Source organism: Aquila chrysaetos, chromosome 6, assembly GCF_900496995.4.
Source record: "Aquila chrysaetos chrysaetos chromosome 6, bAquChr1.4, whole genome shotgun sequence".
NCBI lineage: Eukaryota > Metazoa > Chordata > Aves > Accipitriformes > Accipitridae > Aquila > Aquila chrysaetos.
Genome location: NC_044009.1, coordinates 9,299,240 through 9,585,380, shown reverse-complemented (window position 1 = coordinate 9,585,380; position 286,141 = coordinate 9,299,240). Strand labels below are relative to the sequence as shown.

The 286,141-nt window shown below is 49.4% G+C and overlaps 5 protein-coding genes and 1 long non-coding RNA gene across 17 annotated transcripts; 1 reads left to right on the top strand and 5 right to left on the bottom strand.

Annotated features, from left to right (window-relative positions):
• Nucleotides 1-3,362: 3,362 nt before the first annotated feature.
• On the bottom strand, nucleotides 3,363-54,254 carry LACTBL1 (lactamase beta like 1). Of its 6 annotated transcripts, XM_030018035.1 has the most exons (9): nucleotides 54,030-54,254; nucleotides 26,381-26,498; nucleotides 21,311-21,398; nucleotides 17,932-18,076; nucleotides 16,338-16,447; nucleotides 12,851-13,008; nucleotides 10,958-11,205; nucleotides 7,942-8,047; nucleotides 3,363-5,971 (listed from the first exon to the last, which is right to left on the bottom strand). In XM_030018035.1, exons 3-9 carry the CDS (start codon nucleotides 21,329-21,331, stop codon nucleotides 4,993-4,995), a joined length of 1,767 nt encoding a protein of 588 aa, XP_029873895.1. In that variant the 5' UTR covers nucleotides 21,332-21,398; nucleotides 26,381-26,498; nucleotides 54,030-54,254; the 3' UTR covers nucleotides 3,363-4,992. The 6 variants fall into 6 exon arrangements, with proteins under 6 accessions (XP_029873895.1, XP_029873894.1, XP_029873896.1 ...); XM_030018034.1 differs by lacking the exons at nucleotides 26,381-26,498; nucleotides 54,030-54,254 and adding an exon at nucleotides 21,957-22,129; XM_030018036.1 differs by lacking the exons at nucleotides 21,311-21,398; nucleotides 26,381-26,498; nucleotides 54,030-54,254 and adding an exon at nucleotides 20,558-20,857.
• Nucleotides 54,255-98,288: 44,034 nt separating this feature from the next.
• Nucleotides 98,289-237,063, bottom strand: EPHB2 (EPH receptor B2). Of its 2 annotated transcripts, none has more exons than XM_030017856.2 (16): nucleotides 236,851-237,063; nucleotides 199,365-199,429; nucleotides 194,575-195,259; nucleotides 156,952-157,107; nucleotides 156,017-156,352; nucleotides 133,965-134,089; nucleotides 126,115-126,277; nucleotides 125,331-125,439; nucleotides 125,071-125,138; nucleotides 122,450-122,572; nucleotides 121,796-122,043; nucleotides 120,878-121,093; nucleotides 117,813-117,962; nucleotides 113,612-113,805; nucleotides 112,754-112,909; nucleotides 98,289-109,729 (listed from the first exon to the last, which is right to left on the bottom strand). In XM_030017856.2, exons 1-16 carry the CDS (start codon nucleotides 236,933-236,935, stop codon nucleotides 109,621-109,623), a joined length of 2,988 nt encoding a protein of 995 aa, XP_029873716.1. In that variant the 5' UTR covers nucleotides 236,936-237,063; the 3' UTR covers nucleotides 98,289-109,620. The 2 variants fall into 2 exon arrangements, with proteins under 2 accessions (XP_029873716.1, XP_029873717.1); XM_030017857.2 differs by having other exon boundaries at nucleotides 125,071-125,135.
• A 19,882-nt stretch (nucleotides 237,064-256,945) lies between these two features.
• Nucleotides 256,946-261,491, top strand: LOC115343015. The gene is made up of 2 exons (XR_003923974.2): nucleotides 256,946-257,148; nucleotides 260,270-261,491. It is a non-coding gene; the product is annotated as an uncharacterized LOC115343015 (long non-coding RNA).
• A 2,754-nt stretch (nucleotides 261,492-264,245) lies between these two features.
• Nucleotides 264,246-266,848, bottom strand: C1QB (complement C1q B chain). Of its 5 annotated transcripts, none has more exons than XM_041124507.1 (4): nucleotides 266,725-266,832; nucleotides 266,073-266,314; nucleotides 265,332-265,494; nucleotides 264,246-264,977 (listed from the first exon to the last, which is right to left on the bottom strand). In XM_041124507.1, the coding sequence occupies exons 2-4, from the start codon at nucleotides 266,256-266,258 to the stop codon at nucleotides 264,403-264,405; spliced, it is 924 nt and encodes a 307-aa protein (XP_040980441.1). In that variant the 5' UTR covers nucleotides 266,259-266,314; nucleotides 266,725-266,832; the 3' UTR covers nucleotides 264,246-264,402. The 5 variants fall into 5 exon arrangements, with proteins under 5 accessions (XP_040980441.1, XP_040980442.1, XP_029874276.1 ...); XM_041124508.1 differs by having other exon boundaries at nucleotides 265,332-265,491; XM_030018416.2 differs by having other exon boundaries at nucleotides 266,073-266,202; nucleotides 266,725-266,830.
• Nucleotides 266,849-267,913: 1,065 nt separating this feature from the next.
• On the bottom strand, nucleotides 267,914-270,168 carry C1QC (complement C1q C chain). Its single transcript, XM_030018423.1, has 3 exons — nucleotides 270,024-270,168; nucleotides 269,152-269,341; nucleotides 267,914-268,916 (listed from the first exon to the last, which is right to left on the bottom strand). Exons 2-3 carry the CDS (start codon nucleotides 269,330-269,332, stop codon nucleotides 268,360-268,362), a joined length of 738 nt encoding a protein of 245 aa, XP_029874283.1. The 5' UTR covers nucleotides 269,333-269,341; nucleotides 270,024-270,168; the 3' UTR covers nucleotides 267,914-268,359.
• Nucleotides 270,169-271,289: 1,121 nt separating this feature from the next.
• Nucleotides 271,290-273,602, bottom strand: C1QA (complement C1q A chain). Of its 2 annotated transcripts, none has more exons than XM_030018414.2 (3): nucleotides 273,463-273,602; nucleotides 272,488-272,659; nucleotides 271,290-272,346 (listed from the first exon to the last, which is right to left on the bottom strand). In XM_030018414.2, the coding sequence occupies exons 1-3, from the start codon at nucleotides 273,571-273,573 to the stop codon at nucleotides 271,778-271,780; spliced, it is 852 nt and encodes a 283-aa protein (XP_029874274.1). In that variant the 5' UTR covers nucleotides 273,574-273,602; the 3' UTR covers nucleotides 271,290-271,777. The 2 variants fall into 2 exon arrangements, with proteins under 2 accessions (XP_029874274.1, XP_029874275.1); XM_030018415.1 differs by having other exon boundaries at nucleotides 272,488-272,682; nucleotides 273,463-273,585.
• Between the last annotated feature and the right edge of the window lie 12,539 nt (nucleotides 273,603-286,141).

Here is a 286,141-nt window from a genome sequence, read left to right as displayed (position 1 = left end):
ATTCCTCTTGTCTGCATGTCATGGCAGTGGCATTCAAGACATACTGGATGGTGTTTCAGGCAGAGAGGCTGCTATGGAGCTCTGGTGTCCACTGGGCAGACCTGGTACACATCGTCTTCCAGGGTGTCCACATCCTGCTAAGGATCTTCTTCTACTTGACTTCTGACATCAGTCCTATCATCTACAGCCTCTTCTCCTCCCATTTCCATAGCTACTGCCAAGATCAGGTCTACTGCTGAGCTGGGTGTGCAGTCTCCCCCTCTCCTGGGATTCACTGCAAGGCCAGGACACCACTACAAGATGCTTTTCACTTGAACACAGTGTTCACCTTATGACACTGGATTTGCATGCTAGCTGTGTCTCTTACTGCTTTGGAAACTGCCCACAGAGTGTGTCCTCCACAGTCACAAGATCAGGAGCCCAAAAGTAAGACAACCCTGAAACTGAGAGCTCTTTCATGCAAACACAGGCTATTACCAGATGAAATAAACCAGGTGTTGTCTTTGCTGGTCATGTATTACTGTTATGTCTGCAAGGATGAGCCCCTACATAATGCTGTTGTCATCAAACCCCCAGCTCATGCTCAGCTGGGCTGCACAAATGCCTATTAAATGTAAATGGAGATTGTCTCACTTCTCTGGAGATAGTGTTGGAGATTTTCTGGCATCTATTTTCTTCATGACTGCTGATCTGCAGCTGTGTAAACCAAGTCATGAGATGTCAGACTCTTCATAAAGGCAGAAGTGAATGGACAAGAAAGGATTAAACTTACAAACAGGCTTCTAGCCTTTGCATTTTGAAGCATACACGACCTTATCTAGAGTGAGAATCACACTTAACAGCAATATATTTTGAAGCTTCCCTGCTAACTGTGAAGTACTTAAACATTTGTTGGTATTCACTTCATGGGTGAAAAGGAGACAGTGACTGGCTTTGACCCGGAAGCTCTTTTAATCTCTTCTCTCTCTTAAAGGCTGAATGCTGACATTTCTTTTTAAACAAATCCTACAAGCTCCTGAGGAACTGAAAATTCAAAAAGCTTGTTCTTCATATCACAGGGGCTTAACACATCCCTTTGTGACAAGAACGTCAATACATTTCTAAGGAGGAAATCAGGGACCCTGGAGTTAGTGTTTAATGAACTTTTAGACTGTGACACCAAGGCCCAGTCCTTGCTAGCCTGACTTCATCCTTGTTTTCTGAGTCCTGCTTTGGTGGTGGTTGCGGGCAGATAGACACATCATCTTACTCCCATCACCAAAACAGAAAAGCTCTGCAAAGATGCCGTCCAGTAAACAACTGGGCCACATTGCTCTGGTTGAAGAGAAGTGTAAGTATGAAGAAATGAAGCATGTAGGGAAAAATTGCTGTTTTCAAAATGTAGGTTGAAGCTTGAAGCTTGATATCATCCTCACTTGAGCTAAGATTCCTGAAGGTGGAGTTCTTCTAAAAGGGAAGTTGTCTTAACTAATGTTATATTAGCATGGGACCACAAGAAACATCACCATATTCTGCTTTCGGCCTGCTAATCAGTGAACTTCACATCTTCAGGGTAATGTTGGTGCAAGAAGTTGAGAACTTGCCCTTACCTAGCAGGCAGATTATGAAAGTGTTTCACTTCTAACTGAAGAGTTGCTTGTGATAGCGAGGGTTGGGTCCATCTGAACCAACTGGAGGCTGGGGATTAATAGAGTATGATTCATCAATTTATTCTAAATATGTGCTTTAAGATGAAATGAATCCACTCTACTGACTAGACTCATTAATTCTCACTGAGAGGAAAGGAGTTTAAAGGGGCTAGCTCAGATGTAGCTATTTATATTTTGCCAGATTAATCTCATTCTTCATGGCCAAGAGCCTTTTAACTTGTAGACTAAATACGGTTTTCAGGGAAACTATTACAATACTATGTGGTTTCACCAGTGCTCCTTAAAGCAGAATTTGGTCTACTGAACCAATGAGTAAGTTTTGTTCTTGTCTCTTTTTGATGCTGGGAATGCTAATGAAGGATATTCTATTTGTTTGGTTCCCTGAGGAGTAATTATAAAAACATTTTTGAGCATACTGTTTCTATAGGCTGCTGCAGTCACATCTAGACAACTTTTAAAACACACACTTCTGTGAAAAGTGAGCAGCTGGGTAGATTTTTACACGTTTGTTGTACCTATTGTTGGAATTAGTCTCTGACAGGGATGAAATAACATTGGGATATTTTTTAATTCAGCAATAAGCATACATAAAAGCTTAAAAAATTACTCAGAATGGTAAGTTGGATTCTGTATTATAATGGAAAGTTTATGAAGAACTGTTAAAGCTGGTATAAAGTACCTGCTAGCATGAGTCAGGTCACACCAGGTCACAGAAGCTGGTTCTGCTCTTCTTAGGATACTGTTAGGCATGAAGTAACAGAAAGAAATTGGACATTTGTGTTTGTAGCATTGTCTCAGCATTGTGACTCTGGCTGCTCTCTGTGGATGACTGGGATCCTCCAAAACTCCACCTTACCCTGCCTGCCACACACAGCCTCTCCCAAATCCTCTGTACATGTGTCCCAAGGTCTCCTTTCTCTTCTCCATACCAGGTAAGGGTGCTCTCCTGCCCACACAAAGGGGCAGTGTAGGAAGCTCTTGTTCACCTTCCCAGTGTGACCCAAGGTTTGGTGAAATGAGCTTTACTGCAGGTGTGGGTTCACACTATGAATAGCAAAGTGCTGTGCTTTGCTGTTACGGGAATGAACAAGAGTGCCAAAAAGTGTCAGTGTACATGTTTGAGGGTGACTCACGAGAAAAGGAAAGACTTGTTAGTGTCTGCATTACTGATGGAAAACAAAACATCTTAATCTCTCCATCAGACAGATGCAGACAGTCCAGTGTGGTGTTTCATCCTGACCAGTGAGTGACATGGGGTATAAATCCCAATTTTTCTTGGAAGCTTTTAAAGGTAGCTGATGGGTAAACAATCACTTCTTTTGTTCCAAAGCAAAAAGAACTGCCCCAAACTGGCACTTAGCCCTCACTCAAAAAGACCAGGGTTAAACTGCTCAAATATCTTGCAAAACTACTCAAATATCTTGCAAACAGACATTACATCTTGTGAGCTCAAAGCCCAGAAAGCACTGTTGTGTCAGGCATGCCATGACAGAGTGTAGGCACCTCTACAGGAAACCAACCATAGTGCAACATATCTGCCTGCACACATATCTCTTGGCATGATCACACACGACAGCAGCAAGAATTTGCTTAGAGTTTATTGCTGTTGCTATAGCCCAGATTAAATACTTGAACATATGAGGTTGTACAAGGTAGGAAATGTAATCACCTACAAAGTCCAGAGGAAATCAGTACAGCAGCAACCATGACTGCCTGTAAGGCAAGGTTTACTTTATTTCATATGTTTATCAGGGAACTGAAATTGTCTGAAAAAAGGCAGGGAACTGAGTTTGCAGATCATAGATTTCTAGGCCTTCAGTGATGGTCTCTCTACTCAGAACTGAAGAACTGCACACAGAGTGAAAACAGTGAGAGACAAGAGAGAAGGGAGGCAGGGAGATTTATTTTCTCATCCTCTCTGAGACATGTCCACTTTCAAGACTCTGTGTGGACAAGCAGCAGAAGGAGGTGACTCTGCAAGAGGATCCAACCTCATGCTAGTTATGGTATGGGACAACATGCACTTTGAAGGGTCTTTGATTGTGCTAGTATGGCTACCCTTTTGCACTTCCTTCAGGATTTCCATGCTGTACAGCCATTGCCATACTCTGCAGCTAGGCTATTCACTTTAAGGTAAGAGTTATCTTGCCCGGACCCTCTGCTTGCTTTTATTTCAGGCTCCAGTTAGGGCTGCAATCACAATACTCTCCTAAACTTGAAGGGCCATTGCAGGAACCAAGACTCCTCAGTCATTGGTACTTGCCCTGTCTTTCACTCATGCCTGATACTGTTCCTGTCATAGTGATATGGTTTTGGCCATTAATGACGTATCATCTGTCCTGCCTGACTTAGCACTGAGTGGGCACAAGACGGGAGAAGAAAATGCATCTGTGGCTTTGCAGATTGCTTGCAGGTGCATCTGTCCTAAAGGTAGTGCTCCCCAGGCTAATGCACTTTCCCTTAGCATCCTCCCTCATACTTGCATAAACACAATGGGTATGTACCCATACAGACACTCTGCCCAAAACACACGTAAAGATTCCCGTGCATTTGTGTACTTAAATGCCACACTCACACACTTGCCTATATACTGAGATAGTCACAAACCTGAGTACAATCGGAGTATACCAGCATATGTCCATATGGCCCTGCTCACAGGAGTAAGCTTCAGCTTCTATACTTAAGTGCTACAATATCCTTTGTGTGACCACCTCTTTTGCAGAAATCCATGGGGCCAAGACATAACCACATTGCTGTCTGCTCTTTCCACAATTTCCTTGTTGTGACCCAGGAAAGAAATGCACCCTCACTTCCCAGGTATCACAAGCAGGGCCCGGTATCAGGCTGGTGCCATTTTCTAGCACATAATGCTTTTGGCAAACGGAGGTGAGGAATCTTGTTCAAGGCAGATGGGCTTCTGAAGAGCCCTGGAAAAACCCTTGGACTGAAGAAGAGCTATTTTCTGAGAGACACAGGAAATTCTCAGCCCTTTGACGGTACCAGTCAATCATCACAATGGTCATTAAACAGAGAATGTAAGTGTGGAGACTTAAGTGCTCAGCTTTTTTTTATGGCATCCAAACACCATCTATCCAGCACATTCTCACCTTTTTCTTCTGCAAGCATCCCCAGTTGCTAGCTGGCCTGTTGTGCACTGTCAGGGATCGCAAGCCATTGAAGTCATTTTAGAAGTGGGACGTGACATATTTGTTGGGCAAAAGAGTCATTTGCCACCATCTTTCCCTTTTAAATGGCATCCATAAAGCCACGCAGACAGGAGAGTCTGGTAAGACACCGATTTGGAGCCACCTCCCAGAAGTGGTCAGAAAAGTAGAGGGGACATTTAGCTATAGAATACAGGTTTACGAAGTACACGCACCACATTGTATGTGTTCAGCCCTGGTGCATCAAAGCCAGGAGACAAACCCTTGCGATCAAATGGATAAAAGTTAAAGAGCTGCCCATTTTGGGTCTCCAGTGAGATGGAGGCAGAACCCAGGTGCAGAACACATGGGAACTCCTTGTCAAAAACAACTTGGAAAACACGATCTTCCAGGTGGTGGAGTTTGATTGTCCGGTACTTTTCAGGAATCAACTCTTCTACATGAGGCCCAAATTGCTGCATGACCAGCACCCCACCAGGTCCAACTTTGATCTCATAGAAAGTCAGGTTGGAATAGGTATAGTAGCCAACATAAGGGCCTGGACTTGGAGGAGGAATCAAGCTTTTCTGTGCCTCTCTGAATGCAGTCTCCATGGCAGGAATAAGATACTCATATATCTGAGTCACAATATCTCCACCCTGTGGCCTGGGCCCTGCCATCAGCACAATGAAGCTCAGGCGGAGCTTGGGGATAAGAGAGAAGGTAGCTGAATAACCGTCGAGGTCTCCATCCTTCCTAATGACATCATATCCCAATTGCTCATTAATCTCCCAGGGTGTGCCAGTCTTGTTAGCAAAGTATTCAGTAGAGCACTTAAACAGAGGGGTCAGCATCGTCTTCACTGTGTCAGGCTCTAGGAGACGACGGTGGTAGGTGCCTAAGAAGACCATTGCCAGCTTAGCAAGGTCGGCAGCTGTGGAGTACATCTGGCCAGAAGGCCTGTACCAGCCGAGGTCATAGAGAGGGGCCGGCTGCCGGCTGCCATAGAAACCCACAGCCATCTGGGAGCGGATTGGTGGCGTGATGTCAAAGCCAGTGTCCTCCATGCCCAAGCGGTCCAGGATGTTCTCTGAGATCCAGCGCTGGTATTGCCCCTCAGCTGCATGGTCAGCTAGCACATGTGCCATCAGTGAGAAGGCCAAATTGCTGTAGTGGCATCTGAAAAGGGAGAGCAATATATCTGGATCAGCCTTACCTCAGTGATAGAATGTGGGTATGACTACGTCAAAACAGTTGCTAGGTCTTTCTTCTCTGGGGAAAATTCTCATTTTATCAGATGACATGCTAAAGGAAAGGAGAGATGAAGGAGGGACAGAGAAAAAGTGAATGTTGTTGCCTTAATGTGTTGTTATGTCAAGAAAGAAAAATTTCTTATTTCTCTCCCTAAAGGGAGCATCAGCAGAGCTATTTAACCAGTATGTACCAAAAAAGAGCTGGACACGGAAAACGAAAAAAAAACCTCTATGCAAAAACCTATATATTTGCATATCCCGACTTACTGTTTATAATTGTTCACCAAAGAATATATCTATTCTTTTTAAGAGCAGAATTGCGAGTTACAGGTGCTTACCTTAAAGGTCTCAAAATCCCAGGTAAGCCTCTTTGGAGATTTAACATGGTATAATCACTTAAGCACCTAAGCTACCTTGAGATGGTAAAAGCATTTAAAAATCTACAAATCAGCATCCAGCAATATTGAGTCATTAAAGACACCTGAGTGCTTCAGTCTTTAATATCCATAAAGTGATTTAAGTCTTTGGACTTGAATGAAGTTTAATGACATGAAGACATGAATGGGTAATTTTTTTCAAACGTGTTCAAAATTCATGATGTCTTCAACATTGCTTGTTTTTTCTTTTTTACTTGTATGAAGCCACACACCTCACTGAGGCCTATTTAGATTATAAATTTGGTACCACTTCAACAACTTCCAGCTCATTGAGCTGAATAAAAGCATAATGAGTATAAAATTTAAAATTTTATATCTGAAAAATTTAAAATTTAAAAAATAAATATTTTAATTTATTATATTAATTTAAATATTTTATATTAAAATATTATAATAATATAATAAAATTCTAATATATTCTTATATTATATTAATTATATTATTTTAATATTATTATTTATTAATTTTTATTTTATTTAAAATAAAATTTAAAATTTTATATCTGATTTAGAATTTTATATCTGAAATGGAGCTGAATTTCAACATACCCAGAAAAATATGTTAAAATTTCTATATCAATGAATGGGAATTTCTTTTAGGAAGAAGGACCTGTTTGCTGTGAAGTATATCTGGAAACAGGGAGACAGAGTTAAACCTATCAACATGTCAAGTAATAAGGGGTTGAGAGACTATGAGTGGATGTCCTTATGTATCTTAATGGTAAGCATAATGTAAATACCAAAGAAGATGATGGTATTAAGGTCTTAAAATCCTTTATGGAACATCTATTGTAACAACCTATATGACATGGGACAGAACTAATACAAGGTTGACATGATCAAGCCATTGAATTCTCTAAGCTTGCAGATTTCAAGTCATGGTGAATCCGCAGCAATACTAGGCAAATTATTTCAGAATGTAATTCTATTCCCTAAAAATTTTGCAGACTTAGAAAGTTTTTCCCAGTTAGTCTGAATCCTTTCCCTCACCTGCTGTCTGTTGGATCCTGTTCATATTTCTGAGTGTTTGCAACTCAGGTAATAGACTTTTAATTGTAACAAACATTAATAGCACTTACAGAAAATTTAGAGACATGCAAATATCTACAGACATAGCATGATTTTAAGTGAAATCTATGATGGTTTAAACCATTTAAATTAACATGCCTTTCCACTTTTGAAAATCTGCATCTTTCACAATTTAAGGCTCATTGGACCTAACTATAGCAGTTTAATTTGCCTTATCTAGGCTTCTCACTTAGACTCTATACACATTAAAAAAAACCCTGGCACTTCCAACAGGCACTCTTTCCAGCATAAGACAGGTGTTTGGGTAGGTGGCTGAAGCTCCCTTTAGGAATGGCTGTCTTTTATCCATTGGCCATGGAGACTGCAGGTGGGGCTAATATTAGTGGAGAACACAAACCCAGACCAAAAGCTCGTAAGTGAATATATGTGACCTGGTTCCAGGATCAGCAACCAAGACATCATCTTTCAGGAGAGCTAGAGCATCTTGAGTATTGCCCTTCCACAGCAGGCTGGTAGATCGCAGCCTCCTGGGCAGACCTGTACCATGGAGAAAAGAAGTTAACAGTTTGAGACAAATGATGGTCCAGGAAACTTTGAGTCTGGTAAAGAGTGAGCAAAAGGCAAGGTTCAATGGCAAGATGGAAACAACAGTGATGCACACATGTGCTTTATACACATAGCAAATGTGCTCCAAGGACCTGTTTGTACAGGACTGCAGGACACAGTATTCAAGTCATGGACCACTGAATCTGGGTAATGTAACTCCTACCCCAGCACCAACTCTGGGTTGCTACATTTCAGTAAAAATGCTTTGATGAATGATTAAAAATACCCTGTATCCCCAAGTGTATTTTGGAACAGAAGGGCATATTGGGTGTTGGGGAAATCCCTGTCCATATTTCCATGTGACTGTATTCCCTTGACTACAAAGGTGTGTAGCAGCCCCTTTAAACAGATTTTTTGTTCTTTACAACTTGCTACAGAGGGCTTGAACTTTCTGAACGATTCCAGGCTTGGCCTAAAGTATTTTTAGCTTTTATTTTTTCAGCGTTAGCAACATTTATTCAGGGTTTCTGAATGTACAAGAAACGAAGTTCTTTTCACTTTTAATTCCACAGCACTGAACATGGATTCCCTAAAAACTTTTGGCCAGGACTTTTTAAAATGCCACACCTCCTTTGCATAGGATCTACAGCTCACCAAGTCCAGAACCTGGATTACATCTGGATTGAAATCCGCATTGCAGTTTACAGCTGACTTTGATTTAGAGGTTGGGAGGAAATCAGGAAGGGTACATGACAGAAAAATGACTTGCAATAGTCTGCTCAGTGAGCATGTGCTTAATCATGGCAGAGCTGAATGAGGCCCTATTCTTTTGTAGCAGCAACACCTGTTTTTCTCAATTGACCTGACCTTGGGATTTGAACTGGAATGAGAACACTTCTTCTGCTTCTGGTCTGTGGTTATTTGTGCAGCTGAATGACCAGATAAGAGATGCACTGAGCACCTTCAAGTACACAATGGGCTCCTTCATTTCCTACTTGCCGCAATGGCAGCAAAGAAAACGTTGCACCACTGGGAGAGTTCAACCAGTGCCATGACAACAGTGCAATGTCTCTCTTGAGGTTCATTAGAAATGATAAACCAGACAATATGTGAACATAACAGAAAATCCAGTCATTGATTTATACCTCATGCGCTGCTAATTGATGTGACAAGCATGCTCTTAATAATTTACAATAGCATCTCATACTGTCATTCATATATATTTGAAAATCATAGTCTTAACAAGCTGGAGCTTCCCTCTAGCAATGTACCCATCAAGTGCTGAGGAGAAAAATCTTTGGAGTTACTTTTGTAGTATGCAATATAGAAAAGTCCAGATAATGAGGATATATTATAGATCAGTTCCACTGGAAGAATTTAGATGAAAAACACTTTAAAATACGTCATGCAGTGGCTTTGATCTTGATGCAGAACCTATTTCTTTTTGGTTTTTGACAGACAGGAAATGTAACATGTGACCTCAACATTCATTTGATTTTCAGTTGCGATTCTGAATCTGTGCTTTTCCTTCTACTAAATTGTCAGGGTCCAAGCTGGTTGGTGTGCCCTGCTGGTGTGGTCTGGGAAATTTGGGCCACATTCTAAAAAAAAACCCCAAAAACCCCATAGGAACATAAAAGAAGCTAAGAAGGAGCACAAATCCAGCACAGTGATGGAAGCAATGGAATGGCTGCACATTAGAAGCAATGCTATGACCAGGTACATTTTTGACATATGCTTCCTCCAAGTAATTCTAGGGCATACCTCACACCTCACTAGGTGACAGGAAACTGCGGCAGGACTGGGAGATGTAGCTCCAGCACAGACTGCTCCTGCAAGGAGCAGCCAGACCAGCTTCAGGTGCTCCTGAGAGTCAGAGGGGAACAGGCAGAGTTGGTGCCCCTGAGGACATCATCAGGCTGGCTAGAGCAAGACCTTGTCTGCAGGGAGAGGGGCTGTGCAGCATTGTACACACATCTTTCTTTCTGCCTCCTGCTGCCGCTGGCCACTTTGGGTTGTTTGTTTGTTTCTAGATTTCAGTTACATCATTCCTTTTGGGGGAACACTTATCTTGATATTGGCTTGCTTCAGATGATGCTGTACCCTGTCCTGAGGTACTGCAATTTGCCTATAAGCTATTTTGATCTTAGGTCCTAGTTTTAGGGCATTTACTCCAATCTGGAATAATGCAGGTGCTACAGAGTTTAATCAAAATGCCACATGAGGTATCAGCACAGTCTCTTTGGCCATTAAATTCTGGAATCTCTGAGTCAAGTATTAGCATCTTTATTTCTGAGAAAGGTTAAAGCTCTCCTGAGTCCTGTAAGCTCCTTCTACCTTAATGTAATAGTTACCCAATTATGAAGGTAACAGTAGATTAATAGTCTTCTGACAGCAAGTACAAAGCTACTAATAGATCAGGAGCCACACTGACAGCTAAATTTAGCTCAGTGCTCAAGGTCTATCTGTTCAAAGCAAAGAGGTTTGGTGCCACTTTGACCCTCAACTCTACATCTCAGAAAAATGAGAGCACACTGGGCTGAAGTACAAAAACCTGTTATGCAATTGGAGCCTGATTTCAGGTCATGCTACTGTGTTAAAAGAAATATATATTCACCTTGCACAGGAAAAAACAATTCCCCACCCCACAGTGCAGCTTGGGCCCCTTCCTAGCAGGTGGCCTGGACAAGAGTTTCCTCTTAGCACTTCATGAAGCTGCTGACGGCTTGCCTCCAAGGGTCCTGCCTGACCTCTGGGAAGTGCAAAGGTGCAGGGTCCATACTGGAAAATGGCCTCAACAGCAACCTTTTCTATCCCTGGCATATGGTCTGTTCACTCTGTGGTCTCTTTCAAGTGGCATAATGGCGGGCAGAGGGCAAGCAGGTAGCGGTGTTGTCTCACCTGAGAGCTGGCTGGCCATTCTGCGCAAGGTAACAGGTGATGGCTTAAGTGGCATTGAGCCTTTTTCCAAAAAAATCAGCCCATCTGCTGTGTACCTCTGTTCTGATTCCTTGAGCCTTCCCAGAGGATTCTTAATAACAAAGTTCTGGGCATAACGTTCCAATGGGTCATCAAGAGACGTGACTTTTCCTTCTTCCCACATCTTGTACAACATAATGGTGGGAAAGATCTTGGAGACACTGGCAATTCTGTCAAGGAACAAACATCTATAGAAATTAAGCATTAAGAAAACCATGAATCAAGAGGATTGATGGTCAGTACATGAGATCACCCAACTGACCCACTGCCTGTAGCTTTACATGCAACACCTTTGCTAATTCAGAACAGAATGGCTAAAATGCAGGTAAGAAGCTTGAATTAATATCTTTAACTCTGGTCTTTATGGACTGCAACATAACATTCAGTAGTATTTCCCCAATAGTGCAGTGGGCTACAGAACTTTTTCTGTTCACTTAGTATTCATAAGTTGACATATTTTGTAAATTATTGCTTAGTAAGTACCATAACAAGTTGCAAGTAGTTTATTGGAATTTTAAGGTTAAAATGCCATAAAATTTTACATTTCATATTCAGTGTTGATATTTGGGTGGCTTCAGAACAGAGTCAAATTTACAAAAGGTCTTCTGGAATAGGACTCCAGTTATATTTTGTTGGTTTTTGGAAACAGGGCCATGATTAAGAGGGATGGCTGGGGTCATCTGTATTGTGCTGCTCAAGGTGAAATTCTTGGACTCGTGCGAGATGGCCTAGAGTGAAAGCATTTGCCAAGAATGTTTTCATTAATCAGAAATGAAAGTCAGAGGTTCAAAGATGATCAGATATTGTAGTTCCAACCATAAACAACATCGACTGGTAATAAATCTTTTTTCAGGGGAGTCTGTGGTGCAATTGGTTAGTGTGTTTGGCTGTTAACTGAAAGGTTGGTGGTTCAAGCCCAACTAGGGACGCATTCCCCTTTCCTTGCCAATGGCAGGGAGGTTGGAACTAGATGACCTTTAAGGTCCCTTCCAGCCCAAACCATTCTATGATTCTGGAAGAAATGAGGTTATCTGTGCAGGGATTTTACCATGATACACAGAGGGGAAAAAAATGGTAGTCACAGCTGCTGAAACTTTCCAAAATTTTTTATGCTGAGCACAACATTTGATAGTCAGAGTGCAGCCCATATGTTTTATATATAGCACAGTTATAAATCACTGAGAATAGAACTTTAAAGGAATTGAACACTTCCTTTGTATTTGTTTTTATTTTTTAACTCACACCAAGAGCTTGATTTTATCTTAATCTAAAAAATAATGGCCAATATGACTTTGACTTCACTGGGAGAATGAATAAGCGTACAGGTCTACTGTATGTGTTCAGTAGATACTCTTCCCAAACATCATTTTTGCTACACTGAATTTTTTTTTTTTTTTTTTTTTTTTAATTCTATGGCACTGTCTCCTCACTGCTCACAAAACCTGTGCTAGCTCTCAGTCCTCAGATTTGTGCCCTCGGCCTCCTCAAAGCATGGAGACATTTCTATGTAAAGAGTAGTATGTTTTCAGGTTCTTCAGGATGGTCACTGATATTCCAATTTAAAAGATTGTCAGATCAAATTAAAAAAAAAAATCCAAAGTAAGCAACTCAGTAAGCCACAAGCATATGATAATTTACAGACTAGCTGAAGCATTGTCTCACAAAGTTTCAGTGTAACCCAGAAGCGGTTTCTGCAGTTGACCTGAGCCAGTAGAAGATGTGGTTTGTGACAGTGGCTCTATTCCTAGATATCAGATCTCCATAAGTGTATCTCCTATTTCCCTAGCTCTCATGCCTGCAATACATCTGTCTCACCTGTAAATAGTGTACTCATTGGGCACCACTGAGGAAGGGTCCGAACCATTCTTCTTTCCGAAGTTGCCTGTCCAGAGCACAGTGTCATTGTAGATAACAATGGCAGACATGGCAGGGAGACCAGAGCTATGAATCTTTTGACGAAGCATCATATCTACCTGGAGAATGATGGGAAATTATGAATTTCCAAATGAAGAGTTTTGTAATGCATCTAGTCTGTAACAGGTGGTAGACGATGCAGACCATCAGCCCTCCTTACTTCCAAGCACTTGAGAGTGATTTTTTTTCAAATGTGATTTGGCAAAAGAAAATATTTTAACTATACTGTTCCTTTGAATTGCTTATGCTGAATTATCCAGTATCTATCTTTCAGTCTATATATCCACCATGTAGAAGAATGTGGTGCTTATCTTTCTAATACCTATGATGTTTATATGATTAAGAACAAATGCTAAAACCTAAGAATTGTAATTTCTTCCTTTTTAAATTGTACTGTGCACATCTGTTATTTGCACTAGTACTTTAGGTTCAAAGATGTATGAGAAAAAGATCCAGACTTTTCAAATATCTCATGACACTTTTCATGCCATGAAACATGCTAGAGCTACCACTCCTGTTTAAACAACAATCTGAGAAACTGCACTGAGCAACTAGATGGCTGTGATTGCTCTTTGCTCCCTCTTGTGCTAGGATTGTGTAGACCTAATGTCCTGGTTTCAGCTGGGATAGAGTTAATTGTGTTCCTAGGAGCTGGTATAGTGCTATGTTTTTGAGTTCGGTATGAGAAGAATGTTGATAACACACTGATGTTTTCAGTTGTTGCTAAGTAATGGTTAGTCTAAAGTCAAGGATTTTTCAGCTTCTCATGCCCAGCCAGCAAGAAGGCTGGAGGGGCACAAGAAGTTGGGAGGGGACACAGCCAGGGCAGCTGACCCAAAGTGGTCAACGGGGTATTCCATACCATGCGATGTCACGTCTAGTATATAAACTGGGGGGAGTGGGGCTGGGGGGATCACTGCTTGGGAACTAACTGAGCATCGGTGGGCAGGTGCATTGCATTGTGCATCACTTGTATCATACAATCCTTTTATTATTACTATTGTTATTTTATTATCATTATCATTATTAGTTTCTTCTTTTCTGTTCTATTAAACTGTTCTTATCTCAACCCACAAGTTTTACTTTTTTTTTCTGATTCTCTCCCCCTTCCCACTGGGTGGGGGCAGAATGAGTGAGAGGCTGCATGGTGCTTAGTTGCTGGCTGGGGTTAAACCACGACACCTAATCAGCCAGCTGTGCTCCACCCACCTCTTGCAAGCAGAATGCATTGGTCTTGCTCTTTTATGATTTTTTCAAAGCTATGTCATCATCATGCATAAGTTATCTTTTGCACAGAAAGTTTACGACATAAGAAATAGCCTTCCAAGACCAGCATCTGAGACAAGAAAGGCCAACATGAGTCATGTCCTCAGGACCTCTTCACTGGATGGACTGGTGATGTGCACTGACAGCCAGCAGTGGAAACATCCAAACACCCAACTTGTGCCAAGTCCTTCTGTAGAGGTCCTTTGCCCTCCCCTCCCCATGTGCCTGTGCCCCATCTAGTATGGTTAGGTACATCAGCACCTCCAGAGAACAGACTGGTCTCATGTCAGCAAGCATGGTCCTCCTTAGAGTTTTCTCAGTCTGGCATATAGACCTGCCTGGACCTGCAAAAAGTTGACGAAAATACATGATGCTTTTCTAGACTTGAGTGTCATTGAATCCAATACTCAGTGTTTGGATTTGGCCACTAGCAAGACTATTCTGAGGAAAATGTAGGCCTTTCTGATAAGCAAAAGTATTTACCCTTAGAAGAGAAATGTTTCCTTAAGCCTCATGCATGATTGAAACATGATCACTCTCCTGTTTCAAGCTGCCATGGGCTAGGAAAAAGTCTTCCCCTGTATGCATCTGGTCCCTGGCCTGGCACAGGATGGTAGTTTGTCTCAGGTAGTGCAGGATCTTTAGTGTGGGTTTGAGTGTCCACAGACATAGGCAGAACCTGAGGGCATCTGGAGATATACTTTTGAGGTGCTAGTGCCTAAGCCCCCTTCAAATACCTATGTCTTCCTATTCATCTAGCGTTCAGGTTCTCTATGCCTTATTCCATCTGCAAAATAAGAATAGTTTCACTAGCCTACTTTGAAGAAGTGGTTGGATACTTCATTTCTGAGGAGGATAAAGAAGAGAGGTTAGATGACGGCTGGACACCCAATGTTCTGCACATTCCCCCACCTCTCTGACTAATCCTAATTGAATAATAAAATACTTCTCTATAGTAACCCCAGAGACAGTGGCAGAGACTTCATAAATGTGAATGTGAAGTGACAGCAATTGAAATTCTGCATAGGTAAAGTGATGTGCATGCTGGAAAACAACCCTAACTTCACAAAACATACTCACAGATGGGCAGTGAGCTGGTCATTAACACTCAGGAACAAGATCTTGGGGCTATGATGGATGCTCCTATGTAAACATTTGCTCAGTGCCCCATGGCAGAAAAAAAGGTAAATCAAATATGTGGGGTTATTAGAGAAGTAACATAAAATAAAACAGAAACACCATTTTATCACTGTATAAATCCCTGATCCACTTGCACCTTGAATACTGTATACAGTACTGATTTCCCACATCTACGCAAGAGCATGCTAGAGTTGGAAAAGGTTCAAAGAAGGTTAAAAAGAATGATCAGAGCTGTGGGACACCTTCTGTTATGACTAATTAAGCTATTCATGAGAAAGATACAAATGAGATGGTATATTATATGATAAGGGTCTACAAAATCAGGAGTGTCCTGTCAGAGCATGGCTGTCCTTATGGTCCTCACAGTCAAGGCAACGCTGCAGTATTTTCTCATTGCAAATAGAGCCTACCAGAATTTCAGACAGTGCTAAAATTTCAGAGACAGTATATCATACTAAGGAAAAGCATGTCTCCATTCAGATGCAGGTCCCCTCTTCCTCTTCCCCTTGCCCTCCATTCCCTTCCTTGAAGTTACCTACAAGTAACTTTTTAATTTTTAAATGGTGGCATGGGAAAACCAGCAGAACAATAAAATAAGGAATTGACAGTCACTGATGAATAGTAACTAGTTACATGAGTCACCTACTTTCCAGGACATGAGGGCTGCCTAATAGCAAACAAGATGCCAAAAGCCATCATTTTGTGCCGATGTATGCTCACCAGACCTTCTGATGGACAAGTAATAATGTTTCTTCATCATGGCTTACCCTTTGGATAAGATAACTGCTTATTGACCTGTTCTGCTGTATGTTCAGTGAAAAAGTTTTATATACCCATTTCTAGATTCACATGTTCTCCACCTCCTTGATTCCCCACCTCCTTCCCCAGAGATGCTCAGGGGCAAAATACATATTCTCCCCTTTACACTTTCAGAAAAGTAGTCATGACCGCTGTCTCCCTCTGCTCCTCTCTCCTCACAGACCTTTTCCAACGCCTCCTTCAGAATGGGGATTGGGTGGTCCAGCTGTACTGGTTCAGGATAGCGGGGGCACATCTGCACAGCTTCTGATCTCACTTCTGTCACAGATGGACCTGGAAAACATTTCAATGATAGCATATGTGACTTCAGTAGACACACTAACAAGCTTTAACCTCATCCAGAAGTCAGCACTAGGTTTCTTGCTTGTGTTTTCCAAAGCTGAAGGAAACTTCTGGATAGGAAAGAGACAATCTTGAATTGTTTCTAACTCACATAAACAGGACTTGAAGAGGGCACTGTGCTCTGTTATTGCTTATTCCAACATGGGATGGACACAGGATGGGCAGGAGCTGCAATAGGCTTCAACTGACTGCAACCTTGAAGAGTAAGGAACTGGGAGTACAGAAGACTCTGTAGGGTATCTGACAGTGGGTTTAGACCCCATGAGAGTGCCCTGCCCATGTCTAGGAGAAAGTCTGAGTTTGGGTTCAGGAGCACAGAGTTGTCCCCTGCATATTGTAACCTCAGAAAATGGATGTAGAAGTGAGTCGTGAGTGTCACCTGAAATCTTAACACTGTAACAACAGTTGATAGGCTGCATACCTAGTATATTAGCTGTCTTCTGAATTAGCTGTATCCTGCATATGCCAGAGACATATCTTAAATTTTTGTGGCAGGCAAAGATCTTTAAACTCAGTAAGAGATGTGAACTCTCTTACTTGGAGGCACTATTTTCCCAGTTGATCCAAAGGTGTTCATAAACACAGCTCCTCTGCTCTGTAAGCTGTAAACACAATACTTATTTATCTTTTCGCTTACCAACTGAGCATGACATTAGAAATACAGATGAGAAGAGAAATGGCACTATGAAAACTTTGAGATGAATAGTGATGGATACACAAGAGCCTACAGGCAGCCTCTGATACTCTATGATAAAAATGTAGGGTCTGAAATCTTTTCAGACATTGGTCTATGAAGTAGCTCTGGCACCTTCACTGTGGATTTTATGTCACCTTTGGGCTCTGATCCAGTTACACTGTATATATTGCATCTCTGCACAGACAGTGCCTTCAGTCTATGTGTTGAGTTTTCTATAATTAACATAAAGGAATTCTAGTGTTAACTCGGGGCTTGAGCCAGTTCAAAGATCTAGGATTAGGGGAACAGAAGAAAACCCATAAGCTGAAGCACATGGTAAGGTGTAAACCAAAACCCATTCTAAACTGCAGTGACTGTTACAACAGGATGCTAAAGAAAAAGGTAGAGAATGTAAAATAAAATGTCTCCTTGGTATATCAATTAACATAGGTTAGCGCCAGAAGTAATGGAGCTTCTCTGGACACCAGCAGTGTTACATGGTGCTCCATCAACCCAATGTTCATCTCCTCTGTGTCCTTGCACCAGCAGCGTTACATGGTGCTCCATCAACCCAATGTTCATCTCCTCTGTGTCCTTGCACCAGCTAGGAGGAGGCAAATTTGTGTGCTGTTTGGGGAAATGCTCTTTGGGGAAAAATGTCCACACAGGCAGAGAGGCGTTTATTGGTCTCACAAATTTCTGTGCCAACCTATGACCAAACTTAAAGATAACTACTCACTGGGCTCCACCTTGGGGAGGCTGTACTGCCACAGAAAGCAGCCTGTCATTGCAACAGACAACAGGAAGAAGAAGATGGCCAACACATGAATCCACTTCACCTCCATAACAATGAGCTTGAGGAGGCTTCGGCTGCCGGATGCCTGCTGTAAACAGAAAAGATATGATCTCAGAGAGAGAAAAACTGCCTTTCATGCATATCAGCTAGGTGAAAGAGGCACACTACACCAGAGAATAAAGCTACTGCAGGGACATGGACTAATTCCAGTACTATTGTGGCACCAGAGCTGGGCATACCAGCCCACATTGAAATAACTGGAACCAGAGATGACTTCTTGTCTTCCAATGAGGTTTGTAAGAGGTTACTCTCCTTACCTTGTTGGCCTTGTTGGTTCTTGTGGAAGAACACCATCCACTCTTTTTGCCTTTTCCCCTGTCTGCAGGTGAACCTCATCAGCCCAGGCTAGCAGGATTCTCTGTTACAGCTCTCATTTCCTCCCTTTTCAACCATCATGACTTATTCCTGGATATCTTTCCAACCTCTTTTTTCCAGAGTCCAGAATCTGTTCATGGCAGCCACCAGTCAGATCATCTGAGCAGATCCAGCTTTTATAGATGAATGATGGAATTTTTCACCATGCACTGCCCTTACCCTTCTATTTTGTGCCTGTAATTCCCATTATATTGTGTACCATCTGTAAGCCTGGCATTTACAGATGCCATGTTTTGGAAAACTGGCTAATATTTTGGGTTTGTGCAGCTCTCACAACACTAGAGACCATCCAGGTTGGTGATACTACCATATAAATGTTGAAGAAAAACAAGGAATAGATGATAAATGATTAGGTGCCTAAGCATGAGCTGTGCTCTTTCACTGACTATAGGAGGTCAATAGGGTGCTTTCAAAAGTTTGGCAATTAATGTTATAAAACATATGGCCTGCCATTTGCATCCAATATGGTCCACATTCCAAAGCTGTTTCAGGTTGTCTGGACTCACTTGTAGAATAGACAGACTAAAATACTCCCTTTAGATTTCCACATGGCCCCTTTTTTCTTTTTTGAGATACAGGATAGGTCATGCAAAAGCTTCTGCAAGTCAACTGAGCCTTGTCACTCACAACTAGGGAATCTGCAGAGCTACTTCCAGATTTGCACATGGCTCTGTGGCTCTGTAAGGATCCAACTGGGGAATCTAGCCCCTGCTGAAACTCTTGGTTGAAATTCCACTTTCTGTACAATAACAGAAATACGTCACAATTATTTCTGAGGCCCTTTAGCCTGTTCAGGCATTCCCACATAAATTTCTGAAGGCAGCTTACTTCAGGTTAGTCCATAACATGATTTAAAATTCAAGAATGACTTAAGACCACACAGGTGCCTGCAGACCCACTCAGACCTAAGCCTGCCAGAGCACACATGCAGTCCATATTCCAGCCTAAGTGACATGTGTTCCTAAATAGGGGAATGCCATTTTGACACAAAACCCAGGTTGGTTTAGATACACCAACCACATACAGTGCCTTAGTAGGCTGGAGATCATATCCATACAAGGAGAAGCCTGTGTACTGAGATCTCTTTAATCACCCCCACGCTGGCAGGCTTCAGTTTATGTAGAAGGATGTTGCCTAGAGCTGCAATGAGATGCTGTTTTCCTGCAGCAAGGAGTGGGATAGGGCCCTCTTTGCCCTGTAGTCAAAGGGTGACTTTCTTGGATTTAGTCCCATCATAATAAGATGACTTCCCCACCAACCTGCAATTCCTCTGACCATTTTTCTGCCTCTTTCCTTGCTTCGCTGAGAAACCCTGATTCCTGGGTCCCTAAAAGCAGGGTGAAAGGAAAAGATTTTCTGGTATATGCCTCATCTGTTGAACTCCAAGCTCCCTAGACCACTAACCAAGGACTCAAAGATACCAACACTGAACTCCCAACCTTTAGTCCAAACTGCCCTTTACCTCTTGTTGATGATGAGTGCCCTGAAGGTCTCTTTCATTCATGGCAATGCAGTGAAACTGTGGCAATGCTATGAAACTAGAGGCATGGATCTCTCTTTTATTGATGGGGCACCAAATATGCAAAAGTGTGAGGAATATTCATCACCCTGAGGAGATGCTCTACCCTCTAAGCTACCTTTCAGGAAAAATACCACTCTTTCACTGTACCTGGGAGACTGTCAGACAAACAGATGGATAGATACCTACAGACAGACTCCTCACACTTCCCACTCCAGGACCTGTCTGGTCTTACCTCCCCTTCTGCTGGTTTCTCCGTCTCACATACATTACTTAGTGACCATCACTGCTAACAGCATAAACACAGCAAGGCGGGGGAGGAAGGCTACCAAGCAGTTAGACACATGCAAATGAATGCAAACACATACAGGAACAAGTGCACACAGCTTCTCATGGCTAGGTTAGCTGTATGCTATGTTTTTATACCTGAACTTTGAAAAAATTAGTATGGGGGGCAAAGAAATGGGGATTTCACATAGACCACCCAGGTACGCTGTCCTGCCCCACCATGCTCATCTAGGCAGACTATCACAGACACTGTGAGCCACTCAGTCAGAGGCACACCTCAGCACTGGTTAGGGAGAGCTAGAAAGAGCCCCAGTCCCCTGCACATACCATCGCCAGAAGCCGTCTCAGTCCCAGAGGCTGTTGTCAGGCATCCCAGTGTGTGCGTACCGTAACAAAACCACACCATCTGATCTCAGCCCCAGTAAGGGGGGGAGCAGAGCACCTTGCCATGCTCCTAAATGCTGTTGCGTATCATGGGCAGCTGCTGCTCAGTTGCTCCGGCTGAAGTGGCCGTTTTTAGCTCCCTGACAGTCCAGGGTTTCCCTCTCCATTTGACCCATTCAGACACTCCAGAAAGTGCTGCTGACCTCCCCTGAGCAAGGAGATTAAGCCACAGGGACAGAATGACATTTGTGCTCAGGAAAGTGCCTGAGAGATTGAATGTTAATTCTTCCTAATGCTTCTCTGCCATGTGTGTGAATCACAGCTGAAACCATGAGAGCTTCACAATCTATTTATAGCAGCTTCATCTCCTCCTGACATCTGAACAGGAGGCGATTAACTCATGAGATGGACAGCCCCTGTGTGCCTCCAGCCGGCCATCCCTGGCCGGGCTTGGGAGGGGGCAGGCTGGGCTGTTTGCGGGATGGGGAGGTGGGGGAGCTTAAGCCAGGAGCTCAGGCACATTCTGGGCTTAATCCTGAACAGCCTCCTGGAGTTCCCCCACAGTGACAGACAAGGGAGTCATTCCCAGCTAATAGGCTCACTAGACATAAATAGAGCTGGTATTTTCTTTCCCCTTAGCTGCTGGGGACTCTGAAGGATGTTGGAAGGTTGTGATTTGCATGAGGTGAGCCTTACCTGCAGCTGTAACCCATCCATGGCTGCTCAAAAGTTTCTTCTCATCCCCTGTGCTGCCTGTCTCCACAAACAAAAGGCTCATAAAACCCTGTGATGAAGAGAAACAAAAAGTTAATGAAGGAGAAAAATGGAGTCAGAGCAAGGAGGGAAACCCAGAGTAAAAAAGCCCAGCTCAGATAAGCAGACTGGCAGGGAGGGACTGGTTTTGGATAGGGAGATGTAACCACATGAGGTAAGTCCTCAGTAACAGCTTCCCTCTCTCTACCTCTGGCTTGGCAGCACCTTGTGTTTACTGCAAGGGCTGGTCCCAAGCTCTGGGACTTGCCAGGGCCCAAAGCCATCCTCACCCCACCTCCCAAACATGAGGAACTGGAGCTTCGAGACTTTCAGGGCTGACACATTTCCATTGTACCTGCTCTGCAGGGTCTTTCCAGCCCTCTCCCTGGCCTCTCAGCCTTGCTCCCTCTACACAGCCAACACCCTCCTTAGTCCTGGGAATCACAGACACATCCAAAAAACTGTATGGCAGGTTTGGAAGTGCCAAGATAATGGCATGGCTGCCACTTTTCCCATAAAATCTCCCTCTTGTCTTGCTATCTGGCAGCGGCAATTCAATAGGCAACCCCCCCCCCATAAGAGCTCTTACCAGCCTTGCTGCTACCCTCCGGCTTCCAGTGCTGATGAATTTGGGGCTGTCCTGGAGCTGCAGATGTTAAGAGCATCTGAAGCACTAATCCCTACAGTCAGCCTCTCTGAGCACAGATTAATCAGCCATGCCTCACCCCTCCTCAAGCAATGCAGCATCTGTCCAGGGATGCAGACATAAGGGGGTATTGCTGGTGATTTCATGGCTCAAACAATACAGCAGAGTGAAGAATGGGGAGCTGGAGAGGCAGGTATCCTTAACACACGGTGAGCTGGAAATGTTAATAATGAACTGCCATTATTAAGTAAAGTACATTATAAACATTCTTCAAAGAAGATGGCATTGTTATGCCCCCAGTTATGCACCAGATCCAGGGGGATTATGCACCTCAGGGGTCTTGCCATCCTATTGCCTTCTTCAGATGTTCACAGGTAAGGGTATTCTCTTCAATACCATCTCTTTACTTCAGTATCTCCAGTAGTGGCCCAAGCTCTGGCAGTGCCCAAAATACTCAAGTGGAGCCTATGCAGCCATGTGCCTGTGCCCTAGAGTTGTGCCCAAATTTTGCTGAATGGGGCTGCAGATGACATCCTTACTAATTAGAGTAGATAAGCTCCTCACAGTTTTGTTGCTCCTCATTTCTGGGAACTCCTATTTCCTTCTGTCCCTGCTACCAACCTTCCCAGGCTTTCCTTCACAAGTCCGTGCAGTGATCTTCCCTCAGAGCCAAAGGAGGAAGTGCACATGTAGGTAACTCATGCTCTTTACCAATTACATGTTGTCATCCCATTCCCTCTTCATTTTCATTCCTTTTTTGCAGAGTTCATTAAAAAACTTAGAGTTTTTCAGTCTCCAACTCAGTGTAATTTGCAGCAATTCACTCATTATCCCCTTATTTCTTGACCTTCTCTCTGAGAGCTGTTGGCTCTGTGCTTTCCCCCAAAAAGGACCTCCGTACCCCCAACCAATGACAGAGTCTCAGTCTTTCCTGGCTCAGCAGTGTTTCATAAGTTTCACTTTTATGTTTTTCAGTCCTTCCTTGCAACTGAATGTCCTTCCACTGGCTCAGAGAAAAGTCCCATCTTAGAGAAACCTCAAAACACGGCAGAAGGGGGGTTAAGAAGAGCTTGTGCCCACTCTGTCCTGAGCGGGTTTCCAGGGCAGTATCTCCCTCCTGGGCTGCTCTCTCAGAGCATCTCTCTGATCCAGAGAACCACAACCAGGAAGGTAAAGAGCAGTTGTCCTTCCTGCTGCCTGATGGAACATATACCGCACATAAGTGACTGCACACAAAAGATTTTGTGTTTCATAACACCAGTTACAGTAAAGCGACAGGGCCTCAGGCTGTGAAGGTGAATCCATGAAATAGCTTTGACCTGGAAGCACCCAGGAGTCCAGTGGGATAGGGAACAACCAAAACAGACAGCTGTCCAGGGGGCTTTTTAGGCTTCTCTACCCCCTCAGCTGCAGATCAATGCAAAGACCTGTGCAGGTCCCGGGCCACCCCTGCACACAATCTGGCTGCATTCCTCTGTTTCTAGCTCATTTGGAGCCAGCCAAGCACTGCCACGATCACAAGCACTTTGGCAGGCTCTCTGCAGCTAAATTAGTTGGCCAACCCTGCCCAGAAACACTCTTTGTCTTTGGCACTAATGGAGCTAATGCAGAGATATTGGAAATCAGCAGCATGAGGTATCACCCCCACACACAGCCCCTTCCCACCTGCAGCATCCTGCTGGGCACCCCAGGCATTTCATTATTCCAGAATCTCAATCTTCTCCTTCTTGAGTTCCTCTCCCATCCCATTTCCCAGCTTGCCATACTGTATGGGGTAAACGCAGAAAGGATTTGGCAGTGGGCGGCTACAGACATGGCCTCTGGGGAGAGGTCAGGGGCTGACTTGTGCTGGCTCCAGTCAGCTCTGTAACAGACCCACCACAGGCCAAAGCTGAGCCCATCAGTGAAGCTGGTGATGCCTCTGTGAAAACATATTTAAGAAAGGGCAGAAAACACCAGATGGAGGGAGGAGTAAGGAACAAAGTGAGAAACAAAAGAGGAACAGTAAGGTCAGAGGAGGAGAAGGAGGTGCTCCATGGTGGTGCAGATATTCTCTGCAGCCCATGGAGGACTCATACCAGAGTAGATATTCCCTGCAGCCTGTGGAAGGGACCATGCCAGAGCAGATATTCACACAGCAGACTATGGGGGAACCATTCCAGGGCAAATGGATATTTCTGAAGAAAATGCAGCCCATGAAGGACCCACACTGGATAAGATTTTCCTGAAGGACTGCAGCCTGTGGGGATCCCATGCTGAAGCACAGGAAAGGTGGGGAGGAAGGAGCAGTAGAGAGAAACCACTTTGTACTGACCTTGACCCCGTACGCATCACTTTTGGGCAGGGGGGTGGGTAGGGGAGTCTGGAGTGAAAAGTGCAGTTGAGTCTGAGAAAGGGGGGGGAGGAAAGGTGTTGGTTTAATGTTTGTCTTTTTGTTTCCCACTATTCAAATTTGTAATTACATTATATTTTAATTGGCAATAAAAGAAGTTGCTTTTACGCAAATTGTGTGTTTGCCTGCAACAGCAATTGGTAAGTGACCTCCCTGTTGTTACCTCAACCCACAAGCTTTCGTGCTCCTGTTTTTTTCCTCTTTTCTCCCCCTTTCCTGCTGAGGGAAGAGAGTGAGTGGGCAGCTAGGTGGGAGTTTTGCTCTTAGCCGAGGCTAATTCACCACAGGTGCATAAGGAAAAGCTCTCCCATATGAGTTTTTCCCAGTACTGTTCTGCAAGGTCTCTGCCTTGAAGGGTATTCCTGCCATTTTCCTGCCACAGGACGGAAAAAAAAATCCACCTAGAAGTCTTCAGGAAGGTTCCCAACTGCTGCCCAGGCCACTGGTTCAGAGCAGTTCCCTATACAGAGAACTTGTCAAGGTTTGGTTTTGCTAGCTAGCAGGAACTGATGTGAATTTTTGTGCTCAGAGGTGTGCTGGCTCCTAGACTGTGAGAAAAAGCACCTCTGAGCTATTCCTTTATCTACAAAGTAAACAGGCCCAGTGACTAAGCGGTGAATAATCCTGTTTCTGTGAAGTATGGCAGTGAAATGCATACAGAAGCTTGGGCTTAAACAGACCCTATCCCACTGTGGGAATGCCTTTTTTCCTTCTCTATGTATCTGATGATTCAAAACCAATAGAAGTTGTCTTGGTGAAATTTTACCCAAAATACTTGCACAGTCTCAAATGAAACAGCCTGAGTGGATGAATCAGGTCCTGATGTATAGTAGTTTAAAGAGAAGGAAAGAATTAGAAAATGAACTGGGACAGGCTCTTGAATGAATGGTCCAGGCACCTTCTGTCTGCTGGGGAGAGCAGTGAGCATGTTTCAGGGACATGGGCTCAGCCACACTATCATCTCGTTATTGGGCTGTCAGTCTTTTAGCAGTGACAAAGGGGAAGCTGCAGCAGGAAAAGCAATTGGCAGCTCTAATTGCCTGCCTCTCAACATCAGCCTTTGAACCAGCATGGGGGTGAAGGGGGATTTTCCCCCTTCCACAGTGCCACATTGCAGAGCTTAGCCAGGGACTCTGTTGTCCCACTGGGTGTTCTTTGTCTCCTACTGGGCACCATTGCCAGTCTTTGTGTCCCATTACCAGCTGGTTCATTTTCTTGCTAGTTTTGTATGGTTGAAGTGAGCTTTGAAAGTCAAAAGATAGAGCAGAGTGCCAAATGGGCTCCAGCTACACGTTCCCGTATCCAGGCATGTTAGCAATGGTGTGGACTTAGATGGCTATGGAGGGAGTGGCCAGCATTGCCATTTGCTGGCATTGCCCAACTCAGGAATTCAGAAAGTAAGTCAGAAGCTTCAGAAGAAATATGCAATATTGGAGACAGATGGGACATGTTTCCAAAGGTCTCTCCAAAATAAGCAGTACAGAGGCACACTGTTTTTACAATTTTATTTAACATGTCATAATCACATGACCCCAGGATTTGGGAATTTAGTGAAAAACTGTTCATCAACAGATTTGTGATAAAATCAAACAAAAGTCTATAGAAATGGAAAATGCCGCTCCATGCTAGAGTATGGGATATACTGCATTATGTTCTATAAGGATTTTTCAGGGCCCTGAGAGCATTAATGTCCCTGACCAGCCTCACCTGCAGCCTACAACTACATGCCCTGCCTCTTGGCCCAAAGGGCTGCATTTAAGCTCAAGACCTGAGCCTTTAGCCCTTGCCTGAGATATGTTGTAAAACTGCCGGTCCCCAGTACAGCCGTGCCCACTCCCATGCCTGGCCATGGACTCTACTGATCCTGAGCCCGACATGTGGATTGACATTGGACCTGCCTCATCAACACCAGCTCCCCTGAGGACGGAGACTGTTGGTTGAACCTGGCCACGATGTCTGGTGCTGCTCTGCTCACCTCGCTTGGGTACTATGGGGCTGGGTCCTGGCTGGTGATGTCCCTGCCCAGCTGGCTGTGTTATTGCCCTCGGCTCCTGGCTCCCCATCCCTCAGGAAGCAGACAGTCCTCTTGCTCCCTGACAACAGTAAAATCCTTTCAATACATTTATTTTATTTAACGCATTTACAGAAAATGCATTTTTTTCTTCCTCAGCTTACCAACATGTTGATGCAAAAATATCCTGCTCCTGGAGCAGTACACAGAGAGCAAACATACATCTCCTATATGCCACAACCTTACTGAATATCTGCAAGTTGTTAACACACATGAGGCAGTCCAATCCTTCTGCCACTGAAAAACTACATACTGCCTGCTGTGCATTATGAGACTTTTGACAGTTACCTCAATCCGCAGGTCCTGCAGTCATGTGATTAGTATGCACCATTTCAATGAAAACCTGTATTTCTAACCCTCTTGGTTAGAACATGAAAATGCCATGCTAGAGGCTGATTCCAGAAAATAAATGAAAAACCAGAAACTGTTACTCCTGGCCCTGAAGTGCCATCCATTTCTTTTATGTTTTAGACCTGCTGATGTTGAAATTGTTTTTTTAAACACCGGGAAATTCCCTTCACTTTCTGGAGTATAACTATGGCAACGTGGCACATGCCATTGTCTTCTCGGTCTAAAGCTGCACGGAGCTATACCGCATTTAGACTTTGCGATTCCAGGTATATAAAAAAGTTTAGCATCCCAAGCAGGGATCTTCAGCATGTCTGCTTCACGGAGAATTTCACGCAACCAGAAGGACCACTGCTAACATGGGATCTGTGATGCAGAGTGTTTGCACTGTTAATGGGACCCCATGTGAGAGTGAGATGCTCAGAGGCATTCAATCATGGGTGCAGTGCCTGTCACAGCCTGGGCATCCCTCCAGGCTCTGCCAGGGAGAAGCAGAGCCCTGAAGTTTCAGGTTTCCTCTCTTTTTCCTCAGTCACAAAGCGAGATGAAGGCTTTCTCATCTCAGAAAAGGAAGGATGAACATGAATTCCCATCAGTGCTCTCACAAGACAAACAAACAGAAAGGAAGAAAAACAGTAAAACTGAAAGCATGATATTTGCCTTATTTCATCCAGCTGCCCTGGGCCTCAGAGAAACTGCTTCTCCCTGAGGATTAGGCCTGACCACATGCCTCTGTGCAAGGATTTTTGCTATATCTACTGCAGATTTAGTTCAGTGGAGAGTAACAGGAGGATCATGGCATTTCCCTCCCTTCCCTTTTGCTGTCTGGTAAGATGCTTTTGCGCTGCCGAGAGATGCTGGGTTGGTGTGGGGGCATGCAGCTCCTGCATCCAGGCAGCAGCTTCATCCAGCTGGATTTGCTGCTCCCCCAGCTCCTCTCTGCTGCTGGGAAGACATGGTGAAGAGACAAAAACCCAGCACAAGTAGAATCATAGAATCATTTAGGTTGGAAAAGACCCTTAAGATCACTGACTCCAACCGTAAACCTAACACTGCCAAGTCCACCACTAAACCAACCATGTCCCTAAGTGCCACATCTACACCTCTTTTAAATACCTCCAGGCATGGTGACTCAATGCCATCAAGTGATGCCCACTTCCCTGGGCAGCATGTTCCAATGCTTGATAACCCTTTCAGTGAAGAAATTTTTTCTAATAATCCAATCTAAACTAATATCCAATCTAGAAGAATGACTCTGTGATGTAAGAACTCCTTCAAAACCCCTGCCCCAGCTCTTATGTATGCTCTCTCATGGCTTAAAGAAACATTTGTATTTTCTTGGCTCAGCAGGATGCTGGCATTGGCTCGAGCCACAGGGAGAGGTTCTGGACTCAGGGCAGAGAGCCCTGACCTGCCACAGGCCATCACAACCCCTAAAGCTCTGCAAAAAACCTCCTGTGTTGGGTCTGAAAGGGGCTTCCCTCAGTCTGTGGAGCAATAGTGAAGCCACCACCACCCCATGTCGGCGCAGATCACAGCTGGATCCAGCTTTGGCTCCCTTTCCTCTTACAAGACTCAGAAGTCTGCAGGGAAGCTGGATTTTTACCGAGCCATTTCAAAGCTCTCTCATTAACTGCTTGCCAGCAGCCAGTTCTCTGATAATGGGCATCGCCTCTGGAAATTGCAGCCCCATAGCAACAAGGAGTTTAATGGCTATTATTTCTAAATGAAGGACACAGCTCTAGTAATCCACCTCTTGCCTCTAGCAAACCCCCTTAGAAATGATGATTTCTCTTTGCGGGTAAGGCAGACAAATACACACATCACAAGTATGTTAAAAAGACAGTCTGGCCTGGCAGTGCAATTTTTAACATTTCAAAATACTGGGTTTTTTTCATGGAGTCAAGTGAAGATAAGGGAATCCTGTAAGCTTTGTGAAAACTGAAAGGTTCTAATTTTCATTACAAGAAACAACAGGAAACCTGATTTCATGGGGAGGACTAATGTCACCCGATTTGCAAAGAGACTTTTGGGACCCCGTTCCAGTGCTTGCCCACTCTCAAGTTGAAGAAATTTTCCTGTTTGTCCCATTGTACGGCAACATGTGCCCATTGTCTCTGTCCTTTTTCTGCGCACCTGAGTCTGTCTCTGACCCTTTTCCAGCCCCTTCAGGCAGTGGAAGATGTTGTTAGATCCCCCTCAGCCTCCTCTCCTTCCATCAGACCAAATCTAGCTCTCAGCTCCCCTCGTGTCCTGTGCTCCAGCTCCAGCCATCTCAACAACCCTCTTCTGGACCCATTACGGTTCAGCAACATCTCTGCCCTACCAGGGTGTCCCAAAAGTGGACATGATATTCAAGATGTGCCCTCATAAGTGTCAAGTAAATGGGAAGAATCACTTCCTTTGACTTGCCAGCTATGCTTGTGTTAATACAGCCCAGTATGAAGTTAGCCTTCAATGGCAGAAGGGCGCATTCAAGGCAAGGGCAGGAAAAGCTGGAAAGATCATCCAGTGATGGGCAGGCAGCATGCATGACAGTGACAAAGATGCTTCAAGGTATCCTGAGGGACTCTGGGCCTCATCAAGCACTCAGGTTATTTTTCTGTCCCCAGTAAGTCCAAGCTGACAACTTCCCTCTCCACAAGACAGACACACAGACTGTCCTCCTCTACTGCTGGGACCCCTGGTGCACCTCTGCTCAACCCTGTCCCCATGATCTCCATGGCACCAGCTCTCACAGATAAATTCCCTTTCCTATCAATTTCTACCCACGCAGCAGCTCCATCACCCTTGGCATGGCCAGCAGGGTTTTTTAGCTTCCTTGGACACGATAAGACTGAGTTTGGCAAGATGAATACCTTGACCAGCTCCAGCCAGAATGAGTTAAAACTATAAGTGGCCCCAGATGTCCCTATGATAGGTAGTAGCCTTAGCCTGCACATGCCCAGGACCACCCTGTTACTTTCCTTCCCTGCCTCCCATGTGCCACCTTCCCCCACCCTGTCACCAATGGGGAGAGAAATCAGAATAATTTGGAGCTATGGGGAGGACTGGTAAAACTGGAATATCAGCTTCCTTGGGTGGAGAGAAAGAGTTTAGAGGTGTGCATAGGTAAGCACCAACCCTGGACAGGGCTGAGAGCAACCAGCAGAGAAGATACTGGCTGCATGCAGTATCCAGCATACAGTCTCCAACCAACCTTCTTCATCACCAGGGAAATCACAACACCCCAGGGTCATCCTTTTTCCCAAGTAAAACTCCACCTGGTGAAAGCACTGTCATCCTGCAGGCTGGGCCTGGCACATGGGGAACTTGCATGCATGAGTGTTTGTGTGTCTGTAACACCCCATGCAGGGCGGTGCATGTGTGGATGGGGGAGCAGCTGACTATGGAAACAGCTTCATGCAACACTTGTCCTGGGGTGCATCAGCTCTGGCAGAGAGGACAGCAACAGTGCCTGACCCCTGTGGCCACCTGCACTCACCAAGACTGATGGCACTGCATGTCTTAAGAATTATGCAGCTTGGAGGACCATGACTGGCTTAGAAATATGAAGTTTCTAAGAGTGTCTCTCTCTGCATTTGGCTTTTGGAGATCTCAAGATTGCATTGCCCACCTTTTTTCTGTGCCAATGGGGCTGCAAAAGCTTTCCAAATTTTTTAATGAGAGCAGCATTTCTCCCACAGTCATCGTGGGACTCCAAGAGCTGGGAAACACTGAATATTATGAGTCATAATAACCTTTTAATATCATTGTATATCCTCTGTAGAGTGGACAGAAGGCTTGAGCTCTATGTCTCCCTGAAGAGCCACCTAAGCCAGCCAGGCAGTTCCCGCTAGGTAGCAACGTGACCCCAGGGTGGGGTTTCACTGTAGCTGTGCACTGCTTCTAAACAGAGCAATAGCCTGTGACATATTACAGGATGCTGGAGCTGGTGTCTGAATGCCTCCAAGACTGACTTTCAAGCCAATTAGATACCAGCATACAGTTAATCACTACACCCAATTTCCATGGTTATGCAAACCAAGTCACTGCAAGTAAGAAGAGTTTATTCAAGTCTTAAAAACACAGCTTGAAAAGCTGCAGACCAGTGGCAGCTAATGCAGGGAAGCTTCCCCTTCCCCATGCCCAAAGAAGTGTGGGGAAATTTGGGTAGGTGCTGAGGAAGGATGCACAGAGCTCCCCAAAGCCTGGGTGCGCAGTCTGGGCTCTCTGTGGTGGGAAGTGACCTCCCAGAGCCTGGGTACAGCTGGTGGTGGCCGGGCTTGAGCAGCCCCATCACTCGCCAGGCACCCCAGCCTCTGCCAAGCAGCACACCCATAGCACAGAACCTGACCAAGGGCAGAGGCAGAACGGTGCTGCCAGCAGAACCAGCCTTCCTGCTCGCACTGTCCAGGCTGAGAAGAAGGTGTGGGCACCCTGTTCCCCAAAGAGGTGGCACTGGGAGGCCTCACCTGCAGCCTAACCCTGGCTGCTGTGGGCTGAAGCAGCAGTGACCTGCTCTGCCCTGCCTCTGGGTACTTTAAATAGGTCAGCAGCAGGTGACTGGATGAAATTACCCTTCACTTTATTGTAAGGGAGCTGCAGACAAGGTCCTTCCCTGTGGCTAACAGCAGGGTTTTTCAGTGACAATGTAATGATTTTAATCCAGCAGTTTTTATTAACTCCTCACATGCTGTGTGCCTGTGCCAGTTCAGCCTTGCCCTGAAGCACCACCAGTCAGGTCAGGAGGATGTTGTCACTGCTCATAAATGTACACAGGGGCATGTCCCAGTCATCATTGTGGGCCACAGTGGTACAAACCCATCACTGGGGAGATGGTGAAAAGCCTTTCGGTGTGCTTCCCTGACTCACTGCAGAGACCAGCAGCCAGTGTGGAGGTCTATAACAGTGAAGTGCCAGTTTAGCCTGGGGATGAAAATGTTTCCATTTCTGGAGGTAAGCAGAGAACAACGCTGGTCTTCATGTGTCACTGGGTGCCAGTGGACTTTCATTGTGGCAGAGAGCAAGTGGAGTGACAGTAAAGGGCATGACTTGAGCATCAGGGTATGGATATTATGGGGGCAGCAGGATACCAGGGGGGACAGGGGTAGGGATTGACTGGTGGACAAAATTAGGTATGATGGTGGGTGAACATGAAGGCAGGGACACCTCACTGGAGAAAAATAGCAGGATGAGGGCTGAGAATAAGCTCAGAGCTGGAGCAGGCTTGTGGTGTCAGGTGCTTAGTGAGCTGCATGGGGCAGAAAGAGTAAATCATGACTGTGTGAATCAAAGGACTGACCTGTCTTTATCCCCCATGTTCTGATGTTAAATTTGCCTTCTTACTTTCCCAGTCTCCAGTAGACCTCTAGGAGAAGCAGGGCTGACATTCCACCTGAGATGAGATGAGATAGCCCTGAACAGCGCTGCTGGGAACTTCTCCATTTGGCTGTGGTCTTGGCTGTGGTCACTTCTGCTCCTACAGGAGCCAATACTCCAGTGGAAACCTCTTTCCTTCGCTTACCCAATAGACCAGGTGACGGTCACGGCTGAGATGAATGGAGTCAATGGGGAAGACTCTATGTAGTTTCTTCCAGATGCCTGCACCCAGTTGTTTCCACATGCCCTCATTACCCAAAGCTCCTTTAGCACCCAGCAGAGATCAAACAAGCAAACCCAGGAGAGCCCAGGGCACCATTTCCATGTTTTAAGGTAGATATTTATAGCAGACATTTGAATGGTACCCTATGACTGGCCATAGTACTTAATGGGATGGTCTCAAACTTAAAAATCTGTCTTAGCTGGTCCCAAGAAGACAAAGAGGCTCCTGTGGTTCTGCATGTCCCACAGTGCCTACCAGGAAGGGTGGCAAGTACCCCTGAGGACAGCAGTGGCAATGTCTTGAACTGTCAACTCCAGTTTTCACCTTTGGATTTGCCAGTCAAAAGCAACGTAAGTGAAATTCCCAAGTAGGGGCTCCAGCCCCTCATACCGCCCACTGTTGAGCACTGTTGAGGCTGAGATTCATGCAGCTTTCATGCATTTCTCCATTTGAGTAGTGGACTGCCCTGCAAAAGTCTGAGCATTGAATGCTTGGCCTCAGCAAGTGCAGTGAATAAATGCTAAAAACCCACTCTCTCTCTTCAGTGAACATGTAGAATTGCCAGAACAGGCAGCAACATGAGGGACCCAGGTATAGCAGGTGTGGCAAAGAGGCAGGAGACAGTCTCTGAGATGGGCAGATCTGCAGAGGAGAGTCATGGCATCCAAAAAATTGAGTTGACTCAGTCAGAATCTGTCCCAAGTGAGGTACTTGGAGTCCCAGTGCTGCTATCCTTGCACATGCATGGGCACAGAAGGCTGAGCTGACTGAAAGGTGACCAAATAGAACTGTTATTGGTGAAGGTAAAACCAAACTAGTTGGTATGCAGAAGTGACCCTGTGGAAGAATGTCCTGGGTTCAGCTGGGATAGAGTTAATTTTTACAGGAACCTGGGAGGTGGGGGGGCATAGCCGGGGCAGCTGACCTGAACTAGCCAAGGAGCTATTCCATACCATGTGACATCATGCTCAGTATATACATGGGGAGTGGGCCGGGGGGAGGGCTCTCCTGCTCTCGACTTTCGGTGGGGGAAGTGGCGGAGCGTCGGGTCCCGGGTGGTGAGCAGTTGCACTGTGCATCACTCTTTTCTGTATACCCTTTCATTAGTACCGTCGTTGTTGTTGTAACTTTTTTGCGTTGTCCCAGTAAACTGCCCTTATCCCAACCCTCGAGGTTCCAGGTTTTTTTTTTTTCTCTCCTCCGTCTCCCCCCTATCCCACCGGAGGGGGCGGGAGGAGTGAGCGAGCGGCTGCGTGGTCCTTTGTTACCGGCTGGGCTGAAACCACGACAGTCCTTTTTGGCGCCCAACGTGGGGCACGAAGGGTTGAGATAACGACAGATCTGGCCAGAGCTTGTTGAAACAAATTTGTCATACGCATTCCTTATATTAGATAAATAGATGTTAGTCACAATGTTGATTAATTTGTTTACATGGTGGCGTTTTGTAGGTCCTTATATGCTCTATGTATTGCCTGTAGTTACGTTTCTCACCTCTGGGAGAGTGATTGGGATTATCATTTTGCTATACTGGGCAATGTCGACTTGTGAAATGATTACATCACTGGTCATGAGGTTAAGCTGGTATCTGTATGAGGCAGTGATATCATTTCCATACTTTGGGCACCTTCTATCGGATTTTATTGGTAATTACAGCCAATCCATGGGGGAGTTAGGGGGGGATACTTCCCCCCGTCCGTTCGCCTCCCTTTTCTCCTTCCGACTAATTACAACAGCTTTTGAGAACTTTGAATATCCTTGGGATGCACAAGCCACTGTGCTGTTAGTGCTATGCCTCCTGAATATGTTTCAGGTCTTGTTTAGGGCTACAAAAAGGCTCTTTAAGAGTACCACCCAGAGATCTGCCCCAAAGCTGGATATTCATGGGTGGCACGGCATGTGGGAGGATATGGGCAGGTATCTAGAGAACTTCTCACCCCCAGTGGCTTGGAAGTTCACTCCTGAACAACTACAGAACCCTCATGAAGTGGTAGAATATTTGAAAGAAAAATGCTGTGGCTATTCCAAAGACGTACAACTCGCTGCACTGTGCTGGGCCCTGGCCAGTATCTACCAAACACTGCTTGATATTATGCAGCACCCTCAGGGAGAAAAGGGGGAAAAGATGGAAAACAGGGCAGCAGGCACCGTGGCTACCCCTACCCCGGCAACAGGCACCGTGGCTACCCCAACCCCGGCAACAGGCACTGTGGCTACCCCTACCCCGGCAACAGGCACCGTGGCTACCCCTACCCCGGCAACAGGCAGCGCGGCTACCCCAACCGCAGTGACGGATACTGCAGCTAAACCAGAGAACCAACCTGTGCCAGTATCAGTCGCCCCTGTACAGAAAAAGAAACACACAAAGAAATCAGTTCGCTCAGTGAGAGATGAAGATGAACCAGGGTCATCACGAGAACAGGAGGAAGAGGCAGAACCTGAAATAATCACCCGATCTCTATCCCTGAGTGAGTTGCGTGACATGCGAAAAGATTTTAGCCGCCACCCAGGTGAGCACATTGTTACCTGGCTGCTCCGATGCTGGGATAATGGGGCTAGTAGTGTGGAATTAGAGGGTAAGGAAGCCAAGCAGTTGGGATCTCTGTCTAGGGAAGGGGGCATTGACAAGGCGATTGGGAGAAAAACACAAGTCCTCAGCCTCTGGAGGCGACTTCTGTTAGGTGTAAAGGAAAGATACCCCTTCAAGGATGAAGTTACATGTCACCAAGGCAAGTGGACCACCATGGAGAGAGGTATCCAGTACCTGAGGGAATTAGCCGTGCTGGAGGTGATTTATAATGATCCAGAAAATGCGCAGTCACCCATAGACCCAGATGAAGTCCAATGCACACAACCCATGTGGCGGAAGTTTCTACGAAGTGCACCACCAACCTATGCCAACTCATTGGCAGTAATGTCCTGGAAAGAAGGCCATGGACAAACGGTGGATGAATTGGCTGTCCAACTCCGGCAATACGAAGGAAGTCTCTCTTCCTCCCTACGGGCCTGTGTCTCGGCTGTAGAGGAATTGTCCCGAGAGTTCCAGCAATTCAAAGTGGATATGTCTTCCTCCCCACCTGTACAGGCCCGCATCGCAGCTATTGGGAGTAAGCATTCCTCTGCCCAAGAGAGAGGAGAGAGAAAGTACACACGACGGGCTAACCTGTGGTTTTACCTGCGTGACCATGGAGAGGACATGAGGAAGTGGGATGGAAAACCTACCTCAGTCCTGGATGCACGGGTACGGGAGTTGCGAGAAAAAGCAACCAGGAAAGAGGATTCTTCTTGGAAAACTGCTGCTCCAGTTTCCTGTGAGGAGTCCCCCAGATGCAGTAGATGGGCTGATCACATTTCTGATCCTCTTGAAGGGACTTCTGATTCACGGGTGCGAAAAGTGAGTAACGAATATTCTAACCAGGATTAGAGGGGCCCTGCCTCCAGCCAGGTGGAGGAGAGGGACAACCGAGTCTACTGGACAGTGTGGATTCGATGGCCTGGCACATCAGACCCACAGGAATATAAGGCTCTAGTAGACACTGGTGCACAATGCACCCTAATGCCATCAAGTTATAAAGGGGCAGAACCCATCTGTATCTCTGGTGTGACAGGGGGATCCCAAGAGCTAACCGTATTAGAAGCTGAAATGAGTCTAACCGGGAATGAGTGGCATAAACACCCCATTGCAACTGGCCCAGAGGCCCCGTGCATCCTTGGTATAGATTATCTCAGGAGGGGATATTTCAAGGACCCAAAAGGGTACCGTTGGGCTTTTGGTATAGCTGCATTGGAGACGGAGGAGATTGAACAGCTGTCTACCCTGCCTGGTCTCTCTCAAGACCCTTCGGTTGTGGGGTTGCTGAAGGTTGAAGAACAACAGGTGCCAATTGCTACCACGACGGTGCACCGGCGGCAATATCGCACCAACCGAGATTCCCTGATCCCCATCCATAAGCTGATTTGCCAATTGGAGAGTCAAGGAGTGATCAGCAAGACTCACTCACCCTTTAATAGTCCCATATGGCCCGTGCGGAAATCTAATGGGGAATGGAGACTAACAGTAGACTATCGTGGGCTGAATGAAGTCACGCCACCGCTGAGCGCTGCTGTGCCAGATATGTTAGAGCTTCAATATGAACTGGAATCAAAGGCAGCTAAGTGGTATGCCACAATTGACATTGCTAATGCATTTTTTTCCATCCCTTTGGCAGCGGAGTGCAGGCCACAGTTTGCCTTTACTTGGAGGGGTGTCCAGTACACCTGGAATCGACTGCCCCAGGGGTGGAAACACAGCCCCACTATTTGCCATGGACTGATCCAGGCTGCACTGGAAAAAGGTGAAGCTCCAGAGCACCTGCAATACATTGATGACATCATCGTATGGGGCAACACGGCAGAAGAAGTTTTTGAGAAAGGGAAGAAAATAATCCAAATCCTTTTGATGGCTGGTTTTGCCATAAAAGAAAGTAAGGTCAAGGGACCTGCACAGGAGATCCAGTTCTTAGGAGTAAAATGGCAAGACGGGCGTCGTCAGATCCCTATGGATGTGATCAACAAAATAGCAGCTATGTCCCCACCAACTAATAAAAAGGAAACACAAGCTTTCTTAGGTGTTGTGGGCTTTTGGAGAATGCATATTCCAAATTACAGTCAAATTGTAAGTCCTCTCTACCAAGTTACCCGGAAGAAGAATGATTTTAAATGGGGGCCTGAGCAACGACAAGCTTTTGAACAAATTAAGCGGGAGATTGTTCATGCAGTAGCTCTTGGGCCAGTCCGGGCAGGACAAGATGTTATAAATGTGCTCTACACTGCAGCTGGGGAGAATGGCCCTACCTGGAGCCTCTGGCAGAAAGCACCTGGGGAGACCCGAGGTCGACCCCTGGGGTTTTGGAGTCGGGGATACAGAGGATCCGAGGCTCGCTATACTCCAACTGAAAAAGAGATATTGGCAGCATATGAAGGAGTTCGAGCCGCCTCAGAAGTGGTTGGTACTGAAACACAGCTCCTCTTAGCACCCCTACTGCCAGTGCTGGGCTGGATGTTCAAAGGGAAGGTCTCCTCTACACATCATGCAACTGATGCCACGTGGAGTAAGTGGGCCGCACTGATCACACAACGGGCTCGCATAGGAAACCCCAGTCGCCCAGGAATTGTGGAAGTGATCATGGACTGGCCAGAAGGCAAAAATTTTGGAATGTCACCAGAGGAGGAGGTGACACGGGCTGAAGAGGCCCCGCTGTATAATAAACTGCCAGAAAATGAGAGGCAATATGCTCTGTTCACTGATGGGTCCTGTCGCATTGTGGGAAAACATCGGAGGTGGAAGGCTGCTGTATGGAGTCCTACACGACTAGTCGCAGAAACTGCTGAAGGAGAAGGTGAATCGAGTCAGTTTGCAGAGGTGAAAGCCATCCAGCTAGCGTTAGACATTGCTGAAAGAGAAAAGTGGCCAGTGCTCTATCTCTATACCGACTCATGGATGGTGGCAAATGCCCTATGGGGGTGGCTACAGCAATGGAAGAAGAGCAATTGGCAGCGCAGAGGTAAACTCATCTGGGCTGCCGCACTGTGGCAAGATATTGCTGTTCGGATAGAGAAGCTAGTGGTAAAAGTACGCCACGTAGATGCTCATGTACCCAAGAGTCGGGCCACTGAAGAACATCAAAACAACCAGCAGGCAGATCAAGCCGCCAAGATTGAAGTGTCTCAGGTGGACCTGGACTGGCAACGTAGGGGTGAGCTATTTATGGCTCAGTGGGCCCATGATACCTCGGGCCATCAGGGAAGAGATGCAACATATAGATGGGCTCGCGATCGAGGGGTGGACTTAACCATGGACACTATCGCACAGGTTATCCATGAATGTGAAACATGTGCTGCAATTAAGCAAGCCAAGCGACTGAAACCCCTGTCGTATGGAGGGCGATGGCTGAAATATAAACAGTGGGAGGCCTGGCAGATTGACTATATCACACTCCCACGAACCCGCCAAGGCAAGTGCCATGTGCTTACAATGGTGGAAGCAACCACTGGATGGCTGGAAACATATCCTGTGTCCCACGCCACTGCCCAGAACACTATCCTGGGCCTTGAAGAGAAAGTCTTATGGCAACACGGTACCCCAGAAAGAATCGAGTCAGACAACGGGACTCACTTCCGAAACAACCTCATAGACACCTGGGCCAAAGAACATGGCATTGAGTGGGTATATCACATCCCTTATCACGCACCAGCCTCCGGAAAAATCGAACGATACAATGGACTGCTGAAAACTACATTGAGAGCAATGGGGGGTGGAACTTTCAAACATTGGGATACACATTTAACAAAAGCCACCTGGTTAGTTAATACTAGAGGATCCACCAATCGGGCGGGCCCCGCCCAACCAAGACTTCCACATACTGTAGAAGGGGATAAAGTTCCTGTAGTGCACATGAGGAGTATGTTAGGAAAGACAGTCTGGGTTAGTCCTCCCTCACGCAGAGACAAACCCATCCAAGGGGTGGTTTTTGCTCAGGGACCTGGGTACACCTGGTGGGTGATGCAGAAGGATGGGGAAGTTCGATGTGTACCTCAGGGAGATTTGATTTTGGGAGAGAATAGCCAGTGAACTAGGCTGTATGATATTTAACTGCTAAATAACCTGCCAATGTATGTCATTGTATCTATAGTGTCTATATGCCATATCAAGGGTATTACTGTAAGAATTACCCAAATGACTGAAGAATGGACTTTGAAACTGAGCCAAGAACAACAGTGATAGAACTTGAACTGGCGCCCAGCAATTCCCTCAAGATCAACATCTTCGACCTGCAGACCAAGGGTGTGGGTTGCATCAAATGTACCAGCCAGAAGTTCCAGAGACAGCATACAACAACCCAACACCTCACACCATCTCTCTTATCCTGAAGAAGTGTTACAACAGATGGAGCCTCAAAGTCATGGACAAAATAAAATTGATGGACACATTGGAGGGATAACCCATTGACTAAGGGAATACTATTTGTATGTGTGTGTGTGTGGGGGGGGGTGTCCATATACATATATATCTATATATAAGACAAGGAAAGTGGTAGCGGTTGATTGGAAAATGTAGGATCTGGGCATGATGTAAATGGTATAGAATAAGGGGTGGATAATGTCCTGGGTTCAGCTGGGATAGAGTTAATTTTTACAGGAACCTGGGAGGTGGGGGGGCATAGCCGGGGCAGCTGACCTGAACTAGCCAAGGAGCTATTCCATACCATGTGACATCATGCTCAGTATATACATGGGGAGTGGGCCGGGGGGAGGGCTCTCCTGCTCTCGACTTTCGGTGGGGGAAGTGGCGGAGCGTCGGGTCCCGGGTGGTGAGCAGTTGCACTGTGCATCACTCTTTTCTGTATACCCTTTCATTAGTACCGTCGTTGTTGTTGTAACTTTTTTGCGTTGTCCCAGTAAACTGCCCTTATCCCAACCCTCGAGGTTCCAGTTTTTTTTTCTTTTCTCTCCTCCGTCTCCCCCCTATCCCACCGGAGGGGGCGGGAGGAGTGAGCGAGCGGCTGCGTGGTCCTTTGTTACCGGCTGGGCTGAAACCACGACAAAGAAGTGTTCTGTTCTGCACAGGTCAGAATTAGTTGGTTTGGCCTGAAGACACTGGGAATGACAATGTCTGGGGCAGCAACTGGCAATTAGAAAGGTTAGCTGACATTTTTGTCATCCTCCAGCATGCAGTGCTGAATTGCTCCTCTCATTGGGTTGAGAACCCCCTAAACTTGTCCAGAGAAGTGTGGAAGCACCTTCAGCCATGATAGTTTATTTGAGACTAGAAGGTATAAAACTGGGGTTGCCCAGGAGTATCTTGGTCTTTGAGTGTGTACAGAGCATGACCTTGTGCCCAGGAGATTTGATCTGGGTCCCGCCTCATACCTTGGCTCCCTGAGTACCACCATGGCATGTTTTTGACATAGGAGTTAGCTTCTGGCTACTCTGAGACACAACCTTCTGGCCTTGCTCAATTCCCTGGTCTCAGAAGAGGCATCTGCATTTTAATCTTTGCTGTTGAGAATAAATAAGGTCCATAGTGACTGTTCAGGGCTACTGTAGGGCAGCCCACCTTGGACTGGAAACAGGAGCAGGCTGCCAGGGGCAGAGGAGTGACAGTGCTTTCAGCTGAGGTGGCCCCAGTGTCAGACCAGACCATAAGAGCAGCTGTTCTGGGACAGTCCACCACCTGTTTCTGAAACTGGGACACTCCCAGATCCTAATAGTTAGCTCATGAGGGAGAGAAGAAAGAGGATGTAACAAGGACAGTTCAGCCAGTTTAGGGGCTCCTGCCACTAAAAAGGGGAGGCATCCTCTCTTCTTGTTGCTCTTCCTGCCTCCCCCACTCTTTCTTGACCCCGGTCCCTGTCCCGTCCCTTGCAGTACCTCACGTGCTTGTCAGCCTTTCTGCAAGGGGGTTCAACTCACAAACCTACTGTAGGAGAGCCCAGCACCACTGAGGGGTCTGCTGAGCACCTCTGGAGGAGTGGAAGGTAAAGCAAGACCTCCCCCTTGTGCTGAGCTGTTACATCACTGCATCTTTTAAAACTGCAGCTTTGGACAAATGCTGCAGATGTGAAATTATTAAAGGAATAGTCTTGCAGAATCCAGAGAAGAAAATTCCTTTTGCTTCAATAGGTAGGACAAACTTACTCAGGTCCTATAACAGCATGACAAAGACACTGTGCCTCTTCTCCTGAGCTGTGATTGGGTTTTCCCTGATTTTTTCATAGGATGTCCTTCAAGCTGGAAGGGACCTTAGGAAGTGATTTAGTCCAACCTACTACTCAAACCAGGTCAGCTCTGAAGTCACACCAGGTTACTTATGGCTTTTTCCTGTAAGGTCTTGGAAACCCTCAAAGTATTCTGGTCTTCTGATAACTGGTTTTGTATCAATATGGCTCTTTTGAAGTCTCCTTAAGGAAGATTAATTGCTGAAAGATAGAGCCAATGACTACTGTTTCCCATTGGCTTGGGTTTTAGGGATATGACTTAAAATCTTATTAGTTTGCCCAGGTGATAGCCTGAATGTGCTATTTAAACACTGTAAATAGTGGTGTCTCATGGTTCTCAGCCCAGGAAGAGAATCAACACCTTTGCTCCACATCCAGGCCACTGAACAATGAACTGGGGCATGGAGGAGAGGAGGGCACCCTCCTTCCACTGTGCCATGAATGCAGTTCAGCAGCCCAGTGACACAGGACTGTTTTTTACCAATGCAGCGGGCTTTCCTCCTCCCTGTTGCCATGGGACAGGTGCAGGGCATGAGTAGGCTGTGTGCCCAGAAGTTCCTGTGATGTGTGATGCAGATGACACATGCAATTATTAAAACTGGGGAAAGCCTCTGTGCAGCAGCTCCACTTGAGGATGTTCAAGCAGCATGACTGAGACCCTGAGATATCTCCCACAGCTCCCACAAAAACTTGGGCAAGGAATAACTGCCACTTATGAGCCAGTCTTGGCTACATTTGAGCTAGCCCCTAAGCTTCAGAGTAACCTTCTCTATTAATGAGATTATCCTGATTTATGGCAAGTATGGTCCTTTCCATTTTGTTTACCATTTCCCTTGTCATTAGGCATTTGCTCTGCCCATGGCATATGGGAAGGAAACAAGCCATGAACTCATGAAGGCTAGAGATGAGAAGGTTGTCAGTGAAGGAGAGCTTGGAATACCTTTGAAGTTTAAGCAGTAAAAATGTGCCATTCCTGTGAGCGGGGCTAGGCCTGTTTGCAGTATGCCTATGGACTAGGTTCACAATGACAAAGGTCCCTTCCTGATCTGTGTTCCTCTTCCACAGCTGTGGAGATTTGTTCCCAGTACCAAACAGCTCCACATGATGCATTTTGCATGTTAAACTTGTGCTGCTGTTGTGGAGATCCTGCCTTACGCCAACATCTCATGCAGTTCTGACATATGCCCAGGACACCAGTCTGGCTGTAGCTGTGGGCTCTGGCTGGGTGAATGTTTCTGCTCTGTTGTGCATGCCACCCTGAAGGCCCAGGAGACAGGTCTTTGTTCCATCCTGTGAGCAGCCACTTATGCCTTGGGCGAAGAGCAGACGTTGTAGACTCTGTTGCCCAGGGGACACGGGTGGCACTTTCTGCAAGAGCAAACACACCATGACAATGCAATCTGTCTGTGCTCTTTGTTTATTTGGTCTTCACAGAACCATTCACTTCAAGTTCATGAGTTCCCATTGGCACCCTACAGTCTGTCTTCGGATACCTACTTAGGAAAAGAAAATACAGGAAAATGCTGGTCATGCCTCAGGAGAAAAGGTAGCCAGCGGCAGTCTCTGATATGCTGTTGTAGGACGTAGGTTAGTTTGTCCTATATGTTGAAGCCAAAGAACAGTTTCTTCTTTGAGTAATGCAAGAATATTTCTCTAATACTTCACACAGCTTCTGGCAGAGGCTTTACATTGGGCAGGTAGAAGTGTAAGACATTTAAAAAAATAAATTTCTAAGGTCACAGTGCAGTGCTGTGCTCCTCTGCAGCTTGCCAGAAGGTCCCACTGACCCAGCTGGGCTGTCCTGGCACCCGCTACCTTAGGCAGGGCTGTCTCCCCTCTAGAAAGACAATGGTGGTGTTGATACCACATCCAAACCTAAGGAAACAGCATATGGAGTGTGAGTGTTAGGTTTAGACCTAGTGAGACTCCTACTAATTTCTTGTGCTTCACCTCTCTAACAGGGAAACTGTGTTAACTTAAAACTGACCACACTAAGCTGTTTATCATTTGCACATTATAAAAATACTAATTGCCAAGCAAACTGTGTACAGAGGAAATAAGAGTCCAGTGATGGGCTCGATTTGTGTTGCAAAATGACTTTAGCTCTTCTTCAGCAGTGGTAGACAGGTCTTCACAGGTTTTCTGACAGCTGTACAAAGCTTAGACCTGGGATTTACTACAAGGTCTGGCCTGGGAATATTGAATCATAGAATGGTTTGGGTTGGGACCTTTAAAGATCATCTAGTCCAACTCCCCCTGCTGTGGACAGGGACGTCTTTCACTAGACCAGGTTGCTCAAAGCCCCAGCCAACCTGACCTTGAACACTTCCAGGCTTTGGGCATCCACAACTTCTCTGGGCAACCTGTTCCAGTATCTCATATGTCATTTCCAGACTCTGGTTTTAGTTTCTTGGCAGGATGAATACAGTTAACTGAGATCTGTGTCTCAGATCAGAGAGTTATTCAGTCAGCAGGTTACAAAATGAAAGGAGCAGAGAATAAACTTAGAAGGTGAGCTGAGTCCCCTCAGATTAACCAGGGGTTAAAAAGGGGAAAAAAAAAAAAAAGAGGAAATAACATCCCAGAAGCTACCAGTACAAGGGAAGGTGAGGTGGAAGAATAGGACCCTTTAAAATTAATTTGAAAATAGCTGATACATTAGGAACCCTCTACCATCTAAAATAGCTTCATCTGAATCATATAGGCAGTGGAGTTGGATCCGGACTCTGCTTCTACTACGTGCCTTCTAGGCACGTGTAGGGCTTATGTAGATATTCAGTGCCAGGGCAAGAGCAGCAAGGCTTGTGGGTCTTGATTTGGACATTCACAGGCATTTCCAAAGATAAGGCATATTTAAAAATAATTTTGTCCAAGCCATGCATGTGTGACCAGAAGAACCTGGCTGACACCTTCTCTTCACATTCTTGCCTATATGTGCTGGTGAGCAGCATCGTGTCTAGTGACACAAGACTGGTTCATGCCAGTGCCCAATGCATACATACGTACACACGTGCCCATTGAAGCACAAAGCCTCTGCAGAACCTGGGCTTTTACTTCTCATTGTCCCAGTCCTACTAAGATTTTGGGGGGATTGGGATTTTGGGGTCCATTGGGATTTTTGAAAATGGTTGTCCATTAACTTGTGGCAGAGGAATGCTATTGTGCTAAAGCTTTGAGACTTGAGAAATATATCTTCAAAACAGACATTGCCATATGCTGAAAGTACAGTTTGCCTGTGGAAATATTCCAATTCACAAATTCATAGGATAATTTGCGTTGGAAGGGACCTCAGGAGGTCTCTGTTCCAACCTCTTGCTCAAAGCAGGGTCAGCTATGAGGTCAGACGGGGCTTCTCAGGGCTTTTTCCAGTCAGGTCTTGAAAAATCTCCAAGGACAGAGACTCCACAGCCTCTCTGAACAATCTCTTTCAACACTTGTTTGTACACATAAAAACAGATGCACATTATTCCTTTATCTGTGGAGCTTTTAAATGCATACCGATCTATTTAATAAAAAGTAGCCCTAAAAAAAAATGTGCTTACTATTTTATAGGCAACTATAAATACTAGTTTCTGCCCTGTGCTACTTCCAGTCCCTTCTCCTATCCTAACAGACAAAAATCTACAGGTGAGCATCACAAGAGGTAAGGATAGGATGGTGAAAGGAATCAGGAAGATGTTCAGATGGCTGCTCTGTCCTCAAAGCTGGGTGTTGGTACTGACATACACTTTCCAAGCAGATGCATTCTGGTGGAGTTATTGGTGTCCTCAGATGAGTAGCTTTACACCTTTTAATACTTTTGTCTACCAGAAGAATTCTTACAAAGCTGTTTCAACAAATCAGAAGGAAGGAAAAAAAAAAAGCCAACCCTCCCCCACCCCTCCACCCCCCAATAAATTGTTATACTCCATTACAGGAAAGGGACAGAATTTAGTCCTATTGTTTGGAAGTCACATGCATGGACCACTGGTCTCAGGAGATAAGGATGAAGCCCGTAGTGATGAACATTCATAAATGTTTCATTCTGAGACAATATTTAAAAATAAGTGATCTGGAAAGAAAAGCAAAGAATAAACAACTATTAGCATTTCTTTATGTGGGTGTAAAGAGTTATATTGACAAACAGAAGAGTTGAATCCTTAAACACAGAGAGTCTAAAATATAGGAGAAACATGCACGTGAGGGTACAAACACAGACACTTCTGAACGGGTCTTGGAGAAGCCAAAATATAGAACATTTCCATTCACATAGTGGTAAAATTATTGGAGGAAGAAGGAGTTGTAATGACCAGCAAATTCAACTGTATATATCAGTCCTCTGACTTGTTCCTCTGCCCTGTGTACCTGGCTTTCCCATGCTGTCAGTGGACAAAGTGAGGATATGCTGTTAATTTTGGAGTGAGAAAAGGGCAGCAGAAATATAGACCCAGCCTTTTCTGTGTAAATGCAGTCTATCAGCTCCTGTCCCAGGGCTGTGAAGCCTTGCTGTAATGTACTGCAACATTTATATTGTCGCTCACTTTTAACCTCCTATTTAGTCATATGCAGTCACTAAGGCATAGAGACATTGGGTAACTTGCCAAGACACTGATGGTATGTGCTGATTTTCATATAAATTTACGTGAATTTGCATACATCTCCCTCTCAGTTTGCATTCATTCTCTGTGATGCCTTTAAGAACAAGTAAAATATTGTCTAGTCTGAATCAGTCAAAATTTTCTACTTCTCTTATGTTTTCTCTTTTGCTGATACTCATTTTCATCTACTAGTTGATTTATTTTCTTCCTTTTCTACTGCATTTGCCACCGCCCTTCCACCCTTAGCTACCACAGTGATCTATTCTTTTTTTACATTGTACGAACATTATTCTTTAAGTTGTTCACAAAGTAGGTAGTATCCCCAACTGTGGCACTGACTATCCAATTTACATAGCACTGATTGTTTGCAGACTAATTTTAATATGCTGCTTCATTTTTCATTTCCTTTCCTGTATAAACAGGTCTCAAGTACGTGTCTGAAATTTGCTTGGTGAAAAGTTTCAGGTAAGTAGAATTCTACACAAACATTGAAGAAAAATGATCCTGATAGGTATTTGCTGTGCAGATGAGAGAGCCATATGCAAGATCTTAGACTGGGAATGTCAGTTCTGCATGGAGCAGCATGGGTCTGGGGAAAAGCAGATGTTTTGGGAAATGTCTTGGAGGTCACTGTGGGACTTGACTGAGCAAGAGCTAATGCTATGTTGACATTTTTTTCCTAGTATCCTACCTGAACCTTTGTTGTTTCTGTGGCCCTTGTTTTATTATTTGGTATCACTGGGAAGTGTTTGGCTTAATTCTTGTTGTAACTGCCCTTCAAGTATTTGTGGGCTATGATTACCAGACCCTCAGCATCCTCTTTGTCTGACAACACAAAACAGCTCCTTCTACCTATCCTCAGGCCATGTGTCTGAGACCCTTGACATCTCAGCCACCCTCTGCCAGACATCCTCTCTTCATTTTTTCATATTCTTCTTATTCTGGGTGGAGGGAGGGGGCTTGGAGGATGGACAAACACAGAGTATTCAAGAGGCAACAACAGAAGCACTGAGTAGAGGGTTATGATAACTCCTCCCTTTTGGTCACAGTCCTAATGCAGCCCAGTTTGTGGTTTCCCTTATTTGCCATGAGAGTGCACTGTTGACTCATGTTCAATTTATCGTCCTCCTGGTTCTTCTCAGCAGGGCTGATGGATTGCTTCCCAGGCTGCACTGATGCTCGGGGTTATCCTGCCCTGGGTACAGAGCTTGGCCCTCCGAGCAGCTGAACTTTGTGAGGTTCCTGTTGTCCCAGGCCTGAAGTTTGTTGAGGTCCCTCTGGACTGAAGCTCTGCCATTCATGTACCAGCCACTTCCTCATATTCAGTGTTGTCTACAAATTTGGTGAGGGTGCATCTGAATTATTGTCCAGAAAACATATGAAGATATTGAACTATATCAGTCTGCTGTTTGACCCTGGGATACTTTGATTGTTACTCGAAGTCAATCAAACTTCAGTCTGATTGTACCCACTCATTACTGCCCTTTGATAAGGGTGGTTCATTACTTTAACTCAAGATTTTTAATTGTATTAGCTCAATGATGTCCAGTCTTTCCTGAAACTAGTCTTCTATTCTACCACCTTCATGCTACCTCCAGTGCCTCCCATCCCACTCCCTCCACTTACAACCTCAGCTAACTCTTCACCTGTGGGATGTGCCTCTTGGCTTGGGTCTGACTCTTCCCATCCTGGGATCACTGCCACATTGTCTGCGGCTCCAGGATCACTGCCTCTTCCCATGATTTGTGATTTTTTGTCCTGGCAGGAGATGGGCTTGATAAGCATCCGCCATAGCTTTCCCTTCTAGGAGCCCCCAGGTACAGTCAGGTTTGGTGAGATGTGTGTTGCCCAGCCATGTTCTGGGGTGCAGAGCCAACATTTGGAAAACCTGAATGCACTTCCATGTGAGTCTGTTTTCTCTGGCTGGGCATTATCCCAATTACTTGCCATCTCAGTGCAGGGTAGCATGTGCCTTATACTGTGCCTGTACACTGATTCATATGCTTCAGGGAAAAGGCAGGAGCCTTTACAAAGGTATCTGTACATGGCCTATTTAGCTAATCATGATAACCAATAAGAGGGAAAATCTACTTCAGTGACCAGGAAGGGACTATTTATAGTCAGTGGGAGAGAGAAAAAGAGATGGTGATATTCTCAGACTTTCCCTTTTATGTAAGCTTGTTGTTATGCTAAGAGACAGTCTTTCCCTGTCTTTAAGTCACAAGTGAAATACGTGCTTATTTGTACATATACTTACTATTAACTGTAAAGCACAAATCTAATAAAGTGCCTAAATTGTATAATCCAACCCCTAAGAAAAAAACTAAAGATTATTCCAAGCTTGGCATAGAAATAGATGCCAACAGAAACAGGTGAGGCCCTCTAAGACAGGACTTCCTTCTGATGCAGGGAACTTTGCACAGGAAGTTCTGCAAAAGTGTCATTTGGAGAGCTCAGACTCTAGCAGAAGTCAAGTTATTCCATTGCCACAGAGGGAGGACAGATTGGGGATGATCCTGAACAATGTAAAGTTGGAAGAGGACCTCTTTAGCCAACCCCCATGTAGGGGAGTGAGCAAGTGCATTTCATCTGTGATTAAAGAATGAGGAGGATATTCTTCAAGTTAACATTCATTACTCTCACCCTCTCTTTTATGGGATAAGATCCAAAAAAGGGGAACAGTGAGTTTTACTGATAGTACTAGCAAAGTACATGTTATAGACAGGACATGATGTTCAGGAAGCCCAGCATCAGCCACCTGTGTGATGAAGCAATATCTTTGACTTTAATTAAACCAACTGAATTGAGAAAGAAAAGCAGAGAAATTTCTTTTAGCGGGTAAATACAGCTATACATAACTGTGCAAGCTTTAACTACAAACAATATTTAACAGATGTTTAAAGTTAGTTTTTCAAGCAATGTACCTTTTAATTATCAATTTGGTCAGCTAACTTTTTAAAACTCCAGGAGAGCAAACTGTAGATGTGATCTCTATCTAAGAAAAAAACATTATTTATAGCCCTACTTATCCCTAAAAACTGTTCCTCCTCCTTGTTTGGAATCGGACTTTTTTGGTTTAGGTCAGTTCACTGCCTTTTTACCTGTTCACCTGCAGAATTGCTCAGGTTATTAGCAATTTGGTGTCTTCCCCTCGTGCATCTCACGGCAGGCAGTGTACCAAGAAAGGTTAAACAAGCCTGCAAGTGTGCAGGGAACATGCTTAACTTTCATTACCGGTTATGGTACGTAAGACAGAGAACCCAGCATGTCCTCTTTAAAGGAAAATTGTGTTTCTCTGTCTGCGTTAAGTGTGTCAGCAAACCAGTTGTGAAGGATGCAATTTACTTAGTCTTTCAAAAGCCTTTGTCAAAGTTCCTCACTGAAGTCACAGAGAACCAAAGGCATCTCATGAAACTCAGTCTTACGACAAGCTCCAGCCAGCCAGGGGCTACAATCAGGAAATCCTGTGATGTGGTGCTGCGGACTCACATGTGAACCTAGAAAATGAGAGCCTGCTCTTCAAATTAAATGCTTTCCTCCAAATTCGACCATCTGTGATATCCATCCTGCTTTTGCTCACAGAAATGTATGAGTTGTCTTCAGGTAAGCTGATTGAAAGGACATGACTGACAACAGTAAAAGAGAAAAGTGTTGATTGCACAAAAACCAATGGTTCAGGTGACTTGTCAGCAGAAAGCCTGTCCTCTGGCAGCTCTGGAAGCCATACACCACAATGTATGTGCCATTTCTCCTCCTGTTATCCCAACAAAGAGACCAGATCCACAAGAGGCCCCAAACAAGGAAACAGAAGCAAAAGAAAGTAATCTCGTTTAAGACTTACAGAGAGTGAAGCAAGCAAAATTGTAAAGCAAAAGATCACATTGTAATAAATGTTGACTCCTGGGTCAAAACTACTGTCCAAAAAACCCTTTTCCTTGCCAATCAAGAGCATCCAGGGAGGCATTGTAAGGATGCAGTAGCTGACACCCTTTGTCCTCCATGCTGCATGCAAGTGGTCTTGTTGAGACCACCTGGGCATACGCGTCCTGGTGTTTGTAAACGTGCATGTGAGAATGCAGGTGGGAAGAATCAGCTTCGTTGGAAAGTTAAATTAAATCAAATCCTTTTCCTCTACCTTACAACCTCTCATCGAGTTTTGGTACACTCACAACATACAGTCAGTGCCGAGCTCCTTCCTGGCTCTGCATTAGCTTGCAGGACAGACCCTTTCTTTCGCATTCCTGCAAAGGTATGACGCTCCTTGGGGCTAGTTTGCATGGCTGAATTGAGATATTTTCTCCACAAAGGCCTCTGTCCCTCTTTCTTGAACCACAGGGTGCTTGTTCTAGCTTGCATGCAAATCTCAAGATAGATGTATTTCTGCAGATGTTTTCTGTGAAGAGCCAAGAGGTGAGCAGGCCCAGTGCCTCCCAAGGGGTTAGAAAAAGGCCAGGCTGTCTAGTCTGAAGATACCTGACAGCACAAGGTGAAGTACTAGGTCTACAGGGAAAAAATAAATCCTCCTTCTTCTGAACTCCTATTTGCCTTTCTCTGCCTGCAGACAGCAAGCGTCTGATGGGAAAGATGAGAGACGAGGACTTGGAGAGCAGGGAGAGAGACAGAGGGCTTGGGCAGGGTTGGAGACACTGCCAAAAATCTGTTTCTCCAGGCAGCAGGAAGGGAAGAGTTTAGGCCTGAGTAAGACACGTGTTTTTCCATAATAAGGTGGCAGATCGTCAGGGGGCCAAACACCATAAGTCACAGTCCTAGTGGTATTTAATTGCATTTCCCAAAGCGCCTGCAGTGTTCACTTCCTCAAAGAGCTTGGTCTGCCTACCGCAAGTCACCTAGCACTAGGGTTTACATGTGCCCTTACCACAAGCTGCACACACAGTGTTCATCACTGGAGAAAACCTGTACTTGGGATTCCATGATGACTAACTGGAGCTGTGCGGAACCACCCGACCACTCCATCTGCACCCTTGAGCACATGGCTTTGGGCATTTGGACTCTCCTTCCTGCAAGATCCTGCATGTTCTGCCTTTGTTTTACTCATACAGAAAGGGCATGGGACATGTTGCATGGTAGGAAAGGTCAGCAGCAGTGATATGGCTAAATTACTGGTCAGATCCAGGTTTGTTTCCCGCTCTCCTCTACCTTCCTTCAGACCATCACATGCTTCAGGGCCAGAGGCAACCAATGAGTCAATGTAGTTCAGCTTTGTACCAGTACAGAGTATTGCGTTTCACCCAAATATCATACCCAGAGGCTTCAACTATGTCTCATCTTCTCCGGAGAGTAAACTTCTGTGCACCACAGATGGTGAGGGGCAGAGACCAATGTGCAACCAACAGCCAGGCCTCGTTACAGCCGAGCATAACTAGGAGAGGCATTCCTGGTTGGACTCAGTGGCTGAATGGCAAGAGGTAGTCCATGAGGACCTGGCAGGGAAAATACCTTCATCAGATCAGCACTGATTAGAAGGACGTCCTTCCCTCCCTCCCTCCCTCAGTGTGGTAGTACTGGCTTATGGAGTAAGCCCAGAAGCCAGAACAAGGTACACAGTGCTCCGTGAAGGAGAAGGAAGCTGCTGTCCAAAGCCCCAAACACACCCCTCATAGGGGATGGTAGTAATTAAAACAGCTGAACCCAAGTTATCCCTTCAGACCTTCTGCTACTAAATCCTCCCACAGTTGTGCAAAGGATGCAGAACACTGAGGAGGCTGGAGGAGATAATCAGAGACTGTCAGTCATTTTAGTTCTGGCTGCACCCCTGTGCAGTGAATGTCACCTTGAATGTCCCCCTCATGCTTCAGCACAAAGATATGCATTTTCTCATTGCTAGGTAATATTGTCTTTGGCATACAGTGATGGTTGACCATAGTTGGTCACTGGCTGCTAACCTAGTTTACTGGGGAGCTAACGTTGACATTTGTCTTTATGCTGAGCTTCACCCCTGGTACGGGAAAGCACCAGCTTTACCCTGTCACATGGAGATCGGTGCTTTCATCTCGGCCTGAGGGAACTGGGATCTGCATTTTCAGGACAGGTCAGAATACCCTGATAAAGGCCACCTCAGCCTTTCCCACTGACACAGATGCTCTTTATTGTGAAATACTTAACTCTTGCCCAACACTGCAGACACAGCCAAGATGATCCTGCAAGAGCCAGGGGAAGACAAAGGAAAAAAAAAAAAGGGTGTAAATTAGTTTGTCTAAACAAGTTCCCATCACAAAATCCTGATCCTTCTATTCAGCACCAGTGGGAAAAAAAGATAGAGTTCCCTCCAGAGTAAAAACTGACATGGTGAGCTGCTGCAGCAGGGGGAACAAATCTCTTTAGGGTGGAAGGAAAATGGTCAACAGATCAAAATTTGGCAGTTACCAAAGATGAGGAGACTCAGAACAATGACCTGCAATTCAGAACAGAGGTGTATCTTACCACCCTGCCAGAGAGGGCTCAGAAGCAGAGAACAGAAGAGAAAAATCATTCCTACATACAGCAATAAAGAGCTCTGTGCTGAGGAAGGAACTGCATTCATCCACACCTTGGGCTTACCTCAAATGCTCCACCTGGGCCAGCTGATTGCTCAGGTACAGGCTATTTGCTTCCTAGCCAGCCCAGGGAAGCTGCTTGGAAACATTTTGATGTGTTCTCAATTACTTTTCAAGTAAGTCATTGAAGACCCTTAGGTCAGCTTGAAACCTGTGTGAATTTTAACAGCACTGCTAATGACATCAGTGGAGCTGCACTGATGTGCACCCGCAGAGTCTCCAGCATTTTCTTGTGCCTCTGCTTCTCCTGACCCCTTTCTGGTTCATTGTAAGTCTATATTGTCTTTCCACAGGAACAGCTTTAGTTTGAGATACACTTCCTACTGTATAGGCCCTTTTTAACCTTTATTTAATCCTAAAGACTCTTCCAGGCCTCACTGTGCTTCTTACATAGGGTCCACCTCACCCCGGTTGTACACCTGTCCTGCATGAATACTAACATTCATCAGAGAGCTTAGAAGTGCCTTATGGCTTGTAAAATCTGTCTCAGTCAAGGGAAAAGATTTAGACAGGAGTCAGCTCACACGGCAGAGGAAACTGTTCTAAAGCACCTAACAAACTGATCAAGCCATTTCCCATAGGAAACCAGTTCCAAAAGTATGTTGGCAAGCAGTAGGCTAAGACAAAATTAGATTAATTTGTTGGATAAATTGCACACTGTGGACAATAGGTTGACATAATTCTGGGTTTTCTTCTTGTGACAGACAAATTTAAGACCCATGTTACCTTAGATCATATGTAATAAATTGTTAAGGAAATAAAGTTTTTTCCTGGCTTACTGAGTCCTAAACAGCATGGAAAAGGGGAAGGATTCAGTGTCAGATGTCTCAGAGCTGTAAGGAGTTAATATATTTATAAGCACACTCTCTAAAAAGTACTCAGTAAGGATCTGTAAGGTACCTCACAAATAATTTAATATGTATACAGAGCCTGAAGCTGCACAACACATCTGTGTCCCCTGAGAAGCACTAAAGACAGTAAGGATGGAGGAGTTGGGGGAAGTGATGGTCTCACAGGGAACATGATGGAGCTATGATAGCTGAGAAGCAGAGATTTTGCCAGCACTGGACTTCAGCCCATGTCCTTTGGTAGTTTGTAAACTGGTAATCAAAATTAATACTTACTGAAGCACTACTGCTTTCTGTGAGCAGAGAGACTGCTGAACCACCCTGTGGTCCTTCTTGTGGCACAGTATAAAGGTCCTGGCTCTGCTCAGTTGGTGCAGAGACCAGTACGTCTCATAAATAATTTTCTGTTCATTGGTGAAGCTCAGGAAAATACTGTATTTAGCACAGATTATTTCTTTGGGTTTACTTTTACACAGAGTAAAAGGAATAGATTCACCTTGTTCACTCACACCAATGAGTGGGGCTGGCACCTGAAATAAATGGTTAATAGCACAATAACATGAACAAAAATGCAATAGAGCCATGGAAGGTGAGTTTCATAAAAAGGTTTCCTTTTAATTGGTTCATGCAACTAATGCTCAATTTGATGAACCTGCCATTAACTCCTCAGTGTAACTCTGTGTCTCTCCTTGACTGGGACACATAATTCACCATGTGAGTGTAAGAAGTCTCAGATCTTGCTCCCAAGTCATGAGCAAGAAAAAAAGTCAAGCTTCACAATACCTTATTTCCAGCCTTGCTGGCCCTCACATAATCAAACTGTAAGTTAAAGTCACTGCTAGAGGCGTCACGGAAGGTCTGCATAAGTACCTGCAAATCAGGCACTTACCTCAACAAATTTCCCTTGTGGATTCCTGCTCCTGCTTTACCAGTGAAATCTTCTATGTCTGCATTTCTCTGAGATACTTGCACGCACAGCCCCTGCTGCATGCTCTTCCTCTAGAGATATATCTGCAGGCCCGGGAGACTTTCAGCCCAAAATGGCTGAATAGGGGCTTTTTACTGGAGAGATGTACCTTACAGCCTTGGCTGTCAGTGTTCCTGCTCGCTGCCCTGCTGCCAAGCCTGCTTGCACAGTCACCAGCGCCAGCCTCCACTCAATGCGGCATTTTAGCAACTGAGTCACTAACAATGGCAGGGTCAGAAATGGTCACTGTAATTAAGGTCTTTATTTTCCAACACGTTTCACTGTCAGGCATGCTCCTGAACTTTTGAACTTCCTTGTCATTGAGCTGGGACTCCTGGGGATGCCTTTCTGCTACATTTTTATCCTGCTGTTATTTCCACTTATCCCCATCACCTTGGTGCTAATGGATACCCAAAACTCACAGCTCGCAGCTTGGGGCAGTGAGATAGAAGCTCCGACCCTGATGTCACATACAGATTCCTGGAGCTGACTGTGATTGGATCGCTGTGCCTATGACTTCATTTTACTTGGGGCTACCCTCAGTTCTAAGTACCTACATGATACACATTTAATCTAGCACACTGTACTTCATCCATCAGTTTAAATGCCCCCATCACACAGATGGTAGAGCTATCCATGTGTACACCTGACATTTCTAAACATGATTTTTCACTGCCAGTGACAAGGACTTTGCACATTTGACAGAACACTGGCACAGGTTGCCCAGAGAGGATGTGGAGTCTCCATCCTTGGAGATATCCAAAAGTTATCTGGAGGTGGTCCTGGGCAACCAGCTCTAGGTGGCCCTGCTTTAGCAGGGGGCGGTTGGACCAAATGACCTCCAGAGATCCCTTCCAGCTTCAACCAGTCTGTGATGCTGTGATTTTTTGATGGGTTCACTAAAGATTTGTCAGCCCAGCCCAGTGTACACATGTGATAGTTGAGACTCACATCAGTAAGCCTGAATGGCCCAGTGCAACATATAATTAAGCTGTAGAACTCATCACCACACGGTGCATTTGCTGCTGAAAGTTGTCATGGGTTCAAAAAGCAATCAGGCGGATTAATAAAAGAAAAAAATAACACCTCTGTTTTTAAAAAAATCCATAAGCTACAGACGCTGAGAGAATACACTGAGGAAGTTTGAAGAATCATTTTGTTCTGTTCTTGCATCCACCCTAAGGTATCCACTACTAGTCTTGGTGGGAGTTGTGTGGCCAGCTGGAGTGTTCCCACAGGACAGCATAGCTGGAAGTCAAACTGAAGGGTATCTGCATATATAATTCTTCTTAAAATTAAACTTCTCAGGAAAGGCTGGAAAGAAGAGATTACCTTCCAAGTAGAGACTTTGGCTCCAGCAGAGCAAGCTGAAACCTGCAGGTTCTGTTGAGATTACCCAGCACTCCACTCCTTGCCTAGGGGTCTTTTGTGGACCCTTCTGTTCTTTGACCTGGTCTCATGCTCAGAGCACTGTTCAAGCAGGATGCTGTCAGTTCACCTCATCTGTGTTCTGGATCTTCTTCCACTCACCCCCACTTTTTAAGGTCAGTTGCACAGAGTTGCATGCAAAAAAACCCAGGAATTGAAGCCCTTACTGGAAAATTATCTCTACTGGTTCAAGGTTTAAGGCAAGCTTCAAGCAATGCTTTCCCTTCATCCCAGATTCAAAACAAGATAAGAAACACCAGAATTTGCATGATGGTTTGGAACAGTAAGAAATACATCCAAGACAGTGGTCCAGAGGACCTCACCTGAATGGACAGTCAGACTGAGGCCCCATACAGGTCTGCACGGCATTTTGGGCTTTTTACTGGAGAGATGTACCTTACAGCCTTGGCTGTCAGTGTTCCTGCTCGCTGCCCTGCTGCCAAGCCTGCTTGCACAGTCACCAGCGCCAGCCTCCACTCAATGCGGCATTTTAGCAACTGAGTCACTAACAATGGCAGGGTCAGAAATGGTCACTGTAATTAAGGTCTTTATTTTCCAACACGTTTCACTGTCAGGCGTGCTCCTGAACTTTTGAACTTCCCTGTCATTGGAACCTATTTTGTTTCAGGTGGAGCAACCTGCAGGTGACCTTCAATCTAGCACTGAGGCGGAATTCAATAGCCCCTGTCCCAGAAATGGCTTCAGCTGTCCCTGACCCATGCCAGGAGAGGTGGTGGCCTTCCCCTCTGTGGGAGCAGGTGGTCATCGGGGGTGTCACGGGTCTTTGATTTCTGCAGTTTTCCCTATTCCTGGGATCAATCCCTTGCCACATAGCAGTGCAGGCTTCTGTGCTCACCTCCCTGTTCTTAGTCTACTGCATACTCTTCTGTTGCTCTCTATCCCTGCTAATTTCACAGCTATGGCTGTGCCTGGAGACAGACCAGGCTCAAGACCTCTCCATGGGATCACCTGAGTTAAAAGCAGTGCCCAATTGTGATGGTGGAGGTTGGGGGGTGCCACCGAATTTCCTGTTTGGAAGGGGCCATCAGTACAGTTCACAGAGTGAGGATGTACTTGTGGGGTGGGGGGGTCTGAGTCAGCAGTGGGAGGAAGGGGAGCAATGATGGGAGGTCATGAAGGTGGGGTGGTGCGAGGGACTGGGGTGTGCTGTATGGGAGTCAAGATCTGTCACTGTCCTCCAACCACTCTTGCCCTAGGGAGACCTCCCCTACCTCCACTCCTGTAAGGCACACGCTGCCACACAAACTAATCCTCATAAGGCTTACAGATCCTTCATCTGCTGGAATAGCTGCATCTAAGACTGCAATGAGATTAATCTGTGGCTGCCACAAGGCTCTCAGCTAATTTTGTATTGTGATTGTGGAGACTGTTTTATCTAACTGGTACCTTCTCTCTGAGTGCTCATTTCCTGCACCATTAGCCACTAGCAGAGTACGTGGCTTAGTTTAGTCCTCAAAGATTCATGAATGAGGACTCAAGCCAAGAAAAATGCTTTCCCAAATGGTCTTTGAGACATTTTGTCATGAACCCTTTGCTGGAAGGATTACATTTACTTTCTGGAAATGTTCCCATCTCTCATGTAGGTGAAGCTGTCACAAATTCTTGCTGTGATGTGTCAGAGCAAAGACTTCAGAGACTTTGTACATCTTCCCCGACTCTGTGCCCAGAGCTTATTGGAATAGTATGACCTAAAGCTGATGTATCAGAATTACAGCATCACAGACCGGTTGAGGTTGGCAGGGACCTCTGGGGGTCATCTTGTCCAATCCCTCTGCTCAAGCAGGGCCGCCTAGGGTTGGTTGCCCAGGACCATATCCAGATGACTGTTGGATATCTCCAAGGATGGAGACTCCACAACCTCTCTGGGCAACCTGTTCCACTGCTCAGTAACACTCACAATGAAAAAGTGTTTCCTGATATTCAGACGGAGCCCCTTTGTTTCATTTTTTGCCCATTGCCTCTTGTTCTGGCACTGGGCACCATTGAGCAGAACCTGGCTATGTCCTCTTTGCACCCTCTCTTCAGGTATTTATATACACTGTATACACTGATAAGATCCCCCCCTGAGCCTTGTCTTCTCCAGGCTGAACATTCCCAGGTCTCTCAGCCTTTTTTCACATAAGAGATGCTCTGGTCCCTTCATCATCTTCATGCCCTTTATTGGACTCTCTCCAGTATGTCCATGTCTCTTTTGGGTTTGCCAGTGAGTAGAGGGGCTGAGCTGATGTGAAGAAGAGACAGTGCTCACCATGGCATATGATTGTGACCTCCTGCCTCATTCCTCCCTCCTGCCACAGACCCCAGCCACAGGTTTCCTACCAGCACTGGTTTCAAGGGACCTGGCCACCACCTTTCAGAGCCCCAGTGTTCACCCACAGTGTGCTTCTGCCCTCTCACTGCATGTAATGCATCCTGCGAGCAATGCATCTCACTGTGTGCAATGCATCCTGCAAGCCTGCAGGGCTCTTCAGATGAAACAGGAGCATTCTCAGCTGCTCCATCCTTAGTGGAGGCTGACTACAGCCTTGCAAAGTCAAGTAGCCCTTCTCTGTCTCTCATGCACACCAGTAATCCCATCCTGCTTCCTGGCCAGAAACATATGGTATGAAGAGGGGAGGTGATTCCTGCAGCTTTCTGCTCCTTACACACCTTGGTGTGCAGAGCAACAGCTGCCATGCAGCAGCCTCTCCTCCAGCCCATTCTCCCTGCTTGCTCCACCCTCTGGCTAGATTGAAACAGCTGGATTGCACACAGACAGTCTGACACTGAGTGTCAGCAAAACCATGTTTGGACCCGGCACCTTCATGTGATTTCGACAGACAGAGACCTGGCTTTGGTGTGACACGTCCTGCTCTTCCCTTTTATGAGGACATGCATGGGTCAGGGCTGTTTCTCACTGCTCAGGTTTTTCAAAGGCTCTACATCAAAGCCAGCCATTGGTTTCCTCTGTTTCTTTAATATTTCCCACAATGGCCTTGTTAAATCACAGAAACCTTTACAGCTTTTTTCCTTTCTTTTCTTTCTTTCTCTCTCTGTTTTTTTTTTTAAAATACTCTTTTCATTTGGGGGAAAATAGATAAGGGAAAGTGCTTGTCAGGGGAAGGAAATTTCTTCCATAACATTTCTTTAGTGTCTTGTTTATCAAAGCAATGGAAAAGAAGCACCAAAGAAAATGCAAGCAGATAGATGAAATGCTTTCCTTTTTTTTTTTTTTTTTTTAATGTAGCTTTAGAGACGTGCCTTTGATTTTCTCACTCTGCTGCTACTTGCCCCCCCCTTCAATCTTCAAAGCTGCAGCTGGGGAACTGGCCAGAATTGCCCCAGTTACCCACAGAATATCCCTTTCCTTTTTCTTGCCTCAACTCCCAGCTTAAAGGCCCAGAGAAAACCGCTAAAACCAAAAATTTCCTGTATTTCTGCTAGGTTCCCTTGAGCCCACAGGAACCTGACTCAGCTCTAAGAAGGCCAAACTAACCTAGGGCTTACACTTCTGGTGTGAAAGGTATAAGTTATTTGGCCGAAACTGGGCATGTCAGGTTGTGTTAAGTCATCTGGGTGCCTGTCAATAAATCCTGTCAGCTCCCACCCACAACAGCAACCCAGCCCTTCTCCACCTGCTTCCAGGCAGCTCTCTTCTAAATTTGCCATCCTTTTTCATTTGGCTTACCTCCTCTGAACTTTCCTCCCTCCTGACATGAAACTGGAAGTTTTCTCCAGACTGCTACTACCACTGTACCTTATACCACCTTAAGTTTCCAGCCTAAACTTAGATGGCCTGTGAATTCATCCCTATCTTTCCTTGACCCACCACTATCCAATTGCTTAAAACATCTCCTTCCCAGGTAGTCCCAGTTCCCCAAAATATTTACAGATAGCAACCCTATCTCCTCCAGACCATCATTTTGTTTCTGGGTAAAGCACATCTTCTAGTCTGCTCTCCTAATAGTCAGTCCTTCTCCTGTGATAGCCTTCCTAAAGGATGTATCTTGGGTGGGACATGCAGTAAATGTGCTGATGCATGGGGCAGGTGTCTCATCACACACCAATGTAGATCAAAAAAAACAGATGGACGTGCACCAAAGCTAACTCTTCCGCCTGTTCCCCAAGTGGCAGCACATCCCCAGCCCAGACAGGGCTGTATTAGCAAGAGCACAGCTGGAGGGAGGGGGGACGTGGTTTTATTCCTGTCTGCTCAACGCTCCTGGTGCTGCATGTGGAGAACTGTGGACAGTTTGGGGGCACTCCAGTATAAGGGGGATGCCAAGAAAGCCTGCAGAGTCCAGTGGAGCGTCACTAAAATACCTAAGTGTGTTGAGTGCATGGTGTATGAGGGAACTGGGTCTGTTTGGCCTGTCTGGGGAATGATCTATAGCAAAGGGAGTAGTAAAAAATCACTGGCCCTGGAGATTTTCAAAACTTGACTGGACAAGGCCATGAGCAATCTGATTTGACTTTGAAGTTAGCCCTGGGGACAGATCAGGAGGATAGGTTAGAGGTCCCCAGAGGGCTTTTCCACCTTTCCGATTTCATGAAAGTAAAAGCCAAGGTGTAGGGCAGACTGCACTCATTACCCATGCAGATGCCATCTTCACAGCTCTTCTTCATAGCTGTTTCAGCTACATTCGTCATCCAGAGAGTGCCTGACTGGAGGTGTAATGCAATGCTGCTTGAAAGGTTTCAAGTTCATTACATGTTTACTTCTCTGGGTTGGTAGGAAATGCTTCTTATTACATTCTTATTACAATCCTAATTGTAAGGATTCTAACAGTCTTTCACAGTCATTTTTCATACAAGTTCAACCAAATGAAAGTGCCAGGTGATCAGCCCCATATGATTCCCATATTTCCTACAAGCTGTGCTGTTTGTATTCCTCTCCTGAACAGCACCCAGCTGCTCCTGCCAAGGATGCCAATGCTGTGCCAGCAGGAACTGCCATATCATGCAGGGACCATCCCTAGTTCTGCCTACACACCTTATCTCTGCCAGGGGCTCTGCCTGACCCTGTTTTCCTACCTGATAGAGGAGACCATCCTGGGAAGAGCATCCATTTCTTCCTCTGGTTCCTATAGGCAAGCCTTTATAGATATGTAGTCCTAGACAAGGAGCAGACGGAGTGAAGAGCAAAAGTTGGATGGTGAGATGACAACAATTTACTGTCTTTCTATGCCACCTCAGCATTAGAGAACTACCTGTCAGATCAGTTTTGGGGTCTCCATGCATGAAGACAGCTGCTGGGCGTTTAGGGCTGTGGAGTTATTGGGGTGGGTGGGGTGAAGGGGATCCTCAGCAGAATCTGTGTGAAGTGTCTGGGTTTAAAGTTGGGAATATCTCCAAAGCAGTGAGACATTGCTGAATGTAGAGTGATGACAGCAGAACAGTGTCCAGAAGCTTGCAGAGGGTGGGGAGGGTGTTAATGCCTTTTCTGATTGTCCTACCATCACAAACTGCCTCCAGCATACCGGTGTTCTCATACTCGCAGGTACACAGCCTCTGGCTCTCCAAGTCCAGTCCCAGAGACTAGCCCAAATCCAGAATGGCTCTGTTTGCTCAAACATGCCCTTGAGCAATTGCTCAAAACTTGTCTTGGACTGAGATCAAGCATTGTGACAGTACATCCTAACCTTACATCTTATCACAGGTTAAACCGGTCCGGGCAGGAAAGATATCTTAGCATTAACAACCTGCTTCCCTCCCCAATTCAACCCCTACCATAAAAGCTGACAACTTCTCTTGATGATCTTTTGGTATCAGAGAAGATCAAATGTTCTCAGATGTACACAAAGTATTTCACAAGTAATAAGCCACCAGAGAAGGGTTGAGCAGGAATTCCCCAGCCCACCCATACCTTCTCTTCTCCAGGTGAGAAGCAAAGCACTGCTTCCCCAGTCCTGTCTTTTGGTCCTGGCTGTTGTGGTCCCATGTTTGTTGCCATTTCAAGGTACTCTTACCCTATGGCTTACAGTGTCCATGCAATTGTCAGCAAAGTGTTTCCTTAGGCTTAGGGTGAGGCCTGCAAGTGCTGAGTGCTGAGGTCCAGCTCCTGGCTGCCATGCATAGCACAGAGCAAGGACGGGCACTTTCCCATCCAGCACCTCAGAGAAAGCGAGTCACGTGGGGTGGGATTCACAGTAGCCACATGATGAGTGTAGGCATAGCACAGCCAGCCAGTAGCAAGCACAAACATGTCTGAAATTCTTGCTTGCCTGGATTTGTGACATCTCTCTGAAGCTAGAGCTCACAGATGCCAGGCTCTTCTGGGGTTGGCTCTATGGCTCATTAAAGTTTAGCTGGAGGTGAGGACAGCATCAGTGTCATGTAGAAAAGCCTAATGGGCAGAACACACTCCTGTGAAAAGCCACCAAAAAGGCTGCTTGTGATCCCCAAATCCAGAACTACCCTTCCTCAGGACAGTGCCCCAGCTACCAGGAGGGTGCTCTGATGGGTGGGGGGAATGTAGTCAACCACTCTGCTGTGAAGGTGGCCACAGTGTTCCCAGGAATGTAAATGACATAAATACAAAAAGAGAAAAGGCAAGATGTGGCCATACTGTGTAACCTTGACTTTAGGGATTTCAGCTAGGAACTGGGGGAAACTGAGATTTCTTTGCTGCCCACGGGTTGTCAGGTATCAGGTAAATACTGAGCAGAGTTAGAGATACAGGGACCAGAAGTCAGAACTAATTCTGGGTCTGGCCAGGAGAGCTCCCTTGTAACTGCGTTGCTGGCAGGCTGGGGAATTTGCAGTCCTGCTCTGCAGGATGAGCCATCACTGATACAAAACCACACTCCTGGGATGGGTGAAATATGGGTAAAATCCGGCATGGCTTGAAACCTTTCAGAAGCAGAAAGAAGAGGAAATGGCCGTGGGCTGGCAGCAGGATGGGAGGGTGTAGGGGGCTGCCTGCAAGTGAAGCTCACATGTAATTCCCTTCTCCAAAGCTGGAAAACAGGCTTCAGCCTGGTCTCTCCCCTGCTGGTTAAGCAGATACAACTGCAGAGCAGAGGAGGTTCTCCTGCCCTGAGACATCTTCCTGGTGAGAGTGCTATCAAAAGCACAAGATTTTTGTAGGGCTCAAATATCATTCCCTGTCAAAAAGGCTTCCTTGATTCTTTCCCAGCTATCTGAAAACCTTTGCAGTAGCCCAGACATCACAGGAGGAGACAGAGGGAATGGCTGTGAGGACAGCACAGGGCAGCCCCATCTCCTAGATGCTTAGCTTCAATTGTTCCTCTCCCAGCACCAGTCCTCTTGATAGCTGAAGCTACTGCTGTGGCTGAGCATGGGCCAGAGCATGTGTGCTCTGTGGCGACTGTACCAAGCACTTGCAAATTACGAAACATCCTCTGTGCTCCACCCATGGTCCTCCATCAGATCCAGTTCCTCCTCCTGCTGCAGGCAGTGTGGGCAACACATGCAGTGTAGGCAACACAGCGGTATTTTATGCTATTGTTATGGTCATGGTGCCTCAGTTTCCCAATTTCTTGCATGCTGAGAAAGAAATGGGATAACACCCTTCTGCTCCAGAAAATAAAAAGAAGTGATTCCTTGGCACAGAGGACTTAAAGTCTCCAAACAAGGCATAATAAAAAAAGGTGTTTGGCATTGGTACTGTGCTCCAAACCAGGGAACATAAATTCTCCCCTTCCTTTCTGTCACTTGCTAGAGATTCTGTGCAGTTTAGATCCTTTCTATGAAGACCTCCCATCTAACCAAGTATCAAATGAAGAGTAAACAGGAAATCAGATGAGATCTTCCCAGGCATGTTGGAGAAAAGAAGACATTTCTAACAGCACCAACTCTTCTTCCTTCCACAATATCACTGCCTTCCAGCATGACTGTGTAAATCTCTGCCATTCACTCACTCTGTGACTGGCTTTTGAAACAGACCTCTGGAAATCTCCAGTGAGGACTCATCATTAGGCAAACCAAAATTATCCATAGGTAGGAGTGCTGGAGAGATATCTGACATGCCGGGATAGAGCAGAAGAACCCATGGTGCCATCATTAACAGCTATTGTGAAAGGCTGGGGAATGGCTAAAACAAATTTATTCACAGTTATCACTTGCCGTATCTCCTGAAAATTTGCCTGACTAGGCATCTTGACTGCTATTAAACCTCATTCTTTACCCTTATGATGCCCTGTCGTGCTTCTCTCTGAGGGGTGTAAGGAGCCAGGGACAGAACCTGGTAGGTGTGTACAAAAATGTCAGTCCTATAACCTGGCAGGAATTAGGGAACAGGGACAGTGCGGGCAATGGATCAACCAGGGGTGAAACAGACACATAGGAGCAGAGCAAAAGAATGCATAAGGCAAAGTTCCTAAGAAGAAATCCCTGGGAAGGAAGGCAAATCAGGAGACTGAGCAGAAAACTTAATGCCTGGCTGAGAAAACAAGGGAAAAAAAAGAATAATTGGACATGAAAGAAGGAAGGCTCAAAGTAAGGAAAGCTAGCCACATGCAGGGGATCAGAAATACGGAGAAATCATGTTAGCTAGGGTCAATATTTCACATACTCTCCTAATCACATCTGCCTAGCTCTTTCAGCAGGAGCCTGGGCCACAGCACTGAGAATTCAGCATTTCTGATTATAGAGGACCCCAGGCTCTTGGCCAGGTTTGGTTTTGCAGCTTACTAGCCATGCAGGGAGAGAGGGAAGTGGAGGATGGATAGGAGTCAGGGAGGTGAGACCCCCTCTCTTGGAGATGATACGATGTGCACATCCATGTAGGGAGGAATTACCTTGGCCCAATAAGTGCAAGGTGTTTTCACACTTAATGCATTTCCCCAAGGTCTCCAGCAAAGGTGTCAAGGTGAATATCAAGCAGACCTGAGGAGCCCCAGGAATTGGGCTAAGGAAGCAGTTGCCATGGTAACAGAGTGGCTTATGGTAGATGATATTGAATGATATGTCACATTCATAAGCTCACTGCGCTGAGGCAGTGTCTCGGAGGAGCCATTAAAGCAAACTCAAGATGGAGCAGAGAGCAAGCCGGGGCTGGGGCTGACCTCCTGCTGCCAGGCAGTGCCAGGGTGTGCGCACAGACACCCATGTCGCATCGGGGCACTCTGAGGAGCGTGCACAGATTTCCTGCATGTGCGCATGGTTGTATTTGCAGGTGTGCTTGTAGCCAGGAGAGACACACAGGGCTGGGCTGTTGCTGTTCCTGGGGTTTGGTTCCCCCTGGATGCACATGACAGCTGGTGTGCTAGAAAGCATGTGGCCTGATGTTTTGTACTTTGGCAGGGGAGTGCGATTCTCACACATAAACACAAGTGATGTCCTAAGCTGCAACCAGAACTCTGCCACCAAATCACACTGTGCCTGGGGCAGGTGGCAGCAGCAGCTAGCCTTTTCTGTTTGATGCATTCAAAACAGTACAAAAACTGTGATGAAGTCACCAAAGCATAGTGATCTGATTTTAAGGGGCAGCGATTTCCTTCCTATTGGGGCAGAGACAGACCCCATATGCTCATTTTGTGAATGGTGCCCAAATCTCAGGGATCAGAGTGATGGAGGATGTGGACTTCTAATCATTTTCACGGACTTTGTCTTTCCACTGTGGAAGACTCTGTCTTTATATGACGCAAGGTCCCATTGAAGGACCCTGCACATGGCAAAGTCCTAGTCCATTTGACCTGGCCCCAGATATAATAGATAGGTCCACATTCCAGCCAGAGCCTGGCCATGGCTGGAGCAGAGCAGCATACATAGATGCACCCATAAGGGTGCTGGTCCGAAGATGGTAGAAGTGTTGCACAGGGGGAGCTTGTATAGGAATGACAAGGTCCTCTGTGCTTCTAGCTCTCATGATCTTTCTGCAAGTACAGAGTAGGTTCAGGGTTGGCCTTCATTTCCAAAGGGAAATGCCTCCAGCCCCGTAGGACCTCACCTACTTGCAGGATTCAAGTAACTCTGCCCAGCCTCAGTTATCTCCCTCCCATGCACTCAGTGGAAGCAAGTTTGAGCAAAACACATTTTTAAAAAAAATCTGTTTAATAATGACAAAGGATTGCAATTTCCCCTTAACTCTTTGTGTATCCGAGGCAAAAGTTGTGGAATTATTTTGCCTCAGCACTGTTTTCAGACCAAATTTGTTAAGTCAACTAGCAGAGGGTTTCACTCTTGTTCATTCACTAGCTTAGTAGAGCACCAGTTTACAGTGGTGATGGAGCAAATCCCTCACCTGCCTGAAGAGACTCGACCCACAAAGCTTTAACACTGTGGACTACTCATGATTTTGTGGCGAGGGTTCTCTCAAATTGAAGCTGTTCCCCTTAGAGCATGGTGACAATGTGAGAAGAACCCTGTATCTCACTAACTGAGACTTTATACCTATACACCATTGTATGCCAACCATAAATGGAAAGCGAAAGACAAACATTCTCCCCCTGGTAGCAGACAGCCTGTGGTGGGATATACATTCAGAGGTTTAGGCAGAAGATGGATATGAACCCAAGCTTCCCACAGTCTGCACCACTGCTGCCTGAGCAGGGCTTTGGATGGCTTCTCTTTCCTGGTTTTGTGGACAGCATCTAAGTCTGGTGAGAAAGAACCAACTGAGCGAGCAGGGAATGGTGCTGCTGACTGTGATGGTGCTTACTTCTCGGCAGAGGTGGCAACAGAGCTTCTGCAGAGAAGAGAAAAATGCCTCATTACACCTGAAATTTGGCATTCTCCATTGTTATTCCACATGGTATGGGGAGAAGTAGGGAAGTTCAAAAGCCAACAGATGGATCCAAACCACAACATTGTATTTTAAATTCATGTCATGACCTAGCTCAAGATTGACCTCTAGGATAAGCCTTACTAAAGATAGCTGAGCAGTGGCATTTCTTTCTGTTAGCAGAAGGTGATACCTTAATGTACTTATGATGTTTATGTTTGTCCTTCTCTCCCAGAGGGATCAGGTGTTGAGTTCCCTGAAGCCCACACCATGGTATTGTTCACAGCACCTGCTGGACACTGCCAGTGATCTAGGGACACTCTGTACTTCAACAGCAGCCCAGCACTGAACAAGTGAGCAGCCACATGCCGGAGACATACTTAGAGATCGTATGGCATATATTCGAATGCCAGCTTCTTTAGGCCTAAACTGGGAAGTTGGTACTGCTGGGCACAGGTCTGGACTATGCAGAATGTGTCTTGCTGTCACCCTACAGCGTAGAGCTGAGCCAAGATCATCCCAGAGATATGCTGTGCTCTTTGGACTTTTTGTTTTCCTCATCCAATAAATGTCAAATGTAAAATGCCTAAGCAGTCAGAGCAGAACCCCAAGGCACAGTTTTTCCAACAGGTGCCACACAAAAGACTTCCTACCTGTTTGTTCCACACACCTGTGGGGTTTATGCTCCTCTTCCAGTTTCAAAATAGACACAGTGAGTGAGGGTGGTGGTGGGAGGTACTTCTGTTCTCCCTTCCCCAAATAATTGCAGTTATACCTACACATCTCAGCTGGAATGTAGGATGTAGCCCTTTGTTTCTTCAGCAGGTGCTCTGATTGCAGGATGCAACACAGCTGTTAGTGTTTTATAAGAAGATAGAGGTCTAAGTGTCTAAACATGGGAATAAGTTTCATGCTCCAAGTCCCAATTTCACAAATTGCCTAAGTGCTGCTCTTGGATAGGCACATGAACTCATGTGGAAGAAACTCCACACAACCTGTGTCATTGTTGTCTCCAATGTAGGGCCGTGGACATTCCTGTGCTCAGCACCATCATTGTCACAAATCCTAGTCTCTGATCGTATTTTTTTCAATATTCACTGTAGTGTATGCAAATGCCCCAAATTCAGCATTACAAATTCCATTCCTGGAATTGGGCTGTTACTCCTCATGTTTAGTAGTGCTGCACACCACAGAGCTGGAGTCCATCATGAATTTAGCCAGAAGAACATTGTCATGATGAGGGAGGAGTATGGAGTAAGAAGGGAGTTGAACATTAATAACAGCAGAGAAGACTCTTCTGCGTTGACGGGTGGTTCTAGTACTAGAAAATCTAAACAATTTTAGACTAGACTTGGGAAAATTTGTGAATTGGGCTAAACCCAATGAACCCAAGAGCACCTTTATGTTTCTCTGTGCCCACAAAACAGCATTGCGGAAGCATACAGAGGAACCTTTTTTTCCCACTCCAATCCCAAATCACTGTTTTGAAAGACACAATCTCTTTTAATATGTGTCTGTACTGGGTATTTGTGGCAAGGTTTTGGTAGCACAGGGGGGTGCAGGAATGGCCGCTGTGGGAAAGGTCAGGGGCTGCCCTGTGCTGGACACAGCAACGGACCCACCATAGGCCAAAGCTCAGCCAATGAGCTAAGTGTGTGGTGCCTCTGTGAAAACATATTTAAGAAAGGGCAGAAAATGTTGGATGGAGAGAGCAGGAGAACAAAAAGTGTGAGAAACAACAGAGGGAACACTAGGATCAGAGGAGGAGGTGCTCCATAGCAGAGTAGGTGTTCCCTGCAGCCTGTGAAGCAGATGGATATTCCTGTCAGGAACTACAGCCTGTGGAGGACCCATGCTGGAGCAGAGGAAAATAATGAGAAGAAAGGAGCCGCTATGTACTGACTGCAACCCCATCCTGTGCTGCCTGTTTGGCTAATGAAGGGGTTGGGCGTAAACTTCGGTGATAACAATGGGGGGAGGACAAGTGCTTTGAGTGAAGTCAACCCTGGGAAAGGGGGGAAGAAAGTTGTTTTCCCTACGTGGTTTAATATTTCTCTTTTGGCTTCCCAATACATGAATCAGTACTTAAATATGTATATCCTGTTTGCACTAGCAAACAGGACAGGAATACAGGGCATGGCATGTCAGCCAGGGCATGGCGTGGCAGTTCCCATGGTAGTTCGTGCGGGAGGGCACGTCTTTGAAGGAGGGACATTCCACTGGCCGAGTGGAGAGGATAGAAGTCCACATAACCGAGCAACCGGGCACCTTTCTGTGACCATCTGTGGAGGCCAAGGGCACTCATCCTACCTGACCCTCAAGGCAGAATGGCGGGCACTCACCTGAGAGCAAAGGCTGCAGCTCCTGCTGGGGGGTCTGCACCATCTACCCCAGCAGTGGTCGATGCCTTCACCCAGATGGAGCTGTTGACGGGAGAAGCTGCAGTGCAAAAGTCACACTGCAGGAAGTGCCTAGACCTTTCTCCTGGGGCAGGGACAGGCAGCAGAGCTGCCTGCAAAAGCTATGCCCAGGTGGATGACCTCCTGTAGCAGGAGGGTGAGCTGCAGGAGGTGGTGAGAAGGCTGTGTAACATCAGGGAAGCTGAGAAGGAGTTAGATAGCTGGTTCCAAGTGCAGTCTGCAGTGGAGCCACAGCCCATAGCCAAACAACTGGCTCAAGGGCAGCCTTGGCTGCAGTGACCATGAAATGGTGGAGTTCAAGATCCTTAGGGCAGCAAGGAGGGTGCAGAGGAAGCTTGCTACCCTGGACTTGAGGAGAGCAGACCTTGGCCTCTTCAGGGATCTGCTTGGTAAGAGTACCATAGGATAAAGGAGGGAAGAGGAGCCTAAGGAAGCTGGTTAATATTCAAGGATCACCTCCTCTAAGCTCAGGAGCGATGCATCCCAACAAAGAGGAAGTTAGGCAAAAACGCCAGGAAGCCTGCATAGATGACAAGGAGCTCCTGGACAAACTCAAACACAAAAAGGAAGCCTACAGAGGGTGGAAGCAAGGACAGGTAACCTGGGAGGAATACAGAGAAATTGTCTGAGCAGCCAGGGATCAGGTTAGGAAAGCTAAAGCCCTGAGAGAATTAAATCTGGCCAGGGGCAACAAGAAAAGCTTCTATAGGTACATCGGTGATAAAAGAAAGACTAGGGAAAATGTGGGCCCTCTCCGGAAGGAAACAGGAGACCTAGTTACCCAGGACATGGAGAAGGCTGAGGTACTCAACAACTTTTTTGCCTCGGTCTTCACTAGCAAGTGCTCCAGCCACACTGCCCAAGACACAAAAGGCAAAGGCAGGGACTAGGAGAAGATCAGGTTCAAGACCACCTAAGGAACCTGAAGGTGCACAAGTCCATGGGACATGATGAGGTGCATCCATGGATCCTGAGGGAACTGGCAGATGAAGTGACTAAGCCACTTTCCATCATAGTTGAGAAGTCGTGGCACTCCAGGGAAGTTCCCACTGTCTGGAAAAGGGGAAACTTAACCCTCATTTTTAAAAAGGGAAAAAAGGAAGGCTTGGGGAACTACAGGCCAGTTAGTCTCACCTCTGTGCCTGGCAAGATCATGGAGTGGATCCTCCTGGAAACTATACTAAGGCACATGGATAATAAGGAGGTGATTGGTGACAGCCAACATGGCTTCACTAAGGGCAAATCGTGCCTGACAAATTTTGTGGCCTTTTACAACAGGATTACAGTGTTGGTGGATAAGGGAAGAGCAGCTGATGTCATCTGCCTGGACTCGTGCAAAGCACTTGACACCGTACCGCATGACATACTTGTCTCTAAATTGGAGAGACATGGATCTGACGAATGGACTGCTTGGTGGTCGCACTCAAAGAGTTGTGGTCAATGGCTCGATGTTTGAGTAGAGGCCAGTGATGAGTGGCGTTCCTCAGGTGTCAGTATTGGGACCGGCGCTGTTTAACAGCTTTGTCGGTGACATGGACAGTGGGATTGAGTGCACCCTCAGCAAGTTTGCCAATGACACCAAGCTGTGTGGTGCAGTTGACATGCTGGAGGGAATGGATGCCATCCAGAGGGACCTTGACAGGCTTGAGAGGTGGGTCCATGTGAACCTCATGAAGTTCAACAAGGCCAAGTGCAAGGTCCTGCACATCGGTCAGGGCAATCCCAAGCACATATACAGGCTGGGTGATGAGTGGATTGAGAGCAGCCCTGCAGAGAAGGACTTGGTTGATGAGAAGCTCAACATGACCTGGCAATGTGCACTTGCAGCCCAGAAAGCCAACTGCATCTTGGGCTGCATCAAAAGATGCATAACCACCAGGTCAAGGGAGGTGATTCTCCCCCTCTACTCCACTGTCGTGAGACCCCACCTAGAGTAATGCATTCAGCTCTGGGGACCACAACACAAGAAGGACATGGACCTGTTGGAAAGAGTCCAAAGGAGGGCCACAAAGATGATCAGAGGGATGGAGAACCTCTCCTGTGAAGACAGGCTGAGAAAGTTGGCGTTGTTCAGCCTGGAGAAAAGAAGGCTCTGGGGAGACCTTATAGCAGCCTTCCAGTACTTGAAGGGGGCCTACAAGATAGCCGGAGAGGAACTTTTTACAAGGGCATGTAGTGACAGGACAAGGGCTAATGGCTTCAAACTGAAAGAAGGTAGATTTAGATTAGATGTAAGGAAGAAGCTCTTCACTTTGAGGCTGGTGAGACACTGGAACGGGTTGCCCAGAGAGGTTGTGGATGCCCCATCCCTGGAAGTGTTCAAGGCCAGGTTGGATGGGGCTTTGAGCAACCCGGTCTAGTGGAAGGTGTCCCTGCCCATGGCAGGGGGATTGGAACTAAATGAACTTTAAGGTCCTTTCCAACTCAAACCATTCTATGACTCCATGATTCTATATATTTTTTGGCACTAAATTAATTTCCCCAAGTCTAGTCTGCTTTGCCTGCGATGATATTTGGTAAGTGATCTCCTGTCTTTATCTCAACCCATGAGATTTCTCATTCCTGATCTTCCAAATCTGACTCCCATCCTGCTGAGGGGAGGAGTGAGCAGCTGGGTAGGAGTTTGGCTGCTAGCTGGGACCAACCCACCATTGTCCATTTTTTGTTACCAGATATGTAAGTCTGCCTACATCAAAAAATGTTTTACCAGCCTTCCTTCAGCAAATGTTATATACTCCTTTCTGCTAGTGTCTGCTCATCACTACATCATTACCACTTCAACCTGTGTTTCACCCACAGCAGGTCTCACCTGTAATGCCAGACTTGGCTTCAGATCTGTGGTCCTAGAGCTGAGCCACGCATACATCCAGCAGAAGCTCTTACACATTCTTCATTGGAGAATTAGACTTTGAAGTGTCAACGAAGATTACATCTAATGTTATGTAGATTTTAGTAATATCACATGCTGTAAATTTTTCTACCACCTAGGCTATCCATTTAAAATCAGTTCTCTAAGAACTCTCTGTTAGATGCACACAATTCTCTTTACCAACAAAAAAGTAATCTCATATACAACACAGTGTTCATTAACCTGTTTTTCCCAACTATGTAACAAAACATACACTTACTTCTTGCATCATTATTTCTCAGTGAAGCAATATCCATCCCATATTGGATCTGTGTCATTACTAGAATTTTGTTTTCTAATGTACTTGAAAAACTTCTTAACTCTATCGACTGCAGCTGTGGATTTTTCTCTGCTGATCTTAACTCCCTTTATCAATTTTCTGTTCTCCTGTGTCTGCTTTTCAGAGATTGTTATGTATCCCCCCTCTCCTACTGTTATTTACAGCTTTTTCTTTTTCAATAGTTCGGGCTTAGTCAACTGGGAGGTCGGGAGTCAAGCAGCAGGAGCTACTGTTGCTGAAAAGAAAAGATGGGCTCTGAGGACAGAGGAATGTGGGACAGACAGATGGGGCAAGATGAAGAAGGTGGTTTGACTAGGATACCTTGAGAGTCTGGGAAGAGAAGAAATGGATGGGTGCCTAAGAGATGAGATTGCTCTTGGCAGCATCACAGCCTACATACTGAAGAACTGCGACAAGCAGTTTAGAAATGTGAGTGATTGGTGGTCTCCCGTTGGTCTGCAGATGTGCTCCATAGCTATTCTGACCACGCGGGAATCTCAGCAGTTTACGGTGTAAGTGACACGTTGCCTCTTCACTGATCAAGGCAATGCTGTCCAGCTGCAGGGAAGGGAGGCAAGACACAGGGAAGAAGCAGAGGGAATGGAGAAAGCTGCTTGGTCCTAGATATGCAGAAGGAGCAACAAAATCAGTGCTGGGGACAAAGAGAGAAGAAAGGAAGAAAGAAAACACTCATAAAAATGAGAAATATCCAAAGGTTAAAGAACGTAAAGCGAAGGACAAGTGTCATGATGTGGTATGATAGGGTCTAGGAGAAAGCACACCTCCAGCAATGGTGTCTTTCCCACTCCCCAAAACTAATTCAAAATGAGAATAATGAATGCTTCCAACTGATGAAAGAATGAACTGGGGGGCTGCTGTACAAGCTGCTTGTCCCCACTCTTTCTGAAGCACATCTCCTTTCTCTGCCCAACAGAGGAATCTTCTTTGGAGCCCATTGCAGAATATGGAAAGCCACAGCCCAAAGCCAGAGGAGCCATTTGCATAACTTTATGCAAAATGTAGAAGACATCTCTGTAGTTCCTAGAGCTCCAGTCCACCATGTTGCCCTAGTGAAAGATACTTTCTATGCTACTGACTGTCTTCTCCCCTAAAGTCCTGCATTCTCTTCCTTGTCCTGCTCCTGTCTCCTGCATAGCTCCCCTTCCTCAGTGGACCCGGCTGAGCTCTTTGATGATGTTGTACCCATAAACTGATATAAAGGCAATATGCCCCTTACTATTTTCCACCACTGACTGCTACCACATATCCCTCTGCAATTTTCCTTACAAGAGATTATGAGAGGAAGACCAACATCCCTGCCTGGCAGAGGGAGTGGTGAGCCTCTGTTCCAGCAAAGCAGCCTGTCATAGACAGACACCTATGGCCAGAAAATCTTGCTTGGAAAGTGGTATACATGAAACTGAGCCAGAAACTGCAACTTGCAACCAAAAGCTGTGGGTTACAAGTTGTTTTAGCTGAATATATTGGCCGTTGTGCTAGGTCCTGCACAGCTCCACACACAGTGAGTTATGCAAATAATGCCTTAAGCTACTTTTTTTCATGTTTGCAGGCTGTTTATAAATAATTATAAGCATAAAAATATTTGAATGCAAAGGGAAAAGTATGATTTGGTTCATATAAGGTCTGGGTGCTTCACTGTCGTGGTTTAACCCCAACCAGCAACTAAGCACCACGCAGCCGCTCACTCACTCCCCCCCACCCAGTGGGATGGGGGAGAAAATTGGGAAAAAGAAGCAAAACCCACGGGTTGAGATAAGAACAGTTTAATAGAACAGAAAAGAAGAAACTAATAATGATAACGATAACACTAATAAAATGACAACAGCAATAATGAAAGGATTGGAATGTACAAATGATGCGCAGTGCAATTGCTCACCACCCGCCGACCGGCACCCAGCTAGTCCCCGAGCGGAGATCCCCCGCCCCCACTTCCCAGTTCCTAAACTAGATGTGACGTCCCATGGTATGGAATACCCTGTTAGCCAGTTTGGGTCAGGTGCCCTGGCTGTGTCCTGTGCCAACTTCTTGTGCCCCTCCAGCTTTCTTACTGGCTGGGCATGAGAAGCTGAAAAATCCTTGACATTAGTCTAAACACTACTAGCAACAACTGAAAACATCAGTGTTATCAACACTCTTCACATACTGAACTCAAAACATAGCACCGTACCAGCTACTAGGAAGACAGTTAACTCTATCCCAGCTGAAACTAGGACATTCACATGTTACTCCAGTCTCCTTTGTTAAGTAGAGGAGGCACCATAGATTACAGAAGCCAGCAAACACACAGGATAGCAAGCCTTCCAGATGGGAAAACTGCACACAGAAAGCCACATCCCATCCACTGACTAGTTGGGTGTGCAGTGGGTTTGGTCTACCTTTTTTTTTTTTGTAATTTAGTCCCACGAGCCCTGTGCATTTTGAAAAGTATGGCTAGGAAGAGACATCTGTTAACAAAAGCTGCAGCTGGCGATAAGGAGGGGAAGAAGAAGATATAAAAGACAATCACCCAGTCTACAGGAAGAATAATGCAAAAAGTTATTGTACTTTGCAAGCAGAAGCCCTTTTTTTAGGTTAGGGGAGGTGGGGGGCTTTGTGTTGCTTGGTTGTGTGTTGGTTTTTTTCAGAAAAGAAGATTATGGACTTGAAAGAAATTGAAATCATTAAAAACAAAGCTATGGAGCTGTTCAAGGAGGTAGTTAACTAGGGTCACAAGATATTTCTGCACAGGTTTTAAAGGAGTTCCTGAGGCTGTTTTTCCAATATCTTCAGTGGACTTTGCATCAGTCCTTATATCTGTACTAACAGCAATTACCAAGAAGATTAGAAAGTTGCCCATTGGTGTCAGGAACACTAGTCCCGGAGAAACAGTCTAATTAAGAATCAGATAATACAGCATTTAGATAAACACAGTGTAGCTTGATTGGGTCAAACCATCACAGCTTCTGAAGGGAAAAGTATGTCTTGTTAACTTGAAAAAGTTAATAAAACAGGAGAGCAAGATGACCTAAGTGCATGTAATTTACTTGGTTTTTTGAAACATTTTTTATAAAGTTCCTCATAAAAGACTGTTAAGGAAAATAAATAGGTATAGGATCAAGGAAAATAATTCATTGGATTAATAACTGATTTCATTAAAAGATACAAAACAAAGAAATGTAATGGAAGGTTTTTCCCTGCAGTAGTAGAGGTAAGAAAAGGGTTTTCTCAGGGAGCCAGTGTTGTTTTTTATACTCTTTAATTAAATATTAAAAACTATGTTAATTATATTGTCAATGCAAAACATACATTTAAAATATAGGAAACACCAGACGTTCAGCTGTCTCTTGTGACAGTCAGTCTTATGGACTCTGAACTGTCCATAACTTTCAGATGGATTCTCTTGGTGCTTTTCCATACACGCCCAAAGAAACTGCCCTTAAAAACAAAAAACCCCCAGATTTTATCTGAAAAAAATTATAAAAACAAGGAGGACTTCTTTTTCCAGTCTGCCCTCCAGATCCAGTGACCTGCTGATATTCTGGGCTGGAATATCTCTGTTCAGGCAAAGTCATGGCCGTCACTATTTCTGATGTCCCTTTCTGTCTTCAGAAGCCCATGCCTGCCACACTGACCATGGTGTCTTGTGGTTCAGGCCAGTACCAATGCTGCCATATCATGTGCCTCCTCAAAGTTCCTGGAGGACTTCACTGATATACCAGCCTCTGATGTATCCATAACCCTGTGGAGGATAGATGACTTGGAGGAGAAATGCTCCTTGGTGTTTGACATCTCAGATAGCTGGAAGGGAAGCTTATGAAGAAATTAGTCACTGTCAGATCATCCAAGGTTGAAGTGTGAGCTAAGGTCAGACAAGGATGAGAGGCTGATGTGTTATATTGTTCTGAGGGCTTCACACAGATATCATGATGCATAGGTGGTCATCAGAACCTGCAAAAATCTTCATGACAGAGATTCAGGTGTACCACCAGTTGTTTTCTGGACGGCCAGTTTGGTCTTTCTGCCCACTCTCAGCAAACCACCAACATTGGGTCTGTGATAGGAAGCCCATGTGGTCCAGTTCTGCACCCAGAACTGATTTATGTGCATGTATATGAGGCATTGCTCTATATACTGCCCAGAGCATTGAGAAACTGTCCCAACAGGTTGGAGCACCAACTGCCTGAGGCAGAAAAGTGCCTTTGGTGGTGCCAGTGGTGCAACAGTGACCGAGGCCCTCAGGGAGGCGGTGATGTTTGTGATATTTTCACAAACTGTCTATATTGAGGTTGTGTAGCACCCGTATACAGGGAGAAACAGTCAGTGATGCTCTTGGGGAACCATAAAAGAGTTACTACACAGGCTGGGCTTGAGGAGGTAGCATGCTGGTGAGCTCTCTGGGGCCTGTTGTTCCAGCTCCTGTAAGGACCAAGGTGCAGTTATAAGAGTCAGAGAAAAATGTCATCTGCTCTCTGCACCTGCCCTTGGCCTCCCACTTGTCTTATGACTGCTGCCCTTCCTGTTCCCTCATGCAGATCTTGCCCTAACTGAGCTCAGACCTACCTAGTCTGCTACTAGTCCTCCTGCTTCATCCTCCTCTTCAAACTGCCAGCCTACTCCTGCCATCAGATCATTTCTAGCCTACTGAAAATTTCTTAAAATCTGTTCTGTATTATGCTAGCTAGGGTTCCTCTGAGAAAAGTCTTCTTCTACCTCATGTACCTCTCCTCAGAGTATTTACTCCTCAAGCATAGGGACAAATTCTGGTGAGAGTAGTCCTCTGATTCTCTTGCAAGATGTTGTTGCCAGCTGGCTGGTTGTGCACTGCTAAAATTGTGTGGAAAGCAAAAATGGGATTTACCTTTGGAAAGCTGAGGGTGTAACATACCAGAGTTTGGGCACTGGTACAGATGGTATGTACTCTGTGGCACAAGAGTCACCTGAAACCTCTGGGTATATTTGAATAGCCACTAATGTAAATGAGAACCAGAAACCTGGTGGAAAAGATCCCACTGAACAAGACTTAGCTGCATAAAATGGCCCAGGGTGACTAATCTTGGACAGTGTCAGAGACAGGCAAGGATTTCACATCTTCTGAGTGGCCTCCATGAGCTGTGCAGCTTGTTTTCCAATCCTTCCAAATTTCAAGCAAAACACCAGGGCCACAACAGCCTTTCTGGTGAGACAACTCAGATTTTTTTAATTGACTACCACTCATCTTGTGCTCAGCATGGCTAAGGTTCCTACAGGGAAACAGAGTACAAGCAGGCAATTACAAAATCCATGTCATAAGGGAATGACTGAGCAACTTGACCACATTTCATGTAGCTCTGGGGAACGAGGACTGTCCATGATTTCATGCTTTAAAAAACCTGAAAGACACACACACACAAAAGTCCTCAGGATTGCAATTTCATATGGTTTACTTAAGCTAACAGAATATTCAGAATATTGGGAAAAGAAGAAAGGAGACATTTGTAATTATCTGCACTCTAGACACTCATGAAGAAAAGCAGGATTCACTGAGGAGCTTGTACATAAGTGTTTCCTTTTACCTTCACTAGAGATGGGGAGATGTTGAAGTACAGCATCTGTCATGGCAAATGATGAAAGTCAAATGTGACTGATTTATTTCACGTGTCCCATTAAGAGAGGTATTGTGCAATTACTGAATTATTGGGGAAAAAAAAAAAGAAGCATATATGAGAAATGCTTTAGTAGAAATGTTAAATGGTGTAAGTATGGGGGGCCCTGCCTTCTTCATGAAGGTTGTCAACACTGTAATAACCATTACCGAGGTGTCACAGTTATTTCCTGAGACTTTAAGGTTGGAAAGGACCTCTGGAGATCTCTCAATCAACCCCATACTCCAAGCAGGTCTGTCTTTAAAGACCCATCATATTGCCTGGGGACTTGTTCAGTCAAGTTTTGAACACCCCCAGTGATGGAGATCCCACAGCCTTGTTGAGCCACTGTGCTGGTGCTTGGCTAGAGTTTGCTTCCCCATTGGTCCTGGCAGGCTGAAATGACATTGGTTTTGTGAAAACAGAAGCTTATGTGACTGCATGAAGTACCTCCTGTTCCTGCCCCTTTGCAACGGTGTTTTTACTTCAAGTCTCGTGTCTGAAATTCATCGGCAGCCTGGCACACAGCATAACTGATATAAGATATATCACAATATTAGACAATAAAGAGGACAGACTAGCAACTTAGATGCCCTCAGGAGAAGTAATACAATTGCAGAACAAAAGACATTCCAAACTAAGTCTAAATTGAGAGGAAACCCAAATAACAGAGTAATCTGGAAACCAACAATCAGGGAATGCAGCCTCCTACAGGTGGTAGATTTTCATCTCCTCCTTGTATCGGGCAGTTTGCAATCTGATTGTTGATTGTTGATCCAGACACAGCTTTGACATTGTCTTGCGTTGCCACTGCATTAGCCCCTGCTTTTCTCACATCCAGTGAAAGTTCTGCTCTGGTGGAATGGACATAGAAGACATATGTGCTGTGTCTCATGGTGCTTGGACAGCAGCTAACTACTTGGCATTATGGGGCTACACCCTGTGAAAAGATGAAATGTCTTAGTACTTTCTGCACAGGGCAAGGGATGCCTGCCATCATGTTTCTTATCAAGAAACATGAAGGTGGGGTCTTGCTAGATTGCCAGTGACAGTGAAGAAAGCCACAGCTGACATATCAGACTGATTAAAAGGTTACTTTTCTCAGGGCATGGCTAATGATGCAGAGCTAGAGTAGTTTGACTATTGTAATTATACTCACTATCATTGTTATTTGTTTGTAGGATGGTAATGCCTAGGGGTCCCACTGGAGCCTGGAACCACGTTGTGCTGGGTGCTGCAAGGACACATATCAGAAGCAATTTGAGAGATAGTAATATAAATGGACAAGACAGAGAGTGGGAGGAGAAACAGAGGCACAGAGATAAGAAGAGCTTTCTGTAGATCGTTTAGGGTGTCAGCCATGAGCTGAAGCCATCCAGGTCTCCAGTGCTCTGCCCACCCAGCTGGGTGAATGGAGAACCTCCCAGCTTTGAAAAAATTCTGTTTCTCCTAATTCTTTGGCCACAATTCTGACATTTTAGGCCTTAGACCATTTTTCCTAGTTGTGACTGGAAAAGGTGAACATTTTTTATATGCATTCTACATCAAAATTTCATTTTCATTGTCATGTTTCTGGTTTTTTTGACACTATTCATACTGACTTCTACCCCATGCTGGAAGCAAAAATGTAGCATACCATGAAATTGCAAAGATCACAGAAGACTTCAGAGCTTTTGTAGACAGCTGGGGAAAATCCTCCCCTGTTCCAGGTAAGAAGAGTCAAAGAAGACAAAACTCCCTAATTTTGAATATATGTTATAAAGCCAGACAATTGCAGTTTAGGATATGCCAGCTGCCTTTCAGAGAGGATGGATGATTTCCAGAAAGGTAAATGGGCAGGATGAAGCTTCATCACTTCAGACAATGGCCAGCTGTATGGACTGAGAAGATATTGGACTACCAGCACAAAAGACAATGCCGATAAGCTAACCCAATACCCAATGTCTTTTAAAAGTGACAAACACCTGACACTCAATGACAATGTAAGAAAGACTGAACTATCAAGCAAACTTTGAGATGCTCATGTAAGGAAGGGACCCGAAATAGTTACGGCATGTGGAAGGGCAAAACACAGGCATGAAAGTCACACAGGTAGTGAGAAACCTCAGGGATGCTGGAAACCAGTGTGGATGGATGGAACAAGGTGGTGCTTTGTGTGAGCAAGAAGCAGAAGGTAGAGAAATGAAATGTTACAGCAGGGGCAAAAGGGTGTTTTGGTGCCAACCACTACCAAGAGGAATGGCTGGAGAGACAAAAAAAGTCTCACTAGCCTCCTCTGTGCCCCCAGCTGCAGCCTAATCATGATTAGTTTCTGTACAGTTACCAAATGCATAAGCATTAATGGGAATTTTGGGAGACTTTAACATCTCAAAAATGGATTGAAAGATAATTACTACTTATGTTGGCTCAGATATTTTACGTGATGGATTTCTTCACAAAAGTAAGTATAAAACCATTTTAGACATAGCTCCTGTATGGGTTTAAATGTAGTAAAATTTGAATAAATGCAATCATGAACTGACTCTTCTCACTATAAATTTCAAAATGGAGAAAAGTAGGTCTAGAATGAAGGTTTGGAAGCTTAGAAAGGCAAACTTTGAAATCTAAGGAAATTAATTATTGAGTCTGACTAAGCAGTTCTGAGATCTGTGTGCAGAGAAGGCATAGGCACTTAAAATATAAAAATCAAAAGGGAGAGAGAGCAGTGAGAAGAAGTATGTTTGAGAGGTTACAAACTGCAAAAAGAACATAAGAATGACTGAAAACCTACCTCACATAGGAAATTAAAATTAATAATAGTGAATGGTACTTAAGCCACAGAAATCAAGGGGAACAAAAAGAAAATTAGGACAGTTGCACACTTGAGGCAAAAGTAGATCAAAACTTACTTATCACTAAGACTGAAGACCTTATTTACTGCAGTTAACAGCAGCAACAATGTGCTATCAAGGGCATTAACAGGACTCCCAGTGTAAATGAGGGTAGGGTACTAGGCATGACATCATCTAAGGTGAAGCCATTACCTACCCTGATTCAAGTGAAAAATGAAAAGCTGATTTCTACCTAGACCATTAACAGCACTGGCATGCAGAACGACAAATCAAGTAGGGATGATGTATAACAGTTATGCAAATCAGGGATAGTCCCCATAATGGGAGGGTAACAAATATAACACTTCTGTCCAGAAGAGGGTGAAGAATGATTCGGACAAGTGTCAGCCAGTTAGTTTGACATCAAAATTTTGGAACAAGAATACATAAAGCCAGGGAAGTAGGGAGAAATGTATATATTACAAGATCATTTACCAAAGCTAAATTGTTTCAGGATAATTTAGCAGCTTTTCTTGGTAAGACCAGTGCTCCCTTACACAAGAGACGTACATGAACTAAATCCATCTCACTTTCCATGAGCTTCTGATAAATTAGCCGTGGATTTGGGCTCTGGAGTTGAAATTGATTAAAGGAAGTCTGGAACTGTTCACACTGAAGAGGTAATTACCAGAAAAGGAGAGGTTACCTATGGTGATGCTCAGAGACAGTTCTGAAACCACCCCTGTGGCAGAAGCATAGACTCATGGAGAAATGTAGGCTGGAAGGGACCTCTGGAGATACAACCTTCTGTTTAGAGCAGAGCTGACTTCAAAGTTAGATCTGTTCAGTATGGGCATGATGGCCAAAGACTAAAAAATTAAGTATGAACTTCATGATTTGCAGGTGACACAAAACTGGGAAGTACTACCAAGCCTGACAGAAGAATTGGAAAACGCTGTTGATTGAAATGGTTCAGATGAGGAGATATTTGCTAACACAAAGCAGAGTCATGTCCTTAGAGATTCTCAACCAAAGGCTGCCTTTTTTCATGCTTGCTGAAAACAGGGATTCAAAAGTTAAGAAATAAAAATGCATGAGCTGCTAGCATAAGGAGGGTGGAAAGTCTTAAGTGTTTATAGGATGCATATGGCTATTCATTTTTGCCCCTATGAATACACTCGACAGGCCAACCCTGACACTCATTTTGAGTCATGTTGCACAGTTCTGCCACTTGTGTTCATAATTACTTTAGGAGGAAATGTTCATGTGACAGAAGAAATGTATTTCCTGTGTAACTATCAAGGAGAAACAGGAGCTAGGTAAGTTGGGAGATAGGTCTGTAATGATGGCTAAAGGGGAATCATGAGCAAGTTTGGACTGGAAATTAGTAGAAACTTTCCATTTCAAGACTAAAGCATACCATGGGTATCAAGTGAGCATTCACCTAAAACCAGTGGTCAACTCGTCATATCCCACACAGGCAAGCAGAGGACAAACCATAACAGTGGCAAACATGTTGGTTTCTAGAGTCACAGCAAAGTGTCTAACTCTCCCAGCACCTGCAGGTGGTCTGGCAGACAAGACCAGAATAATAATGTCCCATCAGTCGACTACAGGGATATTCTTGCACCATAGTCTTAATTGCTGTGGCTAAAACATCTTTATAAGTTTCTTTTTTAGTGAACCTGGCAGTAAACCTGAAATCACTGTGTCTTGTGGAGTATAGATGGTTTGGCTGCCACATCCATCTGTATCCTTCTGTCCCATCTGCATTCTGTGGAACAATTAGTGGCTTTTTTACGTAGAAGGGTCCTGTGGCTAAGTAGTCATCTGCGATACACATGTTGCAAAGTTTCAGCCGGGGAAGAAGAGCTATTGGTGAAGCTGCTGACAGAGACGGTATAAAAAATATTGGTATTGTTACTGGAGCATTTTCTGAAGCTTTAGAGACCCACCATCCCATTAAAACTACTACTGGACCTGCTATGCTCAACCCATAGGCCTGGAAAAAAATGCATTCCCATCTTCAGTTACATTTGGTGTCACAAAGCAGGAGCAAATGTTTGAGTGAAAAGGCTCAAAATAATAGAGAGGCATTTTATCTACTAGAAAGAGGTACAATGTGGTTAAGTCATTATCAAATCTTTAATGTAAAAAATGCTTTACATAGAGGCAAACTGGTAAAAATGGGAAAATTTTTTTTTACAGTACCAAGATTATTAAATGTTTTCCATTAACTGGATCCAGCATATGTTCCTTGTTCTACACAATCTCTCAGATTCTAAGGAAGATTTCCTCTAAAGCTAATAAAACCATTTTTGAAATATTTGCTCTTTGCTCATTTGCATTTGCTTACAGAAAATTGTGTCTACTGTAAAGATAGCAAAGCAGTAATTATTCAAATTAGTTTGATAGATGTTTGGTAATGCTTTGATTAAAATATCAATTTTAGATACCAGTAAGTTTGTGAAAAGCAGAGTGTTTAAATGATAATGAATTTTTTTTCAAGAAAAATTTTCATTTTGCACAAATGACTTTGAATGAAAAGCCCTTTTCATATAAAAATTTCAGACACTCACTCAAACAATGGAGTCAATGCAGAATTGAAGTCAATATGGTGACCCAAACGCATCATTATAAAATAGAAAAGGAACAAATCTCTGTCAGATGAAATATGGATGAATCCACCTCCACAAGAGAATAGTTTTATTACCTCCAACTTGCCTGGAAAATTGTCCTGTAGGACTGACAAAACTTTGGTCAGGAATGAAGCTGAAGGTTATTGGCAAAAGGCAATGCCAACCTAACAAATCCATATGAACAACCAAGCTCAAAGCCAGCCCCGGGGTTCCTCGTTTCAGCCTACAAGGTAGCAATCAGTCCTGGAATCATAGGAAAGGAATTTGTGGGGTTCTCTAGTCTGTTTCTCTACCTCTACACATGAGGAATTATACATTTATCAGTGCTGATAAAAACTCATCTAATCTGTACTTCAAAACATTCCACCATCTCCCTGGTGACTCTGACCTAAATCTTGTCATGCAAATTAAACCCAGTAGTTTCTACCCTATTCGTAATGGATCTGGAAGCAAGGCTATTCCTTCATTCTTTTCATATGTCCCCTAAATCAGTTCTTCCTCCAGACAAACATCTCAAATCCATTTTTCTGCTCAGAGATTTCTATCCAATTGGTCTACCTCTTTCTCAAAATGTATTTCTCTAAACTGGTAATAGTACTCCCACTGTGACCCTGCCCATTCTGAGTACAACAAAATAATTACTGCATATGCTTAAAGAATGGCGAATATATAAATATGCTTTTTTTTTTTCTATTTTCTCTTTCAACAGCAATGTGTTATGCCTGACCCATGCTCACCTTGTGACCCGTTATTGCCTCCCAGGTCCTCTTCTACAGTATTATTGCTAAGCTAGACTTTTCCTGCCCAATCCTTGGTGGAATATTTGTTCTTACCTGGAAGGAACAGCATGTTGCATTGTTGTGTATCAAACTGTACTGAATTTCTTCAGTGCATTTCTCCATATTGCCAGGATTATGCTGAATATTAAGCTTTTGTCCTTATGACTGTCCACCCTCAAATGGAGCAGAGAGAGGAAGAAGATATGGTGAAATTTGTTCGACTAAAATAGCAGCAGCAAGAAATCCTCATGTGCAAGATACGAGGCTTTGGTGGGAGTTTTGAACTGCAATCATTAAAATGGGCATCCAGAGGTAGATTTGGTCTTCAGGTCAAAACGATAAGATTTGTAGTTCAGAAATGTTGTGAATGACTAACCATGACTAACCTCCTCCTTCTACCTGGCAATTACTTTAATGTAGAGAGGACATGAGATGCATTACATATTTCAACATTAGCAGTGAACTTGGAAGAAATATATTAGATGTGGAGCTGGCCAGAAAAACAGGATTTCTATCTTTTCTCAATAAAAATGTGCTTCTGAGAAAAGAAATTTCTGAGAGAATAGCAACAGTAAAGGTGATGTAAGTGTCTGCTTCACTAATCATGAACCCATGGAGGAGTGCACCACACCTTCACTGTAGATTTAGTGTAAGTATGAAGCCTCAGATCCTTAAAAAACAAAACAAAACCCCAAAATGAAAATGTTTTGAGCTCAGTAAAAGCTTTTTTGCTAATAAGACTTCATTTAATTAGCAAATTTGTGAGCAAGGCTGATACGCTATCAGAAAATTGTGTTTGGGTCTCACTGTGCCGATACTTGCTGTTGGGTAGGAACACATGGGAAGTGAAGCAAACCCACAACCAAGCTGCAAAAATCACCAGGATCTGTCTGAAAAATATTCTTTGCTGAATTTCATTTCCTCATCTTTTTCTCAAGCAATCACCCACACCAATTTTCGTGTGAGGGCTGAGTAATGTTCCACTGTCTGATCCGCAACAACCAGTACATTCAGTATTTCTTTCATTGCACAACTAAAAGCAAACTTGTTGCATGCAGTTTGCACCAAGTAATAACATAACTAACTGGAGGAATGAAGGGGAACAGAGGTGTGCCAAAATGAAAATAATTCAGCAAATGCAGCAACAGCAGAGGCATGTCTTCTCAGTAAAGCCATTCACATTGTCACAAGCTCATCTCTAACCATTAGAAATTTCTCTGCCAAAGAGACCTGTCCCAGCAGCTCATATCTACACAGTCCCAAATACAACAGTGTGAAATATCAGTGCTATATCATCATTGCAAATGGCATCATGGAAAGCAGTGAGAGAATAATCACTAGTGAGTGTCTTAGAGAACAATTGCCTCTGTGGTTTTTTTTTTTCTAGTGAACATTGCATACCCCAAAAAGATCTGTGTAGATACTCATATGACTAAATGCATAGTCTTTTTTATTTTAGTTATTGTTTGAAGGAGGCAAACAGGTTTTAATGGGCTCATTATCACAGCTAAGGAGAGGAAAGAAGGTACAGCTGCTAATGTTGGAACAGACAACATATATCATCTTGACCTTCAGCCCCCTTCATCCCTCCACCCTCTGTCCCTGGAAAAATCCTCACCCCATTGTACCATGGTGTGAATCAGCACCTTTCTCTGGAGCTCTCCAATTAAGATTCAGCAGTGCTTGGAGAACAGCAGTCAGCCCACACTGGACTAATTAATTTTTCCTGCCTGAGTAATTACAGTCCAGAGGTGACCATGAAAGCCAAGCAAATCAATTTGTGTTTTACTGAGATCCTCATCAGTCACGGAGCACTAACCAAGAAGAAAAAAAAATGACCAGAGACAGAGCTAGCCCCTTAACAAAAAGCAACAAAGGTTGCTCTAAAACTGCTAAACTTCTATGCTGGAGGTAGCAAACCTAGTTCACAATTATTTTTTTTTATTTTTTTTCCCAATCAGTCAGTAGCCACAGTCACCCTCTTGAAAATTTAAACGTCATCTCCTTCACTGGCACTCACATCCCATGCAAGTGATTCATATTCTAGCCAAAACCACTTCAAAGCTCAGTTTATAAAGATGAGCATGATTGTTTTGCAAATGTCTTAGCAAGTGTTGGGAGTAACTTTCCCACTTTCCAAACAGAGGCAATCTGCTGCTCTGCTGAACCAGTGCATTGCCATCAGCAGCTCAACCTATTTTCCAGGAAAAACTTTGAAATGTGCCAGGGATCCAAGCAGACAACTGTCTCCACATACCACTTGTTGATATACTCATGAGATGTCTCTCTCAGCCTTAACAGAGAGCATCCCAGAGAAATATTGTCTCCTGAAATCCAAAGTTTTCCTCCTTCCCCATCTAATTTTTCCATGGAGTTCATGCAATCCTAGATGAAGAAACAAGTGGTTTTGGCTGGTGGTATGATGGAGAAGATCAAGTTTTTCCTACATGGCAAAGAACTGGGACACGTGGTTCTTGCAGAAGTAGGTGTGAGGATTTGTGGACAGGAGCTGTCTCACTTGGAAGGGTGCAGGTGGGCTGGCTCTCACTGTAGAAGTGCCATGGCATTGTGCCCAGCTAGAAGTGATTCTTCTGCCCAAGTCAAACCAGGTGGAGCAGTCCAATGGGGTGCATATGTCCCAGAGCCACTAATAAGCATGCATTCAGAGTTTTGGTGGCTAATTGTGGTAAGAACAATCCTGCTAGCATCATGTGTTTGAGCTTTCCTGAAGTCTGTCTCGGCATGCCTCATCTCTTAAAGGAGTCAAGGAGGGAATAACACCAACTTAGGTAGGGAGAGTCACTGTAGAAGTCATATGTTCCAGCTCTTCTCCAAGACATGCAGCACCAGAAAACATAGACGCAACATCCTACATAACCCCTTTTTTATCCTGAAACACCTGGATACCAGCAGCTACAGACCACCTACTGGACATTCTTGCAAAAAGATTACTATTAGAGGGATCCATGGAGGCCCCTGAGGAGCACAGGTTCTCTGACCAGTCACACATGTGCCCGTGCTTCAGTCTACAACCTGTGCCAGAACCAAGGGCAACCCCAGAGCACAGAAAGGATTGTGAGGGTAGTCTAAGGCACATCACAAAGAGCACAAATATAGAGAAGGGTGTAGGGAGCCACTCCTCACAATGGAGAAGATGTGGGTCCACCTGGTGTAGAGATGTTATCTTTCTAGGCAGGACTGTGAGCTGACAGGAACTGAGATGTAGCCCACACAACATTCATGTTGCTGTGATGTTAGTGTGCCTGAATGAATGTTACTGTCACTGAATGAGGGTTTGTTTGCACATAATGTGACCTGGAAGTTCTTGCAGAAATTTAGAAATGTGTTATCTCTAAGCAATCGTATTGTCTATTCACATGCACACAAGAACAAGTCACAGTAGGGAGAATGAGTTAGACTACCACAAAGAAGCTGTTGACTTCCCGATCAGAATACCTGTGACAGAAAGATGTGGATGACATTGCAGACAGCTGAATAGAAACTTTCTAGTGCAGCGACTAAGGCATATTTACCCTAGGTCTGGAGTGTACTGCTAGTACATTAAAGAAGATCTGATTGGAAAAGTAGGTCACAGGCTTTAGATATAGAAAGGTTAGAGAAACCACCAGGTCTGGGTATCTGAGTAGGATTGCATCTGGGTAGTTAGAAAGAGGAGTGCAAAAGAGAAGATGTGATGAAATGGTAAATTGGGCACAAATGTGGCACTACTGAGTCTTCAGGGACAAAGAGGTGGTCAACAGAATGGGAGTCAAACTGTTAGAAGTGAGTGGTAGGACAAGGAGATGTTTTGTCGCACCAGGTCTTACTATCCCTATCTATGAGTAGTCAACAGAAGCTTTTTATGATCAAATAAAAGTCTTTGGCTGTCATAAGGGTAGTGTGACTCCCCACCTGCAGTGCAATGAAATGAGCTGTCACAGAGCTGCACTTCTGCTGCTGTTCAAACTGAATCATCTAATCAGCAATTTTTGTCTATTGCTTCTTGTTATATTGCATAACTCCACTGAGAATTTGGGCTCCATCCTCTTTGTAACTGCCTTCAAGTAGCTGCAGCTACTATTAGATCCTCCTTCAAGTTCCTCTTCACCTGGATAAGCCAACCCAACTCTATTCATGCCTGCTTGTGGGCCTGGAACCCAGGTCTGACCTTTTTCATCACCATCTGCTGGCATCTCTCCTCTTTCTCCATATCCCTCTTGAAGTAGGAGAGAGGGTCCCCAAAACTGGCCACAATAAGTCATGTTTGTCCTCACCAGCACTGACCAGAGAGGAAACTACTTTCCCTTAATCAGCTTGCCACAATGCTCCTAATGTTGCCCAGGACATAATTTGCCTTATCTGCAATGAGAGCAAGCTCTTGGCTGACATTCAACCTCGCATCCACAATTTCCTTCAGCAGGACCTGTGACTTTTCAGCAAGACTAAAAACATCCAATGCTGTCAGATGAGGCATCTGGCCTGATTCAGACTGACTCTGGGATGTTATGGTGCATGGATAGACCTGAACAAGTGGAGAAGGCTAGTCAAGTGCATCTCACTAAACCCTTCTCTTTAAAATATATGTGTATGCATATGAACACATGCGTGTCTGTTGAATATGCATATGAACACATCATGCATGTCTGTATACATACACGTATCTAGGATGATGTGGGGATAAGTCTTACTCCCAGCTGCTTGCTGCAAGGGCAGATGGTTGTCGCTGTAAGTTAGTTCAAGGCTTTGAGACTCTTCAGAAGGATGCATTAGCCACATGTTTTATTTGAACAGGAAGCTGAGTGGCTTTGGAGCTTTCCAGAATGCTCCTGTCGTTCACACAATCCTGCTGCCAGCCATTTCAGTCAGGACTTGTAAAAAGTCAGTGGCAGGGGCCTCAAAGCCAGGATCAGACAAGAGGAAAACAGGACGGAGTGAGAAGAGAACTTCTGCCCCACCACAGACCTCCACATCCCCTTGTCCTCAGTGGGGCAATGTTCCCCTGACAGATACCATTGGTCAAAAACGCCATGCTACAGCCTGAACATGGACCAATTAATGGAGAAAATGTGATTCTCTGTTGAGGAGTCTGCTGAGGTTTGTTCGACTTTTCTGCCCCTGAGGTCCCATAACCATGCTAAGGAAAGGCTGTGTGATGATCAAGGTGGCCATCAGTGGCTCTCTGCCCAGTAGTTGAGCGACCTGATGCACCATTTAATCCATGGCCCATCATCCAGAGAAGCTATTTAGTATGAAAAGCTGTTCTTATTAACTACAGCGAAGTTGGTTTTGGGTTTTTTTTTTTTCCCCATGCATGGAAGCTGGTTACGTTTTTCTTGGCCACCCAAAATTGTAGCCCTTTTCCAGAATGGACTTTTCTTGCCAACACATTTATTTTTAGACTCAATTGCCTTTCAATTCCTCCAGATGAGCATGCTTTGAAGAAACATTGCATTTGGAAAGGCCCAATCCCTGAGTTCAGCAAGAACTTGTGAAGAGGGATGAAATTGTTGGTATTTTTTGCTTTGCTCTTTCTCCATGTTTCCTTCCCATCATTCCCCGTACTGTCAAATGAAAGACCTTGTTTTTTTGACTCTACCAACCTCAGCAAAGCGGAGACTTAAGGGACCCTGAGGCACTATTACAGCAATGAATGGCGCACCAAGAGCTTTTTGTCCTTCAATGTAAGCAGCTTGCAGCATGGCAAACCCACTCCATTGGGTTATAGAAGTTAATAAAAACACAACAAATAATTTATCAACATGGTGGTTTGAAAGCCAATGTTGGTGACAATTACCAAATTTGCATCCCAGAGTAATTATCTTTTGCTATAAGATAAAAACCTCCCCAAAATTCTCCCGCCCCTCGCGCAATGGCGCCAAGAAGATGATTTCTCTTGACGCGCTGAACTTTTGAACCCGATGAAAAAAATCTTTTTTTTTTAGTTATACAAGAGAGTCATCGAAAGTTCATTGCCCTTTCTCACATTTGCACCACCAAAGGGACATAAGGAAAAACATCAAGTGTAATATCCGTCAATGTTAGTGAGGCATTCAGAATACATCACCGATGCATAAATAACCCAAATGAAACTCCAGTGGCAGGAGGAGATTCTGGAAGAACGGAGATACACAACAATATGTAATTATAAATTGCATGAAAATTATTGTCTTTACTCATCAAAGGACTTCTCACAATCATTCCTTTGGTTCAGATATGAGCCTGAAATCTGGGGTGCCCCTGTCCAAAAGCTCTGGATTTTTCTTGGTTCACTGGCTACTTTTTCCTGCCAAAGCTCATAAAAATCCAGACACCAATTTACTTAACACGAGGGGTGTGAAATCCCCACTTAGGGAAGGTGAAGTTAATTGGAAAAGAAAAAAATCATAAATCCAGGCCACTGAGCAGTTTGAATTGGCGAGCTCTCCTGTGACCTTGATTTGTTGTGTTTTTATTTTCCTGAAATGTTTTCCCCAACGCAAGTTGGATGGAAAAATCTCTCCACTGGAATCACCAAGCATTGGCTTTTCCTATCCTTCATACAGAGCAGCAGGTGTGTATACTTTGTGTAAGACAAATGCTGATGAAAAAAGCCTTCTGAAAGGACAAGCAGAAGAAAGCAGGCATCCAGCTTCACAGGTAGCCCATCTAATGGGAACCTGGGGCTGCCAAGCAGTTGCCGTTACCAATGCTTGTGCAAATAAAATTCTCTGGAGCACCTTCACTTGTTTGGTGAGGGATCCCTTCACTACTTCTATTTACTCACTGCATAATATTGTCAACCAATAGCTTCTGCTCTTGCCAGTGAAGATGCACATTTCCTCTTTGTACATCAACTTTCCTCACGTTAACCTGTGTAGAAATACAGGTGGAGAGGAAAGAGACTATCACAGTTGCTGAAAGCACCCATTGGTGCTAACATACACCTTGTTGTCAGACCCAACTTTAAGTGTTGTCAAAATCTAACTGGTGGGGGAATAATAGAAAACGTGACTGTGGAAATCTTACCCACAAGGTATGAATATTCCACTCTCGGTGAGTCAACAAGCATTTCTATGGCTTTCAGTGGGACAGTATCTGTAAAGAAGGTAAGGAGTAGCTACCAGCACTATTGCCTCCAGGAGTATCAACATGTTGATTTGAGGATGTGATCAGAAATAATGTTCGGTCATTGAGAGATTCTCTTTAGACTGAGCATTGTGTGAGTAATGCTAGACCAGGCAGCTATTACAATAATCTGCTGTGGGAGAAGGGCAAATATCATGTACATGAAATCAGCCCATGATACCCAGCTGACATTCAGAGAATCATAATAATGATAGATAGTCAAAAAGAGGGAATTATAAGAGGATACAAATACAGGAGAAAGAAAACTGAGGCTTAATGTGGAAAACTAAATTATTTGAGAATTATTTGACAGATATTCAACAAGCGGGGTAATGAAATGAAGATGCTGTACTTAAAGAGTCTGAGATAGGGATATATGGCACATGACACAGGAAGGGGCAGGGACAGAGATCATTGAATAAACTTAATATTGGTGTACAGTATAAAGAGCAAGGGTGACAAAGATACCTTAAAGCATTATGCCTGATTGAAACTGGCAAAACAATTGAGCAGGAGATTTCCACGACAGGAAAAACAGTTCCTTTCTGAGCGATATAGAATGAGACACCTTTTTTTTGGTGTTTTGAAAAGTTGCAGAGTTAAAGTCAGGGAGGAAATAAAGTCAGAGCAGTATTTCCTCCAGCCACCAAGTCAGCAGGAAAGAACAAGACAAAATGTATAGAAATAATTATTTTCTATCTTCAGGTATTTTAGACATCTTTTGTTTATTGAAAACCAAGTGCAAATGCAAACTTTCTTTCCATGTACCAGTGAAACAAATGAATGAAGGTTACATCTTTCCAGTGAAAGAAATTAACTATTGATTAATCTTCCTTCTCTCCCCCACCTCCCCGATAAATATTGAAAAAAGATATCTCAACCTGTACAAAAGGGGTTTTCAATCTTTGTTCATCCTCCCATTTTCACTCTGCTAGGCTGATGTAGTTATTGTCATGGTACAGCTCACCGAGACTTGCTGGTTGTTACCAGAGTTCTGAGCGTGTTTCCTCTGTAATAATCCATTGCAATTTCTTAAAACATACCTGGACTTATGATGTTGTTTATTCTCTATAAATTCACATCGCTTTTTTTCAAATCACAATTTTATCCTTTGCCTTCCTCCAATAGTTGCTCACAATTGCTAGCTGTTGGATGTACATCTACTGAGTGCTAATTGCCGGTGGAACTGAACAATTATATACACACATACACAAGCACACTCATATACATATGTGTGTGCATTTGTTCCTAATAAAAAATTTGCAAAGAAGGAAGAGTTCAGGAAGAATGGAAATAAGTAAAAAATCATGTTGTGTTTGACAAATCTTTTCAACCAGAAAGAATGGGATTTTTTTGAAGTCCAAACATTTCTCCTTAGACCCTTGCATAGAGAACAGACTGAACAGACTGTTTACTTGTGACATTTTCAAAATGAAACAATCCTACCTTTGGTTCAGAATAACATCTGTAAACATTTACATTTGTAAAACAAAAAGAAGAAACAACACTTGGAATGTGTGTGGAACCAAAGAGGAAGCAAAAAGCATCATTTCCAGTCCCATTAAACTCCTCAGGGATTTTGTGTGTTTGTGTGTGTGTCTGTGTGTATTTTGTTTTATTTAATGAAAACAACCAATCACAAAAAGAAATTTCATTTTGATTTGAGCATACTGCCCTCTTTCCTTGGTTTGGTAAATTAACAATTGATTATTCAGCTTCTGCTGTAAGACTACTGACACTGCATTTATTTACCTCTCTGCAAATCTTCCCATTCAGAGCATTCACAGCGCCATAGCTTCTCATGAATAATGTACCAACTAGCATAAATGTGACACTTTCATATATGCAGCCTGATCTGATTAATTGAGACCCACAACATCCTATGATCTATGTTATCTCGTCCTGGCAGTTTATATATATTAGATTGACCTGAAATAGTCTTTTAATTGATTTTTATCAACAAATCCAAAGAACTGCAGTTTGATTTTTTACTGTGTTTGTAGTCAGCCTGGATCTTCACTTAAGTTGTGCTGCATTTCATACTTTGATGAATTTCTCCATCAAGATCACAACAAAGCACCTTATTTATATATTAAAATGTTAAACAAAATATGGCATAAAGGAATAAGAGAGCAAAATGCAAAACCACATTGCTTAAAGTCTTATTAAAATAGATATACATCAACAATGACAAAAAGAAGCTTGATACACCAGAAAAAAATTAATAATCCAGTATTCAGAACTGTGAAACAGCTCAGATGATATGAATTTAAAAAAAAAAAGTCAAAATTCAGTGCTAATTATCAGTGAAATTTTGGAAGGAAGAGCATTAATATAACAATGTAATTCTTCATTTGAGTTTCTCTGAAAAAAGATAATGTATTTTCTTCTGAAGGCCTGTGGCGAAGGAAGTTGAAGCCTCAGAGGCTCTGATTGGACATTAGGAAAAGCTCCTTTCCCAGGAGGGTGGTGCAGCCCTGGCACAGGCCACCAGGGAGATGGGGGTTGTCTGCCATTTGGGGTTTCCAAAACTCATCTAGATAAAGACATGGTTGCCCTGATCTAGTGTTGGGGACAGTTCTGCGGTGAGTGGGAGGTTGGACCAGAGACGCCAGAGGTTCCTTCCACCATGCCCACTGATATCTCTAAATAACAGGATGACTTGGAAGATGAGAGGAGCAAAGATCCACCTCACCTGCTGGATCGCTTTCCACTGAAGGTTTCTTCTGCTTGTCTGTCACCCCAGGCAGCCCAAGAACTTGTGCATGGCAAGACACCTTTTCTGGCATAGTCTCATCATTGCTGTATGCACAGAAAGCACTGCTTCAAGGGTCCTTTTAGTATTCCCCCAGAAACACACTCAGGCAACCTTGGGTTGCTTGATAGCATCCTGATGGAGGACCACTCCTTTGAGTCCAGCATCAGCTCAGTCCTTGGTCCCCATTCCTATTCCAGCATTTCTCATGATACTGTGATGCCTGGGAACATATGGGAATCTGCATTGCAAATGTGCCTGACAAGACCTGAAGAGTCAAAGCCTTCATCATGTTCTGCTCTTAAAAGTGCATTGGAAAGGAGTTACAGATCCTAAAGCTATTGCAGGGTGTAAAATAGGAAATACAAGTGCACTAGATCCTGTCCTTGAGCAGATGGATGAAAATACATAGTGAAAAAGGGTGAGCTCACAGTGGAACTGGCCCAATAATGACCTAAAATGCTCATTTTATTTGTTTTGGCTACTAAATGCCCTGACAACATTTATATAAATAATAAAGGATAAAAAAGCCTTGGTGAGAACAACCAAGGGTCCTACTTATTTCTCTTGGTGGCAGAGGTATGGACAAATCTGGTAAGGACAAGATGAAGTGGAGCAGACCCAGAGGTAAGTGGAGAAAACATGAAAATATGAGGCAAAAATGTGTCGAAACTGTGAAAAGCAAATAAAGAAATATAGAAGAGGGGAGATAAATACGCAAAGGAGGAACAGTGCAGACAATGGATAAAATGCCTTGTATCTAATGTATCTAATAATCATAGGGAGATCAACAATTATGCAAGATTCTGCAGACCAGAAACAGCCAAGGAAAGAAAGCACGATACCTGAGATACAAGCAGTGTCTCAAAATATCAGATTTCATACATTTATGAGACTAGCACATTCCAAAACAGCAGAAATATATATATTTTTTAAAGCTCTGACTAGCACCAGATAAGGGAAAAACATGGCAGAGGCTCACAAACAAACAGGAAATTGAATGGGAAGTAGACATCAATGCTTCTGCGAATGAGCAAAGCTACAAAGACTTCCACTGCATTGTGCCAAGGGAGAAAGCAAACCCAGAGCTAAGCAAAGAGAAATTAAAATTTCATGCAGGCTCTAAGACAGTGTAAGACACAAACATACCAGAAAGGATATTCATCAGCCAAATCATTGCTTTCAGCAGTAAATTAAAGGAATTCTGACATGAAATCAGAGAGAAATAATCCATACAAAACCACAGGAGTGAAACGGGTAAGCAACATAAAATATTCAGAGCAGACAGTATGATGCATCTGCTAGCAAGAGAGAAATCCTTTCTGATATCCCAGTATGCAGATATTGTTGCAACTTCAGAGCTAGCAGCTTCAATGTGTGCTCAGCTTCAGATGCAACCGACCTCCTACACACTTTCTTTTGCACAGAGAAGACATGACCCTGAATGAGGCTGTGAAGACCTTGACCTGACAGAAATTGATACTGCAGAAAGCATCAACCACATCAGTCATGGCACAGGTGTAAGGAGGTCCTAGGAAGCCCACCAAGTACCATGTCTGTGATCTTTTCAGGGAACCATGTCCCAGACTATCACAAATATTAAGACATGCTGAGGGTTCGTTACTACCATTGCAGATGCAAGCAGACTGATCACCAGAACCTGATGTATGGGAAGAGAAACTTGGCTGGGAGTACAGGAAAACCATTCTGAAGTTGAAGGCTGTCCTTCAGGGTGGACTTGATTATGAAAGGTAAAACCAACTCCACAAATGGGTCCCTGGCCGTCATGCTTTGTACTTGGTGGAGAAGCTGGTCAAGCCTTCCTTCCAGCTGAGACAGGAGGGAATTTAAAGCTGTGCATCCTGTGACTCTGCTCTATCTAGCTTGAAGGCATTTAGCGTATGAGTAGGTGGTCCTGTCATATTGCCCCCAGAAGTGTGCACATAAAGGGAAGTGAGGCTAGTAGGTGGGGTTTGAGCTGTCCTGCAGCTCCTGTGCAGTCCAGCAAATCACAGAGATATCTACATCTAGGGCAAAAATATAGGTGCTTAAATGATTATGCACAGTTTTAGAGATTGTGATTTAGCCCTTTGGGGCCTGATCTCACATGTGGCTCTCAACCAGATGGCATCTGCAGGGAGATCTGAGATGTAGAGATAGATGTCTCTCTAATGTCACTCTTTAGGTCTCTATCAGTTTTGGAAATTGCAACCCTACACACCCACGATAGATTCTAATTACACAGCAGTTTCCCATCAGTGTTTTTCCACTGATGCCCACTGAGTTATGCCTGACTTGCATCAGTGTGATGGGAAAAATGGTGTGTCTCCATGGAGTGTAGCAGAGAAGCTTTTGGGGAGATTTAGGGCTGCTGTTTGCTTACCAGCTAGCTTTCAAAGCAACAAGCAGACCAGTTATTTGGGGAACGGATCATAGAGGGCAGAAACAGCATTATGCTGTTCCTTTCCTGGGTCAGGAAAGGAAAAGCTTATAGCCTGGGAAGAGCAAGTTTTTACATGAGACCTATCCAGCTGAGATTCCTTCTTGATGGTTTGCTCTGAAAGCAAGGAGGCAGGCTGGAAGCAGCCGAGGTAGGACCAGTTTCATATTTGGACAGCAGCATCATTCCCCTCCCCAGTGCCAGATATTTGGCCTGTTGCTATATGAAAGACACATTGCTCTTATTTATTACCAGCTTCAAGCACAAATGCTCCACCTCCCAGCATATTCTGCAAAATGGCACCTCTATCACATTTGTTGAGTGGTTATAGGCTCAGGAGCTTCCCTTAACAGTTTGCTGATGTTTTATACAGGCAGTGCAGATGGACGAACCCAGGTGACCAGGGCAACGCAGCATTGGACATTACAAAGATACTTTGGGAGAGTGGGTGACCTGATGCAGAAAGTAGGGCTGGGAGGAGAAATGAGGTGCTGAGAGGGCTCTTGTTATAGTAACTGGTCATGGGAGAGCTAGGAGCAGACTGTCTGGCCCAGACTAATGCACCAACCTGGAACCAACATTGCTGAAAATCTGGCTTGCTTGGGAAGAATTTCAGGTGTGCCCAAAGTTCTTGGGAGCTGATGCCGGCCCCATCATTTGTTCAGTAGGTTTTCATCAGAGATGGGATCTTGCCCCAGATGGAGACAACACTGTTCCCTAGTAGACTAGGCCAGTCATGTGGGAGGCAAGCTTTCCAGACAGGAAAGATAGTTAATGCCTTTGCTGCCTTGCCAAGACCCTCCTCTGTGCTTGTTCTGCATGTGGGCTGAGAGTCAGTGTCTGAGTGGGCAAGCATCAGCTGCACCCACTTCCACATGGCTCAGAACTACTTGGTCCCTTTCAGGGATCCCATTTTTTATGGTCCTTTTTCTCCTGTGGTTTGTGCTCCTTGCTGCTCATCAGTCCCAGGCTCTTGGGAAGAGCTGTCACAGCAGGAGATAAGCCTCTCCACCCAAGCACCTTTAGGGGCTTTCCAGGACCCCATGAAAAAGGGGCAAACTTATGCCTTGTTTGGCTACTTCCAGATTTGTAGTGCCAGAAGGAATGATGCTGATTAACAGCCAAAGAAAAGACTTCCTAGGTTTATTGGTTTCAGTCTGGTGCTTTCCATCAGTATTTCTCATTGACAAGACATTTCAGAACTGTTGTGCATTGATCATGTGCAGAGAATGGATTTGGCTGGTTCAGGTCTCGACCCAAAGATTTAGACGTACATCCAGCTCCTGCTTTCTGAATGTAGCTGTACAGAAGTGTCTTATGACTACAGAAATATTTATCTCAGTTACAAACAAGCAAACCTAGGCTTCTCCTGACAAATGCATGCAGAAAATTCTTTTTCCTTTAGAAAGGAAGTAGGAGGGTGACAGAATCAGACATCATAGATCTGTGATTATGAACTAAATTATTGATGTTCTTATAATGAGTCAAACTCTTTATTGCATCTGAATGTTAGATTATGACAGCTAATGGTCTATACAGTCTATTTGCTATATTATTTATATCAATCATCTAAACTACACCTAATTCTCTCAATGTGCATGACTTTAAGGGTTGAAAGATTACTGCAGAGAAGAATTTGTGGATAGTAATTAAAATAAAAGCATTGAGTTCATTTCCACAGAACTTGATCTTTTCACTGATTTACAATGATCATTTACATATGTGATTTTCCTTTTTTTTTTTACATGTAGGGTTGTCAAGGGAGCAGGATTCTCATGAAAACAGCTATGATTTACTTCCAACATGGGGTTCAAGATGGGAGGTAGCTGCTTAGACACTGAATTGCCTTGAGTTGCCTCCTCCTGTTTACCATTGTTTGTCAATGCATTGGGCAGCTGAAATGTCATAGGACTAAGATACCCTTTTGCTCCATGAAGACCAAGAAAATCATCACTGAAGTCATAAGTTCAAATACTCAAACATGTGCACATATAAATTTGTACCATCTTTTTAACAAAACAACAAGTTAATGACAAACAAAGTGTTCTTCTGGATATTTACAAGTGGAGCAAATGGCTACATTTGTCAATTTTATTCAGACTAAATGGTTTAAGCAGGGTAACAGTGATATCTGTTTATCTTCAAGTCATTTCCCAGGCACTAAACAAGTTCTGGGCAGGTTTTCTTCTCTCTAAGAGATCAATATCCCTCATGTTTGTCTACCATAATATTTACACCTGAGCAGGATTATTGGGAAGGGCAAAAGTTGGACAAAGCACCTAGAAAAGAAAGCCACAAGCAAATGCTTCAAACTTTACAATTCACATTTATTTTGAAAAAATGTTTTGTTAAAAATACTCCTACAAAGGCATTGGAGCAGCAGGTTTCTGTTTCCTTTATAAATACATCTGATTTATTTCTTTATTTATTTTTCTCAGTAACATCGAAAGACATCTGACAAAGCCAGGGGAAGCCCTGGTCTGAATGGAAGACACATCCCTGTGTAACAAGGACCTGCACACTATCTCCCCATTCACAATTAAAAAAATACAAATACTGTCATGAAAAGCGTTACATTGTCCACAGGGCCACAGCCAACACACAGGATGACGAAGAGTAGGAAACCAGGGTTGGGGATGCCCCTGGAGCCCAGCTGATGTATCCTTGGACTAGTGTTAGGGGGATGACAAGATGTAGCATTGACTAGACACAGTTGACTTTGGGCAGTTGAAGGATACACATAATTTCCCCAGCCTATACTGCCAGCTCCTTCCAAAGCCATGACAAGGAGGCCAGAGCCCAGCAAAATCTCCTCTCCTTACAAACCTTCCCAATGACATAGGCAGCTCCTCCACAATCTTCCAGTGAAAGCTGACAGCTTCATATCTTGTCACGTTGGAGGAGCCATATGAGAAAACCACAGTAATCCAACACCCTGACAGGCAAGAGGATTTGTTGCCACAGTGCTCAACCACCCTCTTCCCTGCTACATTACTGCTACCTCCCCATCTCACCTTTCAGACCTCAGCATAAGGCTTCCTTCCCGCCAGGACCTTCTTGCTTTCTCCCTTGCATTGCTGACCTGGGCATTAGTCTCCAAGCTAGGAAAAGATCCTCCCTGCAAGGACTCTTTTAAAATGGAAACATGGACAGCTATGTTGGCTCTTCAGTTCCTCCAAAGCCCATTGATACATGGCATCTGGGGCTGCAGAGGGCAGTTTGACTATCTGTGCCCAGCTCACCCTGAATGAAGGTCTTCGAGCTCCTAGTTGCAACTCACCTGTGTCCTGCACCCCACCACCTCTCAGACCATGGCTTGGCTAAGTGAGCGGGGATCACGGATTTCCTTGGGGCAGTGCTTTGAAACACCAGGCTCATTTCTCCAGCAGGAACTGCTACCGCTTGGCTCTGGCTTCAACCCCTTGAACACTCCCACAAAACTTAAAATTGGGCCTCAAGGCATGCCCTGGGTAGACTGACTTCAAAGTCCATCCAAAACAGATGGCATGGCAGAGAGTGACACAAGGCCAGCAAAGCCTTTTCAAAGCAGACCTGGGAATAGAAATCGTGTCCTGAGACTGATGGGTGTGCTCATTTACCTGTGGGTAAGAGGGAGGGTTGGACCCTTTTCCCTGAACTATCCCATGGGAACATTGACTAAGGATCCTGCCACACCTGTCCCAGTTTCATACAACTTTCTTCTTCTTTATCCAGGATGATCTGGGATGCGAGGTGGCTGGTGTTTCCAGGGAGGAAAGGGAGAAAGACAGATAGGCAGAGGGGGGATTTTTTCATGGGAAGAAATATAGCTAAAAACAGGTTCCCTGCAGAGATGTGCTGAGCAAGCTCCAAGGAAGGGAATCCTTGGTGATGGCCCAAACCTAAACAAACCATCCTGCCCTCCTATACTGAGGAAGGGACAGAGGGCAAAGAAACAATGCAGAGAACAGACAGCTGATGATGGAGGGCAAGCAATAAAAAAGAAAAGGGTGCAAGGGTCACAGGCTGAAAAGTGGATGGAGAAGTCACTGGAGGAGGGCATCCAACAGAATGCCCCCCAATGCAGGGGGTCTATGCTTGGATCCATAAGTGAAGGAACAGATGCAAACCCCCAGTCCCTGATTTCTCCCGCTCCAGCTCCAGCAGGACAGCAAGGGCTGTGCTGTGATGTGTGGTCTTGGTTCAGGAGGGCCATTATTAAGAGGGGAGAAGTGAAGCCAGGACCTCAGCTGAAGAATCTGGATGATCTAGGGGAAGGACCACAGCCTGGCACACTGGAGATGTGTGCACCAGGGATTGCTCTCCTTGCAGAAGGGGCACGTGTCAGGGCATCCACAAACTGCAGTTGTTTGAGAGCCCAAACTCACGTTTAGTCTCTCCAACTCCCTCACCCTCCAGGGAGTCTTTCCTTTCACCCCTGTTCAAACCAGGTTTTTTGCTGCCCAGATCTTCTCACTGTTTGACGGGACAGGGGTGACCAGAATTGTCTGTCCACTCTGCACATGGCTGATCCTGGGTAGGATAAGCTGGGGTGTCTCACTTCCTTCCACTGTTGAGCAGCTTGGAAGAAAACTCTGGAGCTTGAAGGCAAGATGGTCAGTGCTTCTACTGGCCTGAGGGACGTAGCCACAACTTGACTGTGTGACCCTGAGCGAGTACTTACTCCAGAAGCACCGCAGTCTTTTGGGAACTCCTGCAATTTGAACGCAGCTGTTTAAACAGGAATTGTACCCTGACTTCTTTGTGGCTGTCAGTCTGTATTTCTCTGTCCCTCAGTCCTGTGGAAAGCCTTGGCTTGCCTCTAGGACATGTGCTTTACTGACTGTGAGGTGCTCAGTTATGGTGGGACCAGATACAGTGGTCACTAGAAGGTGGGCTGGCCAACATGAAACCCATAGCCCTGCAACTTGGCTTCCTCATATGAGGGTTGGGCTGTCCTACAATAAAAGCTGTGATTGACGTACGGCCCCAGTGCTCCTGGGGTCAAAAACACAGGAGCTGGGATTTTCAGAGGAAAAAAGAGAAACATCAGAGAGTTTATAAAATCATCAGCTAGAAATACACTTGTCATCTCCCTTCCAGTCCCTACTGGAGAGGAGAGCCCAGAGGGGGCCAAGCAAGAAGCAGTACACCAAACACTGTGTCCCTTCCCTGGTCTCCTACAGCATACAAGGCTCTGCAGGGGCCCAGGAATACACAGCCAAGGACCCCTTCTGCTCCAGACAGGCCCTTCTCCCACATTCCTGGGCTGCTCTGCAGAGGGAAATGAATCACTGCCCATGTCAAATAGCTTTTCACTTATGCCATCAAGGAAGCCTAAGCAACAGAAGGGGGTTTTTGTCCGAATCTAAATTGTCCCCAGGACACAAAGAAAAAATTCATCTTCAGAGCTGGGCCAGCACTCACAACTGAACCTTGCACTTAATACCTGTCTGTATCTTGTCCTGGAGCCCCCAGCACTCAATGCCTGTTCTGGGGTGCCTCTGGGATTTCACTGCATGCACCCAGCCCAGCCTTGAATCACTCCATTGCACCGAGACCTGTTTTAGGAGCTTGTCCCAGGCTCCTTTCCTGCATTTTCATCCTTGAGGCAGTTCTTGTGGGTCCATCTGGACTCATGGTTAGATACCCAAGCAACCAGCAGCAACAGCTCATGCAGGCCCTGCCAACTTCCAGTGCAGAGGGGCAACAGTCTCTCTGTCAGAAACCAAGCCATAGCAGAGGAAGGAAAGAAGGAAAGGGACCTCTCCTTACGCCAGGATCCCCCTCTGTGCATAAGGTTCTCTGAAACGTAAAAGAAGGTTTCAGGCGAGGATGCTTCCGTACAGAGCTTCCACATCCAGAGCGTGATGGACCATCAAGAGAGTCTCCCTTCTTGTGCCATTACTGCTGTTTGAGGCACTGATGACACGTTGCAGCTCTGAGTCCCAGGGATGCATTGTGCTACACAAGGAATTGGGAGGAGGAAGCACGCGGTTTCCTCTGACATGGGAAGCCCATTGGTTCCACAGAGAAATCCTTCACCAGAAAGAGTGAAGAATGGAAAATCAATGATGCCTGATAGAGACTTTGGGCTTTTAAGACGTTTAAAATGTGTCAGTCCCAAGAATACAACAGTATAAAAGAAGTGCTGTAAGAATGCTGTTACACACCCCATGCCCCCAGGCATCTGTGACCCAGAAAAACTGGAAGAGGTATTTTTGTGTTGAGGAGATTATTCCTCCACAAATTTGTCCAGTCATCTTTTGAATCCATCCAATGCTTGGTATCAACGTGCTCCAGCAGAGTTCCACCCTTCAATCATTGTGCTTTGTGCCAAAGAATATTCTGCTTCACCTGCCTTAGTGCTTTTATTGTGAGAAACAGTGACTGCTGTTTATTCACCTCACTCGCATCTTTCCTGATTTAATGGCATGAAATTTTTTTATCATCATGGTTTACCTCTGCCAGAAATCAAAATCTATTTATCTTTTATGCCTCCCAAAGACCTCTGGCTGTTCCTGAGGCCCATATCTGGATATTTCTTAGTTTCCGTGTATCCCTTTTGAGTTGAGAAGAACAAAAGTGTCGCCAGCACTTGAGAAGCCACCACATCAGAGATTTACTGGCTCATAACAACATTCTTGTGTGAAGGCTACTGAGTGCTAATATTTGTTAGCAATCAGAGACTTCACATTTATTCTCCGCTAGCAAAGGCCAAGCAAGGATGTGGATTTGCCACACCATCTGTCTCAGGCTGGTGTCCACAATGCCTGCGAGGCACTGTTCAGGAGGGGTCTGGTGCTTTTGTCAACCTCCATCTCCCAGATGCACAGACCAGCTCACTCACCACAAACTGGAGTCAGTGAGCTGGAAGTCCAGAAGAAAGGCAATTTGGGAAAAGAGGTGATTTGACTGACAGCTTAAACCTCAGGTTAGAATAACATGCTTCCCCCTAGTCCTCCTTGAATGCTTTCCGTTAGTTTTTGCGAACACAGCTGTTCAGCTATTAAAGACTTGACAAAGTTTAATCCTTTCCTCCTAGACTTAGTAGAAATCATCAAAGGGTACAGCATGACATCTGTGCAGGAACTGAAGACTGACCTTAGAGGTAGAAGTAGAAGCTACAGTTGAGGCAACTGAAAAATTCCTGAAATTTACTGGAATGAAAAAACTGGAAAAGGGTCAACCAAACACTTGTTGTTCTTTTTTCATGAAGGCAAAACAGAGTTCCTGAAAAAAAAAGAGGCACACAACGTCAAGTCTTGTGGCTTGTTTGCAGGAATGGCAGTCAGGGGCACTATGAATATCTAACAGTCTGTGGTTAGAGTGATCAAGTCAGTGATCATACAGATCACTACAGAAACTGCTGTTGCACTCCTACTAAGCACAGGACTGCAGAGAAATTTCTTGCAAAACTGAAAAAAAAAGAGAGCGAAACTGCTGAATCAATTTTAAGACAGCTGAGAATGCAGATTAAGACAAAGATTTGTGGGGAGAGAGGACTTCTCATTTCCAGTCCCAAATTTCTGCAGATAACATTTGTCAGTCAAGTTGGCAGGAATAACAGACGGAGAGCAATAAGGTGAATTCCAGGAAATATTTGTAGAGTGCAGGGGGTTTTCTAGGAGAACTATGGAAAATTGTAACACATATGGATGCAAACACAGACCAAAGTTGTGTCCTATCTTTGGGAAGGGCTCAGTAGCTACAAGAAACAAAGTCATCCTGGAGAAGTCTAAAGACAAGGCTAAAATTTGACTGAAGATAAAATATATATATTCTGCATAGTAGGAGGATTCTAGCAGCTCTCAGCAATGACAAGATGAAATCAGCAATACAGAAGAGAATTTTTTGGTGGCAATTGCTCGTGAGACAGCCAGTGGCAGAACTGCATTGAATTGTCAACATGGTGGAACCAACATGACAAGCAGGTGGGACCAGGGCTCAAGTCACAAACTAGAGCTCCAGGACAGAATGTGGTTGTATTGACTGCAAGCAGGTACAGCTCAGATCATGCAACTCTGACATGTCATTTGGCTTAATTGATTGATATAAAGGACTATTAGTCCTAGAGCTGAAAGCATGTCAAACACCAGTTCACTAAAAGATTGCAGTGTAAAAGGAGGGGAACACAGCAAAGAAGATAATTTTTAGCATGCCTTTAATGATATTGGGTAACTGCCAGCAGAATATAAAAATGAAGTTGGTACTACATCAGTTGTTCATATAACTTTGAAGAAGGAAATGCTAAATCCTGTAAGTGAAGAACTTGCAAGTATGTAAAATTTTTGAAGATGGAAAAAGACCTACATTAAATCAGTCTTGAAGTAGACACACAGGAAGGAAGATGAAATACATTAAAAAAATAGACTCCACTAAACCAAACCAGACAACAGTGATAATTCCAGACACTCTGGATTCATACATCCAAGGCAGCCACAGATTTGTTATATCATCAGAGGATACAACTGTTAATGATGCAGCAGAGTTCAAGCCCTGACTCCAGGTTTCATATAAATCAGCCTCGAAAATATAACAAGAAGTTTTTCTCAACTGCTCAAACCCACCAAGAGGTTTTCTCTACAGGCCACTGCTAATCTGCGGCCTGTGTGATGATTACTAGGAAAGAACCTTTCCTTTAACACCAATTCAAAGAACAACTTCAAGGGGTGTGGGAAAAGAATTATTAGTATAGCCACCACCTAATACTGATAAAACATACTCTCTCCTTTGCTCATGAAATGCCAGACCAGGAGGCAACTCTGCACTGGATAGTGCTTAAGCAGCCAGCGGAGAGCACGATCCTGCTACTGTGGCTGGCCAACAGTCCCTTTATGGCAGATCTTCCAAGCCAGAGCTACATGAAAATGTAGCACTGCTTTCTCCCCAGCCTTGCACGGGGGGTACCATTTTATATGCACATAGTTCTCTTCTTGCTAACACTGGTGCATACTGGTCAATGACGCTAACAAGATGACTCCACTATAAAATGACTAGCATGGTGTTGGGGGATAAAACTGCATTTGAATTACATTTGAATTATAATACTAAATTAATACTGCATAACCAGTAAACCCTGTGACAGCCACATTTACCCAGATTACATGGAAGCCCTGTACACGGATTACTGCTCAGTAGCGAGGACACTATCGAGAGGAGAAGCCAGACTGTAGCAGGCAGCTCCTCAGCTGCTGCAAACCACAAATCTCCCTTAAGTTTATGAAAGGTAGTTCTGAGATTTTACTGGGGAGGGGGGAAGATAATTTGGGAAGGGAAGTGCAGTTCATAGTGACCTGTTTCTGCGTCCCCACAGCCGGCAAGGGCAACTGATTCCTCATGGCAGTGCTGTATCTTACAAGTTTGTCTTTCCTTTTGCCTGGCACACACCCGTGCTGTTAATTCCAGGTAAAGAGCCGGTAGCAACAGTTGAAAATGACCCACTAAATATATTTTAACTTTTTACTATCCACATATGTTTTGCTTTCTCCACTCTGCCCCATGATGATCTGCATGATTCGACCTTATCACTGGCCAACCAACTTAGTGTTTTCAACCTAGCATCCTGCTCAGCTCTCCTACCGGCTGCTTTCGCCAGGCATGGGTGACCCTTAACAGCAGATGGCAGTGGGAAACAGAGGAGGAGAAGGGTAGGTCTGGGAGGTAGCTTGAAAGGTGGAGGGGAAATGTGAAAATTGCAACAAGCTGCCTGAAAATCTCATTGTCATAATTTTTCTTAAGTATTCACACATGCACACATACACATGCACATGCACAACAGGATTTCACAGTGTCAATGTTAGCAAGTGCCTTTTCCCCTTATTACATGTTCTCCCCGTGAAGTTGAATTTTGCCATTAGACTCATATTTCATAGCAGTACATTTGATACCCATGAAATAAATATGTTAAAGTCACTTCTATGACTCTGCCCTCCACTGGAGCACGCTCCAGAGGCATTTACAACCAAAGTACTTTACAGGAACTTGGTTCCTCGTGCTCCCAGGAGAGCTGGAGGGATGCAGAAAATTGCAGTGTTTGATGGTTCATTTCTATTTTAGGTCCAGTTCTCCATTAGTCCTACACAGTCAAATAAAGACAGATGTCACAGCGATGCCTGGTATAAACAGATGGGAATGTGTTACTTTTAGTACCAACACCATGTGATTTTTGGTCAGAAGAAGAGACAAGGATGTGCTTTCTCTGTCCTGCAGACAGCTGCCATGGCTTTGGTGAGTTGCGGCACTGAGCTTGGTATGGTCCCATCCTTCACAGTGGGTTGGGTCTGGTAGGTAGATGTGTATATGCTAGCCAGTGAGGAGATTCAGTGCATTAAGACAAAATGTCTCCAAATGAAGAAGACCTGAAGTGCCCTTCTAAGCCCTGTCTAACAATGACTGGCTCTGAAGGGATGCTGCCTGGCCATTGCTCCTCCTTAGTGTCTGCAGGAATGTAAGGGATGGTAGAGAACAGTCAAGAATTGTCTGGGAAGGACAACTGAAGGGCATCATGTGCTCCTTCCACATGGCTGCCCCACAGGAATCTGCTGGTGAGTTTTCTAGACAGACAGCTCTCCTTGCAAAGCTCCCTTGTACATAAAGTAGCCGGATGGCTGTGGCTAGACAACTTGGCACAGCATCATGCTTCCCTCACCCTGGACTGCCACCAAATAGCTTCAGACATGCCTTTGGGAAAGACTGACAACTGTTCCTTGTTAAAATACAGCAGCTACAATGTGAGATGGAGACACACCATGTGAGCAGTTCTCACTGCTGCTCCACACTTCTACAGGACAGGGTGCACTGAGAAGCTTCTTGTTTCTCTGCGTGCCCTCTGCAAACACTTTGTGTGGTTTAGTTGACACCATCGATTTTTGCATGCTGGTCTTTAAAAGTTGAGTCCACTTCCTGATCAGGAGCAGTGCTTTTTAAATGCAAAGGCATTAAAACCATCCCTCCACTAGATCACAGGCTAAAACAGGCTGGATATAGGACAGACAGCTGATTATGTCCAGGCACCATGTGCATACAGCATGCCTATAGTCCACTCATCCCTCACTCTCTCTCCATCATATTCTGCCATCTGAAAGAGATGCAAGGCAATGGCATTGCTGTCGGAAGGGATGCACTGTGGACACTGAGTGCAGCATACTCCCTGTAGAATACACTGGGTACTCCCTGTGTACCCAGCACACACCTGCTACTGATGTTCACACGACTACAGATGCACTTTCGGATGCAAGACCAGGGAAGTACTGTATACAAATGAAAAGACAATCCTGCACTAGAGATTTCAGATGAATAAGGGCTGGAGGGAAAATTCCTCCAGTGAAGGCCCCTGGTGCTGAAGCTGTGCACCAAACTTTGGGACAGTGCAAGAGCTAAGCAGAGAAGTAACTCTCACTTGTAGGGAATGGTCTGCTGCCACTCCTAAGTGCTTCGTTGTCGGATCTGGCCTAAAAGTGGAAAATGCTAAGAATTTTATAAATGGCCTCATATTTTACAAGCAGTCTAGGGAGATGATGTCTGGCCACAGAGGCCTAGACAGCTTGTGATTTTCATCCATGGCAGACACACTTCCTCTTGGATTCAGCTCCCGGAAAATACAGCAAACCAGCTCCCAATGAATGTGCCTTCAACACCCCATGCTGCTGAAAATGAGTGGAGGATGACATAGAAATGGCAGACAAGGGCTTGTAAACACAAGTTATGCTGGCCATGGCCACGAGATGTGTGGAAATATGCCACATAGGGCCAGAGGAAGGTGGGTGGTGGTAGGCATGTTTAAAAGGATACAAGGTGGTGCTGAACAGGGAGAACAAGCTCATTTGTACATCCCTGCACTTGCTTGGTGGTATTTACACATACCAAAGACCTGGTCAGCAACTAAAGTATTTATTTCAGTTATTTATAAATCCACTGATTGACCATTCAGCTTCAACCACAGCATTTCGCCTCCAGAGACCTGGGTTACCAGATCAGAGTTTTTGCCTTTGCTCGCCTTGAGGCGACTGGCTGAGAGCGAAGCTGCCTCAGAGCCCCCAGCTCATCGTCTAACAAAGGGACTGGGTCCCCGAAGGGCACAGAGCACATCTGCAGAGTTTGGCTATTGTAGTGAACCATCCACAACCTGGCAGCTAACACAATTCAGACTCCGAGAAACCATGTGCCACAAGCTCCTCTTAGAGGACCGGGCTTACCCTGCCTTTCTGTGGTCCATGCACCAATCTGACACCTTTCTAAGCAGTGAGACATTTCCAAAGGGCTCTGACAGCCAGCTGTGGAGTCATCATTCCCTCCCACAATCCATCCACCTTCCCCTGTCTTTCCCTCCCCCCTGCAAAAAAAAACCCCAAACCACAAACCCTCTGTGATGCTGCTCACCCCTGCACCAGCAACCCTGAATTGAGCAGGTGGTCATTTCATCTTGGCGAACAACTGGAAACCCAACAGTTAGAAACATCTGTCAGGCCATGACAAATTGCAAAATAACAAACAAGCAAATGGGGGGAAATGTGCATATAAAAAAAATGTTTTTCCTGGCATATTGTCAATAAGCTGCAATTTTTCCTTCCACAGGGAAGGGATCTAAGTTCTTGAATGATATGATGCTTGGAGATGTCATTTCTTTTTCATTAAAAAAAACCCCAACCAACCAAAAATTTCCAACCCCAAACTCACAAACTGGTGTTAACAAAACAAGGTAAAAGCACAAATCTCCCAACAATGACAACCAAAAAATAAAGGTACACGTCAGCATTTGTAATCAAAAACTACTACATACTGTACTTGGGAACTCTTCTGGGAAAAGATCATTGGCATCTAGTGAGGACATCACTGTAAGTCTTGTGCATATGATATGTATGAGACAATGATGCCATTGGAGGGTGGATGGACGGACCCTTAGGAAACTGTCACTCACAAAACTGTTCCATGACAAGAGAAAATAAGAGATGTAAAAACGATTGGTTTTCCCCATCCCCACCCCCCCAGGCGTTACAGATTCCTTCTCATTTGTCGGAAACAGCCTCTTCTAGTCTCAGTTTATTTGTTTTAAAAAAAAAAAGTCTTCAGCTTTTGAAGAAGTCCATCAATTTCTGAGATGCACTTGGTTCTGCAGCACCAGAGAGCTTCAGCTCTCTCTCCCCTTTGATTTGCTAAAAGGGGCTTTCGGGAAGGACTGCTGGCTGCAGGACATTCCCAGAGCCGCCATCCCATGTGAGAAAGAGAAGTGCTTCTCGTGACCTTTCTTTGCATTCATCTTCTTGAAAAAGTCTCATTGCTCCAGAGGTGTGTGGGCCCAGCTGCAGCAGCCTTGTGCAAGAGGAAACAGATGAAGCTGCTCTCTTCTTTTCCTTTGGAGACTCCCATTGGTCTTGGAGCCCTTTTCAAGAATGCAATTGCTTTATTATTATTTAAAAATATTTCATAGGTTTTTTTTTTCAAAATAGCTGTCATTTTTTGTTCCCTTTTTCCATTGTTTAAATTCTAGAAGCTCTTGGTGACTTCTCATTGTTGATGACAGGGTGTTTCTTCCTGTTGCCATGATCCTCAGAGCAGCTGCCTGTCTCTGGTCCGTGCAGAACACTCAAGAACTGGAGCTTGGACATACAGGGGCAAAGGGGAGCAGGGCCTCAAGGAAGAGGAGTAGGAGGACACGTAGCTATCAAACCTCCACAGATTGAATCTGGTTCATCTGTGCTCTCATCACCTGGATACTGTTCAGTATTTTCTTCTGGTGTCCTGCTAAAGTGACCCCAACTCGCAGAATGTCCCTTTGGGAGGAAAAGAAACAAACACCGCATATATATCAGAATACATTTTCTCACAGCAGAACAAGCCCATATATGAGCGTGGTGCATAGGGAGCTGAAGTCTCCATAGATTTATTCCATAAATGCAACAAATGCATGCAAACCTGGTGAAACCTCTACTCTTTCTCTTCGACTCTTCCTGGCTTATCCTCCCAATCTTTGCATTTGCTACCTATCTGCAGCACCCCCAGAGTACTGGAACCTCAACAGAGAGTGTGAAACCAAATACCACAGGCTCTACTCACTGCTTTGTAAGTGAATTTGCCTTAGGTTTTCTACCCTTATATTGCTTTGTTTCATTCTTTGCATGTTTCGATTCTCTCTCTCATTTTGTGACACAGTAACCCATTTTTTCCATCCCTGGAGACATATGAATGGATGTGCTACACCCTCATCAGTGTGAATCTCACCCCCCCTGTGCAGATGATGGCTGTTCTTGCTACTTTTGCTTTGATCTGATACGGCCATGAAGTGATAAACTTTTGCTACTTGTCCTCTTTGCTAAATCACAGCAATCTAATTTTTGCACTGCTTCTATTTTTTATAGATATTAGGCATCTGGGAAAAATAAAGGTCATGCCAAGAGCATAAGTGTGACTCTGCATTGTCCTTTCTGTGATCACTCCAGCTGAATTTGCTAGTCATCTCCCTCTTGGTGGACAAATCTCAGTCACAAATTCTGATCAGGGAACGGATAGCATTCATAAGATGTTACCCATACCTGACTCAGTTGCCTTTTCTCCTTCCTTGAGTGTTAGGAACAGACTTTTAAGAGGAAGTGTGGCAAAACCTTTGCCTGTTTTAGAGTGGAAGTCAATGGGCAAAGAAGGGTAAACATGAGCTCCAAGGAAAAGTGGAAAAAAAATCCTCTAGCACGAGTGGCACATGAGCCTGTATGTTTGCTTTAGAGCTTGCTTTAGACCTTGTCTCTTTGGTCAAACAAAAGGAGCCTAAAGAAGGAAAGCTGGGCGTGGGGCTATGCCACAGATTTACACATTCTGGCTGGTGGTAACTGGTTGGAGACCACCGCTGGAGCATGCTTCAGCCCATGCCCTCTGAGATCGGTGTGAGAGTGAACATCCAAGACACAGCTTTGCTGCTGCCCAGACTCCTGCTCAGCAAAACAACTGGAAACCTGCTAGCACACTATACAACTCTGGCTCCCAGGATGGTGTCCTTCACAGTGACTGCTTTTCTTGCTGCAAGGGCTTTCCATTCCCTCCTCTGCCCCAGCCAGATGCGCTGAGCTAGAGAATTTCCTCCTTGGAGAAGTCTGGCACTTTGACTTTTGCTTTTGTTCTGACTGGGAACAAGGACCAAAGTCTTCACTCACGTCTGTAAACCAGAATAAGACTGTGGCCCGGCACAGCCTTGTGCTTCCTAAGCTTTCTGCCCTGGACATACATCATTTGGTGGCCCAGGTGGCCCAGACTGCAGACAAACCAGCGAGAAACCTTTCAAGCAGGTCAGTGTTGAAACCATGTGGATTTGGTGAACTGAATCAGTCTTCAGTAAACATTTACACTTTGCTGGCTATCCAAATTTGAAGAAAACAGTGCCTTATGGCGATTCAGCTCCACTTACATGATTATCTACTTCTGCAAAGACCAGCGAATATTAGAAGGTGGTTTCAAGTAATGTTGCAGCACTATTTCCCAAGGAAAAAGGACTTGGAGTGTCCTCTCTATTATTATTTCCAGCCAAGCAAGTGAGAAATGTAGAAGGGAGGTTTGTCAAAACTCATGGGGACACGAGCTGAGGATACCCTTGTGATTGTGATGAAGGAACTTGGAGAGGACTTGGAAGATATTGTGAGAGACATGGTAAGGAACTGGGAGAAGTGGTATTTAACTGGGAGAAGTGGTATTCTGTCTGTGAAAAAACAGACTTCATTAGCTGGACTGCCTGCAGAACTGTACACTTTATATATATATATATATATACACACACATATATATATATTTTGCATATAGCACAACCTAGGCAGGGTTGGGTTGTGGTGCAGGTGTGATGTCCCAGTTTGGTCAAAGTTCTTCTTCCCCATCCTTCAGATTTTATGGACCCTCTTTCTGTTGTACGCACACAGCCTATAGTGTGCCAGAATCATCCCCAGGGCCTTGGGGTTGTACCACAGATGTACTGAAATAGTCAGAATTGCCATGTGAATTTCCTGGCAGCAAATAAGAACAAAAAGCCAGAAAAGGTCAGTTTGGCTGTTTGTGTGAATGGATTCTGATACATTGGTAGATTTAAAGTCTGGAATTAGGCACGAAATCCAAAAACCTTCCTGGTTACCAGACATCGTTGCACTTACAGATGGCTTTAATGCTTGGTGCTTTCTTAGGCAGGGTTTCTAAAGCTAACTGCAACCAACCACAAATCTTTCACCAGAGGCATCAAAGCCCCAGCTAGCCCAAAGGGATTTCAAAAACCACCACAAATGGATTTCAACTGCCTGCTTTCTCTGAAGAACTTGTGAAGATTTTGTCACTGAGGAATGTTTATAGTGATGCAGGAGAATTCAGAACAAACTTGAAACCATCTGGACTTTCAGAGGCCTTTCTTAGGTAGAAATTTGCTTGCAGCATGCTTGTATCCATTGCCAATACACCATACATCCAAGAGGACTGAGAAGTCTAAAAGTGCTCTTGAGTGGCTGGAGAATTGCCTGGTGCTGGCCTGAAATCTCCATTTGTTCCATGCTGGGGTTTTGGAGACCGTTGTGGGGGGGTTGTTTTCGCAGTGAGAACATGCATTCTGCAGATTCAGAGTGAGAGACAGACACACAGTCTGGAGACAAGTCAGCCTGCAGAATGGAGTAGTTCTGCAGAAACTGAATACACTAAAAGTGGGTCCACAAATCAACAAATTCTATGAAAGTAAAACTACATCATGTGAAAATAAAAACTAATTCAATAATGACCAATTGTTGTTAAACTACTGAGACTTCTGCATGTGCTTTGGGACTAGAAGCCTGGGCACTTACTCTACAGTCATCTGAGATACTACGTCAAAGGTGGTGAAGCCAGCACTGGCAAAGCTCTCCTTGTACTGGCTCATCTTGATGGCATCCAGCCATTCATCCACAGTGTTGAAGCTGGTATAATCCGGGATTGTGCGGTCAAGTAGGGGGAGGTTCATCCTGCAACACAGAAATGGGGAATGAGCAGAACAAACAGCAGCAAGCACGTGTATTTCTGCACCCTCCATCAGCTGGAGGGACCTGGACCAGCATCATTCACAGTGCCTGCACCACACTGTATTATGAAGTACCACCCAGAAAGCACTCTACTCAAATGAGGGAAGGATTGTGCAGAGCATCACAGAAGTCTTTCTGGATCAGTTTGTACAGGAGGGGTAGGAGCCATCAAAGACAATGGAATGCAGCTCTAAAATCCTGGCTGCACAAGGGGAGAAAGTACATTCTCATAATGGGGCCAGTGCTTCCCACAAGTTGGTGTATCCCCACCCAGTCCAGGGAAACATCATACTGCCTGAGGAGGCTTTATTTGCCTCCACTGCATATGAGACTGGACTACCAAAGCAACCACACCCATCCAGCAATCACATGTACATGAAACCAAGATGCTCCTCTAACTGTGCAGAGTACACCGTCCAACTCAATGAGCTGCCTGTGTTCACCAGATCTAACCTGTCCAAGAAGAGGGACCAGAGTGACCTCGACATCTTTTAACTCCCTTCGTATAAACGACCAAACAACACAGGCCAAGCTGCCTCTAAAATAGGGAGGCCTAGAGAGATGCAAGGATGGTTCCCACCAGGACACAAAAGACAGCAGATCTGCAAATAGAAGCCAAAGGACAAGAGGAAGACAGATACATACCCAGAGGAGAGAGGTGCCATGGCTTTCAGGCTGTTAGGATTTCGGATCATTTTATCTAAGGTGTTGACAATTTGCCCAAATTTGGGTCTGTGGTTTCGATCCTTCTGCCAACAGTCAAGCATTAGCTGGTGCAGGGCATTTGGACAATCCATAGGTGGTGGCAGCCGATAGTCCTGCTCGATAGCATTTATCACCTGCAAGAGGAGAAAAAGAGATCAATACAGTTGCAATAAAACCTATTTAATTAATAATGTTCCTTTTCTTGGATCCTGAGGGTGACTGGCATGGCCAGCCATACTGCAGCAGGACTGCTCTGCCTATACTTACTGCTGCCTATCACCTCTGGCACCACCATGCACTAATCTCTAACTCCCAGAGCTGTGCATGTCATGTTGTCCTCTGAGGTGATGCCAGCCTTGCTTAGCTGAGATGCAGCCTTGCTGACTACTTGTGATGAGCCATGTCCACCAGTTTCCTAATCTGGGAAAAGAGAGCATCCCTGCTACCTTGACAAGGATGTGTGAGCCCACAGCTCCAGGCATGAGAAAGGTGAGTCAGAGAGAAGGGTTCATGTTTTCAGGCAGGTACACAGCACAACACAACAGCTCACTGGGAGGAGAACATCTCCATCCAGTGAAGGGTCTGCGTGTGAGTTACAGACATGGGAAGCTGCCTGTGTTTTCCTTCCTCCAGTGGTGCTTTCTACCCCTGCCAACAACCCAGCCCTTCCAGGTGACAGGGTCGTGCCATGGGACAGGGCTGGGTGCACTGAGCCAGCAGTAAAAGCTGGATCTCCCCACAGACCTGCGCACATGCAAACTGAAGCACACAGTGGGGAGGACCAAGACCTTGGTCAGCAGAGCCAGACACAAGAGAACTTTGCTACAGCATGCAAAGAAGGGTTGCAGCACACCTTGCCTAAGCCACCCTGCAGCTCTGTGGGCCAATGCAAGAAGGCTTTGGCTGCTGCCTGTTTGGTCTCTCCTTACTACACCACAGGACCTGGGAAAATGTCTGGCCTTGCAACGTTCAGTGGAAATAGCACGTGCACAAGGGCTAAAGGTTCTTCTTCAAGGGGAATCCCATCTCCCTGTCACCCTGCACCTGTAGCCCTCCATCCTCTCCTGGGTAATGAAGGAGGATGGAGCTGCACAGCTTCTTCCAGGGGCATATGTTCCTCTGACAGAGGCATGTGACAGGCAGGCTTCTCCTACCTTCTTGGCCTTATGCATTCTATGGTCATACACACAGCATGGGCACTGAAAAGGCAAGCAGAAGGAGCCTTGGACAGTAGAAACAGGCTTGTGTGTGGCAACAAAAAACCAGAAGTGAGGCTAAAAACCAGAACTGAGGATACTGCAGTAACTGAAATCAGGGGTGGCAATTTAAAATGACCAACTCTCCACAGGGATGATAAAAAAGGGGAGGGAGATTGACAGAACCTCCTTCAGGGATCCACAGGAAGGACCTCGATGTCTCTATCTAGTCTTACCATAAGATCAAGGCTTCCATGGCTTTGTCCAGCCATGTCTTGCATACTTCCAAGGACAGAAGTCTGCCTGATGGGCTATGCCAGGGTTGTACCACCCTCCTGGGGAAGGACTAGCCATACCCATACAGCAGCGTGGTGAATGTGTTGTTGAGCAGAAAGGCTACATACAGAAAACTGAGGATACTGCAGTTGGGACTGGGAGAGCAGCAGGGAAGGGTTGGTAGAGAGGAGACACTGGAGGTGCTGTGGCAGTAGAAGTCTGCTGCTCCAAGGGAGGGTAGGCGGCACATCCATGCCAAGCAGTCCAGGGTGTGAGGTGAGGCATCTAGCAGCCTTTAAGACAGACTGTGGCTTCAGGCAGGGAATGGATTGGGAGGGTGCTCCAGACACTGATGTGCATGGCCAAGGTGCTGGGTAGGCTGATAGGAGACAGATGGGGGCTGGCAAAGCTGCTGCCAAAATGTGCCAGATGGAAGGAGTCCTCCCTCCCCTCTGCCCCCCAGCTGGACATGATGGTGCACCACTGAGCCTGTGAAGGTCCAACCTGAGGCATCGCTGGTGTGCTTTGTGCAGCTCTTGGCTCCCATTCAGGGATTCTCCCAAGAGGTACAAGCTGTCCCCTCTCCCAGCTCTCTGGATGGCAGGTCTAACCGAGACAGAGGGGAGAGGAAGCACGGGGAGAGCAGTCTGGGGAGGGTCATCACGCAAGCATCAAGCACTTTTCTCCGGCATGGAGCGAATGGTTTCCCAACAAGCTGCCCGCCTTGTTGCCATCAGACACATCCCGCGAGGGGGCACAGGCTGCACTCTCTGTCTCCTCTCCCTCCCCAGCCTCCCCAGGCACTCACACCCTGGGGTCAGGAGGCTAATCTACAGTGAATATCTGCCACATGCTCATTCGCAGGGAGTACCAGCTGCAATTAAGTGGTGACAGCTTCTGGGGCACAATGTCCTGTGGCAGAAGAAGGGGAAGAAGAGGCTGGGGACAGGTGCCACACAGCATGCTGTGCCAAGGAGACAGGCACAAGCCCTGCCATCCCTGCCGGCTGAATCGGTGCTGCTGCAGCAGAGGGGCTGTGGCAGGAGGAACCATTGAGGGAAGAGGTCCAGGGGACAAGGGAGAGGGATGGCAGAGGGCTATGCGTACAGAGGGATGCTGAGGCAGGGACAAGGGCATTGACACCTGGCTGCAGGAAATGCTTGAAACTGCAGGCAATAATGAAGCCCTAACGGGAAGGGAATTGTCCTTTCTGAGAAAGGCATACCCCTAACTCCCTTCCCTTTGGCTCAAACAATTGATGCAAAGACTTTTCTGATATGCCAGGGGCTGGGGCAAGGCCTTGAACAGCCAAAGGTGCTAAGATATCATGTATCTGCTCCAGGCATTGGGCACTTACTTGAACAAATTCCCCACCAGGCACTAGGGAGGAAATCATCGCACTCTGGAGAAACCTGACATGGCATGGATGGAGTTATATTGACTTGAAAAAGGTCTGATTTGCCATTGGGGCGGGAGGAGTTGCAGGAGTCAGGTGGGAGCTTAGCTCTCACTCTGTCCCTATAAGGCAGTGTTTTTTCAGGAGCCCACAGGATGACGGAGATGAAGGTGGCACTCTGAAGGCTTCCAATGGACTGCCCAGAGGCAGCTCTGAAACAAGCTGGAAGCCAGGCAGATGCTGTAACATGCAGGTTTGCAAGACCCCGGCTTGCAGCAGAGGGGGAGGACAGGCCTTCTGTGCACCAAGGGTTGACCCAGGACCTTGGTGTTAGATCCTGAGGGTTCATGGGTGAAGACTGCATGAAGAAGGGCAGCTCTTCAGAGAGACGATGTTAGAAGAGACCTGGAAGCCCCACACCAAAGGGGTCTTCTGGACACACACATGCAGGGGTAGCACTCTGCATGGCACTCATTGCCACTGGACAGATGGGCTTTGACCACCCAGATATGAGGTCAAGAGAAACAGGGAGAATGGCATTGCTATGATGAAGGTGTCGACTGCAGCTACAGGTCATCCTTGTGTGGAGGCAAGGGCTCACAGAAACTGCCTGGGTCCCAGGGAACAAGGAGTGCACGTAACAGTTCCACCTGAATTAAAGGGTCATAAAGTATTTAAAATTAAGCATGTTCTGAAATACCTTGTGGTTTTGGCTTCTAGCTGCATGCAAGTTGCTTGGCTTCTTACACATCACAGTCCAAGCTTGCCATGCGAGATTTAATAACCATCTAGTAGAAGATGTCCTTGATCATTGCAGGGGGGTTGGACTAGATGATCTTTAAAGGTCCCTTCCAACCCAAACCATTCTATGACTCTATAACAGACTTTCACCAAATGCCTGTGGTCTCCTGCAGATGAAGATCTGCCTGCTGCTCCAGGGGCTCTCAGGTCAGTGGCAGCATTTCGTTTTCCACCCGCCTGCTCCTTTTCCTCCTGGGCATCTGTCTACCACCGCTGAGGGTGCTCACATTAGCCCTGTCCTACTGCAGTGGGTGTTGTACAGTCCCTACCCTCTGCCACAGCAGTACAATGGGACCAGAACAAAAGCCAAAGTTATCCCCATTACTTCTTCCAAAGGTGTTGACCTTGGACACATCTCTCACAACAGAGAAGGCTCCAGACATGCCACAGGCTGGGTCTAGCTGTAGCCATGCTTTGGCCTTGCAATGCTCCCAAATTCAGTGTTTCTGCTCCTTGTGTCTTAACAACTCACATCTTGATTGGTCATATCCCAGTAAGGCCGCTCGCCATACGACATCACCTCCCACATGACTATTCCGTAGCTCCACACATCACTGGCCGATGTGAATTTTCGGTACTGAATTGCCTCAGGTGCTGTCCACCGTATTGGGATCTTCCCTCCCTGCAGTAAAAAAACAGAGAGGATGGTAACAGAAAGAGCAAGAGGAACTGAAAAAGATGAGTGTCCAAAATATTTGCCTCCAATATGCTGGTAAAATCCTAGAAGGAAGGGACCACAGGACTATCCCTAACACTACATTAGGATGGCTGTGGCTTGTCTAGCCATGTCTGGGAAACCTTCAAGGATGATGATTCCCCCCATTTGTCTGGTGACCTGTCCCAGGGCTGCACCACCCTCTTGGGGAAGAAGCTTTTCCTGTTATTCACCTTGAACCTCCCAAGCCACTGTTTTGTCTATTGCCCCTTATTATACCATCTGGTACCACTGCAAAGAGTTTGGCTCTGTCTTCTTCGTAACTGCCCTTCAAGTACTGCAGGTCACTTAGAGGTGTCCCCTCAGCCTCATCTTCATCATATTAAACAAGTCCAGCTTCTTCCACCTGCCTATTGCTATAGCAATCTTTGGCATGACAAAATGCCCATTGTGCTAGTAGGGTCTTTTATAGAAAAATGAATGGCTATGAATGTAGAAAAATCCAAACTGATCCCCTTTGAATCTCCCTCCATCCTTTTGCTGTCACCTAGCTATCTCCAGAGCAGAATAAAAGGAATTAGAACACCCTCCTCTTCAGCTTTCTACATCTGTAGACACTTTGAAGTCAGTGAGTCTTGAGTTGAAGTCCTCGTGGGTCAGTCTGTTAATATATACATGATCCAGCAGGTTTTGATCCTGCCCATTTCTGGAGACAGAGGCAGAGTGAACATCTTTAGTATGGCATGCTTGGTCACTGATGGGAAATGGGATGGACAGGGCGGGCACTGGGGTCTCCGTCATCCTGCTGGGCAACACCAGCTCTGGAGAAATCAGAAGGGCTCTCCACTCCCATAGAGGAGTTATGCACCAAAGTGCACAAGAGTGGTGTACACGGCATGGAGCCACAGGGATTGTAATTCTCTGCTTAAGCCCTTGCAGCCTCCTAATTTTCCACCAGGGTCTTTGGACTTGAGCCATTCACAACTCAAGGGACCTTCTGAAGCGAAAATCTTCCCCTGTGCCGAAAAATAAGCAAAATTGTCTGCGTTTTGTGGCTGTGAGAAGATTAAGGAACAATATATTTTGCTGAATAACAACCATGTCTTATTAATAGGGCTCAGACCTTATACATGCTAGAAAAATTAAAAAAAGACAAGAAGTTCCTTAATCTTCTCACAGCCACAAACCTCAGACAAAATATTTTGTTTTCCACAACAGGGAGATACCAAGCATTCCATACCAAACATTATGTCCTCTCCATCAGGCATACTCTTAACAGAGCTCCTGAGAAGCAGTGGATTTAAAAAATTACTAAAAAAGAAGTCCTAAAGTAGAAATTACAGACTGGGTATATTTGGAGGATCCTTGTGGGAACTTACTTCAGTGAGACCTCCCACCTCTCTGGTGATCTGACCCAGAGCTTCACCACCCTGTTGGAGAAGAAGATTTTCCTAAGGTCCAGCATGAACCTCCAAAGCCATAGCTTGTGGCTGTTGCCCATCCATGGACACAAGGTCTCTGCGATAATTATAATAAAAAACACTCATGCATCTTGGGATGTTTAAGGATGGTGCATTTTGAAGAGGAAGATACTATTACTTCTGGTATTCTGCTATAGTGGGTGCATATATTCTATCATTATAGATAATTTATGTCCTGCTACAGTGCCCACAGTTCAAGAAGAATAAATTAGAGATGACAGAGAGAAAAGCTACAGGCACAATAACAGGAATAGAAAACAGCAGTAAACACCAGAAGTTCCCATGTATTTAACTTAACAAAGGGAAAATTAATTGGATGTAAGGATCATGTTGTGAAAATAAATGTTGCTAGTGTTTCTAAAACCATAGGATGACTGTATAAGATCAAATGGTTGGCGTTTGAAGCTACACAAGTTCAGATGAGAATAAAAGTGCACATTTTTAGGTGTTTGTTAGGTATCCAACTACTGTTACAATTCACTAAGAACTATGCCAGACATGTCATCACTGGCAACTCCAAAGGATCTGGGAGAGATGATTTCCTACAGATCATGCCCCAGCTCTAGCAACACTTATTTCCAAGAAGTCCTGTCATAGGCATTGTACGTAGGCATTGATCCCGTAGCATCATTGTAGAGCGATGCTGTATGCCTTTGCAAACAATGGTATTTATGAGAACTCCTGGCTGCAAGCTTACTGAACAACATCAAAGTCTTCAAATTATCCTTTGGTCCCAGTGCACGTTCTATAGCCTGAGACAGGCTGTGAGTCCTCGGTGGCACTAGCGTCACTGGTACTGTGGCATTCCTGGGAAGGTGTTATATGATCATGAAGCCATTTCTGGGAATGTTTCTCTGTCTACTTCAGACAGACTCTCTGGAAGACCAGTATCTAGTACTGCAGGGCTTCACCCAGCATGCATCCACACTTCAGTCTGTCATTCCTGGGGCTGAGCCGTTGACATGACATGAAAAAGGATCATGGCCTCCCAGAGAGCAGGGCAGCACGACTGGACAGTGATGGTAAAAAAATCCCAGATGTGCTGCTCTGGCAACAAATCTGTAAGGGCAGCATCTTGGTGGGTGGGTATAATGCATCATCCCAGCTAAGGGCTTTATCAGGGATACGTATATGTTTGCAGACATGTTTGGAAGAAGGCTCAGTTATCCACAGGAATGGCTATAGGGCCCATCAACAGCCACTGGACAACTGGACAGGACCTTGCAAGAGAAAATCTTCCTTGGTACATTTAACTGGTCTTTCCCATCTGGCACCTTATTTCCATTGTTGGCACCCTGAAAAAGTGCTCCCCACGTCAAGAGGGGATCTCCCCCTTCCCCTCTCTCTCCCTGACTCCTTCCTTCACCACCCATCCCTCCCCCTCTGGAAGAGCAGCTTTACCAGTGCACTGGTGTAGGTGGGATCAGAGGTGTCGTCCTCCAGAAAACGGGAGAGGCCAAAGTCAGACACTTTGCAGACCAGGTTGCTGTTCACCAGGATGTTGCGGGCAGCCAGGTCCCGGTGCACATAGTTCATATCGGCCAGATACTTCATGCCTGCCGCAATGCCCCGCAACATCCCCACCAGCTGGATCACTGTGAACTGCCCATCGTTTTGCTTAGGGGAAGAGAGGGAAAGAGTCCACATGAGAGGAGCAAATTCACAGCCCGCCACTGTCCAGCAAACAGCCAGTAGCCTCTTTCTATGCTGCTTGTCAGGACACAGCTATGCCACGAGTACGTACGTTCCCTCTCAAAGCAAGAGAGTGGAGAGTGGAGAGCTCACAGGGGCTGGAAGTCACCCTCACGCACCCTCTGGTCATTACTACCGATGGCTGCTGTCATCCAAAGGTGGTGGATCTGCCACACCTTGCACAGGAGGGTTCAGAAGGGGCAATCTATTCCTATTAAGCAGGTTATCTCCCTTCATCACAGCGAATTATCCATTTCAAACTCAGACCTATAAATATTTAGACAGAGCAGCTGGAGGTGAAGTCCTGCTGTGTTAAAGCTATGTCAGACTGTCCCTCCCTGTCCACAGAGGCAGGGTTTGCACATGCATCTGTGGGCATGTGTACAGGCAGGCACAGCCTTTTGCTAGTATGAGTGGACAGAAACACATAACAGATGACAGCCGTGGTGCCACCTCCATCTCTGTTCCCGAGACACAGACCTCTGGACTATGCAGCAGCTGCCCCAGTGGCAGGGGATGCTGGGCAGTGAAGGGCACTTGTTATACTGGCACAGGAAAGGGAATCCCCTCCAGTCCTCCTCCAGCCCAACACAATCTCTGGAGCTGCATGCTCCTGGGATCTCATACCCGCAAGAAGGAGTCCAGTGAGCCATTCTCCATGAACTCAGTAATGATCATGACCGGTGAACTCTTGGTCACCACTCCCTCCAGGTGGATGACGTTGGGGTGGTCGAACTGCCCCATGATGCTGGCTTCACTCAAGAAGTCCCGTCTCTGCTTCTCTGTGTAACCAGACTTCAGGGTCTTAATGGCCACAAAGATCTCTCTTTTGCCAGGAAGCTTGAGATGCCCACTGCACACCTCACCAAACTCCCCTGCAAACAGAAGGAAACAGGTAGGGCTTGTCAGCCTCCCAGACTGCTGCCTTTCTCCCTGAGGGACCCTGCTCCCACGGGCTCCAGCCGTGCCTGCCCGGTATGCCCCTGAGCTGACCACCCATCATCCAATCTGTGCTTCCTCCCTCACTCCATACCAAAGGCCTCCCTTCAGGTGGACTCATCATTGGTAAGGAGCACTGGACAGGGGACTATATGCACATGGGAACTCCTTGTCTCCAGCACTGGACCACCTTGGCCCTGCTAGTCCAGGCTGGGGCTAAGTAAAAGACCTTACTGACACTAGTCTTCCCAGTACCTGTAAGAAGGCTAAATCCTCACCAAAGCCTGGGACCACGAAGGAGACTGCTGCTCAGGGCCAGCCAGACATTCACAGTTCACCTACCTGCCCCGATCACCTGCTCGATTTTGACACAAGAGATATCGATTTCTTTTGCAAACTCCCTGACAGCCTCATTGGGATCTTCGTAGGTGAATGGATCGATATAAATCTTCATCCCTGGAGTCACTGCATAAAGGTGAGGGAGAGAGTCAGACAGACACATGGAAATGGCACAACTGATGGCTGACATCAAGGAAAAGAGAAACCTATGCATGTGAGGGTCTTTTTTACCTCAGCAAGTCGCATAATCAAGGGCACGAAGCAGACACAGCAAAGCAGTTTGAGAAAGAACATGCAGAGCCATATTTGCACAGGACTGTTAAAGCTGGATTATAATGAATATTGGCCCATAAGTAATTGTTGGGGCAATGGAGGGCTACATCATTAGCTAGGACTGCAAACTGTGACCACAGAGAACCACACATCCTCTGCAGCAGGACTGGGCTTTAGCAGACCCAGAGGAAAAGCAAGGGAAGCATTTGTTCTCAGGAGATGGTGCATAGGCACACCAATGTCACACCACACTTATCATGCTGCAACACTGCAAGAGGACCGTTTGTAGAGACTGCAGCTCTGCCCCGCTGGCCTCCTCTGTGTCCTGCTTCCACCTCAGCACACCATTCCCTCAGAGGCATGGGAAAGTGGAGGAGGAGACCTGGGCTCAGCACTCAAGACAGGAGATGGGGAAGGTCTGCCTTGGGATGTAAACTGAGGCACATGCTGCTCTTGGTTCTCTACAGGCATTCTCTCTATAGGGGAGGCAGCTCTAGGCACTTGGTACTACAGACACAGCCATCAAGCCAGACTGAATCCTCCACAGGGGTGTCTGTGACCCTTCCAGGGGAAGTGCAAGCAGGACAGACAGTCCAGTCTGCCCGCTGTTCTCCTGACAGGTAACCCTGCCTGAGGCTGGGTTCTGTCTTGGTAGCCTCAACATGGTCAAGACAAGCTGTAGGGGACACTGGGGAAATTGCAAAAGCCAAGCTCTTCCTGCTAGGCAGACCAGAAGACACAGCGATATGCTTATGTGAAAGGCAATGGCCATGGGACCTGGTGAGGTTGGACTGCTGATGCCACATCGCACTCTACCTACACCATGGGACAGCTGCAGTCCTCCCCTTTCTACACTCATTTTACTGGCCTCTGGCTTGCTCCAAAATTGGGGGTATTTGGAGAGCAGAGCTCACAGCTCACTAAATAAGGAGCCCAACACAGAACCAGAGGCATGACTCCCAGCTCCACAAGTAGCATGCTGGTAGGATTCACAGGAGTTGCTGCAATGCTTACAGGCTCTCTGCACCTCGGCAATCTGCTAACCCTAAGCTGTAGCCTCTCCACAGCAATCACTGCTGGGGAGCTGAGCAGGGACTGTGCCTTGGACTGGTGTCTTGAGTGACGATGTGGCTAAAAGGCACCCCAGGCCTGTTATCAATTCATCTGCAACTGGTGGCATTGAGCCTGTTCCAACAGTCGTAAAGGCACAGCTATGAATGCCATCCCAGCCTGAAGCTGTCATATTACACACCAGACCCCAGGAGAAAGTGTGAATGTATGTTTACACATGCAGCACGGACTGACAAACAACTGAGAGTTGCATTTACATAATCTTTCCTGAAGAGTGTCATTTCTCCTGGTAAGTTATAGCAATGCAGCCAGCACACTGCTGCTCTGGCACAGAGCTGCAGTTCAGTGCTCTGCCTTTTGGGAAATGTTTCCTAGGTAAATGCAGAAGCAATAGTGAGTCCTGTGCTGAAACACTACTGATGTTTTCCATTCTCTGACCAAGGCTCAGGTTTGTACAGGAACAAGGTAGAAAAAGGACAGAAATCCTGAAGCTGCAAGTGTAACAAGGTAAATAACAACTGAGATTCGAACAAAGCAGGATTATTGCGACAGGTCTCTAGTGAGGAAGGAGAAAGGCATTTCAAAGGCCGTGCAGCCAGGGGTTAATAAGGGGAAGGAGCAGGCACTGAGGTGAGGCAGGGTGGGCAGTGAGGCTGAGAGCAGGAATGCTGGATGGGAGGGAGTGCCTTGCAGTACACAGGGATGTTGGAAGAGGGAGGCTGCAAGAGAGTGATTGTTACATATTGTATTATATACCTATATATATAGATATATTTCATATCTCCTAGGATTCTGGGAGCACTGGGATGGGCTCTAGCAAAGGCACCACAAGGTATGTGGATTCCTGCAGAAGGACAGTACTCTGCAGGAGGTGGGTAGGTTGGGAAAGGGGTCTCACTGCTGCCTGCAAGCTAGGCAGAGCTCAGGAGTTGAAGTAGCAAGACAAGATGTGTTGGCAGGGGCTGCACCGCAGAGGAGGGTGAGGCTTCAGAGATGTGTGTTGGATGTCACAGGAGGTTGTAGAGCATGCACTGCATGGTTGGCACGTGACAGCACGCAGGTCTGGAGAGCACAGACTCTACAAGGCAGGGCAGGGATCTAGATCATAGGGGACTGGCGGGGGATCTAGACAGCACAGAGGTCCTCCTGTCTACACATGCACATGCCTGCCCAGCTAGGTGGCCTGAGCCCTCCCCGCATGCTGCAAGGAATGAGTGAACAGGAACACAAACCGAAGAGAGAGCGGACCCCCAGGCCTGGCGGGGGGCCGCGGTACGTACTGTGGCCACTGGTATAGTGCTGCAGCTTGTCGGTGTACTCAGAGTCAGCACGCTCAAAGCCCCGTCTTCTGGAAAGAAAGGGAGTCCTGAGCACCAGCACGGGTCCATGAGAGCTGAGAGACACGCTCCAGGGACATCTCTCTTTCCCCCTTCACCTTCCTGTCCCCACCCTCCTCTCCCCTAGCCTTGCCACCCTCTGTCTTCAGTCAGAACCCCCTTGCACAGCCCCAGCCCTGGGTCATGCGCTCAGACTGACCTACCTGTTGCACACAATAACGATGACGACTACAGCAATCAGGAACACCAGTCCTGCTGCGGAGGAGCCGATGATGAGTGGCAGCTTCTCCTGGACACTGGTCTGGTACTCGGCTGGCATGCAAGGAAGAGGGAACAGGTTACTGCCGCACAGGATGGGTCTACACTAACAAGTTCATCAAGGTCAGAGTGTGGCCCTGAGCACTGCCCACATTTGCATGGCTATTGCTAATAGGCTTCCTGGCAGGGTTTTGGTCTGGGACAGCTAGTCCTGTCCCAGGCATGGGTCAGGTCGGCTACGACAGGGGATGTGCCCCAGTAGGAGGGTTGGATGGAGCTATGCCTTTTGGGTGGGTAAGTTTAGTCCCATGGACGCATGCATGCTGTGCCTTGCTCCTTGGCTTCAGGGACAGAAAACTGGCTTGGCCTGTTTTATTTAGCAGCACACATTTAGAAAATAGAGGCCCAGGTCTGCATTTGTCATCAACAGCTGTGCACATGAAAATCATAAATTTCATTTCCTCTAAATCCAACTGAATGAAGATGCCCCCATGCCAGAAAACTTGGCAGAAATTGGCCTAGATTATGTGATTCCCTGCATGGCCTACCAAGTGCCCATGCCTCTCTCCAGGTCTTGCCAGGTTGAATAAATGCATCTGACTTGCCAATGCACCCTTGAAGGGACTAACAGCAAGGGGACCAGCACTGCTGCCAGTGCATCTCCATCTCTCTAGTCTAAGTCTCTCTAGACTCTGTGTCACCTTTATGCAGAGGCAGCTCACGACTCACCTTCAGTCATGGTCTGGAAATACATCTTGCCACTATACCGGCCATACCCAGCCACAGTACGTGCCCGCACCTGGAAGACGTAGATGGTGCCAGCTTTGAGGTTTTGTACTGCCACAGTGTTGGTGGGGCTCTTCACTGTTGTCGAATTTAACTCACTCAGATCCTGTCAAGAAAATAGAAATCTGTCATCAGAAAAATGAGTCCAGAATCAGGCGCTGTATTTCTAGAAGGACGAAGCACAGGAGACCAGGGTAGCATGGGTGGAGAGACCACCATGGGGAGACCATGGGCCTCAACAAACAGGTCATTTCTCTGAGCCTGCCTCCCGCCAGGGAGACACAGAAGCAGGAATGGGAGTACAGATATCCCTGGCCTACCCACCACCTCTCAGGAAAGGCTCTGATGAAGGTGTTAGCTAGAAACCTCAGGTCGCTTCTCCAAGCCTTAAGCTCAATGGGGATGTGAACTGTCCTTCTTCCTCACCCCCTCGTCCTGTGTCTCATCCAGTCTCAGCACCCTCTCCATTTGCTCTTCCCCATCTCCCTTTGCCGGTGCTGGAGGTAAAGTCTAGCTGAACACAGGGTTTTGGACCTCAGGAGAAGTACTGCTACCATCCCGCTGCCCAGGGCCTGTTTCACCAAGGACCATGGGTAGGTTTTCAAAGCTGGGGAACCAAAGAGCTTATTTAAAAGTGACAGTGAAACTAATTCCAAATTTCTGTCCTACCCCTTGTGTGTCGTTTTTCTAGCTGAGGACTTGAGCAGTCATATCATAACGGTATAAATGGTATTGCACTTGTGTAGGTGATGGATCCATCACTGCCCTTAGTAACTATGCCCTTAGCTGAGCATCTAGAAGCACTAGTGGATGGGCCACAATCTCCTTGTGCTAGCCACTATACAAGAGAACAGACAGTCCCTGTCCCCCACAGGGACATGGAGAAACAGGTCAACAGAGGAGGATGAAAGGTGGTACTGAATGTGGTGCCTCCTATGATCAGGGCAAGGTGGCTAGGTGCCTGGCAGCCATGAAGTCCTGAAAGTCAGTGCAAAGCAGCAATATATGCAAACAGCATGATGTTTCTGGAAAACAGAAAAATCTTAGGAAAGCCAAGTTGTGAGTATAAGCCCCTATAAAAGGAGGCACAAGCATGGATTTTTGAATCAAATTTCTGTAGCTATGTTGAAAGTGCTCATCCTTTCTGGTAACACCTCCGATCTGGCAGGTCAGGCTGCCTTGGCAGGATCACTCACTGGAACAGATCAGCAGCTGACAGCTCAAAATCTGAGCTGGCAAGTTTACAGGCAAGTCCCTGAGATGTGCTATCTTCAAGTCACTGCAAAGGGCTCAGCAAGCCCAAGGACTCCCACCCCACAGACTCACCAGAGAGGTGAGATAACCTCAAAAGAAGTAGGCAGGGACTGGCAAAAAGAAGAAGTCAGACACATAGTTTTTGCAATCCCATCAAGTGGGACTGAAGGTGTGATCAAAGGACTGGCCTTTCGTCTCAGCTGTGAAATGCCACCAGAGGGGCATGGAGGGATTGTTTCTCATACCGTACTACCATGAGCTCTGAAACTCCCAGCGAGGAGCAAAGTGTCCACTCCTCCTCACCAACTTCTTCTGCAGTGGACTCCTGAAGGACAGAGGGTATCAAAGAGGCAATCAGGCAGAAGGTCCCATCTTGTGATGAACCGAGGAAACCTCACACAAAGGTGCAAGTTACACAGGCTGTTGCTCTCTTGTGCTGCTTTGGCTGCCTGCAGGCAATGGTGAAGCAGAAGTCAATGGAGAGTCTTGCACTCAACTTTGCACACCCTTTGCCTACAGGGGGCTGTGTCCTCAGCCTCCTCAGCTGCTGGACCACAAGATGAGTCAGAGGTTGTCTTGCCCACCAATAAATGATGGAGTTGCCTTTGGGGGCTGCTGGTCTCCTTTCTTTTCCACTCTCCACATTGCCAGCTATCTGGTGACTTTGCTTTCATGGTCACTTCTGAGAACAGCACTTCACTCAAGTGCCTTCACTCAAGAGAACCTTCTGCACAGCCAGAAGCTGTGGTACCAGCATCATTAGAGATCCATAAAGAACAGTCATTCACTATGGGGCTCCATACAGCAGACCATGTTGAACCAATGTTCTCTTCATGTTCCTGGAAGAGCCTGGTGCTTTCTCAATTAGTCATCATGCTGGAGCAGAATTGCAAGTGCACTGGCATTTGCAAGATGGGTTATACTCATGACCTGGGTTTGTGCAGACTATTTGCCTCAAAGCTGCAAAGCAGCTGACAGACAACATTCATGGAGTTAACTGCTTGTATTAAGCTTCTGATTGAGCAGTGCTGTGGTGTGGATGGCTGGTAAGAGAGTGGTCTGGCTGGAATGTGTTTCTCCAAGTGTGCAGTCAAACTTGGAGGCTTGGAAATGCCAATAGCACATCAGTCTGCAGGGTAATGCAGAGCAGCTCTGCAAATGCCTGGGAGACCTCCACTATGAACAGTGTTCAGGAACAGTTCTCTCTTCTGAAAACTACAATACCAGTTTTATCCATCTGGAGCTGGTGCTGAAGGTGCCTGGGTATCACTGGGTTGTTTTGGAATTAGACTAATGACAACTAAAAGCTCTAGTACAGATACACAGACAAGAAAGATCAAGAAAAGATGAGCATGCAGAAAAGTGATTGCCTTATTTGTCTGATCAGGCCTCAGCACTCCCTTGGACCTTTCCCAGGCAGGCTAAGAGAGAAATGGGTCAGGAAATGTTTACAGTTTTAGTGCTTAAGGGCTTGAATGAATCCTCCCAGGCCCTTGGATGGCACTAACAACACAGTTGTTTTAAAATCATTTGTCCAACTGTTTGAGGGAACCTCATCCCTGCTCCTGGAGGACTTAAAATTGAATGCAGTGGGCATGCTTAGAAGACAGTTTATAGCCTGGGAAATTGATGTCTGTCTATCTCAGAAAGGTGTGCTAATGCTCTCTTTTAATCCCAGACTACAAGGAAAGAGCATTTACACCTCTCCACCCTCCCTTATCAGACCTATTCTTTCCCCTTGGCATATTGCTCAGCCATCACCTCTCCAGCAATTCACTTCAAACACTTCTCCCCTTTCACTGCTCTGGGCTTCTCCAGCAGGTCCAGGGCACCCCAGGTGGTTTAAAGTCCAAATCCCTTTGCTGTTTCTCCCAGCTTGTTTTTTGCAGAGATTTGGTGGTTGGTTGTTTGTTTTTTTTTTTTTCCCCTGCTGATTTTGGTTTGAGTTTGGAAATCCTAATTCAAAATAACACACTTATTTCCTCAAAGTTTTGATTTTGAGTCCTTGTCTGGTTCCCCTTTCCCTGAGCCAAATTTAAGCTGAAACCAAAGTCTGATCAACAAAGAAAGAGTTTCTTGAAACACAGATAGTCTGTGAAATGCTCAAAGGATTTGCAAAAATTGCTTCTATAAAGTCATGTTTTATCAGCCAAAAAAAAAAAAAAAGCCAAAGAAAAATGTCAACCGACTTAATTTGGCAGACAGCTCCTCTGTGCATCTGCACAGCAGCAATCTGCTGTGGTTCCTGAAGCAAACAGAGCCACACGTACAAAGCTAGTCCAAGGCTGTATGCCAAATCATCACACACATCTGAATTTTGGCCCCCATGGGATTGAGTACGTTAGGAGGGATGCTCAGATGTGGTAACAGGGTCCTGCTGGCCACTCTGGGGGTGGATCCATGGGGTCCACAGCTCCCAGACTCTCATGGGGAGCATGACTTGTGGGGAGATCTCAAAAGCATTTGGCCTCCCAGCCAGGTAGCTGATCAAGTGAATTGTGGTAAGAGTGTCTGGATGCCTCTCACAAGAAAACTGAGCCCCAGACAGAAGCAGCATGGACCCTGGGCAGGGACTGGGACTGCAGGAAACCTAACGCAGGGCTCCCTGGCAAGGTTTCCTCTTAATATTCTTGATCTCACAGTCTTCCCCAGACAATGCCCCCTCCAAGTGTTTGGGCAGTATCGGGGGAAGGGGCATCCCAGCTCTCGCTCCATCCTGGGGACAGGTGGGAAACACCAGGCAGCAGCTTTGGCCCCAGGCTTGGGGATGCTGGTGTCCAACACTGCAGGCTGGAGACCAAGAAAGTCCTCTGAGCCAGACCGGGAGCAATGCTTCCAGCTGTCCTTGGTATGAGCCCTGGTGACACCCAGTCCTGGGGATGCTGGGCTCCTGCCAGAAGCTCCTGGGCACCACAAAGGCTACAGCCAGCTCTACTCCCACCTCCACCATCAGGTGCCACAGGTCACCTCTCCCCAACCCTTCAAGCCCCCCAGCCACCCCATGCCCTTTCCCCAGCATTGGCTGGAGATATCAAAGGGCTCCTGTGCCTCTAAAACATTTGCATTGGTGACCGAACTGGGCACAATGGATGGGTTGAATGTCTTCAAACAATTACAAAATGCTAACTTACAGCATACCCTAAACCCAATCACTTTGCATAACAAGGAGACCTAATTATTCTTTGCAGTGCCTGACACTGCAGTGGGTCTCCAGTTCCCACACTCCAGGATGAGTTTGGCGACCTTGGACAAAAACTACTATGCCCTTTCTAAATGAAGACAACACTCACTTTTTTAGTAAGACAAACATTGGCAGGTGCCTCTTGGAGGTTAAAATAAAATATCCATTAAGGAGAGGACCATAGAGACCAGACATGTCATTCAGTGTTTGTGTAACAATCTGCACTGATTTGCTTTAACTACATGTGAAAGAAAATCATAATGTTGCCTCTGTACAGGCATTTTTAATAGCATCTAATAATAGCAATGTTATAAATAATCTGTGAAATGGAAACAAAAATATACCTGTTTCAGGTATTGTGAACAGCTCTTTTCTGTTAATGCTAAACCACTTATTCCAATTTTTTAAATATAATTTATGTATTTATATAGAAGAGAATCAATTCAAAATGAAGAGCCAAAACACTTTATACAAGATGTGTATGCTGCTATTCTTACATTTGAACTGTTTTCATGTTAATAAAATATAATTTTCTACTGGGGAAAAAAAAATTCCACTAGAAACAACTTAACTAGCTCCAGAGATATTTTCTGAGCATTCAGAAGCACATGGGACAGTTTGCAATGAAACATTCTGGAAACAAATCACCTCTGTACAGACTGGCAGTCGAGTGAGAACACACCTGGGATGTGTCACACACCCCATCCAAATTGCAGTATTGATGTGAAGCAGGGGAAGAGCATGGCACATCCAAAGCTGTGCATTTTGGGACTGTTCCCAGGGATCAAGTAAATGGCTTTCAATTGCAGAACTCAGTAATGCAATGGCTAGACTAACATGAGATTCAGCTCTGCCAAGCAGCCAGAGAAGGATATAGTGTCATTGCGTTGTTGAAGATGCAGAGGGTCTTGACTGACCAGACGAAGCATATGAAGACCTTGGCTAGTGATGACTAGTGGTGGATCAGACCTTGAGTATGCAACTGGGACTTCAAAGTAAAGGCTGACACACACAGAGGAGTTTGGGGAGAGACAAACCTGCTGCCATTGGCCAGGCCCTGCCTCTAGCTCTTGGTTATTCCACCTTTTTAACCTGTTTCCAAATCCTCTGAGATTTGCTTACTGTGGGACTAAGCTTTGATCCAATGATCCCTTTCTGAGAATGACATACATCTTGGCTGGGGAGGAGATAAAGACATGTCTTTCTTCTTCAGCCAAAGCCCTAGCAAAAAAATATACCAAGAGGTTCAAATGATTCTGTCCCTCTACTTTGCTCTGCTGAGACCCCACCTGCAGTACTGTGTCCAGCTCTGGAGTCCTCAGTACAAGACAGACATGAACCTGTTGGAGTGGGTCCAGAGGAGGGCCACAAAAATGATCAGAGGGCTGGAACACCTCTCCTGTGAGGACAGGCTGAGGGAGTTGGGGTTGTTCAGCCTGGAGAAGAGAAGGTTCTGGGGAGACCTTATCAGGGAGAAGCCTTTCGGTACTTAAAGGGGGCTTACAAAAAAAAAAGAGACAGACTTTTTAGTAGGACCTGTAGCAATAAGACAAAGGGTAATGGTTTTAAACTAAGAAAGGGTAGATTCAGACTAGATAAAAGGAAGAAATTTTTTGCAATGAGGGTGATGAAACACTGGCACAGGTTGCCCAGAGAGGTGGTAGATGCCCCATTCCTGGAAACGTTCAAGGTCAGGTTGGATGGGGCTCTGAGCAACCTGATCTAGTTGAAGATGTCCCTGCTCATTGCAGGGGGGTTGGAACTAGACGACCTTTAAAGGTCCCTTCCAACCCAAACCATTCTATGATTCTATAAAATACTAGGACAGAGAGAGCCTCAGCACCAGCATGTGGGGCTGCTTGCGTTGTCCTCTCTGCCAGGGCTAGTGCTCCACCTGCCATTTAAGGCATTGCCTGAGTGTGGCTTGGGCCACTTGTCCCCATGATCAGGGACATGCTGTGCCCTAAACTCTGCCAATGGAGCAAGCAGAAGCTCACCTTGCAGTTGGCTGCAAAGACCAACCACGAACAGCAGCTTCCCCTTTAGACAAAAATTCCCTTTATTTACAGCCTCCCCCAGAAAACAGAGGGGAGGGGGAAGAAAGAAAGAGGGGGAGAGATTAAGAGAAAGTAAGAGGAGGAAAATGAACTCCTTGAGATCTTCTATCTCTATGCTGAGGGTCCCTGGGGAGAGGACCCCACTTGCTTTCCAGATCTGTCTTGTTAACTACTCATCCATCTTGCCATGTATTCTGGGATCATTTCCAAGGGTCAAATAAATGGCTGTGATTTATGCAATATAGGTCAGGACCTATTTAACAGCTTACAAAGAAGCTCCCCCCCCCTCCCCGTTCTCCCTCTGGCTCTTGGTGATGAGAAAATAGGTCACAGGCAGGCAGTGGGGGGGATTAATCATTTCTTCCGGCAACTGCTGGGAAAAATATTTTCAGTTCCATTTAATCATAAAGCTTTTTAATTAGTTAGTTTGCAATTTTTAATGTATAGTTTATAAGCCCTTGTGTAAGGGGGCAGATTCCTGGAAGGAGAAATCTCCTGCTCCCCACCTCCCCCAGGTAGCACAGATGAAGTTCACCAGCCAGGCAGAGCTTGGCAGGTCCTGGGACCAACATCAACATGGTCTTCAGGTCTCTCAGCAGCCACAGAACTCCAGCCCCATGGGATGGACACCCTGGCACAGCCCTGGCTTGCAGTCCCTGTGCTCACCTGGGCAGGAAGGAGGTGGAAGGGGCATGTTCCTGAGGGATGAAAGAGCCAGAGCTGTGCGACCCCTTCACAGCAGCCTCCCCTGACTCTGTAGTGCAGTATGTACCCTCCATGGGAGTATGGGACAGCTTCTCCCTGGTACAACACCTGAGTTCAGGCTGCTGCACACAGATGCCAAACTCACCTTTGGTGTAAATACGCTGATGGACAGCTTTATACAAAATCTCAAAGACTGAACACTCAGCTAGTGTGGTTCAGCCTGGGACTAGATGCTGCCTACCATACCCATTTCCCACTAGTGCCCCAGTAGGGGAAAGGGAAAAATTAGACCCTGGACCCTGGCTACCCAGGTCTCCCTGCAATGGGTCCACCTGCCACAAGTGCTGGAGAGCTGAAGGGAGAAGCTCCTCCTGAAAGACCAGCAGATTTTCCACATTTGCAGTGTCTACACAGGGTCTCCACCACTGGACTCTAAAGGGCTGACAGCCACTGCCACCCACATGACCAACCGCAGCAAGAGAAGTAACCTATTGATCAACCAACTGCTGTAGCCGGTCTTATGCCCTCACATGAAGCTTTGTACCACCTCCTCTCCCATAAACCTACGGCTGAACCCTGCCAAGGTCCCACAGTACCTTCTCATAATATTGCAGCTCATAATCCAGGATGACTCCGTTGGGTTGGTCAGGCTGAGACCATGAGAGTGTAATGCTGTCCACGGTGCGGCTGACCTGGTGCATGATGGACACAGCTGAAGGAGCTGGAAGAGAGAGCAAGAGAGAGGCCTCAGTCAGATGCCTGCACGGGCAGCACCCGCATCCCTTGGCTGGAGGCAGGCAGGTGCATTATTGCTATTTAGAGCTATTGAATTCACTTCCAGCAGTGGCAGGGCTGTCCAGGGGTCAGGACATCCTGGCTTTTGCTGTTTGTAGAGAGCAGTTAGAGGAGAGCAAAATGTTTCCACTGCTCACTAAGAGTTTGTAATTAGAAACCATGTAGGGCAGTGTCTCAGGCAGGAAAACAGATCATTCCCAGGCAAAATGAGCCCAAGGTTGGAGCAAACACAGCCTTGTTCCCCTGGAAAAGGACTACCAGCCCAGCAACATGCAATTCTCCCTGCTTGCTATGGGAAGTAGGGGGTTTTGTACTTTGACATTTGCATAGAGAAGCTTTATAAGGCAGAGGCAGACGCAGGAAGCAAGCAGCTCCTCTCTGCCTTGGTGTGCTAGGTCTGCAAGTTGCACATGCCAATCAAGGGAGGTGCATACAGCAGCCTGAGCATGCAACGCAAACCTGACCTGACATGCTGACAATGGTGAGTCGCCCGCCTCGTCAGAGTGCCCTGGAAATAGCACACCCACAGACGCCACTTGTCCCACTGAGCACAATGGGACCTTCCAGCAGCTCCTCAGACAATCCAGCCAGCTGTCCACCCCTTGCACTGCCCTGCATTGCCTACGTGGCTTGACACATGGCCAGGTAGGAACAGTGCAGTCTTGGCTGGTGCCGCACCTTGGGAAAACTGCCCTCCAGGGACCTGTGCTAACAAGTCCATGGGGCAGGGACCACGGCGTGGAGCTGCCACCTCCCTCTGAGACTCTGACCAGCTCTGATCCTGCTTGCTGTGGACCAGGGCAGGTGAGCAAGCAGCCTGGACTGCTTTTAATCCGGTTGGCTCAGGTATTGATAGCATGGATGCCACAGCATTGCAGGTATCAGCCTACAGCCCCCCACCCTTGCTGGAGCGGCCGACACACACGGATGCGTGTGCTCCCTGCTCTTCACTGCATCTGAGACCGGTGAGCTGAGCACATGTCCTTGCCCGTCCTGCACCCAGCCTGCTGATGGCACTGCCAACACAGCCTCCACGGACGTCAGTCCAAAGGCCATCTCAGACCTCACCCAGTGCCAGCCCAGCCTCGGAGAATGCTAACTCCAGCACAGCGTTAGCCCTGGCACACCTGCCAGCACAGATTCACTGCTTCAGCAGCTTCAGGGCAGAGGGGAAGCCTCAGGGGTGGGAGAGGACTGGAAAGTGGTAGCGAGAAAGCTTCCCCATCACTTGCATGCCAGGCCTGGTTACAAATGGATGCAGAGAGGCTTGCACTCAGAAGGGTTTTTACCAGGTCCAACCTTTTCAATATTTCATAGAAGAACAACTCATTTGACAGCTCTGAGACACAGCTTGGAGGAGCGGCACACAAAGCACAGCACCTCTCACCCATCTCCAGTCTGGTTTCCCTTGGCATCACAAGCAGTGACAGAAACCATACCAGCTGAGGATTGCAGACACAGCAGTGGTAGGACTGCACTACTTGGACCAGTGTGGCTGCAGCATGTTCTTGCACATCACTGTAATGAATTACAGCTGAGCAACTCCTCTCAAAGCATACCAGCAAAAGCCATTTTTATGATCCACTGTCTTTGCCTCTTCACTACTGCTTTTCTGGTTTCACAGCACTGTGGCTCCCAGGATGTTCAATGCCTGTGTGCCAAGGGGAGTAGGGGCCAGGTATGAGAGCAAAACCTGCCACCACACTGCTGCACCATTTCCCTTCATCTCCCTGGGTTTCCCCACCTTTGAAGGAAGGTGCAATGCAGGTCAGCCTCAGCAAAATGTTGGCAATCTCTGGTTTTGTCCAGCACTTACTAAAGCTGAACGAGGGCAGAGAACTTCCATCATTGGAAGTGTTCAAGGTCAGGTTGGATGGGGCTTTGAGCAACCTGATGTAGCAAAAGCTGTCCCTGTCCATGGCAGGGGGGTTGACTAGATGACCTTTAAAGGTCCTTCCCAACCCAAGCCATTCTATGATTCTAACAGATTCTGAGACCAAAGCCTCACCTCCTCCCAAACGCCAATCCCTCCATCCATTTCTGGTTAAGCCAAGTCTCATTACCCACCAGTCTGAAACTCTCTGTATCATCTCAGATGTTCCCTTGCTCTGTGGCATACAGCACTGCTTCCCTCCACCTTAATGTCCCAGTCCCACTGCTTCAGGGCCCATATTTACAAACTCCTGGGATTAGTTTCTCATGCTGGTGTTAAGATAAAACATAGGTAACACTTCTGGAGCCTGTCAGCTCTTGCCAGAGCTTGCTGCTTCTTCATCGACACAGATTTCATAGGACATCTGCAATCTCCAAGACAAACATTTCTCTCTGTGGAGAAATGCCTTGGAAGGAAGATGTGACCAAGCTACAGATCGCCCTGCAGAAGGGATTGAGACTGGACTGAGTATGCAGCCCGTGGTCTCTCTGGCACATCCGAGCTGCACGCACTCTGTGAACTGATCCCACACTTACACAGGCTATTCTAGGACAGGGGCTGCACACACCCAGACCTGTCTCACCACAAAACTGGGATGTGGCAACATCCCATGATTTAGACACAGGTTCAATGGCTGACCTTGCAGCTGGAAAAGCTCTTCAGCTCCAGGTCCCTCCAGGTAGGAGTGAGGTCCCTGGGATGCTCTTCTCCCACTTCCATGCATGTGTGAATCATTTGTGACCAGCCATAGCCCAGGCAGCTGTGTACTTGGTGAACCTGCCCTCATCTGGCTCAGAAAAAAGAACCAAATGGATGAGGTGGGGCTCATCTAATGAGCCTTAATGAGGCAAATACACTGCATGTTAGGAAGGAGGCAGGTGAGATGAATGACTACAGCAACTTCAGCGCTCTTTCTACACCTGGGGCAAAGGAGAGTCTCCAGATAGGCAGGAACCTCCACCATTGCGTCTTCTCAGTAACTGCTCTTGTTATCACAGACATCAGTGAAATGCACAATAATAAAATCACAGAAAGCTTTAGGTCAGAAGTGACCTCTGGAAGTTTCTAGTCCAACTGACTTGCAGAGTAATTTCAAAGTCAGATCACTTTACTCAGGACTGCATCCAGTTGAGATCTGAGTATGTTCAGGGATGGGGATCCCACAGGCCCTTGGAGCACCACTGCCCAGCTTCCTTGCTCTTGTGGGGAAGAAGCTTTTCCCTGCGTCCCATTAGAACTTCCTTCATCGCACCTTGAGGCCATTACTACTGTCCGCTCACTGTGCACTTCTGGGAAGAGTCTGGCTCTGTCTTGTCTGTAAACTCCCTTTTGAAGTGGAAGACTGTAGCTAGATGCCCCTTAGCCTCCTCCTCTCCAGGCTGGCCAAACCCAGCTCTTTCAGCTATCCTCATGTCTTGTGCTCCAGCCCCTGGCCCATCCTAGTGATCTGCTCCTGCTAGACCTGCTCCAGTTTATTGATGTCTCTGTAGTACTGGGGAGCCCCAAAGTGGACAAGTACCCCAGATGTGGCCTCATGAGTGCCAAGCAGATGGGAACAATTAATATCCTCTATTTTTTGCCTGTGCTCTTGCTAACAGAGTGCAGCATGCTGCAATGCTACAAAACATGGTCCTCATCACACATCTTCATCACAGGTGAAGGCAACAGCTTGTGCAGAGAGAGGCTCCCAACTCTGTGAATAAGGGATGGGCTGAGACTGGATGTCTGAGTTTGAAAGCAGTTTAGTGGAGTCAGCCAGACCTCAGAGTGACTTTCTGAAGTCTAGTCAGTGGGAAAAGCTTCTAGCCGGATGGCGACACCAACGCTCAGGCAGCTGGTATGTGGCAGCTCTTGTCCCCTGGAGCAAACAGTTCATTCACAGTCAACAGCAAAACTAGTGAAGACCCATGAGTTTCTGACTCTTCACCACTTCCAAGGCTGGAAGGTGCTGGTTGCAATTCTCTGCTCTGCCCCTAAGTCCACGTGGGAGACCTTGTACAAATCCACATTACCCTTCTGCACTGCCATCTTCTACCTGGAAAATGAGGCTAGCCATCCTGTCTCGTTTTTACTCCCTGCCTGTCTTATCTAATTTTACTGAGCACTTTCAGAGGCAGAGACTATGCTAAGGCTCTTGGTTCCCCAGCAGTATTTAATGCATGTAATATAATAGCTCAAAAGTAAGGAGATGAAAACAGTTGAAGTGAATACAAAGAGCATCCAATCTGGGATAGTGCTACCTGGTGATACTCTCATCACAAGGTGTGCTCCAGCTCTGAAGCATCAAGCACTTTGTGACCAGCCTGAACTACAATGTAGAAAGCTTTTCTACCACAGGACATGGTGAAGTGACAAATACAACAGAAAAGACTGTGAGAGATACACACTTTCTGACATGTGATGAACTCAGCTGAGCAAAGATGGTAAAAGTCTCGAAATACCTAAGCTGACTTTCCTGAACTGTTGTTTCTGAAAAAACTATACAGATTCCCTCCATTGGGTTTTTGAGTATTTCAAAGCAAAGATTTAACAAACTGAAAAAAAGACCACAATAAAAAAAGAAAAGGTCTTTGTTCTTCCAGCCTGCTTTGTGCCAAGCCCTTTCCATGACCGGCCAGCATAGAGCTGGGCTGCTAACACCAAAGATTCACCGGCAGCATTTAACCTGGCCCTGTGGGATCGGTCACCTTGTTCCACGAACCGTGACTTCTCTTTGTTCCCTTGTGACAAAAGAAACAGAGGTTTAGGGACCATTTCAGGACCATTTCCAGGTTGGAAACAGTCCCTAAATTAGTGACAATTGCCCAATGGCACAAATTGCTCAGTGCCAAAGACAGTTCCTCAGCTGTTGGCTCGCCTGGTTGTCCCTTACTCATGGAAGGTGTTTGAATTAAGGTGCATGGGGAAAATGGATGCTGGATAAGGGACCTGTCCTGTGACACATAAAGGAGATCAGATTTGGAGCATCCCAGCTCTCAGAGCCACTATCACTTTGAGATGTCACCCCCATGAATGTGTAAGCAGAGGCAGATTTATCCTGATGGTGTCTCCAGGTGTATGTGTGCAGCAACAATGCAAAAAATAAACAGAGCTTCATTTCCACAGCAGATGGAAACTTACTTTTCACGACTGAAACCCTTGAGCCCCAATGTCACGTGGAGGCAAAATGAATCATTCGAGTCCTTGAAAGGCACTTTTCTATATCCTCTTTATCTGGGACGGCCTCAGATTCCTCTTAGTGGAGCCCTGTGGCTTCTCCAAATTGCTGGAGAAATAAACCAAGCCAAAACCACCACTGGAGTGTAAAACAACCTTAATGAAAATCCACCAATGTAAAAAGGCAGATGACCTGTCCCCTGCTGCAACAAAATTTGCAGCACACAGGGAGGGGAGGCAGCCGACATCTCTCATGTGATGACCTCTCTGGGGCAGAAGCACAGGAGGGATGCAAGGGATGCTTCCATGGTCCTTGCCCCAAGCATCCGCACAGCCACACAACACTGATCACAGCCAGACCCTTGTCTAGGCTGGGGCTTGGGGCTTCAGCAGTTTACCTTAATCCACCAGGAGCTGAGCAGACTTCCCTGGCTTGGGGGCAGCTCTGCAGGATAAATCTCTGGGGGTGTGGACAGCTCTTCTTGTCTGGCTTTTCTGCAGCCCACACAGGGTGCAAGAAGCTGCCTGAGCTCAGCTACTGGAAACTCTTGGGAAGGATGGGACTCAAGATGTACTCCATCCTCAGGTCTTGCCAGCAGAGCCACATACCCATAACCTCCCCGAAAAACACAGGTATAACCACTGAGTTTTCCCAAGGCTGTAATGACAGCTAAACCAGCAGTGTCCTCACAAACAATGCTGGCTCAATGCCACAAGGTGGACATGTCCCGGCAAGGTCTCAAATCCCACCGCACAGCACATTCAGGCACCTTCATGGAAAGATTGGGATCTTATGTCCTGCTTGACTGACTGTTTCCCAGGAAAACTCAAACACCTACTGGGGCGGAAACGTAAAGTCACAATGGGATTTAGCAAGAGAAGCACCAGAGCCGCAAGGCTGTTCAGCCCATGGAGTATTTAACCTTCCCAAAAGCAGTGCAGCAGTTTCAACAGCACAGAGAACAATGCTTCACGTGTACCCCGAGGTTGGTCTTCCCAGTGTCAGGGTGGGTTTGACAGACATCCTGAATGAATGCTTTAATCTAGCAAAACGGTAACGGGCAAGGAAAGGCATCCTGTCCTATTCTGGCTGTGCTTTGTCCCAGAGCCATGTTGTGGACTAAGTCTACCAGTGAGACAGACATAACCCAGGCACCATGGTGCTCCAGCCTCTCCCAGGTCAGTGTTTCTGGCCTAGGTAATCAGCTTAGGTGCATTACTCATGTCTAGCTGAAGTAGTTGGACTAGATGATCATTGTAGGTCTGGTCCCTTCCAACAGAAATATTCTATTTTATTCTATTCTATTCTAGGGACTGTGCTGGGGAAAGGGATGAACCAAGAGACTCAGGTGTCTCCACATCAAGGACAGCAGAGCCTTGAAGGCTGGCGAGGAAGACATTCACCTGTGAATTAAGCCCTCTTCTCCCACTGTACCCTTCAGTTCCCAGTAGCACCAGATCCCAGAAGTGCTGGTGGGATGGGACCCCTGGAGTCTCTGGTCCAACCCGTCTGCTGCATGATGATCCCAACAACACAGCAGGGAAGGTGGAGCTTTGTTAGCCGAATCTTTAAACCTCCAAGGATGGGGCTTCTCTAGTTATCAGCCTCTTTGTATTAGTTTTTGATTAGCTCCAGAAATAAAATGACAATTTTTGGTCATAAAGCACAATCTTTCTCTGCCACATTACCGTAAATCAGCCCCACCATGTCCTGCCTCCCAGTCACTCTAGCTGAGGCACATTCAGCATCTGAAAAAGCATGTCTTCTAAAGAAAAAAAAAAAAAAAAACAAACCACACCAAGAAGAAAAGAGACCAAAACTTGTGGTCTGGGCCCTGATTATGAAACTGAAGTCACTCCAGCTTTTGCTAATGATCCCTATCAGCAGAGCCTCCCTGCCTTACAGAACAGCATCTGGAGTGTGTGACGGTGCTTTGGCTCTGCTTTCCGACCTGCAGTTACTGCTGACAGACGTGTGAACTGGGAAAAAATTTCCGTGCCAGTCCCTGAGGATGGTGAATGGGGCAGAGCCTCTTGCAGCTCTGCACCAGGCATGCAGCCAGGTGGATGGAGGCAGGGCAGCTACTCCCAAGGACAAGAAGCAGCAGTTTCTCATAGCTCAGCATATACTTCCAGATAATTAAGAAATGATGATTTGTTCAGGAAAGTGATCCTATTTTAACCTACTTGTGACTATGAATCTCTCTCTACAGGCTTATATCCTTGCCTAAAATCATCTCCAGGTTTCCCTCTGACAGAGCTGCTCCATGAAGATGCTGTGACATGCCAGCTAATACTTCTATGGGCAAGGAACCAGAGAGCTCCATGCCCACCAGCCTCAAGGGCTATTTACGCAGTCTCTGCTAAGAGAAACTGAAACCCCAGGTGGCACAGATCCATCACAGCAGAGGTAGCTTAACTGTTGCTGATCCCTCCACTAGAGGCTTTGGATTCTTTAACTAAAGATTTGCTTGATCTCAGGTATGGACAAAGGGGCATGTTGGTAGCATTGCTAAGCCTACGGCTTGCTGTAGCCAGTATTTTACTTCCGTACCAAATAGTTACTTCTTTTGGCTTGCCTGCTGAAAATTATAAAAAAGATTAAGGGAAAGAAGGAAAGGGAAGAAGACAAGAAGGAAAGAAATTCTGAGTTTTCCAGAAGAAACAGGCACTTTCTAATTGCAGCTATACCGGAAAGAAGGTCACGCTGACCGCAAAACCCAGGGCAGCTTGATGAGACAGTGCAAGAACATGTTGATTTTGCAGAAAACTGGGAAAAGCTACCGTAACACCCAGGTCTGAACATCTGCACGAGACTGGCAACAGAACCCAGGCAGTGAGTTAAATATAGCTGAAATGCTTGTGGTTGACCCTGTGCATATGTTATAGACAGACATCCCATTTTCTTTGAGGACTTCAAATTATGATGAGCACACTGTGCCTCTTGGGAGGTTTTCCTCATGGTTACTTGCTCTGTTCTAAAATGCACGTATTATTTTCAGGTTGAAATTTATGGACTTCAGCTTCCAACTGCTGGAACTTTTCTGGTTTTGCTAGCTAAATTAAGGAGGAGTCTAGAAACAGAATTTTGTCCTTGTGAAGAACGGAAAGATCATGAAAATATTCTCTTTTAGTCTTCTTTTCTATTATCTAAGTAGACTGAGTTTCTTGAGTGCTTCACAGATTTATCAGCCCACATTTCAATCTGATGACTCTGTTCTGAAGCTTTTCCAATTTTTTGTTAACCTCCTTTTCAAATATAAACCTCAAAACTGATCCCAGTAGCCAGTAACCATCTCTTTTAACTACAGAGACAGCATCCACCTCCTCGCTCAGGTCTGATATTCCTCTGAGTGTGTCCAACATGACACTTCTCTGACTCAGCCCAGTCCTCAAACAGCTTGTGCAGAGCTGCTGTTCCCTCTCTGTAGTGCACCTTCACTGGTTTTTTTACCTATGTCCCCCAGCTCAGGGAAGGGAGGAGATAACTGCTGCTTCCTTCACTCCTTGCACCTCCCTGCTGATGCAGGGTCAGACCAAACGCCTCAGGACCCAGGCTGTTTCTGCCTTTCCTATAACCCCCGTGTCCTGCTGGGAAGTGGGGTGAGAGATCTTAGATGCATCCGAAATTAGTGTAATTGGTGAAACTGCTATGTAAAGCTTGGGGCAATTCATTATGATAAAACTGACAAAAAGCAGCAGGGGGGCATCACAAAATGAAGAATTATATTGGGTGAATGAGAAAAAAATAGGCCGATTTTCCTCCTTGGTTTTACGCCTCCGAGTTGTACTATTCAGAGGCGTTCTTAGGCAGCTCATGTGTTTCCCTCCCCAACCTATCCCCATGACACCAGGTTTTCTCAATCTGGCCAAGCAAGACCAGGAGTCCTCATGACATCTACTGGGGCACCCTCCTCTTTTATTCGGACAGCAAGAGCTTCCATTTGGGAGCTGTTGCCTTTCTCCCAGCCCTGCTTTTTCAATAGCCTAAGGTGACCTCCCTCCTATCCCACCTCTGCCTTTTCAGTACACAGAGACCAAGAACAAAGATGTGAGAGTGTATCAGGACTCACTTAACAGAACAAGCGGGCATCTTCCTCGCAGACATGGAGCAACATAACCTGACACCCCGTGACACAGTCTGGTCCCTTGTGCGTGCTGGTTCATCTCACCCCGAGGGACCCATCAAGGCTACAAGCATCCTATTTCTAATAGGCTTTGATAGCAGAGGCCAATTTTCTGTGTCAGGCCCTGGCTCTTGGGCCACCACAACTGCCAGGGGCTGCTGCCACCAGTTTTTAGTAGGTCTGCCTCCCAGAGATGTGATGCTGTGAAACAAGCCCACCTCCAGCTACACACAAGGTAATGTCCCCAACACTTTAGGGCCACTTCAGAGCCTCTAGAGCCTGGGTGCTGCTGTGAAGCCGTGGAAGGTCGCACTGCACGTGCTGAGAAGCTGCACTGCTGCTGTAAAGGGAGTAAAATTGGACAAGACACTGCCACCAGCCAGAGCAACGCTGCAGGGAGCAACCCAGGGTCTCAGACTCCCGAGGCAGCATCTTCTGCATCGCTCCCCAACCATTTGATGGGAGTGTTTGGTAGGGCTGTGTGGCTTCAGCCTCTGGACCGTCTGCCAGGGGACACCAGGATCTTTCCGCAGCTTCTCATTCATGACCTTTATACCCATTTGAAATGCTACCAATTGCAATCTGCACCCCATTTGGAGCTAGCCCCCCACTTTCTTCACCTGCCAGTCCTGAAAGGCTCAGCCTTTCACTTCTTGCCTGCCAGTGGGTCAGCGCGATTGAGATCCCGGTATAATCAAAGTGTCTCCATTCCTCTGCTGGCTTAGCTGGAAGAGTCAGGTTACAGGCAGCGAAACCCCTATCTCTGATCACTTTAATACCACTAACCCATGTCATGTCAGACAGAGTCAACATTTGCTCTGGAAAACACGACAGAGAAAGAGCAAAGCCAACCTGGCCCATGGCCTCTCCCCAGCAACACTTTGAAATTACCCAGGGGAAAAAAAGTGGTGAACAGCTGGGAGTTTTCCAGCATCTCCTCAGAGCTCTCCTGACAGATCTTGGTCCCTGGAGTGTCAGGTTACCGGTCTGGGAGAACTGCTTTTATTATAGGAGGGTCAGCAGGGAATTCTGGCATTTTCAATTACCCGCATGCAGAATCGGCTGTGATCTGGGGTCAGGATTAACTGCATGACCCCCGGCTGAAGACAGAGTGGCAGGGAAATGCACCATGATGCTCCAAGGCACCAGCTAGTCCAGAGGCCACGGGACAGGGCAGTAAATGGGGAGATGTGGGGGAGAAAGTTGCTGATGGAGCATCTGGCAGAGAATGCCTGAACTTCTGCAACTGCCCTGCAAATGTCGCAAAGACAGAGACTTGGAAAACTGTGGGGTAAGTGGGCAAGCTTCTCTCCCACTGCCTTTATCCATGGACTCAGCCTCACTGGGTGACCCAGGTAGCTCCAACATACGGGAACTACGTAGGGAACATGATCCCCTGTGGGACCAGAGCAGGGCATTCCTCAGCACAGGGATCCCAGGAGGCCCCAGAGCTCCTTCTGCACTTCAAGCCCTGCACAACACCAGCAGCTCGCTCCAGCGAGACTAAAGGGTGGTGCCATGGCAGTGGCAAGGACGGTGCTATGATCAGTCATGGAGCAAGGGCTTCCCTGACCTTGGAGCCACAGGGCCTGGAGACATCTAGGCTGCGATCCAGGCTCCAGCAGTGCCTGAAAAACAGTGTTTGAAATGACAGGAGCACACAGTGCCTCCGTGCAAGGCTGCAGGCAGGTGAAATATGCATGCGGGGCTTAGATGACCTCTGTTTCTTAAGCATGGGACAGAGTGGAAAGCCAGGACAACTCACTCTGCACTGCCCTGTGCACCTGAACATCTTACTCCGGTATCCCACCAAGGGACACCTAATCCAAACCAGCTCTCCCTTCTAGCCCCAAGGCATCCCAGTCCTACACGGTCCCCAGCAGCTGACTGTCACTGTGCAACGGTCCAGCTGTCCCCATCCAGTCCAGGTCCCATCACTGACCTCAAGGCCCCAGTTCTTCATGCTCCTGCTAGACTTAATCCTCAGAGTCCAAATGCATGTAGGTATCTAACTGAAAATTGATTAATTTGGTTAAAATCTCCATTTTTCACTTCTCCAGGTAAAGCTCTCTCCTGCCATTTAAGGATTGCAGGCTTTCACACCCCACTCTGCCCCAGGCCCTCCTAGAGAAAGGATTTGAATTTGGGATGCCTCCCTCCAACACCAGCACTGAAAGCACCACAGTAAAGAATACCTGGATGAGAAAGGGAGGAAGGGAAGCTTTTCCTGACCTGCCCTCAATGATGACCCTGCTCTGCATGGGAGGTTGGGCTGGAGACCTCCAGAAGCCCCTCTACCAGCACTTCTGTGTGTGTGACTCTGTCCTGCTAAAAGGGTTCACTATTGCTTGGACTATTAAAACGTTTGTCCACCCAATTTCTTTCCCAGTGTCCTCCCCTGTGATGTTATGTTCAGGAGCCACATACTTCTGAAATAAATTACCTCCAGCAGAAGCTGAGGAAAGCAACGCAATGTCACAGAGATGACAGCACTAGGGCTCTTTAATAAATAACATCTGCTCTCAAAGCACCAAAAGCTGCAGGTCTGGGGTGTTCACTGGACTCACTAGAGCTCTAGAAAACTGGTTATTTCACAGCCTGTGAGGTTTTTGTTTCCAAGGTTCCTGGCAAGGTGGTTCCATCAGGCTGGTACCCACACTGTTTGTGTGTGTCGAGTGTCTGGAAAATTTCCCAGCAGGCTCAGCCTTCAGCCCCTTGAGTTTGTAACTACAAACGCTGGAAAATCGTAAAAACACAGCCATGCAGTCCAAAGCTGGTCCTGGCTCCAGCCCCATTTGAATCAACGAAGGCTTTGGAGTAGATTACAGCCTTTAAAGCAGTTCCTAATGCCACAAGCCCAGTGACTTCGCCCAGGCAGATGAAGGCTTTTGGCTGTCTTTATGCTCTTTGTTTAATTGCGTTTGCAGCCTTCATTTGCATGCTGCCATCCTGCCTGTGGGGGAGGGGAGGACTTTGTTCTCAGCACTGAGAGGAGATGCTCCAGAGGATTCCAGCATCCCATCACGCAGCCTGCTGGAGCGGGTTTGGGGTCACTTGGCTCCAAGGTTGTCCCCACCTCCTGGCCCCCTCTCCACATGGAAACCTCATCTGCTCCAGATCAAGGCGATGTCATCAGCAAAAGGCTGGCAGAAAGCAGGAACATTGGCAGAAACCAGCCCTCCGTCCCTCCAACTTGTCCCCCAGGTTTTCAATAAAATGGCATTTTCCCAGAAAGTACCAATTAGTTGCAACAAAAACTGTTCTCAGGAACACACTGATTTTGAAATTTCAAACACAGAAAACTTAGACCAGAGAAATACTTCTTGAAAGAATGATGCCTGCTGCAGGGCATCCCCTTGGACTCACTGAGTCTTGCTAATTTGAGACTGAACTTGCTCCCTTGATCTCTTTCATGGTAGACTCCATCAGGCTGGCCTCCCTCTGTGCAGGGGTGGGGGGGGGAGGGGGCAGGGATTTTGGATGTATCAGGGTTTTTTCTTGGAAAGAGCATTTCCTGCCCAGCCCTACCAATGCAGCAGCCTCCTACACACTTGCCAGTGGCAGTGATGAACATGGACCAGGCTGCGGTGAGACAGGCATGGTGAGGATCTTACTGCCTGAACCGAGTCAGACAGAGACTTACCATTTTACACACAGATAGAGAGGACTACTAAATCACAGGGACCTCGAGATGGACCAAGGGACAACCGGCCAGCCGGCTGCATTAACCTGATTTTCTACAACCATCTATTATAGTCCACATAAATGCACCACTGAGCAGCAGCATACCCCGCAGTGTAGGCTCAGCTGTTCAAGCACTGTGACCCTGAAACTGGCCTCCCATGTGTCTGCAGCCTTGCCTACCTGTCTCCAGCATCTCCACCTGCCCGAGTGCTGGCACTCAGTGCCTTGTGAGCAAGCAAGGCAATTAGCACTGCGGGCTGTGTTTGCCAAGTGCAGCAGTAAAGATAAATCACCCCTCCTGAACACGTAAGCAAAAGGTGAGCTCCTGAGCCACTCCATCAGCTCCCAGCACTCACACACAGCAGGGACGGTGGCACGTTGTGGGGAGAGGGGGAGGCGCTGGTTCACCAGAAGGGACTTTCCACCCCATCCATCACAGATGGGCTTTTGTTTTCTGCCCAAAGTCAGCTCCAGATGCTTTGGAACAGGTTTCTGAAGCCGCAGGCAGGTGTGGGAAAAATGATCCTCAAACTCATGGAGTAATTTATGCAACAGGGAAGCCTGGGAGTCAGCAGGTGGAGAAGCCCGCGGAGCTGGTAGAGGGCGGAGAAGAGCATCTGCTAGGAAAGCTCTAGCAGTGCAGCCCATACCCTGCTCTGCCAACATCCCCCCAACTGTCCACTGCAGGAGCAGGAAGAGGAGTCCTGAAGAGCCAGCAGCTGGCAAAGCTCCTACCATCTGGGAGCCCTGGCTGCAGATGGTCTCCAGTGGGCAGAGGAGAAGGGACTTGGGTATGGCAGGGTCCCTCCTGGGCACCCACCGCCGGCTGCTGCAAGCTGGGGGGATGCAGCGAAGGCAACAGGCAGGGCCACCAAGCAAGAGGAGGAGGGCAGCAAATGTCAAGCTGCATCTGGTTTTGGTGGCAACGGCCCTGCGTACGAGGCAGTCAGGTTGAAGGTGGCAGCTGGGGATGAAGGAAAGAGAAGAGGGAGAGAAGGGCTGCAGGGTCAGGATGGTTACATGGGTCCACGTGGAGGGTAAGGTCTGGCTCTTAATGCTGGGTAAGAGACACAGCCATGGGGATGTCAAGGTTTCAGGAGGTTTTGGAGCCTGGGAGCAGGCCAAATTGTCACAGAAACATCCAGTGAAGTCCCCAAAAGAAGAAACCTGGGACTTAAGGGACCTCAGGAATAGTCCTAGAGTAGCTCAGCAGACATACTCCTGCTTGCTGTCACACAGGCAAACAGGCTACTGCCCCGGCTCCTCCATGTGGAAGATGGCTCCACAGCTCAGCAAATTTCTGATTTTCCACCTAAACGCTATCACCAGTCACTCTGTACCATCTGCTCTTGTCCTTTGGCTTTAATAGCTCTTCTCCCTTTCTGGTGCCCCTCCAGCACAGCACGTCATTACAGGCAGAATATAAATCACCTTCACCGAGACTGAACACACAGTGCCTTTCTGGTCTCCTCTCGGTATTGGGGGCTCTCCTGTGTCCTGCTCACCTCATCAGCCTTTCTCTCTACCTGCCACCATCACAGTTCAGCTCTCTTGAACATGGGTAACGAGGTGTGCACGCAGTGACCATATGAAGCTCCACCCAAGCTTTGTGCAATGGTAGTGAGACTGCTACAGCTGGTGAACATACTTTGACTGATACAGCCCAGTCTTGCATGTGGGTTTTTACACTGGAGAGTTGTCTCTTTCCCATGGTCTGCCACCAGGTCCTCCTCAGCTGTCTCCAACTGACAATTGCTGGCTTTTTTGTTGTTGGGCCCCAAACACCTGGCCTCACTCTTTCCGTTGTTGAATTTCACCCTGATTCTGTTATTCTACCTCTCAGCATCTTCCTGGAGGTATCACGGTCCTCCTCTGTCCTAACAATGTTTGTGTCAGTTTTCTGCACAAGCAATACCCTAATAGATTTTGAAACATCAAGAAGTATGAGACCACTTCTCATGGACCTCAGTCAGCCACCTCAATTCAGCCTGATGCTTCCCCATTCAGGTGGTAGTGGTCTCCCATTCAGGCAGTTCCTGGACAGACTTCCAGCTTTACTAGTAGTTTTCCAAATCAAATGTTTTACTGGTCTCCAGACAGGCAGAGTCTACTGCATTTCCTTAGAAAATCAGTGATCTCATTAGGAAAAAAAGCAAGAACAAGCTACACAGACTTATGTACAAGGATTTGATGGGCCCTCTGTTTCTTGATGTCTCAAGTCAAGCTTGGCTGCTTTTCTGAAAGATGCTTTAACCAAAGACAGGACTGAATATGAGGATAACTGGCATGCAGGCTGATCTAAAACATACCGTGGCTTGAACCTTTGAATCTTAGTGTAACAAATCTTAGTGTAACAAAGAGCAATGGCCATAAATCATAGCTTGGGAGGTTCAGATTAGACATCAGATTGGAAAAGTTCCCTCACCAGGGGGGTCATGCAGCTCCAGGACAAATCACTGGAAACACGAGATCTCTGTTTTTGGGACTTACCAATAATTGTCTACCCAAAGCCACAGCTGCCATGATGTAGTGCTGGCAGCAGTCCTGCCATAGGTGGGAGGTTGGATGGGAGATCTGAGATGCTGGGATGCTAAAATCTCCTGCCTTTCATTTTCATACTGGAAGGCAACAAGAAATAGACGTTCACAGCTTTTAAGTTCTGGAAAACTCATTCCAACTCTTCGAGGTGATTTCTGCATACACTTTCCCAGGTTGTTGTTTCACAGACAAGTAATTCCCGACTGCAGCCAACTCAGGGCAAGGCTGGAAGCAGCACGAGAGAGAACAGGAGATGCCATGACTCCCTGCTTGTGTCCAGAGGAACGCAGGCCACTGCTGTGCATCCCTGTGAAGGAGGAAGCCAGCCAGATCTTCTGATGCAAAACAAAAGTGAGAAGATAAAAGCAAGAGTCCATGTGCCCCAGGCCATACAGTTCTGTCTCTGTCTAGCCTGCAGCGTAACTAATGTGACAAGCAAACAGCAACCTGGATGGCTGGTGAGAAGTGCTAGTCCCTACCAACCTTATACCTTCACCTTGTCTGCTACCCTGGCTCCACTCCTCTCTCTCCTTACCCCTCCTCCTCAGACCCCTCCATGCTCCCTGTTGCATTTGGCAGTAAAGCTTATGGACCATGGCTGCAAGGGATTTATTTTTGGTTGAAGGTGAGGGAAAAATCCTTTCTTCTGTTGCTTTGCAGTTCCCAGGATCCGTCTCACCTGTGCTTCATCACTCACGGCTGAACTCCCCGGCCTTTTGCATAAGGACTAGACTGGACTCAGTCCAGTCACAGGACATTCACAGCAGAGCAGAGCCACAGCCCACGTGCTTGCTTTGGACCACTGAAACATCCAGCTGTCCTTGAGCTCACAGGCACCTCTGAGTTTTGTCAGGACAGCCCTGGCCAAAAGACACTGCCTGGCTAGGATGCAAGTTCCTGGGCTGTGATAGCCACCACAAAACAGAAACTCAAAGCCTGATGATGTCTGGCATGAACCTAGTGCACAGGTGTGAGCTGCACATCTCCCCAGCCAAAGGACCCATGTCGCGACACACTGCTGTAAAATGCCACCCAGAATAATAACGCAAATAATCATAACAAGTTATCTGAATCGAAAGAGAGGGAGAAATTGTGCCAGTAAACTCTGCCGCTGCAGATGTTGCTCCTGATAGGTTTATCAGGAAAGTGTATCGATTTCCTCTGTCACACACTAGCTGGTATTCATACTGTATTAGCTGTTTATGGCTCGTTTTGGCTCTGTTTGCAGCCAAGAGCCTCTGACAACAGAGTTAATCCTCCCTTCTTATCCTGTGTGACAGAGCAGTCGCTCACAAAAGGGGCACATTCCCAAAAATCTTGATGTTCTCTTTCAGTCACTGGGAGGTCTTGAATTTGTCTCTGGATACTCTGGAGCCCAGGGCTTTTGCCTCCTTTCTTAGATCACAGAAGCCACAGTCTGTTATCAAGAGGTGCTACTTAAGTCATCCCTGCCCAAGGAGACCTTTCCCTCGGCGACTTTCCCAGGGCACTCAGCACTGCCCATGGCACGGATGGAGCCTGCAAATCCTTGCAGCACCAAGACTCCCCACCCTCCCCAAAGAATGGCCACAAACTGGCAAGCAGGGGCTGCGTGTTGTCACCAGCAAGAGGGCTGACACCTGGCATGGCTTTCAACTAGTCAAGTGTCATTATCCCGAGCACTGGGCCATGCTCAGTTCCTTGACCCCTGGCTTCTCTCCTGTGCCTTCCCTCTTGGGATGCTGGCATGGCTTTCAACCACCCTCTTGGCACAGATCTTTTGTTCTGGCATGGCTGAGAAAAGGCTTTTGGTGGCACCCGGTCTCTGCACGATGGGCTTGTTTTATTTGGCCACATCACAGTCCCTTAAGACAGGACTGGCTGTGTCAGATGGCAAGTCCTGGATCTCCCTCCTTGGAAAGCTGCTGAGCTTTGGAGGAGAGTTACCACTCAGCTGCAGGGTGTGGCAGGCAAGCAAGCGGAGGGTGAGTTGGGAGATGTACAGCATGGAGCTGGAGGTCAAAAAGAAGCCAAGAAGAGCGGAGAGAAAATACAACCTGCCCTCAGAGATGACAGAAGATATTTCCTAGGAAGTCAGTGGGGATCATACGAAGTTTGCTGGAACAGGTAAATTCAAGCTGGCTGAAGATTGACTGGGGAGCAAGGAGGTGGTGGGAAGGGGATGTTTATTCCAAGCTCTTTTTATTTCTATTCTGCTGGTCCTGGTCCTTTCTGATTTTCTATACTTTGAAAAGGGAAGCATCATACCTCCTATTCTAACAAAACCTGCCCTTCTGGAGGTTAAACACCTTTGCTCTTTTTTAGAACACCCAATGCAAGAGAAATGTCCAGGAAACCGCCTCTGAGCACGGACTGGCACTGGCTGCTCTCTTTCAACCAACCTCCTCTTAACAAGAGAGGTGGTCTGTCCCTAAGGGCTCCTCTTTGCACTGTGGTGTCTAGACTGCTGATTGCTTTGTTGGTGGGACTGAAAAGATGACATTACAGGGAAATGCAAAGGGTAAACCTGGGTAGTCTAAGGTCAGCATCAACCTGGGTAGTCTAAGGCCAACATCAACTTGGCCAATGCAGAACACAAGGCCATGGGTCCAGGAGGAACTGCAAAGGATCCAGTCAAAGGTGACCAAGGCAGTCTGGGGCACAGGGCTTATGAGACGTGGAGAGAGCTGGGCTGGCTAAGCCTGCTAATGAAGACATTAAGGATGAATTTAATTGCAGCTACAACTGCTCGAAGCTCTGTTAAAAGAGGGTGGAAACTCACTCTTCCCAGCAGGGATAGGCGATGCAACAAGGGGCACAAGCCACAAATCAGGCTCAAAATTATGAAAAGCATCTTGCCCAGGAGGGTGAGTTAGTCCTGGGACAAGTTAGCAGAGACGTGGAGTTTTCCAAGACTCAGCTAGAAAAAGGCACAGCAGATATACTCTTGGTGATAGTCCCACTGCAAACAGGAGGGTGAATCAGGGATCCCAGATGTCCCTTCCACAAACCCTCATGGGATCCTATGGCCCAAATCAGGCACGGCAGCCTGACTTTGTTGAAGTAGCTCTTGTCAAACTGTCTTGATTTTTTTTCCTGAACTCAGGAGTTCAGCAGAGTGCACAGATTTAAAATGTGTGAGACACTGGGCTCAGCATCAGCATCATCTGCAACACATGAAATTAGTTTTAAACAAGGCTGGCACTCAATGGGGACTCACACTGTGTCCAGCACAGTGGAGGCAGCACCTCTCCTTAAAATTATTAGAGAACTGGGAGACGATATAAAAACATTGCTGGCAAAACGTTCATAAAGTATCCAAAATGGCAGTGTTGGGAATGACAACTTCTGTACAGAGCGATGATCATGGCTTGATGGATGAGCCCATGAAAAGGATTATAAGATTGTGCTTGCATCTGGAAACCAAAATGCAGGTCTTGCTTGCAGAATGGGAGACTGCATTGAGGGAAGTAGCATCTGAAGGGACCAAGACAGAACCCACCAGGGAGGTAAGAGCTGCCTGCGTGGCTGAGTGAGGTAGCACTTTACACTTGGATGTGTAAAGGGAACAGCGAGACCAGCAAGGGAAGTAATATATCTGCAGTACAGCTGCTACTGGGTACAATACCTAGTTCAAAAAATCATGATGAAGAATACAGAAGTTTCCACAAAGAGCTGTGGGAAGATCCACATGCTGGAAAGCCACCTCACAGCAAGAAAGCATGACTCAGCTTGGCTAATTACCTCTTTTTTTTCCTTGAGAGAAGCTACCCGCTGCCTGTGTCTACGTGAGGAGAAATGTCTTACTACCACAACACAACAGCAAAATAAGTTATGTGGATGTAAAGGCCAATGTTAGTGAAATCCAGACCTTGTTGGAGAGGGATACAACAGTAATGACCGCAGACATCTTTCTCTGAGAGAACAACAAGGTGAATGGCGTGTCACCTTCTTCTCAAGTTTCCCTTTTGGGATGACGGTCACCATACCATCATACCTCCCAGTGCCACTCCTCCGGCCACACTCAGTACCTGCCCTCTGGCTGCTCTACAGGGATCGTTTTCTTACTCTCTCACAGCAGCTTCTTCTTGGGATGCTGAAGAATTTATGGTATCTGAAGGTTAAAGATGCTGCTGGTGACGTGGCATCTCTCCTGTCTTGAAAGCACCAAGCACAGGTGGTCCCCCAACAGTGGTCCATTTATCCCTGGGTGAACCAGGGCAATTTTGCCTTGCTTTCTTCATGGCTGGGAGATCCCTGAAGGACAGCATAGTGGGCACTTTGCAGGGAGGCCATCGTCCAGCTGTGGCAGGAGCACAACCCCATCACATATTCGGTGCTCTGCTCTGCCTGAGATGGAGCCCCAGCTGGCTGCTCAACCCAGAGCAAAGGCAGAGGGAGCCTGTAATCACTGCTTCCCTAGGCTCATCCCTCCCCTCCCTCTGCACGCTCTCCTCTCCCCACAACACACTCCATTCTCCTGTCCCAGCTCTGTCTTTGTGTCTGCAGCTTCTGTTACCAACTGCTAATGATCTACATCAAGGCTGCCAGGCGGTGCCGAGTGTAAGCAGAAGAATTCAGAGCCTCTAATTACAGAGGAATTAGCAAGCAGACAGTTACTGTTTAGTGCTAATGAATAGATACATAAAGAGAGACATCACACAGGCTGAGAAGTGTGAGCCCTGATAATAAAGGAGTGTCAAACAAGGAAAACACAAGGACGAGGATCCAGGGGACTGAAAGGATTCGCCTGCAACTCAGCTCTCTGGTTTTGCTAAGGTGGAAGTAGCCACAGGCCATATATGAAGGTAACAAGCACACCACATAACTGCAAAGTGCAAAATCCGAGCATTAAATAACTCATCTATAGTGCAGGACCACGCTGGGGGTGTGCAGAGCCCCTTCCCAGCCCCAGATAGCATCGCACCCACCCCGTCTCCATCAGCTATCTCTGTAAAGGAAGTGGCAACAGGTCACCATCCCAGACCAGTTCCTCTCTCCTCATCATGTGCAGATGTGTTCCTGCTTGCAGTTAAACCACAGTTCAACGCTATGCTAAATCTGCCTTCAGGGCTTCTGATACAGTATTGAGAACACTGTGACCCCACAGCTCCCAAGCTAACTTAAGATCAGAGGTCACTCTGCTGGTTCATGTGCAACCAAGACATTTTTGCAGGTTACCTCTGTCTCGGTGCTCTGCATGCCCAACCAAGTGATGCCCATCTGCACCACTGCTACTTTACCCCAGACCAAACACTTCCTGTCCCCTGCAGGCAGCACACACCACAGTCTCCAGGCAATTTAGTGGAAATGCAATCATCCGCGACTGCCAAATTCAGTCTTGAGGGTCATGTAGTGTCCAGGGCAGCCTGGGGCATGTTCACACTCCCCACACACTTGCTGCAGTGCTCAGAGGGACCACAGAAACTCACTTGCTCCCACGCATGCTTGTACCTTATTGGCATGCTTCCACCATGCAATTGGATTAAGCAAAAACCAGTCCCAGTCTGCTCCAGTTCCAGATGGCTTCCACGTGGGCTGAGGAGAGCAGCCCCTGACCAGCAGATCTGCAGGGCATCCTGCCACCAGCACAGCTGCTGCCTGGGGGCTGCTGGTGAATCTCCCAGGAGCAGCGCTACCAGCCCCCTGATGCATCCCTTCTCCCAGCAAAACCACCCTGCATGGGGGGAGCACAGCAAAACTCCAGGCCAGCACAGAGCTGGACACCCCGAATGAAACCCTTCCAGCTCTGCTGCTTGGTCTTCTTCACCAAGGTGACTCTGCAGTGGCACAGGACCTGAAGCACATTTCCAGGTGGTCCTGGAACTGCTTTACAACCTCTTCTGTGCAGCTTTCCTTTGCTTTCACAACCTGTCTTGGCTTTCTCTGCAGTCAGAGCAGATTGCAGCTTGTCTCAAAATGCTGGAGCTAATCTTACCTTCCCTCCTCAGGAACCAGGAGCAGTAGCAGGGGCTGCAGCAAGGCTGCCAGCAGTGGTGAGCACTGCTGCCATGTCTGCAACACACTGACAACACGTGCAACTGATGCTCCAAGGCAACAACCTCAGAAACAGTCACATGCCCAGTGCTGGAGAGGGATGCTGAGAGACCAGGGGACCAAGACATGAGCTGTTCTGCTGTGGTGATGGGGAAGGCAGCTCTGCCTTGGGGCACATTCCAGCTTTTCACTGAAATAAGGGATATTTTTCACACCTGAGGCTTGGGATTCATCCAGGAACTGCCAAGCCGATGCACTTTGGTCATCACCAGCGTTACGGAGCAAGCGACACCATGCTGTATCTCACCCCACCTCTTCTCCCCTTCAAGCCCTGTTCACCCCACAGGGTTTCACCCAGCACCTCTTGACCAGGAGATCTCTGCCCACCACCTCCCCTTCCTGGAGACAGTCTGCTGGGAGACACAGGTCCACGTCTTACCAGCCTGATTGGTGGTGATGTTCACTGATGCGAACTGTGGGGAGAAGGGGCTCTGGTCGGTGACGCCGTTCACTGCCTGGATCTCGAAGGTGTACTGGGTGTGGGCCAGCAAGTCACTGATGTAGATGCGGGGCTCTGTCAGGCCCAGCTGGCGGGGGGCAAACTGCACGTTGTCGCCGCAGCGTGTGCATGCCCCACGGCCAGAGCCACAGCTCTTGCAGATGATGTTGTACACCAGGTCCTCCCGGCCCCCCGAGTCCCGCGGCGGGGTCCACTCCAGCATCAGAGAGGTCTCGTTCACACTGGAGATGACGGCCTGGGGGGCAGACGGGATGGCTGTAAAGAGAATACACAGAAAGGTGTAAGAGGCAGCACCCTGCTCATCGCTACAGGACCAGCTGCACACCATCCTTTTCTGCATCCCTGGACAGGACTCTGCAGCAGGCACACTCTGAGCTGGGTGCTTCTCTTGGTGTCAGGGACGTGCGGAGCAAGCTAGGCAGTCATAGGCAAGAGCGGGAACAAAACCTGTCCTCTTAACCCAGGCTAATTTGATTATGTGGTATCCCTGGCAAAATTCGTCAGTTAATTTTTTGTAGCATTTCTGATTCCTGGCCTTTGCACTAATCTCCTGCATGCCAACACATCCAGGTATGGCCCCACAGTGAAGCCATCCCACTGCCTAGAATAGCACAAAACAACCCAAATTTCTGTCATCTTTGCATGTGCAATGTTTGCAAGTGCAGACTGGCCCAAGGTAAGAAAGACCCGCACCTGCAAGGCTTCTCTGGACAAGGTGCTCTGAGCCCTCTGGCCTCCTCCAAAATCCCACTGAGACAGATGCCTTTGTTAAGCATCCCTTGGTGCTTTGGCTGATGAGTATCTCCTTTCCCAGCCACGTGCAGCCCCTCCCCAGTTGCCCAGAGCCCACATACTGGTGCACGGCATGTCGACAGGATCGGCATCTGCCCGGTAATATCCGTTTCGGCACACGCAGTTAGTGGCCCCTTCCGAAGTTGTTCGGCTGTTAATCGGGCAGTGGACGCATCCTTCATCCCCTTGGCTGGCCTTAAACGTCCCCGATGGGCAGCCTGGAAGAGAACCAAAAGCAGCAGTAAGCAGTGAGGACAGGGGCTGGCAGGGACTCCCGAAGCCTGGCAGCGTTGCCAGAAAACACCCCTCAGGGCTTTGCAGAGTCCAAAGCCAAAACCTGACAATTTGAAATAAACAAAGTGGAGAAGGAGCAGCTGGTTTGAAGGCTCTGAGAAGGCAAGCGCTGCAGCTCATGCTGCCTGTAGAGATGGGGAGACGTGTCTCCCTCCTAGTCCCCAGCCATGACCGGAGAACAGGGTCCACTCAGGCAGTCTTACTAATGCAAAGGGGATTTTTAGCCACTGTCACATAAGAAGATGCGAGCAGCTGTACCAAGTCAGACCAAAGGTCCACGGTGACCAGAATGCCCCCCCCAACAGTGGCCACCCGAGGAGCAGGGCATGAGCCAGGCACACGCATCGCCCACAATACCTTCTCACCCTCCAACAATTTATATAGCTCAGGGACTTTCCAAGAGGCAGGCTCTTTGCATTTAACATCCCTTGTGAGATGTTTTTTCCACCAAGTTACCCAGTCATTTTTTTATTCCATGCAAATGTTTTGCACCCATTTTATCCTGCAGCACAGAGCCCCACGGTGTAATTGTGTGCTGCATGAAGAAACCACTGCCCTCTGCTTTGAAGCTGCCCACTGCCATTTTATTTGATACAATCTCACACTTGCATTGGCAGTGAACACTCAATCACCATCCACCTTCTCCATGACCCCTAGGGTTGCAAAAACCTCCACCATGCCCCAAACAAGTTGCATAACAACATTCACTATTTTATTCTCTACTCTTTTCTCATAATTAGCAAAGTCCAAATTATTATTTAACCACCAATGTACCAACTGGACTACCTATTATAGTCCCAAGATCTCATTCCTGAGAGACATCAGGCCATCTCACAGCCTATCTCTGTGCATGTGCGTGTGAAGTTGGCATTGTTTTCTCCCATTTCCATCACCTCATGTCTACTGAATTCCAATTGCCTTCTTATTCCCTGGTCATGAAATCTCATAAGGTCCTTTTGCAACTCTCCATAGCCAGTCCATGTCTTCACTACTCAGTATCATAAACAAATTGTCACTTCTGCCACAACTGGCAGCAGCGTGCTGGGATCTACCTCTACTGGGGCTCACACCTCCAAGCCATTCACGGATGAAGAAGATGCTCCATTAGCAACAGCCACTCAAAAAATTGTTGTTCAGCCAGGCAGGGTGGGCAAGGGTGGCACGGGGGGTGCATGGTGCCTACACCAGATGGGTAGTGAAGGCTGGATCAGTGTGAAATACAGTATTAACAGATATGGCATAGGTGGCTAAAAATATCACTGCAAAGCTTTAAACACTAGAAAATCCTTTCCAAGTCAGGGGATCACCAATGCCAAAGCAAAAGCTCGGCTATAAGCACTTATCAGCATGGGTCTTGGTGATTACTCTTGGTTGGGACTTTCTGCCACTGTTAATTTCTTGTGCAGCACAAAGAGCCTGGGGGGTGGCAGGTGGTTTCTGCACTGAAACGAGTTAAACAAACTTCTACTTCAGTTCGCTGCCAAGGCTTTCAGGAATGAGGCAGATCAGAAAAACAGCCTGGGAAAAAAATACGCTCGGGGTTGCTGTAAGCAAGAGCTATTACTAAGAAGTATCTGGTTTTTTCTTTGGGGGAAAAAAAAATTTAAAAAAGAGGTTTTTTCAGTTTTCACCTCCCTTCCTTCAAAATTATCTTGACTTTCCAATGACAAAAGCTCTACAGAAAAATACCATCAGCCTTCCTGCTTGCAAAGTCCCTCCTGCCTCCTACAGTCAAAGGATCTGTTGAAAAACTGGCTTCTCCTCATGTTCCTGGATCTTTTCACCCTTCCTGTCCCCTATCCCCCACGCATTTGACTCCATTTCTGACCCTATTCCCAGCATGTCCCTCGGTACAAACCCATCTCAGAGGGTGTTAAGCTGTTGGGAGAGGTGATGGCTGCATAGTTCTCCATTACAGAGAAGTGATTGTGGCTCTGTACCTGAAATGATAACAGGGTCCCCATGCTAATACCAATTTTTGAAACACGATAAAACCAACACACAAAATTGCTCTAGTCTGACATCCAGGGTGAAATACAGGGTCATTTGATCAAAGATGTTTTAAGACATGGGCCTCTTTCACCTTCCCAAGGCTTATTTTAAAAATAACAACTTTCCTATAAGGCTGCTTCTGCATCAAGATAGAGATACATCAAAAAAAATGCCTATGCTGCTGAGATTTAGCGACTGGCCCTGAGAGATAAAAAACATTCCCCAGGTTTGGCCTGGCACAGGCCAACAGCTGCAATTAATACTTCTGCTCTTAGAGTGGGACAAAAATTGAGGGCTGAATGATTGTTCACCAAAAATACCAAGCTGGGATGCTAGAACTCTTTGCACGTGCCACCGAAACATGGCCAGAAGTTTTGGCAACTTTTTTCCTCCCCAGGAGGTCCTGCACACCGACATGGGATAAAATAATCCTGGAAAATCAGAACTTCTCCAAAGATAAATATCCTGAAATCATGCTGAAAGGCAGGAAAATCATTGAAATCTGATGCAAAGCCCTTTTTTATTTTTTTCTTTTCCCTCAAGTAATGACAACCTCCAGAAGTAAAATAAACAAACATTGTGTTCAAAACTGTTTTGTTCCCTCCAGGTCTTACTCTGGGTGAGAAAACAGCTTTTAATTTGGAATCCACCCAATTTCTTGTTTCCAGAGTAAACAGAAAATCAAAACTGAAATCTTCACACTGGGGCTAAACCCCCTCCTGTGTGAACAGCGTGGATGTTCTCACCACTTGCTGGAAGACACAAGGACACTGCAGTTTTCTGCCCTGGATGGTGACAGCAGCTTTGGGACATGCTGCTTCACCTTAGGCTTGCGAGGAGGGCAGGGCCAGAGCATCCCTAGAAAATCCTGCTTGGAAAGAGGAAATTGAAACAGTGAAAGCACAGAAATCTCTACCTTATCAGAGCAGCCTTCATCCCAGGAGGGTGACAATGGTGACAGCGGCTCTGGCCCCATCACTGAAGCAGAGGCAGTTTGCAGCTTCCCATGTGGTGGGTTCCTGCACCTCCAGCACCAATCAGAGGATGCTAATAGGAGTTCACGGGAAACATATGGACCTTTAATTGCCTCACTGCTGCACATAGGCATGGATGGCTGCCTCGCTAGGGTAAGGCTCGGCAACAGCAGCGGGTTTGCTGAGTACTGGCTGTAGGTCTCTCAAACAAGACTGGAAATGCCTGAGCGGCACCACGTGTCCTCGTTTCCCATCCACCCATTCCCAGACCACGGAAAGGTGGCCATGCCTGCAAAGGCATGTGTTTTGGGAAGGCAACGACATGGAGAAGGACCCATGAAGGGTCCTGCCCTCCCCTGCAGGAGGACCATCCCACAGATCTGGGAGGGAAGGCCACTTCTGCAGCTTCCACTGCTGGAGGCAGCACTGGCATGAGGCTTCCAGCCCTCCTTCTCCCTAGCACTGCCTGCCCCGGGGCAGCTCAGCAGAGAAAGGCATCACATGGCTCAGCTTGAAGGAAAAGCCTTTGGCCAAACCTGCAGGAGGGGCTGCAGAGGTGTTCCCTGTTTGCTGGCCCTGTGTCCCACTGCCTTTCTCTAACCAACTTTTTAATTAATCCAGTGTGAGCTGAGCAGGCTCCAAACAGGCTCCTCTGCATCAAAAAGTGCCCTGGCCTTCAGAGCCCACGTCAGACCACTTCTGCAAACAGCTCAGAGCAAACAGCTCTCTCCTGCAATAAAGGTTTCCAAAATGGCACCTTCAGTCCATGCTAATGGCTCTGAGGAAGGGTCCTCCTTGGCTCCCTTTGCCTGGCTTTGTTTCCCCTGGCAGCAAGGCTCCTTCCACTCAAGCAAGGCATTTTTAATGGCTGATGGAAAACAGGCAGCCCTGGCTCTGTCAGTTAGGATCCGCCAAGAGTCTTAAATCCCCAGCCTTATCTCCCAGCTGCCTCTCTTCTCCCTCTGGGGACAGACGCAGGGGGCAGGCAGGCTGGCTCTGCAGCCCAACATTGTCAGCAACCCCGGTGCCACGGGGCCCCGAGCTGGTTGCCTTGGCTGCATCCTGCCTCTTGCCCTCCCCCGTGCTTTTGGGAGCCCTCTCCCATGGCCCTCCCCACTCCCTCTGGCATCCTAATCACCTTGCAAACCCTAGCAAGCCTCTGGCTCCCTTGGCCACACACCATGGGACCGCTCTTGCATCGATCCCGCGCCAAATGGGTGCCAGTGATTTGCTCTTATGGAGAATAAAGAAAACAACGTCCTGGGCCTTGCCAGGAGGACAGTGGCCAGCACATCGAGGGAGGTGTTTTCCCCTGCCAGGCACCGGGGATGCTGCATTGCCCAGTTCAAGAGCAATATGGAGGAGCTGGGATGGGTTAACTGGGGTAAGGGGGGGTCTAACTGCTGCTGCAGCTATTTGGGGGCAGATGCAAAGAAGACAGACCCAAACACTTCTCAGGGTGCCAGACTCTGTAACAAGGGACAAGGACCACAAGTTCAGACTGGACATTAGGAAAAGCTCCTTCTCCAAAGGATGGTGCAGCCCTGGGACAGGTCACAGAGGGGTGGTGGATCTCCTCCTTCCTTGGGGGACCTTCAGCTAAATGCCATGGCTGCCCTGAGCTAATGCTGGTGGCAGCCCCACTACAAGTTGGGGGCTGGACCCCAGAGCCTCCTCCACCAGCACTTCTAGGTCTCTGCTGCTCATGGTGTGTTTGTGGTTTATGATGTTGTCCTGTGCAGAAGACTATTATGTCCAACCAGCTCTGAATGTACCCCTTTTACCTTTCATCAGCCATGCCCTTCTTCTTGCAAGATGAGGTGGGTGTTGTAATGACACTGTCACTTTTCCCATATTCTTCCCCATTCTGCCCCTTGCACCTTGACTGTTGTTTTTAGTTCTGCATGCAAATGGGTCTTACTTTGTCTCACCTGCAAAAGTTGCCCATTCTCTGCTTGTTCCTGTCCCCAGGCCCTCACACAATGGTGTCTGTCACCTTAGTGAAAGGCTAGCCTCTGGACAACCCAAAGGAGCAATGCTACCCATTGCCTTTGGATCTGCTTACACTTCTGCCATGGCCTCTCCAGCCTGGACATTTTAGTGCTGGAAGGAAGCGGACTCAATCCTGCCTTGCAGGGCTGCAATGCAGGAGGCAGGTGGTAACACCCAAGCCCCTTGGACTTGGCATTGGAGTTGGCTGCTAGCTCTGAAAGAGAGGATCTTGGACCTCTAAGTGCCAGCTCTCTACACTCATCCTTCCTGGGGCTGCACAGGTCCTCCAGTTTCCTTCCTGATAAATTTAATTAGCAGCCTACACTGTTACCTCATACTTGAGATAAGCAATTAATCCCATTGCCAGGTGCTGTCACTGCCAACAACTCTGACAGCATTTGGAGAGCAGAGGATAGAAATACAGAAGGGAAAACAGGGTTAAATGAGATTAACTGAAAGGGAACATGGTGCTCAGCCGACTTCTGTGATGTGGATTAAAGAGTTGTCAATAAAGGAAGAAGACACAATGCAAATGTTCCTGTTTAACCTCGTCATTCTCCACAGGACAGAAGTAGAAGCAGACGGCACAGGCCTTCAAAAGCATCCTCCTGTTGCTAGTGGCTTTTAGATAGGTCCCCATGCCATTGACTGGACCAGCATCCTGCACCTCACCAGCAACTCAAGGAGATCAACTGGGTCACATCACTTCCGCAGCACACAGGCACTGCTGCTCCGGCCTCACAGGTGGAGGTGCCAGGACTCCAAAACCCACATCCCCTACAACGGTGCTCCCCAAGCCACATCATCTGCCTCCCAGCTTCAGCCCAGGGCTCCTTCAGACACAACCCCCTTGGAAGTGCCCCTGGCAAGGAGTTCCACGCTGCACCCTGCCTGCCTGCAGCTCACCACCGCCTGCTTAATTTAAGAGGTCATGATCATCCACGCTTTCACTTGGTCTACAGGCAGGCACAGAGGAGAAGCACTGGGTCTGCGTAGGACTGTGACAGGACCTTATTACTGGGGCGTCACGGAGGTTTGGAGAAGACCAGGCGGGGCAGAGTGATGCCCTGTTTTGGGAGCTCCGCAAAAGAGCATGCTAGAAAGTCCTGCAAGGGACAAATAGTCCCTGACCTTCTAGCCAGGCTGTCCTCAGCCCAGCCCAACCAAGCTCCAAAGACCAGGAAAACTGCATGGGCCAGCGATTCAGCCTCTTGGACACCACGGGACAAACAGATAGTGGTCATCACAGACCAACTCTGCAGCACAGCCTGGGCCAAAGCCAGGCAGTTACAGTCCCCGGCTCTCCTGCAAGAGCATCACCACCAGCCTGCTAGCCAGGACTACCTTAGGCAGGCAGCAGCCTCATCCAAACCCTTGCAGCTCTCTCCCAGTGCCCGTGTACCAGCAGCAGGGCTGAGCCCTCACCTGGGAGGGCCTTTGTGCTGGGGGCTTGCCAGCAAATCCCTCCTGCAGCTTCCACAGGGTTCGCAAGGTCATCTCCCCGCTAGCACCACTCAGAAGTTCAAGCATCTGGCGAGACTGCCGCACCTGTGGGCACACACACCTGCAAGCCCCCCCGCCAACCTGCTCTGGGCGGTACATCCATCAGCAGTGACAGGATTCAGCTGTCAGGAAGAAACGCTTGGAATTTCTTACCTGCCTGGTCAGCCTGGTTCAGCCTCCCCAACCCATCATGGGGGCTCTTAAAGAGAAATGGAAAGCTTTCTGTCCCTGCCTGAGCATGGGGGACTGGGGTGCCTCCAGCATCCTCAGAGTACAGATGGCGAGGACCATAATCTGGCATTTCTCCTGCTAGAGTCGTTCAGCAGACACCCGAGGGGAGAGGACTTCCCTACCCAAAGGAGACACAGAGCTGTATGTTCATCATGATGCTGCAGACCACAGGTGACTGCAGCCCCAAGGGCACAGTTCACAGCTCACTTCCAGAGGCCAGCGTCCCTGGGTGAAGCCCAAACCAGATGACGAGTTTACAGGTCAGGAGCAGAGCTCTGGTGGCAGCAGATGCTTTGGACCTCCTTGCTCCTGCAGACACTCGAAGAGCACTCTAGGATGTAGCTCCAAGACCAAGCTCAGCAGCCAGTGGTGCTCTCCTGAAGCATGACATCCACCACCCTGGGGATGTTGGGTGATGCCGGTCTAGAAGCAATCCCAGTCCCAGCACATGAGGTGAGCAGGACGCTGCCAGCACTTGTGCAGTTTCAACCGCAAAACCTTGTCTCAGAGGTTTGGCATGCACGTAAGGACCTAGAGCTTCAGGTGCTGGAAAACGGCATTGCCCCAGGAGCCCTGGGGCGACTCACATGGAGCAATGCCAGCCTACACCAGACAAGGTGCCGAGCCATGAGGTTATTTCTGTGGAGCGATGCACTAGCAGAAACACCAAATGTCATGCTCACGTTATTCAGCCTCTCGTTTTCTTCTGGTGCAGAGGATGGACTGATGTGTTTTCCAGCCTCTGACAGCAAGACTGCAGGGGTTTTTGGTTTTGATTTAGATTCCTTACAATATAGTAATTTATTTTATTTTGATATTTTAAAAAACGCTTTTCAGGCAAGCAGCATGTCCTTCTTCAACAGATGTAAACAGTGCAGCGCTACATACTGAAAGAGCAGTTGTTTAAACGGTAAGCCAGCTTTCTTGGAGTGGTCTCCAGAAGAATTTAGCACTTTCACATTTTGTTACTTTGTTTGGTCTTGTTTAAATGTTTCCCAAAGCTTCTGCCTGGGAGAGCTCTGCCTCTGGAGAGTGGTATGTTAACCATTACGGGAACAGCTCCCAACCTTTTAACACAGGGCAAGAAGAAAACCAAGCGAGCAAGTGGTGACATCGAAGTTGCACTGATGGAAAACCCCTAATCCTATAAACCCTTCCTGCTTTAATTGGTGTTAAAACAAAGATAATCTTATCTCAGACCTATAAAAGAAGGGATAGGATGTACTCTCTAAAAGCCTCTCTAAAAGCCCTCATAAACTTGACAAACATTCCATGTTTCCAGCCCAAGGAGAATGGCTTTAATCCTAAAGGAAACATGAAAGTAAAAAGGGAGCTTTTCCTAGACAAGAGCCCTTCGAGTGGACAGTCTCCCCAGCCCTCTTGGTCCTGGTGCAAATCTGGAGTCACACCCCCAGCACCACAGGGCTTCTGGGGACAGGCATGCATGGCCACCAAGACCAGACACAGAGACTCAGGGGACCAGAGCAGCCAGGGACCATCCGAAGTCTGCAAGTCTCCAGGTGTGAGCAGAGCCAGGATCAGGCCCCCGAGTGGACTTCTGCCTCCACCTCCAGGAACTCCAAGTGCATCTGGGGCTGGTCAATGTTTTTATCTGTGAATCACCTGTCTCTACCCAACTCCCTTATCCCAGATGTTGAAGGAGCAGTTTTCAGGGTCACGATGCAGTCTTGAGACTGGGTCTCTGAAGGACATCCCTACCTGTCCCAGAGGCTCCAACCCCTACAGCCAGTGCACAGAAGTGTTGACAGCACTGTTCCCAAATTGCTCTGCCTTGACTTCCCATAGCATGAGGACCAGTGCCCTCCCACCCCATGCTCTCCTCTCCGTCTCCAGCAGACACTCTGCAGACCCCCTCTAGGTGCAGTTCCCAAAGGAGCCTTTCCAGGGTACAAGCAGCTTTTTATGTGGAGGTGGGGGTGGCCAGGAAAACTTGGGAGTGGGCATGTTTAATCATTACATTTTAATGCTGCTTAGCACCCAGTTTAGACAAGTTTAAAACACGCCAGCTGGTTAAGTGCCAGCAGCCGCTTTCCAGATGACAACATTGTTCTTTGTCAGCACTAGGTGCTGAGTGGAGCTGGCATAAAGGCTGATTAAAATTGTTAGTTACGGTGGTTTAAATCACTGGGGGTGTAGTTGCACAGTAACTTACTTTCCTTCCCAGCCTGCAGTGAGCGGAGAAGCTGTAGGCACGCAGCACCGCATAGGCAGGGAGGTCACACACTGCCCAGGGTGGTTGCACACTGTCCACCTCCACTTCCCAAAACACCCTGAAGTCTGCTTATGTGCTTATGAAGGGCAAAACTCAAGGAGAACCAGCCTTCCTCCAAAACAAGCTCCCAGGTGCTCTGGCACTTGTGAGATCTGCATAGAGCACTGTCCCAGTTTGGGGTTCCCCAGTGCAAGGGGACACCCAAGAGTGACTCCAGGGGAGGCCACCAGGACAACTGGGGGCTGGAGCACATGGTGGGCAAGGAGAGGCTGACAGTTGGACATGAGCCTGGAGAAGAGAAGGCAAAGGAGAGACCTTACTGCTGCCTTCAGCTACCCAATGAGAGGGTGTAAAGAAGATGGAGCCAGACCCTCAGAGGTAGGACAAGGCTCAAGGTGGCACATGGGAAATTCCAGCTTGACACAAGGAGAACATTTTTCATCACAAGGGAGGTCAAGTATTGGAAGAAGGGCTCAGAGAGGTGCAGGGATCTACATCCTCACAGTCAAAGCCTCTCCCAAGGGACTGTCATGCATTCTGGTCACTCTAGCTGCCCATCACCAAAAGAGCTTCCACTTCTCAAGCTTTTGGATGCCCAGTCTGCCCCCTGCTCCATGGACCACTGCATCCCAGCTGCAGGGTTACAAGCACAGCGAACGGGGTTATGCAAATGCACTGCTGGCCTGAAGGCAAAAAAGAGCCACTTACACCAGGAGTGCAAAGGTCAAGCAGTTGTTTGTGGGAGCAGCCTGGGGAAAAAAACTCACTTTTTTACTTTGCTTAAATTCACCGACTTTGCTAAATCAATCACACTTGAAAGCGACAGTCCCCTTCCCCCAAGCAGAGTCCCTTGGTGCTGTCACCACGCACACCTCATGGACCACGGCGCCAGCCTGAGACTCCAGCTCCATTTTGGAAGTCCATTTGTCCCTGCCACCTCTGATTCACTCACATCCTAACAGGTACACTTCTGGCCCTCGAAAGTCTTCGAGGTTTCCCAAACGACCTGAGCTGAAGCAGCTTCATCTAGCAATGAGTTGCCACAGCAACGTGGTGTGATGGACTTTGAACCACTGTGTTTTCAGCCTGCAAAGGGAACTGCAAGAAGAAACCAAATCACAGTGCCTCAAGCCAGCTGATCTGTTGAAAAGCTGGGGCTCCTTTGAAACCCCCTGCTCCAGGGAAGAGGAGGATGTACATAGACAGCCCCTGAGAAGTCCATCCCTACAAGGAGCAACATCAGCTTTAAGCCAAGGTTGGAGGAGTGTTGTAACAGCAAGGCTGACAGTGAGCCACATCTCCTACCCTAGAGCACATAGCTAGAGCACTGGTGTCTGTCACTGCAGCCATCCTCAGTTATGTGGTCTGTCTGTCTGCAGTGTCATTTAGGAGCAGCCAGTTTGCAAGCTCAGCACTGCTGATGAAATGAAACACACAAGTATTGTAATCGGAAGGATTTGTGATGGGGAGAGAAGTTTTTTTTAAGCATGCTGACCTGAGTGCTAGAAATTTTGGCAATGGCAGCAATAAAGTCATTTGAGCAGCCTCCTCCCCACCCCCCAAGCTCTCATGTGTGTGCATGATCACGGCACTTGCAGTATGCAACCATGTGCCATTTTTTTTCCCCCCACACATAGAACAGACAAGACCTGGGAGCACACTGGCTTCTGCAGTAACAGGCAGCTGTATGCACAGGGGCTATCACTGAGTGAACCATCAGCAGGAAAGAGGGAAGCAGGAAGAAAGATAAAAGCAAGGCAGATGAAACCTTTCCAGAAGAGCTTATCTTTCCCTGTATTTGATAGACTTTTTGGAAAATGTGGATGGCTGTGTGGTATGGTCATCCCTTGCTGGCATTGCCACCGCATTCAGGGTCCCTGGATGCCCAAGACCTCATTTGGACATCCAGGCTGCTGCGTGTTCACAGCCTCATCTGAGGTCAAACTGTCCCATGGTATTGCCACTCCAGAGGACAGTAAGCACTTAACCTGACTCTGCTACAGTTTCACCCCAGACATGTTCAATGTTTCCTTCTACTGACAAGAGCCAGGCACTCAGAGGCTGGGCAGAGAGCACAGAAGTTGAAGGAAGGAAGCCACGGCTCTGTAATCAACACATATATTTTTGACAGAGAGCAGAAAATAAGACATGGGGCTGCACAATAAACTATGAGCATAGAAAACTACCAAAACCCCCACCTCTTTCCAAACAGCAGTTCCGGTCATCTCATGCAGTGAGAAAAAGCAGCGTGGCCATGCCAAGATACTATGTGCCACAGGTGTGCATGTAAGGAGAGTTGAAGTAGGGTTCTTATATATTATTTTCTAGGAAACCTTTTATAAAGCCTCCCTATTTTGTACAACTCTGGCGACTTCTGCAATTCACGGCTGAATAAATACCCGGGAGCAATTTCTACCGTCAGTATTCCCTCTACACTCAATGCATCAATTTGGTAGTGGTGTTTGTGCGGTATCGAGGGTTGTGAGGGTTCAACATCACAAGGAGAAGGTTGAACTCTAGGTCTCCTGTTCTCATTTCACTGATAACTTTCTCCGAAAGGATGCTCTGCTGAGAGAAAAGCAGCAGCAAATAATTATCTGTCTATATCCATCAGGAGCAGCATTGTATAGCAGGACCTGATTGCCAAGCATGCACTCTCAGGAAACACAGATGGGAAGAGGCAATTTTCAACAGCTCGTAATTCCCCTTATTTGGGTAGGTTTTGCCTGCATCCATCAAAATGCACCTTCCACACCTGAAAGCTTTCTTCCACCGGATTTCATACTTCCATATTCCCAGACTTTCATATGCCCACTGCAAAGTGGAGAGGCCTTGGAAAGGCGTCGCAAGCAACTTGAGACGGAAAAAATGTGAGGTTGCTCAAACACAAGGTTGGGAGTATGCTGGCTGCTTTCAGATACAGGAAAGTTGAACTCAGTTCCTGCCTCTGTGCATTTAAAAGTAACTGTCAGTAAATCATGGGTCTTCCCCAGCTTCCGAGATTGCTGGGGCTCTCCCATCTTGCTTGAGAGCTTGCTGCCAGCATCGAGCATGCAGCATGAGCACTGAACAGGCTCCCAGAGATGCCAGCAAAGCCACCAAGGACAGAAAGTACAAATAAAACACCGTGAATAATAATCAAGGTTGGCTCAGAAAAAAAGTTGTTGTTGCCCCCAGGAAAATGCAATTCTTTTTTTTTTTCAGTAAAAATTAATTCTGGCCAAGAAATTACAGTGAAGGAGTAAAAATGCATCTTAAAAAGTCACAAACTGTCAGCATTGGCTTTAAATAGGTAAGCATACAATACAAGCAGTTGATAAGAGCAGCTAAACTGGGCAGTGGAAAAAACAAGGCCTGTAAGATTAACAGCAACAGGATGGAAATCAAGAAGGCAAGAAAAATGAAGCCACAGTAAAGATATGTGCCTGCCCCCAAAATATGGCAAAATTGTCCATTGTGACACAGAAAGAAAGGGATATATAATAATACAGTGTATGCATAGAGAAGGATCGTTTCATAACCGACACTTCCTTAAAATTTTTCATTCCCCCTGAAAGTAGGAAGAATATCAGTGATCAGCTCCCAGTGCCAGGCAGGATTAGATAACTTGTACCCAAGAGCTTTGAGTCAGCCAAGGAAAATTCTCTGATGTGAGTGCTGGTGTTTATGAAATCAGCCGTAGTGAGACCGTTTCAGGAGACCAGACACACTGATAACACTGCGGCATATGATTTTCAAGGGTAAGAGATGCTTAGCTCTCTTGGCCAAGATGATGGCACCACTGCCATTCTGCAAAAAATGGTGCTCAGCACCATGTGCTGCGTTGAAGAAAACAGGCTGAAAAGCAGTGTGGTTGCTGCAGAGAACGGGCTGAGTGTGACAGCTCGATATGAAGTTGCAGCAACATATCAGCGAGATCCTCAGATGAAGGTAGCAGAAAGTACCCAACACGCTGGGTCAGACTTGGAGGTGATATGAGAACCGTGCACAGGCAGCTTGGTACAACCAACAATTGGTACAACCAACCTCAGCAGCTGTATAAAAATATAGATAGATTTGGGCTTCTTAATCCACAGACTGCCCAAGCACCGAGGTCATTTGGCTGCAAGGATTCCCAAAAGTCCTTCTCCAGGGACCTTCACTGCATTTTCCCCAAGGTTAGCCCCTCCTGAAGCCCACAGCACAGCTGCACCTGACACAAGGATTTCCTCCATCTGCAGAGGAGATGAGGATAGCAACCACGCTTGCCTAGGTGGGAAGCAGCTGGGTTATTCCGAGCAGGGGCTGTGGTTGGAGAAGGGTTTTCTTCAAAGCACGAGGCACCTGGAGCTGTTCCAGCCAGGGCTGGGAGCAGGACAGATGGCACAGCCTCGCTAATCCAGATGGGCAAGCCAAGCCCAGGACTGCGCAGCTCCCTGGGATGGTGCCAAGCACGAACTCCCACTTTAAAGGCCCCACTTGCTCTTACAGATTAACACGGCCCCCCGAGAAGGTCCCAAGGGGAGACTCTCATGTTTGAGAAGATTTGTGCCCTGCCTGATGAAGGATGCTGTACTGAAGCAGAGGCGGGCTGGAGCACGGGGTGCATGTCCCAGCCTGCTTCTGCAGCAATCCTCACTAATGGAGTGCAAAACCCCAAACTTCCCCACCCTGACACATCTGCATCCTTCATCCTAGCAGGGCACATGCTGCAGCATAGGGATGTTAACAAGGAATTGCCTTATCATTAGGGCTGCATGAGCAAAACTCGAGCTGCCATGCTCCTTGAGGTGAGGTCTGTGTCTTTTCCTCTCTCCTGCTCCTTTTGGCTCCATCTGCAATACAGAGCCTGGTTTTCCATGGAAAGGCAAAGTCAGGGGCAAGGGCACTCAGACTGACTGCAGTCAGCTTGCAAGTCAGAGCTCTGCTTGGCAGGACAAGGACCAATAGACCCTCTTGTGCAAACAGCAACTCTGTCAGGACAAAATACAAGCTCCTTACAGCATCTCTAGGATTCTAAGGCTCTTCCTGCCTGATGACTTCTCCTCCTATCTCTCTGGAGTACCTCTCCCTGCTGCTTTTGTTCCTGTGATTTCATCTGTTCCCATGGGAAACCATCATTAACTGTGTCCCCAGCTTGTTCTCTGCCCATCCTCCCACACAAGGATCTCAGCAACACTCACACTCATCACAGCGGGACATGGAGCCTGCTCTCCTCCCATGCTGGTCCCCAGCAGGGAGAACACACAGCTTCTTGCGTCCCCATCTCAAGGAGACCTCGCACAACGCAGCACATCCCTGGTTAGGGACTCCTCCAGGCAATGAATGAACAGTAAACCTGAGCAGACACAGACATCATGGGCAACCCCACGCTCTCCCCCTACACCAAAACAGCAAAGGGATGGCAGCTCGCTACGCCATAAAACATGGTTGATGCAGGCAAAGCAGCAGTATGAAAGAGCATGGGGGCAGCTAATGACATGTCCCTCAGCTCATCTCCAGTCCCCTGTCTGGCCAACACAGCCTGTTCTGGAGGTGGCAACAAGCCTGGGGACTGGTAGGGCTGGGGTTGTGCAGTGGTGGTTACTCATCCCTGGGAAAGCACAAGCAGATGGTGCACAGCAGCCTTGCTTCTCCCCTGTGCTAGGGTGCCCAACCGGCCACCACTGCCCTGCCAGTCCATCCCAGTACAGGCAGTGCCATGGTACTGGAACCCAGATGCTCACAGGACTGCTTTCTCTGATCTAGAGCTGAAAATTAAATTAAAACCGCGACAGGGACAGTTAATTAAAGCAGATTAGTGCGAGACTAATTAGGGACGCTGACACTGCAACCATCAAGCCCTGTGATGTTAATTAGCTGTTCATTAATGTCAGCTCCCTGTTCAGTACAGAAATATGAACTGCCTGTCTCCTGGGCTTCATGCACAGCAGAGCACACAGCACCACTTGGTTGCCTCCTCCAAGGGCACACCCAGCCTCCCATCACCTCCCAGCAGACACCATCACCACCAACAGCGAGACCCTCCCCACCATCAACAGTGAGATCTTCACCACCACCCAGCATAGAGACATGGCCACCACCGACAGCAATATGTTGTCACCATCCTGAACCACTACAGCCACCGACAGCCAGGAGGTCCCCAGCCCCACGTAGCAGCAAGACCATGTCATCATGAACTGCATGACACCCCAGCACCTCCTGTGAGCATCTGTCATGTCCCTCATTACTGGATACCATCCCCTGTGCCACCATCAGGGAGCCAAGTGATGCCCAGCACCCACCCGTAGCACTCCCTAAAACTGGCACCCACTAAATTCCACAAGATGGACCTTCCTTGTTTCCCCTCATTCTCGGCCTTGAAAAGGTACTAGGACATAGAATCATAGAATTATTTTGGTTAGAAAAGACCCTTAAGATCACTGAGTCAAACTGTAAACCTAACACTGCCAAGTCCACCACTAAACCATGTCCCTACATGCCACATCTACACCTCTTTTAAATACCTCCAGGGATGGTGACTCAACCACTTCCCTGGCCAGCCTGTTCCAATACCTGACAACCCTTTCAGTAAAGAAATTTTTCCTAATACCCAATCTAAACCTCCCCTGGCACAACTTGAGGCCGTTTCCTCTTGTCCTATCACTTGCTACTTGGGAAAAGAGACTGACCCCCACCTTGCTACAACCTCCTTTCAGGTAGTTGTAGAGAGTGATAAGGTCTTCCCTGAGCATCCTTTTCTCCAGGCTAAACAACCCCAGTTCCCTCAGCCGCTGCTCTTAAGATTTGTTCTCTAGGCCCTTCACCAGCTTCATTGCTCTTCTTTGGACACGCTCCCATCCCACCCTCACGGCCATAGTTGGGACACAAAAAAGAAGGCTAGAGGACTCTGGAGAGACAAAAGCAAAAGAAAGGAAATCCACCAAGCTTCTTGGTGTGACTTTCCATCACCACAAGAACCTCTGTCCTGCCCAGTCTGGGAAAGGCAAAGAAAAAACAAACAGCTGTACCTCAGGAGGCCAAGAGCACACACGGGTGTAGGGAGCACACAGTGATTGTAGGGAGCACACAGGGCTGTAGGGAGGACACACCGGCTGTAGGGAGCACATAGTGGGCTGTAGGCAGCACACATAGGCTGAAGGAAGCGCACGTGGGCTGTAGGGAGCACGCACCAGCTGTATGGACCACACACTGGGCTGTAGGCATCACCCATGGTGCTCTAGGGAGCACAGACAGGCTGTAGGGAACATGCACAGCGGCTGTTGGGAGAGCACACAGGCTGTACGGAGCACACAAGGGCTGTAGGGAGAAACACATGGGTGGCGCAAGCAGACACAGGGTTATATGGAGGACACGTGGAGCTGCATGGAGCATGAATAAAGGTTGCAGGGAGCACACACAAGGGTTGCGGGGAGGACACAGGCACTGTAGAGAGCACACACTGTCTGTACGAAGCCCACACACAGTTGTAGGGAGCCCAAACAGCAACTGTATGGAGCATACACAGGGTTATACAGCATACATGCAGGTTGCAGGGAGCACACACGGACTGTAGGGAGAACACACAGGTTGTAGGGATCTCACAGAGCCTGTAGGAAGCACACACAGGCTATAGGGAGAACAGGCAGGGACATTAGGGTGCACAGATGGGGCTGTAGAGAGCACATAGGGGCTGTAGGGAGCACAAATGAACTGTACTGAGACAAATGGGCTGTAGGGTGTACACACAGACCGTAGGGAGCACACACGGGTTGTATGGAGCACACACAGGCTGTAGGAACTACACACAGGGCTGGCGTATGAACACAGAGGGCTGTAGGCAGCACACACTGGCTGTAGGGAGCGCACACCAGCTGTACGGACCGTGCATGGGGCTGTAGGCATCACACATGGTGCTCTAGGGAACACACACAGGCTGTAGGAGTACACAGGGGGCTGTAGGGAGCACAGTCTGTAAGGAGCACACACCGGCTGTAGGGAGCACACACCAGCTATATGGACCACACACGGGTTGTAGGCAGCACACATGGTGTTGTAGGGAGCACATAGCCAGGCTGTAGGGAGCATATGTGTGGCTGTACAGAGAACAGACACAGGCTGTGCAGAAGACACACACGGGGGCTGTAGGGAGCACACACAGGTCTGTAGGTAGCACACACCAGTTGTACAAACCACACACAGGGCTGTATGAGCACACATGGGCTGTAGGAAGTGCCCGTGTGGCTGTAGGGAGCACAGAGGGGGTTGCAGGGAGCACACACAGGCTATAGGGAGAACCAGCAGCTGTAGGGAGGACACACAGGTTGTATAGAGCATGCAGGGGGCTGTAGGAAGCACACACAGGCTGCGTGATCCACGCAGAGAGCTGTAGGGAGCACACACAGGGCCGTGGGGAGCACACATGGGGTAAATGAAGCACACACAAGGGTACAGGGTAAACAAACGAGGTGTAGGGTGTATATATAGGCTGTAGGGACTACACACAGGCTGTAGAGAGCACACTCAGGGGCTACAGGGAGAAGGGTGTAGGGAGCACACATGGACTGTAGGGAGTAAACATAGATTGTAGGGAGCATACACCGGCTATACGGAGCACACAGGGGGCTGTCAGGAGCACACCTGGGTTGTAGGGAGCACATACCAGCTCTACGGACCACACATGGGGCTGTACACATCACACATCACTGGGACCACGTGCAGGCTATAAGGCGCATACACACCAGGCTGCAGCAGTACACATGGGGCTGTAGGGAGCACACACAGGCATAGGGAGCACACATTCGGCTGTAGGAAGTCCACACAGACAGTATAGAGTAAATACAAGCTGTAGGGAGTAAACGCCGGTTGTAGAGAGCACACACAGGGGTGTGCCCTGGAAAACCAGCAAGGATGCTCACACCTTCTCTTCTAACCTGTATCCTGTTCCAGCACTGCAAAAGCCTCTTCATATGATGCATCCATCACCTTTAACCAGCTCTGGAGAAAAAAAGTGTCTTGTGTCTGGTGCAAACTGGTGTTGGGGTGGGAGCTAAGCAAGGACGTCCTAATGGGAAGCAATCAGACTCCACTGCTTCTCCTCCCCCAGAGCATATTTAGAGCTTTCAGAAAGAAACAAAACTTGTTTATCTTAACGCTAATCAATTTATAGCAATCAAAATAAAACCCATTAGGAGCCATTCCCCATTTGAATTTCAAAGAGGCTTCTGACCCCAGGAGGCTCTGAGCTGATTGATTAGAAATTTCTGACACTAATGTGTGTCTTCGAAGGGTCCAGTGTGGCTTTAATTCCTCTCTCCTGAGACACTGATCGTGTGTTAACATCTGTCAGGCCCTTCCTACACTTAGGGGAGGGGAAATTCATGAGCATACTGAGTTGCATGGCACAGCTGGGGAGAAGGCAGCATTTGCTGGCTTAAACAGCTTCCAGAAATCCCTTGGGGCAAATCATTTGCATGATCCTTTTCTCCTTGGGCAAAAAAAGCTGGAGTGCACCAAGAAATAAAAAGCACTGATGCAGAGCGGAGGCAGCAGGTGGAGCGGTTAGAGCTCAGGGCTGAGATTTTGGCTTTTGCATCCCAACTTTGTCCCTGACTCCTTGAGTCCCTCGGCAAGCCTGCTCCCCGCTCTGCATGAGGTTAGCAGCGGAACACAAACAGCAAAGAAACATAAAGGAAAGATGATTTTTATTTGCAGTTGGAGACAGATGTAGGAAGGAGCCTTCATACTTCAAGACGGAGCATGCTTGGCCCATCAGTGTTTTGTATCATGGTGAAGACTGCATCTGTCTCCAGTTGAGGACAGAGTTAAAGCACAGAAACCACCGGTCCTGGCATGGCATCCTGCATGGCTGGGAGACATAAGCTGTGTGTTCAGGCACAGACAATGCCCTGCAAGACATGCCACCTTGAGGGCATCCCCCCTGGTGACCACAGACCAATTTGCTGGAGCTAGACAGACACAGCTGGGCAAGAAAGTGCATTTTTCGGCAAGGAGGTTGAAATAATTGACCTAGCAATGGAGGTATTCTATCAATTTGCCACCACGTTTCTTTGTCCGATGCAAAAAATCTCAGGGTGGCCAAACGTGTTTAGGCTAAGGGTATATGCATGGTCATGTGCACCTGCATGGGGGTGATAGTCGAGGGGACAGCATGGGAACAGCATAATCCCTTGCATGCTCTTCCATCTGTACAAAGTAAACGGGTTGAGAAGGGGTGGGAGGAGAGGGGGTAAATCTGTCCATGCAAAGGGGATGCAGCAAAGACCAGCAGGCAGCAGGCTCCCTGCTGCCTCCACCTCCCCCCTGCAGCTTGCCCTCCCCAGTAACAGCCCCCTCTGCGGCATTCCCAAGCGGGATCAACTGCCTCTCACTTTCAGCAGATTAAAGCAACTAATCTAGTTAATGAAAGCAAATCAGCCCAAACAAGCCACTCTCCCCTGCATCAGGGCAGTGGGTCACCAGGAGTGAAGCTCTCCGCCCCGGCCCGGTGTCTAGAGCTCCTGGCGAGGATGTTGAGCCGCTGTTGCTGCAGTGACCCGGCTTGCAAGGCTGGGCCTTTCGCCTCCCCGGCAGGCATGCAAGACGAGCAGGCATGCAAGGATGCACCTGGGACTCGGCAGGAGCCTTCAGCCTCTGCCCCCACCTCATCTGGGATGCAATCAGCCAGGTTCATCATGCCGGCCCCAGGTGCAGAAGGCTGAGCCTGCCGGACACGGAACATTGGTCTGGGGGTGGCAAGGTCAGCTGGTGCGAAGCTCCCTGGGAGGGAGAGGGATGCAGTGGCAGGGCTCAGTGGGGGCAGCAAGGGGTGTCTTGGGGTGCTCCGGTGGATGCTGCGGGCTTGTCTTGGGGCAACACATTACAGACAGCATATCCAAAGATGCCGCGCTGGAGACTTGCTATCCTTCAGGCCCTTCTGCAACCCAGAAGGGAGTGGGAGAGGAGTCTCTCTGCTGCTGACACCAGAGGGAGGAACTGCTGCCTGCCAAGCTGCTGTACTCAGCCGTTGCCCAGGTTTCACACCCCTTTGAACACCTCCCTCCTTCTCTACCAGTATTTCCAGCTGCAGCCCAGTGGCCACAGCTCTGGCGTCCAATGCCCGCAATGCCAGCAAGGGACGGGAGGCACAGGAAGGGCTGTTGGCAACACCTGCATGACGGTCCCCGCGGTGGGTGCTGCCTGCAGGGACCAGGGTCCTACTGCCGAGCTGACACTGCCCATCGCTCTCACAGGCACTGCTGGGTCTTCCTAGCCCCCCTAGGCTGGCTGGTCCCTCCACAGTTTTGCACAGATTTGGAGGCTCTGGACCCCGGGGTGCCGTGCTTCATCCAGGTGGCCTTTGATGAAGCTGATGGCTGGTCCTTGGCTAAAGCCCAATGCCCAGCAACGAGCCATCTTGTTTTACATACTCCAAAAGGTGGAGCAGTCTCTCATCTCATTAGCTTGCTCTAGTGGTTAATCACTTAGAAACACTTGCCTTATTTTTTTAATTTGTCTAGCTTCAATTTAACCCTACCGGTTCTTGTCATCCCTTTCTTTGCCAGATTAAAAAGCCTTTTAGAGGCTCATGTTTCCTCTTAGTAACCATCTCACCTCTTAATCTTCTTTATGAATTCTTTCTATTGAATTCTTTCAGTCCCTCATGGAAGTGCATCTTCCATGGCTCTTGGGGACCATGTTTCTGTTTCTCTGCAGCACCCTCCAGGTTTATTTTTCATATCGCTCTTGAACCATGGAGAGCAGGGCGGTCTGCTCACGTAGAGGCATTTTTCTGGCCTCAGTCTACAGGACAGTCAAATTTTGCATTTACCTTCTTTGTAAGAGATGTGGCTTAGCACGACTTTCCAGACCTCCTCACTTACTGCTCATGGTTTCACAGGTTTTATCAGCAGAGATTTTCAACTCCCTGCTAGATGCAGTTACAGCAGGTCTGGCTCTGGGCGCTGCTGACCTGTAGTGGGGTCTCCTGTCCCTGCATGCCACGCTGCCACCTGAGGAACGTATTTAGACCCCAAGCTGGCGTCAGCACCATACTGAGGTTTTTCTATCCATCTCCAGTGCAGAGGTGGTGCTCAGGTCAAACTGTCTCCATGGTCCTGGCACATGGTTTTTCCTGGCATCCCAGCAGGGCAGGTGGGAAGAGACTTCTGGGGTCTCCAGGCCAGTCTCCAGCTCATAGAAGGGCTATGCCCAGCCCTAAATCAGGGCAGCTGCAGCTGCGTGCAGCCAAGACTTGGAAATCCCTGAGAATGGTGATGCTCAACCTCTCTGGGCAACTGTCTCAGCTTTTCCAAAGTCCATCCTGAGCCTCTCAAGCTGCAGCTTGTGGCTGCTGTCCCCTCCTATATGATCTGGCACCACTGATGGGGGTTTGGCTCCATCCTCTTTTAATTGCCCCACACGGAGCTGTAGCTGTGCTTAGATCCCTTCTCGGGTTCTTCTTCACGGGGTCCCCTCTCCTTGTGCCAAGCTCTAGCCAAGGGCTGAGCAACCCAGCTAGTCAAAGCTGCATCCCTCCACTGTTCTGCACGGCACGTGATGCAATGCTCCTCTGCTGGCTGCTCAGACATTGGCAAAGAGCCTCCTGCGACAAGAGATAAAGTGGCTCTGCTAGCCTAACAGTGGTTGAAGAAACCGCACTGAGATCTGGAACAGAGCTCAATGTGTCAAAAAAACCACCATCCAGCCAGAAAATCCCAGCAACATGACGCATTCCCCAGTGGCATCCAAAGTTCAGGCCCACCAAGGGTGACCAGCCACTGCATAAAGAATGAATAACATCCCCACGAATGTACATATTCATGCAGATGCTGAGGGTGTTGATCATCATGGTGCCAGAACAAGGAGCCACCCTGAGCACCCACCTGCAGGCTGGAGCAAGGGGTGATGAGTGACACAGTGTAGCCTCCTGATGTTCCCAAATTAGCCGGGTTTACCAGAGCTAAAGTCACTCGCAAAGAGCAACAGCAAGATCTCAGGGTGCTGAGTGACTGGGCAATAACAAGGCAAATGAAATTCCGTGGTGACAAAAGGAAACTAATGCACTTGCGGGAAAAGAGCCCTAATTATACAAACACAATGATGGGCACTAAATTAGCTATTAACATGCGGGGAGGAGATCTCGGCAGCACTAGAGATAATTCTCTGAAAACATCAGTTCAAAGCTCATCCATCATCAAAAAAACGAGAAAATGTAAGGAATTATTAAGAAAGGAACCCAGTGCAAAACAGGAATGTTGTTAAGCCATTGCATGGAGCCACATTTTGAACAATGTTTGCAGTGGTGGTCACCCTTAGACAAGGTCAGGAGGTAGATGATAGAAATGATTAGGGATACAGAGCAGCTTCCATATGGAGAGTCAATCAACTCAGGACCTTCCATTTGAAAAGAGACTACTCAGGGAGGTATATAAAGCCATCAGGAATATAGGAGACATGAATGGGAATAGATTGCTTGCAATTTCTTACAGTAAGCAAGGACATATTTTTTAACATGGTGCATAATTAAATTGCATAACTTACTGCCACAAGACACCATGGACACTGAAAATATGAACAGCGCACCAGAAGACAGGAGGAATCATCACTCTATCTGTCCCTTATTTATCCTACTGTCTGGCCAGTTCAGACCTTTGCAAACCAATAAACACCAGGGTGTTTCTGGAAAGGTCATTTTTTTTCCATCACACACGCAGTTGTGCTCAACACATGGGAAACTCTCTTGGGCACCTACTGGATGTGCTTCTGGGTCTGTCTGGACCAACTGGTCAGCACCCACAGGACCTCCAGCTACCAAGAACTGCAGGCAACAGTTTCCCAGGGGACATAACCTGGAGGATGTCCATTTCTAAAGCATGCTCCAGCCCCAAATATGCACCTTCTGGTGAGCCAAGTCAACACCACCAACACCTGGAACAGAAACTGGAGGGGTTGCCAAACGAAGGTACCTTGCTCCACTGAGCTGGCTAAGGACAATCACCATCTCCCATGAGAGCAGCAGGACCCACATGGTCGCACTAAGGACCGTGGACTGTTTCCCAGGAGCCCCAGCATCCCATGTTGTTGCACAGAGGACTGTGACCTGTGTCCCCAGAGCCCCAGGATCCCATGACGTCACACTAAGGATCGTGGACTGTGTCTCTGCAGCCCCAGTATCCCACAGATGTGAACACTGCAGCAACAGGGCCTCTGAAGCCCTGGTCTTTGCCCTTGCAATGGGTGTCTGACCCTGCCCATCTGCCACCCGTGCTAAATCCACAGCACAGCGCCTGCGTGTGCATTTAAACCTCTTCTAGGAGGCTGCTCCAACTCTTCTGCTGGCCTTCAAGAGCCTTCTGTGGAATAAGAAACCACCCCAAAACAGATCAAAGATGTCCACAGAGAGGCTGTTTAAGGGGAAAGAGCTTCTGGGCTTCCCATTTGAAGGGTATGTTTCCCTTCATGCTCAGCCCAGTGATTAGTGCTCGCCAGGGAATCGGAGCTGCAAAATGAATTTGAGAAGACAGAGCAGTGTCAGGCTGTTAGTAGCTCAAAAAGGATCTTGGCTCCCCTGAGCCTGAAGGCTGAGCACTTACCATTCAGGCCCCCGTGATAGATTTAACAACCAAACGCTTCCAAGGCAGGCGGTGGCCTGCCTGCTAGGCTCTCCTGCCCTGACTCCTCCCAGAGGAGACCATTAGCACCTGAAAACGGAGAAGCCATGGCCTTGGCTGCAGCATCTGGGGTTGGAGACAGCACTACAGAACGAGGCTGGATCCATAGGAGAGCCAGGGTTACGAGACAGCTTCATGTGCCGCCGCTGCGCCAGGGCTCATATTTTTGGAAACAGCATCCCAGAGGGCTGCAGTGGATGCTGCTTGTTCTCGCGCCAGCCCTGACTGTTTTGGAAAGTTTGGTTAAGCTCCATTTGGCTGCCTCCGAGTTATTCAAGCACAGAAAGGGGGGTTATTGGTTACAGGAGGTTTCAGATTTTTTTTCTGAGCACAGTTCGGTCAAGAAAGCACAGATTTGGCCTGCCTGGTGCAGCTCCTGCAGCAAGGCGAAGCAGCAAGCTTTACACAAGCATGCAAAGTCACAGCTAACTCAGCAGAGCGTTATTTAAAAGGACGTATTCAGAGCTCACAGCCTGGGTCTGCTCAGTCCCGTCTCTGCAGCCGGGGGCAAGAGCCACCTTCTCTGCAGCCCAAATACCTCCATTACCATTCATCCCCCTTCGTTTCTCTTCACGCCTCCAGCAAAAGCCACTCTCCCCATGCAGCACAGCACCATGTGCTGCTTTACCATGCAGAAGGTTTTGCAGGAAAGGCTGGACACAGGCAGGCAGGGTTGCTCCAGGCTGCCCTGCAGAGTCAGTGCTGCACCTCAAAACAGCCCGGGGGGCCCGGGACACCCCCTCCTCCTCCTCAGCTGCTCGCTAGCCGTAATGCTGATAATAAAGAAACCTCTGTGCGTCTCCAAGGAAGCGGGACTCAGAGAGGGGCACAAAGACTCCCGCAGCTGTGTGTTTGCAAACAACCCAGCTGAGCTGTGAAGAGGGGCTGAAAGCAGTAATTGTCTTTAATTAAAGGAGGTTGGAGGCATCTCAAGCTTTGACAAAAGACATTTCCAGTCTGCTAACAGCTCCAGCACTCATCGCTGCTGCAGTCGCAACCCGGCCCGCAGGTTCGAAGGCAGTGCGCGACAGTGGGGACGCGGGCACGCCAGCCCAAGGGTACAGATGCAGCGGTGCCAGGGCAATGCCACGCACTCACAGGGCACGAGAGACATGCACACCTGCAGTCCAAGGAGGATCCAGCAAGTCAGCACACAGCAGGGTGAAATACCTGGGACCCCTGCAAACCTCGCACTTTGCACCAGCTCTGAGCCAGATGTGCCTGTGTCGGGACCCAGCAGCTGTCTGAAGGCATCCCACCCTCCTGCCTGACCTGGCTGCATGTGTCTTTGTCCAGGGGTGTCACCTCCACCCTGGCTGGTGTCTCACCCCTGTCCTGATCTGCCCTGGTCACCCTCCCGCAGTGGTAGCCACACCCCGCGGTGCCTCGCTGAGGAAGCCATGGTGCACACGGAGGTGATGCACACAGGCAGAGGCTACAGACCAAACACCAAGAGTGTTATTGCTGTGGTTCCTCCTGGGCTAATTAATTAATCCTGCTAGTTAGTGAGCTACCTAGGCTGGCATGGAGCTCTATCATGATGCTGCATCCTTGCAAGCTCACGCTGGGCTAAGCATCCCTCGCCACAACAGGAACACATGCTGCACCAGACATCCATACATATGGATGCTGTCCCCACCCCGAGCCCTCTGCCAGGGCTGGCCCTTGCTCCCAGCCACGCTCTGAGCTTCAGGGAGACAGCAAGTGAGCTCAGGGTACCGAAATATCCTCCTTCCCTCCTCTCCTCTGTGCTTCAGGGATGAAGCTCCCCAGGGAGGACGTATTGCCCACCATACACTGCTCCCTCCCTCCCACCTGCATTTGCTTTTGGCCTTCCAGCACATCAGTGTGCAGGAAATCATGGCTCTGGTTTCCATGGAAACCCCATCACAGCCCCCCCCCGCCCCAACATCGGGCTGGTGTGGCAGCAGTGGTCCCGTGTGTCCTGCTACCCCATCCCCAGCTGGGCACCCTCCTCCTGTTTTCCACCAAAGCCTGTCTGACCCCTACCCATGGCAGTGGCCAAGGCAGCCCTGGTGTCAGGCAGCCCAGTCTGGAGGGAGGACTTCTGCTGCCAGAGAAGTGTGTCACGCTAACCTCTCTTCTTTAGGCAGGACTGAGCAGCAAAACTGCACTTGCGTCCAGTCTGAACCCTCTGCTCAGCTTTGCACATTATGATCTGACTGATTTCCCACGTGTACCCCCTCTTCCCACACTCCCAGCCGCTCGATAACTGCCTTGCAGCTGGAAGCACTAGAAAACCAGCCCTTGCACATGGGCAAATCCCCACTGCGGCTCCTGCAAAGGTGCAGAGAGCCAAATGCACCCAAAATCATTAAAGCTGTTGAGGACGCACAGGCTGCGTGTGAAGTGCACATGCATTGGGCTCGACATGTCCTAGAGGAACCACTGTGCATGTTGGGCAGGTCCCCATGCACATATTTTTGCCTGGGAAATCCTGGAAAGAGCAGCCGCGCTCTAATTCAAGAGAAACAAAAACAAACTGGGATCGCTTCCATCTGAGCCAGACAGCAAAAACCTTTCCAGAAGCAAAAAAAAGACCAGTTCTAATTATAGGGTATCCTAAAGATACACACACTTAGATTTGTCACTCTATTTGCAAATTAACCATACTCATGGTGGCAACAAGAGTAAGCAGTGGGCATGATAAAGTTCCTCTTCTGGCTTCCTAATCCTCTTTAGAAAGCAGAACAACCAGTGCAAGCAGTAACCGAGGGCAAACCGGTGCACCTTGCCATTTCCAGTGCTGCAGACCTTTTGCAGGTCGTAATGCTAGGATTTGCACGGCTGCAGCTGGAGGACCAAGCTTGAGAAAGCCTGGAGATTATTCTTCCTACAACAGCTACCCCATCTCTTATTCTTCAGTCGGTGCCACAGGTTCACTCCTAGGGTGTAAATTGAGAGTAAAACACCAACATTATTGCTTGGATCAATGTCCGAGCTGACGTAGGTGATGGTAACAGCATAACCACTGTACTTGTGAAGGTGACTTAAAATTACAGCATTGCTCGCCTCCTCCAAACAAGAGGAAGGCTGGCGAGGCACTACGCGCCGGGAAGCGTGCTGTGGACTGCTAGTAGCAATGCAATGGCAAATGCAGGCAATTTTAAATCCATCATTGGGGTGCACAGCAGGGAAAGGTGAACAAGAAGCTTCTCTGGGCATGAGTCATTCCCCAAACGTTTCTCCTAATCCTGTTTTCCCCGCTTTTACTCTTTGTTTTATTAACAAGGGCTGTGTGTATACACCGAAAGGCTCAGAATTAATTTTGCTCGCCGTATTGCAAGGAAAGGCCTGCAGCAGTAGCATTTCCACTGCAGTAAATACTCTTAAGCTTCATGCCTTCAGCTACAGGAATCCTCTGGGTGATGGCTGGCATGAGAGAGCAGCTCCAGCATCCATTGCCTGGGCAGCCTGAGGCATCGCCTTCTCTTCCTCCCTCATCACAGCTCCCTGCAAGCCAAAGAGAGTGCTGTAGGATCCTGAGCCATCCAGGTGGGGATGAAGAGGAAGGTTATCTGCCAAAATAATGTTCCTGATCGTGGTTACAGCAATACGGATGTCTGGAGAATTGTCACTGTCACACGAGACTGGAGGGATAAGGAAAAAGGGAGGGGAGGGAAAGGGGCAGAGGAAGACTCATGAAAAATGATCAGTTTCCACCAAAATGCCTCAAGAGAGAGATCAGCACCTTAGAAAACCCTGGTTAAGGGTCTGATGGCCAGCAGTGTCCCACATCCCGCCTCTCCCTTGATGCTCCATGCACGTAGGTGCTTCGAGCCACTGCACAGGGCACCAGCCCGCATCCGTTTGCTCTGCACGCTCCGGGAGGATGCAGATGCTGTGCTCAGGAATGGCTCTCCTGAAGGGCAGGAAGAAAGGTGGAATGGCGTGATGGAAACCACCCACTGATGTCTGAGAGCAAACATGCCCCTGATGCTGCACAGACCCTTCCCATGTCTCCTCAGAAAGCCTCCTGGAGAGCTGATGCTGTAAAAAGGCAGATATCATGCATTTAATGGAGTGTGCCATTTGCTGTTTGACAAATATTATCTGTTACTACAGCCACTTCAGAAGTCACTACGATCTTTTCAAAAGCCATCCAGGCTGGGAGAAATGCCATTTGGAGCAAAGCATCCGCGTTACTCTACTTTATGGGCTCCACTTCAGGCTGCACTTTAATTCTTACTAATCTTGAGGGTTTGGGCATTTTGATAGTTTGAAATGAATAAAGCCTTCATCACGTGTCCGTTTATTGTTCACTCCGCTCCTGTCTCCTGTCACAGCTGCAGGTGTAACAACCGTGGTACTCTTGGGATCATAATGTTTTGAAAGGAAATTGCTAGCTTTGGTTTCAGACTTAAAAATTGTCTTCTTGAACACAGGGTCTCCATGAGCTCTGAATGTGACAATAGTCTGAAAGTGCAAAAAGACTTTGCAAGTAGGAGCTTGTCGTCCTCTAAAATTATCAGTGCCCAAATACTGAAGAACCAGATATTCCCTCAAAATACGTTTAGAATTTGCCCCATTAGTCACATGAGCTATTTCTAGCCATCGCCCACCAAACCTGTGGACCTCCAATGGGACCCTCACCTTGTGGTCCAGGCATGCCCATCACCTCCGCAGCTGCCGCTGCAGCATCCCTGCGGTACCCACAGGCCACCGCAGAGGGGTGAGCCAGCCAAGGTGCTTGGGATGTGCTTGACTGCAGAACCGTACACCCACTGGCCAACTGAAACCATGAGATGGGTTTTTGCAAAGGTCTCTCTAGTTTCCGACACAAGGAGCAAGGCCAATATCCTCAGTTTACCTCCAAGGACTCCAGGAAGATGCTAACACATTGGCAGGTGTCATTTCAACCCACTGAAGTGAAGAAGAGCTCTCTGTCTTTGAAGACCTTGCTTCAGAGACCTGGAAAGGCTTCACAGGAGTCACCTACCTGCAGAACACACTGTGTTCACACAGGTCCCCCCTTTCGGGTGCCTTTCAAAGAAAAGGATGCGGGAGGAGCAATGCACTGATGTGGTAGCTCTGGGTCTCAGTAGGACTTTTTTCTGTCTCCCCTTAACAGGGTGCTTTCCAAGTGACTTACAGTTTCCTGCAAACCCTATTCTTTGTTCCCCATTTTCCAGCCTGTAAGACCTGCCATTCTGCAAATTACTAGTTTCTCATGTACTACAACCAGTTTCCCCACTTCTTGGGCAGATGCTGGACTCCAGCAAAGGCATCCGAGCTAGGTGGGCATGGGGCTGCCACTCACTTGGAGGAAGACTCCTGCTGAAGCTCGCTGGTAGGGAGGATGTCAAGGATACTGGTTCAGAGCATCTTCTCTGTAAATGTACACATGTTCCAGTGCAGCCACAGCCCACCCAAAGCATGGCAGCACTCTGCAGCCCTGCCTTAAAGCAGCTGCTGGCCACGTCCCGCAGTCTGCCGGGCTCTGCCCTTTCTTTCCTGTCTTTTCTGTTTTTAATACCTAGCAACATCGGGGGGGGGGGGGGGGGGGGGGGGGCAGTATATTATTTTTTTAGACACCAGTTCCCCAAATGCCAAGAAATAAAAGCAACAAGGGGATGCCTCAGACACACCAAACAGCACTCACCGCACTTCTGCCTGGTTTTGCTCTGCAACCTTCATGCAACTCCTTCCTTACTGTGTTTAAGTTATAACACCCGCCTGTGCAAGGACTGGGTATCGCGGATTGGTGTCACCGAACTTCAGGTCTCCTTCAAAATATGAAAATGTTGTGTATTTTCCTTGGCCAAACCTAATTTAACATTGTTTGAAGTTTGGTCTATGTAAACACAGCCATTGTGTGAGCTATGAAATACTTTGATTCCATTTCCTAACCTTTATGGGGACTTTTATGTATGCTTTCCAGTGATATACTATGTTTCTAAGGCACATGGGGAACAATAAAGAGTTTCCCTGGAGCTAATTAAGCTAATCATGGCTTCTAGATTAAATTTTCTGGAAGACTTTTACCTTGTATCGCTAAAATAAAATAACTGTGCTCTTACAGAGTGATCATCTGTCATCAGACTAACTTTAAATCAGCGTCTCTCTCTGCAGAGAATTGTCTGAGGTTATTTCCCAAAATTAAATGTTCAAAATAATCTCATGGTTTTGGCCTGCCTCACAGAAAAATCTCAAATGGAAAAAAAAATTCCTCAAAAGCAGCATTTTCTCCAATTTTCCTCAAGTTACATAGGATGAAGAATATTCTCCTCTTGCCCCATAAAGATTCAGCACTACGCTGAATTCAGGGAAAAACCCTCCTTGCCTCCCAGATCCCTGAGCACTTTGATTCAAAGGAAAAACTAACAGTAAAAAACACATTCCCTACATTTTATGGCAATAATGAGTTAAAATCCTGGAAGCCTGGGCCTGGATCCCAGCTATTCATTCCAGTTCCTATTAATGTTTACCACTTTTCTCAGAAAAAAAAAAAAAAAAAGGCCGGGGGGGGGGGGGGGGAAAGGAGGCCTATGAAGAAGAGAGAGGAAAAGCAGGAATAAATGCTGCTCTCCCGCTGGCGTCAGCACGGGGTGCTGCCAGAGCTGCTATTCTCCCCCTCACACGGGTGTAGCAAGACCTGGAATGTGGTATTTGATCCAAAATGCTGTTTCATCTGTAAAAATAAGTCAAGGGGAGATTTTCTTATCGGTACAGATGTCAGCTCCAGGAAAGCACCCATGTTACAATGGGGCTCCCGTCCCTGCACCCCGGGCACAGTGAGTGCACATGCAGGGTCAGAGGGGACATCATTCTTTCTCTGGTGGAGACCCTCCAGCTTTGCTCTCACCCACCTTTTCCCATCTTCTCACTGATCCCAGCACAGTGAAATGCTTGGGGAGTAAGGATGGGGGAGCAACCTGTCCCAAAGTTGGAAAGGGAGCAGAGAACTTCCCTGCAGCTTTGCTGGGGAAGACCTTGAGCAGAGAGAAGAAAGGACTCATGCAAAGGGACTGGGAAGCACCAGCTATGGCAGATAGCTGGAATGCAAAACTCCACCATGTCTCTCCAAGAAATCCTGGGGATGCCCATCATTTCCATCAGGAAACTCCCAACGGGTTTTTCTGGACCTGAGATCTCCTTCCTCCAACCCAAGGGACTCATGACCTACCCATACTAATAAATGAGAATATGCTGTTCCCCTCCAAGTTTCCAGTGGGCTGCTCTCGGGTTATCATCTTCTGCATCCTGCTGGGGTCTTTCCTACGCCTTCACAACAGGGCTGGGAGTGCTCTGCAATGCTCCTGCTGTTCAAAAATCACATTCTTGTCCTGGAAAACCTCTTCTCCTCCCTTTATCTCTAGAGAAAAGACTTTTGTGGAAGGTCTCAGCCCATCCCTTGTCTTGGAAGCAAAATGAGAAAGCAGTTCTCATCTCCTTTGCCTGCTTTTGGCCATGAAGGTCTAGTCCCTCAGAAGCAGCATTTCCTATTCTGAGGTGAGTTGTCCATCTCCCTCCTTCAGCAGCAGATGTCTTGCTTCATTCCTGGACCACCTGTGACCCTCCTTGCAAGGCCAGTATCTCTTAGGGCTTTGGACCACTAGGAAATAAACACCTCAGCCCCCTGATCTGACACCACCTTGCTCTGCTAGGCTCCCCCTGGTCCTACTCCAACCTCCAGAAGCCCAAACACAACCCAGGAACGTGCAGAGGACAAGCTGGCATCTCCTCCGACTCCAGGGAGCACCAAGCAGGCTTGGAGCAGTTAATAGCAAGCAGCTGCAATCCCCACCACAGCCCTAATTGGATTCACAACATGGAGGGGTCACCAAGAAGCAGGAGGGAGAAGAATCAAAGCAATGGAAAGACAATGTATTCTTGCTTCCCAGACGGAGAGGGAGGAGAGGGGGAAGCCCAAAGAGCAGTATTCACAACGACATCGAGCCACGGCCGGCTGGGAGCATTCAAATTGTCAACAACCCTGTAGAAAAGGCAGACAAATTCCTCTTTTGTACTTGGGAAGAAGCCAGGTGATGTAATCATCTTATAGGATGATGGTGAAATACTTTCCATTCCAGCAGTAACTCAAGATGTTAAATAGCAGCTGCTAAAGTTAAACATTGTTAAATCAGTATGTCAGGATAGCATCTACCTAAGAGTTTTTAAAGAGATGGCTGATGAACCAGTGGACAGTTAATGTTCACTTTCCACACACCATGAAGTAGTAGGATGTTTCAGAGATGTAGGAAAAAGCTATTTGTTAAATGAGGCAGTCTTGGCTATTTTAGGACTGCCACTGCAACATCAGTACCAGTCAAATAAGGATGTGCCAGCTACAGGATTCGGTCAGCGAAGGATTAAAGGAAGGTAGTAATAGTAGTGCCAACCTACGTACATTTATGGAAAACAGATTAAGGCAAATTAGCCTCGTATGTTTTTTTGATGCAATTACAAGATTGGCTGGGAGAGGTAACAGCGTTAATGCAACGCACCCAAACTTCTGCAGAGCATTTCCCTTGGTAACACATGATATTTTGATTCAGAAATTAGAGGGTCCACCGACACTGTGAGACATATTCAATGCATTAAAACTTGGCGAGCTGATACTGCTATGGTCTGAGATCTAAGCAGGGAATGTGCAGAGAGCAGGTCTGTTTCTGCTAGAGCAAACAAATTTGGTTCATGCCTCTGGGCTATTTAACATTTTTATCAATGACCCAGGAGAAAGCCCAAAGCATTCCCAATAAAGTTAACTGATGACATGGAAGTTGTAGTGTGGTAAATACTGAAGATGATGGGTTCCTGATACACAGCAATCTGGATGCCTTGGTGAGCTGGGCACAAGCAAGGAATGTGCATTTCAGTACAAACACATGTCAAATCACACCTCCAAGGACAAGGATGTGGGCCACAGCAGTTATCTGCTCCCAGTCCCACCAGGAAGGACAAGGATCCTTCAAAAGCACCTAGAGAAACACCATTGCCAAAATGGTTAAAGCAAGGGGGATGTAGGAAGAGGGAAATCTCAGCATCCCCTCTGGCACTCAGCTGACCACTATGAGCATCCTGTACATGGGATGGTGGATCTGCCAATGGAAAGGCTAAAGCAGTGCCAAGGGCCAGGAAAAGCCAAAAAAACTGGCTGAAAACCTTATCAGAGGACTGGGGGCCAGAGATTACTCTTAAACAGGCACACAGAAAGCAGAGATGTAGTGGTGGACAAAGTTCACCAAGGTCCGAGTACCAGGCTCAGCTGGGGGTAAGAAGGCAGGAGCAACCACTGGAAGCATTTAACGGGCAATTCTCCATCTCTGGAAACATTTACATCACGATTGGCTGTATCTGCTCCAGCTCAACCAGGAATGCTTCCTGTAAGAACTTATTACCCCTAGGGCCTTACAATTTATTGGCTGGGTTCAGCATTATCAGTGGAGGCCCAGACCCAAAACAGGCAGGGAGCCATAAATAGCCTCTTATCTTCAAAACATTACGTACTTATGGGATGTGACTGTAGGACAGCTAGGACATACTCTTCTCTGGCACATCAGAAAGCTGCACGCCCCTCCAAGCCCTTAGCATGTACTTGCCCCCCTCCGAAACCCAAGCACAGCACAGCTGGGACAGACCCTCACTGCTTCCCACACCTCTACGATGGAGGAATAGCTCTGGGTCCTCAACACACACACGTGTACGTGCATATCACTGCCTCTGCATCTGCATCCCCAGCACATGGTGGGGTGGTGGCAGATCTGCTGCGCTGGACCTCAAAATAACATGCAAGCATAGGCAGGGAAGCCTGTTATGGAGCCCACCTGTAGAACACATCTGCAAGGGCACAGCCCGACCAAAACCTACCAGCCAGCCCCAGACTGGCATACCCCATGTACCAGTCCGCTACAGCAATAACCCTGGAGGTCAGGTCATGCTTCTCCCCTGAGACCTGGACTGAGGTTGACTCAGTGCTGGAGCTGACCTGGGAGTATCCAGCTGGGTCAGTGGTGGAACCGGGCTGTGGTGTTGGTGGGGCTGGACAGGACCAGCACCCTGGGTGCTGGAGCTGGGTCATGATCCCCACATCCTCCCTCCTGGCTATGCCCCCGAGGGAAGGAGTAGGATGGCAGTGCCGGCTCCAAAGGGGACATGCTGTTGAGCCCTCAGGCTCCCCACAGGGGTGGCCCAGCTCCACCTGGAGCTGGAGAAGACAGGTGGCAGCCTGGATCTTCTACAGACCACCTAGGTGACCAGGTTTCTCCTCTTCCCAGCACATCACCAGCTCCTCTCCTCCTCAGAAATGCCTGTGACCCCAAGGGGTGACGCCACATGTGTCTGATAACAAGAGAATGTCACCACCAGCTTCTGCAGGGCAAAACCATCTCTTGTTACCATGGCAAGTCCAGGACTCCCAGCACTCGGCGCTGTATGAGTGCAACAAAGAAGAGGCTGCCCGCTGCAAATGCAATGATACAAGACACATGGGCAGATGTTCTTCCTCCAAAGATGGAGAGGAGCTGGAGCTGGACACAGGGTTCAATAACTAGGACCAGCAGCCAGTGGCTGCCATGGCTGAGCAGGCAGAGACCCTTCCAGGCAGTGTTCGTCTACCGTCCAGTCCAAACAGAGAGAGCAGGCAGCACAATAGCTCAGCCTCCGCCGTTGCAGAGGGGAGCCAATGAATAAGGGAGGCAGAGAGAGAAATGCGCTTAATATGCTGCATGGGAGGGACAGGCGGGGGAGAAGGGGGGAGGCGGCAGACAAAGAACAGGGAGATGGAGAAAAAAGACGCAGGCAGGGAGCAGGAGAAGGTGAAGCAGGGAGGACAGGGCTGGGCGTACTGGGCTGGGGGGGAGGCAGTGCGGGGAGGCGCATGCATGGAGCTCCTTGCCAGCACAGCGGAAAGGAGCTGGGAAGCAAGCGGAGGAGCGGAGCGAAAAGGAGCAGGCAGCCAGCCCCTCGCAAGGCCCTGCGGGATTGGCAAGCCAGGCCCAGCAAAATGAAAATCTCTTAACCACACAGAATTGTTAACTGCCCCCAAATCCTTTTGTGCTGGGGCTGCAAGCTTAGAAGAGCTTAAGCTGTTAGATGCATGAACTTCCTCCATAAATATCCCTTGTGTACGCTGCTGTGAGCAGGCTTGCACTGTATTAGCCAGATGAAAAGCCCAGCGGAGAAAATGAGCAACTCGTTCCAGCGCCTTGCAGCTGCACCGAGGGGCTGTCCATTGCTCAGGATGCCCTTTTCCACTGGGACCCCTTTGCGGGGCAGGACCAGTAAGCCATGTCCCCCACAATCCCCGACTCGTCCCGTGTGGGTGACTGAGCCGTGTGAGAGCACTTCACCCCGAAAGCCAGCTTGGATTTGCTTTTGTTTTGCTTCTGGAAAGGGGCCCAGATTCCCTCCCACCCCTCGAAACATGAGAAAACCTGCCGGCCACATGTACAAGTGAGTCCCCCAAACCAGGCGGCTTGTACGCTGCTTCTGCAGGGACCGGGGACAAGGACATGACGGGAAGTGGGCAGGCATGCAGAGATGCATCCTGGAGGTCCTTCTTGAGTTGAGTTGGGGAGGAGAGCCCTTTCTCTGCCCAGCCGAGCTGGGGTGACTAGCCCCTTCCCCAGTCCTCTGTAGGGCTCACTGTGGGGGCCGGGAGAGGATGGGGATGCTACAGCTGTTCTGCCAACTCTGTGGCTGGCTCTTCTCCCAGTCCCCACTCTTCTTCTGGGAGCTGCTGGGGTAAAACAAAGGCTGTGTCCCAGTCTGGCACAACCTTGCTGTCCCATCCAGCCCCAATTGCACAGCCCCATGCGGGAAGAGGAAGGGGAAGGGGAAGGGGAAAGGGAAGGCAGCCCTGGAGCCAGCTGCCCCATAGAGACGGCGGGCTGCCAGCCACCGCATGATTAATGACGGTGGGGAGCGTGGGGCCGGGTGCACGCCAGCACCGGCTGGAGAAACAGCTGCCGAGGTACCGGACCTCCCAAAATCCTGATGCTCCGCAGACAAAGAAAAGACCCGGCCTCTCCCTCCTGCTCACTCCCTCCACCTTGGCCCCCCACTCCTGCCTGCTCTGCCTCCCCTCACGGCCCTGCCGGGCCAGGCTGCAGGGACAGGGCTCTGCATAAGGAGTCCTGGGAGCCCCGGGGCATGTGAAGGGACCATTCCTTCGCTGGGCTGGCAGTGGGACCGGGGAGCCCCAAGAAACCATAGCTGCATCAGAGCAAAGCGCTATGCAGGGATGGGTCTGCTCGGGAAAAAAAAAAAAGGCTGAGATGGAAAAGCTGACATGAATCATTTTGGCTTTCTGGTGTTGCTATGAATGCTTCACTTGGGTGTCGTAAAAGACCCATCTTCCCTTCGAGGCTGGGATTAGCCAGGCTCCCTTTCCATACTGTGTTGCAGCAGTATTTCCTTGCTGTCCCCATCCCCAGCACCATCCCTGCTACAGCTGGAGAACACTTGATCACCCCAGACTTGGTGGGAAGAGACATTCAGTGGCCCAGTGAAGGGTAGCTCAAAGCACGGATATTAAATGGCACCCGCAGCACATCAGGACCTGTAGCTTGACGTGTGAGCAGCCCAGCCACCAGCAGGAGATGTGGCACCCTCTCCAAGGGGACCATCCAACCTGCAGTCCCAACCAAGCATGGCCAGAGACTGTCCATCCCCCTTTCCAATGTGTTCATCTCCCCACTACCAGCACCTTCCCCATGCTTGCTTGGTGCTACCTGGCCACCCCTTCCCACAGCAAGAAGAGAGGAGACACAGCTCCTTCCTTGCACTCTGCAATGCCCACCGACATATCTATAATTGATCTCAGAGAAACCCCAGCTCTGCTCACAGTGTGCCAATGCTATCAAAACTGTAATGGGATTTTGAAGTTCAGCCCTGATAGTGGGGATTAGAGTCCGTTTGCCAAACACCACGGTTTGCTCTGTGCATGGTACAGCCACAGGTGCCCATTAAACATGCAGCTCTCAGGTCCCCACCTCTCTCCCAATAATCCCAGCAGCTCCTTTCTCAACCTCCCCAAGCCCATGAGTGACTGGGGAGGAGCACAGAGATTGATTTGGCCACAGTGCTCTCAGGGAGGCTGGTGCAGGGCCTCTCGCTTGCCCAGGACCACGCTGGCCCCATGGTGCTCAGCTGAGCTGAGCTGAGCTGAGCAGGTGCTGCCGGAGTCTGCTTTGAACATCTACGGGGGAAGGAGAACATCATCTACAGGGCAGAAGACCTCTGGCTGCTGAGGGAGCTCAGGGGCCAGGCTGGGAGGTGCCCAGACTGGAGAGATGAGCCTGGCCCTGAACAGCCTATGACCATGTCCCATCTGGGGCCATTTGCACCTCACCAGGAAAGTGCTGCAGACAACTTGCTGCTTGCTCCCACCACATCACCTTTGGGTGCCTGCACTCCCACTCCCCTCACCCCAGAAGCATTTCAGCCCACACCAAGGCACAGGGTGCAAACGGAAGTGAAAACAGCCCCAATATTTTGGGAGTTGACTGCAGATCGGTGGCACACCCCACAGCTACACACAAGTGCATCCCTCCAAGACCTGGAGGGCATGGAGGGCACCAGCAATAGGCCAGCACCCCTGGACCCAGTGGCTCTGAGGACCCAGAGGTAACACAGAGCCTCTGCAATGGATGGATGAGCCTGGGGCAGGAACTGAGGAGCTGGAGGAGGAGTCAGCATCCACATATATGCTGCTCTTCCATGACACCGCATGCTCCTCTCCCACCCCTGCCCAAGGAGGTCACTCCCAGGTGACTCGTGCAGATTCCAGCTGCAAATCCCAACTGCTACCACCAGCACAGCCCACCGGCAACGAGGCGAGCGCGCAGAGCAAGACTGAAGGCAAGCAGTTACCTCTGCAGATGGTCCCGTTTTCCACCGACTCGTAGCCCGCCCGGCACATGCAGCGGCCGATGGGCACCAGCCACTCGCCATCCCCGTTGCAGTACAGCTTGATCGGCACGTCTACCTCCTCTGCATTGGTGATGCACGTCCCCCGGGCTGCCACCAGTGAGGTGCTCTCTGCTCCTGAGAGGGTTTCTTGGAAGACAGCCCCATTCTGGATCACGCGGGGACACTTGCGGTAGAAGACACGGACAGCAATCAAGGACATGCAGCCTCCATAGTCCTGGAAGGCCAGGTAGAAACCATTCTTGGAGACAGGCCCAAAACTGCGCACCTCGGTGTTAATCTTCATCACCCGTCCACCTAGGTCCACCTGTGAGAAGCTCTCGTCGGCAGCAATGGTGTCCACCTTCATCCAAGGATTCTCCATCCAGTTAGGAAAAGTCTTGGTGGCCGAGTCAAAGTCCGACTCAAAATAGTAGAGGTTAAAAGTCTCCTTACAGGAGCCTGGGACATTAGGGATGCTGCTGCAGTCCCGGACAGAAAATTTCATCTCCACATGGATGCGGTGTGCTCCTCGCCTCCGGATGTACTTCGTCCGGAGCCAGTTGTTTTGGCTGGATTCAAAGACGTTGCACACCTGGTAGGTGCGAATCGTGTTCATGTTTTCATCATACCCGCTCACCTCTTCCCACTGCGGACACGACACAGAAAGTCAAGAGGCTGCACCAAACCGACGTTCCCCAAGCACCTCACCTCTTCCCAACCCCATTGCGTGACAAGCGGGCAGGCTCTGCCAGTACCAGCTGCCCCACACCAGGCCCACCTCACCACGCAGGCAGCCCCATCAGTGCCAAGCACCTCGCCCTGGCACAGCTCCAGCACCACGCTGCAAGCACCCCATACCTATGTGCCTCTGTCCTGCTCTGGCAGGGTTTGACCCACACTGCATGCTGGCCAGGCTCTGCACTTTGGGGACAAGGTGGCCCAAGCCCTCAGCAGAGCTCAGGGCCATCTCACTGCCAGCAGCACCGTGCTCCATGCCCAGATTTATGGTAAAGCATCTCTGCTGGGTGGCAGGGCATGGTAAGGCCATGCACCTCCTCTGCAGGCAGTAATGTCTTTAGCAGGGGCTCCTGCCCGTGGGCTGCACTATACAGCAGAGCCTCCCGGCAAAGTAACACGATGCCTTTAGCAGATGTATTCCCAACAGTGCCGCTACGGTTACAGACGTGGCAGACAGGACCCGCTTTCTCAGGAGCATGTAACATGGCCGTAAAACCTCGCCTGCTGCAGCCCAAGCACCAGTGCGGGCGGCTGGCTGTGCAATGGGCCAGTAGCCAGTGACCTCTCCCCAGAGACAGGAGGGAAGGTTTATAGGAGGCTGGCTGACCCCACTGTGTACCCAGAAAGGCAGATGCTGGGCTAGGTCCCGCTGGTAGTCCTTATCCCTGCCCCTTCAAGGGCCAACATGCTTTGGGGTCCCTCCTGCAGGTTTGTACAGGTCCCAGCCCCAGCTGCCCTAAACTGGATCTATGGGATGTCCTATGAGCCATGGCACAACAGTAACATCCTTCTCAGCAAGACAGCTCGGAGCTGACATACTTCCCCATGGGAAGCTCAGCCCAGCTCCCCCCAGCCGACTAACAGCTGACTCTGCCAGCTCTGGAGCAGTTTCTGCAGAGCTCAGGGCTGCTGTGACACCTCCTGGTCCTGTCCAGCTCCCTGCCATTTCCCCAGGCTGTTTTTTCCCAAATCCTTCAGTGCTTGCTGTTGTCTCCATCCTTTGTAAGATGGGGAGACTTCAGGGTGGAAGGTGCAGCAAGGGCAGAGCTGCACTCTGTAACAGCCAACACTCCTCTGCAGTAAGCACAGATGGGGAAGGGTCCTTGTGGGAAAAGCACCTTTCACCCAGCTCATTAGAGCATCTCCCCCAGCCCAGACCTTTCTGGAGGGCAGAGCATCTCCCTGTGCTGCCCCCTCCACACCCACAGCACCCTCATGATGCTGATGGTAGGGACCAGGGTCCACCTAGTGTGTGACAGTCCCAGCCAGCTGGAATGGCTTCTCATGAACTCCTTCATAAACCTGCTCAAGTGGAAGCCAAGCTGTTTCCCACGGACGTGAAACCCTGAGCACAAGCCTGCCCTGGATGCAGGATCATGACACCCAGGGCAGGGCGGCAGCACAGCCCGGATCCAGCACCAGTTCCAGGACTGAGCTGTGCAGGGAAAAACCTGCAGGAGCAGAACACCCCCAGCCCCTCAGCCTGCAAATGGCCTCCCAAGGGCACCCAGGACTGCAGAGGGAGGTTCATGAGACGGGAGACAGATTGCTCCTCGCACATCAAGACTAACAGCCCAACAGAAGGCTGTCAAGGAAGATCCCCAAACAGCTCCAACCACTTCTGACTGGCAGTGGCTGCAAATCTGCTGCCATCGCTGGGGGAGGAGGAAAGCATCCTCACAAAATGCAGGGGGAGCATTTGCTTTATCTTCCACAAATAAATTTGGCGTGGTAGTGGAAAATTGCAGGATCTCCCTGTTTTTTAGGGCACTAGTTGGGAGGGGGGTGAAGGAATCAAGGACAAGGCACAGGGAAGCAATTCCTTCCCCTGCCCTGCCTCTGACATGGCTCTCCCTTGCCTGGACCACTCCCGACACCCACTCCGAAACAGCATGTCAGCCACCAGCGCCCAAGGATGCCCAGCACTGCCCCATCCCCATCCACACCTGCACAGCCCCTGGGGAGGGCTCAGGACATGAGCCTGAAGAGCTCAGCCCTGGCCAGACAGAAGCAGCACATGGTGGAAGGAAAGCCTCTACAGCTTGGGGATGAACAGTAAACAGTGGAGGCAGGGCATGGGGACACCCACAAGTGGCATGGGAGCTCCACAGCCACGGAAAAAGCAACCGTTTGGGCTTTTGGATCTCTAATAATCACCAAAGAGGCAATGAACAGGTGGAGCACCCAGCAGCTTTTGTCTTCCAGGTGATGCCGGCTGCACCCAACCTTGCCAGTCACCCATGGGTAAGATGCCCTGCCTTGTCCTGCCAGTGGGCATGAGGCCACACTGGGAGAAGCCGTGACGGCACTGCAGTATCAGCACCTGTGACATGCACACTGCAGGGCACAATGCGTGCCACGTCCCCCCAGGGGCCTGCCCCTAGGTGGGGACAGGAGGCGATCCCACCAGCAACACCGGGGCTGCACTGGACTTTCCAGATGGGCATCTCCCTCCTGACAGGGATGGGGGACCTGGGAGCACCCCAAGGGCCAAGCTTAGGACCCCCAGCATCCTCTCGCATCCCTGCAGCAGCAAGCAGGGGGCTCCCTGAGCTCCCTTTTCTCAGCTGGGAGAGAAAGTCACCCCCGTGCACCAGCCCCTGTGCTTCCTCGATGCTTAATTAGAAGCCTCTCCCTTTCTCCTCGCTCTCTAATTAACATGCCGGGAGCTCAAAAGAAGAAGGCAGCACAATAATACGGGGAGACGGCTTCCAGCAGGCCTAGGCCTCATTACCGTAGGGCTGGGGAGCCAGGAGCAAGGCGTGCTTTACATATGGAAACACCACAAACAAGAAAGGCTGGGCGAGGAGAGAAAAAGACTTGACCTCTGCTCCTGCCCTATTGTGTGCCCGTCATCCCCCTTCGGCGGCCGGGCTGGCGCTGGCGAGGCAGCCGGGCTCACGGGCGGGCGTGGGGCTTTATCATGGTGATGGGGGACCAGTGCCGGCAGCGCCTGCACCGCAGCACGACAGGGCAGCCAGGCTGCTCGGGAGCTGCGTTTAATCTCCCTGATGGAGGCTTTTCTTGGCCATTTCTTTTCTTTTGCCAAGTCGGCTCGGGGAGGGGGCTTGCTGTCAGCCTCGGGGTGAGGTCCACAGAAATGTCTTCATCCAGCCCCTGCAGAGGGTGGATGGAGGGCAGGATGGAGCCTGAGTCACCACCTCCGCGCACGGGGATGGGAAGCATCTCCAGGCTTTGGCCGAGCTGGATTGGGCCACCCAAGTGCAAGGGAGCAGGTCTGGGGCTGTCACACATTGGGGCTCCACGCTGCTGCCAGCCACCACAGCCAGAGGTGGGCAGGATGCTCTGAAGCACCTCGATGCCCCACGCAAACCCCGTGGGACATGGAGGTGGCTGGGGCCGCGCTGGTTTTGTCATGAGCAGGAGGGTGCAGAGATGCACTGCCTTGTCCAAGCTCTTCTTTAAAGGAGCTTGTTCTGGGTGGTCTTGGGATGTGGCTCAGGGAACTCTTGGCACTGGTAAAGCAGAGAGACAGTCACTGCTGAGCCCGCAAACGTCCCTCCATGAGATGCCAGGGATGCTGGACAGTCATTTCAGGACTTGATCAAACAGCTGCTGTGGGTGCAACCTCTCAGGCCAATGCCCTCATCCTTTTCCACTACAAGTGACAGGCAATGGAATAACAAGTGAGACACTGGGGAAAAATGACGGTGGCCTTGGCATTTCGTTTCTCCTCCTCCCTGATGTTTAAGTGGCTGCAGGTCAGCTTTACAGAGAGTATGATTCCTCCAACACCATGTTGGCCTGATGCTGTAGGATGAGAATTACACTCCTCCAGCACTGGGGTATTTTTTGGAAGTGTCACCTCCTAGAAAATTACTGGAAACGTCAACTGTCATCCTCTTTTGTGCTCTTCCCACTAGACATTTTCATGTGGCCAAGGCACTTTGCTTCAGTGGCTGACTTTTGTTGAACCAACCCACCTATGTTCACATGCAGCAGGAGACCCCAGACCAGGCTCTGGGCTCCCATAAAGCAACAGGATAACTTACCCCTGATGGAGGATGCACCGTCCAGCCCAGCTCTGCTGTTGCCGTTGTGGAGTCCATCAGCGTCTCTGCAGGAGGAAGGTGAAATAAGGAGTCAGTGGCCATCTGGTGAATGACCTGAGGCTGGCAAAGGGGAAAGAGGTGGAGAGGAGCCAGGCCAGGACTGCAGCCATCGAGCCCAGCCTGCGCCGATCCCTCTGGACAGCTCTCAGCTGGGGAGGAGCCAGGCATAGGTCCCTCCACCCATCCGCTTCCTCATCCATTGCCCATTGCTCCCTGGCCCCCTTATCTCCTGCAGTGCATGGGGGCACGTGCTTTTCCACCCACCAGCCCAGCTGGACTTTCCTCCTCAAAATCCAGACTCAAGGTACCACAGCCCCGGAGCAGCTCTGCTGCTGCACATGAGGAGCCCAGACTGAGCAGGTTTCCTCCATCACCTTTCAGTTTCTTTCGCAAAAGCAGGATGTTTTTTTCTCAGTGGTTTGCATGGTAGGCAGAATCCTTGATGATGCAGTAGCACACAGGAAGGAACAGCACTTCTAGGACTTAAAAGTACTAAAAAATTAAACCAACATTAAAGCTGGTTTTCCAGGCAATTTGGGTTGAAATTGGTCAGGTGATGCTACCACTGACCAGCACAGAGGAGAAGTCTCCATAAGCCACACGGGCAGCAAAGACTCCTTGTCCTTTCTGCAGCTCATCATGCTTCCAGCACTGAAGTTTTTTCATCCCAAATAGCTATAGGTTGGCCTCGCTATACTGATGGCATGAGAAAGGACGCTCAGGTTATGGCACCCCAATACTTGGGCTAATGTGTGTATGAGTTCCCCCACATCCAGCATGGGAACGGGCCAGATGGCCCTGTCAGACATACATTGGACAGACACTTCCATGAGTGGTTTCCACAATCCAGGTAACTGTCCATCCTCCAGATCTGCGGTCGCATGCTTGTTGCAACGCAGGGATTTTTCTGCACCGTGCCCAATGCTGACATTTTAAGAAAATAGGACAATATTCTGGTGTTTAGGAAATAGGGTTTAGAAATAATGCCCAAAGGTTTCAGCACACAGAGGCTGGGCATGGGAAAAGCGCGATGCTTGTGGGACAGACCATCCAGGCCAGCATACGGCCAGTGATTCTGTGGCTGAGACCAAGGTGATGCCCACAGAAGAAATTATATCCCTCTGCTCTGTAGGGAGAATGTGAATCTGCCCCTGATTTCAGCATGTGCACTCAGGATGCCAACTGCATTTGCACGGATGTTGGAAAGCATCCATCGCACACACAGGCAAGATACAAACATGAAATTCGGCTTGCAGCTTCACTTTCCTTGCCCTCCCAGTTAATGTAGGACAGGCAGGGAAACAGTCCAGCTTTAGGGTTCTGCAGTCTCAAGAAAAAGCATCTTACATACAAGATGTACACCCACTCCACATCAGCTCCCCGAGAGAGATCACCCAGCAGAACGCCAGTATAGTTGAGATCTCCAGCCACCACCTTATAACCCAATAAATGGTGCCAGTTCCCATGGCCACAACAGGGATGGAGAGTTACTGGCTGTAACCGTGTCCTGTTGCTGCTCCTCACCACCAAAAAACCAAGCATCCTGCCATGAATCCCCCAATAGCATCTTCACCTTCTCCACTCTCACTACGTTGAACAAAAACAAAGGAAGAAAAGCTCAGCCTTGAGCAGACCCATCATTTAAGAGACAAGCCTGGATGCAGAAATGACTGCTGTTCAGCCTGCTCAATAGCGCACGTGAACTCCCCTTCTCCCATCGGCAAGCCAAAAAGTGCCTCAGCACAGATATGCTCCTTGCACCTACTTCTGGCAGTAAATCATTTTCAGACTGTGGGTTGTTCGTTACTCCCGGTTAGAGCCAGCGGTTTCCAGTTCACAGGAAACCAGGATTTCAAAATTTGGTTTTATTCCAAGAGTAAAAAGCAAAAATAGTTCTTTTCAAGTTTTCCCACTAGGAAGAGTTCTGGAAAACAGCTAGTCCAGAAATGTTGTCTTTCAGATTTATGAAATTTCTTTTTAAACTGAATATTTGTTTACATAGTTCCATAATAGTGTTTATTTTATCAGAGTATCTGGCTTTTTCATTAAAACACCAGTGACACTTTGATCTGAAAAGAAAACAACATTTTTCACCCAGTGCTAGCTAGAAGCTGCATTACTTTGAAAAAAACCTTAAATTTGTTACTTTATCTTAACTAGCAATGACAGTGGTGCATAGTAAGTATATTAATAGCAGTGACTATAACATAAAAGAGATATACTCTAAACCAGTATAAATAATTCCCCAAATAATAATAATATTTTGAAGTATTTTGTATTTTTAAAAGCCTTTTATTTAATGAAAACTCAGTGCAACAGAAATGTTGTGCCCGGTGCATTACTGCAGAGCACGCTGCCCACAGCCCTCGCCACTGCCCCTTATCCTCAGCTGAAGAATTGCGCATCTCCTTGGAGCTAAGCATCTATTACTCCAGCTAGCCCAAGGACATCTTGTTTTGACACAAGACAAGGAGGAGTAGAAATTTGCAGGTTTTAAGCAGGTTTTTCCAATGGTCAATTATCTTCTCATAAAAAAAGATCTTCCATTAATTTTAGTCTGAATTTACACTGTTCGGCTGCCAGCTATTATATTTTCTTTTACTTGTACAAAGGCTCTGCTATCCAAAACCTCCTTTCCCTTTTGTGGTGTTTAAGGGTGGCAAATGAATCATCTCCAAGACAACTAAATTAGCTGAGCTTCCTTATTCTTCCACCTAAAACAGGTTCCTTTCTTTGAGGCTCCTGTTTATCAACCTTCTTTGTGTAGGGTGGACTGTGGTCCCCATTGCACACAGCTGTAACATCCCAGTGTGCCCCTTTTTGCACAGCTTTTCTACCAAATTGCTGCCCTGGCTAAAGTCCATTTGGAGATGGGTTGGCATGTTAGCACTTAGCAGCAGTTGCCTGAATTACAGAAAATTGTGAATAACTGGTCCCCACGAATCAGAGTGAAGCTGGTTAGCCACACTGACTGCAAAAGTGGATGTGAAGCCAGGATGGGTTTCAAAAGTGGTCGTGGGTTTGCTCCATCCTCCATTGACGGCTGACTTCAGAATACCTTATTGACCAAATAACAGCCTGCCACAGAGTTATCTTGCCCATATACTTGGCCAGGAGCACCCCTCACCCTCCACCTGAGGTCAAGGAGGCCACATGGTCCTCCAGGGAAGATCACTGTCTCATCCCTGAGAAGTTTCTTATTACCAGACAAAAGAAGCGCATTAGTTCATTTTTCAAGCAAACAAAATCAGGAGTGATGTCCAGTGAACTAACATATCCCTCATCTGCAGGGGCTTCTGACTGCCTCTCTCCCAGGCTCAGACCTGCTCAGATCTCCACAGCAAGAGGCAGTGGTGGGCAGACTGTGGTGGGAGGAAGGCCCCATGAAGACGCAGCCAAGCCCCGCTCTGATGTCCCATACTGAAAGTGCTGGCACAGAGTCCGAACTAGCAACCAATAAACCAGGAAGGTTGAAAAAAGCAAGGCAAGGCCATACCACCCACCTCAGTCGTGCAAAAGGCAGGCTGAGATTCCCCTAGGGCCTATTCCTCCTTCAGCTGGATGGGGTTTTATTGCTGCAGGGGGACTGCAGAAGCTCATCAGAGGAGTTTGCAAGATGATTGATTGTGGTCTGCAAGGATCTACACCGGGAGAAAGTAGCAGCAAACAGAGCTCCTTAGCCTGTGAAGGAAACTGCAGCTACAGCTTTGCCTGAGAGCTGAACCCGGTCATACAGAGTTCTGCTACAGGTGCAAGCCCCGCACAAGGTGTGAGCAGCCCCAAGGAATGGGAACCCCCCATCCTCCAGAGGCAGGTCCTCCACGCACAGCAGTCCCACCAGGGCTGCCCTCAGCACACTCAGCCCCGTGCAACTTCTGCACCCACGGTGACCCATGCTGGGCTGCCATGGCTGTATCTGACCGAGCAGGTCTCCTGATCCTACCTGCGGGCTGCCCCATGCTCCTACCCTGCTCCAGGCACCCAACAGGACCAACTCCTGAGCCGGGGACAACAAAGATGGACCGATTTCTGGGTGGGCAACTCCAAGCCCAGCTGTTAGTGCCCTGCCAACCATGGAGAGGAGAAGGTGCCTGCTTCAATGAGCAAAGTCAGCAGCTTCACTCACTGTCACAGCCAATGCTTTCACAGTGCCATCCTGCCGGTTTAGCAGCGCCAAGTAACAGGGTGAGGGGCTGGTGCCTCGGCAGCCCCATAAAGACCCAACATCCAGGACAGAGCAATCCCCTGGCAATGACTGTGACGACATGGAGCAAAGCCGTGTGGGAGTGGCAGGGGTGGGTGTCTGGCCCCTGGCCCATCTCTGGTGGCTGGCGATAGCTGCAGCTCAGTGAAATGCTCTCTCTGGAGCAGCATTTTCTCAATATTGTTGTTTGTGTTCTTTCCTCCCGCGTGTTTATCTGCAGATTCACATGCTACCCACGGCATTATAAATAAATCTGCAGCTGCTTGAAACCAGCAGACGCAACTCTGGCCTGCTTCCCACCAGAAACCGCGCTGCTCCCCACGGGACAGTTAGGAGATAAGTGCCTGTCCTTTTCACTTTGAAGATGCTTTCAATAAGCAACTTTCTGCCAGCACTGGGGCCCATCACCGGCACTGCTGCTTGCTACGAGGGCATGCCAGGGCTCCGGCTCAAGCACTTTGCATCTAAAGATGCGTCATCATCACCATACCACCACCTCCAGATGCTCAACAGCTACGCTAAGACACCGTCAAGCCGGTGATCTGCTATGCCAATGACCTGGCTGGGGGGATCCTACACTTCTGCGTGGTCTTCTTGCTGCTCAGCCACAAGTGAGATGAGTGTGGGGATCTCAGCTGCACCAGCTTTTTCCATCTGGCCAGGTCGGGACTGAGACTGGTGGGCAGACCTGGGAGGGGAGGACAAGACTGGGATCACGTTGGGTGCTGGCAGTGGGATGGCCAGGACTGGGAATAGAGAGTGACAGGACCAAGGGACAGTGGCAGAGAGGCTGGAGGGGCAAGGGATTAACAGAGGAGCTGTGCACGTTGCAGACACACTTCTCTGTGTCCGGAAAAATAACTTCCATGGAGTTTTGCCAATTTAGACCAATTTAGAGCATATGGCCCCGAGTTTCTCAGAAGTCCTGGCAAATCCTTCACATTCACAGGCTCCAAACTCATCCCGATAAAGAAGCAGCTGGACAAATAAATAGCCCCACAGATAGCTGGAGCCTCCACCCTCATTTTTCCACCCACAACTTTTTCCCTTCCCCTTTCACTTCTCAGGCCAGCTCCTCCCTCAGGGTAGGAAAATTGCCAGCATTTTAATCCTGGTACAATATCATTAACAGAGGGAGCAAGCTTCTTGGTTGACCCAGGATCACATCAGCTGTGGCCAGTGCTGGACGTGCGAAGCAGGCAAGAAGTTGCCCAGACCTCTCTGATGGGCTGGGAGCAAAGTCATCCCAGGGCAGACACGGGGGACACCGTGCCTCGTCACCATCTCCCAGACGTGACCTGGAAGCCCACCTAACGCACCTCATCAGATCAATCCAGGCTGGAGGCATGCTGCAGAGTGGGCTCTGTGCCGGAACCCAGCTGGGTGGAGCAAGACCTGGATCCGCACCGGAGACGCTGCAGCTTGGGACAAACTCCCACACACAGGCACACGTGCTCCTGAAACCGCGTTTCCAGCTTGGCCTCAGACACAGCCACTGCACCCCCGTGCAGGGGGAGCGGCTAATGAGAAACCCGTCTGTCCCCCACCCCAAGGAGCCCTTGCTGCAGATCTATTTACCCTTCCAGAAGTTGAAAGGCTCCTCTCTGCCTCCTGTGCTTTACTGGAGCCTTATTACAATATTTTTGCCAGCGAGAGCTGAGAGGGGCTGAGCAAACCCAGTGGCCCTTCTCTGCAGCCCCGAGCTTTGCTTTGCCTGGCCAATGGCCAGCGGAACAAACTGAAACCCAATCCCCCCCCAGCCGACCCGCTGGCGCAGGAACAGCACGCTGCATTGTGAGCTGGCGGCTACAGGATATTTTGGATACTTCACTCAGGGATCCACTTAAACTCCAAGAGGGAGAGTGATTGATAGGGAGTGAGAAGAGGCAGTTGCCTGAGCTGGGATGGGGACCGCCAGCATCCCACCCCGTGCCCAGAGTCCCAAAGGCCACCCCTAGGGCAGCCGTATCGGGTCATGCCAGTGGTCCTGGTGCTTGCGAGAAATCCAGCAGACAGGTAGCTGGTCATTCAACCCTTTTCCCTGGAAAATTAGGTCCAGCCAGCCTCAGAGACTTAAGAATAAGGGTGATGTCCAGCATCTCCATCATCCAGAGTGCCTCTGACTTGCCAGCCAGCCCCCCCAGGCTGATAGTCCTGGGGGCTAGCAAGGCACGGAGCCGGGAGGCCTGACCCTAGAGATAACACACAGTGCCAGCAAGGGAAAGATGTCGCCACTTTTGGGGAGTCATGGAGCCTTCCTGTCCCCTCAGTTCACCAGGATGTCACCCAAGTCTGCCTGCAAGCCCTGTGAAACAGGAGCCAGTCGCAGAGCCAACAGTGGAGCAGGGGATGGTGCTGGAAGCTGGTGGGGCTCAGCAGTGCCCACTGGGACACTTTCACCCATCTACTGGGTGATGCTCAGCTGCTTGTGACACTTGGAGACAGGACTGGTGTCAAACGAAGGGACATCACCAAGACGTCCTGCCCTTAGCAGAGCAGTTCAGCAGCCCCACGGGAAACTCCCCCTGTGTTTTTCCACACCTTGCCGGGGGGGCTGCCATGAGCTGGCCTATGCTTTCCCCATTCCCGCTTAGATCCCTCCCTTCCCCTGATCCCCCACACCTCATCTGACCACATGCATCACTGGACCCATACTCAGGGGACCAAACCCAGGGCTGATGCTGCTGTCCAGAAAGAGGGACCGCTGAGGCCCTTGGCTCCCAGCTCTTGCTAGACTGGGAAATAAGGAAAGCAGGGCTCGGAGCAGAGCTGCACCAGGCCATCGGGCATACGGCACACCAATGGGTGAGCCGGGAGCCAGGGCCGAGCGCAGCCATGACCCAAAGCCAGCATGCTGGGAGGAGCAGGTTCCCTGCTCCTCTTCCCAGTCCCTCTTCTCCCTCCTCTGAAGTCGTCAGCCATGGCAGGCATTGCCCTGCACGGTGCTGGCTGCTCCACTGCTGGAAAGCTCAAAACCAAGGGGAAAGCCCAACTCAACAGTCCCAGGGGTCCTGTAAGTGATCCAAGCACGTATCCTGCTTTCTAAGCACACAACTGACCATCAGACCATCACTGCCAGGCAGACAAGCACTAAGGATTGCCCTTCTCATCTGCCCAGCCAGGAGGGGTATGGCCCAGTTCTGGGTCTCAGCTGAGAGGGGCCGGGACTGGGAATTCAGATTTTGTGATCTTTCAGCCTGGGGCCTCTGCTGAAGAAGCAGGTTAGGCTGGATGCGAGGGAGGATCACACTCCGTCCAGCTGCCACATCGCCCCCAGCTATCGCTGCAGATGCATCCTCTCTTGCCCAAGTTTCCCAACACTGTCTGCCCCAGAGGTCAGCAGAAACATGATAACCCCACCACAGACCCCAGAAAGCTGCTGCAGCAGCACCAGGGACTCACGGTCCTTGCTGGCAGCATCTGTCCCAAAAGGAGCTGGGACTTGTAGGTGGTCTGAGTTCAGCCGAGGGCAGGCTGCCGGGAAGAGACAATGCAGATGCTAAATGCCAGCGAGTAGGGGCCCTCCTGCTGCTGCTGGGAATGCAGTAGCCACACAGAGGAGACACAGATGCAGACGTTTAACAGCCATTGCTACTGTCAGTGCTAATGACTTGGTCCCTGCAGTGGCACCGACCCCACCGTCTGCAAGACACCTTGCAGGAGGGAATCCCAGGGTTAAGCAAGTGTTGCCCTCACCTTCATCCAGCCTCATCCACCCCATCAGGACAGGCCCAGCAAAGACTAAATACCCCACCGAGCCACCTCCCAGGAGGATAGAGTGGGGCCATGTCCCTCCCAACAGCCTCCAGGTCCCTCTTCCTCCAGGGGGCCACAGGGATACTCTGGGAGGTTGGAGACCCCATGCCCATGAGCTCCTTCTGCAGATGCTCCAGCCCCAAAGGAGCCAGCAGGCTCCACCACACGCTGCCCTGGTCCAGCTGTTAGCATGGCACAGCCACCGTATGGGGCTGACCCCATGGCACGGATGGACACACCGCTGTCACCGCTGGAGCCCAACCACAGAGCCACTACCATTGGCATGCAGCAGCAGATGCCACTTATGGCTCCTGGCTGCAGCATGGGGAAAGAGTTGCTTTATAACATAATAACTTGCTCCCACCACCATGCCCTGGGGCCGATTGGTACAAGGTGAAATGCCATGGGTGCAGCACTGTACCGCCTAGCCCCCTTCGATACCCCAGACCCACTCTCCTGTATCCCAGACACAGCATCCTGTATCCCCAGACCCACTCTTCTGTATCCCCAGGCACAGGGGTGAGGCAACCTCAGGAGAGTTGGGATACAGCAGGAAGCCTGGAGGCTGCAGAGCATCACTGGGCAAGCAGCATGTGCTCGGCTCTCACACGACACCCATCTCTTTTCCCCACTAACCCCTGCCCATCATCTGATGCGATGAGCGTTGAGGGGACCAGGAGGAGCAACATGAGCCCAGGGCATGGGTTTCTGGCCAGCTCTTCCTCTCCTGCCCCCTGGGGCCACTGCCACCGGCCACCCCCACCCAGAGTGGGGACAGTGTGTGCAGTGAGCCCCCATCCCACCTCCCAGCACCGCTGGCACTAAATGAGGTTTTGTCACCCTGCATGGTGGCGCGGGCTGTAAGCAACTTGTTCCCAGCAGGCTCCAGAGCCCTGCTCAGCATCCCGATTGAGCTATCCTTAATGGGCTTCAATTTTAATTTGCTTTTATTGGAAAACACAGATGGTGATCCCCCCTTCCCCCCCCCAACCCGAACATATACAGGGTAATAACATTTACGGGGGAAAGATATTATCTCCAAACACAGCCAAAGCTCCAGCAAAAGCCCCATCGCCATGCAGCGACACACAGCTGCGCCGCACAGCCCTGGGCCTGGCTCGTAAAGGCAGGGCCACACAGAGCCACCGGCATGGTGGGGGCGAGGGGAGGCAGGACAAGGGTCCAGCGAAAGAGAATTAAAGACCAGGACTAGCCCCTGGTGCTGCCAAGCAAGCCTGGCAGATTAACCTGGCTAACTTCTTTTGTGACCAGGTCTTTGCAAAGCAACATGGGGAGCTGCCCAGAGTGGAGGGATGCTGGTGCCCAGGGCTGGAGGGCTGTGGTCTACCCCCGCCACCACAGCCAGCCCCTGCCTGCAGCCTGAATGGCTGCTCTGAGCATCCCTGGCTCCAGCCAGTCCCCTGCAACAAGTTCATGTCAGAGCTCAGGGTGGCTGTAAGGTGATGGCAGCACAGGGACAGGCAGGGACAGGCAGGCACTGCTGCACAGGTGGCCAAGCTACACCAGCCCCAGTGAGCTGGGGTGGGGAGTCCCCCAGCAAACAACGAGCATCAAGCACCCAAATGCACCGGTGCCTGTGGATGCTCCTGCTCTTCTAGCACTGCCGGTGCTGCTGTGCACAGCCCCAGACCCCCTTTCACACACCCCCACTGCCGAGCACACAGAGCACGCGGCTGAGCAAGGATGCCCTCCGCCGCACACGTCTGGCTCTGTGCATCTACCTGACAGCCAAGTATTCCTGCTTTTCACTGTTTTTACTGACAGGCTGTAAATTGGCTTCTGGTTGGCAGCTCCAAGCAGGAACAGCTTGGGAGGAACCGCAGGGCCAGCTGCAGGCTTGGTTTTGCCAAGCCACGGAGGGATGCCCCATGCCCCAGCCTGGTCATGGCAGCAGGGTGCTTCGGATCAGGCTCCTGGCTATGGGAAGCCTCTCCCCAGGACAGATGCAGGAAATCCCAAAATCCCTACAAGGAGCTTGGCTTCCTTCTAGCCCCTCCTGAGGCCAGAGCATCTCTCCGTCGCCATCCCTTTGGTATCTCCAGGAGTTTGCTTGCAGCCATGCCAGGAACGCAAACCTTGTGTCCCCTCTGGGCCCCCCCCGCTGCAGATAAAGCCACATCAGAGCCAGCAGCTGCGGGCAGTGGGTATTTTTAGCGAGTTGCAAACATTTCCTTCCTTGGGAAAACCCCATCTTCAATACCTCACCACAGAGAGGGATTCCTCCTTCACGCCCGGGTAATTCATTACACACTAATACAACCTCCCCAGGCAGCCAGTTGAACCAAGGGGATGTTTCACCGGTGGATGCTGCAAGGCTCCTGCTCGCTGGTGGCCCTGCCCAGGCAAGATGTGCTCCATCCATCCATCATTGTGCTGCCCATCAAGCAGGAGCCAGCCAGCTGCCCTCCATTGGGAAAAAGCATCCCCAAAGCAGGCAGGAGATGGGCTGTGGGACTGCAAGGAGAGAGAAGCCCCTCCAGGGTTGAAATCTCAGGTACGACTTGCATCTGTGCCACAGCAGAGCTGCCATCACCCACAAGGGCTGCACTGAGGAGCTGGGGGACTGGGGACCAGCACAGGGGTGGAGAACGTCCACACCAGGATGTATCTGCAGGTCTGCAGACCAGCCTGGAGAAGGCGGCAGCAGCTTATGAACCAGCTTTGCTGCTCATGGGACTAGAGAAGAACACACGCCAGGGTCCAGGCTGCCACTGGGATGGGGTCCTGGAGACCCCAACGCTTGTGGAGACTCGGTTCCATCACAGAACTAATATAACCAATGTGGGTAATCACAGAGAGAATCTCATTTTGAGAGCTGAAGAAGAGGGCATCAATGAACCAAGGATGAGCAGTTGCATAGGTAGAGACAACCATAATCTGGTTACACGTATGTGGGAAGAGATTTTTGCACCCACCAAAAAGAAACACACCCAGAGGTGGAAAAGGGGCAATTTCCAAAAGTTGAAAGGGATTATTAGCAAAAATTGATTAGGGGGCAAATGTAAACAAAAACAATGAAGAGTAATTACAGCTAGCTTAAGAAGGCCTTGCCAAAACCTCATAAATCTGTGATCATAAAAGAAGGCGTCTTTAGCTAAAAATTATCTTGGCTTTGGATAAAAGAAAAAAATTGCAGTAAAAATAAACATATTGTATAAATTAAAACCAGGGGAAGTTGGCAGCAGTAAATTAGCAGTTATAAGATGCAGACAGTTGCAAAAGGATGTATCAATGAAAAAATCGACTGCCAGCAAACATAAAGGACAGAAAAAGAGGAATTTTTAAATACACCAAAAGCAAACACAACCAGAGCTGTGGAAAGGCAAGTCCACGGGGACACTCAAGCATGAAGTCAGGCAGCAAAGGCAGATGCCCCAACACACCAGCCAAAAAAAAAGGGCAAAGCCAGGAGGGACGAGCAGATGTGGTGGCTGCAGGCTGGGGACCAGCAGTGACATGGGGATGCTGAGAGCCACGGATGCCCCTGAGACTCCTCACTGGCAGCATCCTACCACCCCGAGTGGCTGTTCACCCTGCCCCATCCAAGAGCAAGGGATGTGCAGTGTCGGGGCCATGTTAGAAACTTCACAGTTGTTTCCTGATAGCAGCAACACCCCCAAGACAACTATTTGCTCTCAAGCAGCTCCTTCGTGTGGTCAGCGGAGCCCCTACAGACCTGCAGGGCGAGGACAGCCCCGGGACCAACAGCTCTCCTCTCCCCTGCCAACACTTTTTGCCATGCACCAAGCAGGGACAGCACAGTCTGAGGATGGCAAATGATTTTCTAGCATCCCACAGGGCTGGTGGAAAGGAGCTCGGGGGTCTTGGTCCAACCCCATCCCCACCACTAGACTGGGGCAGCCGGGGCTTTGCCTAGCTAAGCCTCAGAGAGCTCCAGGGATGGAGATGCCCCAGCACCCTGGGGACATGCTGCAAAGCAATGCCAAAATGTCCAGCTGCTCAGCAAGCCCTTCCTGGACCAGGAGGGTGCCCAAAGCACGTGGTCCGGAGAGGCCACAGTGGCTCTACAAGTACTGCTGCAGGATCAGTCCCAACCCCCCGGGCATGATCACCAAAACCCGGGAGGAGAAATAACCTGTCGGCTCTGCAAAAGCCGCAGCAGTCTCCCAGACAACTCAGCCAACATCTTGGCAAGAGTCAAATTAGAGAGATGCCCAGGGCGTTAGCTGAGCAGCTGGGATATAGGACAACATGACAAGCATCGGGGAGGGCAGATCCAGGCCAAAAAACAGGCAGTTTGGCCCCACGCTGCCCATGCTGTGCTGTTACTTCCTTGCTCTGCATCTCAGATGCTTTGTCAAGGAGTGGCAGCAACAGGGACACCCCCGCCGAGCAAGCTTTGAGGATAAAGCAGCAGAGGTATCAGCATGGATGTTGGCCAGACATAGCTGTGAGCTCGTGGCTCCTCCACATCCCTCTGCACGGCCGGTGCCACCCCCAGCCAGCACAGATACTGCACAGCTACTGTGCACAGCAGGACAGGCAAGCACAAGCCATCAAGAGTCGACATGGGGAAGGACAGACAGCTGCCACTGTGCTTCTGCAGTGAGGAAGGTCCCTATTTCATTGCCTTTTCTCACCGCAGGTAAAAGCCTCTTGCACGTATCGCAGCACTGCCCGGCTCCTCCAAGCTTGTCTTTGCAACGAGGAGGTATTGCTCTTCTCCAGTGGCTGGCAGGGAAACTGAGGCAGGCAGCCCTCCCCACCACCTGCCCCAAGAGAGGCTGGGGAAATCAGTGAGCATGGAGCACCTTGACCCCTTGCAACGGCTTTGGCTTGGCACTGATCAACACCCCTGGACCCTTCCAGCACATGACATTGAAGTGACACCATGGTGACCAGCACTGCCCATGCAAAGCCAGATACACGCACGCCGCAGCAAACTTGCCCACAGCCACCTGTGGACCCCACGGGGAAGACGTGCCCTTGAGACAGGCTGCGTCTGCACCCTCTTCCCAGACCTCCAGTGCTCTTTGCATGGGTGCGTGGTGGGGACTGTGGAAAGATCCACTGGCTGCATCCCCGCTCCTTCCCCACATGCAAAACCACCCTGCCAAGAAGAGAGCAGCCCTGCATCCTCCAAGCACCAAAGGGTAGGCAGACAAACACCTACAGCTTTGCAGGATTAGGGCTTGCTGTCCAAGCTTCATAAAAGTACCACACTTCCAAAATTTAGTGTACAGGGTGACTGAGGCGTTACCTGACAACCTCCTCAGCCTTGACACGGGAAATCAGGTGAAAAGTCTTGTGCAGGGAATGCACCATCCCCCAAATTCCCTACTCAGCATGAAGCAGCCTTTATAAATCAATGTCTGCAGGAGGAAAACACGTGAGGGAGCAGCAAGTTCATCCTCCCCTTACTGCTGCACTCCCGATGATCCTTGAATCCCACAAGTGTGATGGGAAGGGATTTCTGGAGGGCTCAAGTCCCATCCCCTGCTCAGGCACAGACTCTGATCTGTAGGATGTGCTTGAGCACCCAGGGATGTGCCTAAACCCCCAGGAGCACTAAAAGAAGAGGACACTGCTCCCCTCCCATTTCCCAATACTGTGCTTGGTCCTCTGCCATCACAACACCGCTCCCCTCACCCATCTGCAAAGCTCTTGCAGGGGGTTCTGCTCCCTGAGAGCATCCTGGCAGGTCTTGCTGTCACCATACAAGAGCCTGGGCCAGCCAGTGGCCACGATGACCAAGCCATGGGAAACCACCAGCACCCTGCACCGCTGTCAGCGACGCTGCAGCAGATGGGCTGCTGCCTCTGGGATGCACAGGGAATTTATGGCAGGCAACACATGTAGCCTGGGCCAAGGGTGACCACACAGATGTCCTCAAGACCAGACTTGACCGCCAGGCAGAGCGCGAGCTTGCACACAGTTTCGTGCGTGGTCATCGCATCTCCAGAGCTCCGGAAAGCTTGGCAAGCTACCAGTGCCACAGAGAGCCCAGAGGCTGTGATGCCACTACAGCCCAGACATGACCCTCCAGCTACCTGTCCCCAAGGCCAGCTGTTTTCAAGCAGATGGTGAGCACAGCCCGGGGCTCAGCAGCAGCACCGCTCCTCCGAACTGGGAAGCTGGAGCAAATCCAGCTGATTTGATCTCAGCGAGTGCAGAGCCTGCCTGCGGGAAAGCTGTCCAACACCTCTCGCCATCCACGGGGCAGCGTGGCTGATGCAGCAAGAGCAACGCTCCTATGGGAGATGGGCTGACACCCCGGGCAGCCTCGCAGGGCACCAGGACTCTTCCAATCCCACCAGAAACCCTCCATTGCAAACGCCATCAGGTGCTGCCAGCTTCAAGATGTCCCTCTTGCCATAACACATACCTGGCTGCTCACCGAGAACACCTGGAGCACGAGTGCTGCCCTCCAAGCTGCTCGCCCCAAATGCACAAGGCGAGTTTCCCCAAAACCCACATCCCGATGGGCAGCGAAGGGGGGCACCGGCCGGTCCCAGCCCTGCCAGGAGCATGTCCGCACTCCACTGCACCCCAGCAGCCCAGGCACTGGAAAACATCTCCCTGGGATGAAAAATACCTCCTCGATTTGCAGAAGGTACCTCTCCCACCCATGGAGGACGCAGCACTCCTCCGTGTCTCCTGATTTATCCTGCCCAGAGAGCACAGGCGCCGGGGCCAGCTGCCTCAGCACAACCGCCCCCGGCAGAGACGCCGGCGGGATGCACAGGGCTGCTGGCCCCATCTATCCACTCACACTGCCGGGGATGTATAGATGAATAAAACCCCGTTGGCTGAGCCTTTGTTTACTCCTCTTGGATCAAATAATTAACTCTTGACGCAGTTCTGACTCACGGGACGTGGATTTAAAGAACTTGGTAAAAATGTCCTTAAAGCTGCCCCGCTCCAAGCATGGGCAAAAGCAAATTATAATGTTCCCTGTACCATGCCAGGACAGTGCCAAGCCCAGCCTCACCAGCTCTGCACACCCACTTGTCCTTGTGCCATGATGTCACCAGGCTGGGACTGATCCCCAGGGAGAGTCCGCAAGGAGCAAAGCCCTGCACCAGGGAGACTGGGAAAGAAGCCACAGAGGGATGGGAGAGGTGGGAGACAGGAGGGAACATCCCTGCAGGGATACGCTGTGCCAGCTGGGGAGTCAACGGCTGCTGACACCCAGCTGGTTTCCACCGCAGAGGAGCTGGGTGAATGTGAAACAAGACGATTGGACCTTCAGTGCCTTTTATCGCTGATAACTTTTTTTCCTTCAGAGACCACATGTTTGCCTGATGGGGTCCCTGATGTGAAAAAACCCCCAAAAGTGAAATGTTGCATTGCAGAGGCACAGGTGACAGGAGGGGACACCCAAACAGTTTGGCCAAATACATGGGTCCTCTAAGGTGGCACCTGGGATGGGGCAGAGCTGCAGTGACGTGCCCGGGAGCAGAGCCCTCACCAGCATTCGCTACAGGGATGGTGCAAGGCTTGCAAATGCTCATTCAGTGCTTGGGGGCAGCACCTGCTTTGGTCACACACCCCCCAAAAAAAGGCATTTTCTGCTCCCCACTGAGCAGAGAAACATCAGACCCTGGAAAACACAACACTGAGCACTCACAAACCAAATGCGTGAACAAAATGGCTTCCACCCCTTTTTGCTGCAGGGGAGGGGGCAGCGAAGCACCCTGGGCGCTGACACCCCCACAAGCCTGGGGGCAGAGGGGACTCCCACCCCGAGGTCTGGGGCTGGTGGCTGTCTGCAGCAGGGCCAGTTGTCACAGACGCAGCAGCGGGTGTCCAACCACAAGGACGGGCGAACAAAGGACAGTTCACAGCTCCATCGATCGGGAGGTCAGACGGGTGAAGCGCGAACATCTGGTCCGACACTCTGCTCAGCACCGGCTGAAGGACTTCCCTGGGTTTATTTAGCCAAGGGCGAGTCTTTCAGAAGGAAGCATCCAATATTGCTGTTAAATTTCTGAGAATGGAAAGCCCTCCCCAGCCCTGGTTTGTGCCCATGGGAAGGAACCTTGAGCAGCACAGGGTAAGTGCCAGCCGATGCCGCAGCAGCCGTGACGCATGCGGCTGGGAGATGCCCGTATGCAGCAAGGTAACCCTGATCAGTAGCTTGTGTCCAGGCATCTTTGCATTTATTAGCATATCCCCTGACACTGAAGCTTCAGTAAGATGCGCATTATCAGGGAGACGTTTGCTCCATGGTACCTGCAGAGGATGGGGTAAGCAGAGCCAGCCCAGCACGCTCCCGCATCAGGCACTGGGAGCAGGGCTTTAGCACGAGGTGTTGGCATCCGCTGCAGCCGACCGCAGGCTCACACGGTTCTAAGCCAGCAAACAGCCTGGCCAGGCTGCCTGGCCATCCCTCCAGCCCAGCACGTGCCCAAGGATGGCTGGAGACAGAGGGGTATTAGCTGGAGGGAAGAGCCCCAGGGGTCAAAACCGGTTTATGAGAAATCAGTCACCTTTGATCTACAGATTACGAGCAATAGCGAATCGACTACATCCCTGGGTGAGCTGCTGCACAGTTAATTAGACACGTTATTAAAAACATGCTCCTCTACCAGTCTGAATTAGTCCAGCTTCCAAGCCACAGAGTCCTGCCCTGCTAAATTAAACAGACCTTCACAATTAACAAGCCTTCCTCCAGGCTGGTACTAGCAGATGAGGCAGAAGACACTCCTTAATCTGCTGGATAAAGCAAAAGATGGGCAGGTTTTCCATACCTTGAGTCATGACTGTAGCTGGTTTATTTTTATTTTGATACTCCTTCAGCTGTGGACACCAGAAATGGACCCAGCATCCAGGACCCAGCATCACAAGGAAAGGATAAACCGATATGACCTGGCTCACCTAGCAAGGACCTGATTAGCTCTTTCACTCCAGGGCAATGCATTTCAAAGTTTTTTTCAGGGCCAGAGATTTCCTGGTTAGCATCTCCTGTCCCACAGCTGTGGACCACACTTCCTGCTTTCAGGTATTCCATGGCCATACTCAGACACACTTTTGTTCCCCTGATGCACCAACTTGTCTCAGGTGTAACCAACCCATCCTCTCCAGTCTTTATTACTGTCCTAACACTGGTCCTTGCTGTAGACAGGAATCTCATTAGCAATGCTGCCCAAAAAGTGATGATGACACACTTAAGAGTATTTTCCTATGAGCAGCCAATTCCAAGCCCCTTCAGGACATGCCTGTAAATCCACATCTTGGTGGAGCACCATGGGAACCCCCCCATACTCCTAACACTGCTGAATTGCATGTAAATGGCTTGAAACCCCTGTTTACCCCTGCAACAACCCTTAGGGTGATTCATCCGTCCCCCAGTTTGAAAGCACCAAAGTGCTGCCCACATGCTTTTCTCCATGCTAAAGCACTGCGTAGCACACATCTCCATCTTCACAGCCAGCCTGAGCAAGAAGGTATGTCCTCAGGGGAGCTTTGTGTCCCATGATAATAAAAAGCAAGTCCTGCTGCTGCCCTCTTCCCCCGAACCCCACACCCTCACCCCACATCTCCACCGGCAGAGCAGAGAACGGACAACCCCCCTCAAAGAGCATTGCTGTGAGCTTGGTTTTTTCCTTGGTGTGCATCCTCCATCAGGTTTCAGAGCTGGCTGTTCCATCTTACAAGAGCCTCCCTGGCTGCCTGTGAGCCTTGTGGGGACCACGCATGCTGGCTGCAGGACCCGGCCCTCCCCAGCATCCTGACCACCCGCCATCGGGTGAGCCTCCGCCTCACTCCCGGAGGCTTTTATTAGAAACACACAGTCACGAAACATTGCAAGTGGAATCCATTACACAGCATTTAGTACGTATCATTTGTATTTCACAGCCAGCAATCTTTCTGATTTTACAGGGAAATGGCTATTAAAAACCCCACTGCGGCCGATGGGAAGGAACGGGTGTGCCAGGTGGCAGCAGGGATGGAGGGAGCATTTCCAGGTCCGGGATGGACCTGCTCCCATGTCTGGACATCTTTCATAGCCACAGCCTCTCCTGTCACATCCTCCACTTGCGAGATGCTGTTGGTGTGCAGGAGAAGACGCCTCTGCTGTCTGCAAATAATTCACCCCATCTGACTCAGGTGCTTTCTGAAGCTGGGATATGATTGCAAATTATTACTCCAAGGAAAGAGAAACTGAAGCACTCCAGCGTTTAGTTTAGCATCACTCCTGTGAGGTATTGTGGATGTCTGCAGACATTTCTAGTTCGTGCACAGCAGGACTGTTGTGAACCATACCTTAGAGATAAACCAACTCATGGATTACCTACTCTCCTACCTCCTCCTAGGTGCTTTGTTCCCCAGACCTCCAGGACAGGATCTCGGGAGCAGGGGGTATCCATGGCCAAAGGGGATCATCACCACTGGGGCAATGCTATTCATGTAGTACCAACATTTGGGGTAGGGTAAGTAGAGAATAAAAAACAAAGACATAGTTTAAAACCTGAACCTGGCCATTCCCAGAAAGATGCAATTTCCTAAAGAAAAGACTGAAAGGAATGAAGAGAAAACACAGATTTCACCCATGCCCAGCTAAGCAGAAAGCATCTCATCCCACAAAACAAGAACAGCAAGTGACTCCAGGATGGGCATCTTCACCCAGGAGAGACCTTTTCAAAATATAAATTGTGTACTGGGAGGTTCAAGTAGGATATTAAAAGATTATTTAGGACATTGCTTCCTCAGGAGGGCTGTATAGCCCTGAGGCAGGCCACCAGAGAGGTGGGGGATCTCCAGCACTGGGGGTTTTCAGGACTTGACTGGGAAAAACCACAGCCACCCTGATCACTGCTACAACTGCAGCAGGGGGACGTTAGGGACAGGGACACCAGAGCTGGACGTCTACTGTGATCAAAGATGGAGATGCCTTGTTTTACTGATGGAGTTGAAAAATCTTGTTCTCCTAGAAGGTGAGCAGACATAGCAGGACCCCGAATCAATTGCCCAGTACAACAACTCCTGTGTAATGATGCAAGCCACTATCTCATCCAGACCTCCATTTGCCACCCCACTGCTCCCTTCTTCTGGCAAGTGGAGCTACAACACGGAGCTCTGAATTTTGCCCCCAGGAAGGCTGGCTGGAAACACAGGCTGGGAAATATTCTCATACATCATCCAGACCTATCTCCACATTAACCATCCAAGGGAACTAGGACACCCCATCCCACTGACACCACAACCCCTTCTGCCTACTCCAAGATGCCCATCTGTTTAGTATTATAACTTATTTGGTGGGGGGGAAAAATAGCATTGCTTTCTCTTTATTGTGTTTTGGAGAAAAAATCGCACAGATGCACAAAGATGGCAAGGCATGAGTAAGGCAGGGTCTCCCTGGTCTAACACCAGGCTCATCGATATAAATCAGAAACATGCTCAGAGTATGAAATGGTGCAATGACACATGTGATGGAAAGCCAACACGTGATGGACACAGAGTCAACAACGACCCAGCTCTCACCACCAGATTTCTGCTTCTCACACTGCCTGGAAACACTGGTGCCTTGTACCTGTCAATATCTGTCATTGTTATGCTATATCATACCCTGTGATCGGCGAGGACAGGCTCGTTATATAATTTTAATGTATAAAGTGCATTAAAGATCCCAAGGTCTACAATTTCGGACCTCATAATGACACAGAAAGAGGACTGAATCACTGGACTGGAAGCATGTAATTGCCCCAGCACTGATGATCACAGCCTGTGTTGGCCAAAGGGAGGACAGGCCAAACCTGAAATGGTTTTGCCCATTGCTCCAAATCCATTAATTTCCCAAATCTCAGAAAATTCACAAGCAGAGTCAACCAGGAAACAGGAGTGAAAAGTACAAATGAAAATCAGAGGGGTTTTGGACAAGATGATCTTGGGAGATCCCTTCCAACCCAAACCATTCTATGATTCTATGACTCAAAAAAAAGTTTAAACAACTTTTTTTTTTTTTTTTTTTTTAAAGGCTACAATTTGACAGGCGAGGAAGATAACAACTTCATCCAAAACTAACCTCAGAGTAACAAAGCGCTGGTGACGACCGCACATACAAAGGCAATACATGAGAAATGGAAGGAGAGTAAATGAACAACTCGTATTTTATTGTGACTGGCATGAAGTGAAGCAAATAAATACAGGAAACCTATGGAAAAGCCATGTCTGGCATGGCTGAAGGCAAGAAAAAGTTATGGTGGTGTTCTTCTTTTGAGCACATAGACAAAATGCTAAGTAAACATGTTAAAATTCACAGAAACATAGAAAAAAGCATTGACAATGCCCAGGAATGGAGATCTGGAGATCCCATCACCTTTCTGGGCCCTGCTTCGCCTCTGCACCATTTTCACAGCAATTTCTGGGGGCTGGTTTTTGTTTTGGGGTTTTTTTTTTGCCCTACATGCAATCAGAGCTTCCCTTGCTGCAGTTCTTTTTAACAGTTTGTGAAGGATGGCCATGGTCAGCCAGTCTGTGTCTTTATTAGGAAAGTAGGATGTTAATTCCATAGCCCTCAGGAGGACAGGGCTGCTTCCTCCCGTTAGTAATACAGGATTCCTTAGCTCATACATAACTAATGACCCAGGGACCGTCTGGCTGTAATTCTCTTAAAAATCACACACACCATTTGCAAGCGTCTAGCAAATAACTAAGACTTTGGCCACAGCTGGAACAGATGCGTCAAGACCATGCAGTGACCAAACAACTTGGCTCTTTTCTACTCGGCCAATGGCCTCGTGGAGGTGGGAGAAGCCACAGCCATTGTTTATCTTCATTTCTGGGCTTTTCATTATGACATTTTCATAAACAAGCCCAAGGAACCATGGCCACATGAAATTCCTGTATGACACCTCCACAACAGGTTGAAAAATCAAATTCTGGGACTAGCCATTAACATCAAATTGGAAGAAAACCACAAGAAAGCTCCACAGCCTGGTTCCAGTACTGGTCAATGTTTACATGAGTAACTGGGCAGTGGAGCAAACCTACACAGCTCTTTCCAGCACCGTGTTTCCAGAGAGTATCCCCATCTCCTTTGCCAAGGGGGAGAGAGACGAGGCCAGAGCACTTTGGAAGGCAGGAGGAGACTTTAAAAAGATCTTTATCACTTGCAACAGCACCCTGAGGAAAAGACGATGCAGATCCATGAGCCCCACCATCCAGTGGAGAGCACGAGGCAGGGGACAACTTCTGACTGAGAAGTATCAGAGCTCGTAACACTTCAGGGACTGGGATGGGGAGAGGGAGAATTAAGAAAATCAAACATATTTCACAGTGACAGACTCAACAGAGTTCAAGAACTAGCAAGCAAGAGCCCATGAGGGGACACCTGGGAGAAGAAGAAAGCTGGTAAGTGCTTGAAGACACTAATGCAGAAGCATCTCAGTGCAGAAGAAGGATCACGTTTAGTAGATGCACTAGGATTATAACACGATGAAATTGTGGGCATTCAAGGTCTTGCTCAGTCTGAAAACACTTCTGGGAAAATAATGAAAAAGCTGATGTAATTCAAATCATAAAGAATTAAAGAACAGGAGTATAATTAGCACCAGTCAACATACTTCTACAGGAAACAGGTCTTGTCAAACAAATCTGATTTCATTCTTCACTGAGATTACAAGTTTGATTGGTGAGAGTAACTGTGTACAAGGCAGGAGGCTTTCTGACTACTGAAACCAGGAGGCGTGACAGCAGCACGGGGGAGCAGAGCCAGCCGTGCCAGTGACAGCCCAGCCGTTGCCTGGGCGTACAACTCCATATCACCAAAAACATGCTCAAGGGATTAAAAGCTGATTAGCTGGCAGATTCCAAGTAATAGTTCCCAGCATTGGACCTCAGTGGGCTCTGCAGGAACCAGCCCCAGGTTCATTTTTGTCTTACAGTCAGCACGATGGGGAGGGATGAAGTAAACCAATGCTGAGGTATCTAATGCTCTTCCAGGCTCGCAGAGCATCCTCAGGTAAAGGATATAGGACTCACCTCCCTTGGCGTTTGCCATATGAAAAAATAATGCTTCCACTTTAATGCAGCTGTTAATTTTCTACAGATAGTAGTGACAAAGAGAAAAGGGCCTCCAAGGACAAGCCAGATGATCTAAAACAGCCATCCCAGGCAGGTGGACTGAATTGCCCTCTGCAGGATACTAAGGGAGGGGGTCTTGCTAACAGCTTACATTAGAAACCCCACTTTTGTACTGGCGATTAAATTGACCAAATCATCTTCAAAAGAAAGCTGGGGGCGGGGGGGGGGGGGCGGGGCACAATCCTTAAAATAAATTAAACTCTGCTAGGAAAAGCACTGGAAAGTATGGTCTCCTCCAGCAAATGCCCCTTGAGCTGGTGTGGCTCGGCAGATGTAAGCACCAGCCAGCAAAAACTCCAGATGGTCCCAGTGACATGGTGGCACCGATCAGGGATAGCCCCCTGTGCCTGGCTCTGGCACAGCAGCACGGATGCTTTTCCCACCAAACAGACGTTCGCTGTGTGTGAAACAACGGGACGGCTTCAGTCCTCTTCCAAGCAGGCAGGTGTCACTGAGAGGACTGCCATCACAGCCAGGACCTCCTTGGAACCAGGAGGATTTGGGCTAAGTCTGGGTGCACAAACAAATGATAACTTTGCTCTTCCTTCCCCTCCATTGCTAGGAGAGCAGGAGCATAACCATGGTTTTACGTTTCCAGGAGACATGACTGTCCCAGGCAGGAGCATCTATGAGGTCCCATAGATGAACTGCACCAAGACACAACTGAGGTGTGCACAGACTTGCCTCAAGGATGCAGCAGCCAGGACAAGCAACATCCTCAGCACCACCCGCATCCATCCGTTCCCTGCCCCGTGGCTCCCCAAAGGGTGAACAACAAAACTCAAAGCAGCCCAAGGAAGTCCCACAGATGGTATTAAACCAGGAGCTCTTCCATGGCAGGCATCACACATGAAGGTGAGGGTGAAGGTGAAGGTGAGAGCATACCCATAGATAGAAAAGAGACCAGCTGGTGCCCAGCCCGAGCTTTAGGATTTTCAACAGCTTTTGGGAACTTGCTCAAGCTGCAGCAGAGACAAGACAGGCCTGAGATGTGCTGGGAAATGCAAGAGGAAGAGTCCCAGGTCCTTGCCTGCCCCAAGGTCAGGGAAAACTCTCCAGCACCCCAGCAAACAGCAAATCCATACAGAAAAAGCCCTCAGCAATGAGGAGGGAGCAGCTGCTGTTGTCAGTGCCTTCTGGGCTTGTCACGGCTGCCTCTTACCCCCTGCCTCCCCAGCCAAATCCTCTGACATCCAACACCGCCTCTGCCAAGCCAGGCCAGTTGGGTTCCCCCACTAATGCAAGCAGAAAAGCCATCCTTTGGGGGCTCCTTTAAAGCAGTGCCCCCCCCCCCCAAAAGAGTTAGTCAAAGTAAATGCCAGACCCATTAAGAGCAAAGGACCTCACAGCCAACAGAGGAATGCTTGGGCTTGATGGACTGTTTATAGAGTCTTTTATAGGAAGGATGGGTAACCTAATCCCAACTACAACATTTTTTATGCTGTTCTATGAGGGTTCAGCTGTGATTAAACTGTTGGCACAGTCCCATGGCACATAAAACCATGGAGACCAGCAAGTCTCATCTCCGCCGGAGCCCTGCAAATGCAAGCAGCAAAACTATTTCAAGCATTAAAGGCTGGCAAGCCCTGCCGTGGGCCATCCCCAGTCACACCTCCAATGGGCCTCGCTATCTTCAGAGACCAAAATAAAAGCAACTTGGCAGTCGCTGCACTGATCTCTAGTGAATATTTACCCCTGCTGCAGTCCAGAGCAGGGCAAAGGATAACCACCCCTCCAGGACTGTTTTTGGGTCCCAGAAGCTGGGTGCAGGAGATGCAACTGCTCTTGCAAAGATGTGCTTTCAGCAGTGGGCTGCAATGTCCTTCTCCCCTAGAAGCAGTACCAGGACCAGCATGGGACCCTCCACCACCCTCCTAAGACACTGGATAAATCCCAGAGCAACATTTTCTGAGCTGTTAAAACACTCGATTTTGAGCCAACCCCACTAAACGAAGATGATCCAAGTTGTGTGTCCCCACTGTCTCTACCAGGCTGCCACTCCATGCCTGGAGCAGAGACCGTGGTCCCCACCATGGGCAAAGCCCTCCCAGGAACCAGCCTCCGGGGGGAGGACATCCAAACACCTCCACTTGGCTCAAGCAGATGTTGACCCAGGAAACCATGCCCACCTGGGACAAACCACCCCCCGGGGTGCTCTAATTTGACTGTCTGAGAAGAAAATAAAGATTTGGAGGGGGAGATATTGGAAAAGCCGTTTTCTCCAAGCCCAGGCTTGGCACAGGGTCACACCAAACTCACGCTGGAGGACAGGCTTGTGCAGCAAAGCCAAGCCTCCCCTCCAGACCCTCAGCTTAACTTGAAAGTGGAAAAGAGTGCGGGGTGTGGGGCAGGAATCGCCTCTGCTGCAACGCATCGATGGGGACTGTACATGGGAGGTGCATCCTTGGAGCAGGACCGCTCAATGTCAAACTGGCAGGGTCTCCCTCAGCCCCGCTGGTGGGTGGGATTTCTTCAGGCAATTTGAACATGATGTTTGTTTCATTTATTGTTATAGAATTGGAACAGAACCAAGGCTTTTTTTTTTTTTTTTTTGGCTTTGTTGACTCATCCATCAGTTTGTCTGGTCACCCTCATGATACTCCCTGGCATGATGCATCATCTCCTTCATTGCAGGTGGGCTCCCAACACTTACGTTAGCCCATGGCCATGCAAGGTGGCCTCTCAGAGTTAAAGCTCTGGAGCACAATGAGCACAAGAACCTACCACCGATTTCAAACCCTTCTTCTGCATCAAATAAAAGACACCACCACCTCAGAAACCCTGCCTTGAGCATCCCCAGCCACAGCAGCCAGGAGAGGCATGTGTCCCTCAGTGCACAGCTGGGCTTTTTAAGTGGGATGGGACTTTCCCAGCAGTTTTATTTTAGTCCTGCGCAAGCATACAACACATTACTGCCGCCGAAGGAAAGGATACCCTGCAGTCCTTTCAGATGCTACCACCTGAGCCCGTCCACCCATGGGGTTTCTTCTTCCAGCACATGTAGCACAGACCCTGATGCACCATGCACAGGGCGATGGGCACCTTGATGGAAGCACTACAGGGTGGGCATGCCACCATGGCTTGATGAGCTGCCGGCACCCCCGGGAGACCCACAGCAGGGGCCAAGCCCTTCTCCACCCCTCTGGCCACTGAGCAATTTGAGGCTGGTGGACGACACACCCAGGGCTGACCTCACAAATCCCTTTTTTTTTTTCCCCTTTTCCCTCTGTAGCCCACACACCGAGGACCTCCCAAACGCACGGTAAAATGCCGAGTCAGCTTTCCAAGGGCTCAGCACCCACAAGCAGGAGCTCAGGTCATATTTAGGCCACCCAAATTACAGGGCAAGACTTCTCCTTGAGGGTGACCTGCTTCGCTTCCCCCAGCACAAAGCCATATGGGCAGCCCCTGCCACCCCATCCAGCACACCACGGGGACATGAGGGCTCCACCAGTCCCTCCTGTTGGTCCCCAAACGTGCCACTCCCAAACCTACCACAGCCCCTGGCAGTATCCCCTAGGTATCCCTTACTGTCCAGTCCAAAATTCAAAGCTCCCCCCCTGCAGCCCCACCTTTTCCTACAGAGAAACATATGCAAACTGGGACCAGCAAAGCAGTGCTGCGGGACCCAGCCCGGAAAGGCTGTACTTCACCCTCAGCCCTGCAGATCAGCAAGGATGGGCTTCTGCAATGCCGAGGGATGAAAGTAAACACCAGGGACGACCCGGCTCACCCAGCTTTTGGCACATGCCCATGTGCCCCACACATGCACACCCGTGAGCCGTGTCCCACCAGGATGGGGACAGACACTTGCTCAGCCCCAGTGCTTGGCCCAGAGGGACCAGCCTGGATGCACTCCCCGGCAAAGCCTTACTTGCATGTGTCTCCTCCTCCTGCCTGTCCTGTGACTTGCCATAAAGCAGTGGAGCCCAGGAGACCTCCCCAGGCACTGCTCAACCCAAGGAGGAGCATCGGCAACCTCCTGGAGCGGTGCAAGGTTTAGCCAAATCCAGGAACAGAGACCAGACGACAAATGGGAGCAGCTGCCAGTAAATTCAGCGTTTCCAGGGGATCTGTGTTTATCAAAAGCTGTCGCTCTCTAGCCAGAACAGGTGTCAGTCACAGCAAAATCTCGTGGCAGCTATTCAATCTGAAGGCACAAGAGTTTGACATCAGACCAAAAAAAAAAAAAAAAAAAAAAAGCATCGTTAGCAACTTCTCTGCTCTCCGTCTTGCCTACAGCCTTGGAAAAAGAAAGGTGAAGAGCCAAAAGGAGGAGGAGAAAATCAGGTGTATCAGACACTGGCTCTGTGCAGCAGCAGCACAGCCACCCGAAGCAGGCATCTCCCCATCACCAGGTGATGCTCAGAGCAGATCTGCCCCCCCCCCCATGACAGAGCCATATCATGATCATCAACCAGCTGCCACGGGTGGACTCAAAGCAGCACCCACCTACCCTAGGACACTCCATCACACACCTGAGCTGGCCTCATCCCACCCGCAGACTTGCTAGCTGCCTGCTGCCTGGAGATTTACACTGAGTGCGACACAGAGCAGACCTTGCACTGCCTGTTCAACACTTTCCACTAGCCAGACACCAACCCCTACTAATGCTGCCAACATCCTAATTAGCACCTTTCCTGTGCCTGCCCTGCTCCCGACTGCTCTGCATCTGTCTGAGGACTCTCTTTGAGGTTCCCCAAAGGTAGAGCAGACAAATGGGGACAAGTCCCGGAGATGCTCAGCACCCCTTCCCCTCCAGAGCAGCTAGCACAGCCTGCTCCTCCAGCCCACTCCAGCACCCCACTGCACTGCTATGCGTCTGCCATCAAGGGATTTCCACACAGCATCATGCACACTTCTGTGTTTATCCTTTCCGCGCCTCCAGAACGGTGCTAACATGCACCAAGGATGGAAGAAGCCCAGGAGGGTCCTTGTTACACAGGGACTATCCATCCCTCTGCAAGGTGGGTAAAAGGAGCAGGGCTTTGTCCCAGTTTTGGCATGGACAGGGCGGCTCCATGCTCTGTCCGAGGAATGCATTTGCCCAACCTGGCTGGAAACTGTCCCTCGTGGGGCTGCTCTGCTCTGCCTGCCTCGACCCACGCCCTCGCTGCCACATCATCACACCCTGTGCCAGGCAGGAGCAAGCTCTGAGGGGCAGACATCTCCATCCCACCACTCGGCATGCTCCAGCACTGGGCAATTAATACCCTTCCACCAGCCATTCCCCACGTCCAGGCACTGGCTGCTCTCTGCTCCCGAGGGAAAGACAAAAAACCACAACACCGGCTTGTTTTCCCTCCTGGAGCTGTGTCCGTTTCTACGCCAGAGCAGCAAGGAAGGCACGTGCCTGCTCGCATTTAACACGCAGGTGCTCTCTCAGCATGCACACAGGCAGCTTGCGCGCTGGGGCATGCATACAAAGGCTGGGGACAAGCACACAAAACCAGCACTCAGCCACCTGCAAGGGCATTCCGCAAGCAACCTTGGAGGTGACAGGGATCCTGCAGGAGAGATCTGCAGGAAATGCTTTCCCCAAAGCTGGCATGCCACAATTAACTCTCTGCAGCCTGACCAGCCCCCCTCCCTGCAAGCAAAGCACTCCAGCCAGCTCGTACACCTTGTTTTATTTTATCCGTGCTGCCCCCAGTTCACGCATTTTTCCTGCTCGCTTTGTCCCCTGATACCAGACAGGCTTAAAAGTAAAACAAGGCAAAGATTTATTAAGTGAGGCTCACCGTAAAGGTTTCCGAGTTGCCGTTGTGGAGCCTGGAAACGGGATTACAAGCAAAGCAAATCATGAAACGCGACTGCAACCTCTGCACGGTGAGATGTGACCCCTCGTGCTCCAGCCCATCTCGCACCCAAGCATGTGGCGTGCACCAGCTGGGGCAGCTGCCCAGCCAGCTCACACCCGCTCACCACCGCACAAACCTCTCCATGACGGCCCAGGGCTTCTTCAACCTCCCTGCTGCTGCAACCAACTCATTTAGCTGGCCCGACCCTGATCTTCAGCAGACTTTCTACCATACCTTGCCTCAAACCAGCTGCACATGTATTTGTCAGTCCAGAGCACACCTAGCTCTTATTCATGACCACAAACAGCTTCTTCAGGCACATCCTCAGAATAGGTGGTAGATATGGGATAAAGGCATTGTCCCCAGGCATGTCCTAGGACCAAGCCCTCTTCCTGGGTCAGACTGGTGAGTCCCATCACCCCTACCTAACAGCTCAAACACTGGCCGTACAAAAAGCTGAGCCTGCAAGAACGAGATGCATCTCGTGAGAGAAAGGCTTGAAGCCAGACTCACAGAGGCAGCACCTTGTCCATACCCCGGGAGAATGAGCTACAGAGTCATGGGAAGCAGGAGCAGGGGAGGATGCTGCCAGCTACCTCACCAGCTATGGCCACCGGCCCATGCCTGGGGGGAGTGAACAGTGGATGCAGGCAGATACAGGTCCTGGTAGGACACACGCACCAGTCTCTTGGGTGAAAGCAACCACACACCTGGAGGTATCTGAGCAGCCTGTTCCTGCCCAGTTTGCCCTCAGACACATTATGCCCAACCCTCTAGTCTCAGCGATCAACCCAAGCCAAAGCACTTGTGTTCAGTGGCCACCCCGCATGAACGAGTGGCCTCCTGGGAGGCTCAGAAAAGCAGGATCTCCTCTGGAGGCTGAAGACCATCCAAGGACTCCCTGTCCCCTGCTCCAAGACAGAGTGCTCCAATCAGTCCTCCCTTGCCCTGAGAGACTCTGGGATAGGAAGAACCTGTATTGCCACACCATGGCGCATGGGATACTTCTCATACACAGCCTCTCACGGCCCCTGTGCACCAGGGGTCCTGCATCCCTCTGCTGAAGTTGTCCAGGCTCACAGAGGGTCTGGACAGAGGGTCCGGAGGGTCCAGCCCCTGTTTGACCCTCCTCGCCCTCCCTGGCTCTCCCCTGCCTCTGCCTCACAGCAGCAGAGCAGTGCTGCAACAGCCTCCCCCAACAAGGGTCCCTGCAAGCCACGGTGAGGACGTGCAACCAGAGCTCACCAGGCTCTGGCAGGGCCCCAAACACTTTGGGGACGTGTTTTGGGACCTGGGGCAACACCTCCCATGGAGCGGGACTTGTTTCAGCCTGCTGCCGGGCAGACGGACCCCAGATAAGCCTGGCCCAGCTGGGCGCAGGCAGCGAGCTGCTCGCTGTGCGATAACCATCGCCTGGGACACAGCTCGTCCTTCAGTCCACTGACGACCAGGTGTCCCAGTGGCCCCCAAAGCCTGGGTGGGAGCAGAGGGGAACTGAGCCCTTTGCGGCCAGCCCAGCCACTTCCCCCTCCCCTCCCATGCTGGGGGCTCAGCAGCCAGCCGCAGGCTGCCCAGGAGCCTAGCCGCGGAGCCCATTGTTCCCTTTGTCTGGCCTTTTGAGCACGAGCCCGCGCGGCTCAAGGCGTCCCCTCCGCCGTGGGGATGTTCACATGCTCGGCCGCGCTCGCCATCCCCCGACCCGCTCAGCCGGCGGGCGAGGGGCCGAGCACCTCCCCTAAACCCAGCCTTCGCCCCCTCCAGATGAACCCAGGGCTGCGGGTAGCTCCTTTCCTCCCCCAGCTCCAACTAGATGCTCTTGCCCTCCGAAACGCCAAGGAGGGCAAAGGCATGCGCCAACAGGCATTTTCCAGCGGACCTCACCCTTGTCCGGCCACCCTGCCAAAATCAAGAGCCTGCATAAGGCTGGAAGGTGTTTCCGCACCCGTAGGGTCCACCATCATGGCCAAGGTGAGGAGCACCCGGAGCGATGTGGACACCCCCAGCACTTTGCCTTGGAAGCTGCAGATGGTCTTGAAAGCCAAGCTGGGAGCTGGCAGGCGATGGGGCTCCCACTACGCATGGGCATCCAGCATCAGAGCCTGGAGAAGATGCCTTAGCCTTTGGGACAGACCTCAATTACCACATCCACCACAGGAGGCTGAGCCAAAGGTACTCCTGGTTTCCCTCCCACCTCCAGCAGCGTACCAGGGGGACACTCAGGGGGGAGGTGCAGAAAGCACCCCACTTTCTGCAGCCCAGCATCAAGGGCTTCCTGATGCCCCTGGTACCAAGGACGGGCAGGGGTGGGCTTCGCTGTGCCCAACGCACCCCTGCTTCCAACCCTCCATCGCTCTTGGTTTTAAACCTGCTGCTTGAGAACTCAAGAGCGAGTGAAAAAATATAAAATAATGAATCGTCACCCCTTCATCACCCTGTTCTTCACACCTCCCGTGGTCCGATGCACCGCTGTGCCCCGCCCCCGCAAGCTGCATCTTTCCTGAAGCCCCCCCGCCCCTGTACCTCTCCTGTACAAGCATCTTCACCCTCCTTTCCCAGCCTTTCCCAGTTCTGAGTTGATGCTTTCAAAGAGCCATCCACAATGACTTTAAGATCTCTTTCTTAAAATGCTAATAAGTAATTTAAAGACTGCCACTGTGTATGCATGGGTTTAGGGTAATTTTTTCCATGTGAATCTCTTTTCATTCATCACTGACTACATTTAATCTGCCACTTTATAGCCTGGTTATCCAGTGTCATGAGATCCTTTTACAATATTTTAAAGACAACTGTTGTTTTTATCATCCTGAATAATTTTGTATAATCTGCAAACTTTCTTGCCTTCGAGTTCCCACCCCTTTCTGGTGCGTTTATAAATACGTCGCACAGCGCAAGCCTCACGCTGACCCCCGTCCAGTAGGAAAACTGACTCTTTGTTTCCCCCTCTTTAAGCAGATTTTAATCCATAAGAGAGCCCTTCCTCTAAAATTACTGTTCTGGAGTCTCCTGGATCACCCAGGGAGCTCTTCTTAAAGGATGCTTGTCCCATTTGCTCTGGTCCAAATATTCGATTTACCAATTTGTTTTAAAATATAAGCTCTTCTGCCACAACTTCAGGGCAGTCTCTCAGCCCTGCCCTGGGAAGGAAAGCTCCTTGGCACGAGTCCCCTTGGCCACGGCCATTTGGGGGGACACTGAAGTCGTTCCCCATCTCCCCAAGTGTTCCATCCTGGTTGGGTTTAACCTCCCGATTCTCATTTGTTGAGGGGCAACTTGGAGGGATAATTCATTTCTTCTCACAAGTTATTTTTCAAACTCCTCTCAGCCTGCCATATACGGTTTTACATTCTCCACGCCTCAGTTTCTGATTTTTTTCTATTTTTCCCTTTTAGATACTTTCTGAAGAACATCTTTTTACCTCTGGTGACCTCCTTCAATTTGCCATTTAATCAAGATTTTTTTTTTTTTTAAAAACCCATACATTAAACGGACGTGTGTGTTTATTCGGAGCTTTAATATCATTTCCTACATCACGTGCAAGTATTTCACTATTTTAGCTGCTCCCTTTGGCTAGATCCCTCATTTTGCCTTACTTACAAAATGTTACTGTGTAGTATTTTTAAGTGCTGGTCATTTTACGGATGCGATGGTCTGCCTCTAAGAGAGGTAAGGTGGAAAGAACAAAATTTATTAGACCGACTGATAAAGCTTCACCAACTTTTGGAGCTCACCAGCCCCTTCTCGTGCCGCCCGGGAGACTGAACCTGCTCCTATGGAGCCGGCCCCATGCCTTGCACCACATCGCACGTGATGCTCAGGTCTAAATCAAGAGATCCTCCTCTCATGCGCTCTCCAAAGAGCTGCGATTACTCACAGTCACTAAAACTATAATTTCTGAATAACGCCCCTATGTGACATTTACGGAGGCAGGGACCATCCACAATTACAGCTGTGCTTTCTGCCCTTGTGGCCCATTTCATGTCCCTGAACGTTTGGCAATCGGTGCTGCAAGTCGCGTCAGAGGGGTAGCAGAGACCTAATGCTGCTCCCTTCATCCCCAAGCACAGAAATTCAGAGAGGGGCGGACGGCACGGCATGATCCTCACTTACTCCTTTGCCTTCACCCTGCTTTGCACAGTGGGAGGGCCGGCACACCCCGCACAGCCACCCCTGTGCCTGCACCCTGGCACAAATCACCATCCATCCAGCACATTCCTGAAACACCCGATATTGATATAAAGTCGGTATTGATATATCGCTGCACACCCCCTCCGGGGCACCTCTCCTTCCTCACACCCTCCTAGCTGCCACCTCCCAGCCCCTGAGGGGTCCATGCCCACTTCCAGCATCCCCAGTGATACCCCCTGTGCTCCCCGCATCACTGGGTACCAGCCAGGGCAGAGCCCCCTCCTGACTCCCCCCCCCAGGCGCTGCCTCTCCCTCCCGCCTGGCACCGCACGTCAGCACCTTATCGCAGGAGGCCCTGACGTTACCCCCTTATCTAACGGCTGAACTTTTGCCTCCGAAGATCTCCCCGCTACCCCCATCCCAACACGATCCAACGGGCAGCCACACTTCGTTCCGGCGTCTCTGCAAACCAGAAGCCAGGTTTGGGAGGGATTGCAAACCAGGATGGGAGCCGATGGGGGGGTCTTTCTTGGTAAAAAAGGACTTTCTGCAGGATGGGAAGCTCCCGGACAGACCCACACACAAGCACCCATCTCAGCAGGGTCGGTCTGTTGGCAGCAGGTGCGTGTTGGGGCAGCAGCGGTGGGCTCAGACTCTCGTTTATCACAGCTCAAGCTATACTCGCACAAAAGCACTCGGGCCTCAGGAGGTATCTCAGCATCCAATATCTACCCAGCTCCTCAGGCAGGTTTCACAGCCCCGCTGGTGCCCACCCCTCTTCACAGCCAGCTCAGGTATGTATACACAAACGGCCACTGACTAGTGCAGGCAGATCCTTAGCCCATCTGCAAAGGAGACTGCTGCTTCCATCCTTGGGCGACAGCTCCAAAACCCCTTGACAGCACCTCCACAGCCACGTATGTCCCCTTGGCACCCACAGATCCCTCTGTAGGGTGTCACAAGGAGCTGGGGGACATTGGTGGCCACGCAGCTCCGAGCCCTTGTCCCCTACAGCTCCGTCCTCTTGGCATCTCCCTCCAGCATCTGCTCCCTCAGCTTTTATCATCCAGAGTAGCTGGAAATACAGCATGGATCGGGAGCAACTGCTGCTCCCGCCCAGGTAAAGCAGAGGAGCAGAGTGGCAATGGCAGCTACACAGACGTTTAAATCAGGCACCAATTTATTTGGTCTCCAAAAGGAGTTTTCCCTGCCTCTGCCCCAGTAATGTAAAGGGCAGGCGGGTGCAAGGAATGCACCTCGTCAAATATTAACGCAGGAAATAGGGCTGGAGAGGGGAGGGAGCAACAGGGAGACAGGCAGCACACGACTGACCCGAAACCACCGTCTCTGCTCCGCACCTCAGTCCCATTTGTCAAAAATTCATTTCCAGCCTGGACTCAGGACAGCATTTGCAGATCTGGAGTTCAAACACACATAGGGTGGATCGGCTTCTTGACAGATCCTCTGTTTTTCCCTGCACCTGCTGCTCTGCCGCCAGTGGCGTGTGCTGGGCTTACCGGGATGGTCCCGCAGCTCCGATGGTCCTGGCACACCCCATGCACACGCCACCTCCCTGGAGCACCGAGGTCAAAGCAACTGCTCTGGCATGACTCGTAACCTCGGTGGGATGGCTAAATTCTTCCTCCACTGAGACCACAAAGCCGGATGCAACAAGGCACAGACCAAGCCCTGTGTTCCCTGGCATCCCCCTGCACTGCCCTGGGCCTGGAGGAGGCTGTGGAGGTGCTCAGCAGTGTCACGATCATGTGTCAAGAGAGGTGACTATATTTTAACAATAAAGTAAGTCATAGCATACGTAAAATACAATATACTGCATCTTATGTACATGTGTGCAATATAATAAATGCGTAATGTATATTGTGTACATTATAATACATTATTAACTATGTAGGACAAAAAAGGTCCTGTCTCCAGCTTACTCAGAGGATGGGCACGGGTGTTCGTGTCCAGCACCTCAGCCACAGCGTGCCCCAGGGATGCCCACCCCGGGAGAGAACACGGCCCTCCCATCCCAGCATCCCTCTCCAAGCCCAAGACCGGACTCAGGATCGCGACCACCTGGCACAGAAGGATGCTCAACATCGAGTCCCCTCACCCATGATGCCGCCTCCCAGCAAGACTCATGCCAGGCAATTCTCCCTCACCCATCAGAGCCCGTCGCTGCCTCCATGCTGCCGGCTCCCGGGCTGCCTGCACCCTCACAGATATTAGGGCCATCTCGTTTCTTCTTTTGCATTTTTTGGCACACGGCTGGCTTTCCTCCAGCCCTCGGGAAACTTGCCAGCACCTCAAGGTTTATGAAAAGTTAACTCCAACGGGGTGAAGAGCGCCTTCAGGTTTCCCCCCCCCCGCCTCCTCGCACGCGAGTTAGCCGGGCTGTTGATTTTAAAATACCTAAGTGCCCTTCCCAGCTCCCCCCAAAAATACCTCGGAAGTATCAGTACTCCAGATACACGTGCAGCATATGCCAGCAGGAATACAAAGAGGAGCCGTTAGTGATAGCAGCACTGTTACCAACCAGTGTGGGATCCAGACCCTTCCAGGACTCCTTTGTTCTTGACTTTCTGGTTTTGTTTTTTTAAAAAAAAACACACAAAAAAAACTTTCCTTTTATAAGCCTGAACTTTCTCAGCTGCAGATACGTTACCTTGCAACTGCCTTAACAACTGTATGCAATTCTTAACCTCTGCTTTATGTATGTTGTCATCCACCTCCCTGTTTTCCATATTGATTTATGTTTTATGTTCTTTTCACATTTCCTTTTAACAGAGCCAGTTTTAACCAAACAGCCTTTCCTCCCGAGCCCAAGACATGTATTCTGCTGGCCAGTGAGTAATCAACTTCCAATTTTCATGCACACTCCTGTTTATATTTCCTTCCCTATCGGCTTTGTTTCTAATTAAGGTTTGTTAAATGCAAGTGAATATATAGCGTACAGAGAAATATAAAGCATGTAGATAAATAAACACCACACACACATGCACACTGACTAAGGCTGCGCTTTCAACCACGGATCCCAAAGCACTTTGTCATGTTCATTAACAAAACCTCGCGGCTCCCTTGGGAAAGATGCTTGTATTATTTTACGCCTTGTAATTAGGAAAACTGAGGCACAGAGGAGACAAGTGAAATTACCAGCATTACAGAAAAGCTCTGTAGCAGAGCTGAAAACAGGACTCAGGAGACAGGATCCCTGGGCAAATAACCATAACGCGTTCTTCCCCTGAACGAGCCTTTTTCGCCCCCATTTTGGCCCTGGGAATTTGCCAGAGCTGCTGATGGCAGTGCAGAGGGCATCACCACCACGGAGGTGCCCTGTGGCCAGGGTGATGTGGTAGGGTCCAGCCACCACCTCCTTGGCCAGCAGCTGCTGTTGGGTCAGTCTGCCCACACCAACGGGGCCCAGAGCACCCAGAGACACAGATGGAAGCTGCGTCCAAGCATCCCAGGGAGCCCCGGGAAGAGGCAGCTCCCAAAGGGGAGGAAGGAGCAGAGGTGCGACCGGGGAGCTGCGTCCTGCACGCTTTTGCCTTGCCAGCTCTCCAGAAGCCTTTGCAAGGAGGGAAAGGCTGGGACACGGTAGTTGGTTGCCTGCATCGGCACTGCAAGCCACCATCGCAACCCCGTAACACACAGGAGGCAACACCAGGGGCGCGGGGGGAACCCCACTGAACCCAAATCAATGCGTTCAGCTCCAGATGGCGATGGTCGCTGGAAGCATAGTGCAGGGCGCCCATTGACCATCTTCCTGGGAGCGTCCCCATCCATGGAGGAGCACACCTTACGGTGATCGCCTTGGGTGGGTGAAACCCCCTGCCAGCGCTGGCCACCCCTGCATCCCCAGACATATCTTCCCCATCCCTTGGGATGAGCCCAGGCACTCATGCATCCAGTCCCCGCTGCTGCTGCCGTGACAGTGGGAAGGTCACCCACGTCTTCAAGCGTGCAAGAGCCCCGGGAGCCGGTCACCGATCCCCCAGCACCACCCGGCAGCTCCTGTCAACATGTGGGAAGGGCAGGGCAGGGTGGAGATGTCACCTTGCCCCTGCACAAGGCGCCCGGCTCCCTCCCCTGCCATAGTCAGCAGCGTTGGCTCTGCACGGCCAAGCCCACTCGGGCCCCGCTGGCCAAGCACAAACCCCATTGTAAGTGTCAACGCCATCAGCTGATCAGGCCAGATGTCCCACGTGGACACGTATGCTCCCACAAACACGCTCATCACCTCAACCCTCCCCTCCCCATAATTAAAAACATACTGGGCTCATTTGAATAGCAGAGCTGGCTAGCGCTCTCCACTGCAACGTAAATAGTCCTATTTATGCCAAGCTCCCATATTGTAAATATCACGATGTATAGCTGGCCAACATATGAGTCATCTCCCAAAACTCCAACTTAATAAATGGTGCCTCATCTATGTTCCAGACAAACACCGTCCATGCAGCTCCCACCGCCCCGGTGCCTCCACGCCCAAGGCCAGCAGCGGCCGCCCAGCCTGCCCGCCAGCCCAGCGAAGCTGGGGGGACAGCAGAGCCACCCGGCCCCTCACCAGCTCGGACACAGCCCTCCCGGGATGGGCATCCCGTGGACCGCGCTGCTCCGGGATGAGCCGCTTTTTGGTCTGACACCTTGCTCTCACCTCTGCCCAGCCCAGTTCTCCGGCGCTTCCCGGGGCACCCGTGCAGCGGGTGGGCTGGAGGGAGGCAGGCATGGCTGAGATGGGCTTGGGAGCAGGAAGAAGAGTCCCCCCTTGCCTAGACTCCACCACTGGGCTCCCGCCCAGCACCTTCCCCGCACAGCCAGCCCCGCAGGAGCTCCCCACCTGCCGCCAGGCTCTGCTTTGTCTGAGAACCGGGGGGAACTCGGCGGGGAGCCCAGCTCCTCCCGGGGACGCCGGGAAAGCCACGCCACCAACGGGGAGCCGGCCATGAGCTCCAGGATGCCGGCAAGGCCTTGTTGAGGTGCGCCCCAAAGCCTCTCCCAGCCGCCGGCAGCGGGCACGGCGTGGCAAAGCCCGGGCATCCCTAGGAGAGAGGCTCCGCGGTACCCAACCAGCACCGGGGGACCTGCTGCGGGGGGGGGGGGGGCCGGGGTGCCGGCGAGGGATGCCCACCTTGGCGAAGGGATGGCGGAGAGAAGGGCAACGCAGGGATCGGGAGGGTCTGGGGACGAGGCGGGGGGGGGGGGGGGGGACACGGACGACGACACGCGAGGGGCCCCCAGCTCCGCACCGGGCTCCGGCGGCAACACCTCCAGCCGGGGCAGCACTTCCCCAAAACTTCGCCTCCCCTCCAGCGCTGCGGAGGGGGTGCGGCGGAGGGGGGGGGGGGGGGGGGGACCGAGTGCCACCCCCCCAAAAGGAAAAAGGGAGAAAAGACCCCCAAAAATAAACGCCGGAGGGGGGCTCGCCCTGCCCCAGAAGGGCCCCCGCCCCCCGCGAGCCCCCCCTTACCTTCCACGGCGGCGAGCAGGGGCAGCAGGGCGAGGGGCAGGCAGCAGAGCCACAGCGGCCCCATGGTGCGCGCCGGGCCGGACATCAGAGGCGGCGCGGCCGGCGCTCCATGGAGGCGGCGGGGGAGCGGCGGCGGCGGCGGAGCGCAGAGCCGAGCCCCCTCGCTGGGGCCGCCGCCGGCGCGGGCACGGCCGCGGGCACGGAGCGCACCGCCGGCCCCGCCGCCGCGGCCGGGCCGAGCCACCGCCGCCGCCGCGCGGGGGAGCGCCCCGCGCCGCCCGCCCCGCCCCGGGGCGCCGCGCTGCCGGCGGGGGCGGCGGGCGGCGGGCGGCGGCGGCGGGCGGGCGGCGGCGGGGCGGGGGGCGGCGGGGGGCCGGCGGCGCGGCGGGGGGCGGCGGGCGGGCGGCGGGCGGCGGCTCCCCCCGCCCGCCGATGGTTTCTCCCGGAGCTGTCGATCATCCAGAGAAAGCCGTGATTTCAGCCCAAATCTTCCTCGCCGGGGTTGACTGCGCGCCGCAAAAACCGGGGAGAGGGGCGGGGGCGGGGGGGGGGCGTCCCGGAGGGATGCCCCCGCCTCCGCCTTTCCCACCGCCCGCCGCCCCGCTCCGGCCCGGCGGCCCCGGGCCGAGCATCCCTCCATCCGGGGGTGCGCCCGCCTGGCCCTCGCCCCCCCGCCGGGGCGGGCGTGGGGTGTCCCGGGGAGAGGGGCGGGGGGGGGCGAAGGCGGTGGAGGAGAGCGCGGGCTGCGGGCAGGGCCCAGGGACATGTCCAGCAGGACAAAAAAAACCCGGGAGTTGGGAAAAATCCGTGGCTTGTTGCTGGCAGGCTCCGGGCAGCCCTGACCCCCCCTGGAGTCAACCCAGGAGGAGTTGCCTCATTTCCCGCGTGGGGCAGTTGTGAGCTCGCATCGGCTGGGGTCAAGCAGGACTTTCCCAGAAGGTGCAAGCTGAGACCCAGCTCCACCTCTCCCCCACATCACCCAACAGCCCTGACTTCCCCCTGTGCCTGGGAGCCAAATCTGCCCTTTGGGCACCTCATGAGCCAAACCCTCGTCAGGACATGTGTGACTGTTACCAGGACTGTTTGCCCCAGGAGGTCCCCTCTGCCACCACCCTGAGATCTCCTCCTCACCCCATCCAGCCTGCTAGCATCCACTTTGCACCCAGCAGTGCCCCTCTGCTCACCTCCCATAGCTGTGCCCCTGTTTCTTCTGGCTGGGAAGGAGGGTCTAATGCATCCTGCAGAAAGCACGCATGTGTCCTGGAGGATCTTCTCAGGGAAGGTCACACCCTGCCTGTGGAGCTCTACATGAGCTACGCAAGGTTCATAGGCCAAGAGCTGAAGAGCCACTGGACTGCCAGGATGGATCCCTACCCTTCAACTCATCGAAGCATCTAAGGCACTGAAAAAACAGGCCTGGCTCACTGCGCTCTTCCTTCCCTTTGCTGCACCAGCAGCTTGAATGTCTTGGGTTTCCTGCCTTGACCCATGGCAGGTGACTCATTTCTTGCCAACCACAGGTGTGTTTGGAGGAGGTCAAGGGTCCCTGATGATGTTGGCCATATGCGTGAGCCAAATGGGCTTCCCCAACTCCATGTGGCCAACTACAGGCTCTGATCCCTTTGGGAGCTCATTTCACTGCAGATGTTACTGGTCATACAGGCTGGCCCCACATTCAATGCAGCAGCCTCCAGAGAATCTTCCGGCCCAGGTCCATAGTCTGTGAAGAAGCTTTCGTCTTTAGTGCCTCGTTAAGGTTCACTTTTGCATGGCAAGTGCCCAATTCATTACAGAAGGAGGCAGAAGGGACAGGGACAGGCAGTGGTCTTGCTGCTCCTGCCTCCAGACATCTTCCTCTGCAGGTCAAGGACCCCAAGCATCGCTGCAGTTACCCACCATCCCAGCGCTCTCCCAGGGCTCCCCCATTTCCCAGGGCCTACAACGGTCCCCTCGCTCCCCGCTGCTCTGGAGCACCCAGCATTTCCCACCAGATGTTAGAAAGCACTCACCGTTTCCAAACTCCTGAAACCATCATTTAAATCCTCCCAGATCCCAGGGCTGGTTTAGTGTCCTGCAGTGCCCTAGGTAGGTATGTCCCAGAGGATCCACCCAGTTCTCCAAAGTGACATCCTAGAGTCCAAGAGCAAGCAGCAGCCCTGTCTGTTTGCCAGAGTCCACCCAGACCCTCAGGATTTTCTTGCAGCTCTCCAGGGCTGTGTGCCAGACACAGTGGGAATTTTGTCCTGAGGGAACAGTCACTGGAGACCTTCCCTCTTCTTCAACTCCTTAGAGCATTCCCTTAGGCTGTTGCTGCTGGAGATGGGACCTTGGATTACACAGACTTATTGTCTGACTGCCTCAGTGACTTTGAAGTTCTTATGTGCTCCTTGGAGTCCAGTTTGTCCCCTGAAGATGCTCTTCAGAGTCAGTCATGAATGGTGAGCACCGGTCCCACCTCATGCCTTCACTCTGCTCCCACGAAGGGCTTTCTATGACTGTCGCATCCCTTCGGCATCCCTGGGAAGGCGTGCCAAGGCCCCACAGCGACCCTCACAAACTTGCTATTGTCAGTGTAGGGAGTGCCACCAGCCTCCACCTTCTGTCCTGAAGTCCACGAGCTTCTCCAGTCACCAAGCCAGCAGCTTGGAGCAGACTAGCAAGTGCCACAAAGCACCCTGCCATGATGAGTGATGCTGAACCTCCTCCAGTGTCCTTTTCTGTACCTTCCTCTCATTCTGCACCAGAATTAGTGGCCTTCGTGGAGGATGGTCATGGACCAGGGAGTGCTGTACATCCTCACTGCTGTCCTCAGCCAGGAACGACAATGTGAGCTGGCTGATGCTCTCCTTGCTGCCATCTGGTGACAAGTGGCCGCAGCACTGTGTCACATGGACCTGACCACCATCAGGCAGCTGGTCCCACTTTGGGAGCCAAGGTATATTGGTTTTACTGGTAGTTGCTGCCCACATCTAACCCTTGGGCAGCACTGTCGTAGGACGCTCAAACCCTGCTGCAAAGAGCGTTAGATAAAGCCTTGTCTGGGAATATAGCAGCACTGGAGTTACAAAAATGGGACAGCCATCACTTCAGTTGCATCTATGTGGTAGTTTACATCAAAAGATGGTTCCCAGGCAGACAGAGCCAAGAGAGATGACATCTAGGGGACATTAAAATGGGTTTGATGGTGACGCATTTAATGCAGCATCTTCAGTTCCTGGTGCAGGAAGAACAGGTTTCATTTGCACATGAAGCTCATCACACTGGAGGAGGTGGCTTCCTCTCACCCTCCGCAAGGTTAAAGAGGTGCAGCAGGTGACATCCAGGAGTCAAGGGAGACACAAAGGGAAGCAATGTGTATGAAGCAGCTTCCATGCAATTGCGGGTACAGAGCTGTCGTACACAGACTCAAGGCTCAGTGCAGCCATCCCAGCACCAGGAGTGAGAGGGAGCATCACCCAAGGAACCCCAGCTAACAGAAGGATCCAGGAGAGGCTTCTTCCTGCAGTCCAGGGAAGCTCCATCCCCTGGAGCTACTTGATCAAGCTCAATCCCCCAGTTGAAGGAGAGGACAGTTAATTTTGGATGGGCAGGATGAGGAGTGAGTCCCTTGGTGTCACCTAGAGCAGTAAATCTGCCTGTAAAGACCTGCCGAGAGCAGGCAGGCAGCTGGTCGGGGGCCACGGAGTGAAACCCTGCGGGAAATTGGCACCCTTGCTCACGTCTCTGCATGTGAAAGGAAAGCTTTTCAGCTCCTGGCTGAAACCCTCAGGCTCCAAGGAGCCTTGAGCTTCCAGGGGCAGGTTGGGAGGAGGAAAACGTGAGCATATTTTTACAGAAATTGGAGTCTCCCTGCAGCAGCAAATCCCGTAAAAGCAAAACCCAAGTGAAAAGCAGCTTCAGCTGTTCTGGCTCTGGCTGTGACGGGCTTGGCCCCAGGCCAGTGAGTTAATTCTGCCTATTAACTAATAGTACAGTATTGTCGGCAAAGATTCATTGCTAAACTTATGTTTTTAAGATATCACTTATCATTTAAACACTTAACTCTTGATCCCTGAACATGTACAGGCACCATGTAGCCCTGCAGCCATGCTGCAGATAACCAAAGCCACCGCTGGTTGGGGAGGCCGGGCAATGTTTAACCCTTTTCCCCCTCTTTGTCTGAATGATAAATTGTCTTGAGTAGCACTTTCCAAAGGAGAGCAGGCCCTCCTGCTCAGGGACTGCTTATTATCACCTACTTAATGTTCCTGAGCTCAGCAGGGACGGAGGAACTGTTCCCAATAGCGGGTTTTTCTAACCTCTGTGAAGGGTGTGTGAACAGCAAGAGACCCTGTGGATCTATGTGATTGCAGTCTGTCACCGAGAACAGCCTCCCTCCATCCTTCCTTGCCTCTCCCGGTCACCCCAAATGCTCTGCAGTCTGGTGGAGAAGCAGGTCTGGTCCTTCAGGAGGAAGCGGGGGAGCAGTAGGGGCTGAACCTTGGGTGCTGCCCAGTGCCTCATGGCTCAAGATCCCCAGTCCCTGATCCCTCATGGCTCAAGATTCCTGGTCCCTGATCTCTACCGTAAAGAGACATTTTGGGGGGACCTCAGACGTCTCCCCCCATCCCATCCCCCTTCCCAGAGCAGACCAGCGTCTTTACGAGCAGTGCTGGCCTCCAGCCACCATCCAAGGAGGCATTAGCTGCAACCCACTGCCATCCCCAGCCCACTGGGGACATTGTGGTGAGGTTTCTCTGTGCAGAGTTAAATCAAAATAAGGCTTTTACATCCCTTTACGCTTTGTGAGGGCACCTGGCCCTGGATTGTGCTGAAATGTGACACTGGAGAGCTGTCCTCACTCAACCTGTTTAGCTTGTTGCAGGGTTCTGCCCCGGGGGGAGCTAACGGAGGAACCAGCAGCTCCCTCCCCTTCAGCTCTTTCCTCCGGCATTTCTGAGCTCATCTATTGCTAAGTGAAAGATTCATGCGTGTTAGGAACTCTGCCACTACCTGATACCAGAAGCAGGAGGGGATGAGAGAGAGGAAAGGAAGAAGGTAAGAGGATGGCACAGGTCAACCAAGCATCATCCTGTGCTGGGACCCCCAGGAACACAGCAGAGCCCTAGAAAAGCTTCAGGCAAGGATTGAACTTCTTTGAGGAGAAAAGGGTGGCTCCAGAGAGGAGTGAGGAGTGGAAAGCAGCCGTATTTGTGTTGCCGTTACAATGTCTGAAGTCAGGTTTTAGAGCCTTCAGCTAAATTAGGAAGCAAAAGTCAACTGGTAGATTGCATTGAAGACTTGAAGAGTATTGCACTCCAAAAATGAAGGAAACTTTTGAATGGTATCCATGGGAACAAATTAAAGAGAAGAGGCACTTTTGAAGCATTTAAAATAGATTTAGAACTGTAGAATTGGGCAGGAAATTTGGGGTATTGTGTTCAACAGCTAATTTGAACCCAGTTTATGACAGAGCCTAACACAGACAGGTAAACCTTAGATGAGGTAGGTAAACCTTAGATTAGACACTGCAGAAATTATCCGATCATGGCTGCCTGTTAACTGGCTGTAGAGTTAAAAGAAACTTTTGGAAAGGTAAAGTTTATAAAAGTATCTCCTTCAGGAATGCAAACATGTCAGGTGTTCTTGAAAAAGTTGATATCATAAATAAGCAGGACCTTACAGAGATAGAAAGAACAAAAATTAGGTAAAGAGAAGGCAAGTTTAAATAAAAGTATATAAATAACAAGGAACTCCCAATTTCCCAGAATGCAGAGAAAAGCAACAATCAAGAATATAAGTTATTACTCTGTGTTTTAAAAAATATATCTTAAAAAAAAAAGGGATTTAGATATATAGCAAAGAATAGATAGAATGGTCACCAGGATATCATGTTATGTATGTAAATCTAATCCAGAAGACTTTACAACCACGAGGCATAACTGGCAGAAGGTGGGTTTTGTATTCTGGAAAATATTTTCATTTTAGTCCTTGATTATTTTATGGTTAGCCAGAAATAGCAATGTTAGAGAATAAATCTACCCAGTAGGCAACCTCTGATGAAAAACTGCCAGGCATTACATACTGACAGAGGTAATGACATAAAAGGATGCACAATTTAATTGCTGTCATTTTTAACGATTTGTAAAAGAAAAGGATGTAACCCAAGCTATTTTGTGGCAGGGCATCCACAGTCCAGAAGTCTTCTGGAAAACAGCTTTAAAGTTGTTCAAAGGAAACTAGAAAAGCTGAAAAGTCAAACTCAGGTCTCTGTTTAATACTATAAAATTACAGGGTGGCATCCTTGAAATTGAGAATGCTGAAATGGCATTTAATAGGAAACTGGGGAAAAAACTACCTGATTTTTGCCAACGCTGGTGTTAAAAATAGGAGTTTTGCAAATGCTGGCGAACACTCTGAAAAAATGCAACATTATGTGTTACGTTCAAGGCACTCAGAAGCAAAATCCTCCGGTGCCCTGAGACGGCGTAGGTTTACGAGAAGGCAAATATAGGATCAAAGGCAATGGCATGTTGTGAAATTGCTCTTTTCTCCTAAGAGGTGATTACAACAAAAAGGCAGACCTGAAGGAGGCAACCACATCTCCCTCCACAGCAGAAGGATGGAAAAAAGACAGGTTGTCTGGGTCTTTCCAAAGAGAAGCAAGCTAAGGGAGATGCGGTGGTGTGGAAAAAGCGAACAAAAGCCCTCCAAGGTGTGGAGATAAAAGGTCAGGAGGCAGTGGGAACTGTGCCGCATGCTGTATGATAGGCATTTCACATTTTCTCTTTGGGTGTGGGAATATCCACTCCGTTAAGGTTTTGGCTAAAATGTGACTTAGCTGGAACAAGTCCTGCAAAGTGAGAGAGCAGCTGGATGCTGGCAAATGCATGCACAAGCTCTTCATGCTAATATTTAATTTTTTTATTGAAGACTCATCAGAATAATAAGCTCTAGCACCGTTATCTTCTCCTGCCTGGGGACAGCTGGGGGATGAACATGGGTTGTGTGCAGGGAGAAGCACACAGACTGCAGAGGCAGGAGAGTGGCGGGATGGGACAGGGCAGCATTAACAACGCACAAGCACCATGGAGGTGGTGGGCAGAGAGGTCACGTCTTCGAGGAAGGAGAGGCAGGGGCTTGCACCGAAAATGTGAGCAGGAATGGGGGGTCAGTTTGGGGCTGGGCAGAGGGAGAGGAGGCATCCCTGCAGGCCTTGAGGAGTGTTGGCCATGGCGCCAGAGCAGAGACCTGCTCTGTGTTTGTCCGCTGGCAGGAGATGGGTCTGGCAGGGAGTGGGAGGAAATGCTGCCCAATTATCCAAGACGGATGGAGTGCGGCTGCCCCTGGAACAGCCTGTCCATCTGCTCTTTGGGTTGCTGCCCCGGCGACACGAGGGACCTGCCAACAAAAAAGTGCTCAGGTGACTCCCCTCCCCTCGACACGCTGTCATGGCACCACCGGGACAAAGCAGAGCTGGCAGAGAAGTTGTGCAGGTCCCTGCCATGCATACCGAGCACAGGGCGCCACAATGGTCAGAAAGGTCATGGGTTTGTCCTTTCATTGAGCCCTTTAGTGTTGCCGGTGGAGGAGGCTCTTTGCATTTTTCCATGCAAGACTTGGTTCTTGCAGCTACTGGGATGCCCTCAGCCCCTTGGCATCAGCATCCTGGCTGGTCTCGGAGAAACTTCTCCTTCTCGAGCGCTCCTTCGGGGGACTTTCGTGAGCAGCTGGGGCTGCTGACTCCTCCTGCACTCATGGGACATGTCTGTGTTTCTGCCCTGCCACAGCGTGAGGGTGAAGCCCCTCGCCACCCTTTCCTGGCACCACAAGGGGACCAGGTGTCTTGAGGGGGGCTGTGGTGGCCAATGTGACACCAGCCTGTATGAAAAATCCCAGTAAGTTATAGAGAACTACTGAGGCTGCTTGTACAAGGCAGAGGGTGTGGAGTTAAAGACAACAAGACACCCTTGTCCTGGACAGAGTTAAAGACACCTGGGTATGTGCTATCTGCTAGGGGAGAGTCCATGGGGCTTCTGCAAAGGGGACTCCTGCTCCACAACCCCTTGGAGCCCTTCAGAGTGGCCAAACACACGCAGATCAGTGCAATCTGTTCATGTCATCTGCTGTGGTTTCCAAAGGCTTCCCATTAAATCCCTTGCCAAAATTTTTTTAAGGAAAGCAAGAGGCCGGCGGGGTACAAGGGAAGTTCCTTGTCTTTTTAATTGGTTAAGAGATGGTAGTAGAAAGGAGCAAGCGGCAGGCACTATAAGCAGAGGGAGGTCACCAGTCAGTCCTGCAAGATCTGAGCTGGGACCTGTCCTCTTCAACAGACAGACATGGTAGGAATAGGGACAAGCAGGGGGGTGACAGAGGATAAGCAATGCACATGGGGAAAACAACCATAACCTCACCTGCACAGTGACAAGCTGGCTGCTCTCTGTCTTTTCCCATAAATGAACCAAGGCTGTCGAATGAAACTTGTGTGAGGTTCAGGGCCAGGTTCAAAAAGATTGGGGTTCAGGAGTAAAGGAGGTGATTCTTCACATGGATGGGAGATGAACTGTGGAGCTCCTCGGCAGAGCTGGGGATACACAAAACTCACAGCGATTCAAGTGGAGACTGGACAAGTTCTTTGAAGAGAGATCCAGGAGTATATAACACACAGGGAAACCCATGGAAAAGAAAATAGTTGGGAAGTTTTCAATACACATCTTTCTGGGCTCATGCAGCCCTCCAGCCTGTCTCCTTTCTGCCATTAAAACCCTTCCTGGGCCCACAGGAGCTGTTGTGGATGCTGGAGGTTTGCCCCACGGGTTACACCAACCTCTGGACTGACCCACTGCAGATGCTCCCTGGCATCAACATGGCACCAGCGAATGGATGGGGACCTCCAGCACATCCTTGCTGACCACCTGCCAGCCCCTTTCATGCCAAGCTCAGCTCCTGAGACAAAGGCTGCCATATCCCCTTTACTCATCTCCAGGCTGCTATCAGAGAGGCCTTTAATTTGGTTTTAATTAAAACAACTCTTTGCTTTTTCCTTTCTTGAGATGGTTTTTGTTCTGTCTGGAGAGCTGGCATTGCCAAGAGCCAGAGCTGCTGCATCAGTGCTGGGCTGGGGGCTTTAACAGGGGATTTAGTGCAGGGCACTGGAGAAAGGGAGCAGAAGGAGGGGGCCAGCAAGCAGCTCTAAGGGGACCATGGGTGCTCCATTGCCTGGAGGCACAGAAATCACAGAGGCCTCCAACCTTGGGATATGGAGGCAGGGATGTGTCAGGCTGGCTTTGTGCTGAATACATTGCTCAGCAGGTGTACTAGAGAGGAAATCAATCAGCCCCTGATTTACCTGGGAGGACAGATAATTCTTCTCAACTGGTTTTTAATTTGGAGTCAATTTCCAGGACCACTGTTCAGATGTCTCTGAGATAAGTGATCTGTGTTGCTCGAGTCAAACAGGATTCTCCTTCTTTTCAGACCAGCAAAACTGTGCTTTGTAAGTAGATGTTCCAGCTAATGAGGTGTTAAGTGTAGAGGGAATCACAAGTACTTGAGGGCAGATCCAGCTGCTAGTAAAACCAACAACCAGCACCAAGATTGTCCTCAACTTCCAGGAACAACTTCAGACAAAGAAACTGTCCTAGGGGCAGGATCAAGAAAAAATTGGAAAATACAACCACAAAAATATGGCTGTATGTCATGCTACAGCTGCATTATGTGGCTACATATGTTCCCTTTTCTCGGGCCAATGGAGGAGTCTGATGACAAGGGGCATGCTTGGAGCAGACACAAACAGTGGCTTTTAGCTTGCAGAGCACAACAAGGGACCTACTGGGAACAGCCGCCAGAGCCCTGAAATACCACAGCTTCCTGAAGAAATGGCCACAGAAGATGTAGTGGATTATGCCAGGGAGGTTTAGCACAGGTATCTGCTCCCCAGGGAGAAGAGCTACGTACCTTGCTTTGTTGTCAACCAGGAGTCTTTAGCAGTGTCAGCAATGCTGCAGAGGAACAGCTTCAGGGCTAGCCTTGAAGCCAAATTTATCATCTGCCGACTTTGTTTGCCTTTGGAGCAACCCAAAAGACCAGCTGCACCCAGGCTCAGTAGCACTGTACTCTGTCCCTCAACAGCGGAGGGCCCAGCCATCTCCATCTGTCCTCTCCGCGTTGCAGCAGTGCTGCCTGTTTGCCTCTGCCCAGGAGCAGCAGGTCCTGGCACCACCTGGCACAAGGACAGCGGGGATGCACAGGCAAGGGGAATGCAAATGCAACACGCTGGGCATTGCAGTGACCTGGTCTTCAGGACACTTCCACATCAGAGAAACAAAAAAATCACAAAGGTGTTTTCTGAAAGGGACCTCCTTAGTCTTACACCATGGACACAGGCTCAGCTGGCACAACAGCTAGGCATCAAGGTTAGGGAGAAAGCCCATGAGGCGGCTGGAGAAGACCAGATGGGGCAGAGCAGTGTGAGTGTACTACAAATGCAATGTCAGGACACAGAGATGTCTTAGCATGGGACCCAAGCATGGTGGGTGGACGATCATGTAGAAACACAGCAGGTCGCCTCAAAACAACAACCTTTGGCAGATATCTTGCTGGCTGGACATCAGTGTGTGATGCTGAGAGGTCCGCAGTACCCTTGGGGCAGATGGTAGAACACTATCATCTCCAAGACTCACTCAAGGGCTGCAGGAATGTGAGGAAACCTGGGGTAGCAGGAAATCCCCTGAAGGGTTTCCCCGGACTTGGCCAGACACAGCCACGTCTGCCCTGATCCAGTGTTAATGACAGTCCTGCTGCAAGTGGGAGGCTGGACCAGAGCCCCCACGTGGGTCCCCCCCCCACCTCTAGGATTTATGTGTACCTGATGAGCTGACCTTCTCTGGGACACAGATGCCAGCTTTGCAATAGGAACAGCTATTCTTGCAGTGCCTGAAGCTATTGCTGCAGGTGGATAAAGACATTTCCCCCAAGCAGGGCAGCCCCCCCCCCACAAGGCAGCCCCCCCCACAAGGCAGCAGGAATACAAGCGCTAGGAAAAAAAGCTCTAGCAGCAGGACCCTCATTGCCATTGCAGCACAGGAGAGCACTTGGCATCGGTTGAGAGAGGTCACCAGTGGATGGAGCCCTGGAAATAACACAAAACTGGCAGGAAGCCAGCATGTCTGTGCAGCACTGGGGTTTGTCTTTAAAAATAACGACGACAGCAGCCTGACTTTGCTGGAAAATACCTGCCTGGTGCTGGGATCCTGCATCCTTAGGTGCCTAACTGACAGACCTGGGCATCCTTTGGGAGTTGAGCTGTATTATCTGACGAAGGGGGATTATGCTGTGAAAACTGCTCATTGGGGATTGTATATTAACAGGATATGCTCGGCTAGTTGACAGGAAGCAATAAAGTAATTTGAAGGAGACTGGGAGAGAGTGTGTGAGTTCCTGCGTCTGTGTTAAATCACGGCACTAGATAAGCAAACAGTGCAGCCCCGGAGCGGGGAGGAGTGCTGCCAAGAGGGAGCTGGCCAGTGCCAGAAATCTCTAGGAGCTGCCGCAAGTCCAGCTCGAACACAGCGTGGAAACCAGTGGGATTGCAATTGCAATTCTCTAGCCCCTGCTCGGGGCTCTGGTCTTGCAGTGGGCAGGTTGTTGGGTCCTGTCGCTTGTCACCCCAGCTCTGCAAGCATGCATGAGTGGAAAGAGAGCATCACTCAGCAGCAGAGAGACCTCGGTGCTTGCTCGCAGGAGCCCAGCCCACCGGCCTTTTAGGGGCTCTGGGAAGGAGCTGCTCCTCCCAGCAGATCCAGGCCTGGAGGAGGAAGGGGAGGAGAGCCAGGACGAGAAATACGTGCAACTGCAAGAAACGAGGCTGTGAGAGCTCCGAGTGAAGGGCGAGCCAGAGACTGCCAGCAACAACGAGGGGAGCAAGGGGGGCTGTCGAAAAACATCAGGCACTTCGCATTCAGCGACTGGCGCAGATTTAAGCACCCTGCTCGGATCCTGCCCAGGGGAAGCGGTGCCTGCCGTGTGTGTGTCAGCAAGCACAGCACCTGGCACGCCATCCCTTGCTCAGCCTCCCACGTCCTGCTGGAATCAAATATAGCAAAAAATCAGCAGCATTTTTTTGCTCTCGCAGAGGCTTTGCTGGCCTCCAGGAGGGGACATTTGCAGGCCTCCTGATGCAATCTCTGATCCTTTTCATCAGGCGTATACTTTCACACTCTTGTGATTGCCCGGGGAGCTTGCTGCCATGGGATATGAGCGCTGCAGGATCTACAGAAGTGTGTCTGTGTTCAGTGGAGGCTGAAGACACACAAAGTGCTCTCTTCAGAATAACAGAAGTAAAAAAAACCCCACATATGCTGCCTTCCACCATAGGCAAAAAAACCCAACCCTAACTCTTGATGAGTGTAGAACCTTTTTTCCCATGTGTTAAGAGCTCCTACCGAGGCTGATAGGCAGGACACTTCCCTTGGCAATGGATTATGTCAAAAACTGTATCTTGCTCTGAAGCACCTAACGCTGCCCCTCTCAGAGAGGGTCTCCTGGTGCACAGAGCACCGCTCCAGGGTGCATTAGGCACTCCTGCATCTGACCAACACGTTCTCCAGGGGATGAGCACCAGTGAAGTACTCACAGTCCTGCAGCTCTGCTATGAGGAGGCTTTCCTGGAAGCTGAGACCATGATGCAGACAGACATCTACATGCATTGGAAAATAAGTCCCTGACGGTGCCATTCATGAGCATGTTGGTTGCATTTCATGCGGCATCACAAGTCCTCCCTGCTGAGGAGGCAGTGGTGAAGGGGACAAGGCTGGTAAATCACTGGAGGCAGAAATGGTCAGACAGACACAGTGAGGTAGGGCCACATCCACACGTTTCATCATTCCCTCCCTGATCAATGCATGTTGATCTGGTCCAGCAGATGGTCAGCACCTTCGAATGAACCTGGCCCTGGGCAGTGGCCACAAGTGTTGGCATTTGTGAGCCCCCAGGGTGGTGCAGCCCCTGCCCATGGAGCTGGCTTCCTCATTTTGAGCCTAAGTCTTGAGGAAATGTAAATTTTACTCATGTTCAGTGACTTCCAGCAACTCTGGTCCTCAAAGTAGAGCTCCTTCCCAAGAGCTGCTAAGCACCATGCAGACTAGCAGGTCAAGGTAGTGTGGAGATGTTAATGCCTAAATGTTCTCGAATTTAAAGCAAGTGCAGGCTCAGCAGGTGGGATGGAGAAAGTCTCTCTTGTACTGGCCAGGAGATCAGAAAAAGTGGTTGTAAGTACAGAGGGAAGCCCAGGGGCTGGATTGCAGCAGTGGGGCAGGAGAAGGAGTGGAGAGCTGTGGGGTGGTCAATGCTGACCTGTCTTGAACTCTCATGAACTCTCTGTCTGATCGCCAAGGGCATTAGCACAGCCCAACAGTTCATTAGCATCAGGGCTGGGTGCTGTGGTGTGTGCACATGGAGGGCTCTAAAGCCACTTGCTGGCACTTAAAACAGCAGCTGTGTGACATCCAGAGCTCAGTCTTCCTCAGTCTATCAGCACGGTTCTCCACTCATATGAGCTGCCCGAGCTTCAGCAGAGCAATGAGCATGCAAAAGACTCAGAGGGCAGCAGAAATGGTGGAGTCTTTCCCTCCCTGCTCATCCCCCAGGATTCCTGGTTCAATAGACATTTACTCTCATCTCTGCTGAGAGCTGGAAAAGAGAAAACACTTCCTTTCTCTGCAGCTCTTAGTGACGTTGTTATGGTTGAATGCATCGGTCATAGCACACCCCTGTCCACACATCTCTCCATGGGAGAGAGCAGAATTGGGTGTGTGCATGGCAGGAGGAGAAATGTCAGGAAGCCAGCTGTTGGAGCGGAGATGCTTTGCTGTATGACTGGGGAAGCACTCTTCCACTGCAGGAGGAATGAAATGCATGGGAAGTTAAGTGAGTTGAGCTGAAGTGAAACAGCTTGTGTGTTTCCCAGCTTTAGGGGCTTTTGGGCCACCTGTAGGGATAAAGGAGGTCTGGGACCATAGGTGGGAATGTACAGCCTTTGCTTGCTTATTTAGCCTTGCAAAGTGCAGGTTTAGCTGGGGCAAGAGGAACTGCCTAGGGCTAAGTCAGCTCCTTTCTCTGAGACCAATGGTGGGGGAGCAAGCCGGGAGGCTTTAGCCTCTTGCTTTGGATGAGCAGTGTTGTCATGCATTCAGACAGCATCCCCAGCCCTGAAGTGGAAAGCAGGGCTGACACCTCCTCCTGTGATGGCTTGTGGCATAGGGGAGCTCTCAGGGTTGATAGACTGCAAAGAGATATGTGGACACATTCCATAGGTGGTGTTCAGTGCGTGGGAAGGAGGGACGGCACATAAGCTGAGGGTTTTGCTCTCTGACTTCACTCACTTCACTTCAGTGGTCCCACTGCGCTGACTTGCATCCCCAGCAGAAAGAGTCACCAACAATGTTCTTGCACCCCTCCTTCTTCCCACGCGCCTCACACAATTTTTGGAATAGCCAGGCAGGACAAACACAACTTGTTCTCCCGCCTGTGGAAAAACTGCTCCAGCTGGCTCTTTGAAATGCATCCAGGCCAGCCACAGCTCAAAGTTATCTGATGGTCATGTTCAGCAGCTCAATTGAGTCTACCCTTGAGCCCTTCTCACAGACCTTTCCTTCCACAATTTGAATGGACCAGGCTGTGCTGGTGAACTAGCTGGCTAGCTGGATGTATACATAGGCAGTCCCCAGGGTCTGAGAAATGACACTACAAGCTCAGGTTACGTGTTGTGCAGCCTTTCTCATCAGCATCACTCAGCAGACTGGTGTGGGTGGCCTGTGGTGCCCTCCAGAGAGGCTGTTTATCCTTCACCTTCCTTATCTCTTTCAGTCTGTCGCTGTTTGTGTCTCACACTGTCTCACCCTGGAGAGCCACGCACAGACTGTCTGACCTTCATCACCAGCTTGGCACCAGGAGTTACCCGACCTGCTCATGAGTCATTTCTGCATGCAGTAGAGAACAGCATCCTCCAAATAATGGATATACCTGTTGCTATCCACCTCTGATCACAGTGCTTTGGACCTCCCCGGGTTGGAAGTAGCTGCCACCGCTTCAATCCCTGCACGTCTTCCTCAGCCACATGCTTGAAAGCCTCAGGGACCCTGATGGGACTGCCAAAGCAGCCACATCCCAACATTAGCCCCACTCCTGCTCATGTGTTTCTGTTCCAGTGCCTCCCAAAGAGACCTAATGCAGCCTGGGGCACCCTGATCCTCTTTGCTTCTCCTTCCCTGACTTCCCCACCCAGCTGCAGGAAAGAGATGTTCTCCCAGTGCATGACCCAACCACATCACAGCAGAATTGGAAGGGCTCCTGGAGCACTGGCTCCAGGCCACCAGAGAGGAAGGACCACTCCCTGGACTGGACTGGTGCCAGGCTAGAAAGAGACACAAGCTGCTTTAGCTGCAGTAATTAAATCCTCAGCCCATATGAGAGAGAACATCATGTCTTCCCCACTCTCTGCATACTGCTGCAGTATGTGCAAGTCACTGGCATCACTAGACAAATACATCAGTCCTCCCCATGAGAGGCAGAAGACAGGCTGGGCTTAGGTTGCTTGGGCTTCATTCCCTGTTGTGCTTTCCAAAAGCACTCGCGTTGGCCTAACCTTCATGATTTGCTCACCCAAGTCCGAGCGCTGCAGAGTGGCTGCCCTGAGACTGGGGAAGCAGAGAGCAAATCCCTGGCGTAGACTGACTCAGTTTAGACACATTCTTGTACTCATCGATGCACAATGCAAAGAGAGTTGAGGCTGCAGGACAGACAGGAAAAAGAAGAGGTCCAATGAGTGCAAACCTGTGGGAGACGGCACCTAGAAGTGGGTATCAACATGTGTTATTTACTGAGTCACCTTCATCATCTGCTTCTAGGGAGGGACAGATGGTTTCTCCAGATAGGACTAAAAGTATCCCTGGCTTTCCCCTGTCTTGGTGAGAAACTCAAGTCCTGTTAGCTTTACTCCGTCTCCATAGGAGCTGAAAGCCCCAGTGAACTAAAAGTGCTGGCTTGACAGACACGGGGATTTCCTTCCCCTGCCTGGGTGCCTGGCTCCAGGCTCTGGAAGCTGCTGCCCACCATCTGCTGTGGGCCCACGCACGGTTCCTCTGGTCCTGACAACTGCTGGCTTCGAAAAAGCATCAGGCAACTGCTTGGACTCCGAGAGTAAGATGGTAGATAGGATACCATCCTTCTGACCTCATCCGCGTGAAATGTGCCATTACTCTGGCTTCTGAGGGCTGTGTGATGCTGGACACCTGAGAGCCCATCCAGAGCCCCACAAGGCTCCCTAATGCCCCAGGAGCTGTGCAGCAGGGCTACAATGCCCCAGCATTGCTCAGCTTGCATGGGACTGAGCACCATCATGAGCACATTGGCTCCCCAGTGAGCCAGGTCACCTCCACCCTCCTGCAGTCCCATCAGTTCCCACCAGCTCCCCACCAGTCAAGGCACCATTAAACCCATGGAGGGTCTTACTCTGTGCCCAGGGAGCCAGCATCACTCTTACGCCCAGAGGCACCAGGCTCTCGGCCTGCCCACCTCACTCCCCTGGGAAGACTCCCCCTCCCCACTCCCGTCTCATCCCTGGGGGCCAAGGGGGGGACCAGCACTGACACAGCCCCATCAAAGCCGCCTTCCCCTCCCCCGCATAAGCAAGACCCCCTCCCCGCAGCGCCGGCACCGCTGCATTTACCGCCGGGCTCTGCACCGGCGTGGCATGGCCTTTCTTCCTTTTCATCCCTTTCTCACTCCCTGAATGCGCTTTGCTTGCTTTGGCGGCACAGGGCAGGGAGAGCCCCTCTCCCCCCCCCTCGTTCCTGGGGATCCCCCCCGGCAGATGGGGCCGGGATATGAATGTGCACACAGCGAAGCCCCTAAGAGGATTTGCTGGCGCCCCTTTCATTACGAGCCTTTGTGTGCTACTCTGCTGCAGTGGGACGCCCCCAAGTTCTCCCCCGGCTTCTCTCTCTTGCACTCCAGAAGAAAAGAAAGTGCCTATAAAGGCCTTGTTTGTCCGACTTGTTTGAGGGGACCATATTGCTGTAGGTGCCGCAGGTCCCGGCGTGACAGCGTTGCCCCTTTGAGAAAGGGTGACGTGCGGCTCCCTCCTGGGAGGGTCCAAGCGGGCGGCTTAGCAAGGCGCTGGGAAAAAAGGTTTCAGTTGCATTTCAATGTCCATTGAACCCTGAATCCCCGGCGATGGTTTTTCCAGGGGCTCTGCAGACAGACAAAGCCACCGAGGCGGAGGCTTGGAAGATGCTGTGTCCCCTGCGGTGGGAGGAGGACATGCTAGCCCCCCAAAATCCCATCCAGGAGAGCCGAACAGGGCCGGCAATGTTGCTTTTCCTATGACATCTAGTGGTAAAGCCAGGGAAGGAGGAAAATGTCGGCTGGGTTTTCCTGGCTCGAGCACGGCTATCTCCTGCTGCAGCATTTTGGCCTTTGTATTGCAGCAGACAGTCCCCAGTTAAGAGGGAAGCAAAAACAAGCTGCACAATAGCCTCAGCAGCCCAGAGATGTCAAACAGTCCACCCTGAAACGTGCGCTTACCCCTGTGCCTTGTCTTGTATTTTCAGGACATACAACAGGACCCCGAAGCATATGCCTAGGCTGGAAATGGAAGTACGCACAAGCATACCTATCACCCTTCCCACTCTGGTCTGTGCTCCAACATGTCCCCTTGTTTGCTTGCCAGCTGCTCAAAGGCAGTTATATGACATATATGTCAGGCCCGGGAAATTTTCCAGTGCAAGTGTAGTGCATGCACCGTGTCTCGCAGAGCGGTGAAACGTTTGCAGCAGCCAGAGGCAAAGTGACCGTGCAGCGCAAAATGTGGCTCTAAGGATGCTTGCAGGGCATCTCGCCCCAGCTAAGGTGGCTTCCGAGCTTGCACGGTCCTGGCGGGGGCGTGACGGGCGGGCTGAGACTGAGTAACAGCCTGGGCTGCTCACTGTTTAACCAAACCGTGTAAAGGTGTCGGCAAGAGCTTCAATACCTTATCAGACACTGGAAAATCCACTCCAGACAGCACACACTGAAGAGGTTAATCATTAATGTCTCCACTACACGGTTTCAGTGCAATTTCTGACTACTTGCTACACACCAGAGCATCCACATTGCTGGCCCATGAGCTGTCGATAGCTGGAGGAAGTTGTCCCAGGCCAAAAGGTACCACTGAGCCTAAATCCTCTTTTGCACAGCCTATCTCCTGCAGCAGATAACCTTGACTTGGCAAATAGGGCATGCAGGAAGGATGCACCTGCAGATGGATCAGGGTGCGAGGACTTCAGGACCACACTGACAGTGGGACGAAGAGACCAGAAGTAAGGATGAAGAAGGGTGCTTTGGTGGTCCTGCACAGAGTCAGAGCAGCTGTAACCCCCGCTGAATCTCACAGACTGTGCCGAGAGGCTGTGCCAAGTAGTTGTGCCGTACCACGAGCAGCCACACATGCAGCTGAACCCGGCTTGTTGGGCTGGAGGTTGAACTTCCACAGCTGAAAATTGCACAAGGAAACATGGGGGGCACTGCCTGTCTCCTGTGACGTTTACCTCAGGCCCTCTGAGCACTCCTAAACATGAGCAATGTTGCAGCAAAGCCAGGGTCAAGGAAAAACTTTGGACACTTAAGAAGAAATGCAACTTGGGGAAATAAAGGTTATTTGACAGCATCCACATTTTAATCCTGGGAGGGGAAAATATGAGCAAAACCCAGAACAACACAAGCTGCCTTTAAAAATCAAGTACATTGAATCCAGAATCACAAACACCAAAATGCATTAATAATAAATGGGTGATGCTTCTGTCTGCCTGGGCTCAGGGTGCTGGGATGCTCTGGTAGACGTCCTTGGGGTCATGAATGCACAATATTCAGACACATCCAATGTTCCTGTGATGCATTTTACTAGGGGGGAAAGAAAGCAAGGGAAAAGGCTGAAAATGGAGACAGAACCACTCAAAACCCTGATGGGAGCTGTAAAATGATGAAGAAGCCTGCCTGAAGGAGGAGGACAAGCCTCCTGGGTAAACCCCCAGCCCACCTTTCCCTTCTCACTCATGCTCTGCATCCTCCCTTCAGGTCCCAGCCTGGCAAATGACAGGAGCATCTGTCTCCATTGCCTTTTGGGAAAATCGTTGGTGGCTGCGTGTTGCCCTGTGAAGGCAAAAGTGTGCTACAGCATTTCACAAACTCCCCTGGCATTTGTTTCTCCCTCAAAAAGGCTTTTCTTTCCCCCCTTGCTCTGCTTAGTGAGAAGGCAGGTCTTCCTCTGAATCAAAACGAAATCGGTATGAAATGCTGTTAGTGAAACACTGTTTGGCCTATAGCTTTAGCTACTTGCTTTTCAGCAAGCCTGAGAGACCAGTATGATGGAGGTGGAGACTGAAGGACTGAAGCAGAACTACCAGGACTCATCCTGAGCCTGGGGACAGAGTTGGAACGGTCGTGGTGGATCCACACAGATGTTAGAAAGAGAGAAGACCACCTACTCCCGGCCACCCAGCCTGCCCCAGGAGACCATCCAGGGCTAGGAAGGGCCAGCTGATCCTTGCCTTTCTCCAGGCAGCTCTTCTACGTGTAGGGCCAGCATCCAGGGTGGGGAGGAGGCACCCAGCCCTGCACCCAGAGTGGCCCATGCTCTCCCCCTGCATCCCAAGGACCGTTCTCCACTGCAGGCAGCCAGTAGCATCGGCAGGACCACCCTAGCCCTAGGCAAAGCTCAGGTTTTGTCACAGGAGCAGAGTCCAGGTCTCGGTGGGTGCTGGAGGCTTCCCACTGCTGGTGCTTCGTACTGTTAGCTGGGGGGTCTCCAGGAGCCGAAACTCTGCACAAACCCCTCATGTTTCCAGAGCCTGACTCTCTGCCCAGCCCTCACGGGCATCCCCAGGCTGCAGGGCCGGATCCATGACACAGGGTCACCTGGCGCAGCAGAGGACACCAGGCTGTGTGGTCCACGGTGGGTGTGCATCTCCAGCCCAGCGCTGCTGACAGGAGCCCCTCGCTCGGGGATGTGCAGGGCTGTCCGGCTCCCTCCCAACTCGTCTGGAAGTGCTGCTGCTGACCCGCTGCTGTTCCGTCTCCTTGGTGACTGCACATGCCAGCATCCCCAGACAAAAGCTCTCCTGGCACATAATGGGAACAGAAGGGAGCGCTGGGCAGCGGCATTCAGCCCTTGGGGAGCTGCTTTCCGAGCCCTTACTCTAGGGCTCCAGCCCCTTCTCTTTCCGAGTCAGCCAGGACTGCAGACTCGCAGATAATCCCCGTTCAAAAACCAGATGGGTATTTCAGGTATGTGTCCGTGCGTGTTGCACGCATTTCCCCAGGGACCCTTCTGCGGTGTAGCAGCCCTTGCAAGGCTGCACATAGCTGCGTGTTGCTGCGCTGTGAGCTTCTAGCTGTCTTGCTTGCTTTTTTTTCCCCCCTCTGCATGTAAATGCAAGATTTAGGGCAGCAGGAGGCTTTCGAGAGCAATCCTGGACTCTTCCATCCCGGTACCGACAGTCCAGCCTTCTCGTGTATTGCTCTCGCGCTGCATGCTGAAAGTGCGTTGTGCTTTGCATGGTGTTTGTGTGGTTTTCATTTGGTGCGTATGCCTGCTACGTGCCCTGCGTATTAATTCACGTAAGCCTCTGACTCGTGTCATGTGAGGCACATGGCTACATATGTGACAAGGATGGGGCTTTGGGCTTGTCTCCCATAGGCTGAGATCATGGCTTGTCTTCCTGGCATGTAGTGCAAAACGAGGGTTGAAACCCACACACCCCTCCAGCAAGGCTGGGAGGACAGGGTATGTAACATAGCAGGGTCTGTTCCTCCCTGTGGGGAAACTGAGGCATTCAGGGGGGCACTGATTTGTCCCCAGTCACTCCCAGAAGCCAGTAGTTGAAGAAAAAAAAGGTCTGCCTTTCCTTTTTCTTGCAAAACACAGAAAACCTCTGGAGAGGAGAGCAGGGCTATGTGGGGCTCTCCCAGACCCACTTTATCACATCTTCAGCAGTGGTTTGGGGGTTTCGCCAACAGCCAGGTCCTGCATCACAGCAGAGAGGATCCCCAGCATGGCACCCGGTCTCATGCTCCAGGAGCACGGGGGAACCTACATGCATGGCGTGGGGGGACAAACCTGAGCTCATTGAGATGCAATCCCCCGAGGGGTTAAGGACATGCAGTGGGACAGGTTGGACCAAGCTGTGGTCCCACTAGGCTCTCCTTCATCCCTTTCTGCTGCAGCTCCACTCAAGGGCAGAGGCCAGGGGAGATGGTGCTCGGCTGCCGGCAGGCGCTGGGCAGCAGCAGGGCGGGAGGCAGCAGGAAGCGGAGTGGAAAGAGCCGAGCTCAGCGTCGAGGCGAGCTGTGCCTGGAGCTGAACACCGGCCAGGCTTCCCATCCCTGAGCATCCCCATGGAAACCTCGGCCCTGCCGCCCCGCCTCGCACCCGTGCCGGATTGCAGGTCACCGATGGCCACACTGGTCTAAGTGGCCTCTCATGGGGGCGAAGTGGCTCTTCGCCACCAATGGCTGTGGGCCGGGGCTGCAAAAGCTGCAAAGGGGGGAGAGATTGAGCTTTTCCCATCCCACCCCACACCACAGGGTTAGGGATGCCCGAGCATCCTCTCCCCTGGCAGCATCCCTGCCTCCTCGGTCCAGCCCCGGGGTTCAGTGGGGTGCTGGGCCACGGGGTGCTGCAGCAGCAGGATCGCACCACCCCACAACCCGGCCCTGCTGGTCCTTCCCCTCCTGTGCTCCCTTCCCAGCACGAGTGCCCTGAATGCTCCATTTGAAGCTAATTCCGGCTGAAATCTGGTTTGCTTTCCAACGTTGCTGCTTTAAATTGGAGAGATTGACCTTGTAGCAGGAGGTGACATGCAGATGCACATCAGCAGCCCGTCAGAGCAGGCGGCGGGGGCTGGGGGGGTTGCAGAGCCGCCTCGGGGACAGGCCAACTATTTTATGAGTAATTTAATATCTGGAACACAGACTTTTCATTCCCAGAGATCTGCTGAGGAAAGAAAGAGCCTTTCTGCAGCCCCGCAAAGGCTGTTCCTCATAAGGAGGCAGAGCAGAAAAAAAAGGGCTGGGACTTAACCCCTTGGTGGCCAGCCCAGAGCAGAACCTCCGCAGCTCCCAGTCTTTGCAGAGGGGCCAGGAAAAGCAGGAATTCCCTGTGCGGCTCAAAGTGGGAGACAAGCCAGCCTGTGTTGCTCCAGGCAAAAGAAGCAATTGCTCCTTCCCATTCAAATACAAATCCAAGCCTGACTGAGGATGGGGAAAACAAACTTATCAGAAGCCCTGAGGTTAGATTTGGGATAGGAGGTGTTGTCTGAACTCCCTTCCCTGTCTCAGCCTGGTTCCTGCTCTGTCAAACTCCACCTGAGTCCCACTGAGGCTGCAAGCAGTCCCATCCTCCAGTGGAGCCAGTGCACCCAGGGGATCCATGCGGGGAGCTCCTGCCCTGCCGACAGCGGAGCAACTGTGTGTGGCCTCAGTCTCCACCGAATCCGAGTTGGTCCTGCTGTGTCCCATCAGTGTCTGCAATCCTCACAGCAAGCACAGTCTGGTGCGCTGCCCCAGTAACGCCTCTGCCCAGAGCATACCAGCATCGTGGCACAGCACTGAACCCGTGCGGGGTTCGCCATATGCCTCCTGCTTGATATTACAGTTTGGGGAAAGGGAGGGAAGAAAGAACACTGAAAAAAATGCAAAGTCTCACTACACAGCCCTGCCCAAGGGCAGAGGAGAAAGGGGAAAGCAGCCGCCAGCTTGGCAGCAGCGACTGTGCCTTGGTGCTGGGAGGCTCAAGGGAAGGAAACACTCATAGGCTGTTCAGGAGGGAGCTGCTGGCAAGGGAAAAGCAACCCTGCGTCTAGGAGCAACGTCATGAGCTATGTGGGAGAACGGATTTTAGGCAGGGCTTGCATGGGAGGCTGCACGACGTAGCCTTGAGAAGACCCTGCCGGACAGCACGGCTGTGGCTCTATGATGGTGCCAGCAAAGACTGAGGCCAACAAAGGGTGGTTTAGGAAGGGCTTTTCCTTGGGTAGCAGGTACTGGGAGCTGACTGGGCTCAGCACAAACAGATCAACACCTTTGCAAGTGCTATGGTGTTTGCTAGTGGTGTTAGACCAGACTGCAGGACTGACATCCCTGGCTCAATCTCACTGACAAACAGCATGACTGTGCTTTGATCTCTCCAGTTCAGCTTCATTTTCCATGATTATTGACAGGCATCTAGCATGCTCCACCACATCAGATCCTGCCAGAGTCCTGCTTATGCCTGGGCTGGAGCTTCAGCACAGAGAAAACCCCCCAAACCCCAGCTAGATGATGCAGGGGAACCTCCATGTACTATTCTTGCTGATCCCTGTTGCTATATGCCTTGAAATAAGAAGATTTTATTTTAAAATCCTGGCAGCTCTCCACCAGTACCTTTGTACATCAGCGGATTTGCTCCAATTGAGCTCTGGACCAAAGAAGTGCCTGGTTGCAGGAAGTCCCCAGAAAGTGACCTTCCCACTTGCTGCTTTTTGGTGTCACTGGACACCTTCATCGGGTACGTGATGGAGCAGGGTGACTGGGTGACACGGCTGTGCTCCTGGTTACCTCTCTGTCCTGCTCAGCTCACGAAGTCTGTACGACCTCCACCAATGAGAGACCAAAGCACCCCATGGCTGCTTAGCTGCACCTTGGCAAAACACTTACAACCCTAAAACTCCTGCTCTGAAGTCACCTCGAAACACCACCCGCCTCAACTTTTACCTGTGCATCTTCTGAGCATCTGGTGGCCTCTGGGTAGGCACATCGCAGACCTTGGTGAAGGCCTGACTCCACAGGCTAGGGACACAGCACCACCTGGTGAAGCTCCACGGCTTAGCTCTGGCTTGACCATGAGGAGGTACTGCTGCTCCACTTTCGCTTGTGGTGCTATTAAAATAAAAAGCAAAAAGGGAGAGAAAAGGAGCAGAACATGCGTGATCTGCAGAGAGCATGCACAGAGCAGAGTGAGTGTGCACAGGGCAAGTATGTGCAGGGAGTGGGGTGAGTGTGCATGTGCGCACAGGGTAGGCGTGGATAGAGGAGCAAGTACCTGCATAGAGCAGGGTGAATGTGCATGTATGTGCACAGAGGAGTGAGGGTGCCTGTGTGAGCACGCACAAAGCAGCAAGTATGTGCACTGAGCAGGGTGAGTGAGCACATCTGCACAGAGCAGCAAGTTTCTGCACGGAGCAGCGAGTTTGTGCACAGAGCAGAGTGGGCACGTGTGCACAGCATAAGTGCGCACAGAGCAGGGTATGCAGCGTAAACGCGCACAGAGCAGCAAGGATGCAGAGTGAATGTCCACAGATCAGAGTATGCAGTGCAGAGTATACAGTGAATGTGTACAGAGCGGGGTGAGTGTGCACGGGTACACACTGTAAGCATGCACAGACTGGTGTAAGAGAGCACATGCAGGGCAGAGCAACCATGCACAGAACACGGGGACAACTCTGTCAGGTCCCAGGTGAGAACAAAACCTGCAAACTTATTCAGTGGTTGCAGACCTGGCCAGGTTAACATTTGGTGGGTGACAGGCACTGTTGGGCAAAGACATAAAGAATTAAAGGTGCAAATTGGTCCTTTCCCTGTGAGACAATGAACATGGTTGTCTGGAGTCCTCACCACCAGGCTGTACCTGACCCTCCAACAGGTTTCTCTCCAACTGTCCTGTTACTTGCTGTGTTGTTCCAAGGTTGCTTTATTTCGCATGGAATAATTAATTATGTACCACTGTGCAGGGCAGGGGAGGTTTGAGAGCAGGGCTGTAGCAGTCCTGCCTTTCCTGGGTAACATCAAACAGGCAACCTGTGACTGGCAGCACAGCACCTAGCTACCCAGATTGGTTTTAATTTTTCTTGCCGTCGCCCTGTGCACCACTGAGGATCTTGCAGAGGGATTGCTGCCACAGGGCAGCAATCCAGGCTTCTGCTGTGGATGGTCCCGTGGGAGGGAGCATCTGCAGTTTGGCTCTGGCCTCAGTGAGCACTGTAATAACTTGAGAGGAGGGGGTCCTCTCCAGCTGCCCTGGGGTAGTGCCTCTCTCTTTGGAGGTCTGGGGCTTTCAGGCTTCCTGCAGGGTCAGAAACCCATCACCCTCACTGAGCAGACCTGGGAGAAGTGAATGGTGTTATTGCATGGCCCACCACCCGCCCCAGCAGCTCATGGCCCTCAGAACCCCTTTTCTCATCCTTTTTGGACACCTGAGGGGCGTGCTGCTCTATGGCCCATGCTGCAGCAGCTTCAGGGGAGTGGAGAGCTGCGGTCCCAGGGAGCTAATGCCTGAGGTAGCATTGCAAGGTGCTGGCTGAGACCCACCAGAGGAAGCAATGCCCTGTGCACTTCTGTTTTCTGCCTGCACTTTAGAGACAGCTGGTACCTGCACAGCCCTCTGACTCTCTCCAGGTACAGCCAAGACCCTAGAAACCCTTTGACTTGTGCTGGTGTTAGGTCAGACATTAGTTTTAAAAAAAAAACCAGCTCCACTCCAGAGGAGTCCTGACAAAGACCTTTTCAAAAGTCCAAAATTATTATATCAATTACTCAGAAAGGCAGAAAGCTTCAACTTGCTGTCCAGCAGCATCCCAGATCCCTTCCTGCAAAGCTTCCTCCTGCCCCCCACCTGTCCTATTGCGTGGGGTTATCCCATGCCAGAGGAAGGGCTTTGCATTTGTCTCCGTTAAATGTCAGTAGGTTCCTGTCAGCTCATTTCTCCAGCCTGTCAAGGCTCTTTGAATGGCAGCCCTGTCCTCCAGCGTATCGACTGCTCCTTGGTTTGGTGTCTCCTGCAGACCTGCTGAGGGCTCAGGAGGCTTAGCTGGTGTATGCTGCCCAGCCTCTGTTTTGGGAGTCAAATACCTACTCTTTTCCTCCACCTGCTCTGCTGACCTGATTTTATTTGGGATGCTGCATCTCCAGCTGCAAAATGGCATGAGCATTGCAGCTGCATTTTAAAAGCGGCCCAATGCTGCTGCACAAGGAGGGCTTTGGGATGCAACACCGAACATCTCTGCCCTGACTTTCTGATAGGAGGGAGACGTCTGGGGACACAGGGTAGGTGCACCCCTGGGGACAGATGCAGCAGATTTTGCTGGGGGAAGGACGAAGTGGCGAGGACAAGGCATTAACCCAGGGCCGCAAGAGGCGGCACTGATCCTGCCCGGTGCCTCCTCCCAGACCTTAGGGGCAAGGCCTCCCACTTCTGCCCGGTCCCTGCAAGCTTTGCCCTCCTCCCAGCCTGCGGGACAGGGATGCCCCCAGTGGCGAGGTGAGGGCTGAGCCAGTCTCCAGTGCCACCTGCCGGCAAATCATCCTGTCCAGAAGCTGGAGCCTTCAAGCTGGCCGCACCAGTGCCAGTCACTTGTCCTGCGCTGGGGCAGGGAGAGCTGGGCAGCCCGGAGCTGTGGGGCCCACAAGCAGACCCCGAGAGCTCAGTGGCAATGCTCCATAAAAGCCAGTCCATAACCACCACCCCCCACCACCCCCCCCCCGCCAAGACCCTTTATCATCATCCCCTTCATCCAGTCCCTTTCAAATCCCAGACCCCCCCCAAAAATTCTCCTTTTCTATGTCCATGGGCTTCACACCCCACAGCTGCCACGGCTGGGCTGGGGGCTGCAGGCAACCTGCCCACCCAGGTACAATGCTGGATTGTCACCTGCCCCAGGGACAGGGACATCCTTGGGGTCATAAAGACCTTGCGGTCCTTATTCATCTGGGGGTCCTTGAGTCCATCAACTCTACTATCAATAAAGACATCTCTGGGAGTGCTAGGCTGTGCTATAGGACTTGCATGCATTGGTCCTCACTGGGGTTATGGGGCTGCTCTGGGCCCTGTCCACCTGCACCAGGGGATAGCCATGTGCCCCACACCTCTCCCATCACAGCATCAAGCTCTGGCTTCCCCATATACACCTGGGTCATCTTGTCACAAGTTTTGACAAACTTCTGTGGATATTATTGTCACCCCCACCCCCCAAAAAAGTCTAAAGGAGGTTGGTGTCCCTGGATCCTACCAGCCTCAGGACTCTCCAGTACAGCACCATCTCCAGCATCTCCCCATCTACCCCCAGTACCCAGTGGCCCCAATTTTCCTACTATGTCATGTGTCCCTGCCCCCTGCTAGAGACCAGGCTTCCTCTCCCTGTTTTCCTAACACTGGGCTAGGACTTTGTCTTCATGCCTCTGGAAGGCAATACTCAGCGTGGTCTGCAGCAAGAACTGCATTAATTGTCTGGCTCTGCTCAGCAGTAATGAGATGTTAATGAGCCTAGGCTGCACCAGGGGTGCAGGAGGCAATGCTCTGAGTATCTGAGCATTATTTGGGGGAAAGGAGACAAACCCTAGGCAGGAAGGAATCAGCAACACAAGGAGCTGTCATTTAATGTGCAAGACTGGCAGTAACATGCTTAGGGCACCAAATCTGGAGCAAAGAGTAATTTCCACGGGAGTCCTCAGCCCTGCAGGGGCCAGCCGGCAGCAGGAGAAGGGCTGCAGAGAGACACCTTCAGCGGGCTAAGCCTCGGGGAAGATGAGGAAGCCAGAGAAGATGCTGTCGGACCCTTCGATCCCCACCAGGGAGTTCTTCTCTGTTGGCTCCAGCCAGACAGACTCGCTTGCCGCCATCTTGAGGACCACACCACCCGTGGTGACCTGGTAGCTGCTGTGCACATAGTCACAGAAAGTCACCACTTTCTCACCCCTGCTGCCACCCCGGCCCTTTTTCAGGCTGAGGCACAGGTTGGCCCTGGAGGTGACGTGGTAGGTGAAGTAGTAGATGCCCGGGATCTCGCAGGTGAAGCGGCCATACCGATTCTCGTAGTGGCCCTTCTCATTGGTGATGATGCGGTCGAAGCGGATGGGCTGCTCTCGGCGTGGGTAGGAGCTGATGGTCCTGGCAGCAGAGAAGGCAGACTTGAGAGTGGCCTTGTAGTCACCAGAGTCCCCCTGAGGGCCAGGCAACCCCATGAGACCTGGTAATCCCTTTGGACCTGGGGGGCCCCTGGGACCAATCTTCCCAGGGTGCCCCGGCAGTCCTGGGTCTCCCTTCTCCCCCATGTCTTCTTCGTCCTCCACCTGGCCAGGGGGACCTAGAAAGGAGGAGGAAGAGTCATTGTGGTTGCAGCCGAGCCCCACAGGTCTGCAGATGGGGCACTGGGAAGGAAACCACCGGTATCTGTGCTGGGGTGCAGGTCAACGGAGACCCCTGCCCACCTGGCAGGTGTGACACCCGTTGCTCTCATGCACCCTCCCTCCCCAGGTTCCTTGGGGTGCTCCGGACTGTCCAGCCCCTTCTGTCCCCAAGCAACACCCCCACCTGATAACATCCCAAAGGGGCTGTTGGAAAATGGATTGCTTTCCCTGGACCATGTGCCTGGCAGTGTCTTTTCCTGCTCTCGGTATTCACAAGATGACATTTTCCCCACCTGCAGCCTCCTCCTTACCTCGCTCACCCTTTAGGCCATTCTCCCCATCTCTGCCGTTGCTGCCAGGCTGTCCTGGTGACCCTGGGATACCTGGGATGGTGCCATAGGTCTTGCAGAGTGTGGCAGTTGCAAGCTGCCCTCCAGCCAGGCAGATCAGCATCGCCCACACAGTCTGCATCTGCTGGAGCACAGAAGGATGTCGAGGGGCTTACCTTAGGCAGTGGGAGGGATGTGGAAGGCACTCTGTGCTGCTCTGGAGGACGATGACTAAAAGTGCATCTGGGTAATACCATCAGGGAGGAAAAACATCCTGCTGCAGAGCCAAATCCGCTCTCCTGATGGCCTTGGAGGGACCAGCCCCTTGGGTCATAGGAGGGCTTGTCAGTCTCTTCTCACTCTTAAATTACCAGTTTACAAGTGCCCAGAGCTTCAGCCACATGAATATCTGAGGACAGGTTAGCTTGCCCCAGAGGTCTGATGTCCAGCCTGGCCATGCTGCTGCCATGGGCATGTGCTGCAGTTCCCTACTGCTCTGAGACCCTCCTGAGACCCTCTCAGAGGATAAATTCTCCATCCCATCTTAGGACCACACCTGCAGGGTAAAATCCTTCCCCAGGCCAGAACAGTTATCTGCGAGGGGATAGTTCTTGCTTTCCACCACCATATCTGAGGAACAGCTGTAGTCCTTGCAGATGGCAATGAAATCCCCAAACCTGCCCTCCTAATCCCTGCAGGTTCCCGTTGCATCCTGCCACACACCTGCTTCATCCCGGGAGCATTTCTGTGTCTGACCAGTCTTACTGGCACAGTCATCTGGGTTTCCAGTCCCAGGGTCCCATCTTCCTTCTGTCTTCCCTGCATCCCACAGCTCAGCTCCTTCCCCCAGCTCCTGGTACAGGTGAACATGTGGTAAGCACTGGGTATTTGGGGGCTGTATCTGGACATCACATCACCCCAGCCACACTCTCTGGCCTCAGGTGGACTTTCCCAGCACTGAAACTCTAGTATCAGCAAGAAAAGTGGTCAGTGAGTTGGATCCTCCAGCCACAGAAACTCTGATTCAGATGCAGAATGTACAAGGACTGATCCACAGGCTCCCAGCCCCAGGTCCAGGCAGACAAGAGCATCTCAGGGCAGGAAAGCACCCTGAAGGCACCTTTCAGACTGATGCTCAGTCCCTGATCACCCCTCTGGACCTTTGCCATCTTCCCTTTCCATCTCCCCCTTCCCCAGGTGGAGCAGGAGGGATCGGGGCCCCATCAGGGATCTCCACCACCCCCAGCCCAGCAGCTCCCTTTCTCTTCTGCCCCAAGCCACAGTGAAGTGCCAGTGATGCAGGGGGTGACTGTCACCCTGGTGCTGCTGGGTTCCCCATGTGCTTCTACCTCCCTTGCTGACATCTTGCTCTTACCTTGAGCTTCTTGTTGCACAGATGGGGAGATGGAGCAGGACACACCAGCGTCCCAATTGGAAATGACTGCAAGGAGAAACAGAAGTTTGCTGCAAGGGTTATTGTGAAAGGATCTGGGCCACATCCCTTTTTTATCTTTAGCTCCTACCCTTTCTTCAGTGGCACTTTCATAACCACCACGAATGCTTTTGGTCAGGTCAGCAGAACATGCTGTCCCCAGATAGCACGCAGGGGCCCCTCGGGCATACAGCTCTGGCCCCAGGGAGCAGGGTGATGTCCACTCTGCCCTGCAGGGGCCCTGGGTCCTGCTCAGATGTGCTTACTGCAGGGACCGCTCCATGAGCTCCAGACAAGTTTGGGGTAAACCCTCAGGACTGCGGAAATGTGCACACACATCCCTCAGGCTTCTCCATACATACCCAGCTCTGCTGGGAGGTACTGGCAAGGCTCAGAGGATGCTACAGGGTCTCAGCATCCATCACCTTGTATCTGTCCCCCAAGGTCTCCCAAATGTTGTGGATGGGAAGTGATTTCACCCTGCAGTAAAAGCATTTCCAGTCCTGCTTTCTGCTAATGCCTTGTGGAGGTGAAGCCCAGGACGTTTAGGGGAGATGACCTCCTTTTCCACTGTACAATGTGTGCCACTGGGAGGAATCTCCATTGGGTTTTGGTGGGCTCTGTAGCCTCCACAGCCACAAGCTCCTTTGGTCTGGCTCAGGGAAGCCGGTGCTTCCCCTGCCCTGTGCCTGGTGAGCCTGGGACCCTGTGAATGTCCCAGCCACCAGAGGCATGGCTATGAGGTTTGCTGTGTGGTCTGTGGCCCTCTGCAACTGAATTTCATCCTCTTGGAGGCAAAGGGGAGTATCAGGGCCCCTGCTTGGAGGAGTCTTAGTCCCTCCACTTTGTGGGAGCTGTGTGTATGGGCACAGGAACCGTCCCCTTCCTGCAGTAAGTGCAGCTGGGGTTCCTACCCCACCGAGCAAAGCCAGGGTTGTGAATGGTGTGTGATGCTCACTGATGCTAAGCACGGCCCAGGCAGTGAGGGTTCAGGGACATTCTGATGCCATGCAGATGTCCAGATGTCATGCACACAAGCATATGCACATGTGCACACCACATCCATCAGACCACATGTGGGCTCCACCTGCAGAAAGGCAAGTCACGGAGGAAAAAAACACACTAGGCCAGGTGCACTGGAGAAGGTTTTATTGACACTTTCCATAGCCGGGTCATGGCAAAGGTGCTGCTGCAAGCCTGTTCCAGGATACCTGGCTGTCCCTGGTGCAACCCAGGTGGGAAGGGGAGAGATGCAGAGAGACCTCTGTCTCTGGCAGCAGAAGGTAGTGTGGGGTTATCATGGTGGATGCACGTGGCAGTGCCAGCAGGACCCCAGGGGCTTGGCACCATCACTCTGGGTGCAGGTGCATCCAGACGTGCCTGTTGCCCCTGTTCAGTGGCTGCCTACAATCAGACCCCAGGCCAGGGGGTTATGTCTGGTGGCTGGGGCTGACCCCTTCGCTGGGGCTTCCCACCCAGCAGAGCAACCTGGAGCATCACAACAGCCTGGCAGTGAGCAGCAGGGTTTGCAGGGCAGGGTGAAGAGGTTGGTGTGCTGGGGTGGGGTCTGGTGGTCCTCTAGTCAGGGAACAGCAGGAACCCTGAGAAGATACTGTCAGAGCTGCCGATGCCCACCATGCCGTTGTAGTCGTTCACCGCCAGCCAGACCTCGTTCCCAGCACCCACGTGGAGGACGATCCCACCAGAGCTGACCTGCATGGTGTTGGTCTTGTGGTCACAGAAGCTGGCCATCTTGCTCCCGTTCTTGTACAGGATGACACAGAGGTTGGCTGTCTGCGAAGTGTGGAACACAAAGTAGTAGAGGCCAGGGATGTGGCAGGTGAACTTGCCCGTGGTGGTGTTGTAGTCGTGGTTGGTGTTGGTGATGACATGGTTGAACACCACAGGGACGTTCTTCAAGGGGTGCTCGCCAGTCTGCCTCGTCACTGAAAATGCTGACTGGTGCTTCTGCTTGTAGCTGCCTGGCATACCCGGCTCTCCAGTCATGCCCATCATCCCAGGGTCTCCACTGGGACCAGGGAGACCCCTGGGACCAGTCTTGCCTGGCAAGCCAGGGCTGCCTGGTTCCCCTTTCATGCCCTTGGGCCCTCGTGTTGCAGGAGTGGCCGGAATGCCTGTGGGGTGGTGGGGAGTGAAGGGGAGTCAGTGTCAATGGCAAGATGTGTGGAGAGGCTCCTCCAGCCCCTTCCGTCAGGGAGGAGAGAGTTGTTGCCTCTCTCCAGCCTCCTTTCCTCCTGCCCTGTCCTCAGACGATGCTCTCCGTGGCCTGCATACCAAGGCAGACCAGCCATGGAGGACTCAATGGCCCCCCTTCAATAGCCTGTGTGGTTCTCCTCCTTGCTTACTCACCTGGCTCTCCTTTGGCTCCCTTCAGCCCATCCCGGCCATCCTTGCCTGGCACACCCGGCATACCTGGCAGGCCTGGAACCCCATAGCATCCGTGAGTGACATCTCCATTCACAGCAGACCCCACATTCAGGAGTAGGAGGGTGAGAGCCAGATGGAGCTGCTCCCAGAAGCTCTGCCCCATTTTGGTGCTCTGGAGCATGGAAAGGGAAAGAAAGTGCTGGGTTGAGGGGCCACAGCAATGTGGCTTCCAGGCCATGGGGCAAAGGAGGTACTGTGCTATAAGGCTGACTGCACCAGAAGCACCTGGATGCGACATCTGGGCCCTCTGTGTCCCCCCCATACCAATCGCCAGGCAGTGGGGAGGCGGATATGTGGAGATGGACCCTGGGCTCATCACCAACCCCAGGGCAGCCCCTGATGGCACAAGGAGAGTTAGACTTTCAGTCTGGATGGAGCCATGAGGTCTTGCAGTACCTGTGGTCAGCACAAAGCTCTCCTCGTCCTATGTCCCAAACCCCCTGCAGATGCGTACGCTGCTGCAGACCATTGCACCACGCCACACTGAGGTTGGAGCTCCCTGGACACAGTGGATCTCACCCCTCCTCCAGCAGCAGCCTGACTTTCCTGGTTCTGCCCATCAGGATCAAGCCCCCCATCAGCTGGGGATCTCCCAGGACAGTGCCTGGCCCCAGGAACTGGGTCTTCTCCCAGCAAGGACAAGCATGCATCATCCCCCCATGACATGTGTGCAACCTGGCAGTGCCTCTGTCTCCTTCTCCTCCTCTCACATAGCCCAGCACTGTGCCACACTGCTGGATCCCCAGTCCCCATGCAGCCCACCCCAAAGCGACAGACGCTGAAGCTCCTCTTACCTCTGGTGAGGGCACAGGAACCAGCGCTGCTGAGCCCTCTGGATGCTGTGGGCACTGCCTGCCGGCACAGCACAGTGCGGATGACTCTCCGTGACACCCTCCTGGAGGAAGTCACAGAGTTAGGAAAGGGCCCTTGAGGACCCAGAACGCCCAGCTGGCCCCTAGCTGAGTTTCACATCCTCTTGCCTGATCATTTTCTCTGAGCAAGCACTTTCCTGGCTGCCCAGTGAGACCTATACTTGTGACACTGCAGCAGCAGGGACTGGAAGGACAGAGGTGGGATAAGCCTCCGCCAGGACATGTGCCACAAACCCTCCAACCACAACAGGGACTAGCCCTCTGCTAATCACCTGCCTTTCACCCACCCTTAACTTGTTTCTGAGCAGAAAGGCAGTGACCAGATGGGGATCAGAGCCTCATGCCAGCTCCATGGAGCCAGAGACTCCTGTGCAATGAAGGGCTGGTGCAAGGTCATTGCCTGGCTCTGATGGGAGATGCTGCACCCCTAGGCAATGGGACTGAATGCTTTTTCTCCTTGAGGGTTTCTAACCTGTAGGCTGCCTGTCCTCTCTGCACCTTGCCCTGTGTTCCACCAGTTGTGCTGGGTTCGTTGGGGCCCCAGCATCCCTGGTCAGGGTGTTGCTCCTTGCAGGTGACCTGGCCTCCTCCTCACTGCTCCAGGAATGGACACATTTGCCCAGCATGTGTGGAGCAGCTTCTCCAAGCAGCAGTCCCAGGGTATAGCACCTGCATGGCTTCCCTGATGCTTTCTGGCTGCCTGATACCTGCCCAGACAGCCCTACTTCCCACTAGTCTCACCCCAAGCTGAAGAGGGTGAACATCACCCCAAAACCCCACCACCATCACCCCACAACCCTATCAGTCACCCTGATGTCCCTGTCCCTCCTTGCTGAAAGGCTGGAGGACCATAGCTGCCTTTCCCCTTCCTGGGAGAGTTGGGTACCAGAAGAGGACCATGCGGATGAGGTGCATGATCTGCTGCCTGTATTTACCCTTGTACAGGACAGCTAGCTTGGACTCATCAGAAAAAGGACACACATAGGCTAGTCCCAGGGAGTTCCCATTCCTGTAAGTGCCAGCTCTGCTTGTATACTCAGTTCCCTCCTGTCCATCTGCCTTTGCAGTTGGGGTCTGCTTGGCCAGGGGCAAAGTGGGATCACTTATCTCCCTGGACAGCTTGGGAAGGGGCGCAGGACGTTGATGGTTTGGGGAAGATGCATGAATAGGAAAGAAAACCCAAGCGGCTGTCTTGGAAGAAAGGTTTATTTATACTGATGGGGAGGATGTGAGGCAGTAGTGGCCCGGTGCCAGAAAGGCTTTTGCAATGGTTAGTGTAGCAGAAGCAGTGGGATGCGGTGATTTCCCACTCAGGAACAAAGACCCACAGCTGGTGAATGGCCCCAGTGACAACTGGTCCCCTCTGGTGTGGGGTTGGAGTGCCCAGGAGCAGAAAGGGCCGCTGGGGCCAGCAGTCCTTTGCCTCCAGGACGGAGTGGGCAGGCCTAGCATGGAGATAAGTGCTAGTAGGGGTCTCACTACTGCAGTGGTGACCCACAGCCTGGGCACTTTATGACATCGGTGGAAGAACAAGACCTGTCTGGTTGCTCAGTTTGGGGCCATCCCCGTTTGCTGTGGTACTAAACCACCCCATGCACTCACAGGGGGAAAACACATGCGGACACACACACACACTGCGATGCTCTGGTGCTAAGCAGGTCCTGACTGGCAGTCCATCAGCCCATCTGAGGGAAGAGCATGAAGCCGCTGAAGACGCTGTCAGCCTCAGAGCCACTGTAAATCGTGTTGCCCCTGGCAGAGTCAGTGCTCACAGAGACCTGGTCACCCACGGCCAGGCTGAGCACACTGCTGCCTGAGTTCACCTGCAGGATGTCACGGCTGTTGTAATCACAGAAGCTGACCACGTGCTCCCTGTTCTTGGTGATGCTCAGGCAGAGGTCCCCACTGGAGATCACCTGGAAGGCGAAGTAGTACAGCCCGGGGACACGGCAGGTGAACTCCCCGGTCTGGGGATTGTAGGAGCTCTCCTGGTTGGTGATGATGTTGTCGAACACGACTGTCTTGCCATTGGAGGGTGGGGACCTCCGCGAAGCGGAAAAGGCAGGACGTGGATGATCCAGGATATTGCCAGCTTTCCCCTTGGCCCCCTTTAGCCCCGTCCTTCCTGGGATCCCGGGGGAGCCATGCAGGCCATGGTAGCCCTGGTCTCCTGGGACGCCAGGAGGCCCCCGCTCGCCTGCATCCCCCTTGAGTCCCTTGATGCCTGTCTTCTGTGATGGTTTCCCTGGGGAGAGATGGTGAGGAGTAGCAGTTCGTGTACATCTGGCTGGCACCTCCTGAGCTGCTCCCACAGCCCGTGATGCTCCCACCAAGAGGGTTGAGGCTCCCAGGCCACCCACATTGCACATCCCCAGCTCCCCCTTACCTGGCTCTCCTACGTCACCCTTCTGCCCTGGCCTCCCGTCGAGGCCAGGGACTCCCGGGAAGCCGTTCTTGCCGTCTGGTGCCCGACACACGTCATCCTCCAGCAGGGCCAGGCCCAGCACTGCTGCCAGGGTGCTGGTTGCCAGCCAAAGCCCAGGTTGCATCCTGCCTCCCTACAAGCACAGGTGTGGGGGAACTGGGGATGGAGGCAAGCACACAGCAAACACACAGATGCACCTTGGACACAGACATGCAAGTGGTCTCATCAGATGCATGCACAGATCTACCATGACACCCATGTGTTTTCCAATACAGATAGCTGGACACCACATGCAATGGTGGAAATAAATTCACGGAAGGATTTTGAGGCTGCTTCCTTGCATGATCTGAAATCTTTGATATTACTGAAAATCTCTGACATGTGCTCATGGCAGGGCTGTGGGATTGGAAAGCCCAGGACATGGAGCATGGCATAAATGCTTTGGTGCGTGTCCTGGGGATGGGTGGTCGCACATCAGCTGCACGTAGAGGATGCTTCTTCCAGTGCTGGGGGAGCAAGCACTGGTGTACGGGGCAGTGGTCCCACGGGATAGAGAGCACAAGTGAGGAAGGGATGCAAAAAGACTCAACGGAGGAAGGACAAACAGGAGAGGGATAAGTAGGAAAGGGTTAAACAGGAAAAGGGTAAACAGGCAAAGGGCATCCAGATCTCCAACACACAGAGCTGGGATAGAGGAGAGATGTCCTGAGCGCACAGACCTACCCCAAAACCTGAGGTACTCGGCACAGGACAAGCTTGCAGAGACTAGTGATGTCCACAGCCACATGGAGCAAGGACAGATTCCTGCAGCTCCCCCCCACCCCTATCATCTTCTCCCCCTTTTCCTACTTTTAAACCCTTGTGGAGGGGGACAGGGAGCAAGGACTGGAGAGTGGTGGCAGAGGAGACGTGTCCCCAGCTATTTGCATGACTTACCTCTTTGCTGGGGGTGAAGACAGAGCAGTCTGAGCAGCAGCTCTGTTTGCTGGAAGATCTTCCTTGGGAGCAGGAAGGAAGAGGAGCAGGGTGGGGGAGATGTATGTGCATGCACAGTGGTTTGCCTGGTCAGGGAATAGAAGTGCCAAGTTTCACTTTCTTTGCATATGAGAGAAACTTGTTCCCCTTTCCACGCTTGACCCTGGCTGTGCTGGTTACAGTCAGGGAACAGCTTGGTCAGCAAAAATACAGGACTGCAGGGTTCCCAGCCTGGCCCAGAAGCACAGTCCCCGAAGCAGAGACCGGTGGTGACTGGGCACAAAGCAACACAAAGGTGGAGGGTGCCCAAAGGCATGCCACAGCTCTGTCACTGCAGGAGGGGGACAGCTGATGTGAGCAGTAAGTGGCACGGCCAACCAAGGGATGCTTGGTGGGGCCCAGGGATCATTCTTGATGGCCCCTGGTCTCGGTGATGGGCAGAGCATGGCTGTCACTGGTACCCAGCCTTGTCATCGCTGCTGCTGGGGACTGAGCCCTCCAGATGCCCACCATGGTACAGAACCCTGACTGAGCAGACCTTCAGCAAAGGGATCATCAGTGCCTGTGTGGCTCAGCAGGGCTTCGAGCATCCTTGATGAGGTATCTCCTTCCCACTGCCCTCGCTTCAGTGGTTTGGGGACCTTGTCTCTGTAGTAGAGCAGAAGATGGGGGTTTCTGGCACCTAGGTTGCTCCTGGTCCCCTTTGAGTAGCTATGCCTTGCACCAGCCAGATCTTGGCAACCCCAGGAGCTGTGTGTCACCTCACCAAAACCTGCAAAATGAAAAAGCCAAAGCATCACTGAGCCCAGGAAAGGCGCCCAGGGTTGTGCATTCAGCTCTGCCACAAAAGAGCCCCAAAATGCCACCAGTACCCAAGTCCCGCCGTGGCAGGGAACAGAGGGATGAGATGTGCCACAATGATCCCAGCAGGTGAACGTCCTTGGGACCCTGGGGACCAGCCAGGCCACCCCATGGGGAATGCAGTGGGTAGCTAGGAGGGGCTTTCTGATCCATATCCACCTGGAGTCTCCTTTCAGGAGTCCTGTGGCAGCTGCTGCACTGACCTTCATGAGAAAGAGGCATTGGGGTCCCCAAAGCAAATGTAGCAGCAGCTGGAGCTCAGGCGAGGATGTTCAAGGAAAGAGACCAGTGTGCAGGCCTGGGATCAGGGTGGTCCCAAAGCCAAGGGGGGCTGGCAAACCCTCCATTCCCCCTGCCTCTAGCAGTCCCAAGGAAGGCGTTGCATCATTTCCAAAACACCTGAAAAAGGGAATGACTAGTGTGAAACTAAAAATCAGACCAGAGACTCTTGTCAGACAAAACTTTGCTCATCAGTGTATCTCCATTAATAATTACCTTTGGAGATCTGTCACTGAGCTGGTCTTTAACTCATTGAATATATGCCCTCTTAATGCAATATAATACACATTTTTAATCAAATTGTTACCCCGTAATAAATCAGATGCCCAGAAGAAATGCAATTTTATTTTATCAGCAGAGTTCCTCTATCAACCAGACCTGTAATCATGTCAAGAAAAGATGACAGGTGAGTTTGAAAAGACCTGCCTTCCACAAAACGGTGTTTCTGGACAGTAATTGTATTTCTGCCCTATTGCCCTTTCTTAATATACAGCCAAAATAAGACCACTCCATCATTTCATCCAGGATTGATTGATGGCTGTGTCTTAGTGCTCCCGTGTCCTTTGTCCCTGGCTGTCCCCTTAGCCCCATTTAACTGCTGAATTACAAGGCACTGGTTACGGGTTTCCAGCATCTCCTGGAAGCTGATGTTGGTCCAGGCGGCACCTCCTCCAGGTCCTTGAGACTCCTCAGCAGTGCTTAGCCCCACTTGCTTGACTTCCAGTGTTGCTGTGTTCAAGCCAAGCCTTCCCCTCCCATACTCTGAGCATCTCCTCCTCCCGATCTGCAGCTGGGACATCCGTGGCTCCAGAGGATGGATGGCTGCGGGGAGTCGCGGGTGAGCATTGCACGGTGCCATGCAGGAGGTATCTGCAGACCGCATCTGCCAGCCCCAAAATACCGCCAACCTCGCACACTCCTCCTTCCCCTTCCCTTCCCCTTCTCATCAGGGTGTCTCTGGGAGCGGGTGGTGGACGAAGGACACGGTGAGGGCCGTGCCTGGCGTGGCACAGGCAGGGAGGTGACACGCCACGAGATGGCAGTGCTGCCTCAGCCATGCTCGGTGTCACCTGCCCATCAGGGCTCATCTTCCTCCTCCAAAAGCAGGTGGGGGGGGAGCCCCTGGGGATCCCCGTGTCCCCAGAGGCCACCTGGCAGGATGTCCAGCCGCAGAGCAAGCATACGGGCATCTCCGCCTCGGCACCTAGCAATTGCACGTCGGGAGCCAGAATAACCCAGCTCCTTCCTGCAAACGGCCCCAGTGAGGCCACAAATGCCCTTCCCCGGAGCTGGGAGCGGTTTTGCATGCCCTGAGAGTAGGGGAGAAGTGGTGTTTCCTCAGTGAGGACCAAGCCATGGTGGAAGGTGCAAGGGATCGTGAAGCCCTGGCAGGTTATCCCTGCTGATGCAAGTCCAGCAGCGTCCCACCAGCATCACCATCAGCAGGCTCCAGCATGCAGAAGGGGCAAGGATGACAGAGGGGACCCCCAGATGACATGAAATGGGGCCAAGTCCAAGGCAGAGGGGAAGGTGCGTGTACGCTGGAGTAGTCAGAGGATGTAGGTGCTCTGCAGAGCCCCAGGTGGCACCAAAACCAGCCCCAAAGAGGACAGCCCTGTGTCTGGGGGAACCCGATCACTCTGGTGAGCATCCACATCATTTAGGGCACCTGTCATGGCCTCCTGGCTCTGCTGCAGACCCAGGACCAGCCTTGCTCTGGATGGATTTTTACCCTGAGCAACCCTCCTCCTTTCAGGGTGGGGCATGGGGCAGCTCCTTCAACCTCCTTGCTGCCCTCCAACCTGGTGGTGCCAGGCAAGATAGGTCAGCACCATCCCAGCCTTGCACCCCTTTGTGAAAGAAAAGTGATCCCTGCAAAGCCTCCATCCTGCGTCCCCAGTGCCTGCAGGCACACACGAGCTGCCTGACAGCAGACAACAGGGAGAGATGCTCTTCCGCTGCCTTCCCTGCTGGGGAACCCCTGGGGTCCTGAGCGATGACAGGCAGGAGCTGCCAGAGGAGGATAAATCAAGTAGCTAGCACCTACCTGTCACTCTACAGGATGCAGAGACAAAGGAGGGTGGTGGGAGATCAGCAGTACTGGCAGGTACTACACACACCTCTGCTGCCAGTCACTGGCATCCCAGTCTGCCACCCACAACCCACTAGGAAGGCAGGACAGCTCGGAGCATCCGTGCTTCTGCAGTCACTGGAGACTTAATGATGCCCGAATAACCATGCAAACTGTTTTTGTAGCTGTTGAGCTGGCCTGCCCCAAAATGCTCAACCCATGCTGCTGACCACCAGATAAACTTCCTGGGCAATGCAATGGTGTTTGCATGAATTCTGAAGTCTCCCATGCTTCAATCAATGAAACAAGAAGCTGGGATGGTTCATGTGCCCTGGAAGGATTTCCTGAGATGTCAGCTGAAAATCAGGCTGCAAGGCCATTTGCCACATGATGTCTAAAATGTTTTAATTGCTTTCCCAGGGGATGTGTTATTCTTATGACAGATGCTTACATGGAGCGGGTGCGAGGTGCAAAGACAGGTATGGGATTTAAAAGCAAGGATTTCACGCTCCAGCCCTTGCTCACTCTCTCTTGGCATTGATGCACATCCCTGTTGGCTCATGGGATGAGAAGGGAAGAGATAGATGAATGCTGAGCAGCCCTGGGCAATGCTGGGAAAGCTTGTCCCATCCCTCCTCCTCCTGTTCTCTGTTAAGGATGTCAGGGCTTGTCATTATTCGACACCTATTGGTTAATTTGGCTGATTGTTTCCCATTCTTTAATGTATCCGTTATTTATTTATTCGCTTGTGTAACGAGCAGTTCCGGATTGATCTCTTTGGCATGCAAATGAGCTGCTCTAGTGCTTGTCACTGAAATTTGTAGATTGGGAGAGTTTGCAATCAAACACAGCCGGAATCTAAATTACAACATTTCAGGCAATAATAGCAGTGAGAAGACAGGAAGGATGTGCCATAAATAAGATGGGATCAGAGCAGGGTGCCCAGAGCTATGCTGACAACACACCAGGAGCCCGGAGGCATGCAACAGGAGTCCCTGCTTTGCAGTGCCGAGGTGTTCCGGGCAGGGCTGATGTTGCTCTGCGGCTGGTTCCCCCAGGGGAGAAGGGCAAACAGAGGAAGCAAAAGCCTTTTGTGGAATGGTAGGGTCTGCCCGTGGCCAACGGCTACTCACACAGATCCCTGAAGAGGGCTGGTTAGCCTAGCATGGTGAAAAGTATGCATACACAGGACTATGGGCTGCAAGGAACTTCTGGCCCATTGTATGGGATACCAGTTTGATTGGTACCAGGGCACGTGTTTGGCTTCTTCCCACCACTCAGGGGCTCCATCAAAAGTCAATGGATGCATCCAGGATGCAATTCTGTCCATCTCAAGATCAATAAGAGAGATCACTCAAGATAAGTAAAAGAGATCAAAGTGCCCATAAGCCAGCAACAGGCACTGCGGCTGGGCTGAGGAGCAGGGAGCCAACCAGGACCTCTGCAAAGCTAGGGGAAAAGTGCCTGTACCACTCCGTGGCAGGGCATCCCTGGACTGAAGTCCAGCCAGGAGAAAAGTGATGTTCAGCAGGCACAGGACTGTAAATCCCAGCAGGGCTGGTGAAAGGACCTCTGCAATCTCCTGTCCAGCTGCTTGCTCATGGCAGAACTATTCCCAACACTAGATCAGGGTGGCAGTGGCTTTGCCTACCTAAGTCTTGAAACCCTCCAAGGACAGAGATCTCCCATTGCTCTGGGGACCTGTCTCAGGGCTGCACCACGCTCAGGTGAAGAAGAGTTTCCTAATGACCGTCCCAAATATTTGAAGGTCCAATGTGTGACCACTGTCCCTTGTTACATCATTGGGCACTAGTGAGATGTGTTTGGCTCTATCTTCCTTGGAATTGCTCCCAAGTAGCTGCAGCTGTGATTAGATCCCACATCACCCTCCTCTTCACCTGGCTAAGCACAGCCCAGCAGCATGGCCTCCCCACTGCTGATGTAAGGATGAATAATTTCCCTTGACCTTGGCCACAGTCCCCCTAATGTAGTAGTTTATCTTATCTGTGGTTTGCTCACATTCAGCCTGGTGCCCACCACTCCCCATCCCAACCCTTTCCCTACTCCAGCAGGGAGTCCCCAGCCTGTTCATCCCATGTGCAGAAGGTGGTGGTTCTTGTAGGCCAAGAGGGGAGAGTCCACAGTATCTTCTAAACATCCTAAAGGTTTTTAAAAATGGCTTGAAAACTACAAGGCAACAGAAAAAAAGACAAATCCTGGTCCTTCCTCCACCTCTTGGCTTTATGCTATGGGCTCAGCAGACAAGACTCTGAGAGACACCCTGGACAGCATGAGATTCCCTTCCAAATCCAAAGTGATGGCTATATTGCGGGGGAGAGACACAAGGTTCTCCTCTGGGCTTTGTGTTTTGATGCCTCAGTTCTGGGTATGCAAGGTTTTGCACTCTCTGGGGCCATCAGGCCATGGCAAGACCATCATGAATCCCTCCAGCAGACAAGGATGTGCTCAACCCAGTGGAGTGGGGATGACTGTGCACTCATTTGTAGCAATGTTGTGCTTTCCACTGGGCTGAGATGACCAGCATGGACCCTTCCTGCACCCTGTGCATGGCCAGATCCTAACGGCTGCCAGAGCATCACGCGCCCTTCCCAGGCTAATCTCCATGCCATGGTCTGGTTTGCCCGACATAACGCCTCGAAAATGGAGTGGAAGTTTCCTGCAGGCGAGCATTAGTGTTAACTGGGTCAGCGGCAGCTGGAGGTCTGTGCCGGCTGGAGACTATTACAACTTCTTTCTATTACAACTCGCTTTCCACAGTGGCTTCTCCAGGAACTCAGCTTCCCTCTAACTGACCTTGGCCGCCAGATCGATCTGAAGTTGCAAACTCACTTCTCACGTCCGCTTAATTTGGAGGGTGTCTGATTGCTGCTTTGGAGGCTTTGATTGCCTTTGCTTCTGGCTGGCAGGACCCCAGCGGGTGCCTCGCAGGCACCATTAGCCAACCTCCGGCTTAGCGGATTTGCCGAGGAATAGCCCAGCCAAGCTGCAGCAACGCCATGCAGAGCCAGGCCTGATGTTTTCAAGGCAGGGATGTATTCAGCCTGCAGTAGGCTGGAGGTCACAATGTGTCCTTGTCCCTCTGGCCCATGCTTGAGTTCCTCAGCAGCAGAAGTAAGGCTTTGATTTCGGTAGCTCGCTGGGCTCTGGTTCCCCAGGCAGGCAGAGGGCAGCAGCACCGGTATCCTCAGCACTCCTGTGGTCCACATGCATACAGCATCCTCTCAGGCACTTTCATTAGCCCATTACCCTCCGTGAACAGACCTCAACCTCTCTCTTTCTGCTGTGCTCCCTATAAGTTCACCCTCCTCTTCCCAATCACCTCCATCACTTTCCAACAAGGAGGCAGCCTCTTTCTGACCTGGGCAGACACTTTTCCACTTGCAGTGGCATTAACTGCTCAGGATCCCCTCCTGCAGGTGCTGCCTGAAGTCCTTTCCCTCCTCTCTGCAGGCAGAGGTCAAACCCATGTCCTTGCTGCCAACTCAAAAGCAAATCGATCAACATCTAGGAGGCAATTGCTGTCCTCGTCGAGTCTCTGTGTAGGGGGCAATTGCACGGCAGCCCCAGCACCGACTCCCTGGCCTGGAAGTTATTCTTCACTCAGACTCCTCAGGGCTCCTGTGTTTCTGGCATCTCCTAGGCAGCGTTTCTCCTGTGCCTTTCTGCCTCAGCAGTACTCTCAGCAGAGCTGATCCTGCTCCTTTCTGATCCAACTCTACAGGGTCTTTGCAGGGGAGGAACAAATGGGAACCAGCAGCAGGACATCCACCCCGAGGGAAAGCTGGCAGGCCTGCAAGCTGGAGAAAAGCACTCCAGGGCATCCATCTTAACCAGATATCTCCCTCTTCATGAGTGCTAGTGATAAATTTGCACCAGTGCCCTGTGATGGCTCAGTCCTGCTCTTCAGACAACTTCCAGAGCCCTGCAGGGAGGTTGTGGTCCTGTACATGCACAAGCAGATTTGCAGCTGACCCTAAATGGTTCTTCATGGGATAACCCCTGTGAGTGCAAACTCTCACTCCAGTGTCCTAAAACCAGACTCTGGAAGGAGAAGCTGTTGCTGTCTGATTGTCCTTAGGGGGGTGTTATTTGGATCAGACTGAGGACAGATAAATAATCTGCATGCAAAGTGCTTTCCTCATGCACAGCTGGCTCACATGACAGATACAGGAATCAGGGAGCCAGGGAAGGTTTATTATACCTGGGATTATAGAAGCGTCTGACAACTGCTTACTGTAAGCCAGCCAGAAGTAAAGGATGCTCTGCATTTTGATGAGACCCCTGCATGAGTGAGCAGCAGCAGCAGCCGGGGAAAGGCACTGCTGGGACTTGCTTTCCAGGGCTTGACAGCATCAATGGGCCAGCCTGCAGCCTGTGCTGAGCAGCCAGGGAAGAGAGCAGGAGAGTGCAGGAGGTCGCTGGAGGATAGGGACGGTGCCTGCACACACCTCCCAGCCTGGACGGGCTGTGCCGGTGATGCCGTTCGGAGACATGGTTGACAGGGCTGTGTCCCCTGTCCGCACCTCGTGCATGAACACTGAGGCACCTGGCTGAAGCCCCTTTTCTGGCTCTCCCAAACCTTCTCAGCGAGCTGCCGCCTGCACTTTTCCCTGCCTCCTTTCTCTGTGCAGTAACCCTCCTGTGACAGATGCAGATGCATCCTCTGCGATGACAACAGACAGGGAGGAGAGCTGGCTCCAGCTGGGTGGAGTAGCTGGAAATAGCCTTTTGTGAACCATTTTTAGCAGTTCATTTGGAGTTCTGTTTTGCCAGCAAAACTTCCCCATGCTGTTTATCTCTCTTAGCAGAAGGCTGTTATTATTGCAAAATGAAGCAGCATGTATGCAGTTCCTCGGCAGCACAGAGCCAGTCATGCAGCAGGAGGGATGCAGGCAAGCACAGAGAGCGGCTTCAAAGTGCCATTATTAATTCACGCTCACATTCATTGTAATAACACTTTGAATCGTGGCAAATTCAGCTGGTGCTAACCACTCAGTGCAAGTAAGAGGCTTTCCAGGGGAAGAGTCTTGTGCAAAGGAGCACACTGGCTTTGCAAGTGCAGCTCCAGGCTTGCTCAGCAAAGCAAGAGTGGAATAGTACTGGTTTGACTGGGTCCCTGGCAGTGATGGTGACTTTGCTTATCATCATCAGCCTTCACATCCCACAGAATTTCCAGTTAGTGGGCACAGAGATGGAGTCATTGCGACCCTGTAGACAGGCATGACCCATGGACATGGATCTTCTCTGGACATCTCAGATCAACTCTTCCAGCCTTTGAGCCTCCCTCAGCTCTCATTTCAGGGATTGCACCAGAGGCATGGTTTTCTTTTTGGCAAGGAAGGGGTTATTTAACACACCAGTGCACTTCAGCCCAGCCCCTCATCCTGTGGAGGCTGCATGGAGATTTGTACTCCCCAGGTAGGGTGATCCCTGCTACCCAGTTTGCAGGGCAGAATGCTTAGCCCAGTAGTTTGTGGGGAAAGGTGGATGGGTCCTGGTCCCGTGCTGACCCCAAACCCCTTGTGCTGTGACTAAGGGATTGAAAGACACCGGCAATTTGAAAAGCAGGGGAAGCAGGATGTTGTTTTTCAAGCTTTTAATAGACTTTTAAGCTCAAGTCCCTGCTCTGGGTCTGGTGGGAGGACTGGTCCTGACAGCCAGGAGAATGGGCATGGATTGCAGTGGGAAGAGCTGCCTGCAGAGCACATGCATGTGCATTGCACACACACACACACACGCACATGTACAGGGTGCATGCAGGCACAGGCAAACACAGAGGGAATCAAACACAGCACCCTCACGTGTGAACGGTTTGTACACTCTGTAAAGACAAGTGCTGTCAGCCACTCATGTGCACGGGGCACTACTCATACACCCTAGGTGTAGGGCACAGCAGGAAGGGTTGCATATGTGTATGGACACACATGTGACGGAAACACGAATCGCGGCAAGGAGCTGTGGCATGCAGACACACATGGATGCACAAATATGCTATACAAATACAGGTATAGCAAGGACAGTCACACACTCCCATGCACACATCCACCACACACTTTTCTCTGGATCCATTTCACTGAGGCTTATCACTCAAAACAGAGTTGTTGGGTTTATTTTTTTAAAGTGTTACACCAGGGGAAAATGTGTCTGTGACAGTGTGTGTGTTTGGCACAGGTATTTCTGCAGCTGACCCACAGCTTGTCTTCCTGCCTGATTTCTGGCTGCTCTGCTAACAGGACAGGCTGAGCAAAGCAAGTCTTGATGGCTGCTGACAAGTCTTGGAGAGAAAATTTAATGGCAGTCCCAGGAGCCAGGCTTCCTGGTGCTGGGAGCATTTCTTGCCTGCTGCTGGGGCAGGATTATGGATAGTAGCAGCCTGGTGTTCATGCCCACCTTCTCGAGGCCAGCCATGGAGGACTTCTCCCGTGTACACTTTGCTCTTTTTGCCTGGAGTATTACCCCAACAGCTCTGGGGATGACCTGACCTGGTCTCCCATTGTCAGCAGCAACATCACCATTGCAGATGGAAAGGGAGCAGTTTCTCGTAGGAGATTATCCAAACTGGTGGTGCTCAACAGGACCAGGATTGGTGATCTGACCAGAGCTGTCACAGGGGAGGGACAGGATGTCCCAGCCAGGAGAAGAGTGATGCAGCTTAGGAAAAGGGGAGCGGAAGAAGGAGGGGGTGGGAAGCATCCTGCAGTCCATGAGGGGTTAAACCTGCAGCCCCAAGGACACGGGTGGGAGCGTGCAGGAGCCACATTAGGGGCGTTTTCGAAGGCGGGGGAGCTGGACAGACAGTCCCCAAGAAAGGCTCCGACATGACGCTGCAGCAGAGCTGGGTGCAAGGAGATGCTCTGGACTTGGTACGACCAGGCAGGGATGGTAAATCCTTCCAAAAGCACTGGCTGATCAGAATATTTGCATTGTTTTTCTGGCCTTTTCTGATGTACTAATGAAGTGCTTTGAGGCATAGCAGGAGCGAATGCGCTTCCTCAGCATGGCTACTCGGGGCAATGTCTGTTAAAGGAAGCCTGCTCTGCGTGCTTAGTTATTAAGATACATTATTTACAGGGAGACAGAGAGAAAATAAGAGGTGCGATCAGTAATGACGGTGTAATGCTGCATCCTGGCTAAACTGGGCTTATTTCAGAAACGTGCATTTTAACAAGGCCAGAGGCAAGGTCACACATCAAAGGCTGAGGAGGATAGGTCACACTTACCAGACAGGGGCTGCATTCTGGAAAGCAGTGCCCTTGAAAGAGGATTGGGGGTTGCAGCAGGCAAAGGCGCTGTTGGCTGTGGCTAACGGAGCAAATGCAGTGCTTGTGTGAGCAAGGTGTGCTGGGGAGGGAGATTACCTCCTTGTCCACATGTCCAAGCCCTTGCAATGACGTGATGTGGCCACTGGCTCTTGCAGCATCAAGGAGAGGGCATTCATGGTGTGGTGTCACCTGTGTCGGGGTGCTGTATGCAGACATGCTGGTGAAGGTCAGGCACGACTGACTTTCTCAAGGGAAGGCAAAGACAAACCCTCCAGACCCAGGCAGATACCTTGCATCGTCTGAAATGTTACTTAGACAACAGGTCCACAGAGGTGTGATCTGAGACCCACTGCCCTAGCACAGTCCGGTCACCACCATCACTTCATCCCACAGCACAACCAGAGCATTTCTGTGTAAGACAAAGCAGATGCTCATTAATCAAAGCTTGTAGCAAGTCAGACAGAGAGGCACAAGGACCAGGAACTAAAATGTGCCCAGAGGAACAAATCATTCAATGCAAATTGCATATACTTATCTTTAGATACATTTGCTCATACAAACCACAGTGTGCTAATGACCCACTGCCACAGGTGGACATGCTCTCCTTTTCCTGATCCCACCACTCCTGCTCCACGTGCTGCCACCGTAACGGCTCAGCCTCCTGCTCCAGGTCAAAGCACAGGGTGGACAGGATAGGTGAGGGGAGGCCAAAGAGGCAGGGACGAGGGCAGGGAGTGAGGGCAGGGGACAGCATCACTTGATCCCCATGGCTGGATAGATGCAGGGATGCAGGGCATGCAGGGAAGCTCCTTCCTAATCCTTTACCTTCCCTGTGCGTGTGGAGGCCACGTGCTATGCAGGGTGGAAGGGACACCATCTATGTGGCCATTTGAGCATGGAGCCAGCGTTGAGCATCAGGATGGCCACCTCAAGGGCGATGTGGGTGATGCTGATCAATGACCGTGAAGCTCTGGCTTGGCTTGAGCTTTGGCATGAGGCTCCTGGAGCTGCAAGTACCTATTCGTATAGAGGTGCTTTGCTGTGGTGGAGTCCTTCCTCTGACACCAAGGAGGTTCTACATGCCTTCCCTCATGCGGCATCCATGTGTAGGTCACTCCTCTCACAGACCTCAGTTTCTTGCTGCACAAACTCTGCAGAGGTCCAGGTCTTGCTGTACAGTGATATGGCAGAGCTCCGCTGCTGCACAAGTGCTGGCTTTCATGGCGAGCTAATTCCGGAGTCACTAATTTAATGATGATTAATGACAGGTACACCACCCTTTCCTTCCTCCTTTTATCGATCGGGGAAAAAAAAACGGAGTGGAGCCGGAGATTAATTAATTCTCTCAAGTGGAGGGGAAAGTAATCAGACTGAAATCAGATTGAATTTAGGACTTGCGGGCGAGCAGGAGGATGTGCCGAGTGACATATAAATGAGAGATGCTCCAGCCCTTGTTGGGTCAGGAGGGACACAGCTGCTGAGGAGATTCCCCAGGAAAGGCTGGCAAAACTATTTGCAAATGTAGCAGGCAAGGCTGCAAGGGACATGGCATCCAGGCTGGACCTGCCGGCCTGTGGCACGCAGCCAGGCCCCTGCACCAGACCGGGGTGGGGGTGTTGGTAATTTGGTGCAAAGCCTGGCACTAGCTTAACCAGGGTGCTCAAGGCTTACCCTCTGCCCTGCCTCCACCTTGACTCCAAAGTTGTGTTTCTCATTGCTATAGACTGCATTGCAACATCACCAGAACTGGTTAAGAGCTGCCACAGAAAGTTGCATTCTGCAAATTTCTATTACTGTAGATTGTTTTCTTTGTGTTTTTCATGTTTGCTTCACCTGGGAATCACCTGTAGGGCTAATCAAGGCTGTGGGGGTTAATCTGCCAGGTATCTCACTGTATTAAAACTGCATATCCTCCAAGAACATCTATTTCACCTTGAGAAAATATGTCCTCCCCTCTTTTCCTGCAAATCAGTTCACTAGCAGGGCAGAAATGAGTCTTAGAGCTCGCTGAGGCTCGGGGCTCCAGCAGTCTCCCAAGTATTTAAGCATGACTAATTGGCTTGTGCCTACCATACCAGGGATTTAAAACCTGTATCCTATTCAAGTACTGGTCAGGCCCATGACTGCTTAATTTCTAATAGCATGC

Excerpts from the sequence above, each read along its gene's own strand:
- LACTBL1 (XM_030018035.1), bottom strand. The coding sequence starts at position 21,331 with ATGGATGGGTTACAGCTGCAG. Across the intron at positions 16,448-17,931 it reads CCTCCCCAAGGTGGAGCCCA|GTCCATCTGTGACAGAAGTG; the intron begins GTGAGTAGTTAT and ends AATGTTTTCCAG. Across the intron at positions 5,972-7,941 it reads GTTGCTGATCCTGGAACCAG|ATGCCACTACAGCAATTTGG; the intron begins GTCACATATATT and ends CTCCCTTTTCAG.
- EPHB2 (XM_030017856.2), bottom strand. The coding sequence starts at position 236,935 with ATGTCCGGCCCGGCGCGCACCATGGGGCCGCTGTGGCTCTGCTGCCTG. Across the intron at positions 126,278-133,964 it reads AGCTGCAATATTATGAGAAG|GATCTGAGTGAGTTAAATTC; the intron begins GTACTGTGGGAC and ends TTTTCTTGACAG. Across the intron at positions 113,806-117,812 it reads GGGATATGACCAATCAAGAT|GTGATAAATGCTATCGAGCA; the intron begins GTGAGTTGTTAA and ends CTCCTCTTGCAG.
- C1QB (XM_041124507.1), bottom strand. The coding sequence starts at position 266,258 with ATGTCCAGATACAGCCCCCAAATACCCAGTGCTTACCACATGTTCACC. Across the intron at positions 265,495-266,072 it reads ATGCTCCCGGGATGAAGCAG|CAGATGCAGACTGTGTGGGC; the intron begins GTGTGTGGCAGG and ends TCTGTGCTCCAG. Across the intron at positions 264,978-265,331 it reads TGGCCTAAAGGGTGAGCGAG|GTCCCCCTGGCCAGGTGGAG; the intron begins GTAAGGAGGAGG and ends CCTCCTTTCTAG.
- C1QC (XM_030018423.1), bottom strand. The coding sequence starts at position 269,332 with ATGGGGCAGAGCTTCTGGGAGCAGCTCCATCTGGCTCTCACCCTCCTA. Across the intron at positions 268,917-269,151 it reads GGGAGCCAAAGGAGAGCCAG|GCATTCCGGCCACTCCTGCA; the intron begins GTGAGTAAGCAA and ends ACCACCCCACAG.
- C1QA (XM_030018414.2), bottom strand. The coding sequence starts at position 273,573 with ATGCACATACATCTCCCCCACCCTGCTCCTCTTCCTTCCTGCTCCCAA. Across the intron at positions 272,660-273,462 it reads TCTTCACCCCCAGCAAAGAG|GGAGGCAGGATGCAACCTGG; the intron begins GTAAGTCATGCA and ends CTGTGCTTGTAG. Across the intron at positions 272,347-272,487 it reads GGGTGACGTAGGAGAGCCAG|GGAAACCATCACAGAAGACA; the intron begins GTAAGGGGGAGC and ends ATCTCTCCCCAG.